Genomic DNA, 250,152 nt, shown 5'->3' on the forward strand with positions numbered 1-250,152 from the left:
TTGCAGACGGAGGTCTGTACTCCCAGAGGCACATCCCTGTAAACAGCTGTATAACCACATAGCACTGAATGGATATTTAAACTGTCTTTCCCCAAGGGTGTGCTGCTATTTTCCCACCCAATGGTCCCTTTTAGCTCTATTCTGTTCCTTATCCCTGAGGTCAATGCTGAGTAATGCTCCAGCAGGGAACCACATCAACACGATACCCCTCTGATTAAAATGGTGATGTAGCAAGTGATTAAATGCTGGTGTGGAGGTCGGGCTGGCCCAGGGGAAGGCAGGCGCTGAGAATGCTTGCACCAAGAATGCTTGCACCGCCTGCAGCTCCCTGATTCGGAGGCAGGATGGGAATAGTTCGTACTTCACCATCACTTAGAGCATCCTGCTGCCCTGCCACCCAAACCTCAGGATAGCCCAGGAGACAGGCAGAGCTGAAACGCCGGCTGGCTCCCAGCGCATCCCTCACCCACTCACCACCCATCTGCCCCAGCCTCCTCCCAGCTGCTTCCCAGGGTTTAAGGGCCATTTGCAGGGTTGGAAAATCCCAGCAGACCCAAGGAGAGGGTCCCTGCTCCTTCGTGGGGCGGTGGATCTTGAAGCTGAGCACCGGCAGACCTTTATCGCAGTTACTTTTCCTGAAAGGAAAAACCTTGGAAGGAGAACTGATAGCCAGCTGGTTGATCCAACTGAAGCAGAGCAGCCTTGCATTTGTGGGAGGCAGAGGGCAAGAGGGGAAACACTGCTCTGCTGCTCCTGGGGTTGTTCCTGCAACAAAACAAGTCAGGCTGAGGATTTCAGGCATTTTCCTGATATTCCAGCCAGCACTGCACTGGTGGGGAGATCTAGGGAGCGAAAAGGCAGGATATCTTTGAGTAAAGGACAGGCAGCAAAGGCTGGTTTGGATTCCTTTAGCCCTTTGCCTGCCAGAGCAGCAAGACCCACTCAAGAAACCATTTCTGTTTCACAAATCCCTGCAGACCGAGGGGGAAAAAACCCCTTAGAGTCGAGGAAGGCAAATATTTGGCTCATTTGCACACCCTAATGAGGGCTCCTAGGAGCTATAAAAAGCAAGACCGGGCTGTGCTGTCGGCTGGAGAACACCTCCCAGCAAAGGACAGTGCCTGGTCCCAGGGGGACCCCCACCCTGTGCCCGGGGTGGCCTTCTCGGCAGGGCAGGGAGGGCCTGCATGGAGGTGAGGGGCAGGGGTGGGCTTTCTACCCCCTCCCCATGCAGACACCTGCAACTGGGTTGCAATGTCGAGGCTTTTTATAGTAGAGGCACACACGCTTCTGGCGCTGCTTCTGCTGAGCACCGGGGCTGGGGGCATCTCTGCTGGTGACTGGGGGTCCGGGGATGATGCAGAGCAGCCCCCCATGACTGGGGACCTGGAGGGATGCAGTGCAGCCCCCTGTGACTGGGGGTGCTAGGGGATGCTGCACAGCCCCCCATGCCTGGGGACCCGGGGTCATAGAGTGCAGCCCCCCCATGACTGGGGACCCAGGGTGATGCAGTGCAGCCCCCCATGAGTGGGGACCCATGGTGATAGAGTGCAGCCCCCCATGACTGGGGACCCGGGGGGATGCAGTGCAGCCCCCCATGAGTGGGGACCCACGGTGATAGAGTGCAGCCCCCCATGACTGGGGACCCAGGGGGATTATTCTATGCAGCCCCCCATGAGTGGGGACCCGGGGTGATAGAGTGCAGCCCCCCCATGAGTGGGGACCCAGGGGATGATTCAATGCAGCCCCCCATGCCTGGAGACCCTGGGTGATGCAGCGCAGCCCCCCATGACTGGGGGCCCGGGGGATGATTCAATGCAGCCCCCCATGCCTGGAGACCCCGGGTGATGCAGCACAGCCCCCCATGCCCGTGGACCCGAGGGTATGATTGAGTGCAGCCCCCCGTGCCCGTGGACCCGGGGGATGCGCCTCACCCCCCCCCCCCCCCAGGCCAGGTCCGGACCCGTCGTCCCCTCCCGCCCCGCCCCCGCGATGGGCGTGCCGCCTTGGTGGGCGTGCCCCCGCCGGGCCCCGCCCCCGGGCCGTTACTTGCGCGCGGCCCGCGCCGCCTCTCCCCTCCCCCAGCCTGCGCCGGCGGCCGCGCGCTCTCCCGCTCTGCCCGGCGCCATGGCGGACCAGCCCGCTGAGGCGGCCCCGGCCCCCGCCGCCCCGGCCCCCCCCGCCGCCCTGCCCCTGCCGGCCCCGCCGGGCGGCTCGCAGCGGCTCCTCTTCTCCCACGACCTGGTGTCGGGCCGCTACCGCGGCTCGGTGCGGTTCGGCCTGGTGCGCCTCATCCACGGCGAGGATTCGGACTCGGAGGAGGAGGAGGGCGGACGCGGGACCGGCGGCGGCGGCGGCGCCGCCAGCTCGGGAGGCTCCGAGTCGGGAGGGCCCGGGGCCGGCGGGGCGGAGGAGGGCCGCGCCAGCCCGCTGCGGCGGGGCTACGTGCGGGTGCAGTGGTACCCGGAGGGCATCAAGCAGCACGTCAAGGAGACCAAGGTAACCGGGGCGGCCTCGGGCTCCGCCGGCTCCCGCCGCCGAGGCGGGGGCTGACCGCGGCCGGGCTCGGCCCCTGCGTCCGTGCGTCGTCGTCCGTCCCCGTCCCCCCCGTCCCGCTCCCGCCCCGGGGGGGGCCCGGCTCCGGCTGCAAGGCCGGGGCTCCGCCTTGGAGGCCTCCCGGGGCAGGGGCCTGCGCGGCCTGCGGGGCTGCCGGCCGGCTCCTTCCCTCCCTCCCCCGCGGGCTGCGGTGTTTGGCTGCTCCGGAGGCACCCGAGAAGGGGGTTATTGCTGCTTTTCCCCTCCTACCCCCCGTCCTTGCCCGCCGGTGGCGGCATGCGGCAGTCTAAGCGTGGGGTAAGGTGGACGGTGTCCTCCGGAGGTTGAAATCCTTTTCCCTTCCTTCATCACGCTCCTTCTGGAAGCCCGGTGCGGATGCCGCTTGTGGCAAAGTACGGCTGTTTTGCTGGGGCGCTGGGATTTAATGGCCTAAGGAGAGGCCTGCCTGTGAAGGTGGTTTGAGAGAGCTTCCAGACCCCTCTTGCTTGCTGGGGATGTGGGCTGGTATCTCTGCCTTTATTGGACAGTGTCGTCATCGCCTGTTTTAGGGGAGTCAACGGCCGAACGGGGAAACCTCGACTAGATAAAGATTTCGGCAGCCAGTAACCATGGTTTGGATCTGCCCTTGTTTACGTGAGCGTTTACCCCCTGCGGATGAGGCATACGTAAATCTGTGACCTCTTCATTGTATCTGGAGGACCGCAAGGTGTAGATCTGTGTTAGAATATTCCCACTTCCCAAAGTTCGCCTGGCGTGGGGTATTGCACAGACTGACTGACAGTACGGAGACAAAAGCGAGCGAGGGGGCACTGTAATATAGCACAAAGGGGCCTGCGAGGAATGGGCGTTGCACCGAACAAAACAGGCGGCCTGCACTGTCCTTGCAGCAGAGCGGGTCTGAGTGCTCTTCTGGGGTGGCAGGCAAAAGCGGGAGGCTTCTGGTATGCTGTCTGCTTTGCTGTTTCAGAAATGGCCCCATACACTGAAGGAGAGAGGGGAGACTGGGAGGAAGAAAGGTGTGTTGCAGTCCTACAGGCATCATCGGTAGGATTGCAAGTGCTAACAGAATGAGCTAAATTTAGGTGGTAGTGTCATTAGACACGTGACCGGTTGGAGATAAGGAAAATGAAAACAGCTATTCAGAAAAGATATTGCCGTGTGATGTGTTTCTACCTTAAAAAAAAAAAAGCCTTCTTTCTCTAAAGAAGCACAATTCAATCACTGCAGCCTTGCAATAAAATCTTCATGTGCTGTTGCAGTGACAATTTGTCCCAAGTGTGGTTTTTAGCATCTAAACAAAGCCGCCTCAATTTGGGTGAGTAAACATGGACTTAGGAGTTGTTATTGGGTTCCCAAATCCAGAAGTGTTAGCTCTGACTTCAGTCGCTTGGTAACTGCACCCTTTGCAATGTTAGAAAAAGCTAAACTGGGGAGGATCAGAAATCAAAGACAGTTATGTAAATAAAAGGTCTGCCTGTCTTTCCTTTTCATGGTCCTTCTCCTCTGGTGTAGGTGCCTTTGCCACTTGGGTAATAGACCCTGCGGAGAAGTTTCCTAAGTGCTTGAGGAATTTAGGTGTACTTATATTGATTTTTCCATTTGAAAAGCTGCCCACTATAACAAAATTGAGAGGTATTGTGTACGATCTGTGCTGCAGCTCAGGGTTGCTAAAAACAAATCTGACGCCACTGGAAGTATGTTGTGGGACTAATCATTTAGTGGTTATAATCGGGTTTTTTAGCTGTCTGCTGACCCAGCCCTTTTTGTGTTATACCAATGTGTGAGAACCAGCCAGGTAAGCCTGACGTGCTTGTCATTGTCCATGCTGGGAGGGGTGCAAACCATAGGCACCACGTGGTTGTCCTGGGCCTAAAGTTTGTTGGCTTTTGGGTGCTGTTGCCTGTTGTTATCTGCAGATACATCTTTTGGCTGTGACTCTGACTCTCTAGCATCTTTGGCTGTGAGATTCTTGTTTGATGTCCTTAAAAATGTTAATGTGTCCTGGTTGCAGCTAAACCATGGATTCAAGAGGGTGCTTGTTGCACCCTTTTATTTCCTTTTATTACCTTTTAATTCCCCGAGTTCTTAATTCTGTAACAGACAGAGGGTGAAGGTGCTCTGGGGCTAGGGCTTTCACTAGCCCTATCTTGTGCCATCGTGTGCCTGTTTTGTATGTTAAATCCTGCTTTCATGTTGGAAGCTGGGTACCTATCTCCTGTTTGTCCAGCACTTTAAGATCTATGAACCCTGGCCCATGTATTGGATAGACCGAATGTTGTAACCCAGGGAGAAATAAAGTTGTTGCAAATTTTGGGGACAGTGAAACAGCACCTTTGGCTCCCAGTGCAAAGGTCAAAAGCAGCTTTCTGTACCCAACTATAATCCTAGAGCTGTCCTGTCTCTTCTTTAAACTGTGGGCAGTTCGGTAACTTTTTTTCAGCTAGGGAATAGATAGGCTAATCACTTCTACTGTTGCTTCTAGAAGTTCAATGCTTGCTTTTGCTCTTTCTTGTTGGAAATGGTAGGCAGACTGCGACTTAAACCCAAGCACATGATTACTGATGTTAATAAGTAATAGAAACTTTTTCTTGAAATAGAGCTAGCAGTTGGTACAAAGCCCCACTAGCTCCTCCAATAATAAGTGGTATATCTGAGCACATTCCTGACTTTGATTCCTGTGTTGATAGTCATTAGCAGTATCATGACAATGATGTGAATAAAAGAAGGTCCAGGATTTCTTACCCTCAGGCTCCGTGTGGTCCTTTCCTGCCTTCCATCACCACTTTCCCCATTTAAAACACTGGGAAGTCGTTGTTGCTGCATGTTGTAAAACCTAAGCAGTCCTGGAAGGAGAAAGCTTCCCTTTCCAAATATATTTGCCATCCATATCTTGCCTGACCCAACAAACCTGAAGAGCAGTTCCTCTTGACTGGCTAAAGCCATCTCTCTTGTCTTGATGGTACTGTTTCAATGGTAGATGTAATCTGCAACTCAGGTTGTGAAAGTACTGTGAACTGGTGTGAGCACTTGATGCTTTTTTTAACAAATTAGCAGGACTACTTGAGACCCAGCTGAATTGTAATTTCAGGTTTTCTCAGCTGTAGGTTAGCCTTCCTGCTGCACACTTTAGCTGCCTTCGGGAACTTTAAAAAAATGCTCAAATATATTGGATATTAGTAAGGCTTATAGGGTGCTTTAAAATGCTGCTACCCTTCCTCCTGCTCTCACCTGAAAGCCTCAGAGCTCTCTGCCATCTTTCATTTTCACAAAGCCTGTGCAAGGCAGATATGCCTCTTCTGCAGCTGGGGGAAATGGAAAGTGCAGGTGTTGTATTTCAGCACCTTATCTAAAGGCCTTCAGCTGGCCAGGCTGCAGAGTTCCCTGCCTCCTGCTCTGTGTCTGCCTCAGGGAGCGAATGCTTGTGCTAGTGTCTTGGTGTAATGCTGTGGTACGCACATGGTGCTGATTGATTTACGTGTAGGAAACCCTACAGGGCCCCAGGATTGCCTAAGAGTCAAGGTGTAATTTTTTTAAAAGTTTTTAGCAGCCTTTTGTTTTGTAAGGTCCAGAATACAACTTGGTTTGGGTGGCTCTCTTACTGTATTCAGCTTTGCTTTGGAAATGGATTCAAACTAACAGGGCTCCTCAGACACAATCCAGTGGCTGGTCAGTTTGTTTGCTGGAAATTATCTGATGTTATCTCCACAAGTCTCTATATGAATTCAAGTTTGCTTCATCCCACACAGCCATTCTGTTCCTTTCTATCCTTTACTGCTATAATTTCTTGACCTCAAATATTGAGTCATGAATATAAGGTTGCAGGAGAAGTTTCTGAAGATGTTACACTCGCACCATTTCAAGATTTTAATGAATATTTTCTTTCGTGTCTGAATTCTGCCATGTAGTTACTGCTGTGTCCTGAACTTTTAAGTTGCGATTTTTCTGTGCTCGTACTATAGGAGAAGGAAATACTTCCTCTTGCTGAAGGTCTGTTTTCCCTCTCTGTCCCTTCACAGCCACTCTCAGCCCTCGCTGCTGGGACCCCAGCCCACCAGTGTGCACTCTTCAGATGTTAATCCTAGCTAGTGACCCCGTGGAACCTATGTGCAATTGAAGGATGAAAAAAAAGCCTTAAAAATCTTCCATCTTGAAACCTGACAAGGCATTCGCTGTCTGGAAGTGTGGTGATGCAGCGTGGGTATGTTGCAGCAGGTGAAGAGGGATAGCTCCGCTTTGCGTGGGCAGGGTCCTTTTCAGGAGGCATGAGGAAATGCTGGTCACAGTGCAGAACTCTAGTTTTGTTGCAGCACACAAATTCCATGCCCATAAACTATTAACACTGGCATTTATTGCGTGAGGAAGCTGTATCTAACCCTCTTCTTGCATCTGACATTTCAGTTAGTCTCCCAGGGAGCTTCTTTGAAACCACCTGATATTTGTAGCTGTTAGAGACAGGAGAAGAGAAAAGGCTTACTGGAATTTCTGTAGTTCTGTGTAAAATTGAACCACTTTAATAGGTGACCTTTCCATCCTGTGAGTATCCATTGCAAGGCTACGTACCTTTGAGTCGATTCCCCATTTTACTTTGATTTGTTTGGCTCTTGCAATATAGACTTGGGGATCATCATTAATATTTTACTGCAAAAGTGGAATCCTGCACAACTCGCGGTATGGAAATCTCAGGAGTACTAAATAGTGTACGCTATTACTGTATGGAGAGCTGTTTTGTGTACAGTGTGCAGAGTGAATTGATAATTCAGGAGTTGCAAGTGGCCACCTGGGCTAAGCAATTAATTATAACTATTCTAAATCTAGGCAGGAGTGTTATTTTTAAAATGGACGAAACCTCTCCCTAAGCAAGCAGTTTTTGTGACGCACTCTCTTCCAAGGTGCACTCGCTTTCAATGTGCTGGTATAGCTTTAAAAAACCCAACTAAATTAGTAATGCTTTTAGGACTAGTAAACAAACTAATGTGCACTAAAAGCTTTAGAAGGAATCAATCAAAGCCCGTGACAGGCTTTGAAATACCTGTGTGAGTGAGGAATTTTGCTGCAGCTTTCTCATACAAGTTCTTCCTTTGCTGATGTGATGCAGCTCCAATGCAGATTTCTGCAAAGAAACAGCTTTAAGCAATTTTATGAAGTTACTTTTTTGGCCGAAGGTTCTTCACTGAAGGGCAGAAGCTTTGACAGATGCTTTTTGGGGCAAGGTCTTGCTTGTGGCAGCTGTCCTCAGCTCCTCTCCTCTCTTCAGAGGAGAGACGCTGTTTTTAATGTTTGGCATCTGTGTTGGTGCTGGGAAATAATTGGTGTTTGCGAAGCTAAAAGCCTCTTCTCGTTTGACTGTTTAATTACTTGGGGGATTTCAAAGGCTCAGAAGGTGATGACACCTTCCTAAATGCTACTTAGGAAAAACCTGCCTCATTCTTTCCACTCTACTGTTACCTCCCACCATGAGCTGGGGTTTTGCCCAAATGGGTTGTTGTAAGCACAGGAGCTGATACTTTAATCTGAAATCTTTGCACTTGCTTTTGAGGTTGTCCATCCTGAGTTTCCTGGAACTGAGATGTGAGATGATGGATTGGCTTTCTTCTTTTTATGTAGTGCTCCAGAGCACTTGACCTGTAACTCAGTTCAGGCTCTGCCCTGTGTAGCTGTGTCCTGCTCCTGAGATCTTTAGACCTATGGCAAGGTAGGAGAATGCTAACTCCATCTTCCAGAGCAAAAAAAAAAAAACAACCCATAGAGAGACTCCATGGTAATCTTTGGGCTTTTTTCCATTTGCTGTTGGTTGTTAGGCTGCTAAATAGATTTGTGCATGTTTGTGTCTGAAACCAATATATACTGCTAACTTGAATTTGTGAAGTTAAACTTCAGCAAAAGTGAGTTTCACTTGACGGCAAGGTCCTGGGACTGGGTGGGGGATTTACTTTTGACAGATACGGGTAAGGTTTTTTCTTTCTGAATGTTAAGTGTTTCTGGTAAGGGAGCAAGAGACTACGTGGGGGGTAGAGCGATAATGATTGTAAGGGGTGATTAGAAACATCAAATACTATGAAAAACATGTGGTTTTGGCAGTAGAGGTGGTGGGGATTACTGATAACTGTAATGGCTGTGGTGCTTTCAGATGTGCCTGAGTTTCAAGTTGGCAGGTGTCCTTTTAGTTGTATTGCTCTTCTCAGCCTGTGCTGAATGAATTGCATGGAGGATCCTATGCCTGCGGTGGTAAGCCAGAGCACACACAGCCCAGCTTCGTGCAGTTAGCTGTGTTGGGGGCTTGGCTGTGTTTCTCAATAGAAAGCATCTCTTACTGTGCATTTCAGGATTATTCTTACCTACCTCATGCATTTGACTGGCAAAAAGAAAGATATGGAGTCATGTCTGCTGGGCTTTCTGCCCCAGCCTTTGGGGAGTGCTCGGAGCAGGCAATGGAAGTGGCCCAAGTGGAAACTGTGAATGTTTACTGGGCTGAAGTCTTCAGAGCGCAGCATAGATGGAAACAAACATAGCTGATGGTGGATGTGGACTTGATAACTGTATGTTGGATATGTGCTTGTGTGGGAGAGGTAAGGGGAAGTACAGGTGATGTTACATTTGTCTTCTGCCCTTAATTGTGTAGGGTTTAAAGCAACTTACTGGAGAGATAGATCCAATAAGCACCTGCAGATGTAATTCCTCCCTCTTACAGAATATGACATGTAGGTTGAGGCCAGAAACATGGGTTGAGAGTGGTCAGATTTTAAGACTAAGAAATGTGTACCTCTGCACGCTAGACCTTGCTTTTTGGGTTGTTTTTTAAAGAAATGACATCACCTTTATGCTTTGTTCGTCCTTCTCCATCAGTCAGGTGCACGTTGCACCAGAGAAGCTCTGTGACTGTGGAGAGGGTTGCAGTGCAGTTCAGGTTACGGGGAAGACTTAAGCTAAATAGCATTGATGCCTGTATGCTGTGAGGTTAGAGTGTGCACCATGTATATACTAACCTGCTGGTCTAAACTTTAACAAATGAATAGTTAGAGATGTGTGGAAGTGGTGTCTAGAGCAGTATCTTGATGAGACGGTAGTTTTGGGGTTTTGTTTTTGGACGTGCTTGCTCTCTTAGCTTCTGGCATGGGGTAGGAGGTTGCTTGGGTATTATAAGGGGAGGAAGTAGAAGCCAAGATACAAAATGCTTTTTGTGCATGTGTGCTGAGATCTTGAAAGTGGGACGTCAAGCTACATCTTAAATAATTTGCCCAGTTTTTCAAGCAATTTGAACAACCATCTCTCTCTCTGCTATGGATGTATGTTGGATGCTCTAGGTAGGTAGGCTTCTTTGTGTTTGCAAAGCTGATTTTTCTTCCCTGCTTTTGCCATTGTCTTTAAAGTTGTCACCTGTTTCTTTCCTCAACAGCTGGTGCTGTAACTCCTTGTGAAACAAATGGGCAGTGTGAAGGCTGTTGGTAGAAGGTGAGACCAAGGACTTGCAACAAAGCAGGCTAGGAGAGGACAGGAGCACTTGGTATCTTACTGTAGCTTCCAGGCCAGGAAAAAATTTAATTCACAGGAGTAAATTTGAAACAAGGAAACCCTGCTCAGCTTGCATTTGCAGTGGTATCGCTTCACAGCCTCTGGTTACAGTCTCTCAAGTTGAAGAGAAACTGGGTAGCTATGCCCTTGGTCCGTTAAGCAGCATTCATTTTGTACAATAAAATTTCAACAGTGGTACCATGTGGTTCTGTATTCAGCCCACATCAAACGCAGCCTCAGTGGTATGTTCTTACTGCTGCCTTTAAAGCTATTAGCTTTTCTGCTTGTGAAGGAGGGGTTTGGAGACTGAGAAGTGAAGAGGGCTATTTAATCACCAGCTGAAAAGATGAGGAGCTTAAGGCTTTTAACTGTGTTTCTTAGCCCAAAGCTGGGAGTTCCTGGTGCATCATTCCTGTTGAAGTGACTGGGTACAGTTTTCATTCGTCAGGGGACGATGAACCTTCTGCTTAGTGAAATACGCTAATACTGAAAGAGCTGGAATTAGTTCCATCATGACTGATTTATTTTTTACCTGCTTTTGAAAGGATATAACTTCTTTGAGAATAAAAGAATTTTGTGTATTAATCATTTTGGTTGTAAGAAATGGTGCTGCTTCTCTGCTGATAAGAATACTTAGTAAGTAGTACTTTTCTACTTCAAAGCATTTTCTGGGCTCTGATGTAGCAGTGCCTCCTTGGCTGTGCATGTTGGAAAGGTGACAAAAACTTTGCCCTCAGGTGATTCTGGGTAAGACAGCTGGCATCAGTGCTGCTAGGCCCTGGTGGTGTTTTCCTGGTGTGTGTTCAGTGCCTTTGCTATTTGACCCTTTCTGACCAGGACTGGAGAGCATGAGCTGTCTGCTTGGTGGAAAAACTTTTGATGTTCCTCAGTGCAGTTATAGCTAGAGACTTCTGTCTGGGCAAATTATTCTCACTCGGAACCATAATACATCGGTTATTCAGCATATGTGTAAAATGGGATGCATGGAAACTAGATGGCATACTGTATCTCTTGCTATTTGGGAACCGGAGTTTGATTTGATTTTACTTGTGATTAGCTAAACTGAGTAACCTAGCATTTTTAGAAGTTAGCTTAGGTATAAATTGAGTGAGCTGTGGGGTTTGCAAGGCTGGGTTAGAAATGTAGTCAGTGAAGAGCAGCCTAGATGTAGGCTGTTAACTTAGTTCATAGTGGTGTTTCTAGAATCAAGTGGGTGTTCCAGGCCTCTTGGCTCAAGATACATTAAGTAACTGGTCCTAGATCTCAGTCCCGTGAGGGTTGGTGGCAGCAGCTATGCTGAAATGCAGTTGGAGCTTGAGTAGCACTCTGATCACCAAGGAGCCTTTGTATCTTCCTTCATCCAGCTTTACTCCACATGGCACTAAAATGGCCACTTTGGCTTTGCCTGCTGCTGTAGAGGAGTTGGAGATCTCAGCCCCTGCAGTGTGGGGCTCTGCTGCCCTTCCCAGCTGCTACCCATCTCAAGCGGCTGGTACTGCTGCTGGCCTCTGCCCTCACACCTTTGCTTTTCAGTATTTGAGGTGTGCATGGAGCACTGCTTGGTATTTTTGTTCCCAGTTGGTCAGATTTCCAGCAAGGCACTATTTGTCCTTTGGCTTTGCCCTTCTGTCTGCTTTTGCAGATGAAAGTTGTTTTTTGGTTTTTTTTTCCTTGGGAGGCAGGTTACATATCTAATCCAAGTGAATAATTCTCATGACTATTGCAAGAAATATTCATGCTTCTGTTCAGCGTCTGAGTCCAAGTTCCTTGAAACAGCATTAGTCTTGAGACAAAATAGCCACATTTTCTAAATTTAGAGTTACTACACAGTTGTGTAACTGGCTGGAAATGATACATAACCAACTGCCTCTTCATATTTGTTTTGTCCTTGACATGTGTGACTTCTGTCAGAAGCCTTTTCTCTGTCCTTGTGCAACAGGTTGTAAAAGTTGCTCTGGTTTCCCATGCTGAAGTACAATCTTGTCTTAGTGAATTGTCTGTGGGCTTCAGTTTAAAGCAGAAAATGGGAGCGGGGGAGAGAGGGGAATCTCCATCCTTCCTGGAAAACTTCTGGTTTTGTTTATTTTAAAGTCTGCAGATGTGGATGATTCATTTGCTTCCTGTAAGAAGGTGGGCTGGCCAGTGTTTCGGGTGTTTTCCATAGAGCTTGGGAAGCTCTTCCTAAGGAGGTGTAGTAGTATATAATGTTTCCTCCTTAGGGTATATTTAATGCAGCTTGTGATTGATGAACGTAGACCTGAATTATCCTGACTGTGGAAGCTTTCTGAACTGGAGCAAACTTCACAGGATGAAGCAAGCTGCAGCCTGGATGAAGCAAGTTGCTTCCTAGATATGCACCTCTGTATATTCCTGAAATACAAGAAAGAAGAGAGCCCCTTGCAGAATTACACAGCAGGGAAGGTGACCCTGCACAGGAAATACCAGAATTCTTGGCTGCTTATATTAAGAAGAAACTTCAGAATTTTTAAATACACTAATATTTTTATCATCCTAATGTGTCAGCTGTCAATGTTTTGAGATCTCACTTTATGTGTAAAAATTAGACAATCAGATTCAGAGTGTGTTATTGTCTCAGTAACTACCTTTTCACCCAGAACATTTGACCTGCGTAGCTGAATTGGCTTATTTGCCCTTTTGACTCTGGGGCTAGAAACTTCCTCTATTTAGTTTTGTGTGGTGTTGGGGATTGTGCTGGTACATGACAGAGGAATGTCTCATTTGGTTCACAAACGAAATCTGCCCTGTAATGATAAAGCAAAATGCTAAGTACAGGGTGACTTTACTATAATAAAATGTGTGCCGGGCAGGAACTCCCTGTGATGACTCGTGTGAGCACTCCAGGCTAGTACTAGCAGGGGCATCCTGAGCCATTCCCTGCTATCACTGCAGCAGCAGCCTGCTTGTGTATCCATCAGGGAAGGTCTGTCATAGAGAGTTAACCATTTACTTTGATTTCTTGAATTAGGAAGCTGTCCTAATCTTGATGAGCAAATTTGTAATTTCTAGCATAAATGTGCAAGCAGTTTACACCCATCTCTTGTAAAAAGCAAACCTGGCTCCTAGATAGCTTCTTGTCTTTATAAATGTGCTATTATGTGAGGAAGCACAATCATTTTCTCCCTTTTCACCCTCAGACTGTATATCACTACTTTCCTTGCCAGATAGGCTCTTTCCCTGCTCATCTTGCAGCCCTTGTCCACACCTCCTCCAGCTCACACCGTGCTTTCTTGGTCAGAATTGGCTCTGACTGTCCTGATCAGCTTTTGAGTACCTTGTTGGAAGGTATTAATGTTTCTTTCCTGAGGCTGCTTTTATCTGAGCTCAAGTGTTAGATGAAAACTTAACAGTTCCCATATCAAGCACTTTTCGTATTTCACAGGAGTATTACGTGATCTGCTCTCATATTTCTTGTTTTGTTGGGGATCTTAGAGGAAGATTAATAATTTATAGGAAATAAATATCACAAATATGGTAATTGTTGTAGTCGCTGTAATGCATGTGTAACATCTTTAATTGGAGGAGCCTTTCTGGTTTTTTCCAGTGTTGACACTTTGAGTTTTGGAAGAAATCCAGGCTAAGTTCCTGGCTTCCTCTTAATTGTGGTGTCTGTATTTTTTTTTTCCTATTTTCAGTAACATAATTTAGTACCAGATTGCCATCCATAGATACTGGTTACCATTTGGAATCTATCTGCTTTTGCACAATGGTTAAAATAATTGTGAGTTGACTTATATCTTATGTTAGTGTAGTGAATGTGGCCTGACTGTGTGTTGCACTAACTCTGTGTATTCTACTGTTTAATTGGCATTCAGGTGCAAACACACAATGTGTATTCGCACCTAATGTTGTCTCTCTCACAGTGATGTTTTGGCTTCTTTTGTTTCTGCCCCAGCAGTTGCTTTCTGTTCACATTACGGCAGTCTCTCTGATTAGCATCTGTACAAGCATGCAAGCAAGGCAGTTTTGTAGAGAAAATACTCTCATCTGAGAACTCCCATAGCTGGCATACTTGCTGTAAAGTGACCACTTGCTGCAAAAGCTTTTTTTTTTCTTTAGTGGTTGTGGAGATGGTTGGAAACTGGTGGTGAGCCCTGCGTGTTGGGTTTGACAAACTGCATTTGACTTTCTTGGCGATGGTCAGTTGGGTAGACCAGTCTCATCACCCACCCTACCTCTGATAGTTACTATTGAGTGTACTTTACTGCCCATGGTGACTGGCATGAACCTTAACTTTCTCTTTGATAACTTAATTAATCTCTTCTAATCTGGCATTGATGAGTGTTTGCTGTCAGGAGGCCTGTGATGAGAAATAGAGGGTCTGAAAAGATCAGCTTTTAAAGGTGGTGTTTGTAGGGCAGATTCCTGTCTCCTGCTTCTCTAAATGAGTGTTGTGCTCTTATGCTGCTAAGGGTGAGTGTGTGGAAGGGACATAAAACTCAGGGGGGAAAGCTCTTGCTTTCCAGAACTTTGAATCTTTACAACTGCTTAGTACCGTTTGGGCTAGCAAGCCATTTTGCAGAAGCTTTTATGAGCAATCTTAGGAGTTTGCTATGCGGCTCCTATCTGCATCTCCTTGGTGCTGGAAGAATCATGTTGATGTGATGATGGCAGTGAACTGAATGCCCCAGGAGCTGGAGAGTCTGTGATACTTGTTCTGGAAAGTAGCCTGAGAAGTCTTTATGAAATACTGTTTGTTCTGGTTAGCGCTGCTAACTTAGCTCGGCTACAGTTCAGTTCAGATTGTCTGCCTCTGATCTACAGTGCTGGCAACACTTGAATGAAGGCTTAAAACAAAAGATCAAGCTTTAGGCACAGAATGACATTCACAGCAGCATTGTCCAACCTGTATGTACTACTGAGTGTGGTAGAAAAGACACCAAATTGCAGTTCTTAAGTATTTGCTAGCTTGGCTTTAGCTCAGCTGGTTCCTGCTGTGCTGTAAGAGGATCAGGTGTGTTACTGCCACTGTAGACAAAAGTTTGTTGTGGTAGCAGGTCTTTTTTCATAGCTCTTCATTTCATTTTTATACCATTTTGCTGCTTCAGAGGCCCTTAACTGTTCATGCCCTTTGATTAGGTTTAGTTTTCTGCCCACACCTCAAAGACCCTTTCTCCCCACCCATGTATCCTTATCTTTGCTATTTTACTTTTTCACTGGGAGTTATGTTACTCAAAACAATAGCATGTTTGTTGTTCCTAAGATAGTGGTCCCTACCCTGCTCTGGACAGTGGCAGACCTGTCCAATGCTTTGCCTCCCCAGCTGGCAGGGCATCCCTTTGCCCTCTCATTTTTCCAATTTCATCAGAAAAAAATCCCTGGATGTTCTCAAAATGCTTAATTGATTAAGTATGACCTTCTAGTCTGGGAGTGTTGCATCTGAACTGAGGAGTGATGTTGACCTGGGTTTTTAGGTTTTTCTGCTAATGAATGATGCTGGTATGTGAGCTAAAAGGGCATTTTTTCCACTAAATTGCTTTAGGGTATTTGAAATGAAGCAGGATTATGTGTGTTCTGAAGAAGAGTAAAACAAAGGATGTTTATTATGTTCCCATGTGGAAATGAGGCTCCAGTAGGAACACTGCAAGCTTAGTACATGCTATGTACATAGCTAGTACTGCTACTTCCAGCTTAGCCTTGTTCAAATGTTGCCTTTGAGTTTATCTTGCACTTTCAGGAAAAGGCGGCACCTGTCATGTTCAGCTATGCTGTGATTTAGCAAAGTGGCAAATCTCCATTAGAGCCCAGGAAGAGGAAGAGCATTTAATCATAAATGACAACATGTGGTCTGTGATTTGCACCCAGGCCTCAAGTGATGGGTGAAATTACTCTTCTTGACACACACCTTGCTATAAATAGCTATTTTAACTGGGGGCAGGTGCTACTGAAATGTCATTTGGGTGAAATCTGAGTGATGTGTTGAATGCATGTCTGAGCAGAGAGGCATTGTCTTGCTTTGTCGGATGTATTGAAAGCTGTGTATCTCTGCCAAGAGATGTTGTAATGGTGAGATAGCTATTCTCTTTGAAGTGTTTTGAAACTCTAATATTTTCTTGAATCATCTCGGTGCTCCATTCACAAAAGCTGCTGCTGTTGTGAAAATGTCACACTGATATGTATTGTTTTTATCCCACCCTACTCCCCCACCACAAGTGATTTTATTTTTTTTTTAATTTTTTTTTCAGGAAACTCTACACTTTTTCAGTTCCCTTCTTTTGTGCATATCACAAGGCGGGGGGGTTCCATTATTATGAAAAGAGGTGTTGTCTGAGTGCCCAGACTGCTGGTAACATCTAGCAATATGCTTTTTGGTGCAGTGTTCAAGTATCTTCACAATTCTCTTTTTATAATTGTCCTCTGAAAGAGTAAGCTGTGGTGACTTCCCCATTGAAATATTTATCCATCACATGCTGTCTCTGCAGTATTGTTATGGGACTAGGCTTCTGATGCTGAGGTTTTCTGCAAGAGGAAAACTGCAGTTTTTCTTGATCCATTCAACCCTGAAGTGTTACTTGAACTTTGTGGAGAGGTCTGTGATTGGTGTGTGTAGTAGGAGAAAAGTAGGATTCAATTGCAAATTTTACTTGCCTTTTTCGTGATCACTTTCTGAGATTACGAACTCTACTGATCATCACTTACTCTTGAGATGAGAACAGCAGCTTCTTTTTAAACTTCATTGGCATCTTTTTTTTTTAAAGCTACTGTATCGAAATCATCTTTGCTGGATGAAATAGATCTGGGACTTTCAAATGATAGGCTTTGACTTTTAAGCCAACTTCTGATCTTTGGGATGTTCCTGTTCAAAAGGTGTGTGACACTTAAATGCTTTAACACTGAGGTGCTTAGAAGCTTCAGGTGGCTTGACTGGAGTGTGCCTTTTTGCAGTTACCATTATTGCTTTATTAAGTGAGCAAGTAAGGTATTGGTAAAAATCTCTTAGAACCCAAAGCCTATGGAAGTTGTCTCTGTGTTGCCTTGCTTGTGACTGTCAAGGAGGCCTAGTGCTGATGCCTGCCGGTGATGTAATTGTGGTGACAATACAATCCTGAAAAGGTTCTGGAATGTGGCTGTGGCAGAAGACTCAAGCACTGATGGACAAGCATGTACCACCCCACTGTATAAATGATTTTTAGTAATTCCCATTTTGTGTTACCATCTCAGTCTAGGTTGCTGACCAGACAAAGCTAGGAAGAACTCTGAATTTGGGGCTGAAACAACATGTATGCTTTGTCCATGGAAGACATGAGTGTGGTAAGAATATAGTTGGCAGCTCCATCCCAAGGGGCGCAGAAATCAGGGTGTAAGAGTCGTAGTTTCTTCAAAATTATTTCACCCAGAAAGGTGGCGTTTGCCTCTTAGGTTGAAAATGTAGATTTCTGATAGAACTGTATGGTTGTCTGCTATTCAATTAATAATTTACTAATTATTACAGTACTTCAATACAAAGCATCCATCAGTGCAATCCTTGCAGGCAGGGGATGGTTTCGGAGGGGACTTGTATTTCTGCTGGGGCTCTGCCACAGTTTGTGTTACTGCTGATCAGGTACACAGAAGGGGAGACCCTTCTTGTTATGTTTCAGCTTAAATATAAATGTTGGCTTAAGTTTCCCTAAATATCTGGGGTTAAACTTTGCTTCTAAAACAGGTAAGTGTTACACTATAAGCTCTTTGTAATTTCAGGTAGTTGTGAAAAGTAACCTTATCTTGTTCTAAGGTCTGAACATTGACAAAAATAAAGAGCTGAGATCAGCTTACAGTGGGCTTATTATATTCAGTGGCCCTCGAGGGTGTCATACGACGGGTTCCATAAAACCTCCTGTATGGATTTTCAGTGAGATTGGTTATTTCTTGTTGTATAGAGAGCAGTAGCTCTGTGGGCAGGCAGCCCCTCTTGGGTTGAAGCCTTTGGAAAATCTGCTTGTCCTGCCTCCTCCAGTTGCTTGGACTCCAGGCCAGAAGTAGTTAATGGCTTTGTACTCCCAGGTTATGCTTCTCTGGCTGAGATTTGAAAACAAAACATTTAAAAATTGCAAGGGAAATGACAGTACTGCAAAGGGCTGTGGGAGGAAGATGAGCAGACTTTACCTCTTCATCCCTTGCCTCCTTGCTGAGACTGTCACGTGCTGGTAGAGTGTGAGAGTGCACGCTTGCTCACAGCTGAGTTTGGGATCTTTGTCATTTCATGAAGTCTGGCACACGGGATGGAGAAATGCAAGAAAAGGTGCAATGCTGAACAGCACCAGGAGCTTGAGAGGTGCCGGTGCTGCAGTGAGGGAGTAGGCTGTGGTAGGAGTGGTGTCTCTGGTGGTGGTGGGTCCTGCCACAGTGCGAGGCTCGGGTCGGTCCTGTGGTAGGTAGCCTGGATCTGGATGGGGTCTGGCTGCCAGACCTGCCCTGACTGCTTGGCTTAGTGCAGGCAAGGCCCTTTTCACTAACATCCACCAGCCTGTGTCTCAGTAGAGCTGCACTTGTAAAGGAAAGGAGTTTATACCGTAGCAAAGGAGAGGGTGTGCTTGTTTCCTTCCAGTTGGAGGGAACTTTAAGCCTGATCTCTCCTTAGTTTGTTCTGTTTGGGATGATGTGAACAAAAGGGAAAATTGGGGGATTTTTTTTTTTCATTGGTGCCTTTCTTACCATGCCCCGGTGATCTCATATCTGTTTAAATCTCAGACCTATTTCAGTGCAACATAATCCTTGTTGTTTTGTGATAGGTTATTGTATGCACATTCTCTGTGTGCCTCCTGATCTTAACTGCTTAGTATACCAAAACAGGAGTTATTTTTACTGCTGTCAGTATTGTTGAGCTTTGCAGTGTTGGGCGTATCCTGTTCTGCATCATGCATCAACAAAGCTAACAGCCTTCGGAGGTACTGGGGATCTTTATTGCTGATGGTGATGGAGAGGGCAGAAAAATGATGTGGTTTAGCTTGTAAAAGCTATTGTTTTTTAAAATATCTAAAATGGATACGGGATTGAAAAAGTGTAAATCTGAAACCCGTCCTAATGGGGAGGATGTGTTGATCACATTAATGTTTTCCAGAGGCTGTGGCATGAGGTGTGTTACTCTGCTTTTTCTAGCCCTTCTCAGTTCCTTGTTGCAGCCGTGACACCTTCAGAGTGAGCTGTTGTCCCTGTAGCCTGATGCCCTACAGGCAGGCTGTGTCCATGTCTGTGGTGTGCCTGGGGGGAAGCCCTGAGGGATGGGCCTGTCTCCCTGGACATGCTGTCCCAGAGCAACTTTATACAAATGCCTTCTCTTTTGAGCCTTCTGTGGTCCCTTTCTGGTTTTGGGGGGTTTTCTTAGGGTGGGTTTGGGGGGTGTGAGTTTTGGAGGGTTGTTTTTGGCTGGCTCTGCTTTAGTAGAGAGGAGGGGCTGTGTCTTAGAAGCAGTTAGAATTTCCCAAAACTTTTGGGAAACAAGGGTAAGATGTAATCCTTACATGTGGGTTTCTGTTTCTTTTTTGTATTTTAATGCAGCTGGTGAGTCTATGTATATATTCTCTTTACTCATGGCTCGTAGGCTTCTTTCCTGTGGAGACAAGAGTTAAGGTTGCTGATTGCCCCACAGACTTCTGATTTTTTTTTTTGTCTTCCTCCTGAAACTTGATCTTGACTGCAGCTTCACCAGGAGACAGTCCCTTGCACAACAGGGTAAAGCAGCTGGCCAGGCTCATTGGGGACATGGGGAGGCTTTGGTGTTCATTGATCCCAGTGGTCTCTGGAGTGGAGTGTGCTGGCCAGATCAGGCTGCAGATACTGCCTGCCCTTATTTGAACTTGATAGCTTTTTTACCACTCTCTCCTGGAGCTTCTGTAAGCTGTGTTTTATCTGAAGAGACATGAGGCTGCTCCATCCATCCCTGTTGAACCCTGAAAAAATACTGGAGCTGATTAAAGAGGCACATTTCCTCTGGAGATGGGCCTTCTTCGAGCAAAGGAATGTAGGTCATGGTTAAGTATGTAAAATGAAAAAAGACTCCATTGTAATGGCAGCATTTCACCTAGATAATCCAGTGAGGTCCTCGCACTAACAGAAAACCTGTTCTTACATACACGCTATTTAACGTGACTCATTAAGCAAACCTAATTAACTAGCAGCTTCAGCCCTACTAAGTGCCATGGCATATGTGATTCTTAAGGCTTTAGGGCTGGCATCCTGACCAGTGCACCCTCCTGTCTGACCTCTGTCCAAATCGGTATTCTCAGCCTTCAGTGCCCAAGGCAAGGGTAAAGGAGGAAAGCAGCGAGGTGTGAGGCACTGTTAAGTACCTGATAGGATAAAGGTAATGTTGCATACATGGCTGGCTGAGCCAGGCATGTAGCTGCGGGGTAATGAGAAATGAATCCAGACCGATGAATTAAGTGGGATGGAAGCTGGCTCTGGGCAGAGAAGGGGTTGCTCTGTGTTCACTGCATGAATCTGTTGCAAAGGTGGATGTCGTAACATGCAGGAGATCTCCTAATGCAGACCTGATAAGGGGTGTATCAAAAAAAAAATCTGACAGAAAGACAACAAATGCCTGTTGGCGGTGAGTCTAAGGCTGGTGGTTATATTATGCAGATGTTCACAATTGAGGACCTTTCACTACAGGATTCTGCTGCATCAGGTGCTTTCTGGATTTTTTTAGTTTGTGATAAGAACACTGTCATTTCATATTCATAGCAAAAGTATCCCTTTTGCTGCTTTTTCTGTATATTCAACACACTTTTTAATCTTGACAGTAACTTGAGTATATGAGTATATACTTGAGTATATGCAGAGTGTACACCTTCAAATGGAGAAGTGCCATATTCTTGGCTTATTGTCCACTATTTAAGAGTGCACTTGATTTTTTCATAGCTATCATGTTCAACCCCAGCACTAGTTGCATTTCAGTGGCTGATGACACAGTATCTTTGCATATGCATAGCCTGCAAAGCTGGGGAATCTTTTTCAAGTAAAAATCACTGTTGTAAGCTTAGGAGCATCCTTGTAGTGGCTGGTCTGACTTGGTTTGAGTGGCTGCTGCAGGTTACTCATCCTATTCAGGAGCCTGCCAGACCTGAGGAGTATACAGTGGCAGCTAATGAGCAGGGGCAGTTTTAAGGAAGAACCTAGTTTGTATGTTTCAGTAGGAACAACAGGCCATATAATGCAGCCTAAGACTTATCAACCCATGGACTCTTACCAGACCATGGCTGGGGCTGAGCACCTCAGAGCGGTTCTGCTTACAGTTGTACTAATGCTGTTCAGTTCATGTCATGTGGCTTTTCAGTGGCTCTGAAATCTGCTGTCCAGTCATTACTTTCCACAGTCACAGGCCTGCAGCTTTGTCCCCCTTTCAAGGGTTTGCAGGACTGTCCTCACCATGGCAATTTGGCAGTGCTCATTAAAGGCAGAGTTCAGTTAACCTCCATTTTGCTGGAAGCAGGGCGAAGGAGGCAGAGCACTGCTCCAGCTGTCAGGGAAGCAAAACTCTAAATCATCTTGCAAGGGTATTTTTATAGTGTTTGCAAATCTACTCTAACTGTGTTTATGGCTCAATGTTTCACTGGGGTTGCATGGGCTGAAATCCCTCTATTATAACTGAAGTCATTAAAGCAAAGAACATGTTATGTATATGGTGCATAACAAAGAGTCTGATGTTAAGGCAAAATGTGCACTTTCCTAGTGGTTATGTGCATAACAATATATCCTCAAAAAAAGGTCATTTTAGGAAGTAGGCATCAAGTGAATTACAGTTCCAGGAAATATGGGGCTCCCTGTCAAGGATAACTGACTTGGTTTAAGAAGGGAAAATGTATTTTGCAGACGGGGCTATTGATTAGTTGTTCACCAGACTGTTTTTATTCTTTGGTGTGTAGATGCAAAGGCATCCAGATGTACAAAGCATGCATTTGGAGTCATGCCACTGTAGGGACAGGGATCAGTGGCTTTGTAATTGATTAGCTGCATCATTTGTCCTTAGTATTTTTTCTTCTTGGTTAAGATATTCCCAAGAGGCTGTTAGCACAGGTATAATGCAAGACTCAGTATCACATCTGTGCTAAAAATCTAGTGCCTTTCTGCTCTGAAAGGCGAATGTTTTTTTTAAAGGGGAAAAAAAAAAAAGGAAGTCTCACTGACTAGCTGTGTGTCTGTTTGGAAGCAGAACTGCTGACTTCAGGCAAACAGGCTTTTACTGCTTTTTGCTCATGCTGTCTAGAGCAAGCCCTTACTCCTCTAAGGGCATCCTCAGCAGAGCTACTTACATGCAGTCAGGTTACATCTGAGAGAGTCCGCGGAGGCATTGAAGATGCTTAAGATGAAAGACCTCAGCTCATCTCAGACCTTAGGCTGAACTAGCAGGTCTGAGGGAATGGTAGGAAGGATAGGAGGGGAACAAATGCACTTTATAAGCGTGGAATATTTGACAGAGCTGCTGAGTCAAATGGGACATCCCCCAATGCCATTTTAGCATCTTTTCTAACCAGATCTGCATTGAATATCTTGCAGGTGATGTTACTATCTGATGTTTTGTCATATTAGGTCAGGAAGAGAATAGAGACATGTTCCTGTGTTCCTGCTGAAGGTATACAAATTCAGAGAGGGCTTTTTAAAAGACCTGCTGGGAGCAGCCTGCTGATCTATATGCAGAGGTGAGGCATGCAGCAAAGCACCCCTTAAAACAGTTTTAAACCCCAGTTATGAAAATTCTGAGACTTTAGTCTTTGGCATTTATGGGAAGATAGTCAGCTCCGAGGTGAGTTCTGTTAACAGTCAATCTCCCCTTGCTTGCCTGTAAGAGGTGACCTTTTAGAAATGTTTTTAGTGAAAGGGTAGTTCCAGGTTTCTCTGAGACACTCCTCTCTTTAAAAATGGAAGATTTCAGTTTCCTGGTTGGCCTAGAAGTGTGTTACTCCCCTGGGGACTCTTCTGATGCTGGGTCTCCTAAATGCCTAAGCCATTCTTGAAAACTGGATTTGAGGATCTTGGGAAATATTTTTTCCCAGTAATTTGTGATTGCTGTACAGCTCTTGGGCTGTGTTGTGCTGTAAAGCATGTGTGGAGTTGAGCATAAAGATGTACTCCTGCAAGTTTACTGTTGTCTGTATGCTATGTCCAGAGGAAAACAAGGCGGGCAAGGATTATTGCAGGTATAAAGGATTTTGCCCTTAAAACTTGTGTACAGATTGGTACTTAATAATCTAACTTCAGCAGGTTTAGAATGGGAACTGTGTGTACTTCATACAAAACCAGGGAACATCTGGCTTTATTGCTCCTCTGGTTTCTATGCCATTGCTATAAGTGTTTACTTACACCACTGGCTCTGTGACTTCTGTGAGCCATCTGTATATGTGCTTTTTGGTTACTCATTTGTCAAGGAAGGGGCAGGGGGAGAAGGGATTCCCTGAGCTATAATCTTGAATTACTGTCACATTAAATGTGCTGCTGAATAACTGGATGGATACCCGCAGAGTAATGCAGAGAGGAGAGTGGTGTTTCTATGCATATGTTGCATGTTCTGCTGGGCAAATGCTGTATTGTCTTAGGTTGCTGGCACAAATCAGGAGAGCTTATGATAAATGGTTTAGAAGTCAGCCTAGAAAACATCTGAAGGCAAAATCATATAGTAGTGTTGTATGATTGCACTGATGGGTTTTAAATATGATGTTGAAAGCTTTGTGCTCTGGCTGAGATGGTAAGGAAGAAAAAGTCAGTCCGCTAGACTTACCTATGCAAGGGGGGGGTGTGAAACAATGCTTTGCTCAAGGAGTATTAAGTCAGACTCTGAAGGGCTTTTACACTTCTGTCCCTATTGCATCATTGCTGTCACCAGTCCTGGTGAGATTGTCTCAGAGTTATTGATGGGAATTGAAGGTTGGTTGCTTTTGTATTATAGGATGCACAAACAGGAGGTAATGAATTAAACCTGCTCTGGCTGGGAGATGTTTTAGTCTTCCCCCAGCCATTCCACAAGTGCTGTGAACTCACCCCTTGAATAAAAGGCATGTAACAGTGCAGGGGTTGCAGAAATTCAGTTGTTAAATAACTGGTCGTCTGTAGCCTGGTATATGGATTCAGTAGGGGCTCTTCCTTCTTTTTGTAATGGCCAATACAGCTTTTATGTATGGGGGGGATAATTGAAACTCTTTCATTGAATAGAAAATGCAGCTGAGGTTTTTTGGGCAATGATGCAATTGTGCTGCATTGTCCCAGTAGCATTCACACACTCTCTTCTGCAGTGTGAGCTGGGGGAGTGGCTTTGCTGTTTATCAGAAATAAATGCATGCACGGGGTACTGTCACTGAATTTTGGGTGGATTCTCTGTCGCATTCCAGAGGTTGCTTGAACTGGTTGTAAAGGCTCTGATGTTTTTTTAAACCACTATCTGACTTTACTGTGAATACAGCTGGTTCAGAAGGCATGTTATTTAACATAAAGCCTTTGCAGAACACTTCCTATGGCTTGCAGCTACCGTTAGCCATTGTACATCTTAAAACAGTGCTTGCCTTCGCTCTGTGTGAGGAGAGACTGGAGAGATGACCCTAGACCTCTGCCCTGGCTGTGTCCTGATGAGACAGCGGTGATACTGGTTTCCTCACGAGCTAAATTTGAGAGTTCCCCTGAGCACTCTTAATCACTAGCCATGGAAGATGCCCCTATCTCCAGCCTGAGGATTCTGTATTTCCTAGCTAAGCTAGCAAATTTACCCAGGTCCTGATCAGCTTCACTGAATTCTCTGCTCTGCCTCTTCTTGGGCTTCAGACAGCCTGTCTGTCTGTGCAGCATTCCTCATATGTAGCAGAGCAGTAAGGCACTGCAGTGTGCTTGGGGAGTGCGTTCTGCATGTGAGATCAACCAAGAATATTTCTCCAGGGGGATGCTCTCATTTCAGAGCACACATGAAACTCGGAGAAGCTACAAGAGAGACCGGTCAGCCCCATGCACCCGCTGCCCAGGACTGACTTGGCAGCATAGCATGACACAGCATTTGCTGTGCTTACAGCTACAGCTATTTATACATTGCCTTTCAGTGTTATTTTGTCTCATCTAGGAGATTCTGTACTTGATAAAATAATCCTGCTTAAGTTTATTAAATTTGCTACAGTTCCTAGACGTAGATGAATATTTTGGCTCTGTGGCAGCGCTGTACATCCAGGTCCAAATATGGCTGAATGTGAGGGAATTTCATTGTTAAGGTATGTCTGGATTCAGTCCCCTAAAGTGATTTTACCTGCAGACTGGACTTGCATTGGGTCTTATGTGTGAACCAAAACTGGCACGCTAGGGATTTAAGGATAATAGGCTAATATCTTCCCTCTCTCCTAGGAGAGAAAATTGCAGCAATTGTGAAAGATTACTGTGTGTGTTTGGGGGAAGGGACTCCTGTGAGGGTGGTTGTGGAGGCTCTGGGTGAAAGAAAGGGAAAGAAGAGTGGGCTGTATTACACTAACCATCCTGTGTCAACCTCCTACGTTCGGGTGTCGCATGGCTGACATCCTATCAAAGAGCTCTGGCTGTGTCCAGAATTTTAAGCAGCTTTATAAATAGTGTTGCTCAAACTGCCTGTGTGTGCAGAGACTGTGAACGACTGGGGTAGACCAAAATATTATTGGTTTAATTTTTGAACCAGTCCAAAAACTGGAGCAAGAAAGAATAGAAACCTGAACTGTAGAAACACCCATGGGTTACCTTCCTCTGCAATGCAAAGCACACATCTTGGGTGGGGTGTCTGTTAGAGAGGTAGCATTGCTGGAGATTGCAGGCTGTAATACTCGCAAAGCACAAATATATGAATCCTGTTAAGGCATCTTAAACCATTCTTTCTCTCCTACTTGTGTACTGTCTTAAAGCTGCTTGCAGGTTATGCTGTCTCTGAATAATTGCGAACAATTAGAAGCTAATTTAAATGGCTGGGTTTGTATTCACAGCAGCAGCATATGAGCTAACCAGCTGGAAAGCAGACACGGTGATTTTCTGTTAATATGTCTCCCTCTTGTTCCCTGGCAGTTTTTGCAAGGTGGATTTTTGCTGTGGGCTAATAAGGAGTTCCTCTTGCACACTGAATGCAAGGGGAGAGGGGATGCTTCTTCGTTCTCTAGCACAGAGTTACCACCAACCTAGCAGAGCCCAGTTTTGGTTCAGCAGAAGAGTCCTCCCCGGTTTGCTCCAGGAATGGAGCAAAGGAATATTTTTCATGGATATGCTTTTTATTCCTACTCCCAAAGATGTAGAAAGGTGCAGTGCACTTATTGTGTCTCAGGAGTGAATTGGTCACCAATAGTCACACAGATTTCCTTGCAGCATCCTTTTCATCCTCTGGAAAGGCAGATGGAGTTTTGAGCAGCCCCACTCCTTCCTCCAGGCCTGGCAATGTGCTGCAAATGCTGCTCAGAGTGGTGAGTGACTAATTTCTACACTGCTGATGCTGTCCAGATGGCAACCCCAGCGTGGTCCAGCAAGAAGGTGGAAAACCTGTTGCATAATAACTGCCATCTTCCTCCGAAGGCAACAATTTGAGGAATCCTTTTGCTTCAGGTAAATGAAAGAGCTACTGGACAGACTCTTCTTGCACACAAGCAGGAACACAGCTTAATTGGCAAGCTAAAACAGCAGGCTGTTGGGAATCCCAGGAATCAAGACTGGTGGCTGAAATGGGCTCCTTCTCTCTCTCTATCACACTGGTTGGTGTTAGCATCCAGGTGAGCTGCTTCTTAGGGAAGTCTCTTCTTAGCAGTCAAATGCCTCTCACTTAGACCTTGTTAGACACTGCCAAAAAGATCAGCACAAGCATTGCTTTCACCCTGAATGGTTAGGTATTCACGAAGGTTTCCACAGCCATCCACTTAGGCCCTGTTTGAACTGGGCATCTCTTGACAAGCTGGGCTTGGGTGTCTGTAGAGGTGCTGTGCTCCTCATGGCTGTTTTCTTCTTGGTGGAGATTGCTAGCCCTGACCTGTGTTTCAGATGAGGCTTTACTGAGGGAGTGTTGAGACAGCCTGTCTGCGAGCAGTGGTGGCTGACGTATAGGCAAAATGTTGTCTACTTTTCTGCTTACTGCTTCCAACCAGCTTCTCCTGTGTCTTTTAACTGCAGTCTTATGTGGTTTTTTTCAGGTAACAGTGCCATCTGGTGCTAGAGCATTGCTCTTTACAAAGCTTTTCTCAAATTCTTAGGTAGAGGTAGTAGGACAGTATTGCTTTTAATCAGCCATCTTACTATAAGAAAATGGGAGGAGGGGTGTCCTGTAATAATCTGTGCTGTTGAGACATTGCATGTGGAAGAGATCCTTTAGGCCTGTCTTGTCTTTTCTATTAAGCAACTGATTTTTCCAGAACTGCTATACCCAGAAGACTGGGTATATGAAGCAAGAAGTATAAACACTGAGAAGGGGGATCTTATCTTTTACTATAAACTGCTGCTGAGAAGAAAAATCCTATGTTGAGATTAAATCCTGTCATTAGGGACATCTTTGAAAGATTCCCCATAGGAGTCTAAGTGGCTTACTGCTAGACTTACTAGTCAGTAAATTTTCTCTTACAAGATCTTTCCATATTTTGTCGTAGGAGCCATGTGTTTTTAAACTTTAGCCTTCCATGTCTTTATGCTGAGCATCATTATCGTGTTCATTCTTTCTGAACTGTTTTTCAGGTCTCCTCAAAGGTCTTGTAAACCTTTTGGCACACACAGGGTTTGCTTTGCATTCCCAGATGGAAAGACCTCGTTACTGGTTGATGTGAGTGAGTATATGGGATATAAGCCTGTTTGAACAAATAATTCAGCAGCTCTTGATGACAAGGTTGGACAAAGTCAAACTTTTCTGTAACTCTTTTCCCAATTGCACTGAAGATCATTCTTGCCTGTTGAGTCTAGATAGCTCAGTAGGCTGTTGAGGTCCTCTTCCTTCAAGCCAGAGCTGGCACTTTAGGTACCAGGTTGTCTTTTCTGGTTTATCCCTTCTTAAGGCATCTAACCCAGGCTCACATGCGCGTGCGTTCCTTGTTGCTGCATCCCTCTTGTGATGAGTGGTGGTGCTCAACTTTTACACACATGAGAGAGAAATGTGAGACTAAGGGTGCTGAAAAGCTGAGAGTTGCTGTTTCTGGTTATAGGTGGGATTCACCTTCCAAGCAAAGTGGAGAGCAAAGGTGGATTTGCACAGCTCTCCTTGTTCTACTTCCAAGATCCTCGTCTCTCCCAACTGCGTTGCTGCCTTTGCTGGGAAATGCTCCCAAACCTACTTCTTTTCCTTTAAATAATAACTTAGTAACCTTCCTGTTGTCTTGTCTTCCTTCACTTGAATTACTGCCTTGTACTTTGTCTTCATTTTTAGATTGATGTGTTCACCAGGCCAGGGAATCTTTCTTGCAGTGTTTTCAAAAATGGCATGTAAATTTGCAGAGCTACAGAAGTGATTTGTTGCCAGTATAATAAATAATGCTTGACAGTCCTGGACAAGGAAAACCCAAGTAAAAGATTTACTTTTGCTAAGCAGAAGATTTATGTTAAAGCCAGATTCCCCTGCTCCAAAGCACAGCATTTACCCACATTATAATTAAACTGAACTTTTGTTGCATCCAATGATTTGTTCAGACTTTTTAGCCAAATTCCACTTCTTGGAAAAGGATAGTAGAGCCTTTCAGTGTCTCTTCTGCCAGAAGGCTCAAAGGTGATATTTGTTGGGGGGGTGGGTAAGAAGATGCTGCAGCATATGGCTGTGAGTGAAGGACCAGAACTGTGCTGCGGAAGGAGTTTTGTACTTACAGAGGATGGAAGGATATTCTGCCACCAAAGAACTTTACTACCCAAAAATAATGGTGAGGGTAAAAAAAAAACCAACGGGTAGGATGATCAGAAATGCAGACAGGGACAAAAGTAGCTACAAGTCTGCTGCAGGTAGATGTGTAGATAGGCGAGGCTTAGGAAACTTCAGCTTGAAGTTGGAAGGAACTCAACTGAGTGGCACAACTTCAGGTTTCTGTGTCTCTATAATATGTCATAAAGACAAATTAAAGAGCTGTCAGTTTGTCTTATGAGAGCTGCAGGTCCCTGCGGAGGCTTGCTCTGTTGGGAGACTATAAGAACTAATGACACAGCTGGATTTTGAAGCTGCCTGTGTAACAAGCCTTCCTGCACTGCTAGCAGTGTTGAAAGAAAACAGTGATTTGGAGCCAATTATTTGATTCTCATTTTTCAGATTGCCTGATCTCCTGTGTGTGTTGCAAAGGCTTCCCTCCTCTGCTGCCTTCCATGCAGTCACCTACCGGGTGTTTCCTAAATGACTCTTCAGAAGACTGCAGGTGCTGCCTGTCTCTGGCAGTCCAGTAAACAATTGGTGTGTAATTTGATAAAAATTCATGTTGCTTTAGTACAGGGGCCTTTAAAGTTGTTGCAGATGTTCAGCTGGTGACAGGCAAGTTTTGAAAGCAGTGTGTAATGGCCTGGGACTGGAAATGGCTATGCTGATCCCTACCAGCAATGGGATCTTCATGAACTAAATTAAGAACTCCTACTTTAGGTCAAGCCTTTTGCTTGTTTTCTGAAGAAGTGTTATGTCCACACTGTACAATTAAATCCACAGTAGTTTGCTGGTAACAGGCTCTACTTGGGGGTAGGCTTAGTGGTGAATCTTAGTTTGTGCTGCTAGTCGTGAATGTGCTGAATATTGGATGGTTGGCAGAGTCAGATATGCTAGTTGCATGAACAAAAGAATTGTAATACATTATCAGTTGACTGCCTGCAGGTAGTGCTGCATGCAATGCAAAGCTGTCTTGATTTCATCTTGGCTTCTGTGAAGTCCTTTAAAGCATTTATTTCAGTTTTGGGGAGCATGTTAGCACCTCCTTGCCTTCCCCTGTTCTGTTCTTCCTGCAGCTGAAGTTAATCGTCAACCTGATGTTTTGCAAAATGGTGTTTTGCACTCCCAGAACAGCCTCATGAACAAGCTTTTGGACTCTTTTGCACTGAATATAGGAAACAAAGATCCTGCTCACTGTTCCCTCACTTCGACCAATCCAAATGGGGAACTATGTGTTGCTGATTCACTGAAGGTTTCTGAGTGTTAGTTTAATACAGGCCATGTTGAACAATTTTTTTAAATCTCCTGGTGCAATTCCTAAGTAACTCTAGATATTTTCTCCTTTGTAGTTCTTTGAATGCTTTGAGATGACAAATGATATCATGATATTAAGAAAATGCAGAATGATTTTAAAAAGCAAAATGGCTAAAAAAAACCTAAAAGCATCGAAAAGCACTAGTTATGTGGCAGAGCGGTGACTGACTCTGTGCTATAGTAGGGTGTTGGGAGCCACATACTGCTCTGATATCTACTACTTGATCAGGCAGAAGCATAGACCTTGTCCTAGAAGGACATAGTTCTTTAATGCAGGAGTCTCCATAACCTCCTGTCTCAAACAGATTTTGAACTTTTTGTCTGGAAGAGCCACAGACTACATGTGCTTGCCGTGTCGGACTAGCCAGGAGCTGTCACAGGCAGAACTTCTGTGCCAATCAGTGCAGAAGATTTATTCTTCTAGTTTTGCAGCTGCATCCCTCAAGGGTTGTTTTTAAAACTCTCTGTATTGTCTAGCTCATTGTTCAACTCTTCTGGGTAGTAGAATTTCGGTTCTCAGGAGTCTTAAGTTTCTAGTAGTTTTTCTTCTGCCCTATTCTGCCATCTTCCTTCCCCATAAAATCCAGTGTGGTTGGAAACCTCCAGTTTTAGAAGTGGAGCAATGTGTGCCACTTCAGTTGTCACAGTGTGAACTAAATCTGAGCTTCCATGGGATTCTCTGCTCTTGCTGCTTCATCGTCTCTCCTCCTTTTTAGACGGCTTGTGTGCAATGCAATATGATCGATGTAACAGAAGAGTTTCAAGGGAAGTGAACTTTGTATGTGGAACATATTTTCCCGAGACTAGTATGTGATGCCCCTGGTAATGTGTTGATACTGAAATGATATTAAAAATATCTTAGCTTCAGATCTTCTGGGTCTTTGAATTTCTGAACCTTTGTCATCTTACTCTGTGTATCCATGCTATATTTGGACAGCTGACTTGCTATTTTAGACACCTCATTTGGATTTAAATAAAAACAGCTTGTGTTGAGATGATTGCTATGCTACTGTTTTAGCTGAAGTGAATTTGGGTGTGTAATCAGACCAATGAGTTAAAAAAAAAAAAATTGGGGGATGCTGTCTTGGGCTGGCTGCTGCCAAGCCTGCTGCCAGCTGTGCTCCCTCCTGTCACACCTCCATGAACCTGTCCCACAGCCACTTCTGCACCAAGGCAGCTCTTGAGCTGCTCCAGGTTACAGCCAGCCATAGCATCAGTTGGCACTGTTTTGTTTTCTCTTAGTGCCCAGGACTGGAGCTGGTGGTGGCCAGGAGCTGCTTTGTGTGGTAAGGAAGTTTCCCCTTAATCTCCAGTAAGAGCCCTGCAGTGGTCCCAGTCACAAATCGATGCTAGCTGGTGTAGGTTTCCAAATCACAGCCTCACCATTGGAGAAAAGGACCTAATTGCTTTCAGGTTTAGAAACCAGGCATGGAAATATGGTACACCATGTCCTGCTTCACACAGGCTTCAGGTGCTGAGGCCAGGTCATTCAAAAGACCTGTGAGGACCCTCAGCTGAATGAAGCAAGGTTGTATCTTTTCACAGTATCAGGCACTTGGATTTAGCCTTAAGTGATTATGGAGCATCCTCTGAGTGTGTACTAGGGTTTGGAGAGCTCTGCAGTGCCTTGTTACTTGTTGCTGCGGTAGACTCCTTTCCCTGTGGTTTGCTCTTAACCTGTAGTTTTTCTTTTTCCTCTGAACATTGATGCTACAAGTTTCCATGACAACTTCCAAGCTGACACATAGGTGCTGTCCCTTCAAAACAAAAATACTAACATGGGTATTGTAGGACACTGGCAGTCAGAGTTGGTGACCTGGAGGGATGTCCCAGGGATGGGATTAATTTTTAACTCTAGAACAGATTCAGGCAGCTGACTTGCTGGGACCACTCTCCAGTGCAGTTCAAAAAAACCTTGGTATGTGTGAGACTAAAATCCTAACTGTTAGACTTGGACAGAAGTCAGATATCTAGTTCGTCTCTCCTCCATCATGATATTTGCCCACTGGCCCAGAAGAGAAAAGACAAGCGTGACATGTTTTCTGTGTGTAATACCTTGGCTTGACTAAAAAGGAGACTGTAGAATGGTAATACATCCAAAAGGCATTATTTATTATTTTTCCCTTCACGCTTTCTTTCTTAGTCCCACTGAGAAAACTCACCATCCCTATTATGAGACAGCCTTTATAAAATTGCAGGTAATTTTTTTCTTTTCTTTGTTTGCAAATGGAGGAGGAGAGCCTGGGAGCAGTGCTTTAAATGAGATCAGTTACACAAGTTGTATGAGGAAAGTGCTGGGACATGCGAGATGGAGAAATAGCCCAGAATGAATAGCGGTAGCAGGTCTCTGCAGGTCAAAGCCTGGCTTCCCTGCCCTCCTGGTGGTGACCACTGCTAGCCAAGTCCTTGCTTAACTCAAACAGCAGAAGCAACTTCCATAATAGATAGTTCACTTCTGACTCTTAGTTGGATAAACTTCTCAACCATCATATAGCAGTTCAGGTAAATGTATAGAGTTTCATCTCTAGCATTGCGCTTTCCTCCCTTTTTTTGTGGTGCCTTGTATTCCTGTTTTTATAAGCAGTTACCAAGGGAAGGTAGGTGTGTGCTGCTTTTTCTCCTCCATCCTTATGTGCTTATTCCCAGAGCTCTTGTTTTGGAGGATAAAATCTGGAATGCATCTTGAATAGAAACCAATGTTCTCCTCGCCTCAGTGATTGCGTTGGAGGTAGAGGCTGTGGGATCATGCTAGCACTCTTGAGCAAATTCTATTCTTTTATTGGTCAGACATTGCAGTTATATGAGACAGCACTGACCAAGCATGAACTTAAACTGTTAAAGTTGGTATTGGCAAGCTTTATACTGGATCAGATGTCATCTTCCATAGCCAGGGTGCACTCTGTATTGCTGGGTAGCTGAGCAGAAAGGTGGTTGTAAAACCATGGCTGATCCAGGCGAAAGGTGTTCTCCTAAGTTCGTGTGTCACTGGGTGTTGAAGATCAAGGAACTGTGATCTGAAGTTCAGCCTTGGGCGATGATGAGTCATAGTGACAAGGTGTCCTGTCCTTCCTGGTGTTCCAAGTGCTGGCTGAACCCGCAAGGTCGGCTCCTCTGAAAGCTGGTAAGGGAGCCTGTGCAAAAGGTGTGTGCTGGCGTATTTGAGATTGAACAACCAATGACTGCATGTAGATGTGTTCACCCTTTAAAACTATGGTTCCCTTCTGTGTTTAAGCTTGTCCCCCAGCTTCTGTTAGTGGGTTCGGAGCAGGAGACAGTTTGTTCGTAATTATCTCCTGTGACATTGCCTTCTTGAAGTGTGGCAGTAGCAAAACCAAATGCTGCTATTTGCAGGCAGAATTACCTTCTTTTATTTCTCCTAAAGTAAAATATCAAGACTCCTGCCCCATGCAGAAAAGAGACCGTATGGGAGTAGGAAAGGAAGAGATGTGCTTGGCAGTAAGCATGTATGTGTTGTCTTTTCCCCTTTGCAGGATAAAACATTTGGGGCGGGGAGCATGACTGGTAGCTGGAGCCTGTGGAGAGGTGTTTCTGTCCACTGTTGTGTACCAGTGATGTTACAAGCAAACCCGAGCAGCTAATTAGTGAATTTAAGCTCTGCTTTTAAATTTGCAGATAGTGACCAGGGATTTATGTCATTACTGAGTACTTCCAGTACTGGTTGTGTTTAGATACACACTAACCAGAGTTAGTTGTCCCTATATCGGTCTCAGCAGCTCCTGTTATTTGTCACTAAACTTCAGAAGGGATTCCTACTTATTTACCTGCCACAATACTTGGCACTGGGGGCTAGTTGAAATCATCAAAATAAATTGCTCAGGTTTTGATCTCTTGTCAGAAGGTAGTTGTTGAAGAGGAAAATTGGTCCCATGTCTCCCTTCTGCTTTATGGAGTTGAAAGGTTAAACCCAGAGAGTTAGTGTGAGTTTAGCATGCCCCTGCCCAAGGATGCTTACACCTAGCTGCTGAATTGTTTGCTAAAGCAAGGATCCAGTTTCCTGTCACAGATGTATCTCCCAACCTCAGCAGTTAATTTAAAAAAAAAAAAAACCAAAACCCACAAAGATTTTGCTTGAAATGACAAGCTTGTGCTAAGAAATTAGGCAAATGGTTTGAAGCAATAAGGTACCAAGGCTTAATGAGTTAATGCTCAGCAGCTAGGCAGAAATGTCTGTCCTTCTCTCCTAGTCTGCCCAGTTTCAGGTGAGAGCTCTGATGGCTACCTTATTGCATTTGAGGTGAGGTGACTCAGCTGAGGAGGTGAACATGCTCCTGTTGGTGCTTGTTCTGTATGCAAAATCAAAATTTCTGTACCCCTCCTGCTGTGTTGGTATGAGAGCATCATCAGACCTGGTGAAGTATCTGATGTTCTCCAGATTGCAGCTGGTGCCTTTTAACTGGTAGATCTGCTGTGGAGCTCAGGCATTGATTCAGTGCTGACACCAAGAGAGCATCTGAATAGTGGAGGAAATAAATGGGTGCCAGAGTATTCTGCCACTTCTTTTTGTAGTCAGTGCACTAACCAATGTAACTGACTCCTGGTAGGTGGGTGTTGGTCATCCCTTTTTGCCTGGATAAAATGTGTGTGCAGTGATGAGTGTCTTTGGTTTGCCTTATTTAACATACATTAATGTGAATTTATTTTTTAAGAAGGCAACACAAAACATGCCTTGCATTTGAGGTGTTTGGAGGGTGTTGAGCCCAGCATGGCATACAGGAGTGCAGGACTAGCTGAGAGCATTTCTGGGGAACTGATATTTCTTGTTCTTGGGCCTATTATCAAGGTGCATGGCTGGAACATAAAACTAGTCATGTTAATACTGACTTTTGTAGTGGTAAATATAGCAACTGAGCTGTAAGTACCTATTTTAAAAGTGCTTCTCCAATATTGAGTTCCCTCACTGCTGAGTGAGGGGGCTGACCTTTGGCTGATGAACACATCACTCTGGGTATAACAGATGAGAGGAGGAATGACTGAACTGTCATGTGTTCATCAACAGACATTCTGGCTTCTTCTGGTTGGGTTTCTTCTGGGTTTTGACAGTCTTTTGTGTGATGACAGACCTGCTAAGTATTTATTGTTGATGCTGGCTTTCTGCCTACTACTTGGCTTGCTTATCCTAGCAACTGAGGCAGGTGGGTCTGGCACATGAAGCTGAAAATAGTTGTGCTGCCTTTAAAAATCAAGAGATCTGAAAATAGGTTAAATGTAGTCCCCCTGCAGAGAAAGTTTTATGCCTTGCTTTGGGAAGAATTTGTGTGATTATATCCTTCAGGAAGGATCCCAACATGCAAAATCTACTCATTTACAACTCTTACGATTTACCAGAGTTGACTAACACAAACATTGCTGCTGCCAGGTAGCATTGGATCATCTTGTCAGTCTGGGTTCTTCAGATACTGTTTAATACAGAACAGAGCGGTGTGGCTCAATGATATGTTGAAATGTAATGCATCAGTTTAAACACCACGTGTCAGAGATTAAATTGTCCTAATGCATGTTGAAATGAAAGTATCATTATACACTTGGAGCTCTGCAGCAAGAGAACTCCAGTTAAAATACTCAAACTGCTGCTCACGCATGAGTACTTACTGGAATGTGAATGTTGCTGCCTGATTCTAGATGTTAAGAGGCTATCTATACAGTACTTATTTTAACAAATAATTTTAGAAAGCTGTATAAAAATTGATGTCTATCTGTATACCCCAGTGAGATGTGGGAGGCAATGAAAACACTTCCACAATCTGGAAATGGGCTGTGGGAGGCTTCAGGTTTCCCATTCCAGTGGAGTTCTGACTCCAGAAGTTGGGTCTAAAAGCCTAGCTGGCTGGCTGTCTTCCTCTCTTACTGAAACATGCAATCAAGAAGGCAATAAATACTCAGGTACTTTGGTTTGATTCCGGATCCTGTCCTTGGATTATAGATTTCTGTCTAATTTAGTAAAGCAGGCTGTAAGCCAAGGTGTAGGTTGGGTTGAAATGCTGACAAAGCACAGTTGATTTTGGGCTGGGGATCAACAAGGAAAAGCAACAAATGCAGCAGTAGTGGAGAGGTGGATTCTGAAAGTGAGGTGTAAAAGAGGCTCTGTCCTTGATACTGCGTTCACATGGTGCTTCCCAAAACGCGTAGTATGTAATTAGTGCAGGGCTCAGAATGATGCACCAATGCAAATATGTTCTTGACCACTGAAATGCAGATGAGACTTTTCCCTGTTCAGCAGAAAGAAATGTTAGCTGAGTTACTGTGAGACCAAGCAAGTCTGAAATTGGAGTTCAGTCTTGTGGCCTCCCTGTTAGCATGCTTAGGGCATTATCCATCCTGTAGCATTTTAATATTAGTGTATTCAATGACAACTGCATTTTGTAGTTTTGAGCTTGTTGATAACACTTAATGAAATAGCCTGCAAGGAGTCTTGAGATTACTGGAACAGCTTGATGAAGGACCATTTTTGGAAGGACATCGCTTGGTTAACTGACCTGGTAATCACTGGAGAGTCATCAAGTGATACCTCCCCTTACCAGTAATGACTTCTGGTGCCCACAACTCTGCTTGAACTAATGTAGAATATGTAATGATGCTCCAGCCACGTCTTTTGTTGCCAGCACTAGCTCTTTGCCAACAAGTGCTTTAGCAGGAGCTGGAGTATGAGCAGTGCTTCGAGTTTATCCATGTTCTTATCAACATTTTGTGTTACCTGCATGGATCTGGGGGCTCTTAAGTGTGATGACAGCCATTTCTTTTCCTTTTTTTTCCAAGGCAAGTGCTTGCTGCAGTGAATTTGGCACAGATTCCCCTGCCAGCTAAGACTTCTCATTGTACAGTACCTTGCGTAAAATGTTCCAGGCCAAACAGGATTTCCACAGATATCCAGATAGCATGGGGTATCTTGGGTGAAAAGCATACAGGATGAGACACAGAACTGGTGTGATGTGCTTCTTCCTGTGTCTTCTGTCTTCTCTAGTACATAGACTAGATGTGGGTAGGAAATGATGCATGATGCAGACAGAGGAAGAGGAGAGGGAGACTTAGTGATGGAGTCAGAATGTCTGCACCCTTTTTGATGTGTCTGCTGACTTAGAGCATAGTCGTGGATGGATCACCTGGTTGCTGTGTTTCAGATCTGTCAACTGGATTTTGTGAACATGCCAAGGGGGTTAACTCTGTGTATGGAAGTACCTCAGCATCCTCTGCTGAAAACCTCAGTCCGGAGGACTGGGATACTGTGCATTTGTATTTGTCGTGTTATTTCTGACTAAGTATCGTCTGGGGTCACTAAATTCAGCATCTTTCTCTCTCCCCTTAGCTGAAGCTTGAAGATCGCTCTGTGGTCCCTCGAGATGTGGTCAGACATATGAGCTCCAGCGTAAGTGCTTTTTTCTTTGTCCCTTTTTGGTTGTGATGCTGCTGCATGGATTTCTAAGACTTGCCAAATTGCCTGAATGGAACTGAACAGTAATGCTTTGAGCATGTTCTATTTTTAGTGTGTTTGATAGACCTAGCTGCACCCTTTGAAAATGAAATGCTGATAAGGCTGCCTCTCTACTGTTGCATATCTGCAAAGGTCTCCTGAGCAAGCGAGCCTGATAAAGTCAGGTAATGAGACAAGATGCTTGTCTATCCTGCCATCCTTTAAGTTTTAAATCAATCAATTCTGAGATGTGGGGAGTGTGGACCTGCTCCCCCAGACCTAAGGGGGAGGCTGGAGTGGAGGCAGATTGCATTACTGCTGTGTGCCTTTTGGTGCGCTATGGTAGAGAATTTGGAGGAAATAGTCGCAATCTACAGTGAGCACCATCTTGTCCGATTTCTCCAAAAATACAGCAAATCCCAACGCTGCTGAGGCATCTGACACAGCTAGGTTGACAAAGTAAGCTGGTTCTTAATCAGCGGCCTATAATCGTGACCTTTACTCTTTCTGGATACTATTTTAAGTCCTAGTCATTCTGTTCTAGTGGTACAGCACTTGTGCTTATCAGAGGTGTGTGGATTTGTTTTTTGTGTAGGAAATACCGAAAACGTTGTTCAGTATTGATTATCAGATGTGATGTGGTCTCTTTAGGAGCTTAGCTAGGTTGGCAATTTCTTGCTGTTGCTCACACCTAACCTATAACCCCGAGCCATATGGCCTGCCATGTGTGTGCCTGTATCTTCTCTTGACTTGCTTCCAGCAATGTGGCTACCAAGGTTGTGATGAAGCAGGCAGCTGGCCACTAACTGCTGCAGTTGTACCACATGGTGTGCAGCCTGGTACAGGGATGGGGAAGGCCATTCTCTGATCTGGGTGTTTTGTTTTTTTCAAATAAAGCCTTTTTTGTCAATTAAAAAGAAAAAGTAAACCCACCCCTTTTCACAAAATGTTCCAAAGAGGAAAAAAAGGGAGGAAGAACTTGAAGGGTAATTTGAAAAATGCTGAAACAAAACATTTCCTTAAGAAACTTACTTGCTGTCTGAAATGGAAATTTGGAGTCAAGTATCTTACTAAAACTGCAGCTTTATGAAAGTGTCTCGATCCAAAACAATGAACAGCTAGCAAATTGAAATATCAGCTGTTCATGCCATTGTACCTGGCACAGCTGGACTCTGTAGTGTATCCTTCTTGCTCAGAGAGATGCTTTGAGTCCTGTCTCTCAACTGTTTGTCCTCCAATGCTTCCTAGTCATTTTAAGCTTTCAGGACAGCAAGTTGTTCTCCTCATGGCAAACATGGATGTGCTGCTTTTGTTTGCAATTTCAATACTGAAATTCTATTCCATATCTATATAAGGTGTCTGTGCCCATGGCAGGGGGGTTGGAACTAGATGGTCTTTAAGGTCCCTTCCAACCCAAACCATTCTATGATTCTATCTGAGTAGAAATTGGCTTCTCTGGCTTGCTGCACATATATCGGTAGATATATGACCCAGCAGTTGTTTTGCATGCTCATTTATTGTCTGTTTGCATATTTAAACACTGGCTTTTGCTTGACCATTTGTACTAGTGGCTGATAATTTTTTTAATTGATGGAATGGTGAGGGTATAACTCAATTTCTTGTCTCTATTCAAAAGCATAGCAAATCTGAAGATGACTTATACTTTACCTTACCCTCAGCTATGTTTTAAATGTCAGTGGTAAATGAAACAGTAAACCCCTTCTATCCCAAAGAAAACCTTCACTTGTAATTTTTGGAATATATCTAATTAACAAGAGCATTTAAAATAGAAAATCTGCAAGTGTTGGTCTGCCAGATTCAGGAAGTGGGATGGTTGCCCTGCACCAGTTGGCCTGGCAAATATGCACAGTGTGGAACTTATTCTGTATTCACCACACTCTCTTAGGGCTTGTTTTTAACCTTGAGTGGGAAGGACTCGAAATCCTCTGTTCCTCAAGAGAAGAGAGCTAACTCAGATTCATGTGCTTCTCATTGAGCACTGAGTGTGGGGAAAGACTGCTTCAGGGGGTAATGCATAAAATGAGATAACTTTCTCTGAATGCAGTTGGGCCTGTAAATCTAATCCAGCTGGATGAGAAGTGGTGAAAGTGGCAGAGTTCACTTTTCCAGGTGATATGCTAATTTGGGGAGAAGATTAGAAGTAGGTCTGTAATCTGTCAGACAGCTGGATTTTGTTGCTTCAAAGGGTGCTGGGCTATGCTGTCCCTTTTAAAAAAAAGGAATAAGAAGGTAGTATGAAGTTCCCCTTATTAGAAAAGAGTGTTGAGGGAAAGAGTAGAAGGATGGGAGGTAGAAGATAGGGGATTGCAGCCTATGCTTGCTGAGCTGCTGTTCTCTCAGATGGGAGTTTGCTGGTCTGCCTTAAGGCCTTCTCTCTGATGGGGAAGGAAGAGAGTCACTTCTCCATCCATTCAATGCTTAAATATTCAATATATCCAGCATGGTGCATGCTGTCAGGGTACCTGAAGAAGCAGGAAGAAAGTCTAGGGAGTGCACTTAATTCTGGTGTGAGTGGGGCTTGAACCCATCAGCTCTTCTAAGAAAGATCAGTCACCTCCCTTTTCCAGTTCTGCTGTTAGGGTTGATGAAAACTGATTTTTGTAACCGAACTGTGAAATGTCTGCTCACTTCATTTGGCCCCTCCTTTAATGGGAGCATCTAGTGAACAGGACAGGACAGTTGTATTCAGGCAGGCTGGTGGGGAGCCATGCTCTGGCTGTAGACCTTCCCTGGAAGACAAGAGACAAGTTGGCAACTTCTCGCTCTGGGACTGCGTTGCTGAGCACTGCTATGATCTCATGGAGTGATTCAGCAGAACCCCTCAGCCTGCAAATCTGCTGTGCCTGTTGCAGGCCAATGTTTCTTGTGACAGTGAAATAAACTCATAATAAACAAAGGTTCAGTGGCAGGTGAGGGAGGAGAGCTGTGACTCAACAGCCCTGTAGCTTCTGGGGCTGCTCACAACATTGAGCTCTGCTTTCTTAACCACAGACAGTGCTCTGTGCTTGCTCAAGCATTTTGCAACTGGAAGGAGAAGAGCTGAACTAAACCTGGTGCTCTTTGCCCATGACTAATAGCACCCAACTGTGTTAGATGGGAGGCAGGCTTGTAGGGTGGTGCAGGCACCTTCTCTGTAGGGAAACTGTCACTTAGAGAGTGGGCAGAGGGTGTTGCTATGTGTCAGTCATCCCAGTCCTGGTTTTATTTATTACTTGTTATTCTTTCACCATCAATAAAAGAAGGGTTTGAGGCCCAGAGACAAGATGATCCATAGAAACCACAGGTGTTGGATTGTATCATGTCTCAGAGCTGCTGTTGGCTACTGACAAAAGGAAAAATTAATTCTGTAATGCTCAGTGTAGGGCAAGGAATTTGTCTCTTGAGGTTTTTTTAGTTCTGGCTACCAAGCAATCTAAAACACAGGGCCTGAACTGCAAAGCATGGGCAGAAGGTGGACTGGGCATACTTAATTTACCTTAATCTGGAGGAAAAGCAGGGTAGGTGGCTGTGCTCTAGCCTGCAGAAGCTGTGGGTTTGTTGAGCAGGTGCCACTTCTGAGCAGGCCTTGCTCATCCAATGGCTCCAATCATGCTGGCAGCAGCTGTTGTGAATCTGATGTAGTTCTGGCAAACCCTTTTCAGGTGAGAGTTACGGTACAGCTCTGCTGGGCTCTTTCTTGGCAGCCTGTGCAGGCTTCAAGCTATGCCAGGCTTTGCTGTCTGTCATGATGGAGTTATAGCTGGGAAAGGCTCCCTTTGCTTCCCAGCCTTTCTAGAAAGAAAAGGGAGCGATATGTGGAGCAGCTGGAGGGAGTGAACCCCTACTGCTTTGGGCTCTGCCAGCCTGGCTCTCCCAGCCATCCTGGCCATGCAGGCACAGCTAGGCATGGGCAATGTGTGGGGCAGGACACGCTTTCTCTGCATTGCTGCCTCCTCTGGAGCCATGAAGCTGCAGAGCACAGCGTTTGTGTGATGTGAGGAAGGGGACTTGCAGGAGGCAGGTGGAAAGCAAGCCAGCCAAATGGGCTGAGCAATCTGTCCAGGAATTATCCTGGACTGTGGGTGTCTGTAGGGTGTCTTTGCCCTGACTACCAGTCCTCAAGGTGAGACTGGATGAGTTGAGCACCAGCAAACTCCTGGACTCCCAAAAGGGCTGCCCAGGGCTCTGAGTGAAAGCCTTGAATAAATATTTAATGTGGTCAAAAGAACAGCATGTTTATAAGTGGACTGAGCAAACAAATCCACTTCTCACAGGGTATAAGCCCTTTGAGTGTTATGCTCAAGTCCTGTTGGAGAAGAGACCTTGATGTTTGAGATAAGGACAGCTTCAGAAGTTACTGATACCAGGGCATTTGTCATGCTGGCCCTCAGTCAGCTTTTATAATGGACTTGTGGTCTTTAATAAAGAAGAGTATTGATTGTCCCAGCTGTCAGGAGGCCAGGGCAGCTGCTGCATTTGACAGTGTTTGGGTTAGCAGCCCTTCCTTGCAGGCCTCCACCATATGTGTGAGCAATGCATATGTGCATATTGTGTGCTCCCTGCCAAACTATCCCCAGAAGGCTCTTGACAGCATGCATTATTTTCTTGGGGACAAAAAAGATTAAAACTTTGCTAAAAAGTGAGGGAGATAATGACAACCATCTCGTAATTGGACCAACTGTAAATTATCTGGCTTGAAACCTTGAAATCTGGCTAAAGGTGCCAGTTTGTTGGGGGGTTTTTTGTGGTTTTTTTTTCTTTTAGTATGGCAGCAAGTGAAGACCATTTATAATGTCCTGCAAAATCAAGCTTTACATGAGAAGTCACAGGTAGCTTTAAAGAATTTCTCTTTTGTTCTAGGGTTCATGATCTACCCCTACTTTTGCTGACTCAGGGCAGTAACTGCAGGATGGTCCTATGGAGTTGCAGAGATCTGTTTAGTTGAATAGACCAAGGAGCCAGGCAGATTTTAAAGCAAATAAATACTAATCACCTGACACAGTGTTGGCTTATTTGACCACATGCAGGAGTCTCTGGGCTGCTGCTTTAGCAGCCATTGCCAGTTTTAACTGGGAAGTAAACACTACAGGTGTTTTAATAGTGATCTCACCTTCTGAGTTGTCTTAGGGTCATGTGAAATACCCCTTCAGAACTAGGGCCTGAGGGGTAAGAGGGGGTTTAGTCTTGAAAGTTTATTTGTCTCTGCACTTCCGATTTGTACATAGAGCATGTATGTAGGACCTTCCCTAGGTGATAAACCCTTTTTCTCTTTTGTGTTTTCAGGACAGCCAGTGTGGAACTGTAATTGATGTCAACATAGAGTGTGCTGTGAAGCTGGTAGGAACCAACTGCATCCTCTACCCTGTCAACAGCAAAGACCTGCAACATATCTGGGTGAGAATGCAGCCAAAATACATGTGGGAGCCAGGGCTTGGTGGTTTGGAGGGATGCTTCTGTATTTCAAGTAACACATGCAAGGGAAGCATCCATATTGTGCAAGATGCATCTGCAGTTTAGTTTTATTTTAAACTTTCTGCAAGCATCTTCCCTGAAAGAAGATGATGCAGCATCACCTCATCTCCCCATCTGTTCTGTATTTCTGATCACATTGCTGAGACCAAATTGACTTGAAGGGCTAGGTTGACATTAAATTGAGTGAGAACTTCTGCATTGAGATGGGCTGATGTGACAACCCAACTGGGGCATCCCCATGGCAGTGGCAAAGAGCTTTCAAGCTGCAATATCGTTACTATTTAAAGAGGCTGTAAAAATGCTGAGATGAGTCGAGCATCTTTCTGTTGAGCTGGAACAGTCTGAAAGGTATCTGGTTCTCCCTCTTGAGTGGGTGGGTGATTTCCAGAGACTAGGTGGGGTAGGATTTCATCATTATTTTTTCTCAGAGGAAAAGATAATTTGGGAGTGAAGAGCAGGAGTGTCACAACCCATCTCAAGAAACAGCCTGTGGAAAGGCAGTGGGATACAAGCTTCTCTGGCATGGAAGATGAGTCTCAGTGATAAAAAATAATTGTTAATATTAACTGAAGGCAAGTGTGAGTATGCCTCTGCTTTGCAGAGCACTTCTTGAACAGAACAGGACACTTGACTTAAACTTAAGATCCAAGTTTAAAAAAAATCCCAGGGAAAGCCTGAGTTGTTTAACTGGAGAATCCAGGCTATGAGCTGACAGTCAGGCAAACTCTTTGATGTACCTTGATTCCAGTTTACAGCAAGATCTGCAGTTGCTGTCATAAGTCCCTCTGAGATTGCTATCTAGTCTGCATTGTGTGGGTACTTACTTAATGGTTCAAAGTACAAGGGTTGATATTTATATGGTTTTGTTTTCCTGTTTTCTTCATAGCCTTTCATGTATGGTGACTACATAGCCTATGACTGCTGGCTGGGCAAGGTCTATGATTTGAAGAACCAGGTCATCCTCAAGCTTTCCAATGGAGCCAGGTACTACTTTCTGTTGAACACTGTCCCCCTTGGCTTTCACAATCCTGATCTATTTTAGGAGAACTAGGCTGGGCTTCATTCACATACTGATAAGCTATCTGCTTGCTTTATCTTCAGATGTAGACTAAGAATACATCTTTCTCTGAAAACATTGAGATTCATTGTTCACCCTCTGGAAAAGCTGTTAGCTGGAAGGTGGCAATTTTTTTCAATCCCAGCAGATCAGTGCTCCAGAAGTAAAGCACATTGGTCTTTAAACTGTGCTTCTCTTCTGGAAAAATAGCTATTTATAATGGATTGCTATTCTAGACCTTTTCTCGGTAGGAGAGCATAACTTCACTGAGATGCAGGGAGGATTCTTACCTTAAAAGAAGGTCTGTGAAAGTGTAGAAACTTGCAGGCTAGTGTTTCTTATCAAAGATAAAAAAGCAACCCAAGATTGAACAGCTTTGCTTTTACACTGCTATTTGCAACTGTATTAGGAATGTTTTTTCAATGAAGGCATAATCCAAAGTCATCTCTCTAGAGAGATTTAACCAGAGATACTGAAAGAAATATCTGCTTAACTTATTTCTGCAAAGCCAGCAGAAGGATCTGAATTCTGTTCCTTGTGCATGTCAGACAGTAACTTGTGAGCTAACCCCCTATGAATTCATTACATTCACTCTTACTGAGGCCTGTCTTGTCCAACAAACTTTTTTTATTGATGCAAGGGAAGGAAGGAACCAGTGGAGGGCCAAGAGGCTTATGGGCCTGGCAGCTGGGGAATAACCCATCTGTCTTGTAAATTGAGTGTTGACATTGATGTTTAAAAAAAAAAAAAAAAACCAAACCCACAATCCTGCAGCCAGCTCTGAGTCTTTCTAAGAGAAGTGAGTAATGCGAGAGCTAAAACAGATGATTGGTGGATGCGTCTGTGATTTTGATTGTTTCAGTGTTCGGTTAACTCAGACTGGAAGACTATTACACATATGTTAAACTGGGAGTGAAAAATAGCTACACTTCTCTATCTGTATCGCCTGCAGTTACTGGTGCAATATAAAACCTTGCTTGGTATCTGTTACCAGCTCATGCATAACTATGTAAAATGAGGTAACTGTTTTCAAAATCTCTTCCTAATGAATCATTTGAAATCTCACCAGAACTCACTCTGGAAATGAAGCTGTTGCTGAAGCAAGTATACAGAAATTGCCTTTAGGTTCCAGCATCAGTGTGAATAACAAATGGGACCTTTGCAGCAGGCAAATCTTGTCTAGTACCCTGCATATTACTTGTTTTTTTTACATGCTGAATGGAACCTTTAGATATCAGGCAGTGCTTTAATAGCTTGTCTATGACCAGTTTTGCTCTGGACCATAAAGGCTCAGTGATGTACTGCTGGGCATATGGACAGACCCCCTCAGGCAGTGTCAGTTAATTTGGTGCTGTTTGCTCTTGAGGTGAATGGCTCTGGAAATGCAGCTCTCTTGTCTGTTTTCCAGGTGTTCTATGAGCACAGAAGATGGAGCCAAGCTGTATGACGTTTGTCCTCACGTCAGTGACTCGGTGAGCTTCTGGTTCTCCTGAGAGTCTTTTTGATCAACTTCATCTTGTAAGATTTTTATGGAGGAGGGAGGGAGAAGGAAAAACTATAGGCACTTACTAATCCTAAAAATTAAAAGATGCATCACAACTGAAAAGCACTTCACTACATCTTCACTTGAAGTAAGTGTAACAGGATGTAGCTTAAAGGTAGTATAAATGAGCAGGTTTTGAGGAGGTATTACAACTAATATATCCAACTGCTTTCCTTGCAAACAACTTGCATAACAGTCAGATGGCTGATGTCAAGGCAGTTCACTGTCTGCTCATTATATCTGTACATGCTTGAAAACACTCTTACTCCATTTAATGCTTTCAAAATTGTTCCCCTTCTGGAAAAGGGCATATTGTTTAAAAGGTGTTCCGCTAGAAGCGTGTTTCCAGATCATGTAAAATACCGTCTCTCTTGTTGTTGTAGTCCATTGCATTCTCTGAATGGAGACCTGCCACCATACTGGCATTTTTCAAATCACGTGGTGAGGAGGGGTTTGCTAGCTTTTGGCTAAAACAGAGTTCCCTGTGTGATGATGGAATCTAACCTCTCTCACCTTCAAAGGCTGACGACGTCTTGCTTGTTCTTCCAAACAGCTTCAGTAGGGCCTCGCTGCACTCCTGGCAGCGGTATTGGGAGTTGACCGAGAATGGCATCTAATTCTTAAGAACTAGCAATGTAGTCAGCTCTTAGCCTTCCCAGCCTTCAAAGCAAAGGCCCCTTTGATCTAAAACTGCACTTCTGTTCAAATTTGATGCCTGTTTCTTGAAAAGTAAATGGAATATCAGTTTAATAGGATGTGCTGCTGTGGTTTTCTTGTTCTGTACAGAAAAGGAGTGCTCTGTTGCTAGATATTCTCCAGTATCTTAGTCTTTCCTACTTTGGGTTGTGCAGTATGTTTTCCACTTGCTAAATGAATGTTGTAGCAGCATCCAGCTTCTGGTTACCCAGTTTTGAGATACCTTGTTTTGAGTGAGGCTGCCTTTAAAGTGTACATAGTCCTCTGGAGACTTGTGGTTTGGTCAGAAATGTGAGTTGTCTCCACTGTTACTCTTGATCCCTTACTCAGAATTGCCTTGTGTTAGATACTTACCTGACTTAGATCTTGTCACACTGCTCTTATCGTTTCTGACAAATTACAAGACTTGATACAGTTTTATGCTTGGTATTTTATCTACTGTAAACTGCTCTGTCCGCCCCCACATTCTGAATCTACAGCTCATCAAGTCACTCTAAATATCAGTGGGAAAGGAGAGCAATTGTTGTGTTTACAGTCCTGTTTTGTTTTCAAAGAACTATCATATTAAGTAAACCGCCTAAGACAGGAATAATACTTAGAAACTTAATTTGATGAGCAGAGGAGTGAAAGCAGGCATCCTCTGGCTCTGAAAGCTGTACGTGCTTGAATTGGAGCATGGAAAAGAGATGGGTGTCCTTGTCCAGGACTCAGCCCGCCTTGGCTTCTTTTGTTACTGAGAACATTTGTGTGGAAACATGCATCTTGCTTCTTGCAAGTACCTTTGCTTCTCCCCCACTGAGTCAGTCCTGTTCATATGTGTGACAGAGTGGGTTGCTATAGGAACTGCTGGGCAGACTTCAGGAGAGGAATGAGCTTCAGGAGATGGGCAACTTACAGACTTCACCTTTATGGTTAATCTTACTGATCACGAATGAGAGAAGAGAAACACCAGAATCTTAAATCTGAAGAGTCCTTTATGCTGTTTTTTTCCCCCACAGGGTCTCTTCTTTGATGATTCATATGGCTTTTATCCTGGGCAAGTCCTCATCGGGCCTTCTAAAGTCTTCTCCAGTGTGCAGTGGCTCTCAGGTGTGAAGCCTGTTTTGAGCACAAAGAGCAAGTTCAGAGTGGTGGTGGAGGAGGTAAGGACTGACGAGCTGACACATGGCCACCTTCTGCACAGAACAGTCCCTGGCTGGCATTCTGGAACAGAGTCAGCTTGCCATGGTAACCTTCCAAGAGCAAATGCACTGTGGCTCTGTTCTTCTGAGGTGACAAATTTCTCATTGTGGACTGACAGGACTTTTGAGTGTCATTTGGCTTTACCTCCCGAGGGTCCCTGCCGGCACCCTGTAAGGTGATGGCCTGCCAGTACACTTAGAGGCTAGTACTGCTGATTGTTAGGGTAGTAGAAGCACCTCTTCTATTGAAACTTAATGTTGCATGCTATCCAAAAAGGGAGAAATGTTGCTGACTCTTTGCTGAAAGAAGGAGCAGCTCCAAGTCCACTAGCATGTCTCTTTGTGATGTTGGACTGCTGATTTGTATGTACTATAGCTTCCTTCACAAGCCAGACATAATCTTTCTTGAAGTTAAAAACTGTAGAAACTCTTGGTGTTGCCAAGATCCATGCTATGGGAGCACTGTAGTTGGTCCTGAATGTGGTGAAACTGCACTTGACCACCTTAATTGATAAAAGGAGGTTTGCCACTTTCCTGTGTGTAAACATTCAGATCCTAGACACTGGTCTAGGAAAGCCTCTGAAAAATTAAATTGCTTTCCCTCTCTTACATTGTAGGTACAGGTGGTAGAACTAAAGGTTACTTGGATCACTAAAAGCTTCTGTCCTGGAGGTACTGACAGTGTGAGCCCTCCTCCCTCTGTAATCAGCCAGGAGAACCTGTCCAGGTGAGATTAGTTGAAAACCCCTTTTCACTCCCAGCACCCAGGGCCTGCACAGACTGAGTGATATGCCTACCAACTGATTGGAGACAACGCTGCTCTTTCCAGTGGGTTTTTTGCCTTGTATGCCTGTATGTTCCAGAGCTTCAAAAATGTGAGAGAATAGCTTCCAAATGAGTTTAGCAGACACTTGAGTTACCAATACAGGGGCTAGAATCCCAGCAATCCTCTCCAAGTACTCTCCAGTTGACAAATACATAGAGGAAAGTGGTGTCTGGCAACAGCTCACTTCTTCCCGTGTCCTTCCACTTGTCTGAAGCAGGCTGCATCTTCTAACTGTGTGTGCAGTAGGCAGCTAAGGTGTCCTGCTCTGGACCCAGCCTGGTGCTGAGGAAGCATCTGGTGCCCTCTGCAGGCTGCAGCTGCAAAAGTGGGCTGGACAAAACTCAGAAAGAAAAGTCAGATGAGTAATAGCACAATGCAGTGTAGTTCCTGCCTGGAGCCTATAAGGAAGCTGGAGGAGAGGAGCTCTCCGATGACAGCAGAAAAAAAACAATGCCAACTTCAAATGTCTCTTGGCAGCTGTCCCTGGGAGGGGGAGCTAGAGGGAGAGGAGTGACTGGTGTTCTAGCCAAACCCTTTGTATCCCCACCCAGTCCCTAGTGAGACTCCCACTCCTCCTTTAGAATTGTGTGCCTGGAAAAGATTTGGTGTGGTGTTAGCTTCTGTCACCCCAGAAGATGTGCAGTTGGCATGAGGTCATGCCAGCCTTGTGAAGACCCTGGTCACTGCTAGGTTCTGTTACCGCTTTTGCACTTTGCTCATGGCTGTCCTCCGGTTCCACCAGGGTAAAGCGTCTGGGGTGCTTTGACCATGCCCAAAGGCAGCTTGGGGAAAGGTGCCTCTATGTGTTCCCGGACAAAGTGGAACCTGCAAAAATCACCTGTGAATGTCCCGAGAGGAACTGTGTCCTGGGTGAAGGATCAGTTGCCAAAAAGGTGAGTTGAGGGGTCGAGGGAGGCATTGACTTCTCTAAGCATTTCTGGTCGCTGTGGCTTTTAAAGCAGAAATCTTCCTGGTAGTCATGTGGTCTGAAATGTGAGTCTTGAAGTGGTGGTTGTGAAGAGTAATGGCTTGTTCTTGCCAGCAGTGAAGTCACCTTGTACAGCAGTCTGACTGCACTGGGTGAAGCACGCAGCTAATGCCATGAGGGAACATGAACAGGACCTTGAATGTAGAGGTGTCACCTTGCAGGGGTCAAGCTGTGTCAGAGCTGGTGTGCTCTGACAGCTGGGAGTGTTAGACATGTCATTTTCATTAGCATGACCTCAGGTTTCTCATGGAGCTGAACTGTTCAGTTAAATCCTTGCTACAGTGAGACAAGAAGTCTTTGCTTCCTAGGCCAAATGAGTCATGCTATGGTTTCTACATGCTGGCTGTAGAGCAGCAGCGTTCCTAGAATAACAGGATATCATCAGTGTGGATGGTGACCTCCCTGCATAGCTGTGTCTGTTACATAGATTAACTTTTGCAGCTTCTCATAACCTTTCCTAACAAAAAGTTCAGAACATGCTTAAAATAGCCTTCAGGAGCAAAGCTTACTTTCCTTGGACTGCTCCTGAGTAGAGCAGTGGTGAGATGCTGGTTGTAGAATATTCTGGTGCAGGTGAAATGCGCAGAGGCCCGTGGGGTGCTGTTTTCCTCTGTGTACGAAGCTAGCCATTCCCCAGATTGGCTGGCAGCTTGGTGAGTGTGCAGGCATGTTGTCTAACCTAGGTCTGCTTTCTGTAGGTGAGACGGCTGCTGAAGAAGCAGATAGTGAAGATCATGTCATGTTCCCCTGAGTCTCAGGGTACCAGTGAAGCCCCTGATAAAGAGTCTGCTGCAGCTGCTGACCAGAAATCAGAAGAGCTTAAGCCTGGATCAAAGTGTGAGCTGGATGACTCTTCCAATAGTGCACTGAGTCCTGGGGAGAGAAAGGAAGAGCAGCCTGAAGAAACGGGGAAGGAGAAGGGGGGAGCAGCAGCACGACAGCAGCAGCCTCCCTTTCTGCTGAAAGACGAAGGGTCGTCAGACTACCGGCTTCAGTCCGTGGAGCAAGATGCTGATGATGAGGCAGCTGATGACACTGATGACACTAGCTCTGTCACCTCTTCTGCTAGCTCCACTGCCTCATCTCAGAGTGGCAGCGGCACTGGCCGCAAGAAGAGCATCCCCCTTTCCATCAAAAACTTGAAGCGGAAGCACAAGAAGAAGAAGACCAAGATTTCACGAGAGTTTAAGCCAGGAGACAGGTGAGTTGGATTTCCAAACCCAGATATACTTGCCAAAATCTCCCTTATCGAAGTTCAAATGTAAACCACCTCCTCAGCTTGGGTGAAGGATGGTGGTGTGCCTCATTTTAGGACACTGCTTGGTAGTAACCACAGCGATTATCTTGTCATGACTGTGCAGTGGCCTGTGTGAAATCAGTTTGGTCTCAGTCCAGCTTCTGATGAAACTGGGGCCATGTGATGTGACACTGATGCTATTCTATTTCAGCTATGCCTCAGGGCATCGACAGAGTATCTGTGCTGTGCTAGACTATGCAGAGAAAGAGACAGGTGAATAAAGATCATACAGCTTAAATATGACACTAATTGGTTACCCCATTGGCAGCTTCTGCAGAGAAGCTGAGGACAGACCGTGCTAGCAGGAATGGACAGCTTATCCTCAGAGAGCTGTCTCCAGATCAGCACGGAGGTCTGTGCTGGCAGGGGTTCACACTGCAGTGGTCTCTGTTATCCTTACTCTGCTCTGGAGAGAGATCTGCAACTTTTGCCAGCAGTATACTTTATATTGGCTTTTAAATTAACAAAGTGCACTCCTTGAGCTGTGGAGGAATTGATTTCAGTAGCTTGGGGGAGGGAGCATTGCATGTATCTGCCCATTTCTAGATAAAACTGGATCTCTGCAGCTTTTACCTTTTACCTAACTTGAATGTTTAAAATGTTTTCAGGGGATGCAAAGGTATCAGACAGCTGGCTAGCCTGTCTTGCTGGCTTCCCTGGGCTACTTAGCTGTATGCAGATCCTGCATCAGAAATGAACTAGAGCAGATATGTGAGAATCCTCCCAGAAAAGTGACATTATCATCATTCAAGGGATCCAGTAGTTGAAGGCCATGAACTTCATTCACATTTTGTTTGGATATTTTAGCTTTGCCTGTGTGCAAGGATAGTTGTTGCTTTAGTCCTTGTGAGTTTTGGATAAATTGGGTTTGAAGGTCACAAACATGAGCAGAGCAGTGTTTGAGTGGAAGGAAAAAAGGGGGGAGTGCATGATATAGTGCCTGGGAACTGATTCTCAGTTCACTTTTCACTTCTTGCTCTCCTGCTGAGTGCCTCTACTTCACTAAAGATTTTGCTAAGGAGAGCTTAGCTAGTACACCTGGTAGCTTTCTGCAGTGTACAGGCAGTGGGGAGAAATCCCTGTGACAACACTGAAAGATTCCTGTGCTGGATCTGGGCAGCTCTGTACAAGGAAATGCAGAGATCAGATGTTGGAACACTTTGCAGAGATGACCATGTCACAGAGAATAAGAAATACAGGATTTTAAGCACACATTATGAAACGCCAGCTGATACTTTAAAGGGCATATGTGGCAGCTGGTCACAGCTCAGTATGAGGGGTCTTCACTGCTTGAATATTCAGATGAAGCTGGTGAGACCATCAGTAGGTGTACTGCCAAGCACTGCTGAGAAATGCAAAGCGGATGGGCTTGCTGCAGTTAGTCACCAGATCTGATGTGTCAGCTCATGGGCATCTGACTGCAGGGGGCCAACTTGGCATGTGGCTTTACCATCATTTAGTGACCTGCTGCAGCTCTCTGGGCACCACATAGACCTCTGGCTATTTTTTAGTGAGCATATACAGGGATTTTTATTAATGTCAAGTCATGATTTTTGTTTGTGAAGCTGCATAAACTGTGCTGCAGACAGGAGACTATCATTTCCTTGGGTGGCCTGCCTTTCCACTCTCCCATCCTCAGCTGCATATGCCCCCACTTCCCCCAAGGAACCATCTATTGGCATGCCACCCACCACTCTTGACCTGTTACAGAGTTCCTTCTCTAATAATTTCTGCTGTTGAGTGCTGGCCCTACTAAAAACTTCATATTATTTCTACTTTAAAATATTTCTCTGACATTCATAAAAACAGTGCTGGAGGAAAACAGTTGTATTTGTCTATTGAATCTTCTTTATGGTTTGCCTTGAAACCAACATAAATGCAGCACTTGTATTATGTCTGGAAGGCCTGGCCAGCAAAACAAAGACAAAATTTAAAATCAGCATGGGATTCAATTTGTTCTGTGCCGTAGGAGACATGAAAATGGTGGAGGGCTCATTAGAAGAGCCTGTCCAGCTAGATTGCAGCTCTATTCCTCCTGCCCCCAAGCAACTTGCCTCTTCAAGCAACTCTGTCAAGCTCCACAGCAGAGTACCAGCATGTGGTCCATTGTTGCATGTTTGGGTTTCATTTCTGAGCTGCAGAGACACACATGTATGTGTTTGAACAGCTGGGAAGGAGACTTGTCTCCTTTAAACAAAATCCTTTTGCTTTACCCACATTCAATGTGTTGCCTCTTTTTTTTCTTCTTTCTGGAAGGGCTGAGATGGATGCTGCTTTATCTTTCCTTTCCAGTCCCATGCTCCTAGCTTCAAAGACTCCTCAGAGCTGCCAGGCTAGAAGGTGCTTCAGTGGAGAAGATCTTAAGTTTCAAAGTATTTGAAGTTCCTGTCGTGCCTCTGCCAGGGGTAGAAAGTGGGTGCTGGTAGATGTTAATTTGCTCCAGTAGGAATAAAAGTGAGCTCAGCATCAGCTCCCTGGAAAGTAAGTTCTCCTGCAATATAGACTTGTAGCAATGTAACATCTGCAGTGATTGAGAACCCGTCAAAGCAAAGCCTGCTGTGTAGCTGCTTCCACTGGGACTAGATGGGGTTTCCTGACTTGCTTCCCAGCCTGCTGATATGTGTACCTTTGTGTTGCTGAGATCCATCTCGATTCCTGATGTTTGCAGCATCATGTTCTGGTTGTGCTCATGCATGTTCCCTCTGGTAACTCGTTTTGCCTTTCTGTGTTCCCAGGGTTGCTGTAGAAGTGGTGACCACCATGACTTCAGCTGATGTGATGTGGCAGGATGGCACTGTGGAGACAAACATTCGCTCCAATGAGTTGATTCCAGTCCATCATCTGGACAACAACGAGTTCTGCCCTGGGGATTTTGTGGTGGACAAAAGAGGTATTGGGTGTCAAAACAATGGTCTCCTCAGGGAACAAACATGCTCTTAATTGCAGAGTATTCTTCATTCTGGATCCCCTAATGTACATTGTAGCCCTTTTTATGGTAGCTGTTAAGTAATACTCGCTTGAGGTAGACACAAGAGCCTAACAAGAGACAGTGATTCAGCTGACTTAACATGAATGCCAGCAGAGAACCATTCTCTAAATACCAAAGTTGAACTATGACAACAGGCAAGGTGTGGAAGGCATAAATGCTGAGGAGCAAAGCAAGGATTCTCAGTATTTCTGTAGAGTAGAGGTGGCCCACCTTCTCCTTGAAAGTGCAATGAGAAAGAGCTCTGAGCTCTCTCACAGAATGAGGGGAGAAGTTAACAGCTCACCTCAGGCTGCTTTCTCTGTATCGCTTGTCTATCATGACCCTCCATTTATTTTCTTGGAGGGTTTTGGGATCCAGAGGCATCTTCTTGCATCCCTTTTCTTCACCAAACCAATTGGTGACTCTAGTGAGGGTCACGGTACAAGTTCGAGGAGACTTAGAGCTTTTGGATGTGAAATATTGATGGCACACCATCTGGCTCTCGGGTCCTCTTCTTTTCTAGGAGGGGTAGGCCCTCAGCAGTGGGGAGCACAAGGTATTGTCAGGTTGGGAAGAGAGAAAGCTGGCTTAGCAAAAAAAAGACAGTTTTGCATGGCCATTTCTGATGAGTAATAGTCTGACTGGTCTAGTTAGGCATAGTTTGCAGAAACTAAAGTTATCCATCAGCTCCAGCTCTACAATTCTAGTTGGGCCTCTGGGAATCTGTATTCCTCTGTCAAACATACTCTCCAAGCAGTCTGGGAAGCCTGCAGTTCCTTGCATCCCCCTGCTAAGGATGCCAGGAGGTGGATCCCTGTCAGTCAGATAAATCTGAAAGATATCTGGATACCAGTGTGCTGGATAACAGCCCAGGCCTAGAGAGGTGGTCCAGGCCCAGCTTTGATGCCATTGGATCCCTGATGCATGTATACGCACATGTATGCCTGTCTGCATCCTGCCTGCCTTCTGCCTTTGTTATCCAGTCCATTTTTCCAGAGGAGCAAAACTGTTGCGGGTGGCACATTTCTAGATGAAGAGCTTGGCAGCCAGGGCTGCTCTTAGGGAGCTCTTGACCAGCCTGTCCAGAAACCCTTGGACAGTCTTGGTGCAGAGCTAATTTGGAGAGCAGAGCACTAAGGTGACAACATGTTTTCTCTTGGTGATAGAGCTTGAAAGTGGTCCCAAAGTGAATGTGTTCACCCAGTCCAATGCAACATAATCTTACTTTATCATCACTCCATGCCCCATTATAATGCCACTCATTAGCTGAGTACAATTTTGACCATATAGGAAGAACTGATTTTCCTCAAGCTATTCACAAATGGAAGGTTTCAGCTGTGAGAGCTTGGGAGCTGACAGCCTCAGTTGCTGTGCAAAGTCTATGCTCCTCCACCTAACTTGTCTATTTTCTTCCCTACCATTGTGACCCAAAAGCTCAGAGCTCCCAGGATCCGGGGTTATATGGAGTTGTGCAGTCTGGTGACCATATTGGCCGTACCTGTGTGGTGAAGTGGTTCAAGTTGAAATCCAGTGGAGATGATGTGGAGGTAAGTGCAGGAGCCAGTGCCTGTTGGAACCAGCTAAGAGAAAACAGCCACAAAACAGCACAAGCTTCACACAAACACAGATAAGCCTAGGAGTCAGCTCTGCAGTGGAGTTTGTCCTTGGGGATGGGAACAGCAATGTGCTTTTGGGCCTGGGAGGCTTAGCTAGAGGTGGTGTCACTTCATATTTGTAGATGCCCGCAAGGCAGCGAAGACCAAGCAGAGGTTTTACATCCCATAGTCAACATCAGGCTCTGGTAAGGATGAAGGTTTTTGCTGAAGTTGTCACAGACAGTTGATTTCTTGAGTTGACTATAAGAATTTTTCCTTCCCATGCCTTTGCTAGTTCATGGAAAGAGAATCAATCTATTGCATGTTGTCCTGCTTGCCTCTGCCAGGCACTATTGCCTATAGTCAGTCTAAGACCTTTTTCTTGGGTCTTATAGGAATGCTGTATTATGCAGAGTCTTGATAGACTGCAGTCTAGTTGGAGATTAGAGGGTGACTCAAACCACACAAATCTGGTGTACTGCTTTCTGCCTTAGGATGGGAGACCACATTGTTGTAACTGAGCAGGGCCCTTTACATCCAGAAGTCCTTTGTATCAGTCTGGCCTGGGATTGTGCTCTGCTTTATCTATTTCTCATTATTTGTGGGCTCCTAGCTCTCTTCCTCCAGGAGAAATCAAAGGAAAGATGTCTCCTATTAACTGCCAAGTTTTTTGTCAGACACTTTCTGTTGCCTTGGATTGTTTCAAAAATAAACTCTAACCCTTTGGGCCCCAGTGAACTGCTTTGAGAAATCTGGTTGCTCAGAAGGGAATAGAATGTTGCTCTTGCATGTCTCGTGATCATAGTGACATGGAACCTGAAGTAAAGGTGAGGGTGAGCAGATGAGACAGAATATCTCCTTCCTTTCATTGTTGTGCTTTCATTGATGTGCTACAGGATGAGGTGACAAGAAGGGCATTAGCAGCTCCTTGCAGGCTGTTGGAGCAACTAAAAATTGACAAAATATAACACAAAGTACTTTCAAGTGTTGAAGATGTGCTCTGAAGGTCAGCGCAGCATCCTGGGGCTGACATATTTGCATTCTGTCTCCGATGCAGCTGATTGGGGAGGAGGAGGATGTGAGTGTGTATGATATTGCTGATCATCCAGACTTTCGCTTCCGCACTACTGACATTGTGATTCGCATTGGCAACTCAGATGGAGCCACAGCTAAGGAAGATGAGGTAGGTTCTGGGCGCAGTTATGTGACCACATTGTCACCAGGTATTAGTGGAGACACTTGAAAGAGTCAAAAGCAGGGCCTTAGGCCCCACACAGGGATCCTAAACTCCCTAGCTTGCTAGTTTTGTATCAGTGTCCCCTGCTGTCATGAGTAATATATCAAATCTCTAAGTCTGGTGGAGGTATAACCTTGAAATCCTTTGACCTTGGTGACAGATTCTATAGCAGAGCAAGAACAAAGTTGAGACAAGAATTGAACATATGCCTGAGGGTTTTTGATAAAACTCTTGCTCAGGATTTCAGAGTAACTTCTAATATGAGGATATTCTGTGGGCTCCTGAGCAAGAGCGAAGGTGGATTTGTTGTGAAACCAATATTGCTTGTGTCCTGGTTTCAGCTGGGATAGAGTTAATTGTTTTCCTAGTAGCTGGTAAGGTGCTATGTTTTGAGTTCAGTATGCCAAGAATGTTGATAACACTGATGTTTTCAGTTGTTGCTAAGTAGTGTTTAGTCTAAAGTTAAGGATTTTTCAGCTTCTCAAGCCCAGTCAGTGAGAAAGCTGGAGGGGCACAAGAAGTTGGCACAGGACAGAGCCAGGGTGGCTGACCCAAACTGGCCAACGGTGTATTCCATACCATGGGATGTCACATCTAGTATAGGAACTGGGGGGAGTGGGGGCGGGGGATCATTCGCTCAGGGACTACCTGGGTGTCGATCAGTGGGTGGTGAGCAATTGCACTGCGCATCATTTGTACATTCCAATTCTTTTATTATTACTGTTGTCATTTTATTATCATTATTAGTTTCTTATTTTCTGTTCTATTAAACTGTTCTTATCTCAACGCACAAGTTTTACTACTTTTACTGATTTTTCTCCCCCATCCCACTGCGGGGCGGGGGGGGCAGTGAGTGAGTGGCTGCGTGGTGCTTAGTTGCTGGCTGGGGTTAAACCACGACAGCTCAGCAACAGAAGACTGGGGTTCTGGTTTTCATCTGAGTTATGTACATATTAATTCTGTTGAGCTGATTGATCTCCTGGGGAGGAAAAGGGAACAATTTATATTGTAGAGGATACACTCTTTGCTAGGAAACAGGCTTCCTTACTGTGCAGGGAAGACCTCCAGGTTTTGAGACTTCTGCCCTAAAAAAGGGTTAAAAGGTATAGTGTGGCTTTTCTTGTGGTTCTAGTTTCAGCAGCATGAAACACATCTGAGCTTGCTCAGCTGACCTAAATAACCTTCTTCCAGTGCAAGATACTACTTACTGTGCACACCCTATGCCAACTGTGACTTGTCTGTTCATGCCTGCACCTTCTCTGCTGGGAGAATGTGCTGTGAGCCCCTGATGCTGGGTGTTGGAGCGCAGGGGCTGGCAGCTGGCACCCCACTAGAGGGCAGCCCCATTCAGGGCAAGGTCCTGTCCCCTCACTGGCACAACCCCAGCAGTGCTGCCTGCAGAAAGGCCACAGCCTTGCGACGGCCCTGGTCCTGATCAGAAGTCAGGATCTGCTGCCAGACCCCAGCCCTCCTGGTCCTCTTCTCCTTGGTGGGGGAGTTTTCCCCACTTCCATGGCAGCGGTGTGGGTTTTCTCATGGAAACCCTATTTTCTCCCCCTTGTTGTGGGACCCCAGGACTCCTGTCCCCTCTGTGGCAATCTGCAACCTTTGCTTTAGGTGGTCTCCAACTGGGGAATATCTGTTTCTCAAAACCTTCCTGGCTGTGCACTGAAATGCCTGGGAAAGAAAAGGGACTGACAAACAATTCTTGTTTCCACAGCCTTCAGTTGGACAGGTGGCTCGTGTGGATGTCAGCAGTAAAGTGGAAGTGGTATGGGCTGATAACTCCAAGACTATCATTCTACCACAGGTGAGGTCCTGTTCCAGCTTGTGATATCCCTGTAATTCTTAGCTGAGTGACAAGTTTTGGTTTTAAATCCTGGGTGCAGAGAGATTCACCGAGTAAGGGAATCTTGCTCTATTTATTGCTGCTTTCCCATACAGTAGGGTGGCTTCCCAATTCTGTTAGCACAAGAAAATCCTTCCTTTATCAGGAGGACCGGGCAACTAACTGGTCATCACTGCTCCTTGAATATAGAGGATAGGAGAGTATGGGCAGACTGTTGATCCCTTCACATGCTGCACTGAATGTTCACAGCTCTACCGCAGCCTGGCTCCTGGCCTTCAGCACCTGCTGCTTTGCAGAGGGGTTTGCAGAGCTTGGGGATTATCAGTTCTGACTTGAGCCCAGGTTCACTGCGTTGCCCAACTAAGGCACTGCTGAAAGACAATTGCTTGTTCTGTCTTGTTAAATGGCACTGTAGTGTTTTCTTTGGCTAAAGAAGCTCCTCCAGGAGCTGGGCTAGAGCCACAAGTTGTGACCTTAGCTAACCTAGGGATCAGAACCAAATCTCTTCCCAGGGTGGGAAGGGAAAGGAGTTGAATGCAAACTTAAAAATACAGGTATAGCTACACTAATCCACTTTACCCCATTGATTTGTTTTCTGCGTTGTTCTAAGGTTTTTGTTTTACTGTGTTATCTTATTCACTACTCCACATACAGTTTCATCCCATGTCTCTTGTTGCCTCAAATTAAGGCAGCCTAAAGAGAAGACCTGCTTCTGTAGGGTCCCATCTCCGTCACTGTGGCAGAGAACACCACTGCCTCTGCTGCAGAGATGCATTTGCAAGTGGAAAGTACTCGATCAAGATTTCTTTTTAAACCAAGCAGCTCTGCATTAATTACAGTAGAATAGTCAATGCCTGCACTATGGCAGTGGACTAGAGCATTACAAAGCAGGCTGCTGTCTCTCCCTTCCCCCTGTTGTCACATGTGCTTGGATCACAGGCACAATCGGAGGTCTGATGTGCGCTCCACAAAGGGTTGTTCTCACACTGCGGTGCTGGGGCTCTGCAGCAGCTCCTGCTGTGTCACGCCAGTCCCTTCGATTCTGCTCGTCTGCGTAATTATGGGAGTTGGGGAAATGTCAGGAGCGTGAATTATCAGTTGGTAAAACCATGATTTATCAATGTCTGTCCATGTGCCCAGAGACGAGCTGTCTGGGTGCTTTTTCTCAGCTCTAAAAATAAAGATGGCATAACTGGCTAATTAACTTTCCAACTCGGATTTGGATTAGCTTTGAGGGCAGGGAGTTTTGATGGCTTTCCCTGCCTGCAGTCACTTCTGTTGAACCCAGCTAACCTCTGCTGGCTGCCTGTTTCTGAGTGGCACAGGACTGGCTAAACAGTGCTGGTTCAGTTCAAGGCTTTGACAAGATGACTGAGTGTCCATGCGCTTTAGCCTCTGGGGTCATATCTTGCAAGATTAAGAGGATTCTTGGGCTGTCATTCAAGTGTCAGAAGCCTGTGGATAAAATGCTCCATCTTGTAACTCCTAACACAGCCCTATAAAGTTGTTCTTGCTCCCCTGCTTCTATGCTGGTGCTAGTAGCTGGAGTATGTCTGTAAGCCTCTGCAGGGGGACCTCATGAGAGACATAGCATGTGCAAAAGCGTGATTATGAGAGGTGAGGCTAGATGGAGTGTGGTGGGTTGTGAACCTATCGTTCAGCTTCCAGCAGTGAAGGGGGAAAAGAATGTTTTATGTAAGAGCTTATTCAGCAACTTGGGTTAGGCTTCATTGTCCCAGCAGAATTTTAAGCAGTAGTGACATACAACAGCTAAAGCAGTGTAGCAGGGCTCTGACAGCAAGTAGTGTGTGCCACAGAAGAAGAAAGCTGGTATGGGAATGTTTTCCTGGTTCCAGCATTGTCTCTGTGGAAGGACAGAGTGTGGAGGCAGCCAAACCAAGGCTCTGTGCCAACACATTTGCTGGTGCAGAAGCAGGACTAGAAACACTAACTCCATGCACAATACCCAATACCTTCTGAACTAGCTCTGCATTCAGAAACCTTGGGGCATCCAAGTCGCTGTTTGGTGCTCTCCTTGATGGCTGGATTTCAGCTACTGGGATGGCTGCAGCCCACCTAGAACTTGCCCTAGTTTTTCCCCAGTGCTCTACTTTGAAAGGTGGAGGATGGGGCTATGCTGATTCATAATCTGTGCTGGTCATGATGAGCATGTTACTCAGATCAGACACAGTCCACCCGCTATAGATGGAAGGGGTTGAAACAGCCCAACAAATTCTTGCTGGGAGTTCCCTTTTCATGGGGAGAACTGACTTGCCTGTGTTGAAAAACAGCTAAAACTCTGTGCTTTAACCTAACTACTCTGCTGTCTTTTGCAACTCTGCTCTTCTTTAGCACTTATACAATATTGAATCAGAAATTGAGGAGTCGGACTACGATTCTGTTGACGGCAGCACCAGCGGGGCATCCTCTGAGTGGGAGGATGAAAGCGACAGCTGGGAGACAGACAATGGCCTCATGGAAGACGACCACCCAAAAATTGAGGAGTTAGAGCCTGAGGAGCCGGCAGCAGAGGAGGTGAAAAAAGTAGAGGAACAAGTCCAGGGAGCTGTGGCTATGGCAGTTGCAGATCTTGCTGCAGAGAAAGCTGGCAAGGATGGAGCCCCGAAGAGCTTCAGGGAACTAAAGGAGGCCATCAAGATCTTGGAAAGCCTGAAAAATATGACTGTGGAGCAGCTGCTGACTGGCTCTCCCACCTCCCCAACTGTGGAGCTGGAAAAACCCACTCGGGAGAAGAAGTTCTTGGATGATATTAAAAAGCTGCAGGAAAATCTAAAGAAGACCTTGGATAATGTGGCTATTGCGGAGGAGGAAAAGATGGAAGCCATGGTGGAGACGGAGAAGAAAGAAGAAAAAGCAGAAGCACAGACACCAGTGAGGTCAGAGTGGCCCAGTGAGACACCAGTGCTCTGCCAGCAGAGTGGAGGCAAGCCTGGAGTCACCTTCACCAGTGCCAAGGGAGAAGTCTTCTCTGTGTTGGAGTATGCTCCAGGTGAGTGTGTCAGGTCAGGCCGGTGTGGGGTACTCTGTCCTTCATTGCTGTCCTGCAGTGTTTCTCATTCTCCAAAACATTTGCTTCTAAGGCCTTTTGGATTCAGTATCCTCTCTTCTTCCTAGTGCTTTTCACAGCTCATTAACTAGGGAGGAGAAATTAAGACAAATTCTGTAGCACAGTCTGTTCTGGGACCTAAACCTGGCTTTCAGATGGCATCTCTAGGCACTACTGTAACTTCTCAAGCCACAGAAGTGGGCTTCCCTTTTTTCCATGTTGGAGGGCTGTGGCGATCAGTTGGTTTCCATTACAGATACTTTCTTGAAAGCTGCAGGGTTTGTTCAGGCTTTTTTCAACGATGAATTAGTTGAGGAGCAGGGCAGGACCAGCTGGTGTTCTTGGGCTGGGTGTCCTTGGTGGGCAAGTGTCCTTGTTCACTTGTGCCAATGTTAATCAGCCAAAAATAAAAAAGAACATCTGGTTGTGTGGAACACTGGTGACAGCGGAGCCCAAGGTGCTCAGCAATCTAGCCGGCTGGGACAGACCCGAGAAGGAAAGGTGGCCAAACTGTTCTGAACCTGCAGGTGTATATAAATAAAAATGGGGAGCTATGCTTAGGTTTTGCAGAGGAAGGGTCATCGCTTTGCAGTTGTCCCGGCTGTGGGACAGGGCTCCTTGTTGAGGCACAGGGACAGTGTTGTGTGGCACCATGAGAACAGGGGGTGCAGGTTGTGGCTGCTGTACAGTATGGGAAAAAAACAAATAATCTCTAGGCTGCCTCCTGGCTCAGCACCAAAGCAAGTCAAGTCTTCCTGATGATACATTTAACACACAGATAGATTTGTCTTCACAAGGAACCTGTGACAGTTTCCAAAAGCATACTTTAATCCTGTTCTCTTCCTTGCTCCACAGATACCCATGCCTTCAAGAAAATGGAGTTCCAGCCCCCAGAAGCAAAGAAGTTCTTTAGCACTGTGCGGAAAGAGATGGCTCTCCTGGCCACCTCCCTGCCTGATGGCATCATGGTTAAAACCTTCGAGGATCGAATGGCAAGTGCCTGCTCTCAAATGCCTGTGTGTTAGTGCTGGGGTCAGCATCCGGATTGCTTTCTTTGGAATTCCCTGCTTCTTAGCCTTAATCCTTTGCATTAGAGCTGCAGGAATGTGTGCAGCATGTGAAATATGGCTGTAATTACTCTAAATGGCTGCTTTTGCATTCCCCAAGTCAGAGTGGCAGACAGCAGGGAGTTCTTCATCGCAGGAAGCCTATTTTGGGTGCTTTGTGCACGGGGCTGCCTGTCCTGCTGAGCAGGAAAGGCAGGTAGGCAGCCAGCAAGGGGCTGGTGTAACTAGTGAGCAGCTTGGGGATTGCTGGCTGTCCTTGAAGCCCTGCTTCAGATCCGAAGGCTCGGTCTGCTGTCAGGCTATAGTAGAAGTGCAGCCTCTAGGGGAAAGGTGCCCTGAGGTGTGTTGCTTGAGCTGACTCTTGCAAGGGCTGAGTTAATCACATCCCCTCTTTCCCCCTATGCAAATACAACCCTGCCAGGGTTTCACAGTGCCTGGCTTATATTGCCTTTCTCCACAGGATCTCTTCTCAGCACTTATAAAAGGGCCCACACGCACACCGTATGAAGATGGCCTCTTTCTCTTTGATATCCAGCTCCCCAACATCTACCCTGCTGTCCCACCTCTCTTCCGCTACCTCTCCCAGTGCAGTGGGAGACTGAATCCCAACCTGTATGACAACGGCAAAGTGTGTGTCAGCCTCCTGGGAACATGGATAGGCAAGGTAATGCTTTCATCCACCCATCCATGGGGAGCAGTGGTTGTGCCAGGCTGCTTTTGGAACAAGCTGCTTCCTACCAAGCCAAGAGTCGTGGGTGACTTCTGGGCTCAGGTGGTGCTTGAGCTGTGGGTGGCTTGGGCTTTGGGCTCTGTTTTAGATGTCTGGAGCAGGTAACTGCTGTAGTTTGGTTTCTTCTGGGACCATATTTGGCTCTTGTCTGTCCTTCCTTGATAAGAAGCCTGTGGTAAGACCAGCTGGGCTGTGTCACGGTTGGACAGAGCAGAGATGCAACATCAGCATGGAGTATTCTCCCATGGTTTGGATGCCTGTCTCTCACACTGTGGACAAATCTTGTAGTGTGGCACAAAGTCTAGCTGGAGATTTGGAATAAACAGAGCCAGGGAAAGTGCTGTGTTTTGGGCAGGTAGATGGAAAGGGCAGCTGGGGAGAGGTTGCAACTGGTGTCTGATGTGTAGGGTTACACTGTTCCAGGCAGAACTGGCCTGATGGGGTGCAATGCTGTCAAAAAATAATGCACAGATGGGTTGGTACAATGGGACACTAGCACATCGAGTGCTTGTTGAGTCAGTCCTTGTTCCTGCTGTAAGCCACAGGACCTTAGTGATAGGAATGAAGAGAAACTGGGGCCTCGCTTCACCTAACAGTTATCACAGAGCAAACTGATGGTGCTTCAGCCCTTTAACACATTTGTATGTGCATTTCAGGGGACAGAAAGGTGGACCAGTAAATCCAGCCTCCTTCAAGTACTCATCTCCATCCAAGGTAAATGCTCCTGCAGAGTCTGTGGGACAGGAAAATGCAGAGGGAGGAGGCGATGCAGGCTTGGGGGGGGCACACAATTGGGATCTGCCATGCCAGTTGAGTTAGTGCTGCCTTTTGCTCTCACCTTGCTGGACAAAGCAGTGTCCTTATCTCTCCAGTTCAGCAGCTGAAGCAGCTGCAAGCTTTTCTCATGCCTTGATTTTTGGCTGCATCCCAGGTCTCTGATACAATGCTTTCCTTCTCACTGCGACAGCTAAGCACAGAGCTGTTTTGCTTGTTATTCTGAGCTGACAAAGGTGAACTACTGTGTCCTCAGGCAGTTACCAAAGTTAGTTGAAGTTGCTAAACTGGGCTTCATTTGCAGGACTGTTTTTTATCCCCACTGAGTCACGCACCCATCCTACACTGGGCATGTTTTTGCACATGATGATGGTGTTTATGCTCCTTCCGAAGCAGAGAATAATCAGGGGTGTGTCTAGGCCAGCCCCAGGGCTTCCTGCCATAGGGCTTTGCCCTGCCATATCTAGTTTGGGAGCAGACAGACTAAATCAAATCTCTTCCTCAAGGCCAACTTTCTGTGTGGGGAGCCCAGGCATGTGACTTGAGAAACCTTTGACACAGAGCAAAGGCTCCTGCCTCGAGTCAGCAGGCAATTCCTGCTCCTCTGAAAGTCTCACAGTCCACCTGTATCCTCCTGTGCAGGAACGACACCATGAGAAAAGCCTTTTCTCATTTACAAAGCTGAGGATCCAAATTTAGAAAATGAAATGCTAAATGTTTTACTGGAGCAACTTGGTGCTAGTGAAAGATCTCTTCTCCCCTTCTTACTGCCGGGGCTTTGAGAGTCTCATGATCTCACCTCCACCAGCTCTAATGCAGTTTGTGGCAGGCTGCCAGCAGCCTGGCAGTATTGGTGCCATTGCTACATACATGTAATTACATTAGACCAGAAGCAAGCAGGAGAAAGCTTGGTATGGGTGTCTTGCCACAGTATTCACTTAGAACTGCGCTGTCTGATGGGACTATGCTGGACAGGATAGGACCTGGCCAGCTCAAAGCCTGTTACTGAAGATTGGCCTTTGTTCTGATTAAGAGGAGGAGGAAAAAAAACTAATTAAGAAAAAAAAGCTTTGGGTGTGTTTGTGGGGTTTTTGCTACGAGGGAAGGGAAAGGAACTGTGAAACCTTTCTCCTTCTGCCCTTTTGACCTCCTCTGCTGTTGTGTGCCTTCTGCATTGCACTCGTGGAAGACTACTCTTGCCAGCCAAGGATCTTGAATGCCACACTTGGCAGCATCCGAGATCCCCACTGCACTAGCAAAAGGCCACAGACTCACTCACACAAGTGCTCCCCTTGTGATACCGGTCCATTGCATCTTGCAGGTTCCTGGTGGTCCACCCTGGCCTCTGCTACCTTCTTGAAGTCAAAGCGTGGCTTCCATGCAATGTGTTCTCCTGCAGTCCCTTCCCTGCGCTGCCTGCTGCTGGCCTCAGGCTGCCTGCATCAGTGTGGCTGCAGGTGAAGCTGGCGTGATGCTATGACCCTTGAATCTCAACCACCTTGGCAGAAATCAGGGCCCAGCAGTGTCTGCCTTGTTTGGCAATTCACAGTAAAGTTCCTCCCTTAACCCCTTGGTCTCCCCTTCTCTTGGCAGGTCTCATCCTAGTGAATGAGCCCTACTACAACGAGGCGGGCTTTGACAGCGACCGGGGCCTCCAGGAGGGCTATGAGAACAGTCGCTGCTACAATGAGATGACCCTGATCCGAGTGGTGCAGTCCATGATGCAGCTGCTGCGCAGGCCAGTGGAAGTCTTTGAACATGAAATCCGTGAACATTTTCGCTGCAATGGCTGGCGCCTGGTGTCCCGCATCGAATCCTGGCTGGAGACGAATGAGCTGGTGGAGCGGAGCCACGAACAGGCCAATGGGGCAGATTCTGCCTCCCTTCACTCTGCCTGCGGCACCCTGGCCGAGAGCCCAGGAGACAATGCGGGGTCGCTGGGGGAGTACGGCAGCAGCTCGGAGCAGGGGGCTGCCGCCGAACTTTCCGACTCCGCACTCGACGGGAAGGAGGAGCTGGACGAGTCGGAGTTCACGACCTCGACGCCCAATGCTGGTGATCTCCAACAGTACTCAGACTCGGAGAGCACAGGCCAAGCCAGGGGGGTAGACCTGGCCAGAGACCGAACGGACGAGGGGAAGGCTGCCCAGGACTCTGCCTTGCAGCCTAGTGTGAAACCAAAGAAAAGGAGAAAGAGCTACAGGAGTTTCCTTCCGGAGAAGAGCGGTTACCCTGATATTGGGTTCCCCCTCTTCCCTTTGTCCAAGGGGTTCATTAAAAGCATCCGCGGTGTCTTGCAGCAGTACCGGGCTGCCTTAGCAGGGGCCAATATCCCAGAGTGGACAGAGGACAAATAAACCATCAGGTTAGGGACAGGCAGGTGCAGGGGAGAAGGGAAAGCAGCAGAAAGGAAATTGGCAAACGCTGTTACCAGTAAACTGGCTTCTCCTTCCAGCTTTTCTTCCTCAGCTTGGTTTGTTCCAAAGAAGGTGGTAGGCTTGATTGCTCCTCCGAGGAAAGGTTGTCTAAGCATGAATAACTCTTTGCCCCCAGCCCTTCTTCCTTCCCTCTGTCCCATGTACGTGCTCCTCTTGCGAGTTTGACCCTGCAATGGTAAGATTTGAGACCTGCACAGAAGCAGTCTTGCAGCCACGTTCCCTCTGCACTTTCATCTTGGGGCACCTTTCCACACAAGGACTCTTCCCACCCAGCACTGCACCCAGCAGTTTGTTCTGCTGGGGCTCAAGCCAGGAGAAGTCATTGCTGTAGTATCTGGAAGTGAAGGGCAATGCCCTCCCAGTCTTTCATTTTTCTCTGCGTTACCATGGGTTTTATGAAGTCTACCCCAGCTTATATGTACTTAGACATTGGATTGTGTTTGCATTGAAGTTGTCTACACCATATGGAGTTGCTCTAGTCTTAGTTGTTCACCGATAGCTACGAGTTTCTTCCGATCAGGACTTGGTAGGCAAAACCAGAGCTCTGCGCTAGCACTTGTGCTGCCCTGGTAGTGCTGCAGGGTTTCCATCCAGTTCTGTAGCTTCTGGTCGGTCTTCTGGAAGCAATTCTAGCCATCCCCACTTCTTTTTCTCCAGGGTAAGGCAAACTTCCCTTTCCCCACCATGCATGCCTGTCTTCTAGAAATACATGGGATTCAGGGTTCTGCCCTTATTACTTAGGTATCTGCGTCTTTTGTTCCCAGCCATCCTGGCTGTCACACAGCACTACATCTACCCCTGGATCTCGTCCTCGCCTGGGCAGGCGGCAACGAGTGATCTTGGGGTGTATTGTAGATCTAGCAGCTAGTCTGGATGGTGAACCTGGCATGGCTGCTGCTTCTCCGTCGTTCAGCTGTAGATGGGTTTTTCGAAGCTGTTTGAGTCAGGGTACCCAAGGGAAAGGAGCTGTTGTGTCGTGACAAAGTCCTGTTGTAGCAGCAGCAGTTTGTGACCGTTCCTGTGCTGTTACTCAGCCAGCAACTGGAGCACGTCAGACACTGATGCGGACTGTTATCAATTCCTTCCCTTGCCAGCTGTTTCCCATGGTGGCCTGGGTCCACTGTGGCCGGCAGCGTTGTGGGCACAGCACATGCTATCCCTAATCTCAACTGCAGCACTGCCGTGCCACTTTGGGAAATGGCTGGTGGGATCAGCCCGTGTTTCAGCAGCAAGAGAGCTGTCTGAGCTGGTGACCGTGAGCACTTTGAAGCAGTGACTTGCCAGAGTCTCCTGGTTAAGACACCTTCCTGAAGCCTCTTTTTCTGTGTGCACGCACGCACTTGCACTTCTGGAGCTGGGAGATCGCACTCCAGCACTATTGCATTTGCCCAATGTTTAGGCATTGGAGAAGCACCCTCTTAGCATCCATGTGGAGCACAGTCTGTCAGGGAGAGTCTGTTGGTCCTTCCAGCCAGCACAGGGAGCCGGTGGTGCCAGGCTTCCCAGGGAGGAGTTGGGCTGAGCGGTTGCCTCTGCCAGAACTAAGGATGGAGACAAAACTCTCCTTTGCTCTTGCTCAATATGGCTGTCTCCCTTCCCCCCACGCAGGCCAGGATCTGGCCTTCTCGTTTTGAAATGGAGAACAGCAGGCAAATCTCAGCACGTTTGCGCAGTGCTTTCTGCTCCTTGAAATGCCAGGTCTGCACCCACTGGCCGAAATCCCCTCACCCAGCTCCCTGCGCCTGTGATTTCCAGCTGCCCCTGTGATGCTCCAGAGCCACGAGGCTGGCTATGCAAAGCCCTTCTCGTGTCACCACCCACTGCTGGCATTTTGGAGGGCATGTCCTGCTCCTGGCACTCTGGAGGAAGCAGAGCTTAGCTGTGAACAAAGACCTGGGCTTGCAGAGCTCTCCAAGCATTGGTCTGTGGGTGGATGGCCTGTGGAGCAGCTCTGGCCCTGCTCTGGCAGGCAGGAGGTCGGGCAGTGTGGCAGACCCCCATCTGGGGTGCAGAGAGATGCTCTGAGCCACAGGCAGGGCAGTGTGAACTGCATGTGTAACTCACAGCCGCTTTCTGGCTGTGGCTGGTGCTAAATGAATGAATCCCCTTTGAGCAAGGAGCGGGGTGTCTCCAAGATATAAAGGGCCGATTGGGGCAGAGGGGCGAGGCTGTAGCTTCGGGGCAGGGGAAGGGCAGGCAGAGAGGCTTGTTCCGCAAATGATTAAACCTCTTACCCGACAAAATTGCGGTTGGTGGTCTACAGACGCTGACTTCCTCTGTCCCCTGTGCCGGGCTGTGGCTGTCCTTAGCCCCACCAGCCAGGGAGGGAGGGAGAAAAAACCTTTTGGGGCCGGGCCAAGATGGGGATGGAGGGACAGAGGAGCTCCAGGGTTCCCTGCTTTGCCCACCCTTTGCTCTCTGCAGCTGTCATCTCATGGGGAAGGCGGTCAGGCTGCCCACCCGCCTGGGGAGGAGAGCAGGCAGCCAGCCAGCGCTGCTGGTGTGAGCTGCTCGAGTCCTCCTCTTTGCCCAAGAAGTCTCTTTGTTTCTTCTGATCTTAATCAAGAGCTTTTGCACAGGTTCCTGGGGCTTCCTACCGACGAGCTGTGTATTGGCCTTCTGGGAAGGGGACGCTACTCCCGGGCTGCCGCTACCCCTGCCATCGCTCGCTCTCTAGCTGGCTGTCCCAAACCGAGGCGAGGCGTGCACGGAGGTTTACAAATTTTCTAAAGCTTTTGATAATGTGAAGCTCCTGGGTGATGAGGTTGGTGGTGAGCACACTGCAGCTATGTAATTTTTTGTGTATGTATGTAATATTTAAGGGTAACAAAATTTAAAAGGCTAAAACCTTAAAAAAAAAAATTAAAAACACACAAAAAAAGCCAAAGCATGATGCATATTGTTAGCCTTAAAACTGGCTACACGACTGTGTGATGTACAAATGAGAGCAGCCTGTAACTGTTTTAAGTGCTGGGGTTGGGGAAGAAGCATTACAAAATCAGTTTGTAGCCTTGATTCTGTACAGTATTTAATGAAAAAAAAAAAAAAAAGACCTGACTATTGAGGCCATGCTTAGAGGTGTGTCGTTCACGTGCAGATGTGGATGCTTGGTTGCTTACGATATATGTATAAAGTGCTGTGTGACCATTAAAACTTTTTTTACCTGCAGAATTTTTTTTGTTTGGCTAACCAAGGTGTAATAAAGGAGGGAAGATGACTTGCCATTAAATTTTGCCTCTGTGAGTAGTTCTGACTGTTGTCTCTTTCTTTTCCCCCCTCCCTGCCACGCTTTTGGCACTTGCCCCATCTCCGGCGTGCATCCCTGCGCCAGGGTCTGGACTGGACGGGGTCCTGCTGGCTGAAATCAACGGCACGGAGAGGGCAGCAAGTCCCGAGGGAGCCAGGCAGATCTGGCAGCGAGGGGCTACCCTCATGGGTCTGTATAAACTAGCTCCCCGAAATCCTGATTCACGGGGCATCTGTCGGGCTTTTTTTTTTTCTTCCTTATTTTCCCTGCTTTTTGCTGGCACGCAGTAAATGCAGGCTGCCCGGCGGCTCGGCATGTGCTGCAGCACGGCTGGTGGCTCAACTGGCAGCTGCCCCAGCAGACGGGGCCAGACCCTGGGGCGAAGCAAAACCCTCTGCAGATCCCCCAGTCTGGCAGTGGGATGGCTCATGGGTGCTGGTACTGCCTTCCCAGCCCTTACCTCAGCGCACAGGTAAGTGTGTGATGAGATGCAAACGCAGCCATGTCCAGGCTGCAGGGGCCAAGGGACTCCTTGCACCTTCTGGGTGCTGGTGAGGTGTTTAACCCTCACTGCTGTTTGCCCCCGTGGCTGCCCTCCCTCGCCCCCCCTCTGCCTGCAAGGAGAGGCTCGATGGGTGCCAGTGCAGGCAGAGGAGATGGGCAGTGATGTCAATGTTTTGAGACTTAATAGCTTTGCTGGAATTGTTCAAAACCAGCAAGCATCTGCCTCTTGAGGGGTGCGTGGCAGCTGCTGCCCCCTCCTTCGGGTGTCAGGAGCGAGGGGCTGCGTGGGGGGAGCTGTCGGGGGCTGCCCTGGAAGAGCCCGTGGCTGCTGGCAGATGGGTTTTGGAAGCAGTTGGGTCAAGGAAGAGGCTTGTGCAGCAAAACTGGGGAAAGGGAGGGCAAGGGAGATCTCGAGCAACCTGCTGCTGCGAGCAATACAGCTGTCCCTGGGAGAGGCCCGGAGGAGACTCCAGGGAGCCTTTCGGGTGCTGCAAACCCAAGTGGCTCAGCTCTGGTGAACTGTCTCACTGGACCGAGTCAGCCAAGAGCTCTGAGCGCATCCCCTGCCCTGGGCTCTCCCTGCAGCCTCCTCCAGCAGCGGTGGCTGTCCGATGTGGTCAGAGTTCGGCGAAGCGTTGCTGAGCCTGTTTTTACACCTGGCCCAATGCCACGGGGGAAATAACTTTATTGTGGGAGGTGGTTCCCAGCTGCTGCCCGCCTTGCTGGCCCTGGAGCGGGAGCTTGGCTCCCTATGAGCGAGTGGAGCCGTGGGGGGCAGGGGGAACAATTGTGCTCTTCTTTCCTGGTTCTGCAATCCTAATTGCATAGTTTGTAGATGAATAAATGCAGACAGCCACCACTGTTTACTCTTCTGCTTTGTACTCGAGCACTGTAAATGAGGTTTAATTACTGCAGTTTTATACCAAACAGCCTGAGTAATGCCCCCCCAGGCAAGCCCCTGGGCAGGGACCTGTTGCAGGGCTCCAGCTGGCCCCGGGCTGCCTGGGAAAGGGGATGTGTGAGCTCCCCGTAGGGCCCCTGCTCCCGGCAGAGAGCCAAACCTCTCTGCTCCAACAATCCCCTCCTTGAACCTCTTCTATGACCCTTTCCCTGCCCTCGCTCGGAGGAACTGAAGCATCCCCAAGCTGTCCCAAAGAATTGCTGCGGGGCTGAGCTCCCTGGATTCAATCAATCAGCCCCGGTGTGAGGCTGAGCGGGGAGGTACCAGCACACCCCAAAACTTGGGATGCCCCATGTCCTACCTCTATGGTATCTCCCCTGAGAGCATCTTCTGGGGCCATCGCTCCGTGCTGCTTCTGGCCCCAAGATGACAGTGGTCTGGCAGCGCAGGCAGGATGCTGGGGAGCGAAGGGCCACGGTGCTGAGCTAAATCCATCCTGACAGCCGCGTGGCCGGGCTGCGTGTGAGCCCAGCCGGGGGTGACAGCACCACAGCCCTGCCCCTGACAGCAGCCGTGAGCTCAGATTTAAAACCCGGGGGGATTTTTTTGCAAACGCTAGATATTTATTGCATTTCTCACAAGAATAAACTCTGCTTCTACGGGAAGCTTTGGGTAGAAACATTCTTAAAAAAGTCAATTTGCTGTACTGGATATATTGGTCCTGACCATCCCTGGGGGTTGGCACTGGCTCTGCAGCAGGGATGCGAGCAATGCCACCGTGTGCATTTGAGCTGAGGAGGGGATGGGGCTGTGCCGGCGCAGCCGCCCGCGGCCAGGACCTTGTACCGGGATAAAACACGCTGGCACCGAGTACCTGATTGGGCTCGTGGCTCATTTTTGGGACAGCACCGGTGGCTGTCCGAAGGGGATAAAGCTAAGCACGGGGGCAAGCGAGGGGACGAGCAGCCACGGCCCCGGAGAGCTATTGCTATGGGAGGAGGAGGAGGTTCCTGAGTGGGAGGAAGGCTCTGCCGCCCTTGTGCTGGGCCGTGCCGGCAGCTCAGCGCTGCGGGGTGCGGGGGGAGCCTGGCAGCTCAGGAGCCGCTGAGGATGCGGCAGAGGCGGCTGTGGATCTGGCCCTGCACGGGCTCGCAGGCCAGCACCTCGCCGTCCACCGTCATGATGCCTGTGGCCGCCCGCGGCTCCAGGCGGAAAGCCCGGACGGGGACGTAGCGCAGGTGGGGACAGTTCAAGTCCAGGTGGGTCCCCCTGGCCATGGCCAGGAAGATCTTCAGCAGCGCCACGCGGCTGATGCCGGCCTTCAGGTAGAAGAGGTGGATGCAACCATCGTGCAGCTGGGCCGCCGGTGCCATCAGCAGGTTGGTGCCCAGGTGGGACTGGTAGATGGCGTAGACGGAGACAAACTCCTCCTCGGGGACCACCGTCCAGTGCGCCGGCACCGGCTGGCACAGCGGCACCAGCAGCGAGTCGGTGGGCAGAGCCCCCGGCGCTTCCGTCCCCGCCGGCGGCAGGATGCGGCCAGCCTGGCCGTTGGTGACAGGCGCGTGGGGGTCCCTGGGTGCCGGGGGGCTGCCCTGCTCGGGGACAGCGGGCAGGTAGGAGAGGCGGCCCTGGTACACCCGCAGCTTGGCCAGGCACTGGAGGGTGCCCAGGGTGAAGCGGGCATTGCCCAGCCAGCGGTACTTCTCGCTGTCGATGTCCACATCCGAGATGAAGCCCCAGCCGAAGCCGAGGAAGGAGAAGAGGCGCTTGCCCGAGGCAGTGCTCAGTGAGACCAGGTCCATCTGTGTGTGCAGCCCCTTGCACAGGATGAAGGTGCAGTTCGTCAGCAGCTTCTTCTTGGCGACGTGATCGTTGCTGCAAGGGATGGAGAGGGTGAGTTTGGGCTGGACCCACCTCAGGGCTGCTCCTGCTGTCCCAGCATCCATGTGCAACCCTTGCCCCTCTATCATGGTTGGGATGTATCCCAGCTGGGTGACGGCATCCCTTAGGGACAGTTGCTGGGAGAGGGTTTGCTGGGGGTGGGAAGAATAAAACAGCTCCTGAAAGAGGGAACCGAGTTGGGGCTGCTGGGCCAGGGCAATCCTGCTCCCCTCCGCCCTGCAGCGGGATCAGCTGTGCCCCAGGACGGCTCCTTTGGAGTAAAGCCGTGTCAGAATCAGAGCTCAGAGAGGAGAAAGGCTGTGGGGGGAGCTGGGGACGCAGGGATGCAGTCATGCTCACAGGGACCAGCTGGGGCTGTGCTGCATCAGCCTGTGGGGAGGTGGGGACCCAGGTGGGCATCCCTGTGCTGGGCACCCCAGCACCCCTCCCCTGGGCTGGAGCCACGTGCAGCCTTTCGTTTCCCTCATCCCCCCCGCCTCGGTGCCAGCGCAGCCCCGTGTGCTGGCCGGTGCGGTGCTGGCAGCGGGTGCCCCCGCAGGGTCGGGGCTCACCCTGCGTAGTGGTTGATGGAGGCGGCCAGGGCGTTCCCGGAGCCCCCTGGCAGGATGCACAGCGGCTTCTTCATGGTCTCCTCCCAGTCCGGCCGCTCCATGAGTCCGTTCACCACCTGTGGGGACAAAGGGAGCTTGTGGCGCCTGGGAGCAGGCAAGGAACCCAGCGGCCCCTGCCCAGACCCGGGGGGAGCAGAGTCTGTGGTGCCCCCGGCCAGGGCAGGACCGAGGCCACGGCTGCCCTGCTTTGATCCGAGCTAGGTGCCATCTCTCCTTTACCATTCCCTGCCTGCCTTCGTGTCTCAAAGCTTGGCTTCTGCCCCAGGCACCCCTCTTTTCCCAGCTCTCTGCCCATCCCGGCCGGGGGGATGCCCCACAGTGCCCCTCACCTCGTAGAGCAGCCCGTCCCCGGCCATGACCACCAACGTGTCCCACTGCGACAGGTCCTCGTCCCGCACCTTCTCATGCGCATGGTGGGGTCTCTCTGCGGGGGAAAGTGGAGTGAGTCGAGCATCGTCCTCTGTCCCTCTGTCCTGCCTGCTGCCACCCCTCAGACAGTGACCCCAGCCCCGCTGTCCCCACGGGGGTTCCAGCGAGGGATGCAGGAGGTGAGGCAGTCACCCCTATGGAGTCCAACCAAGTCACCCATCATGTTGTCCAAACCAGCCCCGCAGGAGCCAGAGCTGCAGTGATGCTGGGGGTACGAGGCTCTCGGAGGAACCCAGCCCGGGGTGGCAGCACCCAGTAGGATCCCAGGAAGGGAGGAGGAGGAGGTGAGGGAGCCGCTCATGGACTCACCAGTGATGAAGACGGTGGTGGCGATGTCAGCCTCGGCCAGCATGGGCTGCACCACCGCCTGGAAGTCCTCGAGCGCGCGGCCGGTGCCGCTCTGCGGGTTCAGCAGCACCAATGCACGGCAGGGCCGGGGCAGCACCCCATAGCTGTCACCTGGGCGGGGGGGAGATTGGGAATCAGGGTGGTGGGGCCGTGGCACCGCCCAGGGAGGGCTTTCCGAGCTGGGGCAGCATTTGCCATGGCCCCACAGGAAGGGGAGCTGCCCCCGATCCCCATAAGCTCCCTAGGCTGCATCCCGACCCAGAGGCAACAGGAGGTGAGCAGGGATGGAGGATCCCATTAATGGGAAACCAAGGGAGGTGGCAGAGCTGGGGACATGGGGTCCTGCAGGGACCTTGAGCTCTCCTGCAATCAGCAGAGATGTTTTATGCCCAGGCTGGAGCCCCGCAGCAACCCAGCGATGCCACAGTGGAGCTGGGGCTCTACAGCACCAAGCATCTCTGTGCATCCCAGGGCCACGGGGCGCTGCTGGCTGCATTTTCGGACATGCCAAGGAAAGAAAGGTGGAAGCGAAGCAGAGGTTTGAAGCCCAAACACCCTCAGCTGTGAGTTTTCCCTGCTGAACCATCATAAGATGGCTCAGTCCCCCAATGCACAGGGAGCCAGGCACGCGAGGGATGGGGGCCAGGGGGACTCGAGGTCCCAATTCCCCACATCCACCCCAGATGGAGCGGGGCCAGAACAGACACCTGTGCCGGCAGACGGAAGTTTCTGCTTCCTCTGCTCCCCACGGGGCTCAAGTTTCGTGCGCGAGAGCCCCAGTCGGGCTGTAATTACAAGCCTGGCGGGGGTCTGCATCCTTCTGCCCCTCTGCCTGCTTCCAGCCCCCCCACATCAGGGGATGGGGTGAGCCCAGGCTGCAGCTGCCTTCCCAGGAGGAGTGATCCGATGGCACCCAGGGGAGCTGGAGGCAGCATGCTTGTGAGCAGGGCCCCTGGGTTCTGCCTGGGCACCCCATGTCCCAAAATGAGCAGGGAAGCCTCAAGTTCCTGTAGTGCCTCTGGAAAGCCCCAGCCCTGCAGGGTGAAGCCAATTTTTTTGGGGGTGGGAGGGGTGTTCCCCACCAGCTCTGGGCCTCCTAAACTGTGATCTGACCCCCAGGGGTATAGCGGGTTCCCGCCTGGGTGCGTGGGCTGTGCAGGACAGCGTGGGGGCTGTGCCTGCTGACTCAGCAGAAATAGCTGCTCCGTCAGGAGCTGAGTCACAAAAGCAGATGATATTTCCCAACGCTGCCCCAGGGCCCGGAACCCCCCTCTAACCCGGGGCAGGAGGTCTGGGACCAGCTGCCCATCCCCCAAACCTTCTCTGCACGCTTTGATTCGAGCTGTTTGACACACGGGCAGCGTTTTTACAGCTAAAACTCCTTCTGTCACCCCCACTGGGGATGGAGGCAGGGAGAGGGGAGCTGGGGTAATGGAGGTCCCCACGTGTGCTACCTCCCTGGGGTGACACCTGGCATCACACCGGTCATGGCCACGCTGGGGCTTCCCTGCGGGTTGGCAGAGCTCCACGAGCTGCCCCGAGGGAAGACATGCCTGGAGCATCCCATCTCCGTGCCCATCCCAGCCCTGGGGAGCACACAGAGCTCTGCTGATTTCGGCGCCATCAGGTTGATTTTCTGTCCCTGGGAAGGATCTGGTGAGGCTGTCACCCTCCGGGCCACCTCCTTGTCCCCACACCGGCTGCTTGGGACCTGCCACTGAGTTCACAGCAAAAGTCCACCCGTGAGAGCTCCATCAGCCAAGGCCGAGCCTGGGTCCGGGCGCTGGCTCTGGGCCGGCTCTCCCTGCTGCCGCCCAGGGCCGGGGGAAGCCGCCGGCTGCCCCCCACCCTCCCTGGTCCCTTATCAGTGGGTGCCAGACGCGAGGGGACCAGCTGCCCTCAGGGATGGTGGTGAAGCACTGCGAGCAGAGGCTGCCCCAGCTTGGGTCAGGGATAACGGGCAGCAACCCCAGGGTTGGGCTGGCCCCACTCCCTGCACTCCGGAGCCTTCCCCAGTCACTACCAGCACTAAAATCCCGTTGACAAACACAGCTGAGCCCCCAGGACAGAGGGTTCATGGTCAAGCCCCAGCTGCAGGAGGCAGGTGATGGGGGGCTTTTCTCTCTCTTTCTCCCCCCGCCCCAGCCCTGGAGGGTGCAGAGCGAGAGCACGAGGCGCTTCAAGAACCTAAATGCAGTGTTTTAAACCCACAATGTTTCTAATCAGCCACGTTGTTTCTGACGTGCACACAGAGCTGCAGCCAGGTCTTGCCTGAAAATCCTGCCTGGACCCGTGGCTGCTGCCCCATAGCCTCTGCTGGGCAGTGGGGTACGGCTGGGACCCCGAGGACCCGCTCCTTGGGTGGAGGGGGGAAAGGCGAACGCTGCTCAGGACACAGAGGGATGCCGTCACACCATCACAAGGGACAGATTGCTGGTACCAGGGTGTGAATAGGGATGGGGATGTGATCCCGGTGCGGGACCGGTGACACCAGCAACACTGTGCTCAACCCAGGCTCCCGCGGCAGAAGTGGAGGGTGCCGGTTCAGAGCCGGAGCCCAGCAGCAGCAATGCTCTGGCAAAGGGGACAGATTTCTGCAGAATCCCTTTCCTTTGCGCAACACCGGCTGGCCCCTGGCATCTCAGGCAAGGCCTAGCCACTTCCCGGCACAGTGCGGCTGCTTTCAACCTCAGACGCTGACCGGAGCAGACACTGAGTCAGCAGGAGGAAGGGGCTCCAGCTGCTGCTAGTGCACAAACTCTGCTCTACCCCCTTTGCCCACATCCCCCCATGGGACACTGGTCCCAGCCACGCTCAGGCAGGGACCACGCTGCCGCAGCTCCGCCATCAGAAGCCGCAGCTGCTCCGTGGTGTCCCCGCATCCTTCTGGAAACTCTGTGGGCACAAGGAACAAGTGTGCCAGGCTGGCAGGGGACCCGGTGACCTGGGTGGCGTGAGGCTGGGCCAGACTGGGGCACGCCTGCTGCATCCCCTCTCCGCAGAGATGAGCGCGGCAAGGAGGTCCCCCAAAATGGGGGCTTGTGGCAGGGCCAAGTCCCGCTCGCTGCCGACACGCCGTGACGCCGTGGCCATTGATGGCAGCTCAACGGCAGCTTCCTGCTATGGCCGGGGGCTAGATTTCCCCACCAGGACACAAGCCCAGATTTCCCCACCAGGACACAAGCCCAGGGGCGGTTTGCTCCCTCCCGGCTGGCTGCAGGGTGGGACAATTCCCTGCACACTGTGGGCAGCCCCAGCTTTGGGGTTATTCATTGCTGAGGGACTTTTTTTTTCCCCTTGGGGTGAAATAAGGAGGAGGAAGCTTCCTCCCTGCCGTAGCTCTCCCCAAGGCTTTTATCCCAGGGGATGCTGGAGCTGAAATGACACCGGGATGAGATCGCCGGTGGCTCCCCAGATCTGTACCCCCCCCCCCCCGCAGGGATGGGGTGACAGGATTGCTCCGCACGGACTCGCATGCAGCTTCCTGACACGGCCTTATCTGTCCCGCACAGACACGTGAGGGTGCGTGTAAGCGCAGGGTGTGGCGAAAGGCATTTTTAGCTCTGTCCCAAACTGAGGGAGAAGGTTTGCAAATCCTGCTGGCCCTCAGCTAGAAAAATAACTGCAAAATCCCGCACCGCCTTCTCCCGTCCTCCTTCCTCGGGTTCCCCCGAGGCCCCTGCCGTGCAATGAGCTGCTCCTGCCCCAGCACCCTCGCACGGCCTGCTAAAAGGGCGAGGGTTTTAAAACGCCTGGAGACTTACAGCTGCAGAGTTCAGGCTGGAAATAGAGCCGAGGAACTGGTTTTGCCCTCACCCCCTTCCACTGGATTTTTTTTTATTCTTTAGGAAGAGTAGCAGAAAGTTGTTTTGTAGCTGCAGGTCATGTAAAAAAGCTGCATTTTAAAATCCAGGCAGGGAGAGCTGGGCTAAATGTGATTTGACAGGATCCCTCTAACCGCATGCCTCTTAATTTCCAAGTCTGATCAGTGCGACTGGACAGCTAAATAAATGAAGTAGTGCATATAATTGAATCTCTGCTCAGATGTTCAAATATATGCCAGCCTGCCCTGCCCTGACTGCAGGAGCTGGAGGACTTGGCCCCCTGTGCCAGCCGCTTCCCTTCGAGTTGGTGACAGCGCCCGGGGCAGGGGGGAGAGGGAACTGAAACCCGGCCCCCTCCGTGCTGCCCTGGGACCCCGCTGAGCCCTGGGGGGGGTCCCGGGGGGATTCGCCTGCTCCCAAGTCATGGATGGGACCTGCGGGTGCCTGGCTCCCGTCCTGCCTGCATCAGCAACGATGACTTTTTTTTTTTTCTTGGTTAATGCTGCCCTTTGGAGCTTTGCTAGTTATCGAATCGAAGCGATACGGGGGGGGGGGGGGGAGGGGGGGGGGCGGGAGGGACCGTGCAAAGGGCCTCCGTGGTGCCACCACGTCCCCGCTGCCCCTTCGATTTAAGGCTAAAAGGGGGGAGAAGCCACCCCCGGCCGCGGGGCTGTGCACAGGACTGTCCCCGTCCCCCGCAGGCTGCGGGCGGGGGGCGATCGAGGTGACCCTGCGGGGATGTGGACCCCCCGTCCGTCCGTCCGTCCGTCCGTCCCCGACCCGTCCCTTCGGGGCCCGAGCACCGCGCAGCGCCAGCTGCCAGCCGCGTCCCCACGCCGCCCCTCGGGGACAGCCGTCCCGCGTGGGGACGGGCAAGCGGGACCGGGCGGACCCCACGCCCTCGGGCGGCTGCTGCTGGCCCCGGTGCCGGCACCCCCCACCCTCCCACCCCCGGTGCCGGGGCTCGCTCCGTCGGGAGCCGCGGCGTGAGCGGCGACGTCTCGACACTCACCGTCCTGCGTGGGCACGGCGGGCACGGAGAGCTCCCGGATCCTCCGGCTCCAGGCCTGGGCGACGCGCAGGTTGCCCTCGGCGTCGGGTCCCGGGCAGACGCGGAAGGTCCGCTCCAGGCGCTGGCGGGCGGGCGAGCCCCAGCGGGGTCCGCGGAGGGGGTAACACACCACGGAGAAGCAGGCGGCGGCGGCGGCGGCGGGGAAGGCGACGGAGCCCACGCAGTCGGCCAGGCGGAGCGCGGCGTCGGGACCGGGCGAACCCCCGGAGGAACCGGGGGGACGCCGCACCTGCAGCTCCCGGGCCGTCAGAACCAGCGAACAGGAGGCGGCACCGGGGGTCGCTCCCGCACCGAAGATCCCTTGAAGTAATACCGGGCCCCCACCGGGCTCCGGGGGAGCGCGGCGACCGGCGGCCATCGGCGGCGGAACGGGAGCGGGACGCACCGGGGAGCGCCGCCCGCCGCTGACTCGCTGCTGACACCCGCCGCGCCGCCCGGCAATGGCAGGCGGGGCGGCCCCATTCATAAAAATTTAACCCACCTACCCACCCACCGGCCGGGGGGGCCCGTCCCGGGCTGCCCCGATGCGCCCCCCCCCCTCCATCCCCGCAGCCTGCCTCAGTTTCCCCAAGCGCCGCCCCGCGCTCCGGGCAGGGCTGCGGCCGGCGGCTCCCCGCTGCCTCCCCACGGGCGGCCGGGGAGGGGGGGGCACCCGGACTGCCCGGCTGGAGCAAGGCTCTGTAGACACGCGAGGGCAAAGCACCGCCGCGGGTTTGCTGTGGGTGGCTCTGCCCTGCCGGGGTGGGTGTCCCGCGTGGGTGCTCCCACGGTCCTGGGGATGGCACGGCACCGACCCACGCTCGCACCGGGAGACCAGCGGCAAAGCACCGGGCAACCGTGCCGGCCCCAGCCGGTGTGCGTCGTGTCCGGCATCGCACAGGTCGGCGCTGGCGGCAGGACCGCTCCCGCTCGAGTCCCTCGAGCCCCACGCTGGGCTGAACAGCATTTAAATCCATTTCTGCGTTTCTCCAGCCGGGACAGGGTGAGAGGAGCGGAGCGGGTGCCTGGAGAAATCAAGGCACGGCAAGGGCTGAGGACAGCGGGCGGTTGGCGGGGGACACCTCCAGGAGGTAAGGACGGAGGGGGACGATGTCCTGCCCGTCACTGGTGGCTCACCATCAGGTACCGGTGAGGGTTGGAGGGTGCCATGGGCATGGAGCCCCGTGGAGGGAGGCGGGCTGTGCTGTGAACCCCACCTCGGGGCACGGAGTGCTGGGGACAGAGTCCAGGGGACCTGCCTGGAGGGTCCCAGCAGGGCTGGGAGCCGCTCCGTGCCCGCAGGGGGCTGCAAAAATCACTGACAGCAGCTTTTAATGACGACAGGACTGACCTCACCCTCCCGAGGGGCTGCTGGGCTCTAGGGGTCTGGCCCAACCCAACAATGATTTTTTTTGCCAACCAATTCTCCATGGATGTAGCTCTGCTCCACATGCTCCAGCTGGCCCTTTGCTCTCCTGAGGCTCTAACCAAAGCAGAGCTGAGCCTCTGCACAGGGAAGTGGGTGATGAGCACTCGGACAAGCGCCGTGGGAATGGTAAGGCATGTGGAGAGGTGCCCCAGGCCCTCCCTCCACCTCCCCTGGGCCTTCCTCACCCCTTCCTCATCCCTCAGACCACCCTTTGTGGTAATGCTCATGGGGGTCTCGCATGCCACGTGCTGCTGGGCTGGCAGCGGCCTGAGACCCTGTAACCTTGAGCTTGCACCTCGGGGAGGCATTGCTCTTCACACTTACAGCAGTTTAATTAGCGATGAGCCCTCAGCCCTCTGTCCCTACTTAAACCCGCTGGAACTGACCAAAAATTGCAGGGAGGGCATGGGATGACCAGCTGGGAGGATAACGCGGCCAAGTCTTGCTTTCCCAGAGTGACCTAAAATGAGAGCTGAGGTGCCATGATTTGGAGTATCGGGCTTTCCAAAAAGACTTTCCTGGGCGCTATGTGTTCAAAGAGATGCTTTGGGGGGGGGCACAAGCCGCTCCCAGCCATTTGCTGGCTGATGCTTTGGGCTGGGGAACCGCAGCACCCACAGCTGATTCTGGGTGAGATTTGGGTACGGTCGCTTCCGCGGCTGCCGTGCCGCAGTCCAGCGTTTGTAAACAACCCCGAGGTCCTCGGCAAGGTGTCATGGGAGGAAATAGCTGGATGCTGGTGAGTGCAGCATCCTGACCTGCACCTCACCCTTCTCGGTGACTAACCCGCTCCCGATTTCCGCTCAGGAAGGCACGAGACGTGGTGGGAGGATGTGAGAGCAGCTGTCACACTGCTCCCGGCAGGTGCCACGGGGTGACGGGGCTGCTTTGGGCTCTGTCCTCATCGCCCTACATCTGTCCATGGCCCCATGCTGCAGGGATCCCCCTGGCCCTGCCTGCTCGCGCTTTAAATAGGGGCCGAATGGCCAGCCGGGCTCCGCTGGCCGCGGCTGTGCTGTGGGCTGGGGAAAGAGGCTGAGAGCGGCTTCATCATGCGCTGTCGAAGCCAGCAACGCCGCAGCACTTGGGATCAGGAAGGGTTAGGGCAGGGTATCCCATGGGGGGATGCCGGAGGCAGGGAAATGAGGGGGCTGCAGCCAGGTTTTTCTCGGATGGGGAATGGGACCAGCACAATCTCAGCCTCCGTGATGGCACATCATACCCAGGCAGAGCTTTTCCACGTTCCTGCTGGTCTATGGGGACTTCACACGAGCCCGTCCTGATGCTGTGTCACCCTTGATGGATGCCCGCTTCGTGCTACAGCCAGCGCGGCGCCCACCACTGACCCCACATGAGTCCCTTTGCTCTCTGCAGCCATGGGGTGATTCGACCCAGTCCCGCACGGATGCCACTTGTATGCCTCCAGATGTGATGTCTAATGTGGAAGTGGGATCACTTCCGTCACCGCCCAGTGCTGATAAACAGTTGTTTGGGGCTATTTTAATTGCGAGAGCCTTAACGAGCTCCCTTGATCCAACTGGCAGCCCGAAGGGTGCTCGGCAGCTGAGGTTCCTGCGCCACGGGCAGGCATCTGCCTGTCGGGTTTGTCCTGATCGGCTCCATTCCTGCCCGCGCAGTGCTGCAGAGGCCGTGTGTGTGGGAGGGCAGCGTGGGGATGTGGCATGGGGATGCGGCATGGAGCCGGTGTGCCAGTGGGGACAGCCGGTAGTGAATCCCCCCACCTTCTTTCTCACTGCAAAGGGGGCTCGCCCACGGTGCAGTGTCTAGTCTAGCCGTGACCACGGAGGCCACCAGCCTGCCTTCATGAGCAAACACCTCTCACATTCCTGTCCTGGGAGGGCCTGTGGGGTATCCCAGACCCCACAGACATCATTTGGGGGAGAAGGCTCATACATCCAGAGCACCATGCCCTGGGCTCACTGGAAAAGGTGATGGATGCTCTGTGTTTGGGGAAACTGAGGCAGAAGCAGCAGACAAGGTTTGCCTTGAGTTGTGCAAGAAGCCAAGGGTTAAATATGGCAATTAAATCCCCCCTCAGCTCCCTCCTGCCCCCAGCTGCTAGAGGAGCTGGTCCCCCCAGGGAGCTTGTCCTGGGGGACTAAAGCAGAGAGGCTGGGGGCTTCCCGGCCCTGCTGTAACCCTTCTTCCCCCTGGCTGCTGCACCCTGGCTGCAGTGCGGACCCGAGGCTCCCTGTGCCAGGGCAGGCCCAGATTTCAAGCTCCCGCTGCCTACACAGCAGCAGCAGGCAGCCCCGGAGGAGGCGTGCAGAGGACACGGCTCTGCTGCAAGATGAACTGCAGCGTTTCACTTGGAGGCACGCAGCTCCTCCAGATCTCTGCCCGCTCTGCCATGTCCTCCGGCAGCCGCCCGGGAGACGGGAACAGGAGGGGGATGCACTCATCCCGGATCCATCTCTTTTAGCATCGTTCCCACTGCTGAAGGTACATGTCTCAAGGTGGAGCCAGAAATAGCACGGCTCCACGCTGCATCGGGGCTGGCAGGGCTGCAGGGTTTGGCAGGGGGACAGGCACTGACTGCAGCAGTGGGAACTTTCCAGTCAGCGCCTGCAGGAGCGGCCGGTGCAGAGCTGGAGCCGTTTTGGGGCAGACCCAGCCCGGGGACTGCAGCTCGGCCCCTCTCAGCCCCCAGCCACGGGGGCTCACAGGGACATCAGCCTGCAGCTCCCTGGGGAGATGCTGGTGCCGACGCAGGCAACCAGCACGGAGCAGGAGGGGACAGAAATAACAGAGCTATCTCCTGGAGGAAAGCGATTGGGATTGCATCCCACCTGAAAGGCATGAGCCAGAACACAGGTTTTGGGTCTGCCACTGGTTTGCTACAGACCTCTGGCAAGTGACTGCACCCTTGGTCTCTGCCTCCATGATCCATGGGCAGCAGGGATCACCCACAATCCCAGCTTCACACAGGGCCCAGGGCTTGACCCAGGAGGTTTCTCGGCCTCTGAGGAGCTGGGGGTTACGGCAGCTCCTAAATCACAGCCAGGCTCTGCAACCCACTGGGGCTGCTACGTAGGCCTGACCCTCCACCGAGCTCTCGGCAGCTGCCGGCACAGCCCAGGACCACAGGGCTCACCGGGAAGTCCTCAGCAATGCCGGCAAGCTGAGCTCATTCCTCCCAGCTGATTATTTACTCAAAAATGTTTCTGAGGTCAGGCCTCCTCTGGGGAAACACTCCCAAACGCCCGGCGAGAAGCTGCTGAGTCTGGAGTAACCACACGCACCACTCAGCCGAAAAGTCACCCCGATGACTAGCCCTGGCGTCAGAGGGACTGAGGCCAAAGTACTGCTTTTGATCTCCCCCTTTGCTGGGGGAAGCCGAATTTTAGGCCATAGCAGGGTTTTCACCACTTCCCGGTAGCGGTTTCCTGCCATGATGTGAGCGCAGGCATTTTTGGGAGGTGAGTCAGAGGCTGCAATAAGAACCACCTGGCTGGGCTGCCGCCGGCCGGGCTGGGAGGCTCAATGCCAGGATGATCCCCGCTGCGATGCTCGGCGCCTGCGGGCAGCATCCCTGGGGCAGAATTACTTATGGGGGACACAGCATCCCACCACAGCCCCCAGTTTCTGGCCTGGGTAAGAAGAAGAAGGATTTGCTGCCGCAGTTCCCACGGCTCCTCTTTCCTTGCCAGGCTGGGATCGGCACGCTCCAACCACCCCACCCAGGCTCCAGGGAGAAACTTGGTAAAGGAGAAAGGGCAAAACCTCCTCCAGCTTTGCAGGAAGCTGCCTGAAATGGCTGTCCCACCCTGGCTACCCCAAAGCCCCCTGGTGTGCACAGGGCAGGACCAAGGCCCTAGTTTTCTTCAGGGTGTAACGCAGGACTTGGCAGAGCTGAGAAGCTGCCCTCCCTGGTCGTTGAAATTCAACATGTAAAGCTGCTTCCTCGTAAAGGAACCTCCCAAGTTTTTCCTGCTGGGCTTTACCATTTTTTGCTATTAAAATTGCATGACCCCCTGCCTGCCCCCCCCCCCCAACATTACACAAACACCTCCACTCAGCAAATTACTGCATCGCAGCTAGCGAGTGAGACTGAGCCTGGATAAGCCTTTTCAAAGGAGCTAAACCTGCTTAAAGCCGCGCTGTTCCCTGACCCGCCCTCATAATCCTGCCCGCCTGATAATGAAATAATAAAGGACTGCAAAGCCTTGCTCTCCACTGCACTGTGGGGGAGGTTTCTGCTGCCTCTGTTCATGCCAGGAGCTGGGATATTAATTACTCCCTAAGTAAACAGAATTGCTTCTTTCTTCTCCTTTGCCTGGGCGTAAAATCAGGTGTGACCATCAGCCTGCAGAGCAGAGCAATCAGAGTCGCTCCCTTTTCCAGGAGAAAGGTTGGTTGCTGCAGCAGTACCAGCCATGATCTCTGCCTGCTGCCCTGCCCAGGCTCCTCGGGGGTTGATCCCAACCCCGCAGCTCCATCAGGTGTCCCGCTGGGACCCGCAGGGCCATCCCTGCGAGGCTGCTGGGCCTCTCCCTGCAGGGATGAAGCTGATGACACCGGCCACCTGGGGTCTGCTGTGCCAGTGGCTGCCTTGCAGCAGAATGCACAAACTTGTTGCATCTCAGCCTCAGCTGCTGGCAAAGCGAGGGGAAGTGACAACGCGGGCAGGATCCATCCCCTAAGGCCAGGATGGCTCTTAGCACCCTAGGAGGCAGCAGGAATGAGGACTGGAGGATGGTGCTGGAGGACCTAGAGGGCAAAGGAGAGGCTGAGGGCATTCCAAGAGGCCACAGCATCAGCCCTGGGCTGGTGTCTTGAGGCTGCCAAGTGAGGAACCAGCTGGACCCGGGTGGAAAGAGGTTAAACAGCCCTTCCTTCTCCAGCACACCTGAATTGCATGGCAAGCCAGGAGGGAAAGGCTTTAAAAGAGGAGGGCAGGACTGTGTCTCTTCCCTGGGGGCCTGGGAAGAAGCTAGTGGGAGGCTGAGCACCCTGCAGAGGTGCTGTGCCACGGCTCCCCTGCAGCACTGGGTCTCCCTCCCAACCCTTAGGGCATGTCCCCCCTTGCTTCCCACGCCTGGGTGATGCTCTAGGGTTTCTTCCTGCAGCTGCTGCTGCCTTCCTCAGGGTGTCCCTGCAGGACCCTGTCCCTGCACTCCCTTGGGGTGTCCCTGCTCCCCTGGGAGCTGCAGTTTCTCTGATGGGTGCAGGAGGGACCTCGGGAAGCAGCCAACTTCCTACATCACAAAAATAGTCTCCCCCCTAGTTTTTTCCCTAGCTCCTTTCTTTTGAAGGACAAAGCCAGCAACTTGTGACAAGTGAACAGCTGTAGCATGGGTGCTGTGACCACTGTCAGATGACTGTGCCTTGCAGGACAGCAGCAGCCATCCTAAACATGCATCTATGTATGCAGCTGACGGAAAGCCTGGCCTGGGGTCAGAGGTGCCTGTGAGGTGGGATCTGGACTGCCTGGCAAATGGATGCTACCAATTCATCCCAAGCTGCAGAGTTATTGCCAGCCTGAAGGCTGGATTAGCATCGCGTGCCTGGTTGCGCTGCCTTTTCGGAGTGAATCCAGGCAGCTGATGCTGTTATTCTCGCATCGCCTTACATTGCCATCGGGGAACAAGCGGGGATGTGGGAGTCGAGCTGGAATAGCCCCTGCTGTAACAAGGCATGGATGAAGGACCTGTGGGGGACACAGGGGACTTGGAGAGGCACCAGCGACCCAGCAGGGACCACACAGAGCTTTGGTGGCAGCAAATTGGCTGCATGTGGGAGACGTGTCTGGTGCTGCACTGGATCTGCCCCTGCAGCGAGCAAAGAGAGTGATGGATGTGCCATAGCTCCCCTCGCCCTGCCAGCGCAGGCGTTGCGAAGGCAGTGATGTAAATCTTGACCTCGTCCAGCTGCAGCATGCAGCCCTGCAGCCTGTTTCGCTGTGCTCGGAGCCAGTTAAGGCAGGGCTACAGCTGTGATGGGCGATCTGTGCCAAGCCCTGTGGCGTGATCCTGCTGTGGGAGCAAACTAGGTGGCTGGTGAGGTGAAAGGGGGACTCTCCTGGCTTGCACACCAGGTAGGTAACTGTGGAGTGGTCTTGAGTAATCGTGGAGGGAGATGTGGAGCCACACCACAGGGGCAGATACATGTCACCAGGCATGGTGAAAGGAGACAAAACGTTCCATCCTGGTGCTTGGGCGGTGCAGCAGTGGCATACAGAGGGGACACCAATGCATTTCTATCTTGTTTGCATTGAGGATGCTGCATCTTAATGAAGGCTGGAGAGAGACAACTTTTAATGAAGCGTTCAGCACAAGGAGACTGATGGTGATGTTGTAGCTCCCATGCAGATGGGAGTCATCGCCAGAGGCACCGCTGCCGTCACGCACCTGACCCCATGCACCAGAGCAGCCCAGCAGTGGGGGGAGTCACTACTGAATAACGGAGGCATACATCCTCCACGTCCTGAACGAAGCCTGCCACGACTTCCTCCTCCTTCCCTGCTCTCAGCTGGGAGAAAACAGACCAAGGGATGACGACGTTGCACAGCGGCTTAGAAAACTGCCAAGAAAAACTTCTCCCTCCAGGGCGAACAAAGCGATGCGGGGCGATCCTGGTGATGAAATGAATGCTCTTTGCCTTCCCTGCAATATAAAGCACACTCCTTGGGCCTGGCAAGATCAGCACAGAGCTCTGCCAGGTGGGTTGGAAACATTAGTTTTCTGCTTAGATGAGTCATTTAGTGCCTGTACCCGAGAGGGACTTTGTCCTCACATCCAAAGCGCCTGGAGGACCTCGGAGAGCCCGGTAGTGAGTATTCGCTTGGGAAACGGTGCAGAGACCAGGTTTAGCTCCAGCAGCACCTCCTTACGGCTGCCATCCCACCACCATCACGGCCCTGGGGTGCTGAGGGGAGCCACAGGCCCAGAGTGCGGCCTGGCCCCTGTGGGGGCCGGGGACTGGTTAGCATAACCCCTCCCGAACACCGTGGGCCTCCGGGAGGCCTCAGGCCTGAACCCGGTGGGGCGGGAAGGGCTGTGGGGCCGGCCGGCCCCACAGCCCTTCCCGCCCCACCGGGTTCAGGCCTGAGGCCTCCAGCCCCCCACACCATAGAGCGAGGCTAGAGCGCCGCCGCAGCGCTTCCGCCGGGCGGCCGCCATCTTAGGCGCGGGCAGTGAAGCCGCCGCATTGAGGTCTCGCCTCGCACCGCTGGGCAGAAGGGGGAGGCGGCCGCCCTTGTCAACCGCACCCGGGAAGCGGGCGGCGCAGGCCTCTCCGAGGAGGGGGAGTTTACGTCGTTCTCACGGTTCCTCCTCAGGTACCGGCGCTGCTCGGGCAGTAGCTGATACCTCTTTGCCGCTGGGAGGGGAGAGAGCGCGGCCGCTGTGCCCTCACCTAAGATGGCAGCGGGGGCGGTCTCTCCCTGCGGAGAAGATGGCCGCCGAGGGGAGCGGCGCTCTAGGCGGGTGGCGGAACTGGCTCGGCTGGGTGAGGGGAGCGGGGAGGGACCCTCTCCGGCCTCCTAGGGACCTTCACCCCCACCACAGGGACCCCCTACCCCGCCGCGGGGACTCCCCTCCAGCCTTGCTGCCTCACAGGGAAACCCCTTAGCCTCCCGCCCCCCCGCCCCTTCCAACCTTCCCGCGCTCCCCTCAGCTTACCCCCAACTCCCCCAGCCACGGGAACCCCTGTCTGTCTTGCTAACACCCCCTCACCCCCATTTTGGGGGGGTCTTCCCTCCCCTGGTGCCTCTGGGTGAGCGTGGGGCGGGTTTGGCTTGGGGTTACCCGAGGCCTGGCTCCTGGGGAGCGGCGGTTGCTCTGCAGGCAGCACTCTGCTCCCCCCCCTCCCCCCCCCAAAGCTGCTGTTGCTCTATTTTATTTTAATAGTAATATTTTTTACCCCCCTTTTATACTTTGCCACAGGAGTGGACCAGCAAGACTATAGGTAGTGGAAGGGCTCCCCTCCTCCTCCTCCTCCTCCCCACCCCTTAAGGGGCGGTGATCGCGGCGGAGAGGAAGAAAAGGATGCCACGGAAGCTGTTGTTGCCTTATAAATCTGTTTTTTCTCACTTTCGAGCTCCACGGGGGTTGCATGACTCTTTGGCGATGAACGCAGCCAGAAGTGGCTACCGGGTCTTCTCGGCCAACTCCACGGCAGCCTGCACCGAGCTGGCGAAGCGGATCACGGAGTAAGTTCCCTCTCTTTCAAGTTCCTTTCCCCCCGCCCAGAGCTCCTCTGTGCAGGAAGGCTTTCTTCAAAGTGGCTGGAGAGGCTTTTGGCGTCGTCCCGCCTTCCCAAGCCAAAGGTGTCTGCTGTGAGCACCTTTGCTCTGGAGGTTTTGCACCAGGAGTGTTCAGCAGCTATGCCCTTCTCTTCCTTGGCGCTGGTTCATTCCTCCCAATAACTCAGTTTGACCCAGAGACGAAAATGGACCTGCTGCTTTCTGCCTCTTGCGTCTCTGACATCCATTTCAATTCTGGAAAGGCCAGGCTGCAGCAAAGGCTGTTACTTTTGGGGAGAGAGAAGGTGAAACTTGGCTGAACAAACCTCAGAAAGCGTTTTAACTGGTTTGGGAGATGCTCAAAACTTTCTCCACTGTTTTTCGTGGGGAGGGGCCGGTGACCTTATGTGCTCAACACTTTCATGGCTTGGGGAGCGTTGCCTGTACAGACCTCGGTGCAACATCAACAGCTGCACTAACCAAAGTGGATTAGTGAATCTGCATTTTGGTGGGGTAGGAGAGATGGGTGGCACATGCTAACAAAAGAGAGTTTAGTTTAGGGATAGAAGTGTGCCCCCCTCCCTTTTTTTTTTTTCAGCCTATCGATTTGGGCAGAGTTTGACCTTGACTTGGCAGGGATGGATGTGCTGGGTCCTGCTGAAGGAGGTGTGTAACAGCTGGCTCCAAAATGGGGCTCTTGCTGCACAGAGGAGCACTGAATTTACCCTGACACTTGATCTTTTGTTTTGAATTAGTTTGGTTCAAATCAGGGTGCTCCCAGCCGAAGGGGCTTTTCTGAGACAGGCATCTGTATATTGGGGAGCTGCCATCCTAAAGCAGGATTTGGGTTTCCTTTCTGCTGCTTCTCAGCTACAGTTCATATGAAGATGCTCCCAAAATCAAGGGGGCTCAGTGCTTGTTTGCCTGTCGCAGCAGATAGCATCATTGCTACCCCTTAGGCAGCTGCTGGCCTGTCCTCTCTCCAGGGGCATGCTTAAATTGGAAGCATTACTAAATATAGGTGTGCTGCCACCTTAAACTGCAAGAACATTTTGCTGTTTGTCCAGCTAGCTTAATAAACAGTGTGTTCAATCCTTAGCACAGATTATCTCCACGAAGCTGACTTGGCTGTTTGGCTGGTGTTGATGGGATGCATGTTGGATAATAGTGATGGACTTCTTTGGGTGTGAGGTGGACACAGAAATCCTTGTGTTTGGGAGTGGAAAGCTTTTTTTTGGTTCATTTATTTTTGCTATATTTGGTTAGTTCCGCATCACTTTCCCTTCACTGATACAACTCTGCAAATAAAGTCTCTCTGTATATAAAAAATAAGCTTTGCTGCAACAGATGGGACATGGTTTTACAAGGCTTGTCCTGTTGCGTCAACACAGAACAGAAGTCCCCTGGGGACGAGCTCCAAGTTCTCAGGACTGAAAGAGCAAACGGGCAATCATTGTCTTAAAAATAACTCACTTTTTTTTAAAGAGGTAATGAGAAGAGACATGGAGCAGGCTTCCCCAGGCCATGGCGCACACAGCTGGCTGTGTGATGTGCTGCTGTAACCCTCTGCAGGGTTCCCAGTGGTGCTCTGAGGGTGAATGACAGCAGGATCCAGAGAGTGACCTCCTGTCTGTTCTTCGTGAAGTAAACTTTTAATAGAGGTGATGTGGGCTTTTTGCCTTGGCTCTAACGTCAGCGAGGAAGTTGGATGCTCTGGTGGTGGTATGAGCACAACAGTGTGATACACAGCTACTGCTTAAACTGAGACTTAAGGACATGTAGCTTTACTGTCTGTAAAATGGGGAGTAGTGACCACTCTGAAATGGAAAGGTGTAAAGTGTTATACGCAGATGAGGTTTTGTTGGAAGGGGGTGCAAAATCTGGAACTGTTAATAGCACAGATTTGTCCACAGTAAAATGTCTCCAGAAAAACCCAAAAGATATTTTCAGCATCTTCTGAGGTGGTTTTGCACTGACTTCCCTTAGGAGCTCAGGGGCTGTTTCAACACGTTTGTAATACATCCCTTGTTTTTTCAGGTTGCAAAAGATGCGTGCCTGCTGGCTTTCCTACTGTGTCACATCCCAGCCTGTACTTTGCTGGGGAGGTCAGTTGCATCTTTTAATAGAGTTGGAGCAGTCTTATAAGGGTGAGTCTGTCCTCTAATATTGTGCGTTCTTTTTAAAGTTTTTTTATGACCTTTAGTATAAGTAGTAAAAGAACTTTAAAACAACACACAATATTAGGAGTAGGGCCCCCTCAAACACTTGTCCATCTTTACCTGTAGGTATGATGTTAAAATCGATACCTGAGGAGTCCTGGCTTATCCTTTTTTAAAATCTCAAGCCTCAGGAGCAGCAGTGTGACATAAACCAGACATTAGAAAGCTGTTCAATCTCGCTCACTTAATTTAATGCAAAACTTCCAGAGTTGCTTTTGATTCAGGTTCTGAGCGTGGCATTCTGGCGCTTTTCTGATCTTTACAATTTCCCATTATGTATTCTTGTCTGGTTATAGGATGAGTCTAACTTTCACTTTGACTTTTCAGAGCTTTTGTTTATGTTAGTGTCTGCCAGGGAGAGGAGATGGTGCTGGCTTATGAGAACCAAATACCCTGTGAAACTTTAAATAATAAAGATGCTCCTTAGATTTAGGACCACTGAAATGTAAATAAAACCATATGTTTACTTGTATCTTACAAATTGAGAGGGATTTTTTTTTTTTAAATTCTTTCCCAGATGGAAAGAAAACTCCTGCTGTAATTAGGACGCTTGGCACCTGATTACAAGCTGCATTTGCAGGGGAGAAAGATCATTTCTGTGACCAGTGCTGATCCCTAATGGGCCTTGTGTGCTGCTGGGGGGAGGGAGGTCTAGCAAGTCTTTTTAATCTCCAGAGTCCAACAGATGCATTTGGATCTCCATCCTACTGCAGTGTTTGGCACAGAGGGTACAAATATTACATTCCATTCCTTGCTCGTGTGTTTGGATTGGAGGGGATTGTTGATTGAAGCTTGCTAATGCCTCTCTAGTGCTCCTGCAGGTCTCTGTTATGTGGGACGTGGTACTATTGTAAACTCATTGCAGACTTGGATGTGAGTATTCTAGAGATTCATTTGGATTCCAGCGTGAAAAATGCTGATGATCTAAAGATAAAAGCAATGCCGTGAGCTTAAACAACGTGGAGTAATGAGGAAAAGACTGAGACTTGTGTTCTGATCTCGGGTCATAGGGAGCTGAGTACACAACACTAAAACCAGGGTGGTGGTTTCTGTGAATGAGTGGGAGGTGAGCCATGCTTTTGGAAGAGACAGTTTGTTAGCAGGACCTCAGCTGAAGGAGAATTTCTGATGGGATGGAGAAAGAGTAATGTCAGTCTTCCTCATTCGGTCGTCTTGCCAGCATGTGAGAGGATGGCACAGGGGAGTCAGATCACAGTAACCTTGTGAAGCTGCTCTCCCTTATGTCCAAACCCTGTTCTTGCTTTCTGGAAAGAGCTCTTGTGTGGTGCTGTGGGAGGAGAGGAGGTGGCACCAACTCTTTTCCATCTCAGAAGATGTAGCACCGTGGCAGGAGGCTAACAGGTACTACAGGGTGAAACTGCATCAAAGGATTTTGGAAAGGGAAAAGAATAACCAGCTAAAAAGTAGTGTGGTTGGAGAGGGTTACAGGCAGGGGATGGTGCTGGTGTCAGGTGGGTGTGGAGCAGTTGGGCTCTGAGTTTTTCTGTGCAGCTTAGATGGGGCATGTAATGTGGCTGAGCAGATTGGCTTTGCGTGGTAGCTTTCTGTGCTGGCCAGTGCCAGGTTTAGAGGAAGGTCCTTCATGAGGAGCAGGCTGGTAGGACTAGAGGAAAATCCACGTGGTGTTTGCTGGTAGTTCAGCTGCATGGCTTTTGACATGGCTGGAATAAGTGATGCAAGTGCTGTATGGCTCTGGGTACAAGTGGCAAATGAGCAGTAGGGACTGTTCTTCAAGTATCCAGTTGTGCTGGGTGGATGGAGAGAGGTAAAGGAGAGCTCAGATAGTTATAAGGATATCTGAACAGATTGCCCTGTATCCAGGAAGCTGCTTTTTCCTTTCCCTTTCCTGGCTTGTTCTTGTAGCGGGAGATTAGAAGTAAACCATAGAACTGCCACTGTGCTAGCTGGACTGGTTGACTGATCTTTATTTAAATATTTGCTTAAGTTTGAAAAGCAATTCAAAGTCAGGCCATGGCTTGCTTTGGCCATGGCCAAGCACGGAGCATATCCTCTGCTGTCAGTGCCAGCTCCTTTTGGAGTCTGCAGCAGTTCGTGAAGTCTGTAGATGTGGGAAGAGTCAGGTATTTGCAGAGCTGAGACCAGTGAAAGTGTTTGTAATGAAGAGGGTAATGCCAAAATAAAATCATATCATAGTCAAGGGCTTCGTCTGTGTGCCAGTTTCTCTTCAAATTGAATGTTTGCACTGTAAGCTGGCTGGAAGCTTCCTTCAGAGTTAAGTTCACAAATGTCTTTCAGGTGCTTGTCACAGAGTGGGAGAGGGAAGCACAGCCCAGCCCAGGCTGAGAGCCCTTCCCAGCAGTACATGCTTTGATGGCTTGAAATACTGCAAGTGAACCTGCCTCTTGAATTTTGATTCAGCTAAACATCAAGTCTCTTAACTGACTGTCCTTTGTCTCAAGAACCTGGTACAGTGGTTTTTGACAGTCTTCAGAGGAGCATTTTAAAGTGCAGTCTAAAACAACCTCATGGTATTTCCTAAAATACTGCAGTGTGTCACTTCCTCGTTAAACTGTAGGTGACTTCTGAGCTGTTCACATTTAGGCTGTGAATTTGAGATGGATTTTATAAACACTTTTGTATCTACAGCTTAATATCCTCTTGGCATGTGTTGAGACTGCGGAAAGTTAGATCATCTTTCCTCGGCAATGTTTACAGAGAGAGCTATTGCAGATCAATATAAATTTTTACTGGCCAGTTGCTCTGAGTAGGATTTTTAAAGCCATAAAGAGAATTTTTCTCTTAGATGCTCTGAGGTCTCTGAGGAGTCAGTTTAGTGACAGAGCTGGTGCAAGGATGGCAGAGCAGAGCGAGAAGCAGGGCTTTCCCCATCAGGAGCAGTGGGTGGTCACACAGGGAAAGCTTACACTGGGAGCAGCTTCGAGTAGTAATACCTTGGTCCCGCTGTGCCCAGTCCTCTGCACTGAGCTTGGCAGGACTGTACACCCATAGCTTTTTTTAACAGATCCTAGTTCTGAAGACTCCTGCTTTTAAAAACAAAAATGCCAAACTGAGTTTCTGTCTCTCTTGGATGGAGAAAGGAGCTTCTGGAAGTGTACTGATGTCTGCTTGGCACTGGTTAACAAGTGAGATTTCTGCAAACACTGTAAAAATTAGCCTGACCATTCTCCAGTCTTAAATACCTCAGTATCGGTAAAAGCTGCACACACACACACACACCCCCCAGTGGCCCATAGCCAAATACTGCACCACACAGCAGGCCTTTTGTCGATGGAGCTCATTTTGCTTGGAGATGTGACTTAGCTACAAGACCTAAGGTATTATTTTTGCCAGAAGAAGCGGTATTTCTCTGCAGGAGCGTGTGCTCTAGGTTACCTGTAGTGGCAGCCTTTACTTTTGTAGTGTAGATCTGCCTGTGTCTGCAGACAAGTGATCCAGTATTGCGATAGCCCCTGTTCATATGGTTATGTTGCTAGTCCTGAAACCCAATGCAAACAGAGTCCTTGCTGTCAGTTTAATTCCTCTATTGCCTAAAGAAACAATTGATTGGGAGCTTTTGCGTGGAGAGGATTCAGAGAGAAAAGAGCTGGGGATGAAGGGGAAAAAGGGAGGGGTGACAGGAAGAGGGAATTTATCTTTGAACTCTGTTACAAATGGTTGCTCCCAGGCTGTGTGGTAGCTAAGGCCGTGCTCTGCCCTTGACTTTGGTGCAAATCTTCTTTGAACACAAATCCTGCAGAATTCAGTGTTTTACAACAGGAGCTGCACGAGAAGTCCCCTCTTTAACAGCCTAGACTAAATCACAGTTTTATCAGACTCCTTCACTGGCTGAAGTACCCCGCGTAGATGGGGTACTCCATAACATGGTTTAGTGGGCACGGATGATGGTTGGACTCGATGATCTTGAAGGTCTTTTCCAACCTAAATGATGCTATGATTCTATTAAGTCTTGGCTTATGCAAAGCCTTCAGAAAGGGATTTAGTGGAAGGTGTGCCCCTTGGGTAAACATACCTGAACTGCTTTGGTGGAGCTGCCTGTCGGTCCATCTACCATGCCTGCAGCTCACAGGACTGCTGAGCGCTGCAGGTGGGGTTGATGTATGACTTTTATGGGTGGTTTTATCTTGTACCGTTCCCATTGCCGCCCCTCTTGTTTACTTACCATCAACAGTTGGAGCAGAGATTGGATTTATTGTCTGACCAGAGCAATCTACTAACACTCGTTCCTTTAAGTTGGCAGCTGCTTACTGTCTTTGCTGCTATCTGCACCCAGGCTTGACAAGCTGAGCTTGTCCCTCTTTTGGGGAGCAAACTTGCCTTTCCAATTTCTTTTTTCAGCAGCACAGAAACTGCATTGTTGCTGTACGATCGGAATAGGGGAGCACTGGGCTCTGGTTTCTTCTTGCCACCTACATCCTCGCAGAGTGTCACAAACCTCCTCTGTGTTTGTTTGCCACTACTTAGCATTGAGAGTGTCACCTTCAAGGGGTGTTATGCTGCGATATGTCCGGCTGGACTGGTTTGGAAGCTTTCCTTCCTGCCATGAGATGCAGGGTTGACCAAGGGAACTTGTGCAGTCTTGTTAATGGAGTTTTTTTCCAGTAGTGAGGTAGGAACGTGCTGTCTGCAGTGAAGTTAGGATGCGGGTGCCTCCAAAGGGAGCTTGCAAGACTTGCTGTGCAGTTGTGGAGGAACAACTGTGAGTCATTAAACGTTTTCCCACACGCATGGGTTTGTTTTGTGTGTGTGTGTGTGTGTGTGTGTGTGATTCTTGAGCTTTTTTCGACTTGGATGCCTTGGCAGTGATTAGGCCAAAGCTTACAGGTTGCAAATGCCTGTCATCCAGAAAGGCAGCAGGATCCCAGTGGACAGTAAGAGCTTGATGCATCCCATCTGCAAAATTCACTTTTACTGTTCATCCATCCCTGGGGTGCCTGGGCATGCCTTTGCTTGACCAGCTGCCAGCTCCTTTTTGAAGATACTGAAGGTACTGAGGATGCCTTTGTATTGTAGCTGCAGGTTCTAACCTAGCGGGGCTGATGAGAGAAGCTGAATTAGAGATTTGGGTGGCTTGCCTGCTCTGGGCTGCACGGTGCCTGGGTGATGCTGCAGTCGATACCCAAGCCAGGCTGGTTACAACCATGTGTGTATGATTTTCGTTGCAGGAGTTTACTGACCAACCCCAGCCATGGCAAAACGTGTTGCCAGACACACGATTGGGAACATGTCTGTGCCAAATACGTGCTTTGTAGCCAGCTAAGTAAATATATCGTGTCGCATTCGAGTATCTGTTATCGCAGCTGTCCCAGGCATGCTTTCCAGGGAGCTTCTAGCTGAGACCTCCAGCTTGTGGGCTCATAGCTGAGTCCAGCAGTTGCTGGTGGGCCAGCAGCATGCCAATGTTGGGCTGTCTCGCTTATTGACTTCTGAAAAAACAAATCTTTGTGACAGTTGAAGTACAAGGCTGAGTCTGTGGCTAAGGAGATGGGGAGAGACTGACTGCTGAAGGACATAGACTAGGTGAAAGCCAGTGACAGATGTGGGCTCTTTATTTAGGGTTAGTCCCAATTTGCTTAATTTTGGCATGTGTCCAGGTAAATACAGTATATGCGCAGACAGGAAACTACAGCTGTAAGCAATGCATTGAACAAAAGTATTTTGTAGACATAAAATGTTTCCTAATCCAGTGCATGGGCATGGCCACTGAGCAGACCCTAGAAGAGAGGAGGGACTGGCCCTGTGGTCTAGCCAGCTGAGTTGCAGCAACACACCTATCCCAAACTGGTGCGGGGTCTCTTGGCTGAGGCTCACGGTTAGAGGACATGTGCCTCTAAGTACTTACTAATGGATTACTTGTCCGTATAGTTAAATACAGAAGTGTCACCTGCGGGAATAGTCTGCCTTTTGGAGCCTTTTAAAATGCTGTTAAAAATTAATCTTTCTTATATAAGTAAGAAATTTAAAAGAAAAAAAAAGGGGGGGGTGACTGTAATCTGTGTTATAATGAATGTTGTAGGTTTGATGTTTGAAAAGAGGAAGGAGTAATTTGAAAAAAAAAAAACTTTTTTTGAAGATAAAATCTCTTCAATCAGTTGAGTTATTTCAGAAGGAAGGTTTGGGGGTGGGGCGGGGGGAGGGGAGACAAAGATATGGGAGGCAAAAAAAGTGACTCAGTTGCCGTTAATCAAGTCTGAGTAAATCATTGATGTTTAGTTCCACAACAGATCATTGGTGGCATTGCATAGGCTAGCAAGATGTCCTTGGCCACCAGGAGACACAGCCTCTGGTCAGTCATGCAAGGATTGGCTCATTGAGTATGGCATTGACCTGCTGCAGAGCAGCATGCCACAGAGCCCTCCCCAGGGACGTCGGAGGAAAGGAGACCCATGGGGAAGGGGAGCGCAGCCTGCCTGGCGGCTTGGCTCCCTGTTAGGCAATGCTGTATTTTGTTGGTGTGTAATATTTGGTCCAGTCTCTGCTTTGGATCATGAACTGCTGGGTTCCTCCATTTTTAATTTCCTTTTTTCTCTCCAGGCGTCTCGGTGCTGAGCTGGGGAAATCTGTGGTATACCAGGAAACCAATGGAGGTGAGAGAAATCTTTACTGTTTGCAGCTGTTTTGTGGTAGTCTTAGAAATACTGGATAACTCCATCAGCCAAACCTGACTAATAAGTGCAGTGATTCATCTGTGACATCACTGCTGCTCCAGGCAGTGCTAAACCTCCATGTCTGACCTTGGACAAAGCAATTAAATGTGTTCCTTGTCTTCCCCTGTTATCTCATTTGTCTGCCCATCAGCTAACTCTCATCTAAAGGAGAGTCCTACCTCGGGTGTTAGCTGCTACAAGATCTTGCACGCTCTTGTGCTTAGCAAAACATCTCCCAGGTTTAAAAGTAATGACCTGCTTTCTAAGGGTCTGCCTTGAAAACTTTTAAATTATCCCCTTCTTCCCACCCTCCCCTGCCACAGGCAGTTTACAGGTGCCCTAGCAAGGACCTGTCCTCTTGCTTTAAAGAGGGCACATTCAGGGCAGTGCTGGGGAGCATGCCTCTTGGAGCTTGCTTTCATCTCTTTAAATGTAGCAAGTGTCCATTTTCAGATGCTGGGCTAAAACACAAGGATATTGGCTAACAGAGTTCAGTGGCTAAGAGTCATTTACTATTTCAAGACAGTTACCTTATTTGCAAGAGACTAGAACCAGAGAGCTGATATGGGTGAGAGGAAGGGATGGAAACGGCGCTGGCTCAGCATTAGGGTTTTTGCTAGCACTACCGCTTTTATAGCTGAAGTGGCCACGTGGCGTGTAAGCTGCCTTGGCTGCATATGGTTATGGTTGGGTTGGCTGTTGCATTCGCGCAAGTGAGAGCTCGCAGCTCTTTGGTGTTAGTTTTAAATCAGGTTGCTTGGTATAAGGTCTGAAGTCATTCTTCATCACTGGACAGCAAATCAGTCTGCTTTCAGCAGATTCCCTTAAGGTTCCTGCCAGTGCCCAGGCAATTAGACTTTGAATTTGGTAGCTGGGTAGATATTTCTCACCTTTTGCTTATCCTTGCCCTCTAGTTTATGACTGTGTGGGAAATGAGTGACGAAGACAGGCACCTCGGGAAACCTGGTGTCATTGCTTTGTCTTTGCAGAGCTGCTTCGGGGCTCGGCTTACACATTTGAGTCTCGGACCCTAGCAATTGTGTTCAGCAGAGACCCAAGTTTCCAGCTCATGTCAGTGTTGAAATGTCTTGACCTTGATAGTGAAATTGGGGAGTTCTGCCTCTGAACTCTGTGCTGCTGGTGTTACCTTGGGCTATCTAGCAGGTATGCAGCTGACCCTATGGTTACCTTCATGGTTACCTTCTTGGTAAGTACTAAATGTTGTTCTGCTTGGGGTGGTTCATAGTTCACTAATGAATGCGGTATTGACAGATTCCAGAACTCGGCATGGAGAAGTGAAAAGGGTCCCTCATTGAGAGTTAGGTAATTGTCTTCTATATGTAAGAGAACAGCTATTCAACCTGGTTTTGCCACTGTAAACACAACTAACTCACTGGTATGTCATGCCAGCTCTTTACTTCCCAGGACCACGTGCACTGAAGGGCAAAGGAGCAAGTCCTCATCTGCCCTGACCAGTGGGCAAAGTTGCTGCTAAAACATGGCATGTTATCACTGTAAATCTGATGTTTGGAAACAAAACTGACTGTGTTTTCAATCCTTTTCAGAAACAAGAGTTGAAATAAAAGAATCTGTCCGGGGACAGGATATCTTCATTATACAGACAATCCCCAGGTAAGGGACTTGTGGCTTAGTTTTACAGCTGTTATATGCTTTGAATTTCAGTTTCAGCAGATCATTCAATAAGTTTGCTCACCGTTAGCCAGCACGATAACCAGTCTCTTTGTAGTGTTGTCATTGCTTTGACTTACATTTAAGACACCACATAGTGTTAAGCTGTTAAAATTCCCAGAGGATCGCTTGCACCGCAGCAAACTGAGAAGCTTCCCATCAAATAGCTTAAGTGTGTCACTTGAGGCAAGAACAAGTATGACTGACGGCTTCAAGTGATACATCCCTGGTCTGTGTGTGGTGTCCTTGCAGGCACAGTTGCTTGGTGATTTCTGACTGGCATATCCATTTTAGGATGTGTAATATCCTCTGCCTTCCAATTACCGAGCAGCAGAGCCAGCAACAAACAGCAGCTATAGCTTCCATTACAGACTGGATTACCCTTCCCCTTTTGCTGTAGTGGTGTGAAAGAGCCTGTAGCTTCCCTCCTGTACTCTTACAGTTCTTAATTCTGTTGGGCCTTTTCTTAAGTGGGCCTTTCTGTTTTTATTTTGGGTTGTTCTAGCCTCAGAGTAGGAGGAAAAAGAAATGCTGCAAGTAACCAGGGGGCTATAAAACCAGCTGCTAACCCCAGGAATCCTGTGGCTCGCTGACTGAGGAAGAGTGTAGTGAGATAACACTGGTGTGGTGGGAAGGGAGCCTACATACAAATGATAACTGCAAAATGACCACCTATGAGTAGGCAAGGTGCTGTTCTCAGAGATGAGGTATTGATAGGATGCCTTTTGCATGATTAGCAAAACAAGGATATTCCTGCTCTGATAGCTTTTTCCAAGTTACCAAATTCTGCTCAGATTTTGGAGATCACAAGAAACTAGTAAATACCAGACCTCAAGCAGGTAGCAGAATACCTTTGAAACAGAATTTTTCCTTGCTTGCCAAAGAAATAGAGCCCAGTGAGAATTCAGGTTCATTTCCTCTTTGTAGTGCTTGGCCTGTTGTTAAAGAAATCGGTAGGACTACAGGATCAGCTCGCTCACTTCAGGAGTTCCTCTTGCAGGCTGAGACATCTTCCTGGAGCTCATCTCTCTCCAGAGAGATGCTCCAAGTGTTTCCTCCCTCAGGGAGCAACTAAATCTCTGCAAGATCAAAATCCACTGATGCAGGATTATGTTTCAGGTGAATAGTGCCATTCTCCTGTCCCTTGTGAGAGAGTTCTCTGAAATAACTGTAACTGAGAGCTGTGTAAACATGAAACAGATAAGGTGTTCAGAGAGAGATAACTCAGACCATTAGGGACAGCAATAGTTTTGGGAGGGAAAAACCTGCCCTGCTTTTAACATGTTGATACCCTTGTTTTTCCATAAACTGAATTCAGTGCTGTGGACCAAGAAATGGGTGGGTCCTTTTTAGCCAAAATGTTGAAGGCCCTCCAGGTGAGGAGCCACTGTTGTGCAGCCAGGTTGTCTTTTATTCTTGAGATGCAGCTGTGCCTTGCTGCATTGCATGAGAGGACAGGTTCAAGGGCATCTCAATTTTGCAGTGGGTTTCAGGCAGCTTTTCAGGAGAGTAAAAACAACTCTGTTGAAGAATCTAAGAATAGGACTTCCGTACTCAGTAGCGGTTTGAAAAGCAAACAAAATATTAGGATTTGGTAGGAAAGGAGTAGAGAGGGAAACAACCTTGTTTTGCTGCAGTGTGAATTCACAGTCTGCATCTTAAATGCACAGAGAGAAAACAGAAAGACCTGAATATTTGATAGAAGCTCCCTGTCCAAAAAGCATGTAGCAGAACTAAAAAAGTTACAGAGACAGATATCATCCAAGACTGTTGGTGTGTGGACTAGCATTCGTATGAGGGAAAACCAAATAGCTCATGTTTAGACTGTGGAAAACTGAAAGATTTGGTGGTTTAGTGATACACTAAAAGCGAAAGGAGTCTTTTAGTGCTGAGTGTTGGTGCTGGTTGTTGCAAAGTTGGTTGGCAGCTTCACATAAGCCATTTGCTCAACCCTGAAAACAGGGATCTCCAGGGATGGCTCAGGTGGGGATGGGGAACAGTGAGGGAGGTTCCAGGCTGCTGGAGAGGGGAGGGTGGCAAGTAGAGTGTGGGGGATAGCTGAGCTGGCTCTAAATGTCCTGGTAATGAGCTGACAGTCCCTGTGTGCGGTCTTGGCTCAGGCTTTCCAGCAGTAACTGTGAGCACAGCTTCAAGGCAGGAGGTGGGAAGGGTAGCAAGGAGACTGGGATGCTCTCCTGGCTACCCATTTTGAGATGCTGTGGCTGGGGTTCCACTGCAGATGTTATCTCCCCCACTTAGTCCCCACCCTGAGCTGGGCTCTTGGTTGGGGTCAGTGCCCCTTGCAGAAGAGTGGATCAGTGTGACAGCTGGCTCAGCACAAAGCATCCAGGAGGGTGCTTCTCGCCTCGATGAGCCCCTGCAGCCCACTTGCCCTGGGCCCTGCTGGAGGAACAGATGCATCTGCCTCTGCCTAGTGCCTGTGCCAGCTGGTCTGCAGGAGCTTCCCAGAGTCCAGTGTGGGGTCCTGCTTGAATATTGAGAGAGGTGCTCCTCCTCGAGTAATTTCTCCATCGATATGGCTACCAGTGCCGCACAGCAGTACCAGGACTGCTGGTGCCTTTTGAAATCAGTGGTAACCCTTTCTCCCAGGAGCAGTCTTGTTCTCTATCTGCTTTCCATGTGAATATATATTTTTTTAAAAGGGTAATTTGAAAGATAACGGTGGAAAATATTGAATTTCTGGGACGAGCTTTAAATAGGCTTAAAATTGGCCACTTTGTTTTTATACAACACTGATAGTAGCATCTTTTTCTCCTCCTGCGGCCCCACTGGCACAGCTAAAACACCGAAGGGAAGAAACAGTTCTTTGTTCGCTCGTTGTCCTATGTGGCAGGGGGCTATGTTTTATGTAATTCTTGGCTGGGTGCTTCAGAGCTAACAAAGCTTTCTTGTGTGTCAACGGCATTGTGCACAAGGGCTGGCGGGGCCAGCGGGAGAACAGAGACCCAGAGCGCTCACAAATGAAGAGGCACAAATGGAGGTTAATTTCCGAAGGAAGGGGGAGCGATGGAGAAATGGAAGTGGTTAGAGGTTTGTCACGGGTCACACAGACGGAGGCTCAGTAAATGGTATCTCTGAGCTCTTGGGGAAGCCGTCCCTGGTGGTCAGGAGGAAAACAGGTCCTTGAGCAATGTCTGGGTAACATCCAAAAAGCTCTGCAGAGCTTTGAGCTGCTCCTTGCTGTTTATTCCTCTGCTGCTGTGTGGAAAGATGGCCTGGTCAGCCACTGCTCTCTCACCATGCGCTCTTCAGCTGAGCCACAGCCAGTGTTGCTCTCCTGGGGACCAGTCTGGGGAAGTGGTGTGTCATTTGAGGCTGTCCATGCTGAAAACCCCCAAGCAAGGGTGTCTGCGTTGTAGGATTGCCTTTCCCTGTCTTCTCTGAAGTGCATGCTCTTCAGTTCCCAAATAGTCTCAAGTCAGTTTGTGATGGTGCAGACAGTGTCTCTTGGAGTTGGTTTTAAGGAACTAAAAGGGCTTGGCTTTTTTTTCCCCTTCCCAAAATGAATTAAAATGCAGATTAATGCACTCATGCTGGGCCATGCCAGTCATCATGGTAACACTAACTGAAAACGGAGTTTTACACGTATTCCTTGCTGTGGTCTACAGACATGTTTGGCCTATGTTGCTTTTTTGTATTTTTTTCAAGAAACAGTCATTTAGCATTTACTGTGCTGTCATTCCTTCCGCCCCTAGATAAGCTAGATAGCACGGCGATGCTGACCACCACCAAAGTGATGTGTCTGGACTTTGCACTGCTCCAGAATGCAGTATTTCTTAAGGCAGAAAAAATAACCTACCTTACATTGTTAAAAATAAAAATACCCTAATAAATCCAGCATGGATGAAGTTGTATTGGCTGCATGTGTGCTGCTTCTTTAAAAGACTATTTTATTTCAAAATATACTGTACAAAGTGACATTTGTTCCAACATAAATGAAAAAAATGCCTTTTTTTATTGTGATGATGGAGGAAAATTGTCGTACGCCTCATGTTAGAATACAAAATCAAATTCCAGTCCACAGCTCTTGAGTGCTAGAGTCATGTCCTGTACATGTAACAGTTGATTGTAATGTGCTGTGGCATGACGGAAGGAGCTATATGATTACAATCTGGGTCTTGCATACATTAGTGTAAGATGTAGCATTATCTGCTTGGAAGTTTGGTGAGGAGAGGTATGGGTATAAAAGAAGAAGGAGTTGGACTGGAAAACACCTACTAATATTTGTAATGGTTTTCAAATCTCCTAGAGATGTGAATACCGCTGTCATGGAGCTGCTGATAATGGCATATGCACTGAAGACTTCCTGTGCCAGGAACATCATTGGGGTCATCCCTTACTTCCCCTACAGCAAACAGAGCAAAATGAGGAAGAGGGGCTCTATAGTCTGCAAGCTGCTGGCTTCGATGCTCGCCAAGGCAGGTGAGTGTTGCAGGGACCAGCAGCATGGCAGGCTTGGATGCTGCAGTGTATCCAGCTGCTGGGCATCCCAGAGGGCATCTGTCCTTCCGTTCTTTTCCCGTTTGATGTGGGGACGTGCTGCTGAGCCCTTGAGCCACTTTGGGGGAATTAATTTTCTTCAGCTTAATTTTATTTCTTTGTAACTTGCACCTGGGGAAGTGGCCTAGAAGTGTCATATCGAAATACAGTGTCAGCCTAGTGCTGTGACTTACTGCATGCCTGTTTCTCATTATGTCTTTGGAACTTTTTGCATTAACCTGTTTATGCTTATTTTATCACATGGCATAGTAGTCTGAGTAATAGCTAAAATAGTCTGGAAAATGGAGATATTTGAGGAACTCCAGCCATGTGGGAGTCATCTCAATGAATTGTTATCTTTTTTTTTTTTTTTTTCCTGTAGGTTTAACACACATTATCACTATGGACCTTCATCAAAAGGAAATCCAAGGCTTCTTCAGCTTCCCAGTAGACAACCTGAGAGCATCCCCTTTCTTGCTTCAGTATATACAGGAAGAAGTGAGGTTACTCTAGTTGTAGATATATCAACTTGTCTTAACTCATCTTAATGTGATAGCAGCATTGGGCCTCTGCTGATACAGAGGTGGTGTTGTCAGGCTAGGTGAATTGTTCTGTTAATGAATTCTTAGGGGATACCTATTGCATGTTTCTTAGGAAAGTGGGAAAATGTTGTATTGTATGATTGTACCTGGATAGAAATTGAACTCTTCACCGTAAGCGGAAGATGGGCTTGCTTTCTGTAGAGTTAGTGCCATTTGAGAGATGCTATTTATGCTCTTGCCTCTAATTACCTTTGAAATCCTGTTAAACTGTCTCCCCTTGCCCTTTGTTCTGTGGTGGATGTCTGACTGCTCTGAATTATTGATAGACTTTGTCTTGGGCTGAGTGTAGGAATGCTGAGCACAGCAGGGCTGGGGGCAGGGCATGGAGATTTTATTTTCTATGTGCAAAAGATGATGACTTGTGCCCACATGCTGAGAGCAAGGCTTCCCTATGTGGGGAGAGCAGGCCCTGGGTTCAGACCTTCCCCTGCAGACAGAGGTAGCTGCAGCTGGTCCGTATAGCGTAGGTTAAACAGAGTAAACATTCCCACCTTTGCCCGTTTTGAACATAAGACCAATGCCTGCTCTGCATGGGCACTGGGCCTCCACATGCTGGTGAGAGCCAGGGTTTGATACCTCTGGTCCCCAGGGCCCATCACTACACCTTCCCCTTCCTTCCCTGTGCTGTGTGCGGTGCCCTGTGTCTCGGACAGCTGCGCTCAGTACTGCAGACCAGGCCGTAACTTGTGGGCATCAGCAAGGAAGGAGGCACAGAGCTGCAGTCATGTGCAGAGTAGGCCCTGCACTATTGCCTGTACTAAACTTATTTGTGTTGCATTTGGGGCAGAATACACAAATACTGATGTTGAAAATGAGTGCAGTTGCCTCTCTAGTTTCTTGCCACAGAATGAAGATTTGGGTCTGGAGAAGGGGAGTGGGTGTGATTGTTCAGCCGTGTGTCATATCAGTTACTCACTAGCCAGAAGGTCTTTACTTAAGTAACTTTTTATCACATCCAGATTCCAGATTACAGAAATGCAGTTATTGTAGCCAAATCTCCTGATGCAGCTAAAAGGTAAATGGATGCTTTACTAGCTGGTTAAAAGTAACTTGGAAAAGATCTGGGCTGATGGGAAACACACCAGGAAAAATATGGGAGGGTCACAAATGGATCAGCAGTCTGGTCCATAAGTCCTTTGTGGCTGGGAACGGGAGGGACATCTGTAGTGGTGCGGAAGGGCAGCTGAATTTTGCCATCTCATCCCTGTGGGAGTAAACTCTGGAGGTCTCTGCTGCTGCAGAGCTAGGTGGTTCACCTGGGGCCGGGATCAGACTTGCTGCATGAGTTTCAGCAGTGCCTGACCATCTCAGAAAGCATTTAGCATAAGGGGGAATGCCAGGAGACCCCCTGTGGTGGAGTCAAGGGGTAGACTGGACTTTGGGATATTAAGGAGGAATGAAAAGTTGACTCCAGTGAAGTTTCTTGCTGGGGAACAGCCAGAGAGGTGCAGCCTTTGCTTGCCCTGTTGGTCTGGGAGAGGCCTGGGCTATGAAGTTGCATCAGCCCAGTATCTTCCTGATGTGCTCTGGTTGTTCTGCAGGGCTCAGTCTTACGCTGAGAGACTACGGCTGGGACTAGCAGTGATACATGGAGAGGCTCAGTGTACAGAGCAGGACATGGATGATGGACGTCACTCCCCTCCGATGGTCAAAAATGCAACTGTGCATCCTGGTCTGGAGCTGCCGTGTAAGATTAAGCTTCTCTGCTTACCTTTGGGCAAAAAAAAGAAAAGTTTGGTGGGAAATTGCTTTTGGTTTAGCTGTGTAAGTATAACGGCAGTTGGACCAGTGGAATTTTTCTGATTCAAAGGTTGGTATCACCAAGTTGTAGGAGAAGATACAAGGGAAGGTTTTTATTTAACTCTTTCTGGCCATGCAGAGCATCAGTATTGTTGTCCTTGGCTGTGCCCACTCAATGGTGTCAGACTGACAAACCTCTGACAAAGGTGATGCTTTTACAGTGCTCAGCGACAAAATGCATTGAGCTAATGGAACAGGAAAGAAATGTGGAAGTGTAACTAACATAGGAACAGCCACTGAGACAGACTGCTGTGCCCAGCATGGAGGGGAGGGCTGGCCATTGTCTTCCCCTCCTGCTGCAGCCATTGTTACTGCTGGAAATTTTCTTTCTTCATCTTGGCAGCCAGGTAATCATGGTCTGGTGTCTGTTTTGACAAGGTTTTGAGGTTTGTGTGGCTGGGGTGAATAGGTTCTCCGAGAGCATTGCTGAGCTGCTTCCTATGCTCTTGCCATCAATTGATAAGCGGCTGATTTGGGAGCACAAAGCAAAGGAAAAAGGAGGAAACCTGTGTTCTGGGAAATGCTGTCCTCTTAGGATTGCTTGTATTCCTGCAACAGCAGCAGTCAAGTAACAACAGTACAATCAAAATCCAGCTCCCTCTTGGGAAGATTTTAGCTTTCTAGGTAGATGGTGGTAGGACAGAAATTGAGTGCAGTGAATGTGGCTGAGAAGTGACTGTGGGAAAGGATGCATGCTGCTGTATGTGATAAGGAGCTATCCATCATGCAACCAAACTTCATTATACCAGCAGTGGCTAGGGCTACTGATAAGCCTCTCCTCTTGTCTTTTGAAGTTTAGGGAGAACATCCAACCAGGTTGTGGGCAGGTTGTGGAGGGGTGGCAAGTAAGACTGCAGGCATTTTACATTAACTCAGTCATCGCTCATTATAATAGAATCAGTTAAACAATGCTTATGTTGCTAGTGGAACTCCTCTTGGTCCTTGGGGGACAGGTAGGGTTTGGCAATGAGGTTTGGGACTTCATCTTGATTGTCCCCCTTCTGACAAGGGGATTTTTTTCATGCCCTTCCAACAAAACAGGCATTTGTGTGGTTACTTTTGGCCTTTTCCTTCCCTTCCTACTCTGAAGAGGATGCTGTCCTCCAAAATATCACTAGCTGACATTTGTCTGTTACCAGGACATTGATGTGACTGTATTTTTGTTTCCAACTATGTTACTTTAAGGAAGCTCAACTGTGGGAGCCTGTGCTGCAGGAGAGCCTTGTAAATGGTAGCTCATACAGAAATGTGCCCTTGTCCAGTTTAGTTATTATTCCAGTGGAAAATTGTTTTCAGTCCTCAGCTATCCAAACACAAACTAATTTGCTGTGTATCACCACTTTCTTGTTTTGTCTCCTGCAGAAACTCAGCACTTGACTAATGACCTTACATTCTTGCACACCTAAGGCACAAATGTAAAACAATCAAGCCATGGTTTGGTAGCTGTCTGTTGGCGAGATGTGGGGTGGATTATGGGACAAACTTGTCCAAAACTCTCAGTAGAAAGTTGCTTTTCTCTCCAGTTTTCTAATCTGATAGATACCTGGTTTTGAGTGAGCTGAGCTCGCTCTGAAGGTGCAGAATACTGAGGTAAAGCAGTCTCTAAGCTTCTAGTGCATCCTGCTTGTGTTGCAGCCTCTGCCAGGGAGCTGCACTCTGTCAAACAGAGGTGAAAATGAAGCTAGGGTTAGGGATGGCAATGCTGTGAGTCTCTGTACTTACCCCCTCTGCTATGCTTCCTTTCTTGTCCAATTCAGTGCTTTGAAAAGTGTCTTCCCTCCTCAAGTGGCACATCAAACAAAACCCTCGATCAGCTCCTCCTGCCATGTGTACCATCACCAGCAATCCAGGTGGTGTAAGGGTGTAAGGTCTGATGGCAGAAGGAAGCAGTGTTCAGCTATGTCCCTGTATTGTTGTTTGTGAAAGGTAGGACACGTGCTGCTCACCCAACACTGGCCAGAAAAATCTCCAGTTGTTGAAACAGTGTTCAGGTCTGCCTGGCTCAGCTACCACAAACCTGGGTCTGGGCAGTTAGAAGGTAGGGGTACTCCTGGAGGGTGGTTGAGACTAACTGTGGAGCATCCTGCTGTGGGCTACAACCAGATTGGTGTAGAGCGTCCTATCCTCCCTCTCTAGACTCTGCAGTTCAGGGTCCCCGGCAGTTGTGTTAGAGCCAGAAGAGAGGCAAAACCCATGTCTGGGAGCAGCTCCAGAGCCCTACAGCAATGACTTGTGCTTTATGCCATTCTTGATGAGCTTCCTAGTGAATTGGCTGGGCTCTTGCATCCTGGCATGCACCTTTTCTCCCTATTCTAGTAGAGATTATGTGCCTTTAATTAACGAGCGTTATGCAGCATAATGGCTTATTTATTGTCCTGAGAGTGTAGCCTGATGTGATACTCTGATTTGGTGTCTTATGGAGCCATAACAGAAAAATGCCAAAGGTGCTTCCAATTGCAGTTCTTAAAGTGCTGCGCTAAAGCTACAGCAACAGCTCACGTCACTCAAAACCCAGAAATCGGAGCCTTTGAGACAGGATGTCACTCTGACATTATTTTCTTTGATTGTGTGCTCTTTGTGTCTCAAAGCTTGCAGCTGGCTTGGGGCTGTGCTTTAACAAATGTATGTGGACTCTTTGCATGTTTCCTTGTTCTCAAGAAAAGTAGTGGAGCACCATCTGTTAAATCATTTCAGTGACTCTGAAATTCAGTACTTTATACAGAAAGCTAATGGTCTGCTTCAGACCCAGAGCCTGGCAAACTGCCATGAAGGAAGAGAGTTTGGGTGAAAAACTGGAGTGACCATAGGTCTGTTCCTGCTTCCCTACCCCCATGTCTTTTCTGTGTTTAGGCTGCACACAGGGACATTATCTGTCCTTCCAGGTCTATCTCTTCACAAAACAGTTTGTTCTTGAGCAGCCTTTTGCTCATAGACTGTTGAAATGCAGCACTGTTTTTCTTGGTGATTATCACTTCAATGCACACTGTCAGCTCCAAACAGAATTTGTTTTAGCATTTCTTAACCCATTTTTGACCACTTAATTAAAGCAACAGGTTTATGCACCTGGGAATGCTGTTTCTTCGTGCCAGTGATAATCTCGCCTTTAATTTGTGGTACTTTGGCATATATTACTCGCATCAGAATGAAAGTGCAGGTTAGTGTGTTTGGCTGATGAACTTATTTCCCCACCACCCCTCAGTGTTCTTTGATATACTTGTTTTATAAAAATGTTGGTTGGTTTGGTTTTTTCTCTTTTATTTTTTCCCTCAGAAGCTACAGATACCACAAATATCTTTTTTTGACTCTCCAGAAAAAAAACCAGCAACTCTTCTAACCTAAACTACATAATCCAAGGGGTTACGCCAGGCAGAAGTACAGCTGTGGCTTACTTTTGTTGCCCTCTTTTGTCTACATACAAATAGAGGTTTTGTGTCTGGGAGGAAAATGTTCTTTATTATTTGAATCATTTTTCAAGCCACCTTCTCATAGCAGTTCTGACTTGCATATCTTGATATGTCCAAAGATTTTGAAGAAAAAGAAACTGTCCACAGTAACCCTTGCGTAAGCTCTCATCACATTGGAGTAGTTCTCTTGAGATTTGATGTGGTTGTGGGTAGATCTTTGGCTTGCAATTTTTTTCTTTTCTTTGCAGAGAAAATTGAACAAGAAAAAGTGACAACATCTCTTTAGGATCCGGGTAGGTCGACATGTTGCCTACCATACTTTAAAAATAAAACAAAATTGAAATACAGCACTTAAAAACAGACAAAGAGATGCGAAGCACTGCTAATGTTGCTAGCTGCTGTGTTAGCCTTTAAGCATAGCAAGGAATGTGTCTGCTTCCTTTATGGAATAGAAGGATACTGATTTGCTGAAACTTCATGTGTTTGTGAGTAAAATAGTGCTGAATTTCAGCTCCCTAGGCCTGTTCACCATTTGTTTCGTGGATGCACATAAAGGATGGGATGGCAGCCAGATGTAATCCTTTTGGTATTTCACAGCTCCCACCAGGAGTTTTGTTACTGTCCGAACTAGATAATAAACTTAATAACTAATCTAAGCAGGTAGGTGGTGCCTGTAATTGAAATTTATGGTCTGCTTATCTCTTGTGATGCTTAATCTTAGTTTATTACACATACTCTTTCTTCTCATACGAATATTTTCCCTTCAGGATTTAGATGTGACTTTGCATTTGATAGGAGACTCAGAAATAACAATGCAAGGGAGACTGGGGAATCTGTGCTCCAAAGAGCAATTAACTCTTAAGTCCAAGGTAGCTGTGACTGCAAAAACCTAGCAATGAGTAATGTAACTTTGGTCAAAATAGAACTATTGGACACCTTTTATACAGTTTTGGTATGCTTACAGAAAACCAGTTTATGGAGTAGGTCATGTATATAAAGAACAGCTCTACATATGAATCTTCAGAGCACTGGTCCTTGTAATTACTTTCATTGCTTCCCTCAGTCTGACTCACTCACCCAGCTGTGCTTGCACTCTGAGCATTCCCAGGCACTGATGAGTTGTGGAAATAGTAGTGGATCAGCCTGCTGTGCAGGATGGGGAGTTTCGAGTAGGACTTTTTTGACCCAGGAGGGCAGAAATCAGTATTCAGACAGGCTTTTTGATGGGCAATGGCTTGTGTTCTCCTGCTGCTCAAGTGTTATATTGAAGTAGGTTATCTTAAAGGAGAAAAATCTTGCTATCTAGGGTGTCCAAAACTCCTCAGCACTTGAGAAGCCTTCGTGGCTAGAATCCTAGCAAGACCTGAGCTTACAAAGAGGAGGGTTACAAAGTGCCTCAGTAGGACACTGCTGCACTCCCCTTAGAGAGCATAAAATTGGGGAGGGGTGCAGGTGGGCCAGGTAAGTGTTACAAAATGCTGGATGTTCCTCTTTGCTTCAGTAGTTAGATCAGCCCAGATTTTCACCGAATGGCACGTGCATGCCAACCATTGTGTCCTTTTCGTGCTGCAAGTTTTTGCACTGCATTCACTGTATAAACCAGCACTCTCCGGCAAGTGAGAGGTTCGGCTTAAGGACAGCAAGTCCCTGGCCCATATCAGAGGCTGGCTGCTGTTTGGTGCGAGTCTGAAGACTGTGTTACATCTGGACACACTCAATGCATCCTAGTTCATATCTCTGTTATTTTTTTATATTGCTGCTGGAAGTTTTTCAGGATAATAAAGGATAAAGCCTGTTACACATGCAGTTTTCGCATGTACCATGTCAGTGCAAAAATAGAGTCAGGAGGGAGTGGAACCTTATTTCCCAGTACATCTCTTTACCATGTGTCAGATAGCACAGCTCATTGAAGTATTCTTTTGCTTCCAATTGCTGGTTGCACTGAGCTTGTAGAACTGAGTTTGAACTGGATTTTGTCCTGCTCTTTTCATTCATCTACTTTAAAAAAAAAAAAAAAAAAAAAGAAAAAATCAACAAATTTGCTTCTGCAAATTTCCTTAAGCTTTCTTTGCCTGAGCAGGTATTATTAAGGTCCTTATGCCCTCTGAAAGAGCCTTGTGTGTTTGGTGATAGGAGAGAAAGCAAGCAAGCTGCAGTGCGAACCTCAAATCCTTCAGATGAATTAGCGAGTCCAACAGGTGAAAAGTTGCACCTTGTAAAGCATATGCCCTTTGAGAGGTGTTGCTCGGAGAAGCCCATTTGTTGTTCTCAATCCTGAGACACCCCTTTTTTCGAGTCCTGTCTTGGAGCACAGAGAGTCACAAATATTTCCGATAAACTAGGTGCTGCTTTGTAGCTCTCCTTGCACAGAGGTCGGTTAGATATTTGAATTTGCTTACTATCTCTGAGTTCAGTATGAGGTCCCCACAGAAACTGAGAGTTTCATCTTTATGCAGCAGTGCTATTCATTTAAGGAGGAAAACGATGGTTAAACCAGTGGTTACCCACTTAGGTGGGTGTCAGGGTAATGTAAAGCACATGTCTCTATCTGTGCACCAATATAAGATGCAGTTAAGGGCTGGGCCTCTTGTGTGGTGGAGATGATGTGGTTTGACTCAAGGCTAATTGACCTTGGCTTTTTTTCTTCTTCTTTAGTGATGATGGCCAAGGAGAAACCGCCAATAACTGTGGTTGGAGACGTTGGAGGAAGAATTGCCATCATTGTGGTATGAGTGTGAAGGGGGGGGGGGGGTGTGGATTCCTCCCAGCATCTTTTCTTGAGCTGCTTTATCCCAGAGGGTAGGAAGGACTGCTGGTGTAGGGGTGGGAACATGATTGTTACTGCTGTTTTCTCCAGTTTTGCTGGTAGCTTTGGTTATACTGGCTTTCTGTTGAAAACCCTTCGTACTTCAACGCTTTAAGCCCTGAAATCTCCTTGCGCCCTTGAATCTGCAAATGTCAGATGTCTACAAATACTCAACAAATCCAGGACACGCAGAGAAATCTCCTGAAGTGTTTAAAAAAACCCCAACCAACCAACCAAAAAAACTTCCTGAGCTTCTCATACTAATTGTGCCATGCTGCAATGTAAGTAATCAACATGCAGCTACTATCACCATGAAAAAAAAAAACTTGCTGAAGATAAGCTCTCTTTGTGTGTGTGCACGTGCAGGGACTAATTTGTTTCCAAGACACAATATTTGTTCTGCACACTAGCAAAAGGGTCTGTAAATTAGGGAAATGGCGTTCACAGATTTAAGTCATGCACGTGACTGCCCTTGCATCTCAACAGTAGCTGAAGCAGCCAGGGATTATTTTTTTCGGCTGTGTGCATGGCCAAAGCTGCAGTACCTTGCAGATCCACTCCTGCCCTGCAGGCATGGTAAACTTCTGGTTTTGATGTTACTTCTGTTTCTTCTCAGGATGACATCATCGATGATGTGGAAAGCTTTGTAGCTGCTGCAGAGATCCTGAAAGAGCGTGGAGCCTACAAGATTTTTGTGATGGCTACTCATGGACTCCTGTCAGCAGATGCCCCCCGTCTCATAGAGGAATCCTCTATCGATGAGGTGCGTCCACTTTCTGGACCCAGGAGGAAGGGCTGGCTCTGGTGGCTGGGTTGATTTAAGATACCAAAAACCATAAACTGATATTCTTCCCCTGCCACATAGCTCATCACTGAAATGACTGGTTTCATCAGATGCTCTCAGTTAGCTGGTTCTTCACTGAAAAAAAAAAAAAAAAAAAGCACGTGTGATTAATACTTGTTCAGATCAGATCTGCTTCTCTGTGTATGTTTTCTCCGTGATGCACAGATATTAGTCATCCCTGCCTGGACACTTCCCTTACCGCAGCTGGGTGCTTGTTACTGCTTTCTAACTGTGCAGACCTACCTGTCCCTCTCCCCCAGCTGATGCTGGGCCGTTGGATACATTAAGGGGATAAGATTTCAAACCTTGCCCTTAGTAGCAAACATGTTAGATCCTGCAATCTAAATGGACATGTCAGCCTGTGTGTAGGTGGCTGTTGTAGAGTGCTGGTTATGCCAGTCCCTTCAACAGATTGACTGTCACATGGAGGAGATCATTTATTTCAGTCTTTTTTTCTAACATACAAGTATTTCTCCCCCTGAACTGTGAAACTGCAGGTAACACCACTCGTGGAGTTAACCTAGGGTAGCTCTTCAGTGAGAATGAATGTATCAGCGGCACAGCTAATGGTCTTTTCTTTCTGGCACTCCATAGGTGGTAGTAACCAACACAGTTCCTCACGAGGTACAGAAGCTGCAGTGCCCCAAGATAAAGACTGTGGATATCAGTTTGATTCTCTCTGAAGCCATCCGACGAATCCACAATGGCGAGTCCATGGCCTATCTCTTTCGCAACATCACTGTTGATGACTAGACCTGGCGCTGCCCCTGTCCTGGCTTCCACAAGAGACGGAAATATGCATGAAAAGGCAATACCATAAATTATAGGCATAACACAACTGTTTATTCTTGTAGGAGCATGAAGGTTTTCAGGGTCTTGAGCCATGAGATCTAATAGAGAAAAATCAACCTGACCAGCACTTTACAGGTGAATAGAAGAGGCCACTGGCAATGGGGAGGTTTACATCTTAATTAAGAGAGATCGAAAAATGAGGTGGTGTTGAATTTTTAAGTTCCTTTAATTTTATTTTTTTTTTAGTGTGTTATCTCTTGCCCTATAGGGGGGGGAAGAAAAGCAAAAAAGAAGTAGCTGTCAGCTTATGAGAAGGGAATAGAGACTGCTCATTGCTGCATGTGGGCAGCAAGAGGAGACAGCCTTTGGGTTTCTGTTTCTGACTGTGACTCGCCTGAGAGCGCAGAAGGGAGTGCTTCATTCAGGCAGCTGGGCAGGACAGCTTGCTGCTGGCAGAGCTGATCAGCAGAGCAGCTCCTTGCCAATTCAGTGGCCTCTCATTTCTTGCACAGCATAGCAGGGACTTTCATCAAAACTAAGTTAGCGTAACATCCAGAAAGGGCAGCTTAGGGCAATCCATTTGCAGGGCTGCTCGCATCCTTGTGTCGGGGCGCTGGGAACAAGCTTACATGTGTCTCCCAGCAGGGCAAGGGGTGCTAGTTAATGTGCTGGCCTTTTCATTTTGCGAGCCTTGGATCATTATTGTTCTTCAGTGGCAAGGCACATGAGGGTCTAGGTCCTCACTTGAACACTTGTCTGCACTGCAAAACCAGGCACAATTTCTGGAGTTGCCTGGGTCTGATGAGTTGTGGCAGAGTCTTGTGGGGAAGGGGAGTTGGAACAATATCTGCCTCTAATGCAACTGTGCTCTCCAAAACACTAACACTGAACCTGCAATAAAAAGCATAGGATTTTTCATTTTTGATGCTTCCTGTGAATGCTGTACACTCTGAACAGCTGCTGTGTCTGTACTGCGGGGCTGTTGCTGTAACCAGGCTTGCTTGGCAGCTTGCAGTCTTCTTCCACCGGGAAGTAGGACTCACTGCTTGCTCCTTTCTTGAGTGACACTAATCCTTTGCTGGAGGAGACGCTTGAGAAAGCAGCACAAGGTGCTTGTGAAGGGCTTTTTCTCCAGGATGATATAAGGATAAATTCCCAAACTGTGATGTTCCCCCTTGATGAGGCTGACAAACACACTCCAGTAAAACCTATGCCACTTTCTCACCTGCTGATGTGAGGAATAAATCTTGCTGGAAGCAGTTGCTTCCGAAGAGCACTGCTGGTGACGGGCTGTCTCTAGAAGGCAGTTGTTTAGTTTTGCTTATCCTTCAACTTCTACCTATATTCTTCTCTTCCACTACAGCATCTAAAACATGTAAGGTGCCAAGGGGCAAGGCAGTGACTCTGTGAGCAGGACAAGCCTTGAACACCAGGCAAACAAGCATGCCTTGGCATGGGGCAGTTTGTCTTGCAGAATAGTGTCCTGTCTCGTAGCTGGTGAGGGTACGCGAAAGCCCAGAACAGTTGGGACATCTCCAGTATCCACCACAGATTAAATCACCAAGCCAAATCCCACGAGGGATGCACAGGGCTGAATGAGGTCTAAAGGCTGTTGATGGTTTTCCTGCATTTCCAAAGTACTACAAACAAATCACAGCTGTACTGTGTGACCATAGTGTGACTTCTCGGCCTGGTACACTAACACAGTACTGTGCTGTAAGTATTATTGAACAGATCGACCGAAGTGTGTGATGTCCTTGCAGAGGTCTGCATGCCCCCTTGTTCTGAGCCAATACCAGCCCATGCTTTTCATACTGGAAGCCAGTGTTAAAAATATGAGCAGTATTGCTCTTCTCTTCAAACTGCCTGTCAGACCTGCTAGAAGCAAGGTCAGGGCCTGTTGAGTGCTGTTGCCCAATTCAGGCTTGCTTTTAGTGGGCTGTGTTTGGGTAGAAACTGTGGAACCATGGCACCAGTGAGAAGAAGGTTGTGCTGGTGTCCCCTAGGTCATACTCAGGACCACAGCCTGACTTATCCTCAGGCTTCGCTTCAAGCCTTACCCTGACAGAAGGCAAAAGCAGTTGGCTAAACTGAAGCCAGGAGATGTTCGCATCTCAAAATCCCTAACTGCTTTAGGAAAACTGGTACCCTGTATTCACTGGACCCCCAAAGGTCGTGGGGAGATGGTGGGCTAGGGCCGATGTACACTAGGACACGGCGTCTGCCCAACCTGACCCAGCCTGGACCTAGGTTGCCATCACATCAGCATTGAACCTCGGCATTTTCCCTGCTGCCCCAAGATCCTGTTGCTGTACCACTGTGCTAATGTGGCCCTGGGCTATTTTAGGGGTCTTGCAGCTTTTCCTGCCAGTCCTGAGTGCTGTCTAGAAAGCTTGACCAGTCCTTGGGTGTAGCTTTAGGGCTCCTGAGCCTGCAGCACTGCCAGTTACTGGAATTAAGGCACAGGATCCCTCCTAAGAGGGTTAGCTTCTTGCCTCAGTGCATCTTGTTCCCATCTCTTAATCTCTCTACTCCCTCTTTGAATTCCATCCTCCCAGCTTGGAAAGGAAAAATCCACACACAGAGCAGATCTCTGCATTTCGGTTTTAACGCCTGGGAACGGATCTCTTGTATCTTAAAAGCGCGAGGCATGCGTTCTGTTTCCTGCTTGCCCACCCTCATGGAAATTGGCTTGGAGTGCCTCGTTGAAGTAGGGAGGTGTCAGGGCTCTGACTGCGTGACAGTTGGACCTGGAGGTTTATAAGGGAAAAGAGGTTGTTGATTATTTTTGTAAGTACTTGTCTGCTGGATCACTCCAGTTCAAGGATTTTTCCCAGTGTTTGAGTACTTTACTTCCTAGGGCTGTCTAGAAGCGTGTGTTTATCTGCGTTTCTGTTTCCCTGCTTATACAGCTCTTTGCTTCAGAGCAAGAGGCTAGAAATCTGTGTTGATGCTGTCAGCAGCAGCTTTCCACTATTTCCACGCCTAAGGGAGAGGGTAAAATCTGTCACGCGTTTAATACGTCAAAAAAACCCCAAACAAACCCAACATAAATTGAGGTGCAGGCCGGACCAGGCTGTCCCACCAGCAGTATCGTGTCTCAGACCTCTTTTGCGGGGACAGCTCACCCTGCAAGGGAGCTGCGGCTCCCTGGGCACGGGTTGCAGTAAGCTGCTTCAAAACATTAGACGTCACCGGTTGCATTTTGGGGTATTCAAGTGGAAAAGGCAGCAGGGAGCCTCGGCGCGGGCCCGGGCGTCGCCTAGCAACGGGGGACGCTACACAGTCCCTCCCCTCTGTAAACACGGGCACGTGGGCAGCGGGCTCGGCCAATGGGCGGCGGGGAGCGGCGGGAGGTGGCCAATGAGGGAAGGGAAGGGGCGGGCTCAGGGCGTGGGGCGGGACCGCTGGATGCGGGTGCGGGGCCGGAGGGAGCCGGGTTGGGGGTGCGGGACCGGGGGGTTCAGGCCGGGGAAAGGGTGGGGGACGGTCGAGAGAGCGGGGCTGGGGGAACGGGGGGGCAGAGCTGGAGCGTCGCGGGGGGCCGGGGGCTGGGCAGGGTCGGGGAGAGCCGGCTGGGGGGCTGGAGATGGCAGGGGCGGCGGGGTAGGGGACACCACATCCCGCAGAAAGCGCTGCCCTCGGGGGGGGCACCCTGCCACCCGCTCCCCCCGCCGCGGTTTGGATGGGGTTTGATTGCTTTCCGTGGTGAGGCAGGGGAGGAGGAGGAGGAGGAGGAGGAAGAGGAAGGCTCCATCCCTCCTACCCTCCCAGGTACCCCCCAGGCAAAAAGGCTCCCGTCCCCCCCCCCCCCAGGTCAGGCTCCGTGTTTTCGGGCAGGGCCGCAGCGATGGCCCCGCTCAGCCTGTCCCAGCTGCTGGACGTCGCCATCGGGACGCCCGAGGTCGGGGCCGTCAACTTCACAGCACTGTACAGCCTGCTGCAGGCCATGCTTGGGCATCTGGGCCTGCAGGACCTGCCAGCCCAGGAGCCGGGGCACAGCCTGACCCCCCTCCTGGGGGGGGACCAGCCTGCCAAAGCACACCCCGGCCTGGAGAAGAAGGGAGACAGGACCGAGGCCTGGGCCCATGGCACAGGACAGCAGCCCCAGGAGCCCGGGGAGCAGCTGCCTGGGAAGGAGCCGCTGCAGGGCACCACGAGCAGCCCCCAGGTCGCCTCCGTGGCCGCCGACGTGGGGCAGATGAAGAAGAAGATTGAAGCAAACGAGAGTGGCATCTCCAAGGTAGAGGCTCTTCCCGGTGCCCTGGGTGCTCCCCCGTGAGACCTCCACTCCTCCGGGGGTCTGTGCTGCTCTTGCGCTGCCCTTAGACCACGGTCTGGTTTAAGCCCAGGCTCACGGTGGTCCGTGGGGCTTCACCATGGGAAAGGCATGGAGTTTTGGGGAGGAAGAGCTGAGGCTGAAATGTTGCTCTAGGTCCTCCCCACGCTGCCATCAGCGAGTCGTGGGTCTTATACAGCACCCAGTGCCCTTGGCTCTGCCAGCTGGAGGCTCAGCACCCCTGGAGGTCCGACCCCACCACCCTCTCCATCCCTCCCTTCCCCGCTCCTGACCTACGGCTGGGTACTGCATCCACTCTTGGGCAGCTGAGAGGCTCCATCAGCACCTCGAGGGCCTCATCTCCCACCACAAGTCTCCTTGGCTCGCCCAAGGGCTAAACCCAGCGCTGGTGGGGACCGAAGAGGGGCCTCATCCTGCACAGCACCGAGCTGCTCACAGCCGTGCTTTTCCCAAGCATCCCCGGTGGGAAGAAATAAGCCCAGGTTGAAGGAAAGAGCCACCCTCAGCACTGCAGGGCCAGATCCTGCCAGGGCTGGGACTCCTAGGGAGAAGGCAGCAGGGAAGGTTTCCCTGGGGGGCTGAGCAGGGAGCACTCGCTGTCTTTGGGGCAGGCTCCTGCTTGATTTCTCCCTGCTTCGTTAGCGGCAGTTGCCGCTGCCCTCCCAGGCGAGGCTGCAGTTGAGCGGGTAGCAGCAGCTCTTTGCCCTTTGGATCAGCTTCAGCTGTCTTGCACGGAGCCTGGCACGGGCAGGCAGGGCTGGATCCATCCCTGCTGACTCAGGTTGTGCAAGGGGCTCCCCCGGGGCAGGTCTCTCTGGGGAGCTGCTGTCCCTTGGCTGTTGAAAATGTGATGAATGGGAAGTGCTGCCTGCAGTGCCCTGTGCTGCCCACCCCCTCCACCCCCACCCCGTGCAGACCACAGAAGGGGTAAAGGTCCTAGTCCCCAGGGACCCTCCCCTGGGGCTCACCCCTGCCATCCCCTTCTCCTAGGCCATGGCTCTCTCCCAGGATCTCCTTGAGGAGATCGGCGGGATGAAGGCAGCGCAGTCCCACATGGGAGAGGACATCCGGATGCTCCAGGAGATGCTTGGCTTGGTGAGCGGCCGCCGGTGCCCCCGGGAGGGAGCTGGGCCCTCGCCCCCTCCCTGCCCCTCACCGCGTCACCCTGCGGCCGTGGGTGTCACCCAGCGTGAAGGACACCGGGAGGGAAGAGTGGGAAGGGTGTCCCAAGGGGGGAGCTCAGCCCACCTGCCCTGGAGCCCCCCACCCTCCACCTGCCAGCTCTGCCTCGGGAGGGCAGAAATGGGTGCCGCTGCCTGCAGGTCAGGCTGGTGGTAGAGGTAACTGCGTGCATCAACCAAAGTGATGCTAAGGCACTTTTTAACTAAAAAAAAGTAACGTGGGTGCTGGGAAGGAGGGGAGATAAAGATCTACCTGTGCAATACAGCCACAGCCCGCAGGCACAGCCCTGCCCAGCATCCCCCTGTCTTGCACGCAAGTTAATTTGCAGATTCTCCTTTTGAATCCTGCTCCCCTGACTGCTGTCCCTCTCCTCGCCCCACTCCAGGGGAACCTCCAGGATGCTGCTGGCCGGCTGCCGGGTCTCCATGACCAGACCACGTTGGACAATGACGTGGTATGGCTGCAAGCGTGCCCAGATCCTGCTCCAGGACAGGAGGCAGCTGCATCCCCAGGGGACCAGTGCACCCAGTCCCTCCATGCCAGGACATGGTCCCCAGCAGCGCTGGGCAGCGATGCTGGGGGACTCAGCACTCCCGTGGGTCCCACCCCACCCCCAGCTACGCAGCCGGGCTGACCCCTTGATCCCTTCCTTCCCCCAGAAAAAACTGAAGGAAAGGCTGAGCCTCTACCCAGCCCCGGAGGAGGTGAGCAACATGGTGCGTTGGGAGGTGCTGGAGGATTGCCTGGTGGGCAGCAAAGCAGGAGGAGGAGGAGGAGGAGGAGGAGGAGGAGGCCGAGGTCTGTTGGTGGTGAGTGCTGGGGCATCCCGGCTGCGGGAGCGGGACCGAGCGGGACCGCAGCCCCCAGCGCCTCCAGCCGCTGCACACCCTGGGGCCTCTGCGGAGGTTTGCTCAGCACTTCTCTTCCCCGTGGGTCCCTGCAGAAGGCAGGACCTGGCATAGACAGAGCCAGGGCAGCTCCTCGGCTGGCCTAACAGGCAGATCTCCTCCACCATCTGTGCCATTGATGGCCCACAACAACCCTTCCGTGGGGCAAGCAAGCACCCAAAATCCTTGGGGTGACCACACAGCCCCATGTCCTTGCTTGATGTTGGGCAGGACCGTGGTTTCCTGCCCTCCCAGTCTCTCTGGGGCTGGTGGGTGGGAGCAGGGGACAGCAGGGGGACCTTTGGGGGCAAACCCTGGCATTTTGCACCATGAGATGGTTTCCAAATCCCTCCTGGGGCTGCTGCTCCTGAAACTCAGGCACAGCCTGTTGGGCTGGGAAGTGGGTCTGGTCCAGCAGGTCTGGAGTACTGAATCCCATTGCTAGGGGAAAAAAAAGCCTTGCTGTTGTATCAGGTGGCATCAGTAGGGTGTTCGCTGATCCCCTGGATCGGCTGCTAAAACAACTCCACAGGAGCTTGGGGGGTCTCCGTGGTGTGGGCAGCCTTTGCCTTTGGGCTCTTGTAGCTACTTGAGTTTGGCCCTGTGAGCCAGGGGGCTTGGGGACAGGGGCTGGGGACACAGCTGGGGGGACCTGGGTCTGCCGTCACCACTGCATGGCTGCCTGTAAACCTGCTCCTCTTTCCTTCCTCTTCCCAGGAGGGCAGTGGGGGCCAGTCTGCCCCTGCTGAGCCCCACACTTCTGACTTGGACACCCCGCATGGGGGAAGCTCAGCACCAGGGCTGAAGGCACCAGGGACACAGCCTGTGCCCAGGACCAGCAAGGGGACTTCGGGGACACAGCCCAGCTCCCAGGGGATGCACACAGGGATGCAGAGAGCACCAGTGACCCCTGAGAAGTGGGAAGGAACTCCCTCAGATCAGAGAAGGACTTCTGATACCAACGCCACCATCCTGGGGACACAGCCAGTGTCCCCTTGCACCAAGACCACAACCCCAGGGATGCAGCCAGGGTCCCCCGGCACCCAGACCACCATCCCAGGGACGCAGCCAGGGTCCCCCGGCACCCAGACCACCATCCCAGGGACAGAGCCAGGGTCCCCCGGCACACAGACCACCACCCCAGGGACAGAGCCAGGGTCCCCCGGCACCCAGACCACCATCCCAGGGACACAGCCAGGGTCCCTCGGCACACAGACCACCACCCCAGGGACACAGCCAGGGACTCCCAGCACCCAGACCACCATCCCGGGGATGCAGCTAGGGACTCCCAGCACCCAGACCAGCATCCCAGGGGTGCAACCAGCACCTCCAGGCACCCAAGGAGGAGGAGCAGGGGTTCAGCCAAGCCCCCCTCGCATGGAGCCCAGCCTTTCTGGCACTGAGAAAGTCCCTACTGAAGCCACCCCCGGTGGTCTGGGGACACAGATGGATGCCACAAGCCCCAAGGAGGGAGGCAAGGCTTTGCCCACCACACAGCTTGCCCAGGCAGGCCACCCAGCAGCGGGGACCCTCTCACTGACAGCCCAGGGGTTCGAGATCCCCCTTGATGGCTATCCCAGGGCCATGTCCCCTTCACAAGAGCCAGCTGTGCCCTGCGGGTCCTCAGGCTCCAGCAGTGCTTCCAGCCGCTACGTGGAGACAGTGGAGGCTCTCCGCCAGATCGGGCAGCTCGGCCACCTCTACACAGCCCTGAAGGAGCAGGTGGCCCACCTGGAAGCCACCAAGTCAGACCATGCCGAGCTTGAGAAGCTGCGCCTGCTCTTCCCGGAGGGAGGTGGGAGACCTGGGGGGGGCTGGCAGGGGAGTGTTTGGCATGGGACACCCTGGGTCGGGTGCTCATCTCACCCAGAGCCTGGTGCCGAGGGTGAGACCCCCTTACCGACAGCGTGTCCCCTTGAACCGCATCCCTCTAGATCAGGAGAGCATTGCCAGCATTCTGGCTGACCTCCGGGGCCAGGTGTCCTCCCTGCAGGGCCTGGCCAGTGACCTGCAGGGCGAGAAAGGGAAGGTGAGCTGGTGGCAGTCCCCGAGGGGGCTGCAGGGATGCTGGGGGAGAGTGTCGGGCAGGGAGGGGGCAACCGAAGGGCCCCCGTGCTGGGACAGCACAGGGGGCCGTGCCCTGACTCTGCCACCACCGCTGTTCCCAGGTCAGGCAGCTGGAGGATGCGCTTGGAAAGCTGGGGGTGGCTGGAGCTGACGGGAAAGTGGATGGCAGCGACCAGATTACCCTGCAGCTGGGGTAAAAGGATGGGAGAGGGTTTCTTACCCTGTGGGGTTGCAAGGGAGCCCGGGGGGGCTGAAAGCATCCCGGTTTGGGGGGCAAGGGACACCCCCTGAGTGGTCCCATGGAGGCTAAACCTGCCTGTGCCTCTGTCTCACTGACCAGGTCCACGCTGCAGGAGATAAAGCAGGAGCTGAAGGAGCTGGGAGAGCAACAGGAGATGACCAAGGCCACGCTGGAGCAGTTGGTGACCAAGACGGCTGACCAGCTGCAGGAGCAGGTGAGGTCCGGGGTGAGCGCTCCCACCACCCACTAGCTCAGCAGTGTGGTCCTGGCAGGGGTCCCAGCCATTTCCCCTGGCTGGATGAGGCCATCGAGCTTCCACAGTGCCCGGGCTTGTTAGCTGCATCTGTCCCATCTCAGAGCCAATTCCTTCTCCCCTTCCTGCAGCTGGATGAGCTGAGGGCGATGGTGGAGGGCACGGGGCAGGAGCAGGAGCAGGCAGAGGCGCAGGCAGCGTGCCCCGTCTGCAGGACGGACATCAGCGTGCAGGTGGGGCAGCTTCTCCAGCGCTACGAGAAGCTCCAGGAGCTGGTGGACTCCTTCATGTCGCGGCAGGCAGTGGGCAAGGTGGTGAGGCAGCTGCCGGGAAGGAGCCAGGTAGGGAGATGCCTGCATGGGGGGCTTAGGAGGGGGTTGCTGGGACCCCCCTGCCTGGTTGTGCTTCACTGTAACACGGGGGAGCCCCTCCCTGCCCACCAAATCGGCTTTTACAATTCAGCAGCACGGAAGGAAATGAAAGCCTTGATGCACATGTCATGCTGGCACTGACAACCCACGGCCACCGGCCGAGTAACCCGGGTCTGTCCCCGTGGGGTAGCCAGCCCCCGCCTTGCCCTGCACCACCTTGTCGTCTTCCTCCCTGAAGCAGGATGAGGAGCTGCTGAAGCGCATCCAGGCCACCGTCATACAGGTGCAAGGGGACTACGAGAAGCTCAGCTCCGTCACGGGGAACCTCCTGGATGACCATCACCAGAAGCAGAAAGATATCGAGGTAGGTGGCTGAAACACCCGTGGGGTCAGAGCATCCTCCAGGCAGATCCCAGGCTGGGGACCACAAGGGATTTGTCCCCCTGCCAACTGGCTCGCAGCCCTGTGGAGGTTCAAAGCACCTTTCCTGGAGGTTTTTGGGGTGGTGGTGGGGGGACCAGGGGGTGCTCGGCTGGCCAGGAGGCAGCTCTGACCCTGCCACGGTGTCATGGGATGCTTTCTGTGTTGGAAGGCTCTGTTCCAGTCCCTGGAGAGGCTAGAGAAGGAGAAAGCAGACAAGGAGGACCTGGTGCTGGGAATCGATGTGGTATGGCCTTGAGGGGCCCCAGTGCCAGCTAAGGGGGTCCTGGGCAGGGTGACAAACAGCCCTCGTCCCTTGGGGGCTCGGTGGCAGAACTGGCCTGGGAGAGGGGGGATTTCCAGACCAGCTGTGGGTCCCTCACCAGGTCCCTCTATCTCCCCCGGGGTCCCTTCAGCTGGTGGGACTAACCCCACGGGGGTGATGGGGTGAGCAGGGCCACGTAGCCACTTCTCCCTCTCCTCCCAACACGGGCTGGCCCTGCCCATCGTACCTCCGTTCTTTCCCCACCGCTCTCCTGCCTTTCCCTGTTGCTAGAAAGCAGACAAAACCGCCCTGGCCGGCAAAGTCAGTCGCACCCAGTTTGACGCAAGCGTGGAGCGGCTGAATGAGATGATCCAGGAGATGCTGAGCCGGGTGATGGGCCAGGAGCAGGGCTGGCACCAGGTCCAGCGACAGCTCAGTGAAGAGATGGGCTCCAAGGTGAGGGGTGGCTCGTCCCTGCCACAAAAAACTGGCACCTTCGGGGCTTAGCAGCCTAAGGCAACATCCCTCTGAGGATCCCCCACTCCTGGCTTTTCCCTGGGGGCCGCAATGTCCCATCCCGGGGCAGCTGGCTGAGGGTGCGTGTCTGTCTGCAGCTGGACCGCCTGGAGCTGGGGCCTTTCCGGCAGCAGCTGGAGGAACACTGGAAGAGCATCCTGGAGCAGCTCAAGGAGGTGCCGCAGATGGAGGCTGACGATGCAGCTGGGATTAAGAAGTGAGTGCGATGGGGATGGCGATAGCTTTGGGGACAGCACTCGCCCCATTCCCTCCGGCTATCCCGGCCAGTGCCCACATGGTACCCTGGCATCGGACCAATTTAGCCAGCGAACCGTGGGGATGCTGACCAAGTAGCTGTGCCTTCTCCTCCCACCAGTAGCAGGTTCCCAACATTAAAGGAGGTGCAAGGAGGGGGCACCTGCAGGATGGAGCCCTCCCAAACCAAAACTGGGGTGTGGGTCCAAAGGTTTTCTGGAGCAAGGGCGGGGGATGGCGGCTCGTCCCCCCCGGGCAGGGGTGTGACATGCAGTGCCGCAGAGCTGGGTTGTGACCTGCCCTCCTGGCAAGGCACCAGGGCGGAGGGTGGTAATTAACGCTGATGAAGCAATGAAATCGGTGCGAGGGCTGGTTCAGATGGCAGGCGTGGGTGCCTGTGCCTGTCACCTCGCATCCCTGCCCACTCTGGGCAGCCACAGGCAGCTGCCAGTTTTTGGAGGTACCAGAGGGGCCGAGGCAAGCGTGTCCCGGTCCTTGGGCAGCTGTGACAAAGCTCATCCTTCAAAACGTGGGAATCCTGCAGCCCCCAGGCCTGGCATTTGCTCCCAGGCTGGGAGCAACCCACCCCAGCAAGAGGTACAGGAACCCCCCCACTTTGTCCTTGCCAGCACCCCCAGTTCCCATGAGACTGAGGTGCTGTGGGTGCCCATGGGAATAGTTCCCACAGCAGTGGTGGGGTTTGGGTGTTCCACTCTGTGGATTTTCCGGAGCCTAATATGAGGTGGAGCTTTTTCCCAGGCGGGAGCCCACAAACAACCGCTCTCCCCGATGGTACCCTCTTCATTTTGTAACCAGCCAGCAGGCTGGGATCTTGCTGGGCTGGTGGGAGGTAAACCAGGCTCAAACCCCTGCGGTTCCCCCCGCAAACACCGTAACTCACTACAGCGAAGTGCTCGGCACCTTGCTGCTGCCTGCAAGCTGCCTGCCTGCATGCAGGCAGGGCTGTGTCCCCCCCCAGGAACTCACGCAGCTCTTTTCTACCCCCCCGCAGGCAGCTGCTGGCCCATTTCCACTGCATCTCCTGCGAGCGGCCCCTCAGCATGCTGGTGCCTGGCCCGTGAGTAGCACTTGGCACGGGTGCATTAGGGGGGCTGCCTGGGTGGGATGGGGGAGATGGGTGCTAGTGGTGCCCTGCTGTGCCAGGCACGGGGGTTGGGGTGTCTGCCTGGGGGATCTGACCCTGCTGAGCCTTCTCCATAGCCCTGCCCATCAGCGGGGGGACGGGGACCCCTCCCGGGGGGCAGTGGGCAGGGGGATGCCATAGGGTACAAGCCCGTGGGTTTTGGGGTGCTGCCCCAGGCCAGGGTAGGTCGTTTTTCCCCTGTCACCCACCCGTGGCCCCATTGCCCTCCCCAGGCACATCGTGGCCATCCCGTCCATGCCACCGCTGGCCCCCCGCCTTGCCGGGCGCCCCCATACCATCCTCGAGCTGGAGCAAACACAGCAGCACGGCCACAGGTAGGGGACACGGGGACCCATCCCTGGCCCCTGGGGTGCAGGGGGGCCCTGCCCTGGTGAGAGAGAGCTCTGCCCCGGGTGGGGGCGGAGGGGTCCGGGGGGGCCTGGGCAGGGCAGGGGAGCAGAGATGTGCCACGGAGGGTCCACTGTTCTTGCCCCAGGTCTGTGGGGTTTTACAGCCCGTCCCTGCTGCCCTGTCTAGCCCTGTCTCAATGGCACTGAAGCCACATGTGATGAGTTGTGTCTGGTCTCAGCCTGACCTCAGGCTCGGTGGGAATTTGGGTGCCTTCTGTGAAACAAGTTGCCGAAATTAAGCACTGCAGCTGGGACAGCCCGGTTTCTGCCTCCTGGTGTCCTTTGCATAGGGTGCAGGGACGTACCGTGGCCATGACCAGCTCACCAGGGCTGTGGGGAAAGAGCAGATCCAGCACGGTTGGACAGGCGTGGGTCTCCTGCAGCAGTCGGAGGGGAGCGGGAGGGACAAACCCCACCAGGGAGCACCCCCCTGGCCCCCTCCCTGGCATAGTAGGGTGAAGCACAGGGTGCCACGGTGCCAGGCGCTGAGCATCCCCGTGGCTCATCCCACAGGGAGCAGGCAGCTGAGTGTGGGTACCCCAGTGTGCCGCGCCACTGTGGGGGCCGGCACACCCTCACCCACCCGCTGCAGCGCTGCCCGCGTCTCCAGCCCGGCACCCCACGGCCGCTCCAGCCCCACACCCTGCTCCCCATCAAGGTAGGGATGACAAAGGTAGGAAGGGATACGGTGGGGGCAACTGAGGCTGGGAGGGTGATGCTGAGCATCTGGCGGGGGATCCGTGCCTCAGTTTCCCTGGGCAGAACTGGTTGTGGGAGGGTTGCTTGGGCACGCTGAATTCAGCCCCGTGTTTCAGCCAGCCTGCTCTCTCCTTCCTAGCACGATGAGATGGAGCTGTTGGGCCAGGACGGCCACATCTACAGGGGCCGGCGGGATGGTCAGCTGCCTGTGCTCATGGGCAAGGAGGGTACGGCTGGGGCACACTTGGGAAGGGGATCTGGCGGGGGTGAAGGGGACAGTGGGGTGGGCAGGGTGCCCATGGGGTGCCAGTTTTTCCCCCACCCGTGTTCCCCCTGGCTCCCCCCCCCAGCTCCCTCTGGTCTCTCCTGCCAGGCTTCCTGAGGGACAAACCCAAGCTGTCCCCACGGCAGTGGGATGCCCGGGACACCGGCCGCCTCCTCTCGCGGCCCCAGAGCGCCGGGTCCTCGCTCAGCCAGCCAGGTATGGCCCTGTCAGGGCACCAGGGCAGGGAGATGGCACCCTGCTGTCTCCCGGTGGGTGGGGGTGGGCAGGGGTCTGGGGTGGGATGGGGAGGGGTGGAAGCAGGATGGAGGGGGAGGACTGGTGGATGGGGCAACTGGACCCCGTATTGGAGCCAGAGCGATGTGGGGAGCTGGGGGGTGGCCTGGTCAGTGTGGGACAACAGCCTGTATGCTTCAGGGTGGGGGCCAGGACCCCGTTTCTGGGTGTCTCCGGCCAGGCAGGTGCCCCTGCTGCCTGCCCCATCCTGGGCTGGCAGAGCTGCCCACAGCCAGTGCCTGCCCCGTGGGCTGCAGGGGGGCTAACCCCTGCCCCTCGCCCCCAGGCACCGCCGCTTCGCTGGAGCACAGGCCAGCCTCGTCCCACGGCCACCTCTCCCAGGCACCGGGGCTTTTCCCGCCCCTGCAGGATGGATCCAGCACCCCAGCAGCTGGGTGGGACCGGGGGTCCCCGGCCAAACCCCCACCACCCCAACTACCGAGCAGGCGAGCAAGTGGCTCCGGCCAGCAGCAATAAAGGGCGATGGGCAGCCAAGCGGCCTGAGTGGGGTGGCCCTGGGTCGGGATCTTCCCGCCATGCGCAAGGAGGGGTCGGCGGCATCCCTCGTCCTGCGGCCGCGTGTCACCGGAGGAGCTGAAAACAACCCCTGTCCACCCTCCTCCTCCCGGGGTCTGTGCCGGCTGCGCTCCCCCCGACACCCTCTGGCCACCACGAGCCCCCGTCTGGTGCCAGTGGCCCCTGCCAGGGGAGCTTGTGGCCCCAAAGGGGGTCTGGGGGAGCCGGGTGGTGCAGCAGGAGGATGATGATGCTCAGTTGCTGCTGAAGGCAGTGGGAAATGGGGACCTCAGTGGGAAGGGCGGCAGCAGGACGTGGCTTAATGCCAAAAGCGAATCCCACCCCAAGCCCGCTGGTTTGATATCGCTTATCCCGAGGGATGAGCGTCACTGGACTGGTTTCCTTATCTCCTAGTGGAGAAACCCCCTTTGTCACCCCCTTGTCCCTCTTCCAATGCTGCCACAGACGGAAAGAGGAAGGCACCGACCCCAGTGCTGCCCAGCTCGGGGCAGCCAATGCTTCCCACCTCTGGAGCAAAGCACCATAACCCCTTCTCTGCCCCCAACCTTGGGAGAACACAGCCCTTCCTTTCCCTTATGCCACCCCCATGGCTTGGGGCTGCTTTTCCCCAGCCCCCTTCTGTCACCCATCCCCTCAGATGGGTGAATGCCCCACGGTGTGCTGAGACCTAGCACAAATTGTGTCACAAGTGGAGAGGCACCAGGCAGGGAAACCGCAGCCCCTGGAAGCATCCAGGGGAGCACCCCTCACCCCCATCACGGTGTGTCCCTGGGGGCTGTCCTGTGGAAATCCTGCTCTCCTGGTGGATCTTCTCCTCAAACTGGGGGGGGCGGGCAAACCTTCCCCTCACAGTGGCAGACCCCATCCCCACCCACCCTGCTCCTGTCCCCAGGCACCTTAGTCCTGAGGGAGCCACCCCCATGGGGATGTTTTCCCTGGTGGGCTCATTTTTTCAGGGGAAAAATGGGTGCTAAAGACCCACTTTGGGGGTGCCCAGGTGGATCCAGCTGGATCTGAGGTCCCCCGGGTACCACCTCTAGTGGGATAACTGGGAGCACTGGGAGCACTCAGAGCAAACCAGTGGACACCAGCTAGAGTTGAGCCAGTGAAATACCATCCTGCACCCATGGGGGGGGGGTCAGGTGTCAATAGGCTTAAAAACACCCCCACCCCAGGACTAACTGCATTTGCAGGATATGGCCCAGCTGGGGCTGACCCCTTCGGTGCTTGTTCTGTTCTGCCCCCCCCCAGCTCAGCCCCTCTCCCACCCCCTGCTCCGTTTGCTGCTGCTGGGACCCAGCTGCACCCTATAAATACATCCCCCCCCCCAACACAAGCACCCAGCCTCACATTCCTCCTTGGGTGCTGCCTGTGCTGCTGGAGTGGGTGAGTAACCCCAGCTGGGGGCTTTTATCCTTGGAGGTTGTGCTGTGCTGGGGGGGGGGGGTTTCTCCATCCTGGGGGGTCTCCCTGTCCCCTGGGGGATGCTTGGCACCTGTGCCTTGAATCTCCCGGCCCTTGCTGGTATCTCCAGAGCTGCTGCATTCCCATTTTGGGGGGGTGGGGTGGGGTGGGTTTACCCCAGTTGTTTGTTGTGTGAGCGGTGTGGCAATGGGGGCTGTGTTTTTATTCAATTTTAAATGTAGTTTGGATATCTAAGCACTAAACCAGGGACTGGCGTGTTGTTTGAAGTTATCAGAAGGGTGGTGGCACAGCGAGGGGCTTGGGAGGTCGGGGTCTGGGGTTGAGCAGTGCCAGGGCTTTGCCCATCCTACGGCCATCCCACGAGTCAGGGGCTGGCAAGCCCCCACGTCCTCGGGCTAGTGGCCAATCTGCAGTGGGGGACACTCAAGAAGGCATCAACCCCAGCACAGGGTTTGCCTAAAAGCCTGGCAGCCCTCGAGTATTGCAGGCAGGACTGGGTGTCCCTACAGTGCTGAGGCCTGGGAGGTTCATTGCATGCGTGGGTGATGGGGCTGGCGGGGGGGGGACACACTGCTGGGGGGGGTTGCAAACCGCCGTATTTTGTGAGGGTGCAGGATGCGGTTTTGGCTGCACCCTGGTGCATGGGGGTCCTAGCTGTGCTGGCATGGCACCCCACCCCCTCCGGCTCTGGGGTCTCCCCTTCCCTCTGCCCCCCTCTTTGGGGACGGTGGCTTCTGCAGGCAGAGTCCAGGCAGCACATGGGGCTCAGTGCAGCTTCCTGGGGCTGCTGACACCTCCTGGGGGGAACTTGTCCCCACTGGTGTTGCTGTGGCATGGGGGGGCTCACCCCCATTCTCGGTGCCCTGCCAGGGATGTCCTCCCAGCAAAGAGAAAAGGCAGGGACAGCTGGTGTTAAAAAAGTGATTTTTTTTTTTTTTTTTTTTTAATTTTTAAATTAATAAAAAACCTTCAACCTGTTTTTTTGTTGTTTTTTTTTCTTTTTTTTTTGTTTGGTTGTGTTTTTTTTTTTGTTTTTTTTTTAAGCAAGATTGATTTGAAAACTAAAAAACCCCCCAGCTCCCCCCTCTCTGGGAAAGGGCCATGAACAGCAGTCACAGGGATGGGGGGGACATCACCTTGATAAATCCCCCTAGGCCACAGGGGTGCCAAGGGAGGGAGGATGGGGCAGGAGGGGGGTCCGGGGGGGGTCTGTGCAAGAAGCCAGGCTGAATTTCAGAAGCCAGAGGAGAGGTGTGTTTACTCTGGGCGCTGCAACCAGGAAATCCAGAGCTGGGGGGGGGGGGGCCCAGCAGCTCTGTGGCCATAATCCGGGGTGGTGACAGCCCCCTCCATTTATTTTTTTGTTATTCCCCAACCCCTTTCCCTCTCCTGCCCTGCTGCAGGGATGCTGGGGAACAGGGAGAGGAGCCATAGGGAACACCCCCCCACCTGCCTCTGCGCTGCTGCTCCTTCTCTCTGGATTTATATACATTAGATATATTTATATATTATAGTTATATATTTAAAAAAAAAATAATGGGGGGAGAAAAGACCAGCTAGTGACTCTTGCAGAGGCTCTCATGGGCCAGTGTCCTCCCTGGCAGCATGTCCCCCCCACCTTAAAAATAATAATAAAACCTAGAAAATTATTCCAGTGCGTTTCTTGGGGAGCCCCTGCTCCCAACGCCCTGGCCCAGACCTCCCTAACCCCCATTTCCACCCCCCCCCCCCCCCCCCCTCTGCTAACCCAGTCTTATCTCTGGCCGTCCATGGTGGCCACGGCTTTCTGTGGGGGGGCGGCAGGCGGAGGGGCAGGGGGCCAGGCAGGTTGCGGGTGGTGCAAGTGGTGGTGGAGGCCGTGGGCGGTGGGTGAGGAGGGGGGCAACCAGGCAGGCTGGTGGCTGGGGGGCGAGGAGGCCCAGAAGGGGCTGAAGCTCCCCGGGGGGGAGCAGGCCATGGAGGTGATGGGGCTGTTGCTGCTCTGCAGGCTCTCGGAGGTCCGCAGCTTGGAGAACATGGCCAGAGCGTCCGGGAAGTTGGGTGGCGTGGCCGGCGTGTTGCTGGGGGTGCACATCTGCGGGGGAGAGAAGAGGGTGGGTGTCAGATCAGTCACAGATGTTTTTGGGGTCCCAACCTGCCTGCGGGAGCTGGACCCATCACTGGGGTTCCTGACTGCATCCCACACCCGGGACCCCCCAGCCCCCGGGGATGCTCAGAGCCTGGGTCTGGCTGTTAGTGGGGTATTCGGCACTGCTGTGCAGCCCCCGAGCATCTGGGTAGCTCCTCCCAAAGGTGTGGGGGCTGCCCGGGGAGGGTCTCCAGCCCATTCTGGGAAGGACATTTTGGACCATGCAGGGTGCTCGAAGCCCTGGGGTGAGGCAGGTTTGGGGAGGGGGATGCTGCTCTGATGCCAGCTGCCCCACGGAAGGGAGCAGCACGGATGGGGCTGATGCGATGGGGTCCAGCGTGATGGCTGGGGAGGGGATTGAGGTCCCACTGGCCCTGCAGGACCCCCCACCCCCTCGCATCCCGTTAGGGCAGAGTGAAAGGCAGGCAGGGCCCCCCGGGACGCGAGGCTGTGGCTGGGCCCTGCGCAGTTCCTGGTATGTCCCGTCTTCTATGTAGCCGGCTAAATTTAGCACCCTCCCCTCCTCCTGCCCGGCCAGTGACGGATCTGGCCCTTTTTGCAGCCAATCTCACCGGCAGAGGAAAATCCGGTGGGGGGGGGGCCCAGCCCCACGCTGGGGTTCAGGGGCTGGCAGCACCCAGGGCCCCAGTTCAGCAAAGCACTTGCTACATTCTGAGTATGGCAGGGTGCTAAAGCCCCCCCAAGGGAATGTGTGGGGGACACACTTCACCCCGGCAGTGGAAAATAGAGTGGGCACCTGCCCCCTTTTTTTATCTCCAGAGGGGGGGTTGCTGGCAAGGAGCAGTGTTGTGCCACAGGCTGCACTGAACATATGCACAGGAGGGTTAGAAATAGCCGCGCTTAGTCCAGCCTGGTCCCTGAGGTGGGGGAACAGTCTTGGGGGGCACTCCCCCCCCCACCGCTGGACCCACTGAAAAAGATTCCCATGAGGTTGCGCTGGGGGCATGCACGGGGAAGGGGTACACGTATGGGGTGCATGGGCAGGGGGGGATGCACTGGGAAGGGATGCATAGACACGGAGGTGGTGCATGCACAGAGGGCTTCACCCCTCTGGGTTAAATCTGTCCCAAATCCCTGTTGCTCTCGTGGAGCCGCAGCTTCTGTCGGAGCCCAGGGCCCAGCTGAGCAGCACATCTCGCTGCTTGCGAGGACACTGAGCAGCACGAAGGGGCTGGGGCAGCGTCTGCTGCCTTTAGCAATGGGGGATCAGGGAGATGGTTCTGATGGGGAATAGCTGCTGCATCTCACCCTTCCCAGGGGTTATCCCGGGATTTCTCCCGGCTGGCACTCGGCAGCCCCAGCTGTTCCCCAGCACAAGCAAACACCCAAATCCCTCTTACAGGTTCCTCCCCATCCCAGCCACCCTTAGTGATCACCAGGATCAGAGCAGCAGCTGGGTGCTGTGGCCAAACCGCAGCCAGGGGGGTCCCAGCCAGACCCATTTGAAGATGGGGTGCTCCCCCAACCTCTCCCAGCCTGGGGAAAGTAGCAGCCAGCAGACACATGCTGGCAGTGGGATGGATGAGCTCCCATTAGCAGGCAAGGCTGGTGCACCCCAAAAATGCAATCATGGCCAGGCTGGCATCAAGCGGGTTTGTGGTGAGCTGGGGACGTTCCTCCCTCGCCGCACACAGACTTTGGGAGAACTCATTTCAGAGCTCACCTCAAAGTGCTGGTAAGCCAGCTTTTTTTTTAAAAAAAAGCCTACAAATTTGGCAGTATCTGAAGAGATACTTGTTGCAAAAAAAAAAAACAACCCCAAACCCAAAAAACTTCAAGTGACTGTGTTTTGAAAAAAACAACCAACACAGCCATACACACACATGCACGTGCCAACCACCAGCCCTGGACTGAGGCTGGATGCAATGCTGGAGCGGGGACACAGCTCTGAGCTTCTGGGGTGGTGTCTGCCAGATTAATTTAAAAAAAAAAAAAAAAAAAAAGAATTGCCACGTAATTATTGCCTTCCTCCCTCCAATACTTTTTGTTAAGGAGCTGCTTGGCTGTCAGAGGGTCGGTGCCACCATGAGCTGCCACACTGACACACCAAACAGCTCTGGCGAGTCCCTTCCCCGCAGCCTGGACCCACGGGGGGTTTTGCCTGGTGCGGGGAGCCTCCCCTCAGTAGCGGCGAAGGTGACGTGCCGCCCCACGCCGTAATGCTGCTGTGCTCACAGCTTTGTTCTCCGCCGCTTGAAAAAGAAATAGAAACTGCGACCGTAAAGCCTGTCGTCTTGCCCTGGGCCCTGAGCCGTGCGGGGCATTTTAAGCCACAGAAATCAGGATGTGTGGGGGGGTGGGAATAGCAGCAAAAAAATGCCAAATATGTGAGATGGGAGTATTTGGGGAGAGGGTAAAAGGTATTTTGTCACCACGTGGAGCACGCAGTGTTAGGAAAATGCTGTGGGGAGTGGGAGAGCCGTCCAGCTCTGGACCTTCTGGGTGGGGGCAATGGGGCGGCCGTTGTGCTCAGGGCAGGAGCTGGGTCCCGCTCGGCCCCGGGGAGCACAGGGATGGGGAACAGGATGGGTTTCCTCGGAACTGCTTTGCATCTCGCTTCTGGCAGCTGCCCGACAGGAATCGCCCCAATGAGGCTTTTGGTGTGAAAACACAGCGAGGCCTGGATCCGGCTGGCAGCTCCCGCCTGCTCTCTTGTTCCCCTCTCCCACCGGGAAAGGGTTTTTTTTTCTGCGAGATGACCCCCTGCAAGCTCCCCGATGTGGTGAGAAAATGTGCAGGGGGAGCAGGAATTAAAATAAAAGGGCTTTAAGTGGAAGCCGGCCGGCAAAATTACTTTCTCTGAGAGAGAGTGCTTGCTGCCAGCGATGCCGGGCTAGCTGGTGATTTTCTGACGGCATGAGAAAAGGGGGGGGAAAAAAAATAATAATAAAAAAACCGGCTTAGCCCAGATCCGCTCCTTCCCCAGCACGCAGCACCGTTTAGTTCCCTCAACAGGAAAAAAAAAAAAAGCCTAAAAATGAAAAAAAAAACCCAACCCAAACACAACAAAAACCACCCGGAGGGGAACAACTTCCTCCCCTCGGCCAAGGGGCCGTGCCCTCGGCCAAGGTCAAGCGGTGTTTGGGGAAATGGGGGGGGGGGGGGCAGCAGCAGCGGCCCCCGGCCCGGGGAGCCCAACTTCCAGCGCGATGCTCGCGGAGACAAACTATTTCCTGGCAGACATTTTAGCTCGTGTTTACATTCGCCGGCTGCGTGTTCCTCCGGGCGCAGAGCAATATGGCTGGCAGGGGAGCTGACAGCTCCATGGCCTGGGGGGGGCCGAGGGGGTGCGGACCCCCAGAGGTGGGGGGGGGTGTTGGGGGGTCCTGAGCTGGGTGGTGGTTGTAGGTGGGGGGGGAGTGTTGGGGGTGGTTGGTAGGTGCTGGGGTGGGTTTAAAGGTGGTTTTGGGGATTGGGGGGGGTTGGGGAGGGGCTGGAGGGGGGTGGGGGTCCCACTTACCATCTGGGGGGGGTGGTGGCTGCTGGGAATGTTGGTCTCCTGGAAGAAGGCGCTCAGGGCCGTCTGTGGGGACAAGCTGTCAGCCCCAGCCCACTCGAGACAAAGGGGGAAGGAAAACATGCCCCCTCGCACCCCCCACCCCCGCCTCCACCCCCGTGGGACCACCCTGGGGGGTATCCACGGGCGCCCCCCCCACCCCCCCGGGCCTAAGGCAGGGGGAGCCTGGTGCTGCCCTTCACCCGACCCACTCGGGAGCGTGTGTGTCGCCCCATCCAGGAGCTCCCCACGCGGGGCTTACAGCCCACTCCCCTTGTTTACACGGGGATCCCCTCCCCAACGGCCCCCCCGCCCCCAGCTCGGTGTGGGGGGGGAGCCCCCCCGGCGTCGGGCGCTGGGCCGCAGCTCGGGTTACGGCCCGGGTATAAATAGACCCGGGGGAGCTCGGAGCCGGTCGTGTGCCCGTGTCCCCCCCCCCCACACCCCCCGCGTGGGTGCTGGGGGGGGGCGCTCAGCGGCCCGGCCACGCGTGTCGGTGGGCCGCGGCTGGGCCTCCACCCCCTCCCCCTTCCGCCCCGTGGCTCTGCGGGCAGGGGGGTGGCGGGGTGTCCCGGTTTAAAGGGGGGGGGGAGGTGTGCCCCGGTTTGGGGAAAGGGGGGGGGGGGGGTCCCCGTCCCGTACCTCGAACTGCCAGTGGGCCGCCTGCAGCAGCTGCTTGGCCTGGTCGGCGGCGCAACCGGCCGCCAGCACGAACTGGTTGATCATCACCTGGTGCCGCAGCTCCTCCATGTTCACCGACATGGCGGGGGCGGCCCCGCCGAGCTGCCGCCCTGGCTGCCCGGAGCGCGCCCGCCGCCCCGCGCCGCGCCGACACCGGGGGGCGGCGGACGGGAGGGGAGGGGGGGCGCGGGGCGGGGGGGGGGAGACACACGGACACACGCACAGACACAGGGCGAAGCCCCGCCCTCGCGCCCCGATTGGCCGCCGCCGCGCCGCCCGCCCCGACGGGCGTTCGGTTCGAATCTTCCAGCTGCCCCGGCGCCGCTCCCCGCCCCGCCGCTTCCCCGTTGGTCGGCGCTTGTGTTTTGGCTGCAGCGAGCGTCGTTATTGGGCGTTGAACCGCCGGGAGGGCGGGGCGGCCGGGAGAGGGAGCGGCCCGTCCGCTGATTGGGTGAGTTGCGAGGGTTTTTTTCGGAAGGCGTTGGTGACGTCACGTTCATTGAGGAGGTTCATTGAGGAGCGCGGGGGGGTGGGGGGGGGTCGCTCCACGCCGGGTCTTCCCCCTTAATCCCACCCACCCACCCAGCAGCGCTCTCCCTGTTCCCCCCCGCCGTTGTCCCCGGGGCAGGGACCCCAGCCTGGGGCCGGGGGGCAGGAGGGGGGACCCGGCCTGACTTCGGCCGCATGCCCCTCCCGTGGGAAGGCCTCGGCAGGAGGGCCCAGGGGCTCAGGCAGAGCCCCCAGGTTTGGGGTTTTGGGGTGGGTTTTGTGCTATAACGTTTAAAATCCTGGTGACTCCGAGCTTCAGCCACAGCCTGCGAGGGCGAGCGAGCTCCCCCCGCCACGTCTGCCACCGCCGGGCTCCGGGACCGAGAAGGACCGGTGCGATGCATGCCTGGAAGAGTTTAATTAAAAAGGGAAAAGTGGCGTTTAAAAACCAAATGAATAAATCGGGGGCTTCGCAAATGGATGGCATGAAAATAGACTAAGCTGAAAAGAGCGGTCGGAGGTTTGGATGTGGCGGTGGTGACCAGCCGGCCGAGGGAGAGGGAATGAAGAGGCAGAGGGATGGAGACTTGAAGCAGCCACTTGAAGCAGCTGGTTATCCCCAGCAGCCGGTGTGCGAGGGCCCGCGTGGGACTTCTGCAAAGTCCCGAGGGTCCCAGGGAGGTGGGGTCCAACAGGCAGCAGCACAACGGAGAAGCGATGCCAATGTGTGGTTTCCCCGGGATGAGTATCGCCCTGGGGTGCTCAGGGGGGATCCCACTCACCAGGGTGCAGCAACGGGTACGGAGGGTCCCGCTTGCCCAGCCCTGATTTTGGCAGCTTCATCCTCCTGGGGAAAAACCAGCCCTGAGGCAGGTGGAAGTGTGAGAGGAGCAATTCCAGAAGCTGGGATCCAGAACCCACCTGCCTCCTGCACACAGCCCCTTTACACGCAGCCCCGGAGAACGCTCAGGACCTTCTGCTTGTCAAAACCACCCACTTGCGTGCCCAGCGCAGCTTCTAGCTGAGTTAGCAAAGCTGTGAGCAACCGGCCTTGGATAGCGTCTGCCTGTAAAACCCAGGGAAACGCTGCTTATGAGCCCTTGCTTGGGCTCACGCAAGCAATGGGCACCCGACACCGTTATAAAACACGGCGTTAGTGACATTTGGAAAAGCAGGCAGGACCTTCAGTCCTTCAAAATGAAACTCTGTGCCTAGCCTGGCTGCAGAGCCACAAGACTGCTGCAAACACCATGGCTTTTCCCACCACACCAACCAGTTGGTAGAAAAGCCCCTTTTTGGGGCAGGATTTGCAGCAAGGGCAGGATTTGCTGTTGACTTTTCTCTGGCCCGATCCTGCCTGAGGTGCTCTTCCACCCTCCCATCAGGCACGCTGCCCTGCCACTCCACTGGGACCTGCAGCGGGTATGGGATCACCCCTCGGGGCATGATGCCGGCTCCCAGCACCCTGTTGCACCCTCCTAGCCAGGAGCTGCTCCAGCCTGGGGGTGGCTAACGATGCGGCAGCCCTCCTTAGGTGCTCAGCACCCGCTAACGAAGGGCCTATCCCCAGCCCTCCCCACCCTGCAGGGCTGAGGCAGCCTCTCTTCTGGGCTGCATGGAGCTGGCATCAGAGCCAGCCCAGGGGTGGGTTGTTGGCTCTGTAGTGTGTGCCAGTCACTGCTGGAGGAGCTGGGAGTGGACTGGGAATACTGGGTATATGGACAAATGTTTGCTGCCAGGGGAGAGCCGCTCACTCTCCTGTTTAACCTTCGAGCAAACCGCTGTGCCTTTCCGTGCCTCAGTTTCCCTCTTGGCACAAGGAGGCAGGAGCAGGATCCCCTTTCCCTACCAAACACATGCACCAAATCCCACAGCCAGGCAGCACAAGCGCATCAGACTTGCATCTTGCCCAGCAGCAGGTGTGTTCTGGGGTTAAACGTTGCTGTTTCTACGTGCATTGGCTTTCCCCTCCCCACGGCCCTGCCGTGCATTGGCTTTCCCCTCCCCACGGCCCTGCCGGGTCAGCCCCGCTGGTGTTTGTCTTGGCTTTACTTGTGCTGGGGTCTGGAGCGGATGCGGCTGGGCAGGCTTGGGAGGGAACCTGCCCTCGAAGCCGTATCATCACCCAGCTCCTGCCTGCGCTCCCGCGCTCCACTGCGGCACTGTCCTACAAAATCCTCTGCTGCAGTAATACACCGCTGAAAAAAAAAAACCAAACCCACAAGCCGTGCATGCACACAGCAGCTCTGCGTGTAATGACTGCTGGGTTATGGATCTGCACGGGGATAACTTTGAATTATTATCTGCACTAAAACCCTGCAGTCTGTTGTGTGCCGGTAATGAAATGTGCTGGCTCCCTCTCTCAGGCTCGTGTTTCTTGCTGCCGTCGCTGGCTGGAGTGAGGCAGAGGAGCAGGGCCGCGCCGGCAGCTCAGTAGTGCTGGGCTGCGCTAGATTTTCAAATGATCCATCTGCAGAACAGGCTCCCTGAAACGTGTGTCGGGGTGAGCAGGGATCAGCCCCTGGGATCTCGGGGCTCCCGGATGGGTGCCAGCCCTGAGAGCCAGAGCAGGCTCCCGGTGTTGATGTCGCCCTCGGCTCCTCTTCGGCCAACCCTCCCGTTGGCACCCAGCCCGGGTGTGACATCCAGCGGTGCGGACATGGAGTCACTGCCGGGGCCACAGGTCCCTGGGTGACGGCGACAGGCTGACAAACGTGGGGTACAAAGCTGCAGCCGGACTCGCTGTGGCAGTGGCTGCTCTTTGGTTTGGCTTTTCTCGGCTGCCCGTGGGGCTGTGCGGGTAGAAAGCAAATGGGGAGGGAGGTGCGTGTGTCCCTCTGCGGGGAGGGCACAAAGCGGGGACCCCGAGGGACGGCCTTTGCTCGTCACTGCTGAGTAGCTGAGGACATCGGGGCAGCTGATCCGCCTCTCTGCACATCTCCCGTCTGATATTTATAGCACTCGTGTTATCAACTCAAATCAAAATCATGTGATGCTCCACTAAGTTGCACTGCAGGACGTAATTAATTACCACGGTTTTTAAGCGAGTGGTCGAAGGGTCTATCTGTCACCTTCATGCCCAAGGGGAAAATGTGAAGGCGCCCAGTGCTTCCCAGTAGCTTAATGCTGGGGAACTGGGGGAACCTGAGGGTACGTTGGGGTGCACTGGAGCGGACAGGCAGCTCCCTGCCTCCAGAGACTGCGCCTGGCGAAGGCAGCTGCTCCTGGTGCGGAGCAGAACTGGGAAGGCGGGATGAAGAAGATGGCGGTGTGCACCGGGGGGGCTTTTTATCTGACACCCCCCCCACCTCGCAGCGCTGTGCAGCCCTGCATTGCTGCCGGAGGGTCTCGGCCCCTGTGCCAACGGCTGCTCCGTCTCCTTCCCCCTGCGCCAGGCGACCTGTTGGGAAAAGCAGGGGGCTTGGCCTTCTCCCAGGGGCCACCCCAAGAAGCTGGGGGGGGTATGGGGACAGAGGGGCTGTGCTTTGAGCCAGCCTGGGGGGCCCAGGCTGTCCCTGGGGGTCCCTGGGGTGGGGTTGCTGCTCAGCGTCACCCAGCTGGTGGGGCTGGGAGCGAGGGTGGGAGGAGGGTGATACTGGTGTCACTGGGGTGCGTAACTGGGGGGGGGGGGCGGTGCAGATGAATGGTACAGGTGGCAGGTGATGGCAAGGGCGACCAGTGAGCCATACTGGAGGCAACTGGGTGCCACCGGGGGTGGCAGGTGGGTGGCACTGGGGGCACGCGTGTGCCACCGGAGCCGGGGGGCAGGCAGAGAAAGGCAGATAAACGTCTTCTGAGGGGGGGGGTCCCGCTGTGCGGGTGGGGGACACCGGGGCAGGGTGATCCCGGGCAGAGGGGCAGCGCCTCGACCCCGAGCCGTGCCGTGCCGTGCCGCGGCGGGGCGGGGCGGGGCCGGGCGGGGCGGGGCGGGGGAGGCCCCGCCCCGCCCGGCCCCGCATTGGCGCAGCCCCGGCGCTAGCGCGGAGGCGGTGCCGGGCGCGGCGCAGAGCGGAGGATGCTGCGGGCGGGGGCCGGTGCCGCCGCCGCCGCTGCCAGTCCCGGTCCCGGTCCCGGTGCCGGTCCCGGGCGGGAGGGCACCCCCCCGCATCCCGCCCGCTGAGCCCCGGCCCGGCCATGGGGGCTCTGACCAGCCGGCAAAACGCAGGGGTGGAGGAAGTGGATATCCCCGCTAATTCCGTCTACAGATATCCCCCGAAATCCGGTGAGCCCCCGGGGGAGGGGGGTCCCGCGTCCCTGTGCCGCCGCTGGCTGCGGGGGGGGGTGGGAGGGAAGCGAGCGGGGCAGGGACCGGGCATGACCTTGCTCCGGTCGGGGATGTCCCCTGACCGCACGCAGCTGGGAGGGGGGGGGCACCCTAAAAATATAGGTTTGGTGCTGGGCGCCCTGGCTCCGTGCGGTGGAGATCACCCCTGGGTCCGCCCGCGGGGTGCCCCCTCGCCGGGTGCCCCTTTGCCAGCCAAACCCGGCTCCCAAACTTGGCTGAGTTGATGCGACTTTAATGATATTATTATGATTATTTGTACCCGCGGTCTGCGGCACCAGGCTGGGAAGGCTGGAGCTTGTTTTATGGCCGGTCGCTCCGGTGCTGGCTCCTCAGGAAAAGCCCAGGTTTAAATTCCCGGGAGGATGAAGGAGGCTGGGGTGGGAGGGATTGGAGGGGATCCCTCCTTCTCAGGGCCCTGCCCCATAGCAGCACCCCAGCTTCTGCCATGGGGAGACTTCACCTTCCCCAGCTCCTCACCCTGTTTCCAGGCTCGGTGGTGATGTTTCTCCCGCTCCCCAAGCCGGCCCTGTCTCAAACCTTGTGTGTGACCTTGGAAAATCTGTCCCTTCCCTCCATGCCCCGGTTTTCCCTGCAAAGGGCCAGGCTGAGCGGGTGTCCGGGGGGGGCCATACGGGAGTCACAGTGGGGAGAGATGATGGAGTCCAGTCCTTGGGTGGGTAGTGCTTCAGAGCCACAAAAATACCGATATCTGTGGACGATGCCCAGGAACACCGTGTGTGTATGCAGGGATTGCCACAGGATCCTTGCGGCATTCAATATTATTAATAGCTAACTGTTTTGGTAGTTAATAGGATAAAGTAAACGCTTGGATCGTTAATGCTGTGACAAATTACTTGCTAATTACAAATAAAGACCTCCTTAGGAAGAATTACAGCTGACACAAAACGTACTCTTGTCCTGAAAAGCTGTGCTTAGCTTTTTTTTTAAATTTTAATATAAAATCAGTTGCACAGCTGGCTGACACATCTGCGGTGATGGGGGTTAACCGGGGCACTGCGGGGTAGAGATGGCCAATCCTCGGCAGCTTGTCCTCCCGCGGGGCTCCCCCAGCTCCCCCTTTTATGCAGTTTCAAGGCCTTTGTCACCCTGATGCCAGGTGAAGTTGGACCACCCCGTCCGTGGGCTTGCTTTCTGCAGGGGCTGTGGCTCTGTGCATTAAGGGGTTTTGTCTTGGGACTGCTTCTTATTTAGGGGCTCTTGAAATATATGAGCATGAAGGGATGGAGGGTGCCAGTACTGTGCCCTGCTCTGGGGGAGCAAGTGCGCTCAGCTGAGCACTTCCAAACTCATCTCAGCTGGCAGAGGATGCCAGGCTGATGCTTAACTCTGGCTTTCAGGGAGAAACCGGGGCTTTCGGGTGTGCTCAGCCAGGCTGGTCCCACTGATGGGGCTTGGGCAGGGCCCAGGGGGATGGTCCCCATGCTGGCCAGGGTCCTTGAAGAGAGGGGCAGGAGGTGCTCAAGTGACATGGCCATCTGCACTGGGACGAGGGCAGGCTGGTGACAGTGGGAGATTAGGGCTGGTTTGCTTTTAATCCGAGAGGGGATTTGCCTTCAGCACTGCCAGCAGCCAAGAGGGAGGCAGGGGAGGACATGCCAGGCAGCGGAGCTGAATCCTCCGTGGCGGCAGCACTTCTCTCACCTCGAATGCTGCCTGGAAACAGCCACTGGCTTTGGAAACGTGGCCCTGGCGGGGGGGGGGGGGGGGTGGGGTGGTGGTCTCACCGGACCCTGGGGCATTTCCCTCTCTCTGCAGACGTGGCTTTGGCTGTTCAGCTGCAGGCTCGCTCAGGATGGCCAGTGCAGCCCGTGGGAATAGGGCAGCTACCTCTTGTCCCAGTTAAGTATGTCCCCTTCCCATCCTGGGGGTCCCGTCCCCTCCAGGCAGCATGCAAATGGGATTATTTAAACCAATATTTTGAAGCAAAGGCTGGGATTTACTTCAGTGGCTCTAATCTCATGCTGGCAAAGGTGATGGGGGGAAGAGCAAGCGGGGGCTCTTTATGGATCTCACTGCCTGGCTAGCAGGATAACTGTTGGGGCAAGTCCCTGGCTTTCAGTCCCTGTCCCTGGCTGAGGGTGGCACCGAGCTCCCGAGGCACGCAGGGGGTGGGACTGTGAGCAGGGCCCTGGCTGCGAACAGGAGTGAAGCGGGTTAAACCAGGCAGTGACACCTCCAGTCCTGGGGGCACAACCCCATGGTGGTGGCACTGCCACGGCACAGGGAGCAGCTGGGGGGGGGTCCCAGGGCCATGGCAGGTGACGGCTGACGCAGCAGTGCCACAGCCAGGATTTGGCTTTGCCTCAGGCTGCCACTGGCTCTGCCCTCTTTAGAGTGCTGAATTAAATAAGCCACAGCGTGCCAACTCACCGGGTGGTGAAGGGATGACCCGGGGCAGAAGCACCCGTCACCTTTTAACCGGCCCAGGCGGTGCCGTGCCCATTGCAGCACCCTGTGCTGGCACCCGCTGCCGCAGGGTGTCCCTCTGCCGGCACCATGCCATGGCCACCCGGCTGGGATGGCCGCAGTCTGTGCAAAACCCGGCACTTCCCTCGCCAGGAACATGTGGATGGGCTGAAAATGAGCTCTTCTATTTTAGCCGCTTTGGAGAGCAGGGCTGTGACCCTGCCGAAACATCCAGGCTCTGACGTATGAGAGCCAGAGGCTGTGTTACCAGAGCAGAGGCAGACTCCAGCCAGGCAGTGATGACTTCGGGGATGATACAGGACATGTGCCACCGTGTGCCAGAGCCACGGGCGCAGCCACAGCACACACCAGGGTCTGCACCCACGGCGTCCTCGCCTGTCTCAGGGCATCTGGGCAAGGTGGCATCCCTGGCACTCATGGAGAAAAGGGGCTGACAGCATCATTGGCACCGCCTGGTGCCAGATATGTCCCGTGTGCTGGTGCCGACAGGCGTGCAGGACGCGCTTTGTTTGCCAGGAACCTCAGGCAGTTTTGATTTATTCCTCCTTTCCAGCAGCCACTCTGTTCAGCCCCTCCCACACGCTCGCCAGCCCTCCGAAGTTTAAGATCTCATTAAAGCACAGCTTTCCCTCAGCAATGTGACCGTCCTTGATGGGCTTTCCTTCCCTCGGGGTAGGTGTTGGTTAAGGATTTATAATTAGCTGATAATAAGGTGGCTGTGGCTGGAAAAGCACTTCCCTCCTCTGCCAACCCGCCATGCCCATGGGGTCACTGGCACCCAGCGGGGCTGGCACGCTCCTGCCGATGCCCCGGGCTTTCCTGTGCTGGTGCTTCTGGGCAGAGTCCGGCACGACTCAAGGCTCTTATTTAATGGCAAGGTTTTTGGAGAACCTTCCCTGGAAGGAAGCACAGGGCCAGTGCTATCTGCTGCAAAGGGGGACCCGAAGCCCCTGGGCCATGCATGGGGCACGCTGGGAGCCTGCAGCACCCATGGGTGCTCCCAACCCGTGGCAGGGAGACTGGGTGATGGCAGCGTGGTCCTCGCCTGCTCTGCCCACCCTATGGGAGCCCCTAGCACCCACCAAACCACAGCTGGGGCCATCGCAGAGAGCTTGTACTCCTTTTCCCAGCTTTTCCCCAGTGCTGGGGTAGCTTTTCTGCAGGTTTAAATATAACTTTTTTCTATTCCCCGCTCTTGCCCCAAGTCGCTGCCAGGGAAAGCTCCAGACAGCCCCATTCTCCCATAGCTGTGCCGCTGTGGGCACCTCCGAAGGCACTTTGCTCTTGTTTGGTTGGGGTTTTTTTTGGTTTGGTTTTTTTTTTTTCACGTGGCTGTGTCCTTCCCCAGGGAGCTGCCTATAAATTATGTACGTGGAAAATGGGACCAGAAAGCTGCAGGCATCAATAATTGATGGTTGACGTTTCCTAACGGGTGCACTGCATCCGGGCATCCCTGCGCAGCGGGGCCTTCGGGTGAAGCTGTATGGCTCTGCTCGTCCCTCGTGCCCTGGTGTTAGATCCCTTCTCCTCCTTCCCTGTGAGCTTTGGGCTCAGTTTTGGTTCTTAAATGCGGTATTAAGGACTGATCCAGCCCTAGGCAGTCGCTGCATCTGCTGGGGGGTAACTGCAAGCTCTGACTTCAGTTCCCACAAGCAGAGCTGCAGCCCAGGCTTGAGCTCCTTTATCTGTGGACCCCAAAGGTTTAGTTTTGGGGTGTCCCTAGGGGAGCTGTGGATGGCTCTGTGCTGTTGGGTTTGGGGTTTTTGCAAGCTGGACCCTGTCCTTGTGGCCAGCGGGATGCGGGGTGCTCTGTCCATCCTCCATCATTGTCTCTCCTGAGTCCTGGTGCTTCTGCTCACCCCTCGCCACCCCTGTTCACCTCCCCCTTCCCTTCCTTTTCCTACATCAAGAAGTCCCAACCTTCTTGCCCCTGGATCTTGTGGACAAGGAGCAGGCACCAGTCAGCTCCTGGCCAGGTTGGGGGGAAAATCTCTCTTGTAGTTGGGAAGTGCCTGGCCCAGAGGCTGCTCCCAGCCTGGGGGATGGAACACGCTGGTGTTTTGGCTCCGTGCTTTACTGTGTGAGGGAAGAAGGGACACCGGTCATTGTCTGGTGTTCATCAGGGCAATGTGGAGCACTTTCTGGAGGGGTTGCTGACCTCCTGGAGGGTCTACAGCCCCCCAAAATCCCCCCTCCTGGAGATGAATCCTTCCTAGGGAAGGCTGCAGGCTGAGAACAGACAGAACTCAGTTCAGTTGTGCTTTGCCCACCTTCCCGGCGATGGCTGCAGGCACCCTGCCTTGAATGGCACACGAGGTCCGTGACGCTGGGCTTTGGGCAGGAGCAACCCTGCCTGTTTTGAGAGCTGCATGCCTGGTCTGTGCTGTCCCTTCCCGGCAGCGTCCGTGGCGGTATAGAAGCCAGCCTGGGACTCCCACGGCTTTTGGTGCTCTGGCAGGACAGGCTGTGACTGCTGCCTTTCCTGCCTCTTCGGAAAATTAGCTGGTGTTTATGCAAAAGATTAGCACTGCTCTCCTGCTCCGCCGCCCGGGAGCCATCTCCCCTTCCTGCTCGCAGACCAGGATTTGGCCACCCCTGCCAGCGCGGGAATGGTTGAAGGTCGGGGTGACCTTGGGTGGCTCAGGCCGGGCTGGGGCTCGCAGGGACTTCCCAGGCAGGGAAAGGGGAGCAGACGCTGCGCTCAGGGAGGGATGCAGCTGAAGCCCCCGGGGTGTGACTCTGCTCCCGTTAAATCCCGCTGCAGGCAGACCCCGGGCCGGGCAGTGCCGTGGGGCTGGACCACGGCACCGGCTTCTCTCGGCTCAGACTTCGGCCATCGGGAGGGCCAGGATTGCGGGCAGGGAGAGGGGAGGGCAAGACAGGCAGAAGGCAGCCAGGACGGGTCGCTTCTTGTCCAGTCCCCCTTCGCCACTGCCTGCTTGGGGGCTGGCAGCACGCGAGCGCAACCCGAAAGGCTCCCAGCAAGGTGACCCTTGGGACAAAGCCACCTCTGAGCCACCGATTTGGTGGCTTCGTGCCATTCCATCGCCTGGTTGAAGCCCCGTCCTACCCCTCCGCTCAGGCGGTCTCTGTGGTTTCTTTCCAGGGAGCTACTTTGCCAACCACTTCATCATGGGCGGCGAGAAGTTCGACTCCACGCACCCCGAGGGTTACCTCTTCGGCGAGAACAGCGACCTCAACTTCCTCGGGAACCGGCCTGTTGTGGTGGGCACCGGGGGGAGCGTTGCTGGGGGGGACATGGGGCCCAGGCATGCCCCTTCCCAAAATGGTGGTGACTGTGTGTGTCATGGGGGTGCATGGTATAAGGCTGCTGGCTGTCACCCCTCAAGGGCAGAGCCAGCCAAGCACACCTGGGGTGGCCCCAGTGGATTCTCTGATGTCTAATATAAGGGTTGGCTACTTGCTGCAGCCTGTACTCCATGGGGGACTAACCCAGGTCTCCTCTCAGCCTGTCTGCCCACATCCACATGCTCCGCAGCAACATAATGTTATTGCTATGTCTCTCACCTTGCTGCTGAACTTGAGTTGCAAGGGGTGAATAGGTTTGCAGGTGGTTGGGAAGGGACTGGGCGATCGCATGACCTCTGCTTTTGGGTGCCACTCTCTGCACTACCTGTGTTGCGGGTCATCAGATCTGTGCATATTTTCCAACCCGTAAGGGCTGCTTGCAGGCATAAACCTGCTGACTTAAAAACATCAGCTGGTGAAGATGATGGTGAGGAGTAAATGGGCTGATTTAGCCCAACTCCTTCTTTCTCACTCCCTTTCTGAGAGCTGCTTTTCTTCTTGGCTTTCCCAGCTCAGCCAGGAGCCATGTCCCAACCCAGGTGGCACAGGGTGAGGGACATGCCAGGAACAGCTCTGGTATGGTGCAGGGCAGAGTAGCTTGGACAGGAGCAGGAGAAAGTATTCCCCAAGCTCTAGCAAAAAAGGCAGGGCGTTTGTGGGGGCTGTGGGCTACATCGATGGATTTTGCGGTGCTGGGTGCTGCCGGCTCCAGCTGGTCCTGGGGTACGGGGAAGCCCGGCAGCTTAGAAGGTCCCTGGACCTCATGATCCTGGAGATGTTTTTTCTGCTTTCTGCCTTTGGAAAGGGAGGAAATGAGAGCAGGGTCATCCCCACGGCGGGTTTCACCTGTAGGGGTAAGGTCCCCTGCTCCTCTGGGTGTATCTCAGTGGGGCAGCTCGCTAGCATTGGACAGAGCTGGGGTGAGGGGGGTGTCAATTATTAAAAAAAAGTCCTAGGTGAGGAATTAAAAGGCACCAAAGCTTTTCTGTTGAGTCAAGATAAATTTGCCTGGTGCTAATGGCCCGACTCTCGAATGCTGCCTGCTCTGTGTTGGGCTGGCGAGGCTGCTGCCTTCCTGGTTTGCTTTTCCTCCTTGAAATTGGCTTTGTCAGTGTTTTGGCAGCGTCATACGGTCCTTCAGCAGGGAAGCACCCAGCCCTGGGCTGTGCCAGAGTGGGAATCCCAGTAGAGCCAAGGGCAGGAGCACCCCCAAAAACCCGTGAGCATTGGTGGGCAAAGCCAGCACCTTTCTGTCCCCTGTGCTTCCCCAGAAAATGAAAAGTCAGCACTTGGGTTCTCTCTCCAGCAGCGAGCACTGAGAAATCCTCTTGATTACAGTAAAAGCCTCTAAACTGCCCAGCGAGCAGTTCCCGAGTCAGATGCCCTGACAGCAGAAGCAGCAGGGAAGGTAAAGGAACAGCTTGGAAACAGCAGAAAGAATTAATACAGCATTGCAAACTAAATTGCATTGCTCCGGCTTAATTACCAACGACCCTGGGCTACAGAGCTGTGACCGAGGTACCGTCCCCCTGGGGAGTGGGGGGGCATTTTGGGGCTGGGCTTTTGGGTCAGCCCAGTTTTGAGGGGTCGAGGAGCACCTGTGTTGTTTCTGGTCCAAGCCTGCATCCGTGCACTGTTTGGGCATCTCTGATGCCGCCTCCAAGACCTGTCCTGATGCTTCTTGGCAGTAATGCTTTCACATTCTGGCATGCTGTGAGAGCCCTGGCTGGGCTGGAAACATCAGAGATGGCCAGTGCTTTTTAGTGGGGGATTTATTTGGGGTTCCTTGGGTGTCAAGGGCCAGGGTCTTGGAAAAATTGCATCCCAAGTCCACTCTAAGACGAGCGTCTCGGCTGAACTATTAACAGCACTGCTGCCCTGGGGATGCGCAGAGCACCCGGAGGCTGTGCAGACTCTCCCCTCCGCAGATATGGGATAATCTGGATTTTCCAGTTTGGGACTGGTTCCCAAGGGGCTGGGAAGGGCGTTGCAGGTTTAAGTAGCTGCCACCATGCTGGGACACCTCTGCAGGGGCCAAGGAGTGGAGAAGCTGCTCGCAGCACTCGGAGAGCGTGGCGTGTTCTGGGGAAGCTGGGGACTGTTGAAACGTGCCGCTGGGTTTCCCTGCCCACGCAAACCTGCTTGGCTCTGCTTGTAGAAAAACCCCAAGAAAGATTTTTGAAGTTGGTGGGTGTTTTTGGTGGTTTTTTTGGTTTTTTTTTCACTTTAACAGAAGCTGGCCTGGACCAAATGTTGCTATAGGTGCATGGACGGTGTTTTTAAATGGGTAACGGTTGCAGTGAGGTGTTTTTCTGATGTTTTTCAGCTTGATTTAAATTGAGGAGATGCAAAAAGTCCTTTAAACAGCCCCTTTCTGATGTGCAAATCCGGCTTGCAAAATCTCATTCAGAAAAAACCCCAACCCCCCCAAAAAAGAGCCCAGACGTGGGCGTGAAAGAGCCCAACCGTGACGGCAAAGCAGTTTTTACAGCAAGAAATTTGCCTGCAGTGCTTCCCCATCCTGCCCAGCCCAACGGCCCCCCGCAGGGCTGTTCCCTGGGGACCCAGCTGCCCCTTTCCTCCTCCATTGCCCACCCCTGGGTGCTGTGGCAGGAGGGGGCTTGCACCCATGGGTGCTATCCCTGCCGGGGTGAGCTCTGCTGCTTAGCACAGGCTGGTGTGGGTATGGGACGGCTGGGCAAGGTGCAAATGAACAAGATTGGATTGTTTTGCTAATTTGAATAGCAGAGGATGTATTGCGACATAGCGTGGCATGTCGTGACGTGGCTTGGCTCCAGCCTGGAGGCCTTTTCTCACTTGCTTCCTTCCAGCTGCAAGGGACGATCCTGCAGGTGCCCTGACAATTCTGCAGGTGCCCGTTTAGTGCTTGTGACTCCTTAAAAAGCTCATTAACAGCAGATTAATGACTCGGCTGTCCTTTTCCCCTCCCGGAGGGGAAGGAGGGGGTGGCAATTCCAAGGTGCCGTGGATTCACCTTCAAATGAATGGCCTTTTGATGCCACCGGTGGGACCAGAGCCATGGGACACAGGGGATTGATGCCCAGCTGGCAGAGGAGGGATGGGGCAGGCTTCTGCCTGGTCCTGCGAGCTGCCTGTCCCGTCCCATCCCGCTGAGCCCTGCATGGGTCCCCAGCCAGGGTGGTGGGGACGGGGAGGGTGACGATGGCTTTGAGGACGGGGAGGGTGACGATGGCTTTCCCACGCGAGGGCGCCAGGGACATGGGAAATGGGCACATGGCTCCCTGCGGGGCATCCCCAAGTGCCATCTGTAATTCAGTCTTGTCCCTTCAGTATTGGGGTGCAGCGGGCACCTCGCCGTCCCCACCCCCCCCCCATCCAGGCTGGGGACAGCATGGGGGGATGAAGGGACCCAGGCAGCCTGGCTTGGTTACCTGTTCCCTCTCCCAAGGCAGCAGTTGAGCCCTTTGGCTCTCGTGAGCATCTGTCCATCCCCGATAGCACCTGATGCCCTCCTGGCTCTGGCCATCCCCTGGCACGTGGTGACAGCTTGCCAACGACCTGGGCATTAATCCCAGCATAAACCTCTGTCCCTCCAACACTTGTTTGTGTCGTCCCCCCTGGGGGGGCTGATCCCTTCCTGGGGCTCAACCTACCTGAGAGATGGAGAGGGATGGATGAAGGGTCCTGCGTCCCTTCCCTGGTGCCCTCGGTCTCCCTTGGGTGGCTGCAGTGCCAAGGAGGGGGTGTCCCCTCTCCCCAGCAAGCCCTGTGGTGGCTGCAGGTGGACAGGAAGGACAAGGTCACCTTGGAGGATGGCTCAACACCTCTCCCTTGTAGCACTGCTGCCTGCCTGGTGCTGCCCAGCCACCCTGTCGGCTCCCCACTCTGGGCACAGAGCTGAGAGAGACCCTGCCACAGAAATCCCATCCATCCTTGGAAGAAAATAGGGATGTTTGTGTCCATTCCTTGGCTGGCAGGCAGGGAGGGAGCTCTGGTCTCCCCCCGCCCAGCCTCATCCAGCAGCTCCGTGCTGCATCAGCAGCCTAAAAATACATCGGCAGCTTCCCGCCTGCCCTGTGCCCCGTGTTCCCCTCGCTCTCCAGGCGAAGGGACAAGGAACAGCCCTTCTCTGCGTGCCCCCCCACCCTGCCCCGGTGAAACTGTCCCCTGCAAGGGGTTTTGGGCTTGCTCTTTGCAGAGCGATGTCCCTGTCATCGCGCTACCTGGTACCCAAGTGCCAGCGGGAGCTGCAGGTGCTCAGCACCCATCAGGATGTGCAGGCCACCCTGGGTCCTTGCAGACAGGGTGTTGGGTCCGGGGACAAGGTCCATGGCCGCTGTAATCCCCTCCTCGTGCGTCTGCCTACACTGGTGTCTCTCTCGTCCTAGTTCCCTTATGCTGCTCCACCTCCTCAGGAACCCGTGAAGACCCTCAGGAGCTTAATCAACATCCGCAAGGACACCCTGCGCCTTGTCAAGTGAGTCCTGTGGGGGGAAGACGGGGCTGGGCACCCCACAGCCATGAGCCACAGGTTTGGCTGGATGCTCCTAGGGGATGCTGAGCATGGGGATGCTCTCATCTCGGCACAGGCAGATAGAGGGGACAAGCCATTGCTGTCCAAATGTACCCCTTCCCCTCCCGGCACGGGTGAGCTTCCCGCATGCGGGCACTGGCTGCGCTGGCTCCACTGCGGGATTAAAGGAGCTTAGTGCTGCCTTTGAAGTGCTTTGCTTTTTCTTCCTCCCCGACCTTCCAAAGGCTTTGTTGGAGGGAGGCTGGGGATTGCAGCTGGGACGGGAGGTTTGGGATTACAGCTGAAATCTGCCTGCGGCACTTCTCAGGCTGCAGGCTTGACCTTGGGCATGCGGGGCCCTCCTGGCGTGCCTCAGTTTCCCCTGATGGAGGGGGGCGGTCCCTTTTGGGGCCATTGGTGCCGAGGGCAGCCTCATGCCAGGGGATCAGTCCTGGGGCACCCTGAGCCGTCCTTGAGGGGTGCCGGTCTCCCGGACCCTCTGTTCTCCCCAGGTGCTCGGAGGAGGTGAAGACCCCAGGGGAAGAAGTCAGCAAAGCCAAGGTGCACTACAACGTGGAGTTCACCTTCGACACGGATGCCCGTGTGGCCATAACCATCTACTACCAGGCGAGCGAGGAGTTTCACAATGGGGTGGCGAGGTGAGGAGCCCCAGCCCGGCATGTGTCTGTCTCCCTGGCCAGGGTGTGGGGCTCTGCTGATGGACTTGGAGCCTCTTCTCCCTGGAGCATCACCCCTCCTCAGGGCACGAGGCAGCTGCCAGCAGTGCTGAGGATGGAGAGGGGCTCATTGCCTCCCCTGGGTATCGCTGCCAGGTCCCTGCCAGCCCCCGCTGCCTCCTTCCCCATCCTGCCGTGCTCCCTCTTATCACCTCCAGGTCAGAGCTGAGACCAGGAGGAATCATTGCCCCTCCTGGTCCCCTCCAGGTTGGCTGCAAGTTTGTCCCTCTCCCACTCCTGTCCCATGCTGGCTGCCCTGGGGTTATTTTAGCCCCGTGGATTATTTTAGTTCTTGCCTCAGCCCCAAGAGGCATCCAGGAGGGGAGGGGAGGAGTGACCCCCCATCTATCCCATTTTTCTGGCATCCTGTGAGCTAGGGGGGACCGGGAGGAGTGTGGGGACACCTGCAGTGCCCCGACTCTGTCCTCTCTCCACGGGACAGCTACATCCCCAGGGACAACAGCCTGCAGTCGGAGACGGTGCACTACAAGCGGGGGGTGTGCCAGCAGTTCTGCGTGCCCTCCCACACCGTGGACCCCTCTGAGTGGAGCGAGGAGGAGGTGGGTCCCACTGGACTGCGGCATCAACCGCAGGGTCGGGTACAGTTACGGATGCGGGATGAAGCCTCCATTGCTGCTCCATCTCACCAAGCCTCTCCTCCTGTCTCTCTCCAGCTGGGCTTCGACCTGGACCGGGAGGTGTACCCCATGGTGGTGCACGCGGTGGTGGATGAAGGAGAGGGTGAGGAGGGGGTTCCTTGCTGGGTTGGGCTTGCCCAGTTGCTGGCACCGTGGTGCCAGCCCTTGTACCAACCAGGCAGAGCCTCCTGCTTCTCCTTGCTGCTGCCAAGGCTCTGCCTGTCCCCTGAGCCCTGCCTGTCCCTTTGTGTCTTGCAGAGCACATCGGGCACTGCCACGTGCTGCTGGCCACCTTTGAGAAGGTAAGTGCCAAGCTGGGGCTGTCCTCTGCCTCCTGCCCCCTTGCCCACCGGGTGCGAGAGAGCCTGGAGAAATCCCGCGGGGCTTGGGATGGTGCTGCTGGGCTGGGGCTATTTTGGGGCTGCTTCTGAAATTCTGGGAATATCCCCCAAATCCTTGATTTTAAGCACCCGCTTTTGAGGCCTTTGGTCTCAGCTCCATCTTCTTTGCCCCAACAAGTCTCCAGCCTTGTGATGTGTGTGACATCCTACACCTGCCTGGTGCCGGGGTGTCAGGAAAAAACAGAATTGCTACAAACTGGGCTGGTTGGGAGTGAGGTGGGAGCGGTGACAGCTACAGGGTGGGCGGGTGCTCGAGCACGGTGGTCCCTGGGGTGCTCAGCCCCGGTGCCCACCCATGTGCTCTCCTCCCTCCAGCACAGCGACGGCACCTTCTGCGTGAAGCCCCTCAAGCAGAAGCAAGTGGTGAGTGTCCAGGTGTCCCCGAGGAGGTGGCAGCTACTGCCCTGCACACCCCTGGGGGGGAAGGTGGCGAGGGGCTTTTGGGGAGCAGCCTACCCCTGCCCTGCTCCTGCCTCCCCGGGAGCTTGGGGACCACCGGCAATTTCAAGTGCGTTGATGCAAAGAGAAACCACAGATGTTGGGGCAAGGAGGGCTGGCCAGAGGAGGGGGCCAGGAGCTGTGGCAGCTGGGGGGGCTGTGTCTCGGCTCCTCACCCCTTCCCCACGGGGTTGCAGGTGGATGGCGTGAGCTACCTTCTGCAGGAGATCTATGGCATTGAGAACAAGTACAACACGCAGGACTCCAAGGTACGTGCCTCCATCCTGCAGGTCTTCCCTCATCCCCTCACTCCTTCCCCTAGCACTGGTTCAGCAGCTAAAACACACACGGGGCAAGAGCTTGCAGCGTGGCACAGAGCTGCCTGGGACAGTGCAGGTGTTTTGTGTTGGCATTGAAGCTGCTGGAGGCAGAAAGCTGAAGGATTGAGCCTTTTTCCCCCATCCTTTGTGGTCCCTTGGGAGGGTGGTAGCTGGATCTTGCTGGCTTAGGAGGGGACTGTGGGGCTCAAAGCATGGGATGTGCCTCCCCCCTGCTATATATATATATATATATATTTGTAAAAGTTGGGGTGAAGGATGCATCCCTCTGTGGGGTGCCTGATGCCTCTGGCCCCATCTCCCAGCCTCCAGGAGGGGAGGGATAAGATCCTAGGGTTGTGTTTCAAGAGCAGGGACACAGACAGGACCCCGCAGTGAGCTCTCAGGGCATCCAGCTGGTATTTTTAGGGCACCTACCCTCATGCTACATGGGCTGGGGACCTCGAGGCCAAGCGGTTCCCATCTCTCCCATGGGGCAGGTGGCCGAGGATGAGGTGAGTGATAACAGCGCTGAGTGCGTCGTCTGCCTCTCGGACGTCCGCGACACCCTCATCCTGCCCTGCCGCCACCTCTGCCTCTGCAATACCTGCGCCGACACCCTGCGCTACCAGGCCAACAACTGCCCCATCTGCAGGCTGCGTAAGGGCTGGGGGAGCTGGCATCTCTGGGAGGGGGCTGGCATCTCCCATCCTTGGGTTTTTGAGTCCCTCCAGCCCCACATGCAGCGATGCTGTGCAGTGTGGGGATGCCCCTCCTGGGAAATGGGATGGCATTTTGGGGGAGGTGTGTGTCTCCCTTTGGTGCCCAGTTTTCACCCTGCCCTTCGTTCCCGCTGCTGCAGCTTTCCGAGCCTTGCTTCAAATCCGAGCCATGAGGAAAAAGCTGGGTCCCCTCTCGCCCACCAGCTTCAACCCCATCATCGCCTCGCAGACCTCTGACTCTGAGGAGCACTCGGTCAGTGCCCGGCTGAGCCTGGCCCCCCTGGGCGGCTGTGAGACCCTGGCCCCCTCCTGGCTGGGGAGGTTTGGGGATGCACGTGCTTCCTGGGGCCAGGCTTTATTTATTTAATGCAAATTGATCTTGCAAAAAAAAAAAAAGCAAGTTCAATATTGCAAAAAAAAGGGCTTTCAGTTGGGTGGAAAGATGGCAGATTTGGGGCTTGCATTTGTGCAGGTAGTTTGTCCATTCTCTGGGTTTTGGCTTCTCCCTGGGGAATCCCAATCCTGCTGGGAGCAGGGATGGGGGCAGTGAAATGGCCCAGGGGGGGACACTCACCCTGTCTCCCCCCTCTCCCCAGTCCTCGGAGAACATTCCCCCGGGCTACGAGGTGGTGTCGCTGCTGGAGGCCCTCAACGGGCCGCTGACACCCTCGCCAGCCGCCCTACCACTGCGTGCGCTGGGGGACCCTCCAGGCGCGGGGACCCTGCCCTCGTATGGCAGCGATGGTCCCGTGCCCCCCCTGCGAGCCCTCTCGCCCCTCGAGCGTCTTCCTGACTGTGGACCCCCAGGGCTCAAGCTGAAGAAGAGCCTCTCCAAGTGAGTACTGGGGTAGAGGTGGGGGTCCAGAGGGGTTCAGGGGGTTGTGAGTGGGGGTGAACCTCTCTGCTTTACCCCCTCCGGGCAGGTCCATCTCACAGAACTCCTCCATCCTGCCCGAAGAGGAGGATGAGAAGTCGTGCACCGAGTCGGAGCTGAGGGTCTCCAGGAGGAGATCCCCTGCCCGGCGTGAGGAGGTGAGCACTCTCCGAAACATGCTGGTGATGAGCTGAGGCACTGGGTGGGGTGGCAGCAGGTTTGGGGGAGGCTTGGGACCAGAGGGTCTGGCTGGAGTTTGCCCCTCTTGGCTCTTCCTCCGTCCGTAAGGATGCCCAGGGGAGATGGATCCACCCCTTCTGAATATCCCTATCTTGTCCTCCCCACGCACGCTTCTTCCAGGAATGCGGTGCGACGCCGGAGAGCGAAAACCTCACCCTGTCGTCATCGGGAGCCATCGACCAGTCCTCGTGCACCGGGACCCCCCTCTCCTCCACCATCTCGTCCCCAGAAGGTACGGCACGGCGGTGCTCGCAGGTGTTGGCAAGGCAGGAGGGCGGCATCACGGTCTTGGGTCTGTCCTGCTGTGGGGGCACGTGGAGTGGGTTTGTGTGGCCCCTTCCTACCCTGCCATGGACATTGCATGAAACCCCAGGGTGTCACCTCTGCTTTGTCACCCATAGACCTGAAGATGGAGGGGGGTCATGGGGGCACTGGTAGCCCCTGCTTCATCACGCCATAGACCCAGAGATGGGGGGCTGCGGGCCCTGGGGACCCGCTGCTGGCAACTTTCCACCCATCACGCCTCCGTGGCATGCAGCAGGTCCTCACTCCTTGCCCCACTCTTCCTCATTAGCCCCCTTTTCAATTAGCTGCTGCTGTGCTGTGACTCGCACCTGTGGGCTGGGGGGGTCCAGTGGCCCCGCTCAGCCCCTGCTCTCCCCCAGAGCCCGTCAGCAGCAGCCTGGCTCAGTCCGTCATGTCCATGGCCTCCTCCCAGAGCCAGCACTCCCAGCTCAGCACTGACACTGTGTCCTCCATGTCCGGCTCCTACATTGCTCCCGGCACAGAGGAGGAGGAGGAGGAGGAGGGGGACATGCTTCCCTCACCCGCGGCCGCCAGCGCCACAGCCTCTGATGGAGAGGTAGGGGCTGGGGGGGTTGTTGACGGTGCCCATCGCCCCCACGTTCGAGAGATTCCCCATGGGATGTAACTTCTCCTCCAAACTCACTGGCACCAGACTCTTTTTTTTTCTTTTTTTTTTTTTTCCCCCCATCTTTCCCACCTTCTTCCCACAGTCGACGCCTGTGGAGTCCCCAGATATAAACTTCGTCAGCATCTCGGCTGAGGAGCGTGATGCCGAGGTAACCGTAACCGCCCCATGCAGGGCTGGGAGCCGTGGTGCCACCCAAAACGGTGGGGGGACCCTGGACGTGCCCAGCTCCAGGTGCCCATGGAGGGGGAAACTGGGCAGCTGGTACCGCATTCCCTCGGGGCTGGGCTGGGGAAGGGGCTGTCCACGCATCCGTGTCCCTGCAGGGCTGCCCTGGAGATGGATGGGACAGTCAGTGGGGCTGTCCCCTATCCAGGATCATCTTCCTGGTCTTTGGAAACCCCCAGGGCCAGGGACGTTCCCCCAAAGGGACCCAGGGACAGACCCCGGCATGGTGCCAGGACCCTGCGGGGCTGCTAACTCTCGCTGCCTCTCGTCTGTGCCGCAGGGCAATGACGTGTTGGAGGATGAGGACGCCTCTCCCACGCAGGAAGATGGTAAAAGGCCCGGGTCGTTGTTGTCCCCTTGCTTTCAAGTTCGGTGTCACCGGTGGGCAGCCGAGCGAGTGGCAGATGCTGTGCTGGCCCCAGCTCCCCTGCCTGCTGGCTGCCATCGGGGAGAGCCCTGGGTGACTCTGTGGGCACCGGGGCTGGGAAAGCATCTGTCACAGCAGGGCCACCCATGGGTGGATTGAACACCAGTGGGTGGGGGGAAGCCAGCCGGCCACGGGGACCCCGGTGAGCGTGGCGTGGGGCGCGGAGCAGGCGACGGCTGGAGTGCAGGATCCAACGGTGTTTCCAACGGGCTAAGTGGGAAAGAGGCTTCTCCGTGTTTTTCCCCTCACCCAGAAGGTCTTTCCTCACACCTCTGAAAGCCACCCCCTTAGGGACCCCTGTCTGGGCTGGTTCCCGTAGGAAGGGGCTGCAAAACTGTTCCCTTTGGGATGCTTTCCTCATTTTTTTGGCCAGTCCTCAATGTGCTTTCATGAGCCAACACGTATGCATTGAGGGCTCCTCTTGCTTCCTCCCTTGCACTCAAATAGCCAAGGAAAGACATGGTCACCCTCGTGCCATTGGCCACCAGCCACCTTGGATTTCTTTTGGGTGATAGGGAGGCCACCAATGTGTCCCCTCCCACGTTTGCAAGTCTCTGGTTAGCAAAAATATGCCAAAACTGTTCCCCCGTCCAACCTGGACACTGAGCCAAGCTGGAAAGCAGGAACACCCCTTCCCAAAACGTGGCCTCTGCCCTGCAGGGAGGCTCTTGCTGATGGAGAGACTCAAATATAACAACTGGGGATCAACTGGGGGCTGTGGTGGACACCCACGGGCATCCCAACAACTTCGGGAGCAGGACGGCCTTTCTCCTTAGGACACGGTCCTGTGCCCGTTCTCAGCAGGGCTCCTGGATTATTTGGGAACATCCCTCCTGAGGTTTAGTTGCCTGCATCCGATGGATGCAGGTAAGAACTTGGGGGCTGATCTCTCGTACAGGTGATGCTAAGAAGCAGTTACCTCCCTCAGCCCCGAAAGCCTCCATCCCCCCTGCAAAGCTTGGCTACGGCTTCTTTTGCCCCACGCATCCAGTTGCTGCCTCCTCCCGGCATCCCTGCGGCTCTCACGCACGCGCTGATGGTGCTGGAGAGGCTCCGGCGGGAGGTGACGGGTGCCACCGTGGCCCGGCTCTACTGACCGGGGAGCACTTGGCCATGCCGGGGGAAGGTTTGGTTCAACCCTGGGCAGGCCGTGGGGGAGCAGGTTCACGTGTGCCGGTGCCCATTGCTGCATCGTTGCTGTTTTGCTGCCCTCTGATGTGGCCAGTGCAAGGAAAGGAGCAGCTCGGACCATGCCCAGGCGTTATTGTCCATTCTTCACCCACTCCCATCTAGATGCATCATTTTTATCTTTTTTTTTTTTTTTTTTTTTGAAAGAGGGTGGGGAGGGGAGAGGAAAAGACCCAGAAATCCCACACCCCACCGCTAAAAAGGCAACAGCAAGCCCCAGCGCCGAGCCGTGGCGTTAACTGCCTTAACTCCCTTCCAGGCCCGAGGACAGGCGCTTTCCTCGGTCTGAGGTGTGACAATAACAATGACTTGGGCATCGCACACGTGAAAGCGCTGGACAATAAACTGTGCTCTGAGGCCTGCTTACCTGGTGAGTGGCCGTCTGCTGAACATGAACTTGGGTTGGGGGGGGACAGTTCCACTCTTCCCTGCATCACCCCAGCCCTTTGTATCCATCCCTCCTCTCCCGCTACCACCACCATCATTCCCCACCACCACCATCCCCACCAGGTTGCCCTCACTGCACCCCACCACCTATCCTGCCACGGGGCTGAGCACCAGGCACGTCACCACCCAGCAGCTGTAGGTCAGGGTGACTTGGCCGGGGGGCTTCTGGCACCCTGGGGGGGCACCAGCCCTCCCTGTGGAGGCGGTTGTGTGGCACAACTGTAGCCTGGTCCAGACTCGTGGTGGGTGCAGCAGTATTTTTGGGTTGGGATGTGATCCGCAGCCAGTCCAGCCTTACTGCAGGGGTTGCCTGCCTCCCCCTCCTCTTCCTCTAAGGACGGGGAGATGGGGCATGTCAGGTCGGGGTGTACTTCTGCACAGCCCCAAAGTTCATCCCTCTTTCCCATTTCTTCATGCTTTCTCTCCCACCCTCCTTCCATTTCTATTTCCTCCTGCCCTCTCTCCATCCCTTTTTTTCTCTTCTTCCTCCCTCCCAGGCTCCTCCGTCTGCGTGAAAGTTCATGTTCGCTCTGTGCCAACACGGTTTTCTCAACCCACGCTTGTGTCCCCTCACTCTCCAGAGTTGCCCAAAGGTGACAAATGTATTGGTGACCCCAGTCCCTGTGCAGGCCAAGGGGGCAGTGGCCTGGGGACCCTCTGCCCAGCGCTGCAGGCTCCTCTCCGTCAGCCTTTGGGGGAGGAAACGGGGCAAAAAGCCAAGATGAAGCCCTCTGAGGGTCTAGGTCTCCATCAATACATTTGTGGACAAGCTGAAAGCAACTCTGCCCCTTCCTTGCCCCTTTGGCTAAATTTGTGGCAGGTTCCAGACCCACAGTGGGTGCTGGAGAGCTAGGAGGGTGGGTGAAACCCACTGGAGGGAGGGGAAATCCTTTCTTTCTCCTCTTTTCCTCTGGGAAAGCTTCCTCTCCTGCTGCCTCATGTGTTCCTGGCGGTTTCTATGCTGGAGAAACATTGTTGAGGCTCTTGGGGAGGAACGCCTGCCACAAATGCCCTGTGTCCCCCCCATCACCCTCTGGCAGCAGCTGGCTGAGCCCTGCCGGCCCAGGGGGACTGGGGAGGGGGCTGGGGGGGTCCCAGCAGCTCCACTGCCTTTGCTGGGAGTCCTGGCAAAGCATCCCCTGGCTGTGGCGCCGGCCAAAGCCTTCCCTGACCGTGTTCCCCTTGGTTGTGCCGGGGGGAGGATGAGGAAGGGGGAGCTTTGCAGCCCAAACGGCCCTGGCACAGGGTCAAATTCTTGCTGTGCTGCAAGGACTGCAATGGCCTCGTCCCCTGCCTGGGCTGGGGTGCAGAATCTGGCCCTTGGGCTGAGCCCAGCCAAGGATGCGCTCTCCATCCTTTGGCCACCACGTCTGTCCGTGCATCCAGCGGCTGCGCTGCTTGGAGCCCTCGGCAGGGAGCCGTGCTGCCGCCCGCATGAGAGGGGCGATCTGGCCTCGGCTCTTGCTGGGAGAAGTGGGGGGCTGCCGCTCGCACTGGGGCTGGGGGCGGAGGAGTGCAGAGTGGGGGCTTCAGGGCTGCCCGTGGTCCCCTGGGGATGGGAGAGGGGCCAGAAGGAATAACTCCGGGGATGCAGAGCACTGCCCTAAAGGGGTTGGAGGAAGGTTGCCCTGGGGTGCTGGGAAGAGCTTGGGGGGCCGCGGCAGTGAAGGGGAGCAGCTGCCCACAGGGCTGTAATGGCTGGTTAGTCGTTTGGTATTTTGCCACATTAATTTTGTTCATTAGACTCAGGGTAGCTCCTTCCTTCCCCGGCTCTGTCTGCTCCCCGTCAGCAGCCACTCGCTATCAGGACTCGGCTGCTTTGCGACGGAGACAATTTGAGGCATGATTTAATACTGGTGGTGCTGGATTGCAATCGCAGAGCTGGTTTGCATGCACCGAAAAAGTCCTTTTTGGCAGAGGTTTCTTGCAGGTCTGGATGTATCTGCATCCATGGGGCTGGCAAGAACAGTGTGGACTTTTATTTTGGGGCCAGGTGCTGTTTTCTTGAAAGCTTGAAAGAAAATCACCTTGACCAGAGATTACATTATTATTATTATTCCTCCCTCAATTTCTCTCATGGGGAGGTTTTGCTGTGATCAGACCTATGGGTTGGATTTTGCCCTCTCTGTAATGGATGAAGGCACGGGACGTGGTTCCTCAAAGCAGAAAGGTTTGCTCATCCCTAGTGCTGTTGTGAAATCTCTGCAGATTTCAATCTGGTGGGAAAGGGCTTTGGGAGGAGTTGAAAGGTTGCATCCTGGGGATTTTAGGACACAAGGTTTAAAACCCCCAGATCTGTGTCCTCAAGGGGATCCTGCCAAGCTCTGGGGTGTGCAGTGGGTTGCAGGGGCTGTCCCTGGGGCTCAGAGCATCCTCTGGCTGCAGCCACAGCCTCTGCTAGGGACAGGGTGGCATTGGAAAGAGAAACTGGGGAAGATGCCTGCCGAAAAGGCTGGCAACAAGGTGGGGAGGATTGGGGAGCTGCTTTGTCGGAGGCAGTAGAAGACCTGAAATCCCCTGAGGGCTTTTGCTGGTTTAAACCTGCGGATGATCTGAGCTGTAAGCGATATTGCAGCGGGCTGGGCGAGCTGGTTGGGTTTCGCCAAGATGCTCTTTGGGAGCCGGTCTGCGCAGGGCAGGTCTGACGGCTGCTAATGGCAGGGGGGAGCCCCCTCCTGCAGCCCAAGGGGAGAAGAGGCGGATGGGCACAGGGCCAGGTCCCTGCTGTGGGGCTGGACTGTGTCCTGCTGTCCCTGGCCCCGCTCCTCGGCAGCCTCCCAAGGGCGTGCTGAGCTGAGCTGGGTCTCTGCACCGGAGCACTGCAGTGACTTATGCAATATCAAGCTCTTAATGGGATTTTGGTGTGCCTGTGTATAGGGGTGTGTGTGTGTGTGTGTGTGTGTGGTCCTGTTTAATTCTCCATTCCCTCCGGGATCTGCAGACTTAACGTGCCTCGCTCTCCAGCCTGAGCTCACCATGAAAAGCCAGTCGAAAAGGCAGCTGTCACCTCCCATAAATCAGCAGGCAGTGGGTTTTTGTTGCTCCCTCTCTGAGGAAGCCTCAGCACTTGCCCTTGGCCTTGGGGTGCCCTTGCATGGTCCCCCTGGCTCCGAGCTGGCCCCACACCTGGGCACGGGGCTTAACCTCACTGGTGGGAGCAGTCACCCTGTTTTAGGGGTGCACCCCCTTCCTAAGGGCACCACGTAGCCTCTGATCATTTGGGTGGCGGGACGCAAGCCATGGGCAGGCCGGTCCTCAGCTCTGCCCATCGCCCTGCCCCAACCGGAGGGTGCTGCCTGAACCGGGAGCCTGCAGCCGGAGAGGAGGCGCGTGGGGACCTGGCTCCCCCCATGCCACAAGCATGCCCATCCCTCGGTTGTCCTCGGCACGAAACCCCGGGGGGCACCACGCATGACGGCCCCTTCACACCGTGCCCGGCGGCGGCGGCTCCCCGTCCTCATCCCAGACCCGTTCGCTGGCGGCGAGCTCCCCCGTCCCCCTGCGGTCGCCCCGTTTGCTCGCTCGGGTGCATGCCCCCGTGCCGCCTCTGCTCCCGCCTTCACCATGTGCCTTCTGGTCTCTCTTGCCACGCAGCCGCCGTGCCGGACTCCTGCCCCATTAACATTGAGGAATAGGTATGAGACCCCCAGAGCCTGTGCCCGCCTCGCGCCCCATCACCCAGGGGGGGTTGGTGCTGGGTTGGCACCCCTCACCCTGGCATTGCTGGCGGTCCCCTCGCTATCCTGGCCAGGGTGACATCCCTTAGTGCCTAACCTGCAGCCCCCACAGGCATCTGTATGTGCCTTCTTGCTGGGCACGGTGCGGGGCAGAGACAGCTCCCTTCCATTCGTCTTATTAAAACCCGGCCACGGTGCACGGTGCTTCCCGTTTGCCCCTCGGCATTCCTGATAAATTGGGGGTTTCAGGGGCTCCCTCAGCCTGGAAAGGTAAGTGCAGGTGCTCACCAGCCCTCACTGCAGCCAAAACCAAAGGGGGGGCTGGGGAGGTGGGTGTTATTTGGGGAGACTAAACTGCATCCCCCATGGAAAGATGAACCAAGCGTGCCAGTGGGCTTTGGGAGCTCCTAAACCCCCGTTTTCTCCCCCCAGGCCCGGAGGCAGCCAACAACAACGTGTGGCCGCAGCAGGCACCCTGGCCCCGCTGCCCCCCCAGCACCCAAGACCTGGAGCAGGCAGCGGCCGCCCTGCCCATGTGAGGGCTGAGCCTCGGCGGGGGCACGCACCCCCCCCCTCTGCCCGGAGGGACCCTGGTGTCCAGGCGCCATGGGCATCACCACCTCCACCCCTCGCCTGTAGCAGGACTGATTTTCGAAAGAAAAGACGGTAACCTCAACTCTTCCTCCTTGGCCCCCCTGTGCAGAGGGGGGCTGAGAGCCACATCACTTCGGAGCCCCCCATCAGCACCTTCCCATCTTCCAGCCCTGATGGGGACAGGCTGGGGTCCCCTCCTGCCCCCGGCCATCTCATACCCCCGAGCTCCTCTCCTCCAGCATGCGGAGCAGATGGGACGGGGTCACCCCACAAAGGGGGTCCTGAGACGTGGCCGGAGGGGGATGATGGGAGGAGGGTGCCCAGGGGTACAGGTTAAGGATGAGCGTTGGTGTTGGCGTGCTCGGTGCATGAGCCAGTGACCTTCATGGGGGGGGGGCTGGCTGCCCTCTCAACTTTGCTGGCCCGTGCCCCTGCCATGCCATGGGATGTCCCCATTAATGCACTGGCGGTGATTGTGCCCCCCTAGCTCTCCCTCCCTCCGCTCTCCTCCTGGGTAGCATGTGGGCTCTTGGGTCAGGCCCACGAGGTTGCTTTTCCCCAGGGGATGGAGCAGGGTGGCAGGGGTGGGCAGGGGACCTGGTACCCCCCCTGGTCACCAGCTCCCAGGGCATCGCTAATTTAACCTCACTGTCTTCCGCCCCGCTGTGAGCTCGGGGCTTGGGGCTGTGCCCTCTCTCTGGAACAAGTGCCAAAAGTGTCACCCCCACCCCGTCCCACCCGTCCTGCCCCCTCCATCGCACTTTGTAGCAGGGGGTGGATGAGGGTGGGGGAGCTGCCCCTCACCCCTCCATCCCCACCCCTCCATCCCCATCCCTCTGGCCAGCACTGGGCTGACAGGATAAGTGGGTTTTGCTCCAGGGGACAGGCACACAGGGACACCAGTGGGGTAGGGACGCAGCCACAGACCTCGGGGACCTGATGGGGCTATGCCAGGCTCCACCCTGGAGAGCATCAGGGACAGTCAGAAGCCACTGTGAGGAGCATCAGACCCAGCATCCCAATCTAGCGAGCTCTGGAGCTGTTTGGGCCAGCCCAGGGAGGGGAGGCTGAGCCCCCCCTTTCCCCCCACTTGGTTTTCTCAGTAGCACGAGCTGGGGGAGAGCCCCCAATGCAGACACAATAGCAAAGCCCACCTTCTTGCGGGAGAAAAACATGTTTCAGAGCTATGTTAGTACAGAGATGTTCATGCAGTGAAAGCAACGTCCTGCAGCAGCCGTGGGGTGTGAGCGGGGTGCAGGTCCCCACCGCCCATCCCTGTGGCAGGGCATGGGATGTGCTGATGGCCATGGCTCCTAAAGGGGGATAAAGCCCATTTTGGAGCTGGGCAATGTTTTCTCTGCCCGGCTTATAGCTGGGGCCATGGTAGCTGCTTGCTCTATGGCCCCAGTGTGGGTCCTGCCAGAGCAGGGGGTTGGTGTTGGCCATCCCACTGCTCCCTCCTCTGGGCTCCCTCCACCCCGCTGTGTCTCCCATCGGCTCAATAGCTCCCAAACTTCTCCCCGGGAACCTGGGGCTGGGCGCATGATGGTGGGGGTGACATCTCCAAACTGCCATCCCATGGGATGGGAGCTGCTAACAGCACAGAGGGCTGGAGCAGCAGGGGGACAAGCCTTGTGCCCCATTCAGGGACACACTGCCATGGTGGGGCAACCCACAGGTTTAGCTGTCCCAGCCCCGAGGAGCCAGCAGTGCCGCGCTGGGCACAGGGAGAGCTTTGGGGGTTCACTGTCATGCTGAGCTGAGAAAACCAGGGGGGCTGCAGGAGGCCAGGTGCTCCCCCACCCTCCAGCATGGGCAGGGGAGGGAAAATTGAATTGATGCTCCAAGGGTGGTTCGTCTACCAAAGCTCAACCTTCCTTGCAGTTTCGAAGGGGACAAGAGCTCTCCAGGCCTGGCTGGGCACCATGGTGTAGGGCTGCGACAGTGCTTGTGGCTGCCGGCAGGTCAGAGCAGAACAGGCAGGTCCTTGCTCAGGAGGGTCTCGGGAGGTGACCAGGAGGGTTTTTCCAGCTGCTCTAAGCTGTGTGTCCCCAAGGCTGCAGGAGCAGCCAGGCGAGCTCGTGGGATGGCTGCAGACCAGGGCTGCGGCTGCCAGCAAGCACAAGGCAATAAAGAGGAGCTGGGAGGATGCTGCGGCCAAGCAGCATGCTGCTGCCGTGGTGCGAGCAAAGAAATGAGCATCCTCTGCCATGGCGCAGGAGAGACAGGATTTTGGCGTGGGTGGCACCAGCGCCGTCCTTGGCCACCCAGAAGGAATGAGGGGTGGGCAGGAGCCTCCAGTGCTGGCAGTGTGGGGTGAAAGGCAACAGCCCCTTGTCTTACAGGGCAGCCCCTTGTTCCAGTGATCGGCCTGTCAGGGATTTAAGGAAGGAAACCAGATTGCTGCTTACGACTTTGCTTTGAGCATGTTTTGGATTTTAAGAGTATGTTTAATAAAGGGTATCTTATGTCGATGAAGTGTCCAGAGTTGTTTCGTGGTTACAAGGCGAGGGCGGGCAGTCGGGGTCTTGGGGGCTCAGTGGGTGGAAACCCTTTTTGGCTGGGAGCATTCAACCACCTGTCACCCAGGCACCTCCCCAAAACCAGCTCAGCTCCTTCAAATCTGCTAAAACACTTCCCAAGGTCCCTTCCAACCTGCATTACCTAACCATCCTAAATCCTGCCTCTTCTGAGCTCTGCCAGGATGGAGAAGGTGTGAATGCAAAACCTCTGCAGGAAGAGTCTGGCCTGGGGTAGCAGCGCCTTCCTGGCGTGGGGTGCAGGCAGATGGCACAGGCTCCGTGGGCTCTGGCACTGCTGGGATGGATGAGGACACCCAGAGGGGACTTTTCCTGGAGGAGAAGAGGAGCGTTAAGGAGCTGGGTGCTCATGCAGGAGAAATCCCTCCAGCGCTGGGGAAGAAAACTCATGCTGGGAAATGATGCCTTGAAGGTGAGGGGGGCTATAATTTGGTTTTAAAGGAGGGGGGTGATGCATGGTGGGGGGAAGCACCTTGCAGTTGCCAGAGGAGGGCTCGCAGGGGACCAGATCCTGCAAAGGGGGAGGATGGGGATGGGAGAATTGAGGCCTGAAGTGCTTTGCCCCAGGTTGCTCAGGAAAGCCCTAGAGCTCTCGCTGCCTTTGGGTGCATTTTTGCAGGGGCAGGTCCCACCCCTGAGGAAACTGACTTGTTAGAAGGGCAGAAAACTGAGGTTTGGGGTTGTTTTCTGGATATCGGTCCACTGAAAAGTGAAACAGAAATTTCCTCTCCCCTGGGAGTTGCCTCCTCCCTCCTCCACACCGATGTCCCAGCACCTGCCACCTCCCAGCCTGCGGCCACTGGGGACGGACACGAGCAAAGGGGCACCTGCCTGTGCACTGGGGAGAGGGCTTGACACCCCCCCAGCCTGCCTTGCCCAAATCCCTGGGGATCCTGGCAGGAAATCCCTTATTATACACACCACTTCTGGCAGCAGCAAGCCCCGCGAGCAGGTCCGGCTTCTCACCTGCCCTTGCTCTCAGATGTCCTTCCCCTGTGGGGAAGGCGCAGGAGGAGTGTTTAAACCTCCCCAAGACACCCTGAAGCCCCCCACTCCCCCAAAGGGTTGGCGTTGAGCTGCGGGGTGAAAGCAAACAGGCTTCCCTTGGGTTTCGCAGCTGCTCTCAGCCCCCTTGCTCGGGGACAGGGGTCCCTCACAGGTCTCTGTTAAAGCCCTTGGGCTGGCAGTGAGGGGGGGGTCACGGATTTCATATAGAAGCATATGACTGTGATCCTTTCAACGAAGGCAGGCCCCACCCTTTAATTTGGGGGTCTGCCAGCCCCCCTTTCAGCTTTGCCCTCCTCGCTGTGGGCTCTTCAGGGGCCACAAGTGGGATGGGGGCACAGGCAGGGGGAAAAGGGCTGGAGTGGGGGCCAGGACACAGGTTTTGGGTGGGGGCCAGGACACAGGTTTTGGATTTGCTGGTGCTGCTGGGGCTGGATTTGGCCCCGGCTGTGGGGTACGGGGGGGGTCCCGCACCCTCCCCACCGCATCCCTGGGTACCACAACCCTGCCCGTCCCCAACCTTCAAGCGTCCCCATCCCGGGGTCCGTCCCCCCAAAATGGCCAAGTCTCAGCCCAAACTGGCAGGTACCCTTCAACTCCCCATGGCAACGCGAGGACCAATAGCAGGGCCGGAAGCTGTTTACGAGGCGGAGCGTCGCCATGGCAACGCGTGAAGCCTTTCGGAGCAGCTACTTAATGGCAGCCCCCGGGCGACCGGCAAATCACGGCGGGCAGGGCCTGGCACCGCGCGGGCCACCGCTCCCCCGGAGGGGGGAATAGCACACCCCCCCCGCCATCCCCACGGCTGGGGATTTTTTTTTTTTCTTTCTTTCTTTCTTTCTTTCTTCTCGGCCCCCCCCTCCTTTTTTTTTTTTTTTTTTTTTTAATTTCCTCCTGTTTTTCCAGAAGCTTCTTGCTCTCTCGTGAACTTTGGAAGTTGGGGGACGTCGCCGGGACGGGGTAAGGGCTGGCGGTGGTGGCCGAGAGCAGGGGGGAGCGGTGGGGTCGCTGGGGAGGGCGGTGGGACGGGCCCGCCGGACGGCACTGCTGAGGGCTCGGCAGGTCTGCACGGGGCGGGGAGGGTGTTTCTCGTGATTTTTATTTTTAGTCTTTTTATTCCTCCCCCCCCCGATCACCCCCCACCCCCCTCCCCAACCCACCGCAGCGAGCATTTCTGGGCTCTCCCTTCCTCCAGGCGCAGGAATTTGCAGGGGCTGGGTGGTGACACCGGGGACCGAACACCTGAATGAGCTGTCGCTGCCCTAAGCCTTATTTTTGAGGGGAAAACAGCCTGTTTTGTGGGAGCGGGGCAAGTGATTCCATTCCCCCCGCCCCCCCCCACCCGCGTGCAGACCCCCCCCCCCCCCGGCTGTTGAGCACGGCGTCATTCAAACGGTGGAACCCCCAGCCCCGGCGCAGCCGGTGTCAGGGCTCCTCGTCCCCGGCTGGCCTCGGGAGGCTCTCTCCTCTCCCAAAACTACGGGATTTCGGGTTTACAGCCCAGCAGGCAAGCCAGGCACCGGGAATAACCGAAGCTTGAATCTGCCGGCTCGCTCTGAGTGAGGGGGTGCGTGGGGTGGGTCCGTGTGTGTGTCCCGGGTTGTTTTAGGGGTACCGGGTGAAGGGAGGAGCAGGGATAGCGTGAAACCCAGGGAAGTTGGTAGTGGCGGGGGGGGGGAGGAACTTTAAGATATTTTGTCGAGGTGTTGGATCCTGAGATTTTCTCCTGCTAGCGGCAGGTGGGAGAAACATCCTCGCTTGGTGAGCTGGCAGGGCTGGATTTTGGTTGTTTGAGGGAGTTTTTGTTGGGTTTTGGGTTTTTTTTTGTTGGTTTTTTTTTTTAATTCTTTCTTCGCCTGAAGGCTGGCTGGGCAGCGCTGGCCCACCGGGGTTTTGGTGATACTGGGGAGTGTGGGTTTGAGGGAATTTCGCTGAGGTTCGGGGCTGCTAAAGCACCCTGGGGGAGGTGATGCAGCTCTGGTGCGCAGCACCCCAGGGATGGGTCTCACCCAGGAGCACCCATGCCCAGCCCTGCCTGGGTGCTAGAGAGCTGCTGCACCTCAGGGAGCCTCAACCCTCTTCCCGTTGTTATTGCAGGATCTGCCCCGTCGCTTCCCTCCCCTTCACGTGCACCCCGTGAATGCAAGAGCTGCCGACACACCAAGGCATGGCTGAGGGGTGGCTGAATCGCCCGCGAGCAGGATTGAACAGAGGGCAGAAGGGCAGCATGGGGGACTCGGATGACCTGGACGACAGCCTGACCAGCCTCATGTGGCTTCAGGACTTCTCAATCATCAACGCCAGCATGGGCAAGTCCTCCTGCTGCCCCAGTGGCCCAGACCCCCATGACTGTCACAGGATCCCCAGCTTTGCCGCCCCGTGCTCGCCCCTGGCCGCCGACCCGGCGTGCATGGGCATGCCCCACACTCCCTGCAAGCCCATCTCCTCCTCCACCTCGAGGACGGCGCACCACGCCATGGCCATGCACCCTCAGCTCGCAGAGGACATTGACTACAAGACCAACCCGTACGTCAAGCCGCCCTACTCCTACGCCACCCTCATCTGCATGGCGATGGAAGCCAGCAAGAAGCCCAAAATTACCCTCTCTGCCATCTACAAGTGGATTACTGACAACTTCTGCTACTTCCGACATGCTGATCCCACCTGGCAGGTATGAGATTTGGAGACCTCTTGCCTTGTCCCCTCTCCCCACAGGGCTGGGGAGGGCTTTCCGCAGCCTCCACCGTGCAAGGCAAGGTCCCGTGGGGATGCTGGATCTCACTGGGAAGAGACCGGCGCTGGTAGCCAGTGGGGAAGGGCTGTAACGGGAAAGAGCTTGGGTGTGCAGAAATGCCATGGCCACGAGGGCAGCAGAGGGAAGGAGCCATTACAGGGGAGAGCCCGGGGCCATTTTGGGAGCAGGGAGGTACCCACTGGGGTGCTGGTGCCTGCAGCTCCTCTTGGCTCGGGGGTGAAGGCATCTCTGTACCCTGCTCTGCCTTTCTGGAGCTCTTGTGGGGTCCAGAGTCCCTCAGGACTGCACACACATGAAATTGCCAGGTCGAGTATCTCTGGGTGCTGAGGACCAGGCATAGGAGAGGGATGGAGAGGACCGCCAGGGAGATGTCGCTTGTTGGGGAAGTTCAGAGCAGAAATGCTGCTGCTTTCCAAGCAGGGCAGAGGCAGGTCTCCTGTCCCCTTCGGCAGGTGAAGGAGGCTCCATTGCTGTGACAAGCTGGTGAGGTCTCAGAGGGAAGCCCAAGAGAGGTCAAATAGGGCTGCTGTCCCCAGCTAGCACGAGCGTGTCTCCAGGGGGTAGCTCACCAGCTTTGAGGACAGCCTGAAGCACAGGGGCTTTTCCCAGCCACCTTGGCTCGCTGCCCTCCTCTGTCACGCGAGGGGACCTCTGGCACATGAGGCTTTCTAGGATGTGGCAGGGCAGGAAGGATCCGGGTGGCTTGTCACTCTGCTCAGGTTATTCCCAGCCCAAATCTGCGGTGTGCCAGCGATCTCAGGGGTGATGCTCACCCAGGCAGGGCTGGGCAAAACTGGTGCAAACCCCCTGCCCACGCGTTGCCCACCTTCTCCTCAGGCAGGTGGGTCTCCAGCGGCTCTTGAAGCCCGTCACGGGGAAGGGAACACCCCAGTCCCTCTCCAGTGCTGCCTGGGTCCCCCAGCCTCCCCTGTGCTGGGGGGGACCTACGGGAGTGATTCAGGAGGAGGAGCTGTGTGCCAGCATGTTGACTTTCTCCTGCAAACTCACGGCTGGATAATCACCACGTTTTTAATTAAATGTGTTTATTAAAAAAAGAAAGAAGGTTTTCAATCCCTCTCTGCAGAGATGCAGGGGGTTCACGGGATTGTTGCAGGCAGGAATGATAAATATGTTAACTGGCTGGGTAATAACGGAGGGCAGTCCAGGCTGAATGAAGTTTGGGATGGGGAGGGGTGATGGGGAGCAGAGAATTCAGCTTGCAAGTCTCTGACCCTTGTAAAATTTCGTTAAACTGTAAATTTGGAGTTACCACAGCCTGGATTGTTTGCAGGGATATCTGTGTTCCTGCTGCCTCTTTCTTCTTTTTTTCTTTCTTTTTTTCTCTTTATTTCTTCTTTTTTTTCTTTCTTTTTCTATTTCTTTTTTTTTCGTTCTTCTTTCTTTCTTTTTTTTTTCTTTTCTTTCTTTTTGAGGCTGTGTTCTCATCCCCTATCCCAATTCCCGTACGTGAAGACAGCCTGGAAAGGTCATACCACCCATACTCTGGGGGGAGATGGATATATTCCTGTGGGAGCTGAGTGCTTTGGAGAGGAGCCAACACACCCAAGGAGCTTCAGCCCAGAGGAGGGTTTTGTTGTGTGTGTATGTGTGTGCGTGTGTGTGCGCGTGTGTTTTTCAACAGCTCTAAGCATTCAAGCCTTGTTTTTCCTATTCGGCACTACGGATTATGGATGAATAAGCATAAAGATATCCAGGCAACATTAAAAAAAAAAACAACCTCTACCATATCCAATCTCTTAATACAGTCTTGGCTTTGTGGAGTCCAATGCTGGGTTATTTACCCAATAACTGAGTTTCCTTTCTGATTATTCACATCACTCCAGGCATATTCAGGGTTTCAGAACAGCTCAACGGGAGCAGAAACTCCTCTTTTTCTTTTTTTCCTTTTTTTTTTTTTTTTTTTTTTCCCCTCCTTAGCTCATTTAAGCAGTGGCTGATGAAGATGCAGTGATTTCACATCAAGCTTCCCCAGGCCAGGATGCACCTCTGGGGACACACAGGGCTGCAGTGGAACAGCCCACGTGTCTCTCTGATTTTTGTCTGCCTGGTTTGTGTCAGCCTGGCTGTGGGGAGGCATGGTGCCTATTTTTTGGCCAAATATTTTCCCCTCAACACTAGCAATAGGCACAGATGAACTGGGGGATGCAAGGAGGACCCTGATGATGCCATCTCCCATGGTGCTGCCACATGTTGCCACTTGTAATGGGGCCATTGCCACATCGGTGTAAAGACCGTCCTCTTCCTCCTTAGACACAAAGGAGGGCCTGACGTCCTCCAGCTTAGCTCCATGCCTAGAGCAAGTCTGGCCAGTTTCTCCCAGTGCTCTGCACGATCCAAGGCCCCGTGGCCCCAATTTACACCCAAGGAAAGTTGCCCAAAAACTTCCTGTTGTTTGACAAGTCCTAGCTTGAACCCGTTGGCTCCTGTCACCTCTGGCTGGATTAGACAGGAGGCAAGAAAACTCTGCTGGTAACTCGGGGCAGGGGAGTTTCTGTTGGGCGTGTAGCCTGGGATGTCTTGACATTGCCATTTCTGCTTTCTTTTTCCCAAAGGTCCTTGCTGAAGATGTGCTTTTCCACCAGCCTCCCCACACAGGTAGGTGCCGTGGCAGCAGACAAGCATTCAGCCTTGTTTTTTTTTCTCTTTTGGGTCTAGAACTCCATCCGGCACAACCTCTCCTTGAACAAGTGCTTCATCAAGGTGCCCCGGGAGAAGGGTGAGCCAGGGAAAGGTGGGTTTTGGAAGCTTGACCCCCAATACGCCGACCGGCTCAAGAACGGTGCCTTCAAAAAGCGGAGGATGGCCCCAGTGCAGATCCACCCGGCCTTCACCAAAACAGTCCAAGAAGAAGCACAGTGCGTTGCAAGCCCGGCCGCTTCGGCTTGCACCTCCAGTAATGTCCTCAACGTCAACATGGAGTCACAGCAGCTGCTGAAAGAGTTTGAAGAAGTCACCGGTGACCAGAACTGGAATCCAGTCAATGGCAAAGCAGGGCAGAAGCGCAAGCAGCCCTTGCCCAAGCGAATGACCAAGGCGTCTCGGCTTTCCAACTCTGCCTTGCTGACCCAGGAAGAGCAGACCGAGCTGGGATCTCTAAAAGGTGACTTTGACTGGGAAGCTATCTTCGACACCAACCTGAATGGAGACTTCTCCACATTTGGGGATCTGGACCTCACGCCTCCAATCAGCCCCATAACACGCGACCTGGACTTGACGGTACATGGGCACCACATCGACTGTCCCCAGGGGCAGGAGCAGGTCCTCACCGAATCCGACCAGAACAACTTGGACTTTGATGAAACCTTCATGGCCACTTCTTTCCTGCAACATCCCTGGGACGAAGGGACAAATGATTACCTCTCCAACTCAGTCAACATGGAGCAGTTGTTTGACCTCAATGACGCCTCTTTGCCAGCAGATGTGAGCGACTGGAGCAGTCTGGCGTCCCTCTTATAGGAGACCAGTCACCATTCAAAGCTCACACAGACTTTAGTAGGATGCTCCCCCCATGCTGCTGGGACTTAAAAGGGACAAGATTTTCTAGAGACAGAGACATCTACAGGGACTTTTACCAGCTTCATTGTAAAATTATTCACAGAAACATGAGGGGGGAGAAAAAAACCACCACCACAGAAACTGCTTGATATATTTTTAAAGGACACATCAGAAGTCTCTAGTCCATGAGTTTCCTCAAGAGAAGAAATATAAAGCTACTTATTTTTTTACTTTTAAAGGAAGAAATGTGAATTATCATATTTTTTTCCCGTGGAAATGGACACGGCATATGTGCCTTCAGGGCTAAAGGAGAGCACCTGCTAAATCCCATCTAAGACATGAGATTCCTGGTGGCTTAGGACTCGATAGACTAAGTGCAATTTTCTCACCTCTTTGTCTCTCCATTTCTCTCATTCCTTTTTCTGTCTAGAGTAGTTGGTAGGTATAGTGTGATAATTAGCTAGCAAGCAAATAGAGGTCCCTTCTGGATTCTCTGAGTTCAACCTCCCTCCTGACTTGTGCCTAGGGAAGAGGAAAAGGTTTATAAATTCAGCAAGTCTGCCTCTTTAGATGTTTTTATATAATCTATTATATATTATATATTCAAAGAAACCTATATTTTTAGCACTAGAATTTCTTAATAGTGGGGGGGATAGGGGAAATGCAGTTTGGGAGTTTTATATTTTCACTGTTTAAAGGCTTGGGTTCGTTGTTCTGTAAACCAAGACCACGCGAGGGAAGATTCCTGCAGCAGCAGCAGCAACAGTTTTTTTTAAGGATCCAGGAATTGGCCCCAACAGGAGAGGAGCAGCAGGGACCAGGACGCTCCCAGAACTGGCTTTCGTCTTTTTTGTACCCAAAATCCTTGCTGCGCTTGTTGAAGGGTCTAGACCACCATAAACCCTCTTTGTCTTTCACCAGCTGACATAGCCCCTCTCTGTTTTTTTTGGTTCAAGACTGTTGCTCTCCACTTCTTTTGCTCATCCATCAGGTTCCGAGAGGCTGCCAGGGCAACGCAGGACCCCGATTAAGGAGCCATAAGGAAAACACCATGGCATGGCCATCAGCTGGTGGTGATGGGGTCACTCCACATCGAATGCTCCCAGGTGAGACTGAGGAGGAAAGATTCAGGCTCCATCCAGGAGCTCAGGCCAAAGACTGTGTGTGCAACGGGCTCTGGGGATGGCAGTGGAGATGAAGTCCCATCCAGCCAGGAGCAGCTCATCAGCCGGGAGAGCTGCCAGGATTGAGACAAACTGAAGCTTTGGCCCTTTGGCTCAGTGTGCAGTGAGAGCGTGGCAGGGTCTCTGCAAAGTAGCTCAGAAACATTTTGGGAGCAGAGCCAAACTCTGCTGAAACTTGACTTGAAGCTCTCGAGAACTGGATTCTTCACCTCTCCTTCGCTGTAGGTTATTAGAGGTAGAGTAGCCATTAGGTAGGAGTAAGTAGAAGCTGTAGTTTTAATGGTGTGTCTTAGACTTGCTGAAAAATGGAAGATTGTAAAGAGTTTCTTTTTTGGTTACAAAAGCACTTAGAACCTTTAATGTGAGCAATATAATTTAGTGAGAGTATAGTTGTAGTGTAAGAATCAATAAACAAGCCTTAAAAAAATATAAATTACCCTTGGAGTACTTTGCAACCAAATTTGGGGAGAGGGTTGGAGCCATGGAGGTGGGAGTGCAAGTCCTGCATCTCCCTGGTAAAGCGTGGGGCAGGCTGAGAACCAACCTCTTCAGCTCATGCAAACAGCAGAGCTGGGGCTGCTGCTTTGCTCAGGTGCCAGCGTCTGAAGTCCCCTGGGACGCCACCACACAGCTGGGGCCAGTGTCCTGGGGCTGGGGAGTGAGGGCCATGTGTCTGGGGTCTTTGGGGGTCGGTGTAGGTGTTTATATCTGTATTGGCGATGCTTCTTTTTATTTGTTGTTTTTGTTACATTTTCCTGTTTTGAGGCCTCTATACTGATGCTGAAGAACTGCAGAGATATGTGTGCAATTTAACCTTTTTCATGGAAAGTTATTTACAAATTAAAAAAAAGAAAGAAAAAAAAAACCAGAGAAGAAAAAACCCTTTTGCTTTCTTGTTTCCCTCCAGCACCGCCTGGCTCTGTCTGATCCTCTCCCCTGGAGGTAGGGGACATCTCACCAGCCCAGGCCTGGTTGTACACCCAGCCCTAGTACATGGGTGCTATCACCCACCTCTGCAGCAGCACAGCAATTCCCCGCAGGGAAGCTGAAGCACAAACCACCACCTGCGTGGCGATGGTTGCACACTGCCTGTGTGGCACAAGGGTGTCCTGGTGTCCTGAGTTCTGGGAGCTGCTCCCAACCCCTGGAGCATCCTTCCGTGCCCCTGTGGGGAGCTCCGGGGGGTGACGTGGTGTGACTGCCTGGGACTATCCCTCTGCTTGTGCCATGTCCCCGTCCAGCCCTGTAGATGCCCTGAGAAACACAAGTGGCTCTGGAGCCCTCCTGGGTACAGGGCGGCGAGAGGAGCTGCACAGAAGTCACAGGAATAGCCGAGCCCTCGCGAGGCCAATTACATCGAGGAGCAGTTGGGCTCCACCAAGGCAGGGAAGAAAAGCAACGTACGCTCAGCTGGCAGCCCAGCCGGCGCAGGCAGGGCAGGGGGCGGTGGGTCTGGGGGCAGCAGGTTTGGGGAGCTCCATGGGGAGGGCAGGTTGGCTCAAGGTTGCGGGGCTGGCCGTGGGTACCTCTCTGTGCCCACACAGCCCTTCCAGTCTCCCCAGCACATGAGGAGCACCCTATCACCTCCCCAGTGATCTACTGGATCCCATTGGAGATTGGAGACCAGGCACTGCAGCCGTCAGCCCCAGGGCTGCCCATTTGCTCTGCAGTGGTCACAGCTGCTCCCAATCTGGCCAATCTCAACCCAAAATAAGGGCTGGGCTCACTGCAGAGGCTAGTCTCGGCTTGTGTGTGCTCTGTGCTAGGAGTGCAGGATGCAGCCCTTGGGATGAGGTAGGGTTAGCCCTGTGGGGGACAGCTTTGATGTGTCTGGGGGGCAACTTTGGAAGCAGATCTGGGCCCTCCCTTCAGCTTGGCGACATTGGGGACCATGAACCCTAAAAGGCAATAAGGAGTCTCCTGTCCTGGCTTCTCCTACTCTCAGGTCCCCGTTGGTAGCACTGGGGGAGCTACTCACCGCTTCGCCCTGGAAGCGGTGGCACTGGCAGCACTGCAAAAAGCTGGCAGTCCCCTTGTCCCTCGGTCCACTTATTTATTTTGTTTTGCCAGGCACAAGTGTGTAGTTTCTGGTTTTAAACCCCTCTGGAAAAAGAGGAGCCCCCAGCACCCCCACCCTGCCAGGGGACTGAAAAAAACAACCTTGCCAGGAAAAAATATTCCAGCCTGCTGGAGCCAGTCGAGGGTTTTAAAGTGAGAAAGGGTGAATATAAAGGAGGCACCAGGCGAGGCCTGAAACAACCTCGTTTTGTTCAGCTTCTGAAAGCAACAAAACCAACTCGAATGTGAATTTTTCTTTTTTCTTTCAATGAGATGGTTTGGTGGGGGGGGTATTTTTTTAAGCAGCAGCCAGGAGGTGCACAAGTGGGGCGTTGCGGGGTGGGAGCATCGCTTCCCGTGCGCGCAGAGGCAGGCAGGACGCCGTGCGGCTGCCCGCACAAAGCCCGTGTGTGCTTGGGGCGAAGCACGGTGCCAGGAGGGAGGTCGGGACCCGACAGCACCCGGCCTGCCCGGGCTTGCCGGTGGCAGCGGGGTTGCAGCCTGTGGCTGGGGCTGGTCCAGTCCTGCGGGCTGCCCCGGCTCGCCCGGCACAGGGGCGGCGGTGGGTTGGGGATGCCTGAGCTGGCGGCATCCCCCCTGTTCTACATGCGGGCAAAGTATCGTGCAATGAAACCCAAGACCACTGCAGCCCAGAGCCAGCTGCGTTTTGGGGCGTCCTACCACCAGCATGAACCAAAGAGGGTTTGGGAAGCACCCGGCTCCAAAAACTCCCTGCAAACTCAGCCTTCGCAGCCTCAGCCAGGTCCTCCCCCAGCCAGTTATTAAGCACATGGCAATTATTCCTTTATTATTTATTTCTGCTATTCCCCCAGCCATCCCCTCATCCATCATCCCTCCCTGATGGGCAAACATTGACACCTCAAACCAATCTCCTGTTCACAGAGGGGGAAAAAATATACACATAAGCCCTTCTTTTCTCTCCTTTTCTTGCCGTGTCTTTCTTTCCGCTCCATTGAGTGCGGGGCTGGCACGGAGCCATTCTGGCAACAGCCGGCTTTCACTTGCTAATCATCCTAAATATTGAAAATCAACGCCTAGAATAAACAGCTCAAAGATTGGGGCCATCTCTGCTCTGTTTGGAAATGCTAATCTCACTGCCTTTTGTTTTCCTTGTGTGGATTTGGTGCTGTGCGTTTGGAGGAGGTCACAGCTCACAGGTTCTTCCTCCACTCCCAGATTTTCCTTTTTTTATTTTTTTTTTTTATTTTTTTTTCCCCCCTCATCGTGAAAAATTCAGCCCATTTTAACGTCCTAGGCTGGGATAGCCGGAGCAGTGAGGGGCGGGAGAAGGGGGAGACAGGATGGAGGAGTGTAGGGAATGGACTCGCCTTGCATAGCAATGAATGAACCTCCAAAGTTAGGGGAAAAAACAGGTTCCCAAACATGCATCCAGGAATTCACATGGATGAGAAATCTTATGGGAGCTCCATCCTTGGTACAGCAGGTCCCCAGGGGGGACAGGGATGGGGATGGCGTCAGGGCAGCCTGGCCCCCAGCCCTGCAATGAGGGGCAGAGCTTGGGAACAGCTCAGGGACCCCCTGCCCCTGTGACACTGATTTTTAGAGGGTTTTATATCTGAGGGGATGGAAGTGACATAGCAAACTCCAGGCAGGCTGTGATGGGCTCCGGGGCTGGACCCCGATGTCTTTGCCTGGAGGGATCAGGCTGGATGCAAACACCTTTCTGTGGGGTTGCAGGGGCTCTGGGAAAGGTGGCTTTGAGAACAGAGAGGGGGCAAAGCCCCCCTTCTGCTTTTCCAGCAGTGACCTTGCACTGCTAGCAGAGCCCAGTGGGACTATGTGGCATTCACATAGCTTGGATGGCTTACAGCATCCTGATGGGGAAACCAAGGCAGGGCAAGACGATGGTCTGATGTGGACCAGAACCTGATTATCTGGGCAGCATTTTTGGAGCATGCCGGCACTCTTGTGTTTTTGGCCATGCTTTTGGGCCATGTGCAGGGGGTGCACCCTCTGGCACCAGGGAGCCCATCCAGCAAAGCTCCCCTCTGGTGTCTGCCTCCCTCCGTGCCCTGGGCAGCCCCAGGACGGGTCAGTGGGCTGTTGCCAGCAGCCGTTCCCAGCGGCGCGGCTGGCACAATGCGCTGGCAGGCTGGGGCTTGCCCTGCGGTGGGGGGAGTGCTGGTGGCCGCTCGCCCGAGCCACAATGCAACAGCCCCTGCGTAAATGCCGTCACGAGGAGATGCTCGGAATGCTGCCCCTTCCTCCTCCTCCTTCTCATCCCCACCGTCTCCCCAACACACGCCCGGGTAGGGGGCTGCAGCCCCGCAGGGCTCCTGCTCCTCCAGCCCAGCCTCTGCCACTGCAAGTGGCCCTCGCAAGCGGGGGGGGGGACACGCATCCAGCCCCTGCAGTGGAGGGGCTGAGCTGCCAGAGCAGTGCCAGCATCGCCTCCTTCTTTGGGAAACCACGTCACGCCGAGGTCGAAACTTGGCCAGTTTGCAAACAAGCACCGGGGCTACGGGGATTTCTTTACAAAGGCTGTTTTTTCAGGTGATTTATTTCCAGGTTTGGAGCATTAGGGCCACCCCACATCCTAAGACCTTTTTTCTTTTTCACTGCCATCAGGACGGTGAGAAACTCGCTTTAGAAATCCAATGCAAAAACCCTCCTTTGGTGTCTGACTCCAGGGGATGGGCCTTAAACCCCTCCCAAAAAGGTGCAAGCAGGGGCAGGCTGCAGGTTCTGCACCCTGCAGATGCAGCTCACCCATGGGTGCTGCTGCAGGCAGAGCTGGGCAGCAAAGGTAGCACAAGGGTGCATTTGGGGAATGGCCCAATTTGGGGCAACATGAGCATAAGCCCCAAATATCTGGAGGTTATGGATGGGGCCAGCCAGGCTGAGTGGCGTGGGGACATTGGGTGCGGATCCCCCAGGATGCTCCCATCCTGCGCACGGGGGCTGCTGGGTTGGAGGCCGGCGCAGGCAGCGGGAGGGCTCGGGGGTATTACGAGAGGTGGGTGTTGACCTAGAAATCGCAAAGAATTTGGCCTGGCATCGTGCTGGTGGGCGGCGTGCCAGCCTGGCAGCCGAGGGAAGCACAGCTCCACTCTGAAACGGCGTTCCTTTTCCCTGTGCCTAGCCGGGAGAGGTGATTGCCATCTGCCCTGGGAACTCTGTGGGCATTTTGGGCTCACTGGTGTCAAGGGGTGGGACACTCGTTGCTCCTAGCAGAGGCATCAGTGGCTGAGCGTGAGCTGAGGATTTGGTTTTGCTCCTTTGGGGAGTGCATACTCCAACCCAGCACAGGGTCGGTTCTGGTTCCCGGCTGGGGAAAGGGGGAAGCGGACCTGCATGTGCTGGGGGGAGTAATGCTCCATCTTGGCAGCTTTTGGTTACGAGACACATTAACAGGCAGGAATGTGCAAACATCCAAAGGTCGGAGCTGTGCGGTGGCAAGGCGTCTGCGGCGGTTCCAGCCCCTGGGAGCGCAGCAGGCAAAGGCAGGACCCCCATGCCCCGCTGCAGGCAGAGAGGGATGGTGGAGGAGGATCCCCTCTGCACAGGGCTCATTGGACCTGCACCCCTTGGTGGACCCAATGGCCTCACCGGGTGGCTCCTTGCTGGCCCTGGGGTCGCCGAGCACATTCCTGCAGAGGGGTCGGGGCCAGCTGCAGCCCTGCACGGCCTCCCTGTTCCCATCACGTGGGGGGATACACGCCTGGCACTGACCCGCATGGCAAACACCCCCCTTCCTTCCCCAGCAACGTGACGTAGAGAGAAAATGAGCATCGTCCCCAGCCTGGCCCCCAGCTCACGAAATACAGTGCCCCGTAGTTCCTCCATCCCCAGGATCGACACTCCTGGTGCACGTACACACATCTCACCTATCCTGAACCCAGCTGGGAACCTCAGGTCCTGCTCTAGGGAGGAGACAAAGGGCTTGGCCATGTGCTGAGTGGCACCATGTTCATCCCCAGTATGTGCCAGCTCCTTGGTGGCCCAAAGGGCTTGGCTGGAGGAGGGGGTCTCTGCCCTGTTCCCCCCACTCCAGCAGAGTGCTAAGTAAACAGTGACGAGGGGAACCTCGTTAATCCTGGTCATTCATTTACAAAAAGCCATTTAGAGCTGGCTATGCAGGCAGTTATCAGAGCACAGGGGAGGTTTTCCCAGCAGGACCTTAATTCCCTTCGCAAATAAAGCCGGAGGGAGGGAGAGCACAGCTTGTGTCTGTGATGGATGAGGGCTTGGGGGGACTTCTGGGGCCAGCCTTCAAGGGGTTGATCCCCACGAACCCCCTTCCTGCAAGGAGCAGAGGATCGTTGAGGGATTCCCCATTAGGTGATTGCTTGGGTGCTGTTTCAGTGCAATTGCTGCTATGCCGCATCCTTTCCCTGGAGCAGCAAGGCTGGCATGGTCCTTCTCAGTGCTGCATGGGAAGGACTGGGAAGCTGCAGGAGCCCAAACGCCAACCCTTGTCCCACATGGACTTGGTTTTCTGGGAACACTGTGCATCCCTACGGCACATCACAATGGTCTGCACCCAGGTCAGGATCAAAGTGAAGCCAGTGGGGCTTGGAGACATTACCACGGAGGCTGGTAAGTCCTTTGGTGGATTTGCTCCCATCTCATCCCTTCAAGTTCATGGGCACGGCAACAGCCAGGGTGCGTGCCTGCGCGCATCCCATGCCCTGTCCGTGCACGCTTGCTCTCTCTTCCAGGGGCTCTCCCCTTTTAACCCCACCTGGAAGGGAAAGTTGGGGACTCCTCAGCCAGCTCAGAGCTCCTGGTTTTTCTGGCTGAAGATTAATCTGGCTAAAGATTAATCGCTTTTTCTATCCGGCTGACCTAAGGGGAGACAGAATAGGCAGCGTCTGGGGAGGAGGCGAGGGCAGTGCCATCGGCGACGGTGTTCCCACGCGTTCTTGCAGCCTGGGGCACCGGCGGGTCACACCACAGGGGCACACAGCCCAGGACGGCCCTTCAGCCCATAATGAAAGTTTTGTAATTTTATGTTAATCCCGGCTCCTCCGTACTCTGATCTCTCTCCTCTCCCACATCAAATGCAAAGCCCTTTTGGAGGCTCCTGGCTGTATTAATCTTGTTTTGCCCTCATTGCCACATGCTGCGTGCCTCGCAGGCAGCTCCCGTGGCTCGGGGAGCGCCGCTGCCCTGTCGCGTCCTCACTGTCCCCTCTGTGCAGGAGTGGGATTAACCCCACCAGTGGGAAGCAAGGGCAAGCATAATTCATTTTTTGCAATAAAATGACTATTTTTTAAGCAGGAACTGTTCCTGGGGTGAGCAGTACCAAGCCACAATGCAGGGGACAGAAAGTCCCTGCTTTGAGAGCTATTATTAATTGAATTTATCCGCATCTTGTCAAGATTACACCTTTTGTGCAATGACGTTTGCAACCATAAAGGCAGCCAATAGAAATGTGGATTTGGGGGACACCTGGGTCTTTCCAGTGACTCGGAGCCAAGACCTGAGCAGGCAAAGCAAAGCCCCTCCCTGCCTCAGTTTCCCCACCTGCAAATCAAGTTGATTCTCTTTTCTGCAGCGTTTTGGGTGACCAACGCCCTGAACATCTCGTCCTCAGACAGAAGCCACTGTCACGTCCTCGTGAGCAGGAGCCACTTCCTCATGCCTGTGGCAGCGAAAACTCCTGTTGCTGAACAACGGGGCCATGACGTTGTTTGAACCCCAGGGCCTCCACACCCCAAAGTTGTTGGGCTCCGATCTGATCCTGTGTCTTGGGTTTCGGAGCACTGGAACCAGCTTTGCTTGGCAAATGCTGCAGAAGGGGCTCCTTAGCTCTCGTTAGTACACCAAAGCCCCAACTGAACATTGCACCGAGGATGCAATGCTTATTCAGCCGTGCTGGCTGCGTTTTCCACCTTCTGTGCCCATGCAGATAGTGAGCGCAGCCACCTGGATGAAAATCCCTTCTCTGCGGGAGAAAAAGGGTCTTTTTCTCCCCGTTCCATCTCACGGAGGGAGAAGCAAAGGGTGACTCAGCATTCCTCTGCAGCGGCTCCTGAGTCACCACGTTTGACTTTCCTTGACCGCGGCAGCTTTGGCGCGGAAAGCGATTCCTCCTGGGCCTGCGGGGACCCCGCGGCTGGCGGTCTGCAGGGCGGGAAGAGTGGCGCGGCCACGGCGTTCCGGCGGGAAGGCGGCGGGACCAGGATTGTCTCGGAGCTGCCATTCCACTGGCTGCGCCCACCGCTGCAGAAACAGCCAGCAGTGAGCTGATGGGGCTATTTACAGCCTAGAGATCCCAGGCGTGCTTTGTGCCCTTTTGCACCGTATTTTAACACACGTTCAAACTGCAGCGTTTCTTCCCTTTCTTTTTCATTTTACCAGAAATAACCCCTGCTGCTTTGACTCTTTGCATTTGACCAGCAAGCCAGGTTTTTTCTGCTGCCTCCCCTTGGATGTGGCGTTGCATTTTGCGTTTGCGCAGACTCTGGCAGTTTTCACACAATTTATTGGCAGACTGACCTTCTGTACATTTATTCACTCTCTACTACCCAGCCTGGCAGCTGGGACGTGGACTGGGTGCCTCTATCCCAGCTCCCCCTCTTTGCCCTGAGGGCTCAGTCACCCCATGAGGGGGTGAGGAAGCCTTTTCGCTGGCTTTTCAGGAGGTACATAGCACTACACAGGGGAGCACACACAATTGTTCCCCAGGCTCAACAAGGGGAGATTTCCTTTTGGCTCTGGCTGCCCTTTGAATGAGCGTGTAATAAACTTTGCAAGAGCAGTTTTCTGAGAAAATAAGGAACTGGTCCCAGACACCGGCCAAGGCCGATTCCGTGGCTTGGATAGATAAACTTGAGGGAGTGTCCCCTTGGAACTAATTGTAATACCTCTTGGAACTAATTGTAATACCTCTTGGAACTAATTTTAATGCAAAGCGGGAATAGGTCATGAATATGTATAGGCGTACCTGGAATTCCCATACATATGTAACACTTAACTGTTTAACTGTGAAACACATTACCACATCAGGTGTGTGCCGTTGGTGGAGCGGAGACTCCCCGGCCACCCAGCGCTGTTTTGCCTGCTTGTTGCTTGCTACAATAAACCTTGATTGGATTATCCCTGGGCTGGCGTACAAATTTTCATTGTAACTTATAACAATTTGGTGCCGTGACTCAGATAAGGTTAACTTGGTTTGGAATCTAAACTCTGGGGAGGCGCCCCCTCCTTGGATGGCCCCGGAGTGGACGATATCCTTTCCAAGACCCTTACCTCCGAACCCTAAATTTGGCAAGCAGGCAAAAGAACACTGCAGTACCCCATAATTTTCGTGCACGAAGATCCGGGCGAAGACTCCATGATAAGTGAGTATTGAAAGCGTTTCCCGTTCGGTCGGGGTGGGTTTCCCAAAGTGCGCATAAATGAGACACTCCCGAGAGGAGCGAAGTGAGTGCGGACCCTCTTGTAGTGTGGTTCTCATTGCCCGCGAGGGCGTGAGCCACGAACGAGGGGCGCGTGTGTGTGTGAGAGAGAGAGGCACTTCGGAAGATGGGGCAGAAGAAAAGCAAGCCTTCTGACTCCATGGTGGGTTCCCCGGGGTGTAGTTCGCCTGGGAAGAGGGATGACTCCATAGGGAATCCTAAGGTCAGTCTCCCTGTGATACCGCCAGATAGTCCTTTAGGGGTAATGATTGCCCATTGGGATGACTGGCTGCCCAGACAGGGCTAAAGCAGAGAGAAAATGATATATTATTGCATACAGGTGTGGAGTGGTAAACAAATTAGAGGAGATCAGGTATTTTGGCCTGTTTTTGGGATGTTTGAGGATTGGATATGTCAAGCCTTATATATGTAAATTCTAAGGAACCCCTGAGTTTAGAAGAGAGTGAATATGCTAATTTATGCATGGAGTTGGATGCCCAAATCCATGTATTTGCTCTAAGTGAAGGGAACCATAGAAAAAGAACTGGAAGCCCCGAGGAACTTCCAACACCTCCTCCCCCTTGTGTCCCCCCTGCACTCGCACCTGACCCAGCCCCCCCCTTCCTCCTCTTCCCCGACAGCCCCAGACCCAGACTTGGACCCTCCGGGTTCCCCTGAGGAGAACGGGAGAGTGGCGAGGGGTCGGACCAGAAAGAGAGGGCAGTTGGAAGAAGGATTGTACCCCTTGGGAGAAATAGCTATAGGGGGTCCACAGCCTGGCATGGATTTGTGTAAGTACCTTTGAATTCCGGAGATGTAAGGGAATTCAAGAAGGAGATGGGGAACCTTTTAGAAGACCCCTTGGGAGTATCCGAAAGGTTGGACCAGTTTTTGGGTCCTAATATATACACCTGGGAAGAGTTACAGGCAATTTTAAGTATACTATTCACAATAGAGGAAAGGGAAATGATTCGAAAAGCAGGAATGAGAGTTTGGGATCAGCAGCACCAACACGGTTCAGGCGCAGATATTAAATGGCCACTACAGCGGCCAAACTGGGATAACCAAAATGCAGAACATAGAACTCATATGGCAGATCTGCGCATTATAATTGTTCAAGGCATTAAGGAATCTGTTCCTCGAGGACAGAATATTAATAAAGCATTTAGTGAACACCAGAAGAAAGATGAGACCCCCACTAAATGTTTAAAAAAGATTAGGGGGGTCAGGGGCTCTATTTGCTGGGGACCTCTAAGAAAACAGAGCCCTTGATAAAATTAAAATTAGGCCCCCAGCATCAAGAAGTAGAGTTCCTTGTGGACTCTGGGGCGGAGAGATCTACTGTCCAGTTAGTGCCCTGAGGATGCAGACTGTCCTCGGAGAAATTACAAGTAATAGGAGCAAAAGGGGAACCGTTTCAGGTACCACTAATAAAAGGAGTAAAAATAGAAGCTCCATCTTGAATTGGAATAGGATCCTTTTTGTTGGTACCTGAAGCAGAATATAATTTACTGGGAAGAGATTTAATGATTGAATTGGAAATTAATTTGGAAATAAAAAACAAAGAAATAGCAGTAAAGTTGTTTGTTTTGACAACGGAGGATGAAGCTAAAATTAACCCTGAAGTGTGGTACACTCCAGAGTCAGTATGACGATTAAATATTGCTCCATTTGAAGTCACTATTAAGAACCTGGAAATTCCAATTAGAGTCAAACAATATCCCATGTCACAAAAAGGTAGACATGGATTACAGCCTGTAATCGAAAGGTTGTTACAGCAGGGATTATTAGAACCTTGCATGTCACCACACAATACCCCCATTCTGCCCATAAAGAAGTCAGATGGCTCCTATCGCTTAGTTCAAGATTTAAGGGAAGTAAACAAAAGAACTGTTACCGGGTTTCCAGTAGTAGCTAATCCATATACGTTGTTGAGCCACCTTTCCCTGGAATTGAAGTGGTACAGTGTTATAGACTTGAAGGATGCCTTCTGGGCTTGCCCCTTGAAGGAGGAATGTAGAAATTATTTTGCCTTTGAATGGGAAGATCCAGAAACCCACCGGAAACAACAATTAAGGTGGACTGTACTTCCACAAGGATTTACAGAATCACCAAATTTGTTTGGGCAAGCTCTGGAACAAGTATTAGAAACTTTTGAATCAACCCCAGAGGTAACTTTAGCGCAGTATGTAGATGATCTGTTGTTAGCTGGGGAAGATCAAGAGACTGTTAGAAATGAGAGCATTAGATTATTGAACTTTTTAAGCCTGAAGGGGTTAAAGGTTTCGAAGTCTAAATTACAGTTTACTGAAGAGGAAGTAAAATACTTAGGACACTGGCTGAGTAAGGGAACTAAGAAATTAGATCCTGAACGAGTGAATGGTATCTTATCCCTCCAGGCGCCAACAAGCAAGAGACAGATAAGGCAGTTGTTAGGACTTTTAGGGCACTGTAGACAATGGATTGAAAATTACAGCAACAAAGTGAAGTTTTTGTATCAGAAATTAGTAGGAGTAGGATTAATAAAATGGACTCAGAAGGACGAACAGAGTCTAGAAAGCCTCAAAGCTGACCTGGTAAATGCTCTGGTATTAAGTTCACCCGATATTAAATGACCGTTTTATTTGTTTTTGAATTCAGAAGGAGGAAGAGCCTTTGGGGTATTAACCCAAGAATGGGCTGGAAGAAAGAAACCCGTAGGCTATTTTTCCAAATTATTAGATCCAATTAGTAGGGGATGGCCTACTTGCCTACAAGCTATAGTAGAAGAAACATTTGACTAAATTAATCATTGAAACTAAAATAAACTGGATAAAATGTTTACCATTAGCACTACTAAATGTAAGGACACAACCCAGAGCAGACACTGGGATCTCTCCTTTTGAAATGTTATATGGGATCCCCTATGACCTAGAAATGCCAATTGAACACCCAAAGATAGAAGAAAAACTTTTACAGGAGTATATCATTAAACTCATGAAGAGACGGCAAGAACTAATAAAGAAGGGACTGATAGTGCAGAGGCCACCATTAGATATTGCAATACACAAAATTATGCCTGGAGATAAGGTATTGATCAAAACCTGGAAAGAATCATCTCTAACTCCCTGTTGGGAGGGACCGTTTCGTGTTCTGCTTACTACAGATACTGCAGTCCGGACTGCCGAAAGAGGATAGACTCATGCAAGCAGAATCAAAGGACGAATTCAGAGTTCTCACTGGGAGGCAACCAGAGACCCTGACAGCTTGAAAATTAAGTTCCGAAGAAAAGTGGATGAGTGAGACTATCTTTTGTAAAGATCCTCACTGTATATGTTATCCCTTTGTATGTTACAGGTGTAAACTCTGTAGAGAAAAGTGGTGGACACACTGCTCTTATGGGTAACCCCCTCTAGTGGTATTTGCCACAAATGTTATTATTACAAACAGGAATTAACTGAGCAAGCATTACGTGTGGGAGTATCAACTGGGAAAATTATAAAGGACTCCAAAGAGTGGTGGGATATTTTTGCTAAAGGCATAAACCCTGAGAGGTGTTGTCTTTATGCAAACGAGCCGTGTTCAACGAAGGCTGAAATAGTGCAAATATCTTGCAGACGAACAGTGGTCAGAGTGGGGTGGGGAGCTTGGAAAGTGAAGGATAAAAACTGGGACGCATATAAATCAAAGCGAATCAAATATAAAGCAGTTCCCCTGAAGAATATGACTGCTGCCGAGAAGATGGTACACCTCGCTGCTCTAAGCAACAGAGTAGGCAGAGAAGAAGGCAGAGACGTACTGCTGTGGGAATTAAGGTTGATGAACCACATCCAGAGAAGGCTCACGGAACCTCTTGACTTATTACTCCCAAACAAAATGTCCTCAGAGCTTCCTCAAAGTCTCCCATCTCTCACCAAGGGTAAAGACAAAAACCAAAATGATTATCAACACCCTCGGAATACCTGTCGCAAGGGTAAGGGTACACCACTTTTCTCGAACTTAAGATTAAGCATTTGGATGATAAGACTGTTACTAATGCTGATAGGGATAACCCAAGGTAAAGGGAACCCCCACCAACCTTATAAATGGATGCTCTATAGGTGGGAGGATCAAATGATATTACAGCAAGTAATTGCTACCAGGGCCCCAAGTTTTAATCAATCTTTATGTCAACTCGTACCCAGAGACCCATGTCTACATAACTTAGGCTTTTATTTTTGTCCTAGTTCTAATAATGTTAATATTAACCTTTGGACCTTGTATATTGAATAGAATTACTGGATTGATGAAAAATCGATTAAAAGCTGTACATCTAATGTTGATAAGAAGACACTATAAGCACCTAGAAGAAGACGAAATTGTTAAAGAAACTCCCCTTCTCTCCCTAGCTTGAGAAGCTCTTGCCCAGTTTGATGAACAAAATAATAAAAAAAAAGGGGGGAATTGTAATAAACTTTGCATAACCAATTTGTTCATCAAACCTGTTGATTGTTAAAATATATTGATCTCTACAACTTAGTAACTAAGCTGCTTTTAACCGTAATAACCACAGTAACAAGTGCAGAAACTAGATATTGAGCTAAGTAAGCAGGATGTGCCAATCTTGAGTACCTGATCGTATAGCTCCTCAAGAGCAGTTTTCTGAGAAAATAAGGAACTGGTCCCAGAAACCGGCCAAGGCCGATTCCGTGGTTTGGATAGATAAACTTGAGGGAGAGTCCCCTTGGAACTAATTGTAATACCTCTTGGAACTAATTTTAATGCAAAGCGGGAATAGGTCATGAATATGTATAGGCGTACCTGGAATTCCCATACATATGTAACACTTAACTGTTTAACTGTGAAACACATTACCACATCAGGTGTGTGCCGTTGGTGGAGCGGAGACTCCCCGGCCACGCAGCGCTGTTTTGCCTGCTTGTTGCTTGCTACAATAAACCTTGATTGGATTATCCCCGGGCTGGCGTACAAATTTTCGTCGTAACTTATAACAGCCAGTGCAAGGTCTCTGGTGTGGGTCTGGCCTCCACAGCTCTCTCCCCATATCTAATTTGTCAGGGTAAGTGTGGCACATGAGTACTCCTTACATTCTCTAGCCTTTCCTGTGTTTGTCTTGCCACGGATATGAGGTGACACGTTGAGTGATGCCTTGGACTGATTGAGTAAATGGTGTTTGCTGGCCTTCAAATACATAGGAAGGTGGTGCGAGGAGAAAAGAATAACCTGTTCTGCAAACCCAGGATGGGCAGGACTGGGAGGCACGAGCTTAAGTCATGGTAGTCAGGACTTTTATTTTTCCTGTGTATGGCTTCCCAGTGGCCAAGACAGCAAAGGGGAGTTGGCTGCAGAAAGGGGGGGGATTCTTTGCTACTGGTCACAGGATAGAGAGGTGACCTTGCAAGAACCCTTCCAGCCCCTCCACTCTGATTTCCCGACTTAGTCCCTGCAGCATCAGCTTCGCACTCCCTCCCGGTACCATGCTGGCCCGCAGGCCTGTGTCAGACACGGTTCTTGCCGTGGGCCCCCCCTCCTCCTCCTCGGCAGGCCTCTCCCCCTGCCCTCCCGCCCCCCTGTACGGCTTCTTTCGGCTGCGAGCGCACGCTGGTCCCGGCGGCCACACGAGGGTGCCAGTGCTGTTCACTTGCCACGATTTGCTGCAGCGAGCAAGCGAGGAACTCCGGGGTGGAGCTGGGGCTGTTCCCTGGGCTCGGGCCAGTTTGGGGGGACCCCCCCCCGTCCCGGGGACCTTTATGCGGGTCTGTGCTGCTCCTGCGAGAGAGCGTGGGGCGTGCGCTTGCGGTGGGAGATGCGGGGAGGCGGGCAGCGTCCCGGGGGGGGGGCTGCAGAGATGTGGAGACCCCCAGCTACTTCAGAAACATCCTGCTGTGGGCACAGCTGCACCTGAGCTGTCTTCAGGGCAGGCTGCAGCAGGGCTGAGCCGGTGGTTTCCATCTCATCGAAGCCCACTGCCGAGGGTGGCTGTAGGCCAGCGCTGCGCCGATGCCGCTGACCCGCCGCAGGGACCACGAGCAGGGCTTGGCCTGCCCGGCTTTGAAATGCAAAGGTAGACCCTAAGCTCTTGAGCGAACACAGATTGCGTGGGGGGTCTGTGGCTAGCTGCGGGTCTCAGAGCTTTGGATTTGTGTTTTGTTTTCCTTTTATTCAAATTGAATTAAAAAAAGACACCCTCTCTGGTAGGAAAAGCAAACATAAGGTCTGTCTGGATAAAGGGGAAGCCCTTCTTTTGTACAATAGCTCAGCGGGTAGAGCATCCTCCCCGAGGAAGGGGGAAAGCTAGGTTTGATCCTTGCTTCTGGCAGAGGGGAGATGCAAACCCTGGTCACCACAAGACCCCAGAGAGTACCATAAACAGCAGGCTGCGAGCATGTCTGGTGCGGAGCGTTTTTCTTGCTCTTTCCTGTTATTTTAAATAATTAATAATTTGATGGAGCAGGGAGTGGAGAAGGCAGGTGTCCCGTCTCCCTGGAGAGCAGTCTGTGCACCCGGCGAGACAGAGTCTTGCTCTCTCTCGATGAATATTTAAGTGTCTTTAGACAAATTGGAATGGCGCCAGCAGGAATGACTGAGAAGGGCTGAGCCCTTTCCCACTGGGTATCCTAGTGCCCGGGGGCTGGGGAAACAGCCCTGAATAGGGCAGAGAATAATCCCTGCTTGTAGGGATGTACTGTGCATCCCAGCCTTGGGTGGGACCTCTGGCTCTTGCTAGTCTTTTGTTAGGCTGTGAGAGTTCCTTGGATGGAAAGCCCCCTGGATTTAACCTGCCGCTGTTAATGTCATTGTCTGCACCTCTTCCAGCGTTTGAATCAGCTAGCACTGATCACCTACAGCTCTTCTGCTGCTTAATGCTGACCTCGGAAGAGAGCTAGCGCAGATGCCCTGAAAGTTCACATCTGTTTGTGGGATTGGGTGTTTCCAGCAGGCAGAAAAAAAGCAACGTAGGCAGTTCCTTCTGTCCTTACTAAATAGGTATGTGTTCAGAGGTGGAAGGGACAAAGACTTTCTGCTGATACTAAGTACAGAATGCTGCATGAATTTATTAACAACACTGAACATTTGCCTGGCGATCCATTTATTAGCTAAGAGAACTAAAACAGCTTTTGGATTTTTCCACTAATGTTGTACCATAACGAATGATAGGGGGAGGTGGTAATTTGAGCTCTTTTTGCAATATATTCCACATATTGACCCCATCTTCAGAAAGGTGTAAAGTCTTCAACTTTATTTCACTTGAAGAATAATTTTAGCTAAGCCAGCTATGTGTTCTTTCTCACTTAGTAGTGAAGCTTCTTGACAGAGCATTTTGTGCTCTTACCTTACATGCACAATTTCTATCTGTTAGTTTAGGATAATGATTCAATCTCCATTCAGAAATCATGAGTCAGGCTGCTTAAATCCATGCCATTTTAAAATGGGCTTCTGCTCTCTGGTTCAGTTGTATACACTATGATTTTAAAGTTAGTCAGATTTGAAGCTAGCCATGTAATACAGCCCACAAACCAGTATGTGTTTATGCAGAAACAGTTGCTTACCTAAAGGTTTAACAAATTGGACTTTAATTTATAATCTTCCTTTGGAAGCAAAACTGGAAGGTGGCTCCTCCTGCCTGCAGCTGCCTGTAGTCCAGGAAGCAAAGCCACTGCTTCCCTGGAGCTGCCCAGGGTGGGGGAGCCTGGCTGGTGAACAGCCTCTGGCCCTGGAGGATTGTCTTTTCTGGCATATGCTGCCACAGTTAGGAAATTGAGTATTGCATAGGAGAGGGGATGACCACGTTCCTCTTTCAGTGCTGATGGCCTCTTTTTACATGACTGGGTGTCAAACAGCACATTGTGCTGAGATAGTAACAATGGGCTCTGCATGGCAGCACCTAAAACCAGATCCTTTGGGCACTGTGGTACACGGCTGCCATTGATGCTATGAGGACTTGTATGTTTGTGCTCTTTATGTCCCTGCTGTGGGTATGAAAGGGATTAACCATACCAGCTCTGTGGCCTGGTTTGCAAACTGCGTTTTCAGATGTGTTCCATTAGAATGGAACACACGTTACAGCTCTGGCTACATGGCATCATGTGTGGCTCCATCTTATTTATTTTTTGTCTGGGCTAGGCTTTTAGTTGTCCTGTAGACTAGGTTATTTTTGGTGCGTTCTTTGATAACTCTGTTGCTGTGACATGATGCGAGCCAAAACTCTGGGAACATCCCAGCAATGCACACAAACATCAGCCCTGTAGCTTCTAACAGTCAACATATGAAGCTTTCAGAAACCCTGGACACCTAACAGGACTCAACAAACCCACTCTGGAAGCCTGAGAAGGGATCCAGCACTTTCCTCAAAGGGTGTATTCATCTCCTTGCAAGGCTTCCACAGAGGAACAGCTTGTTAGAGGGACCTGTGGAGCTTGGAAGCTTTGCCAATAATAATTCAGGCCCAATTCTGAAGTCAACTATTTAGTTAAACAGAGACTGTCTGATGACTGGATTAAACACAGACGGCATCTGAGTGAGCTCAACACTTCAGGTTTTTGTCAGTGTCCATTTCACAAGCCTATAATTCCATTTTTCCTGTCTTCCCAGACTCTGCTCATCCTGTGTAGTGTTTCAGGCAACGCAGAATGAGGTATTTCAGCAGAGCTGTTGCTCCTAGTTCAGGAAGCAGCCTGTATCACAAAGTGATGTTCTCTGTTTTAGGCTTAGGAATAATCCAGTATTATGGAATTGGGAGGAAACCACATGTTAGAGAAATGAAGGGTTTGTTTGTTTGTTGTTTGTTTGTTTTTCAGGAAAAGTCTCAAGGAAGCCAGGAGATGTCAGAGAGGGTGGGTGAGCGAGTCTTGCCCAGCAAGATGGTGCTGCATGTAGTTGACACAGACCATTCAATCCATGTTAACATCAACTGGAAGTTTCAGGTGGTGATTTTGAACTTCCCTCTCCCGTCACTGTCACTTCCCAGAGCCAATAGACCTTTAAATCCCTTGAAAAGATAAATGGGCTTAGCTTCTATGTAGCTTTGAAAGTGAAGCTTACACTCAATTAGCACTGTCACCAGGGTTGTTCCTGATGATCACGTCACTCCTGTTGATCCCTGACCTTTGCATAGAGCTGACTGACACAGGTTCACTATATCTTCCAACTCAGTATATTCTCCTTCCAGCTGTGGAGAACTGGGCTGACATCTATCCTGCAGGAATACAAGAGAAGCAAAAAAATACCTGCCAAGTATCATTTGTACCTGAATTATATCTTAGAAAAATACTGGGGGAGGGGAGGAATTTGTTATTTCTGTGATGCTTTGCTGAAGGAGGTCTATATGCGCCCATTGTGTTCAAACTTTCTTAATGCATGAGTCCCAGGTCTGACCAGTAGCTGGGAGATTACTGGTGTGACAACCTCTATCTCACAGGGAAGATCAGGTCACAGTGGTCATTGTGGCCTTGCTTTGAACAGTACACCTTACTGGAAGAGTGGAGGCTGGTCTTTCAAAACCAGGAATATAAGACTAGTATGCTCTTAAAACATCTACTATGTGAAGGAAAGCAAGTGTAGCAGGGAAGGATCAAAAGGGCAGAAAATCTTCCTTCTTGAATTTGAGAAGAGAAATGGTGTGATGGAGCTGGGGTCCTGACTCTCCCTGGTTCAAATGTGGTTAGCTGAGCAAGTGTTTGGTTATGGGAGGTGGGAATGGCTGCATGCTATAAACCAAGCCATAATTGGGCACTGAGTCCTAATCCCCTTGCTGACATGCCTGCAGGCAGTGTTTTTATGCTCTCTTTCCTGCATGTGTAAAAAGAGGGAGGATCCTCTGCTTCCTGGGCCTCTAAGGACTGTCTGGCTCCTAAAGGCAATCTCTTCCCTGCTTTTTTCAGGACAAAAAGTGCAGCTGAAATGTAGGATCTTATAACCATAAGCCTGAAGTGCTGAAACCTACTGCCAGAGGCACAGCCTGGAGCTGCTCTTATGCCATGCTGTAGGACTCAATGCAAAACCCGAAGCGAAACGAAAAATATTGTGTTTGAGCATTTAATAAAATCAAAGTGGAAGCAAAGGGTTGCTAAGCTGTGATGTCATCACTCCCTTCTTCTCTGACCCCATGGTAAACCATGGGGTGCAACAGGAGCAGGAAAGCACACTGTTAGGAGGCAGCAGTGCAGCTTTGCAAGCGTTTCATTTCTCTCTCTCAGCAATTTTCTTCCAGAGCCCGAAACATCTGTCTCTGCCTCCAGCCACATGCAAGTGCACCGAAAGAGTTTTGTTCCAAGCCTAATGAGTAATTTCATGCTCTTGGAATTGGAGACAGGGGGAGGGGGCTGGGACAGCAGCCGGTGTCATGTGCTTTACAAGGAGCTCTGCTGATGTCAAATCGCAGCCTGGTGAATTTTATTTTATTGCAGCCCACCAGGCTTCCCTTTAAAGTCTGCTGCTAGAGTTGCTGGTGATCGGTGCAGGAAGAGCTCCTACACTGGCTGCTGCATTCCAGGGGCTTCCTCACTTCTGGGCACAACAAGCAACATGGAAAATAATGACATCAGTGGAGAGGAGGTGGGGGAGCTCAGCTGGGCGTCAGCTTTGCTCTGTTTGTGGAGAGAGCACACGTGAATGCAGAAAGCGCTTTGCCTGTCCTGCTTCTGGCTTCCGTGCAATGTGCTCATAGAAGGAGGGATGAAGGAACAAACAATCCCGGGCAGATGTGTAATCACATTGCTTTAGTGTCTAGCAGATGATGCTGAGATGTGGTGATGCACATGGTCTGCGAACAGACATAGAATGAGCTGATTCACATTGTAGCTGGTCTCAGTGGTGTTCAAAAAGCACAAACCCCAGCTTTCTCTTCGAGAAGGACAGGGTTATCTGTAGAGAGAGATAATCTGTACAAAGCACAGGAAACAGAAGGCAGATGTTGTTGTATGTTTATCATATGTTTCCACCACAGGGTCTTCCTTTGGGACAGGGTTGCAGATCCCAGGCCCCAGAGCAGGACTTGCACAGCCCCATGGATGCACCATGCTGTGTTTATCTAGGGCAGAATATACAGAGCTCTTCCTCCACCTGCCCATGTTCTCCTGGTCCGAAAAGGAAGTTTATATTCACTCACTGTGACTCAGCTATAGAGTCTGACTCATTTTCATGCTGTTACTCATAGAAAGGGAAAGCCAAACGGCAACCAGTCTGTGCCTGTAGACACCTGTAATTCTCCAGCTTTCTGCTGTTAATCTCTGGATGAGTTTCTGTTTATCGGCACTAACGCACTTATCCTGCTGAAGCTTTTAATATGTCTCTCTACAGAGAAAGACTGATTAGAAAATAAAAGTTTTCTACCCCTAAAGCTAAGAGGAAGTGTGCTGAATCTCCGTGGCTGCTTGTAGAGTTCCTGAAATGGGACTATTTCAAGCGGACACTTCACAGGGGTAGCAACAGGCTGGGACCAGATGGAGCAACCACCAGGCAGAGCTGGGAACGGCTGCAGTTACTGCAGCTCCTGAGCTGACCTCTGTGGTCTGGAGGGAGTTGCTGGTGGTCCGTCTCTTAAAGGTGCTCAGTGCTAGGAGATCCTGCTTCCAGCAATGATGGCTTGCTGGTGACCAGAAGTCCGTCTCACCAGCTCTCTAGGCTTCTGTCCCATGCTTTGACTCCCCACTGTAATATAAGGACTATAGCTGCTTGGATTTCTGTAACAGGCTGCCAGTCCTCAGAGGAAGGGATGGTGGTTTACTTTGTGTAAGCCTTTGTTGGGCTGCCAGCTCAGGAGTCTCTGCTCACTTGAGATCTGGCTGTGTGTTGCTCACTCACGCATATTTTGTTAGCTCATCAGGGTGCAGGGAAACACTGGGTCCTGGTTTCTTCTCTTGCAGCACGATGGGTGAGTTATTCTGTGTTAGAGACCGCACGAGCATGAGTCAGATTTGAAAACCTCACCCAAAATCCGCACAGGAAGGCTTTAGCTGTGAGGTGGGAACCAGTGCCTGCCACTCACTACAACTGGGCCAAACCCAGGCTTTCCCATTTCAGCCTCATTCCGTGTAAAAACCACAGTGCAGTCCTTCCTGCACTGCACAGGAGAGCACAGTGCAAAGCTCCAGGTGGGTGGGCTGTTCAGGGGACAAGAAGGTATCTTGGGCCTGGAGCAGGGGTTGTGTTAGAGTTAAAGCGGTTTCCTCTGGGTTATGGGAAGCTGAGCTTCAGATCACCAGTCTAAGTCTTGCAGAGGGGGGCTTGGCCTCAAACCTGGCTTTCCCTTCTCAGCAGCCTGCTGCTGGGCAAGAGGCCACCCTAGGCTTCTGCTCTCTCATCCTTCTCCTTGATCTCATCTAACGAGCATTGATCAGAATTGTTCCAGGGACTCTCACATGAAAAGCTGGGGTTTTAGTTATTTTCTGGTGGAAAAATATTTAATTGGAAAAATTCCTGCATGGCCTTGGTATGCTTTCAGCTGGCATCCTGCCTGCCCCTCTCTGAAAATATTGCTCATTTTGAGCACAAGCACTTCTTGTGAAGCTGCTTTCTTCGGTGGCAATCCCTCATTTACTTAGGTTTCTTTTTACCTCGAGCAGATGGCAGGAGTTGGCCTCTTGTTACGCGGCACTGAAGCGACCTTCTGGGGCTGCCTACATGTCCTGCTGCCCATCACAGGAGAGCATGGCTGAGAGATGCTGGAGTTCCTGTTGTAACATTTAAGGAGCAGCCACTGCCCTGCTGTTCTAGCTGTCTGCTGTTAATACTCGCCGCCGCCCCCAGCTCTGGCAACCGTGTTTGCAAAAAGCTCTGCGGGCAGTAGAAGCAAGCTGGTTTCATCATGACAATGTAGTTATCCTTTTAAGGGAAAATTCCCTCCGGGAGCCAACCCTCAATTACCTCCTGCTCCAGTGCCTTCTTGCTGGAGATGGCTTGTAACACAGCAGAGTTACAGCCACAGTAACTCCGTTGGGCACCTAGCCGCTCTGAAAAAAAAAAAGAAAATTAAACTCTCTTGGCCTCTGTTGTTTGCTCAATCTAGCAATTGGGGTCAAAACCCAAAGGGCTAGCTCCCCTCATCAGTGCATTTGTGCAGAACCAACCCGTGGACATTACATCTTCAAACCCAGATGCTATTCCCATGGTATTAATGGCATCGTATGCAGATACCATGTTCTTCCCTAAAGAAGTTTGTTGCAGTATTTGGGAGCTCTGGGTAGTACAAGACTGGTGGTAATTAGCTGATGCAAGTGTCTGCTAAATGCCAGAAAACTGGGGTAGGCAGGGGCTGCATTTCAATTTGCTGTTATTCACTGTGGTGAATGGGAGGGGTCCTCCAAGGGTCCTGATTCGGAGGCCAAAAAATTCCTTCTATTCTGCTGACGTGTCTCACAGTCCACGGGGGTGATGTCTAACGGGGACGGGGCTGCTGTGGAGGTTGCCTTCTGTCACAAGGAGCAGAGGAGGAGCACGCAGAGCTGTAGAGAACAGCCTGTGCTCTTTCTATTCTATAGGAATGGTGGCTTTGGCTGCAAGCCCCCAAATTCACATCTCTTGTTTTTAGCACTGAAAATGCTTTAATTCCAAATGAGCTGTTTACCAGAAGAACATGACACTCTTGAATGCAAACTTGTCACAGGACTGAGACCAGACTCCTTAAAGAAGTTCTAGGGACTGCTTCTTTTGACATCTGTAAGTTTACTGTTATTGTCTGAGAAAATGGCGTTTTCTCTCTGGGCAATGACAGACTCATTTAAAAAAACCAACCCTGTACCTCTGCAGCTAGTCTTGTCTTGAGCGAAAACAAACGGCCTGACTGGATCATCTGAGAATGAAACAATGCTCCTTGGAGGAGCAGAGAAGCCAGGCTGGATCTCTGGGCCCCATTTTGAGTGAAATGCACAGGAATCCTATTCTGTCTGCCTAGGTCAGACTGAAAGAGCTTTCCCATCTTCTCAGCCTTCCCAAGGGTTTGAATTCTCTTCCCCTATCTAAAGCAAGTAAAAAAAATTAAAAATTTTTAAAGCTTCTCTAAGCAGACAGGAAGCAACCATATAAGCTCCATGAAAATATGTAATTTCCTACTTTTAGAAATTGTAAATTAAGTGTTGAAATTGTGTTTTCATGCTGCAGAGCAAAACTGTCCCCTTTTGAAATGTCAACTTTTCAAAGCTTTTTTTGTACATTTTTTTTAAACCAGGACACTTTTCCACATCTGTAGTCCTCTATTAACAGTTTTGGGTTGCTGTTTTGCCCTGAAAACGTTTTGCCAGAAATTTTCTCACCAGCAATGCCAGTGAGGCCCTGATTCTACCCTTGGAGGTGGGTGATTTTGAACCCACCTGGATAAAAAAGGAGAAGCGTGGCTAAGCTGAGAGCAATCCTGTCATTCGAATACATAACTATTGTTTGAACTGATGACCTTTCAGAAGTTCCTTACTTCTTGGCAGTTGAAAACAAGTGGCATTTTTTTGCCTCGCTCAGGAAATTCAACCCATGCTGTTGAAAATTCAGTGTTGCTCCAGAGAAAGAGCTGATCAGAGGCTCTGTTGCTTGGACAGGAAGGTTATCCACGTGCTGGGGACTGGCACCGGAGAACGTAGGTTCAAATCTGTATCTCCTGTGATCTCCCATGTGACATCTGGCCATGGTTTTTTCTTTGAGCTTCATTTCCCCTTCACCACTGTTTCTTGCAAAGATGTACAATACATGAAGAGCTGGGCAGTGCTTTGCTGTCATGGTGATGTGGTCTAAACAAACACGGAATATTTTGCCAGTATTTCAAAACTGACTTCTTGTTGCGAACGAAGTAGTAGAGGAACTTGCAGTTTTGTTTGCACAGATCCTCACCCAGTTAGTCATACTGGCTTGCATATCTGTTGGACTTTTGGAGATTTTTCTAGTGTTTTATCAGTTTCAGTGATAAATATCCCAGTGTGTGGTGGTGTGCTAGATAACTTGCATCTAAAACTGATTAACATTTCTCCTTTAAGAAGCATTTCTTTCTGTGCAAGGTAGGTTTCTCCAGAAGGAAAAAATAATTTTGCTTCAAAACTACTTGAATTTTTTTGGGTGGGAGGGAAAAATATTAATATAGTTAAAAACTTCACCAAGCATCTGAAACTATTTAAAGACCAAGAGGGAATTCAATGTTTCAATAACAGGTAATGGAAAGCCAGTAACCAGCTTTCAAATATCCTCATTTCTGGATATGACCCTGCTGTGTAGTTCTGAGGGGAAGGAGAGTTTGGATCTGTTTGCGTTGCATATATATCACAGCCTTACCCACGAATGGGAGCTAGTACTTAGCATTGCCTCCCCATATCTTGTCCTCTTCCTACCTCTGATCTCTTCTCCAGTACACACCCTTTACAGTCTCTGTTCCAGATGGCTTTGTCTTTTCCCCCAGAACATCTCCAAAATACTTCAAGTTCTTATTTCTTATTTTAAATGAACAATATGGTAGATTTAACAGCTATCTGTAGTATTTGCACAGTGTGTCTTATCCACTTATGGGCTAGGACTAATAGTTCTTTAACCGTCATATTGCCCAAAGAAAGCAGGATTTGGAGGTCCATTCCTATCCCTGCTAAGGGTTAGAAAAGTCATCAAAGGACAATTTCTTAGAATTGGGTTTTGGGGGTTTTTTTTGTTTGCTGTTTGTAGGAGCATTTAATCTGGTCATCTAATGTTCAGGTCATCTAGTGTTTGCTACAAAATGTCACTACTGCACCAATTAAAAAGAAAAGTATCTGCTGCAGGAGAATGGGTTTGGAGCCCAGCTCTTCAATGCTCTGTGCCTTTGCCTTCATTCTGCGGGGTGAGAAGCTCCACTGTCTCTTGCACAGCAAGGCAGAATTCAGGTCTTCATACTGGAAGATGCTATAAAAGAAGCACTGATAGTGTTTTTAGTCAAAAAAATGGATGTAGTTCTAGCTTGGGTTCCCAGCATTTTGATTCCATTCATTCATTTATTTTGAGCAAATAATTTTAAAATTAATTTCCTGACTTTGAAAAATGCCCACGTTCCAAAATGTAAACTTATACCCCATGGGGATGTAGAAACTGGCTTGTAAATCCAACAGGGGTGAAGAGTAAGGAGGTTTTCTTGGCAGCGATACAACTAAAACTTATGGACAGCTTCTATCAACACATCACTGAGCTTTCTAGGAATCACTTGTTCTGGCAGAGAAGGCCCATGAGATGGGAAAGTCAGGAGAGACGAGAACTGAAATCTGGAGCAGAAGAGGAGAAGAGGAGAAAGCTGGTGAGAGCAGGCCAGGCTGAGGTGTGAGCAGGGTCTACGGGGGATTTCTAGGGCACCGTGTTTGTCATCCCACAGCTTCCCAGCGAGAGGGAAAACAGGGTTAAAGACCTGAATAGCCTGTGGGGTTTATTAGCCCCTGAGTCTGGTTGCTGAGGCTTCTGCCAGTGTCCCACAGAAACCATATGGCTGGGAAGGACTTCAGGCAACAGTTTCATCCACCTTTCCATGCAGAAGAGGGTGAGATATACCCACCTTCCCTGCATATCTGCTCTTAAGAAATCCCAGTCATGGAGGTCTCCCTGTGGATCCCATTCTAGAATACATCCACGCTGGGCCTGGGAGACTTCTAAATAGAAGTCTTCAATCTTTTTGCTGCAAATTAAGCCAACTTTGTGTTTTTCCCTTTAACTAGTCTATGTGATAAGCTGTTGACAGCCATCCCTCCTGTAACAACTTCTTACAAATGTCATTTTGCAATATTCCGTATTTTCTTTTTTTTTCTATAGGTATGAATACATGTGCTTTATGTATCATCTTTGCACTAAGGTAGTATTTCTTCACCGTTTCCTCATATGTGTTTTACAACCTCTGAACTGCCAAGCCGGGCTAGCTCAGGCAGAGGGGACTAACGCTGCACAGCAGGAGATGCGAGGGCTAAGCCTCCAGCTGCTCTCTGAAGTGAAGGTGGTGGGACTGGGTCTCAGATACCCAGGAAGAGATGGAAAATACATGGCTTAAAGTACCTCGCATTGACTTCAGACAGCAGGATTGCTGCTGAGAATGAAATCATTAATGCTTTTAACATCACATCGGCACTTGTCACAGGAATATTGTGGGTTGCTTAGCTGTGAGGTAAGGCACAAGAACACGGTGACTAAGTTTCCTGGAATAAATTAAGCACTGGCTTTCTGAAGTATGTGAACTTGCATAGCATAACAAAACGGGGATCTCCATTCTCTAAGACGATGGATATCTTCTGTGACTGCAATTTTCTAACTCTTAAGCTGGAAAGGGGAAATCTTGGAGAGCTTCACTGTTGATGACTCATGCTTAAGATAAAACACACATTTTTTAATAGCAAGAATAATTACTCATCCGAGTAGACTAGCCAATGCTGTAGTAGATCTTTTGGCACTCTGGGACTGGAAGAGCTCTTTCTGCTCTTTTTCAGTTGCAAATTATTGAGTTCTGTGGGATCACTGGACAGAACCTAGGACCTGCATTTTCTATTTCAAATTACGCAGTCTCTTGAACCAGTAACCCATAACTATTCATTGAATTAAAAGCAGTCAGGCAAATGGTTCATATGCCAATACTATGTATGTTTTCATTTGGGTGTTTTTAAATCAAGTTTCACGTAGTGCTATACACTTCCTTACCAATATCAATTTAAGGCCAAAATGTGATGTCTGTTTTCTTAGTGTGAGAGGAAGCAAGTGCCTTTCTCTACAGTGTATCTGTAGAAATCAACCCCGTGTCTTGGAGATTCCTTTGAGGAACAGCCCCCTTCCCAGCAAGGGGTTAGAGGGTTTGCTAAGCACATTTTTTTGCCCAAATGAAGCCAAGATTGTGTAATAGGATGGTGTGTATACTTGCACTCTTTCCCCTGCTTCCCGTAACTTTTGAACCTACTGACCAGTTTCTACCCAGTTTTTGCAGAAGGGAAACAGTCACTGTGACACCAGCTTTTTATCTTCCTGTAGCTTACTGGCATCTGGACAGAGGAACGAGGCTCTGGTGTTGCTCATCAGAGTGAGTTCAACATTTTGTAGACACCAGAGAGTCCACATGAAGATATTAAGGGCAGCCCAGACAGCACTGCTGGTGACTGCACTTGGTGAGGTCTCCAGCAATGAGGATGCTTCCCATTGCTTTCCAGAAGGAGCAGGAGCAGATCCTGGCCTCAGCCGTGCTTTCTGGCCAGGGCAGCCAAGCTGGCAGGCCGGGATGAGTCAGGAGCGACTCAGGAACTGCAGAGCTCCAGCTCAGTGCCAGTCAGAGCCCCCAGTGCTTCTCCTTCCTCCAGGCTTGTGGTTAGCACAGCATCTAGCTCACCCCAGCCTGTGCAGCACGTCCTCCTCCAGAGCAAAGCCTCAATGTGCCACTCCTGGTGGCTCTTCTTTGCTCCTGTTTAGGACAAATGGCTCTTAAACAGCTGATATTTAAAAGACAGTTTTATTGCCAAATCTCAAAGCTCTTTACAAGCAGGAGACAAAGTGCTGCCTTTCGACGGGCTGCAGCAGCTGCTTTTCAGATAGTCATCCACATTTGCTTGCTTGCAAACACACTTCCTTCCTGTCACAGACATGTAACCTGGTGGCACAGCCCAAAACACAGACTCACACCCCAGCACTCCATGCCCAGAGGGTTTTCAGGCACAAAAAAACAGCCTTAGTGCAACCAGAAATTAGATGTAAGTTTAAATGAAAGTTTAAAGGGAGACCTAAAAAAAAGTGCACGGTGGCAGGATGCACACTGAAGATGGGAGTTGCTGTATGAGGTCAGAGCAGACTAGGATCCTGTCTCGTGACTCTGACCAGCACTACCATTTTCAGAGGAGCATGTAAAAACACCCGAGAAGGCAGTTTCCAGCCCTAGGCAGAGCCTGGCTCATGACCAGAATGAGAAGAACAAGTGGGAAAACTGCAGAAGGATCATGATGCATTGTTTCCTGCAAAGTCCAGGTGAATCAGGCTTACGGCCCAGCTAGACATTTTAGGATGAACTGCTAACCCTATTAGAAAAAAACAGTTAAAACCAAAGAGTCTCTAACACAGAGTTCTCAGCAATAGAGTTACTGGGTGCTACGGACATTCCACTTACTTAAGTTATACGTATTTACAAGACATAATACAAATCTACTAAGTTCTGTTAGTACAGCAAATACAGTAATTAGCTGTTGCTTGTAAAATGATTTAACTTGCCCATTTCCTAACAGATATGGGGGGGGTTATCTGTCAAGATTCCTACTGATGGGAATTCAGTAAAATGTCAGACATTTATTCATTAGAATATTTAGTATAATATAAAAATATACAGTAAATATAAGCACATCCTGTAGGTTTGGCTGTAACAGATAGGGATGTCTGGGTATTTTCATTAGCGCTTTGCCAGATGGGCATCCACAGAACACACTGCCTCAAGAAAACACCTGGGAGAGCAAAAGCATTTGTATATACATTAGGGGACTGAGCTATCCCTTGAGCTGTTTCCATTCTCCTAGGTTTTCAGTTCCAGGCTTTGATTTGCCCACCCTGGAGTTTAGGACTGGCTTCAGCTTTGGGATATGAACCTGTACCCAGAGTTTGCCCTGGTTTGTGTATATTCCTGTTAGTGTGAACTGTTTTTTTCCCCATCTAATTTATCTCTTGTTATAGAACTGCATCTTGCAAAAGCCTGCCTGCTCCCTGAAGCTGATGTCCCTCGACTTCCAGTGCACACCAGGTTCTGACAGCTCACATTCATACCACACAGTGTTCGGTAAACAAAAGTGCACATGCAGAAAAATACATTTAGATAGCATATAGGCACTGAGTATTGTCTGTGTTATTAGCCCTTGTCCTAAGCATGTCTGGAAAGGTAAGTAAGACCCATGGTTCACATTGAATCTACAGCAGCAAATGACACAGATCCAAAGTTTGCTCCAGGCTGTGTGCCTGGGAGTGGGCTTAGGACATAGAAAACTTTTTGTCTCAAAGCAAAGCTTTTTGGCACCTGAGCCCTGAGCGTTTGACTGTGTAGAACTTTCCACGTGAGAGAATAATGAGTGAATTCCCATGCGATGTCTATGGCTGTCCTGAGAGGGGGACAGACCAGTGAAACCAAGGCTGGTTTAATCAAAAGAGGCAGAAGCATCGGTTCTAGTCACTACCTGTCTTGCTGGCTCTGGGTGGTGAAAAACAGGGTATTTGGAAGCCCAAAGCCAACATTTCTGTGCTTAGACCTGAAATGCCCACTGCCTAGCCTAAGAGGCTCAGATGAAGCTTTACTGGGTTGCTGCCATGGGGGGTGCTTGCAGCCCATTACAGCCTTGTGGAATCTGGGAAATTATAAAAGAAAGAACAGAAGAAAAAGAAATGGGTGAGCTAAGAGGGCAGTGTTGGCAAACAAGAGAAGAAAGCTTAGGTAGCATGTCACTCCTTAAAACCAGACTGGGAAGATCGACCTTTTCTGTGCTTCCAGAGTCTGGCTCTAGCAAACGAGAAGCCCTGCGGGCTGTCATATGATTCTCCTCAGAGCAACTACAGAGAAAAGGGGAGGGGACCCAGCTCAGGTACAGGGCTATACAGCAGCGGTGCAAAGACATGATTTTATCACAGCTGTAATCACTAAAGACCACGGGAACTGTGGTTGCTTTCAGCAGGTGGGCAGGGAAGCTATGGGAATTGTGCCAGAGCCTTCTGCAATGCCTTCCTCACACCCTTCTGTAGCAATGCATTTTTATTTTAATATACTTAAGCCACTGGGACCAGCCCCTAAGTTGTGCGTGCAAAATGCCTTTCCCTCCATGTACTTCAGTTACAGACGTCTGTGCCAAACCACGGCTCTCAGGCTAGCCAGGACTCAGAAGGTAGAGACCTGTTAAATAGGAAGGGGGATCTCATCCAGACCTGCTGTCTGGTGTACATGCTCCTGTCAGTTAACATCCCAAGACAACACAGAGAGCAAGCCTACAGCTTAAGGGAACACACATATCCCAAAAGATTCTTAAAGACAGCTCTCCTAGGAAGCTCCTAGGGATCTCCTGGACACAAGTTCTCCAAATGCCTGGCTAATTGTTCCCAACTAGGACGAGAGGATTCAGAGTTACCAGACAGGTATGGTCCTCAATAATGAACGTGTTGTGCTGCTAGAAGACACTCTTTCAAAGGCCAAGTGTAACCTTGTTGCCTCACTTTCCTTATTAATGAAACAGGAACAATGAATACTTGCCTGGCGATGATGCATTGAGACTTGCATTCACTGATGCAGTGCTTAGCACACGTAAAGCTCTGCACAGCCAGACTCAGAAGAGTGCCTTCGTGAAGCTGCCTCACATCTGAGGACACTACTTGTAGTCAGGAGTTGGCCAGTTTTGTTTGCCTCTGTGTGAGGTCACTTTTTAACTGTGGATGTGGTTTTATGAGTATCTTTGGAGAAGATTATACCATTTATATTTACATTCCTAGATGTCCCTGGGCCAGGTGGTCTGGTAAACCTTGCCAGCAAGTGAACAAACACTGACTACATTTATCCTTAAATGATTTAACTGGGAAAACCAGATAGGTGCCAGTGTAATCTGGTATCTGCTTGTCTGTAAATACAGACAGACAGGGGCTTTTGCTAGAATAGCCATTCTGCTCCTTTCAAAAATCTGGCTTGGTTTGATTACCAGTAATTTTTAAGGCCTGATCCATTGAAAGGACTTTGGACAGAGTCCTTAAAGAGCATTCACATTTTTGAAACCGTTCAACGTCCTGTAACCTTCTGCTGTGCTAAGAGGATTAGAACTGGACTGGTATGTACAGCAAGAAGAAAGAGAGAAAGATGCTATAATTCAAAGCTCGATTCTGTCCCATAAACGTGGTGTGTGCACAGCAAAACACCACCTTTTAAACACTGGCCTAGCAATGGTACAAATCATAAATGGCAAATGTTTAGCTTTCATTTTGAGAAAGAAGTCTCTTTGAAGAGTATGTCAGGGAGCACTTCTCCTATAAAGAGTCACTAGATCCTTTTGCTTTTCTTTCTGTTTCTGTGTTGCTTCTTTTTTCAGTTCTCCAAGACCTTTTATTTCTTGCAAAACTTGTGTAGCTTGCCGAAGTTGTTCTACTGCCTCATTCAGTAATGTCTCTGCCATCACTGGGGGTCCATTCCCCTCCTGGGCCTTTTCCAACCCTTGACGTAAAACCTTCTGCAGAAGTTTTTCTGCCTTTTCCCTTTCATTAGCAACTTTCTCCTCCATTTTAGCTAAGTGTTGATGGGAATCCTTCGGGAAACCTTGGCCTGGAGGTGCTCTCTGTGTATTTTTGGAATCAGACAGCAAGTCTCCCAGAGAAGAACTGCGAAGTTTGAGACCTGAAGCACTTTCTACAGACCCTTGCTTCTCAATAGTTCCTTTGACACTCTCATGGCCTGTTTCTGTAGCTAAGGAAGTCTCTGTCTCTTCTGCTGAAGTTTGCTCTTCCTTCTCAGCAGAGGTTCTCCCATTTCCTTCTTCAGTTTCAGCTGTTGGGGATGTGACCTCTGCTACCTCACCGGCTGCGATCCCGTTCACTGGGGGCTTGGAGCTGCCAGACTCCAGGTCTTCCCAGTCACCAGCTTCCAGGTCACCATGGCTGGAGTTCATTGTGGCTAGCATTTTTTCTGACAGGACCTTAGGAGGAACAGGGGGCTTTGTAACATCTGCAGTTGCAATCTCAGCAAGGTTGTCTTTGCTACTATCTCCTGACGATTTCAAGTCTTCTGTGTTTTCAGGCTCAGGGACTGGCTGGTCCCAAGCTACTTTTAGCTTGTCTGGCACGCTCTTAGGAGGAGGAATTGGAGCTTTTGCTATGCCCCTGTTGCTGACGTCAATGAGGTTCTCTTTGTTCTCCTCATTTGGTGCTTGGGATCCTTCCACATTCTCCTCTGGGCCTACAGAGTCCTCTTCCTTGGCATTTACATTGTCCTTTGATGCTATGCCTTCCTTAAGCTTCTTATCTGGAGGCAACAGAGGAGACAGAGGTTTTTTATGTTCCTGCTCAGGAAGACTGTTCTCTGCATCTTGGTTTTCTTTTGCGCCAGTGGGTTTTGTAGGTGGCATAGGTGGCTTGGGAGTTTCCTTCCGAGGTGGTGCATTGTCACTTTCCCTGATAGTGGAATCAAAGTTTGGCGGTCCGTTGTCTACTATATCCAGATCTAGTCGCAGGATACCATCTGATGTAGACTTGGCAGCCTGAAATACAAGAGAGAACTTTTTCACTATCTATCCCATCATCAATCCTGTGCTCCATCCTTTAACTTCAAGGTAAAGTGCAAGACCCTTACAACCAGCATGGCAAGCAAGGGGTTACTGCTTCACACATTCACCCCATTTATACTTAAATCTGTCGAAACTGCAAGGAGAATCTGATTGATAACAAAAACGGTGCTCTTTTAAGAGCAGCTTTTTCTGTAGCTCAAGAGCAATCTATGGAGGTTGCGCTTCTTCCATGCAGCACCACCCTGTGCTACCCTTTAACAGCAGTAGCCAGCTCTACCAGCGATAATCTGGTAAGTGAAACCCAGTGTGATCTGCTCTGCTAAAATTTAATGGGCTATGATAATCACGAGTCCCAAACATTTCACCCAACAAACAAGAAAGTTGGGTCAAGTGACGTACATTGCAGCAAATCTTGAATGCATTGAGCGAAGCACTTCCATCCCCCTGTATAGGCCCACTTTTTCCCCAGACCTACACATTCTGTGAATGTCATGAGCATTTAGCTGCCAAGTTATTTTCTGCCTGATAGTGCAGCAACTTGCATGAGAATATCAAAGCCGATAACCATAAGCAATCAAGAATTAGGACAAAAGCACAGAACTTATTTTACTACTTCCTTTGAGAAGAACGTCTCAAAGCCTGTTCCACAATAACCTTATTTCTTGTGGGTGCTAAGCGGTCAGCTCTGCTATAATTTAATTCTTTATCCTGTGGTAGCTGGATCCCTCTACCCCTTTGTTTACAGCATGCCTACCCAAAGCACACCTGCTTTCTGCTTTTGCAACTGTCGTATTTTTACTTGAACATATAAAACAAGTTGATCTTTAGATTGCTTGGCCAGGGATACTATTGTAATACCATTGCCTTCTGCTTGCTTCCTCCAACCCGATGTCATCCCTGTCTTACCGGGGCCAAGCGTCAGCTGGTTAAACCTCCTTCAAACCACAGGCTGTGTGCAAAGCACTCGGGGGGGGGGTTGTCCTAAAAAGGATGGACTTAGTAAAGACATTGCAGCATGTAAGCTCAGTGCCCCAGAGGGAGAAATGCAGTGACAGTTCCTGTGTGATGGAACCCAAAACCACACGAAGGCGTAGCTGCAGCCAGGGCCAGACTCCTGCAGTGCAGAAAATTTAGTTAAAGTCTCTCTTTGCCTTTCCAGCTCATCAGAGAGGCAGAGGCAAGCTGCATCCTGGAGGCTTGGCCCTGACCCGTCCTCACCTGGCCTGCTTTGGCACTGAAAATCATTGTTCATCCCATTTCCTTCACAATACTGCAGCCAGCAGCCGTGATACACATCTTTCTGCAGGCTGTATCCCCTCCCTTTCCCCTCATTCCTGTGTCTGAATTTGTAAGCTAGTCTCCCCTGAATTTGGCTGAAGGTGAGAGGCCTTATGGATATTACTGTTGGAGGCATCTCGTGAAAATAGTGAGCTGAGCAGGGGAGAAAGATCTTTTTAGTGCCTAGGGAAGGGCTTCCTACCTTACCAAACCCATATTAGGCAACAGAGAATCCACACTTCATCGCTGCTGTGACTTTTGTCATGTTTTCTTCTGCAGTTTTCTGGAGGAGTGGATGGGAATCTATGATTCATTCCCATGCTTTTCTATAGAAGAGACACTCTCCCTCCATTTCTATGCAAAGTAAAAAGTCTCGGGGCATCTCATTTTCTGCACAAGGGTCATCTGTGTGCTGTGCAGACACATAAGTCAGAGTCTTGGAAGTTTGAAGAAAGAAGGTTTGATTTAAAAACCTTCCTTGGTTGAGATTAATGCTCTGCTAAAATATCAGTCTGTCTGTGGAAACTTTTTCATAAATCACAGGAATCAAACATTAGTAAGAACCTCTTCCATGGAAATGAACTGCAGGTTTATCTTGTGGTGCTTTTTCTTTCTTTTCTTTTTTTTTTTTTTTTTAAGTGACAGATCCAGAAAATCAGTTAAGAGTAGACAGGCTAGTCCATAAAACTGCCTGGGAGAATAATGTATTCTGTTTCAGACCTAAGCAAGGGCTTGTAAGCTTGAAAGCTTGTCTGCTTTTTCCAGTTAGCTTAATAAAAAATACAGCTTCTCCCCACAGACCATGCAGTTCTTCTACCTTCAGACCACTGTGGCTACAAAATCATCACTTCTTAGAAAATAAATATAGGAGCTTCGGTCTCTTCTGATTAAAGTGAAACTATAATGGCTGCAGACGGTGAAGCAGCTCGTGAGTTATGGAAAGCTAAATATATTGTAATGTGTTGCAGCAGCTACAGATCTAGGGGAACCTGGAACTTCGTTAGAGAGGTGCTGGCACAGTCTTTCCCAGAGGAAGCTGTTTCCCTTGTCAGCTTTCTCTGGGCTGTTTGTACCTGGAGTTTTGTACCTAAGTGGAAGGAGCAGCTCTTGCTGATTCCAGCTGGGGAGATGGCTCACCCCAGGGTGGGTGCACTTACCTCCTTCAGGTGACTTCTTGTGGGTGGCCTGCGTCCATGGGTCATTTTCACTCTGTCCCGAGTTACGTGGTCCAAGGAAAGGCTCTCATCTACTTTTACCTTTGAAAGGGGGAAGAGGGAGGAAAGAAAAAAGGAATAGAGTCATTAATTTCTCAGGATATGTCTGTAAAGTTCTCACTGTCACACACGAAAGGATGCCACATTTGGATGAATATTTCATGACTACAGTCTTTGCCTCAGACCTTAGTTACAGCCCGTCTGCAAAGCCCTGCATGTACGTGATGGATATTTAAGGTATCTGTCCTATATATAGAGCTGTGTTTGTCTAAAAAAGCAAAGCATCGAACCTTCAGAGGTTCGTGATGGCTAACCTCCCCTCTACCTAAGGGGCAGGGAAGGAAAGACACAAGGCAGCTTTGTTGTCCTTGCTGCAGCCTGGGCTTGGACTGGCTCCTGCATATGGCAGAGCACAGTGCCGAAATTGCTGTTGCCATCTTAGAGGTGAAAGCTCATTAATAACCGTGACCTGACTGTGAACTGTATCAGCAGTGCTTTGTTACAGACCTTCCCTTCTACAGCTCTAATAACTGCAGGATGCTGAAGAGAAGGTGTGAGCAGTGACCTGGATTAATTGCAACTCTAGCTGCATTAACAAATTTATTTCCTGGAATCAGATGAGAAATCCACTGCCTCCGGCACATGGGGAGGGAGGTCCCAGCCCTCTGGCAGGTATTTCTCTGTGCTGGCTCTGTGACTGCCCACCCACCCATGCCGTGGTGGCTGAGGGTTGGACTCTGCTCCATGCGGAGAGCAGCACCAGTGACTGGAGATGGTGAAACGTCAGCGTGTCCTGGTTTGCTGGCCTTTGTACCACAAGTTTGTACAATAGGAAAGCTGGCACGGGTGAAATAGGGATTTAGAGGGAAAAAATGGGTACCAATCCCTGGCTGATATGGCAGAGTGGTTTTACAGCTCTTTCAGCGGAGAACAGCTAATCCAAGCCAGCTGGGGGCTTGACCCTTTAGCTTGTGCCTGGCCAGTGCGGAAACGCTTTAAATCTGAGGTTTGATCCTTACTGGAATGAATGAGAATTAGAGGCTGGCTCCCTCTGAGGACCCGGGTCCTCCTCAGGACAATAACCCCAGGCCACAGGGCAGGGAGTTGACCTGAGATCCCACCTTGCCGTGCTGCTGAGGGGCTGTGCAGAGTTCACTGCCCACTGGAGAGCCATGTGCCGTGCTACTCCAGGCAGCTCTGAGCCGGCGTGGGGTCCCTCCAGCAAGGGCTGGACAGCATTGCATTGTAGGACATCACATCTTCCACCCGCTGAAACATGAGAGCAGACCGGGCTGCTAAGCTCTCTGCTGCTAGGTTTTATATTATAAGGCTGCTGCTGGTCCCAGCTGGTCCCTTTAATTCCACATGCTGCTTCCCACTTGGTCCAAGGGCCTGAGGAACTGCTACACCCCACTACCAGCAAAGCCCTGACACTGAGTGCCATTTGCCTTGGCAAAAAGAAGTATGTTCCAGCCTCTCCTCCTGCTTTTGCCCTCTGCTAAATAAAAGCAAAGCCCAAGCTCTCAGAGTTTGCATCTCTAGCAAAGTATCTGCAGCGCTTAGCCCTTTTCTCAAAACTTTTATACTCATTGCTTTGGTTTCCTTTGCTAAACAGATCTTGCCAATTGCTTCGTCCCCTCGTTACCCTGCCCATTTCTTCTTGTGTCATTCCTGTGATGGTGGTTTTGTGCACTTCCTTTCAGTTACTGAAACAACTGCAGAATAGATACTGCTTCTTTGGTTTAGTTCATGGCTGATTTACAAGCTAACAGGGAGCAAGATTTAGTCAGGCTCTAGGACGTGCAATTTTCATCCTTCCCTCTACACAGCAGGATGGGAGGAGAATTTGGGAATGCAGGTGTGCTGGAGCCAGCTGAGAGGCAGGCAGGTTTGGCCAGTGCCGTGGAGTAACTTTCCACCAGACTTCTCGCCAGACTGCAGGCGGAATAGCTGGTGGACTGAGTCACTTCAGATTTTTCCAGTCTTGAAGACTGGGCTATGTCCTAACCAAATACCTCCATTTCCAGGCTGCTTGGTGCTGAGGATCATGGCAGAGTGGGGAAGATGAGGCTCTCCAGGCTGCAGCCCCAGCTCTACACAACTCAGCGCTGCAGCTGCTTCTCCGCACCAGCCGTTTCCATCAGGAAAGGGGAACACCCCTGCATTCGCTGATCCCAAACCTACTGAAGCCACCAGACCATCTCCCACTGACTTTGGTGAGCTCTTGTGTCTTGTGGGCCTCTTGATGAGATGTTAGCTCTTAGCAGCACAGACCATCCTGCCGGCACAACATCTACTCAACCAGCTGCCCCTGCCTCCCTGCATCTAACCCTGGCCAGGAAAGAGGGAAAGGCAGCAATATGTAGGATGGTGCAAAGGGCTCTCTACATGTTCTACCTTCTTGGGCTGGGAGCTGAAGTGGCTAAAAGCTCCCAGCCTGCGGGGATGCGATGTGGTTTACCTTGAATACCATCTTTCTCTTTCCTTCAATACCATCCTTCTCTTTCCTTCGACCATGGCTGGCATGCAGGGACAGGGAGCAGGGCGGCTCAGGCAAGTTCTGCTTTTAGCTAAAAAAGCAGTGGATGAGAACTGACACAGAAATACAGGACTTTGAAAACTGTTTCTCTTACCTCATCAAATACTTTGTTTTTGCCTCTATTGATCCCTTCATTAAGCGCTTTTATCCACGATTCCTTTTCTTCCAAAGTTGGAGCTTGAAATTTGATATCATGAACCTGCAAGAGCAGAGACAATTTTGCCGAAGCATTCCTTGTCAGGACAAGAGAGGTAGCTCTCTGCTCTCTGTGTATCACTTCATTTTCTATATAACATTCAGTTCCAGCCTGTGTTTAAACTACAGATTCCTTTGTACTTTGGCAAATACTTCACTTCATAGCTCCCATGAACAGGATTTTGTTATGCTGAACAGCTTGTTGCTGCAGTTTTACTTTTGCAACTAGTAACTAAAGTAGTAAGAAAGTAAGAGTTTCTTCCTTCTGCAGAACACTCGGAATAGCTCCTAGAGCAGCAGCAAGTTGTTTGTACAGCAAATGGTCACATTGTGTATAGAGTCAGACTGAAAGTCCAAGTCAGTTTGTGCTGGTTCAGATGCAATAAAGTACTTTATTTCCAACTTCCCCCGAGGCTGCAAGCAACGGGAAGGCTGCATGCAGCGGGCTCTGCCTGCTTCCCTGTTCCTGCAGCTCTGCACAACAGAACTGATATGGGAATCTGGGGCTCTGACCTGGGCTGCACTAACCCCAATTCAGCTGAGCACCGATGTGATGAGGCATAAGGGCAATGTATGGGAAAAAATTAACCATATTTTTTCTGTTTGCAAATGAAGAAATACAGCAGTGAACGCTACAGACATACACTTTCTGAGGTTTGAATAGCTATCCTAACAAGAAGGGAAGAGTCAGCCATACAAGAGGGAGCTGGCAAGAAGCACGGGACACAAATAAGGAGGGAGCAGTGGGTGATTGTATGGCCTGTCCCCCAGCTAGCTAGCTCTCCCCTTCCTCCAGGGTAGTCCCGTGGCTTTGCTCAGTGTTTTGAATCTCTTCTTGACCACAGCAGGGAAAATAGGTAAGGTGTTACTTATTTCACTGCTGTGTTCTCTGAGCACCTCACCAGTTTTATGTATCTTTGCCCTAGCATACACTTCAGGTGAGAGAAATATCATCGTCACATTACAGGTGACTCCATGGCAGACTGGCTTGGATCCAAATAGCTCCATGCAGTGCCCTAATCCGGACTGCACAGGCACACAGAAATACTCTTGTGCTAAAGAACATCATCAAAGTTGCAAAATCAAGAACTTAAAAATTAGACAATCCCAACATTGCTGGGGCAGTCCTAACTCAGCCTGCTGTGCATATTCCTCCCAGTACCAACCCCGATGACAGGGGCAGCACTTCTTACTGAGCTATCCCATCGTGTCTTTTATCCTCATGGGTCAATATGTCTTATTGATTGCACTCTGCTCAAGCCCTGTCCTGAAAACAGAATTACTGATTCCCCTGACAATCTCTTCTTTGCTGCTTATCAATACAATTATCTGGGGTCTTCACAATTACTTTTCAGAGCAACTGAAATTATCCACCTCTTACAGGCGGGGAAGTGAGCTACAGAGAGGCTCATTCAAAACACATACTAGTGGGGTCTTGTTTGGAATAGTCTTTTCAGGTATTTAACATCCTATAGGTATTTTGCACCTTCCCATTGCCTTCAAGAGCAATTGTAGTCCCAGTCTTTTTGTAAATGAGGCCTCACATTCTGAAATCACAGAAGGGTCTATATAAAACAGGGACTATATAAAATGAGGGTGACAAAGCTAATGGTGACTGACAGTTGAATGCTCTTAGCAGCTCCCTGTTTTATTTATGGCACAACAAAGCAGCAACTGTTTTGGGTCTCAGCAACTTTTGAAGGTACCGTCAGAAATTCTGCAGAACTAAAGCCTGATCTCCTTACACCCACTCCTACTGTTTAGGTAGAAATCGACTGCCCTGCCCTTCTGCATTTATTCCTCGCTTCAATGCCATGGTTTTACATCTGCACATCACAGTGACAAAGTGCCAGACCCTCACAACCAGCGCGGCAAGCAGGGAGTTAAGAAGCAATTTGGGGAAAGATTATTTATTCGATTAGTTTGCACATGAGGTGACGGGACCACATGTCTTCCTGAGAGCTCAGAGGAGAGGTTAGGGCCTGAACCACAGCCCTCTGGAAAAAGAGCCCTTTGTCTGGGGCACAGAAGGGCCAGGCTAAGCAGGGAACCTAAGGGAAGGCAAAGCTCCAAAACAGAGTGACAGCCAAATTTTGTTTTAGTCCAAGCAGGCCTGTTCTTGTGTGCGCTTAAAAACTTTTTTTGTTTGGAAACGATTTTGCCCCAAAGCTTTGTGATTATAAAAGCTTATGAGAAAGGTCTACTTGTGAGCAGCTGAGCTGCTGCACTGCCTGGCAAAGACCTGGCAGCCTGCACCAGGGTTTAGAAATCTCCGTACATGTTGTTCAAGGGAAGGATTCCTGCCTCGCTTCAAGCTTCCTCTTCCAATGCCACTTTCTGTGCCTCATTCTCGGCACCCAAATAAAGCTTCCAAGCCTGTGACTAAGCGCTGGTGTCAGCAACCCTGCGGCAGGGCAGAACGAAGCCTCAGGGGGATGGTTCATCATTAATGAGAAGCTGAGATGTCCCTCCTGCACACAACCCTCTGCCTCACAGTGTAATGCTGACCAGCCGCTGGGGCCACCAAACACAGGCCCAATGGATGGTGAGGGAAAGGGACTCGTGGAAAGATGCTCCCAAGGCAGCAGCAGAAAGAGCCCTCCTGTTGCCCAAAGGGCTGGGCGAGGGAGGACAAGCAGCACGTTGCATGGGACCCCGCTTCCTGCGATGGGGCAGCGTGGGCAATGCCAGACTCATGCCGCTGCAGCCCTGCTCCCTGCTTGCACAAGTCCCTGGGGCTGTGACACAGAGGGGCAGCCTCCAGGCTCGCAGCAGGTTCTTCCCAGTATGCCCAGTTATCTTTGTTTGAAAACTTTTTTCTCCTTTTTAGAACAATACTCACAGATACCAAGGAAGAGTCAGGCTGCTGGGGCTCTGAGGCTGGTGCTCAGGATGCTACCAGCCAATTTGTTGCATTGTCTGTCTGCATTCATCTGTGGCTTGCATCCTCAGCCACAGCACTGGGGAGAGGAAGCTAACCCAAAGTGGGATGGAAGCTCTCTATAAAGCAGACAGCTGCAGAGGAGAGGCAGAAAGGAGCTGGAGGAGTTGGGTCTCAGTCCTGCCTGCCACTGGGGCTCTGTACACTAGCCTGAGACTCCCAGGTCCTCTACACACAAGGAACAAATGAATTTATCTTGTCTGTATTTTCACTCATTTGCGTATTCACAGATATCAAAGGATGTACCTGAAGATGGATACTTCCCACAAAACGTTAAGCAGGGTCTGTTCTCCAGCAGCAATTTAAGGTAGAGAGTTGTGACACTGGTATAAGGGCAGCAGGCAGGGTAACACATTTGCTCTCCTTCTTGCTAAGCCAGCTGAGACTGAGTCATGCCATAAACAACAGGTTGGTGTGCCAGGAAAAGCTGTCATGGCTAAACCTAATGTGATAGTGACCATTGTAAGGCATGAATACAGACTACGCAATTTACTGTCAGTTAACTCAGAGCACAGCATGGCCAGTCAGCTCCTGCTGAATCACTGGCTAGATGGCATGGAACAAGAGGCTCACACAAGGGTCACTGTCTGTGACAGCAGCAACCACAGTCTCCTCGATTGCTTCATGTCTTGGAGACATCAGTCTCTTCAAGCAGTGACAGTCTTATGGCTATGCTGACCCTGCTTTCCAGGAAAGAGAAGTGTTCCTGGGGTCAGTCTGTTGTACCTGCACTAAATGATTTAACAGACAAGCTCTGGAGAATGGCATAGCTGCAGTTTAAGACCTTTACCAACACTAGCTCTTTGCTGAGCAATTCTGCTAGATGCTGCTGATCTGCAAGAGAGGTGCGCTACAGAAACCTGTGCTTGCTCCTCAGCTGTTTCAGTGCAAAGCCTGGTACTGACTTCAGTTCAGTGGGGCTTTGCTAAACTGCACCGTGAACTGCTTGTGAACTGCTGGTTTAGGTGTGGGAATGTGTTCCCTTCTGCTGACTTTTCGTACGGGCTGGTCACCTCCAGCAGAAGCCAGAGCAGAGCTGGGTCAGTAACATCTTAAGCTACCAAGAGTGCACCAGAGTCTATCTGCCAGACGTGAGGTCATCTCCTGCCTTCTTCTACATGACTTTGTCAGGTTAGATCATGGAGGGAAAAGTGGAAGCCAAGGGACTGTCAGTTAGGGGATTCTTGTGGTTTTCTGTAGCTGAACCAAGAGCTACCTCAAACCCGGGAATAATGCAGCATCTCTGCCAAACTGGCAGACCACAGGAGCAGACTCCTCCACGCACAGACTCCTCCATGCACAGGGCAAAGGTGCTTCGCTGCGATCTATTGCAGCTTTCAGGCAGGGCCCCTGGTGAACACGGCTGCAGGTACCTCCAAAGTCGACTAAGGGAAAATAAGCAATGGAAGTTTCCACCCCTGATCACAGGTGCAGACTTTGTGGCTGGCCGTGCTACGAAAGGACGTGTGGGGAGCTGCAGTGCTTGCTCGTGGCCTCTTTCCCTTACTACCACCCTCTTTCTTCCCATTCTTAAGACTTCTCTGCAGCTGAAGGCTTTCAGACCTGCTGAATACCAGACTTGTGCCAATCTCTGTAGTCTCTAGGCAGTTTACACCAAGCATCATTTACACTGCTTTTTGCATCGTGACTATGTTTTAAAGTCTCTGGGCCGAGTCTGCTGCCCTTTCTTACATGCTCAGCTCTCTGCATCCAACAGTTTTCATTAATTGCTGCAGGTGGAATGAAGCATCTGAGATTTCTAAGCAGAAGGGGTCTTTTGCACACTTCCAGCAGCACTTCGTTTCAGCTCCACACCAGTGCAGGCATGTGACATGCTCATATTGTCACAGCTTAACAAAAACGTCATCCTTGTGAACAGGGCAAGCAGAATCTGGGCTACATCCATCAAAGACCAGTGTTTAGCAAGGCAACTTAGTTATTTGGGTGCAACTCTAGTTGCAGATTAGTTTTAACTGACTGATTCATGCTCTCTGCTCTTCAAGAATAGCCCATCCAAGATTTAAACCAGGATCATCCTGCAGCTAAACTGGGCTCCCTGTTTTCAACAGGGAAACTCCTATTTGCGCACTGAAACAGAAATGGCCTTTCCTAGCTTGTTCGTAAGTCCCACAAACTCACTGGCTTTCTGCATTCCTCAGCATTGTGCTCAGGAGAGGGGGCAAAAAAACCCTAGCAAGATCTGGCAAGGCTTGGTAAGGCAGCTCACAGGGTGATTTTAAACTGTGGATGGCAGCAAGCCTCCCAAATGGAAAATGTTTAGCTGATATATATCGCCACAGCTGCAATTTCAAAACAGAAGAAGGACAGTTGTGTATATTGGCCTCCTAATTGAAGCCTGTTCTAACATCTGCCAAAGTATGTTGTGTGTCAACACCCTCACCAGATTCCCAGCCAAAAGGAGGGTGGGAGGGGAGCTACAAACAGGGAACTTCTCATTTATAAAAGCCTTTCCTTTCACCAAAAGAGCCTTATAAAAAGTAGCCTCTATCTAGGTCTCCATTTAATCAGTGGCACGAAAAACAGGGGAGCTGTAAACTTGCCAGCATGCCAAAAGGATGAAGTTACCCTTCTGGGACACAGTTTGGGCATATCTTTCTCCTAGCAAGAAATGAAAGGTTTAGGAACAGGTCTCACACCCTGTCTTGATTCATGCAGCAATGCAGAGACATCTGCAGCTATTACACACGTCTAAGTAACTTACAGATAATAATAATTCCTACTGTGCCACCCATCTCTGAGCACTCAGGCTTTTATTCGCCTCCCTGGGAATAGGTGTCCACTTGTAGTTATTGAGCCACCCTCTAGAAAACACACCAAGCCCGCCAGGATTAGCCACTTTTGATCTAAAATTGACATTATTTCTGATTAATCAAGTTACAAAGCAAATGCTAAACCTCCACTTTGACTGGGGAGACTCATTGCTCCAGAATCTGGTGTGGGGCAGGAGCTCATTAGCCCAGGGTGCAAATTTCCAGGCTATCATCACTTTGGTGCATGGTGTTTAACATCACTTTCCTCCCCAATACAGACTGCGCCTACTTGCAAAACAAATATCATTCACCTTCACTCTCCACCCCCACCCTGGTCCATGTGAGTGTTTTGGGGAAGGATAATCCTTGTTTTGTTGTTTCAAATGAAGTTTAGCACAATGATGCTCTGAACTCAGCTGGAGTCTTATGCGAATAAACACTAAGTGACTGGAGTGAAAGAATAAGCAACAATGACAACAAGGCCTAAACAATCTCCATTTATTTAAACAAAATGGAGATGGGGGAATGCAGGCAAGTTGGTATTTTTGCCTGTTCACATTCTTATGGAAATAAATGTTCTGTCCCTCTCAGATTTGCATGGGGAGATTTAGTAAGACCGCTTAGGCCAATAAAATCACATTGAAATTAGAAGTAAGTCAAAGTGTCATGCCTCAAAGCAACAACAGAAGCATCCCAGCCCATAAAGATGCTGAAATGGGTAGCATGTAAGTAGGAGCTAAGAACTTCCAAAGATGTGTAGTGATGATGAACCTACATAGGAAGTAAGGCAAGCATACAGTCAGTGCTCAGATGGATGTATAGCTTCTTTGCAACACCAGCCTGGTTGTTAGGTTCTGGATCTAAGCAGATGCTGTGCAGGAAGCTAAAGATGTAGAGTTTCATGAATTCTGCAAATTAAATCTTTTCTCCTAGGAACTGTTTGGCTGCAAGTAACTTTGCACTGGAGTTTCTCAGATCAACGGTTCCAACTCCAGCAACTGTCTCAGTACATGGATTGGGATCATTGATTTCACTGGAACTTGGGCAAAGCTGCAGCATGTACAGCTGGGACAGGGACACTTCCTCGCCCAGAGCACATGGGGGAATCCACAGGGAATGGTCATTCTCCACTGCTCAGGGAGTACTGGAAGAAAGAAAATGATAAGGCAGGAAAAATATCAAGAGGAAAAAGTTGAGTTGCAGGAAGATCCTTTTCCCCTGACAAGAAGAAAGTCTACAAGTAGCGTTCCTCCTTACACACTGTAGACCATTCACAGCTATAGGTCATTTCTCCCAGCTGCCAAAGAGCTAAATCTCAGAGCCTTTCATCTGCTCTGGGCGCAGCTGCCTGGGAACTCATTTTGGAGTTAGCAGACTTGAGGGTGATGAGAAAGGCAATCCTACCTTCTTACCCGGGGAGCGGATTAAAATGAAACGGTTTTTCTTTTTTAGTAGCGCACGCAGTTCCTGGCACTTGTCATAACTCTCCAGTTCCACTGTTTCTATGCACTTCTGTTCATCCTGCAGAGAGGGAATGAAACATTATTATGAATAGGAGGCACTGAAATCAATCATATACCATCAAACTCTGCATGTCTTCCCCTTGCATCTGTCTAAAAGCTCTCCTGCCTTAAAAATAACCTGCATCCAGACAGCAAGCCCCTATAAATCAGGCTGCCATCTCACTAAGAAAACACCCTAGTCTTTACGCTACAGGCCAATTTGTGGCTAGTGGTCCACAGCGGCTGAGCAAATAACATGTTGTGGACAGTAACACCAGCTTCTGCCATCTCTCTTGGCCTCATCCAGGGATCTGCAGCCAGAAACAAGGTGGGAAGGTCTTTGCCCATCATCGGGTCCCAGGCAAAGGCTGAGAATGTGCTGTCAGTCCTGGCATAGGAAGGAGGAATAACATGATGCACTTTTATAAACCTTCCTGGCATCATCTCAGAGCATTCCCCATGCTTCGCCGTAGCTTGGTGACATTACCTCCGACCCACAATGAATGCGGGAGTTATTCTGCTTTTTCACGGGGAAGACAACGCAAGCATGACAACGGTCCCAGCAGTCCCCGGAAACCCAAGGCAGAGAGGAGATAAGAGGCCAGCCCTGCCACTGTGCTGAGCCTCAGCAAGGTCAGTGGGAGCCACGTGCGACTGGGACGTGCTCCTCTTGCAGCCACGCTCTGAGCTGTCAAAATGCTTAGGATTGGAAATATGGTCCCGTACAGCCAGCAAAACTGTCAGGGCCAGCGTCTCGGTGGGGAATATTTATCTCTGTGTATCTCCACTGATGACTGCCGGCCACGATCTTGGCTCATTTCTCCCAGTAACATAACTAAAATTCCACACGTGCTGCGTGGCTCAGTTCAGCTGCGGAGCACCATCCCTAATAGGAATTGCAGCATAACACCAGGCAGATAATATTCTTCATGTCTCAGTAGCCCAGAAGAGACCAAAGCTCCCTTTTGCTAAGCATTACACAAATAAGCAGTGAGAATCGCAGAGCTACGGTCAGCACGCCTCATGAACCTCTCTGTCACCATCCTGAATTAAAACCGCTGGCCATGACCATCCCCAAGGCAGCTCCTCATTCCCGTATGAGTTTGTATTTAGCAATTCCTGAGCAGAGAGGGAGTGTGGGATGAGGAAACGTGTCGTAGCCAGGAAGCTGCTGCGTGGCTGGAGGCAGGGAATGGAGAGTTCAGAGGGAAGTGGGCTGCAGGGAATTTCCTCCCTTTACCACTTGACATTTAAGTTGCTGTGCAGAGCTGAGGCTGTGTTTAGGTTTTTTTAACCCTCCTATCTGGGGATGGAGGCCTGGCAGAACCAATGCTGATACATAGAGCAAGTTCTGAGCCACCAAGGGATGTGTGGATCTAATTTAGGTTTATTATTTTAATGACATTACTGTTTATTTCATTTAACACTGAATGGGTGAACGTGACCAGAGAACTGCGAAAATGTATACTAGGAGGAGGAGATTAATCCTGCCCGAACCTAAAACCTAGCAGATAAAATCCTGCTGATGTTACGGAGCCCTTTGAAGGCACAAGGCTCCTGCTGCAATCCTGGTATCGCAATGTCACTGCAAAAGGACAGGGATGGAAATAATAACCCCTCAGCGGCCAACAAATGACAGAGAAGGGTGAGGTCAGGAATACATGCCTCAGGGATGGGTGATCTCATCCTGGGCTTTGGTGGACGACCGCCCACATCACAGCACTGCCGCACGGCCGGTGTCGTTACCAGCTCCGACGTGAAAGCTTGCTGGGCTCAGGATGTAGGCGGCTTGGCAGCGCTCCGACTGGAGGCCAGCACGAAGACTCCTGCCCACCCTCCCCACTCTCGAGAGCAGCTCTGTCCCCAGCATAGCCCAGTGGCTCCGTGTCACCCTCCTTGTCCACGCCATCCTTCCTGCCCCTTGGAGGGGAACCTTCCCTTTGATCCCGTGCAAGCTGTCCTCTGCTTCCTAAGAACAGCCGAGCACCGAGCTGGGGGACAAGAAGGACTCGGCAGGGTGGAGAGCTGTGGTTTTGCCGTGACATTGCTTCTTGCCTTCCAGCTGCCCCTCTCCTCCCTGGGGAGGCTCTGGGGACTATGGCCTGGCCAGGGAACAAGGGCAGCAAGGACAGGGATGTGCCGGACCCCGGGGCACTGGCTTGACTGTGCAAGCTATGGCTCCTTCATCTCAGAGAACTGAACTTCTCAAGCAAGTTATCGTCCTCAGGGAAGGCAGGGAAGAAAGCAGCCACAGAAATAAGAAAACTTCATGTCTGAGAGCAAAGGAAAAGCATCTGAGTTCAGGGAGTGCCAGAATGGGGCTTTTTTCTCTTTTTTACCCTTTGCACGCAGCCATCTCATCTCTGTGAGCCTACCTGGGTCACAAAGAGATCCTTTATGTTTGCCCTGCACCACTAAGATAAAGACCAGAAGACCCGACCCTGCCGCAGGTCTCCAGGTCCCTTCAGCCTCCTGGGACCTGGAGGATACTCAGCATCACGCAGAGACAAGGTCACTGCCAGAGCCCTGCCCTCATACACGGATCTCAGACACGTGTTCTGGACAAGCTACCACCCCATTTGGTCTCTAGTGTCCCAAAGAAGTTAAAGCAATCCTTTTACATCACCCTGAGACACAAAGGTTGAGTCCGCACACAGTGGTCACACCTCCTGGCAGCACACAGCTCGCAGGGTTGTCCCACGGCCCTGCATTCACTGCCGATCAAGGCAGGGAATTCTCTTCACGCCACCTTTCTCTTTTCCTCTACAGATTTTAGGGCTTGTTTTTTAAATTGCTTTTGTGCTTGCTGTAAGGGACAATCAATAAGACATTTAAAATTCTGGTACAGAAACTCCTACATTCATGATTTAATGCAGAAAACCCATTCCATTAGCTATTCACGGAGCAGATGCTGCAACTTAAACATGTATGTGTCTGAAAGCTTGGCCCTTAAGAAGAAAACTACTGAACACCTAAACATAGTAATGCCCGCGCTTAACCAAAGAATCACACTTGGCAAACAATTTCCTTAACAAAAAGTTGATACAAAGGGGGAAAAAGACCCACTGAAATTTTTATTTATATGAAGGTATAATTTCCAACAAAGACCTCTGCACTGACACACATTCATGGACTGTGCCCCTCCATTCAGCGTACAATGTCTAGACTGCCTGAAATAATAATTTACTTCTCCATCTGAGGATCTCAAAGCATTTTAATAAATCACTTTTGGGTATACATTGCTATCACTTTACCAAGGGCAAAATCCAGATGTTAACTGCACCACTGCTAAATGCTGAGTGGATCCTCTGGTCTCTAGAAGACCCTTTGTCTATTATTTTTTCCCTGTCAAATAATACACTTAAGAAAACCCCAAAACAACAAAAAAACAACTCTAACCACTAGCTGCACTGTTTAGGGAAAAAAAAACAAAAAAAAAAAACCCCAAGCCTGATGCTCTCTAATCCATGGAGTGATGATACTGATCTGTGTAGTCTCTCTGCATAGGATTGACTGTTCTTCAGATGCCCTCTGTAGTTTTGCAAGGCTTAATTTTTACCCTGGCAAGAATATGCAGAGACAAGAAAACAAGAAAACCCATTAGGAAATAACGTGCCTGCTTGGTTCTTAGTTTACATGAGGGTACAGCTGTGGGGTCCTGTAGATGGAGCCACAGCAGATAACAAGAAATCCATCTCCCTTCATTTCACATCCGCTGAAAGAAACCTGAAGCCCAGTGGGATGACTTTCACCCCCCATCTGCTCCAGGTAATACAATACCATTTGCAATTTGTCTTCAGGAGGTAGCTCCGCTTTAAACCAAACCAAAAGCCTCACTAACAGACGCAATATGGGAAACACACTCCGTGGGCAGGTTGGGAGCACATTCCAGGAGATTGCTATTGATGATGATAAATACAGTATTTGCGTTGTGCTCAGACTGTACTTTCCGGTGACACGGTACAAAATTATTGCCTGCATCTTGTGTTGGCCATCACCTCCTCTCTTATTTTGCACACACAAACCTCAGCAACAAGTGCAGCCCACCTCATGCAATTGCATAAACAAGTGTGCCTGCATATGAAACAACTGCTAAAGGCAATATTAGCACCTCTTCGTGAAGGGCTGAAACACAGGAGGGACGATAAAAGCACAACTAGCTCAGTTCCTGGAAATCTGATGGGCTTAGACCAGTTGAAATACTCAGTCTCTAAACCTGCTCTCCCACATGGAAGCCGATCTCCCTCCCATTTAACCCATTTAGGTCTAACTTAGGATATATACGGAAAGATGCTTGTATTTCTGTTACCTGAAGCTTTATCTCCTTTCTTTTTCTAGGGCCCCAATTCAGCAAGCACTGAACAATCCCATTTTAAAATGTCTCAGCTTGTGGATCGTCTGGGATGCTGTGTCTGTCTCCAGGGTCACACAAAGCAGGGCAGGTACGTGGAGAAGGTACAGTGGGGAAAACGGCAGCTGGAGCTCCAGAAATAAAAGCCACCATAGCACGCTGCACCACAGACTCTCCTTTGACATTGGGCAAGGCCCTTCTCATCTCAAAAACTCAGTTCTCCAATTGTAAGACGGAGACAGCAACACTGCCCTAACTCACGTTAAAGGAAGATAAATACAGTAATAAACATGAACTGCCTCAATTCTGTGGCAACAGGACCCCTCCTGAGTGCAGAAAATTGCCATTTCCTTTAGTTCCCCTGTAGTAAGTCTGCACAATCACATGCTATCCTATTGTGCTACCAGATAATTTTGTAGCAATTTCCTCTCCTAAGATATTTGACTTCACTGTAAGCCAGTTTAATAGCCTATAGATATTAACATGATCCCTTATTTACAATAATGGGACCTTGTAGCTACTGTAGCTTACAGATGCAATTTATTACAGGATGTTACCTCAATCCGCAAGCTACCAGAAAATGTTATGCCTGGTTGTTACAAATGCCATTTTCCTTGTTGAGATAATAAAATAACCCTTTAAATGATTGGGACTTTTCCTTCTTCTGAACATCTGTGAATATTAATCTTACTTTAAAAGCCTCCTTTTCCCTTGTGGTAATGAGAGCCTCCATATATCTTGTTTTTAGAGGCATGCCCTTTAAAAAAACCTACGTCACATTTATAGATTTTGAATCTGCGAGCTCCTGAAGCTTCAGCTGGAGTCAACAGGTGTCCAGGGCACTGGGAAGCAATCTGCAGGAGTCGACCATTTGCAGGATCAGGCTGCATCTCTCTGCCTAAGAGAAAGCCCCACCACTTTGCCTGCCTTCCAAGAGGCTCATCACCTGACATTGACTTCTCCTTTCATTACTCTTGCACTCTTCATGACATTTCAAAACTAAGAACAAATGCCTCCAAAAAGCTTTGGGATTCAGGAAGAGCAGGAGGGTTCAGCATATGGGAGGAGGTAATACCCTTTAACCTAAACCGTTTATAACAAAACTTCTTTATTAGGCAATAGTATGTTTTTAAAAAAAAGAGAACCAAACTCATTTGTCAGTCCTGTTGTTCCTGAAACCATTGCAGCAATGCAGCTGCTGAAACATTTCCCCATTCTTCCCTTGATAGGCTGCACAGAGGCTTTACATGATTTTGGTTTTATGTCATCCTGATGCCCACGAATGACCCAGATCCCCTTCTGTCAGACACCGCACAAGCACGTGGTCCTCGTGCAGACCAGGCGATGAGAAACCCTCCTCCACCCTGGTGCACACATGAACTTCTAGCCACCATATACCAGCAGGGCTTACGACTTACCCACCCCTAATCGCAAACCTCTCTTGGTTGTAGCTTGTCCTCTGCACCATAATTTCTAACTTTTGGGGGAAACTCTGCTCTTGCAGAAGCCCTCTCCAACCCAGGAACCAAGGGCCTGACTCAGGCAAGAGCCACCTTTGCAGCCCGGCAGAACCAGCCATGTATTTCTCATCCTTCTCGCATGAAGATGCAGGACAGATTTGGCTCGGCCCTTATTTCTCCTTTCATTGGAAACAGCTCTAAATGAGGCCATGAACTTAAGGCATGCAATCTATCTAGGGAAGTCCAGGACAAGGCTCCCAGGGGTCCTTTGCTCAGTACTGGCTCAAGTAAAGGGAAAAGATGAGCCAAATCCAGACTGTGTCCCTGCTTAAGGAGGACAGCAAGCACTCACAATTTCACCCTGCATCCATGAGTGGCTAAACAAAACCCTGAAGAGTCTGACTAGCAACAGTTTGAGCTGCTTGAGGGGTGCCAAACAGCTGCAGGGTTGCCTGCCATTCCCTCAAGCAGCAGGTGGGAAGTCAGCCTGCTACAATCCAGTTTTATCCTTTAAACGCCAAAAAGGCATAGCACATATCCTGCTTCCGCCCAAAGCTTTACTCCGTTCGCCTTCTCACAGGATGTCCTGCCCCCATTTTTTTATTTTGGCAGTGGCACTGTCAAAATATTTACTGGCTAAAATATTTATAATACATAATATACTCTAAAATACAGCTGCTGTCTCTTCTTTATAGCATTTAGCCTTCCTGGAGATAAGTGGAGAAGCCTTTTTGAAAGGCATGGGCTGGAGGAAATAGTGAAAAACACAGGAACGTGCATCACCAAGGGCCTGATCCTGCCCCTCGTTCACGGCCATTAGCTGTGACCATACCTCATCCTCATAGACCACGAGCTGTGTTTTCCGTAGCTGGATGTAACGATCCTTCCACAATCCCAGGAGTCCCCCACTGCTTTTCTTAATCCAGCCGTACTTCTCTGCGGTTGGAGCAGACTTTGGTTTCTCTGAGACCTCCTCCTTTGTATCCTGCAAGGACAGAAGGGAGAAGGAATTACAACAAATGCACTTTCCATCCATTTAATGAAGGTTGTCAGAAAGCCTGCCCAGAGAAGACCTCAGCACCCACCAAACGTGGTCCCTCCCCCCACCACATCACAAGGCAAAAGACTGGCATCTTCCAGAGGAAAACACAACCAGCTCCCACAGGACCGGGGAGTGGGCATGGACCCTGGCCACCGCTAGGGACACTGGTGGAATGGCAGCAAGTCCACCTCCTCCTCTCTGTGGAGGTACTCCCTGCTCGCTTGTGCACCAAGTGCTCCTTGAAAACAAGCACCCTCCTCTCCACTTTGCTCCTTATGCTTTCCAATGAGTCCCAATGGGACAGATCCTGCTGGCATCAGTAGCAACACTCATATTTTAGCCCTTGGCCACTTCTGCAAGCTTCTCCTCTAGGTGTCTATGTTTGATCATCGCCCCCAAACCAAATCCCATGGGCCACAGCACTAGGGCCAGGATTCCATCATATCCACACTAAAATGTTCCCGGCAGGCTCCTGTGTGGTTTGTAGGCAGAGGGAAGGACCGGCAGAGAAGGCAGCACCAAGAGTGGGTGGGGTTTTTTTTGTCCTGCCTTTAGGTCCTTGCTGTTTGTCACAGCCTGCTCTTGCCCACCCACAGCAGCATGGGGACCCCCAGCATCCTGCACTGGGAGGCGGCTGGCTTTCCAGGCCTGGGAAAAACCAGGAGATGCATAACTTCCCTGCTTTGAAAAAAACATCAGAAATATCCAATATCAATATTCTCATCAAACAGAGACAGGAAACCTAAGACGGCGAGCGGGGGCAGTCAGGCTTATTAGCTGACTGCCTTCACCAGCAGACTTGGTTACAGATGAGAGTTTTCCTCCTCTCCGGTGCACTGGAAGAGCCTTTGCAAAGCCAGGATCCCTGTTTCCTCTCCCTTGGAGTGCCCTGCTGCTCCCAACACCCCATGGACCCCTCAGTAAGCCTCTTTCCTGAGAGCAAGGCGAGGGGAATCCCTCGCTGAGCCAAATCCCCTTACACAAACAACTTGGAGAGGCCAACCCCAAATCCTCCAGCCTCCTCCCAGGAACCCCACTGTCCCCCCCAGACTCAGTTTCCTCCACATCCCAGTCTGTAATACCAGCAATCCTGCTGCAGAAAGCCAGCACATTTGCACAAAAAGAGGACGCGCAACAAAGGCAGAGCCCCAACCATCCCCAAACGGCCCTCGCTAGCTGCTGAATGAAACCTTTTCTCATAGGAAAAAAACCCCAAACAAAACAAACTGGGGCGGCTGGAGCTCAGACATCATGTTTCACAACATGAGGAAATCCCACGTGTATGGAAAGGAATCGGAGCTGGACACTCCCGTGGCCAGGACAGAGCGAGTGCGTACAGATGAGCTCCAAAAATTCAGAGGAAAGCCTTGCTAACAAATCTGTTTTCATGCACCAGCCTCCCAATGAACACGCCCTTGGACAGCAGCTGCCATCAGGGTGAGCTGTTACTCTAAAGAGGGAGCTCACACCCATAAAAAGAAGAAAAACAGATTAAATACCCCATGTACCCACACTTATTCTGATCCCTGCAAAGGTCGGGAAGAGGCTTGGCTTTGCAGGTAGGCTCAGGTGCAGACTGGGAACAAGAAACTCAAATAAACCTCAAATAAAAGAAAATCAGGCGGAAACCTGTAACATCCTTGGCGCCCTTTGTAGAAGTTATTTCAATTGTACCGAGCCGCATTTGAAACGGCCACAATACAGGATGACAGAGCATGAAAAAGTTTTCCGGGAAACGAGGGGTACTGCCTGGGTTTTTTTTTAACTTGACTTTTTAGGTTGCCAGGAAGTTGTATTCAGTTGTGATCTGCGACTTCAGCAAACATCAACTGCTGCACAAATATAGACCTGCTCGTTTCCTGATTGAGCACCCTTTTGATGTCATTTTTAGATAATCAGGCACGGACTTTAACCTCCCTCGTAGCAGTTTTGCATGGATGTAGCTGCACGAAGAGTTTATTCGAGTGACTCCAGACCAACAGCTGCCAAAATGTTTCTACTCCTTAAGGGGTTTTTTTTGCTTTACAGATGAATTTTTGCTGTTCTTTTTCCCCACCTGGCAGAAAGGCCATCTGAAATCACATGGCAAATAGGTCTATCCATGGCCTCTCCTGGTGCTCTGCAGAGTGAAAACTACCCTGTCTCCTCTGGTTTTAAAATAAAAGTACTCCCTGTGAAGACACAGCACTTAACATCTACCTCTGAAAAAACAACCTGCCCCAGTAACCGTTTTCATTGGAGTTGGGGCTCATGCCTGCCCTTCTGCGCAAGGCAGAGCTGCAGAGCTAGGGCAGAGCTGGTCTGGCAGCCCACGCTGCCTGCTCGCCTACCTGCTCCCCCCGGGCTCAGCAGCTCTCCGGCCTTCTGGGGATGGTGCCTGCCCTGGCTTTGCAGCTCACCCTCTCCCCAGGCCACTCGGGAGCCCTGGTTGGAGCCACCCACCTGGAGGGAGCCGTGCATGGGGTTCCCTCCACACCAGGCAGGACTTCCCAGCTGTGCCAGCACCCGGGAGCATCCGCAGAGAGGATCCGTGTCGCCGAGCCCCCGCCTGCCCCAGCTGAGCAGCCCAGGAGAGGGAAGGTGAGAAGAGATGGAGAGTGCTGGTCTCAGCACATCACAGCAGCCAGGAGCAAAGGGCTCTGTCCCCCGCGCTGCGCTGCGCAGGAGTCACCTGAACCTGAGCTGCCTGGTGCCTCCTCCGGTGCCCGCTATACAAGACAGATGTGATGGGTGTCCGGTGCGATCCTGCTCTCTGCGGGTGCCACGGGCTGCTGAGCTGCCCGGATTCTGGGTCAGCAGCTCCCCCCTCGCACGCACACAGCACATCGCAAGATGGGGGTGCAGCTGCTGTAATCCCTTGCCTGCAGGTTAAGGGCATAAAAAACTAGATGATGCAACTTGACCGTTTGTTCCTGCAAAAGCAAGAAAAGTCTCGGAGACGGTACCTGACATTTTTGCAGACTATTTTTACACCACCCCTGCACCAAATCAGCAAGGGGAGGTTGGCCAGGGCAGGGCACCGAAAGCAGGGCTTTGTGTCCGTCCTGCGCTCTCTGCCTGTGATTCCACAACTAAAACCGGAGCACAGCACAAAGAGATGAGTTGCTGTTGTTAATTCAGCTTTATGTGGGTATTCCTTTTGCAAGAAATACTAAGATATGCTTTCCGGGATGTTCTTGGCCTGGATTCATTCCTAATGGTGGTGTAAATCCATGAGAAGAAATCCACTGGCATCAGCCAAGCAAGCCAGCATAAATGAGGGAAGAACTGAGTTATCCCGTTGCTGGCTCATGCCAAAGGCATCGCTCCCAAAACCAATCCATACGAGTCATTTTTGCAATCTATATCACAGTGGCATTAGAAGTGAAACATGAGTTTCACTCTTCCAGCCTGGTTTAGACACACATTTCACAGCTTAGCAGAGATGCCAAATTAGGGGGACAGGACAGCTTTTTACTTAACAATTAGACAGTTACTTCTCCCCTCCCCTGCCCCTGTATTTTAAGGGCCCACAAGCCCACGTACTTTTCATGTCTTCCAACACAAAAAAAACCCCAACAGCTGAATCGCGGTGGTGCTTTTACAAACTACGTACAGTGCACAGAAGTCTCTTGCCCAATTACAGTAACTTCACTTAAAGCAAGTGGCTCATTTATTGCATACTCCTCTCTAGCAGGGCACGGATGAACACCTCCCAGGAGACAACCTGCATCTCCAGACCTCCGCTCTTTTTCTCCCTTTCCACATTATCTTCTGAGCCCGGCTGTCAGCACTTCCACTTCTTCCTGACCCGCAGGAGCAAAACCATCTTACTGGAAATAAACTGCTCAGATCCACGTGAAACTTGGGGAACTGCATCTGATGCCCCCACCCACAAGCGATCACTGGAGGATTCATTTATCGTTAAGGAAGAGCGGCCGGTGAGCCGGTCAGTCGATGCCAGGGTGGGTGTGAAGCCCCTTTGGCCGGCGGCCGCCAGCTGGAAGCAGTTTCTCTGCTGTGGATTAATTTCATGGATGCCGGCGGATAATAACAACTTTCGGTCGCTACCAACTTGGGCTGCTTTGCCATCTCCCCGCTGTTTTAAAAAAAGCTCTCATTCTTGCCACCAAATGTTGGGAGCTGAAATAAGGGGGTGGGGAGAGACAAGCCACAGCTACCGGCATCGCAAGTCCTCCGGCGGTCCGCCCTACCAGGAGCTTGCTTTCTTTGTGCATGAGCAGCAAAACCTCATTTAAGGAAAGGAGGCAGGAATAATTGCGCGGCCAGATGAGGAGAGAAAACGACCTGTTTAACTTGCTAATAAATTTGTAGCATCTTAATCAATCTGCACAGGGATGGATTATTGGGGTGTGATCTCACGGACGTGAAAACCTACATGTGAAAGAAAAGCACCGCTGCCCTTCTCCGAGTTAAACCTGTCCCGGGCAGGGACGGAGGAGGAGGACAGACTTGGGGAAGGCTGCTAGGTATGTGGACACGGCCAAGCTTGCGGTCTGACCCAGGCCCAGCTCCAGTACGGAAGTACAACACCCCGGCAAGAGTCAGCACAAGGTGGCCTGAGCAAGCGTGGCATCTGAACAAGCCCGACTCTGCCAGCACTCGTCCTCCGGCAGCTCCGACGTTTGCCCGTCAGGCTCACCCGGCCGCTCAGAAAGTTTAAAAGCCGAAGAGCTCGGGGGATGCTCTGTCCCAGCGCCGGCCGGCAGCTCCAACGCACCCGGGCGAGCGCGGAGGGCAACGGGGGGCGGCTTGGGAGGAGGGACCCCGTCCTCTGCCTCTCCGTTTCTGCCCCCCACCCCCGTGCTGCCCCCGCCGCCTCCCGCTACCGCACCCGGGCGGAGCGGCGCGGGGGATGTCCCAGCGCCGGTGGAGACCCAAAAAAAGCCCGAAGCGGTCGGCGCGGTTCTCCGCCCCCGTTCCCGGCCGGCAGCGGCAGCGAGGGGCTCCTGTCCCGCCCCGGGGGTCCCGTACAGCCCCCGTCCCGGGGCTTCCCCTCCTCTCCCCGACCGCTCCGGTCCCGGTGGGACTCACTTGCTCCATGGCGGGCCGGGGCCGGTCGCTCCTCACCGCCCCCTCAGGGGCTCCGCCGGCGCCCCGCTGCACCGCTCGGCTCCGGGCGGGCGGGCGGGCATACCGGGCCGGGCCGAGCCGAGCCGGGCCGGGCCCCGCGGCTCTCGCCTCCGCACCAACTTCTCAGGGAGAGAGAGCAGCAGCAGCAGCAGCAGCAGCAGAAGCAACGCCGGGTTTCCGGCGGCTCCGGCGCTGCGAGCGAGGAGGCGGGGATGCCCCCGCCGCCAGCCCCGGCCCCCCCCCGCCTGGCCCGGCCCCGGCCCCGGCCACGGCCACGGCCCCACCCGCCGCCGGCCTGGGCCTGGGACCCCCCGGGAGGGGCTGGGTCTGAGGGAAAGGGGGGGGACGGGGACACTGAGCCCAAGGGAGGGGGTCCGCGGGACGAACAGGGTCCCTGGGGTCAGACGGTAGCTGCAGGGTGGGGCATGGGCCGTGGGGTGGGACGGGGTACCCGGGGGTGGGACAGATCCCCAGGGTCAGGCAGGGTCCCCGGGGATCAGGCTGGACCCCCATCGTAGAACAGTGTCCCTGGACTCGGAGGGTCCCCAGGGTCAGGCAGGGTCCCTGGAGTCAGACAGGGTGCAGGGTGGGACGGCGTCCCTGGCGCTGGGGTCAGGTAGGGCGCCGGGAGCAGCAGGACAGGGCGCAGGGTGCAGGGAGGTGAGGCGTGCCATCTTGGCACTCTGGGCATCGTGAAGCCCGCCTGGAGCAAGGCCAGGGGCTCAGGTCCGTGTGGCAGCCTGGCTCCCTCGGCCGCGGCGGCGGCTCCTGGCACTGGGGTAGTCTCAGGACAGCGGGTTTTGGAAGAGGGGTGATGCGGTTCATTAGCCCAAGGGAAACAGCTGGGGAATGGTCTTTGGTGGCAGAACTGGTTAACGCAACTAGTCATGCTCGGAGCTATTGTTCTCCACTGGTGTTCAGCTTTGCAGACTTCTGCTTCTATTTCAGGCCTGCTGGAGGGCTCATGTACCCAACAGCCTGCCTGTTTTTTCTTCTAATTATTTCAGTCAGTCTAAAAAAAGATATTACCTCCCTCTGCAAACCTTGCTTCCATTGTTCTCAGCAGAGAAGATAAGAAGAAAGGAGAAGAAAAGTCTTGACACCCGTTACCTCCAGGTTAAATGCTCTTCTGCATAGGTATGGCAAGCGCTGGGAAGAAAAACAGGAGACAGCTTTTGCTAACCAGAGGTGGAAGAGATACCAGAGCATCCATCAGGGCTGGCTACCCCCATCCTGCAGGGCCAGGGGTTAATGGAGGAGCTGGGAATGACCCTGGGACGCACCAGGGTTTGAAGTGAGAAATCCTGGTGCTGTCAAGGCATGTTGACAGGGAAATGATTGCCATGTCAGCAGAAAGACAACCCGTACGGGGAGGGGGGAGGAAGCTGCTAATAGACATGCTGTGATGAATCTGGGTTTTGACAAGAGGCTGAGGTACCAAATGCACTCAGAAAAGCGAAAGGAGGACAGGTGTGGTCTAACTGGCCGTCACTCGTGTGAGCGGGGAGAGGACGGCACGGGGGCAGGGGGATGCATCCTGCCCACTGCCATGGTCGGGGCATTGCCCAGGCACCGCACTCGCCCTCCCTCTCCTCTCTCCTGCAGGGTTTTGGGGCAGGACTCCCCTGTTTGTTCCACTTGCACAGGGCTGCAATAGTAGCAGGGGCTGAGCTAGGACCAGAGCTCCTACGAGCAACTACGCACAAATAATTATTAGCGATAATTAGCAAAAACACGCTGATGGCATCTCCTGTGTATCAGCTTAGCTCTGGGTTTGGCAAAGGCTCCGGTCTCGTCGAGATGATTCTCTTGTTGTGTAAACATCTTCTGTGGCCTCGCCTGCTCCTCCTCTGGGGCTGAGAGCCCAACTGGGAAAAGAAAATGCTGCTATGAGCACCAGCGATGGCACGGAGGGGCCTGGCCAGTGGCCAGGGGGTTGTGAGCATCCTTCAGATTTCTCCTTTACCTGGCACAACAGGCACCTCTGAAAGATTTGACCAGAAAATAGTGGCTGGCCATTGTCATTCAGAGCTGTCGCCAAGGCAGGGTTAGCTCTCTGCTGCCTAACACCAGGTGGGAGCTGATTTTAAAACATATTTTCTTTGTTTAATTTTCCAAGCCATCAAAATGGGGCTTCGGGTGGGGAGTGGGAGCATCCCAGGTCACCTACAGCCTTCTCTGGTGGGTGCGTGAGAGCAAGGCGGGGTGCGGCAGTGCTGAGTTTGGCTCCAAGAAGGTGCCAGCCATCACAAAATGAACTATTGAAAAAAGGTGATATTTTAGCCAGGCTTTTAAAATTACCAAAAAAACCCTACCCCAAAGTACCAGAAACGTTGTTCAGTATTCTCTGTTTTCCCAGCAGGGCTGGGGGAGGTGAGGGGAAACCTCTGGCTTTACAGATAGGGTGTGGGCTGTGGTTACAACTCTCCTGGAAAATTTTAATTGGTGAAAAAGTGAAGAATATTTTTAGCATGCCGCCAATGTGCATGTGAGGAAGTGTGCGTTGTAAGAGCATGCGACACAGAGGCTGCATCCTTGTGATTTATCAGCTATCCTCACCCTTGCAGGCAGATCTGGAGAGAGCCACCGTGACCCCGCCAGCAGGAACACAGGAGCAGCCACTGCAATGGGATCTGTTGTCTGCAAGAGGACGCTCATTGCACGGGAACATGGAGGCTGGTCCAAAAATGCTGTGGAGAGAGGGGTCGGGCTGTTCCTTTGGGGTGGGACATGCTGCCAGACCGTTGTCTTCTTCATTGTTAAGGGGTGGTGCAATGCTGCTCCAGCAAAGTGAAACGGAGTCACGAGTGACACTGAGGAGGTTGGGCTGGTGAGTCACAAAACCAAGGAAGCTTGTTTGCAAGGGGACCCATGAGTCCTCCTGATCTGCACCTCGATGGCCTCGTTTGGGGTCTTGCAAAACTTGGGGGGCAGGACGCAGAGGAGGACGGCGGTGCCGGGGGTCAGGAGCTCAGGCCGCAGAGACACAGCTGCCTCGAAGCTGCTTGGGGCTGATTTGGGACCGGGATGGGCGGAGAGTCCCTCCTGTCCTCCCAGACGTGGGCAAACCTGTCTCTCCAGCCACAGGCACCACATGAGAGAGCTGTGGTCGCCCTTATGTCTACCTGCCATCCTTTCTGTGCTCCAGGCAGGGAGCTCCGGCTCCTGCATCCAGCCTGAGGTACCTCGTGACCAGGGTCAGCCACTCCACCTGCTCCCACCTGGGTTTCCCCTCCGCCTGAAATGGTAATAACCCATCTCCGAGGTGCCGTGAAGCCGAGTTCATTAGCGCCTGGCTTTGTTAAATGCTCTGAGCAGCGCTGGAAGGGCAGAGGCTCATTATTGCAATTGCCCTGTTATCTGCTCAGCAGCAGGGAGGAGGAGGTTGACGTGCCAGCAAGGCTGGGAGCCAGTGCTGAGCTTGGGGAAGCCACAGGACTCCTGCCCTCACCCGGAGGAGAAATCCTCAGCCCCTTCACGTGCACAGCAAATTAATGTGGATGTTCTTAATTTAATCTGTCCGGATAGGGCTAAAATAAAGAGGCCCAGAGAAAGCACTGGGTCTGAATGGTTCCCCTAGGGTAGGTCTGAATTCAGGGTCTTGATGCCAAGTAGAGCCCATGGCACCTTCTCCTCACAGCTGTAGCATGTTTGTGGGGATAAACCACTTCTCAGGTGGAGTGCATTCCTCTAAACTACCTGTGCTAGACAAGAAATGTGCAGGTGTCCCCATCCTCAGGTGATGCACTGGGAATTACCAGTAGCAAAGGCTGGGGGAGATGGGAGACCACAGACATGGGGCTGGTGTGGAAGAAGGGCTCTCCTCACCTCCCCACCTCCTTTCTGGGCTTAATTCTTATGTTTTATAGACAAGCCCTGTGAAAAGATGGTGTTACCAGCCACACTCCCTGCTGTGGTGGGGCCATTGAAATTAGCACACCTAGTTTGGGGTTTGGCCAGTAGCTCCTGACCTACCGAGGTCCTGGTTTTACCTGTTTTCCTCTTGGCTGATAGCAGTCCGAGCTTCTACCCAAATCAAACCTGCACTTTCCTGTCACTTGTGCTCTGTGTTTTACTCATATGCTTGAAAGAGAAGACCCAGCTATCTGCCAAAGCCATCAGCCTGCGAGCGCTTGCAAGAATTCATGTGCTCTCCTTGCTGATCTTGTAAGGAAAATAAGTCCTTGCCACAGAGGACATCTGGATGTGCCACCACAGACAAGGGATTTCAGCCTGGGCTCACAGGGGGCACAAAGAAGATCCAAAACCTTGGGTGAGGAGGTTGCTTGCTGGGGCAAAAGTGGGGGGAGGGGGGGGCACAGTTTAAATTATCTTAAAACCAGCAGTGAATTTGTGTAATGTGGCCAAGCTCCGTGTCATGATGGCAAGCGGGGAATGAGCAGTGCTGCTTTGTGCTTTCTTCTTCGTTTCTGTTTTAACTCACCGTTAGCAGTAAGCCCTGCTGAAAGGCAGCGGGTGTGGGCTGGAAGAGGTGCCTGATGATGCCGGAACATCGCTGCCGGTGTCCAGGTGATGGCCATGCTGCTGCACGGGCAGGACGGGTGGGAAGGGGTGAAGCACCTGGTGGGCAAGGGCTCAGGGCAGCTCTTCTGCTCCATTGCTGCGTGGGGTGAAGGGGAGCGGCACAGGGCTGGAATAGGAGGTGGCTTGGATGGGCTATCCTAGTCCATGCTGCTTTTAATCCCCAGGGTTTTCAAACACAGGGATGTGCCCCGTGTCCTGCAGGCTAAACCCAATCCCTGTGTAAATGGGCTCAGAGCAGCTTCCCGCATCTCTCACTGCATCGCCCCATGCCTGGGACAGTCGTCTCTGGGCTTTCCTGATAGCTCTGTGCCATTCCTGGCCTTCACCGATGTCTCCAGCAGTGAAAAAATATGCCAAGAATACGCCCCCCCTCTTTCCTACTTCAGCAGGAAGGTGGGATATAAACACACTGACTGTTTGTTAATGTTAGCTCTTGCTGGGCTTTCCAGCTGGGCTGGGTTTGGGGAGATCGCTTCCTGTGCCCCAGCCCTGATCTCCCTCTGGCTCCGCGCTCCGTCTAGGCAGGAGAGCTCCCCGAAGCACCTCTGCCCTGTGTGCGCCTCTTTGAGACGGAGAGGCTGCAGCCCCAGACATGCTGGAGGGATTTTTCTGGGTGAGTTTCAGGTAAGGCAGCATCTCTGGGTGCATTGCAGCCACCAGCTTTCCTCTGTGCAATGTGTGCAGCCAGCAGGGTCCTCCTGGAGCTGCTGGGAGATAGATAGATAGATATTAAAAAAAAAATAAAATGTGATAATACCCTCAGAACCTGATTTTGTTTCCTATGGCGAGAAGCAAACCCTCAGAGAAGCGTAACCTGGCACTGGCAGCACTAATGACCCCAGGTAAGGTGATGTTGCTGGGCACGCTCTTGGTCTCGGGGCCATCCTGATTCTGCCACCCCTACCTACCACCCTGTCTGATTCCCAGGACCAAATCCTGCTCCCAGTTGTGCCCAGCACTACCTCTGAGGCTGGCAGGTGCCCTCTGTGTATGCTGGTGGGGGAGCAGCTGGGGACACACCAACTGTTCCTGAGCACACAGGAACCCATGGGTTTTGGGGACTAATGACTTGCACAGACAGCGACCATGGACTTTGTCTAAAATGATGTTCTCTGTCATTTGGACGAGCATGTGGGGAATGCGGCAAAGCAGCAGAAGGGGTTAAATCCATACTTATGTTTAAATCAATATTCTGATTTATGCTCCTGTCCTAGCAATGCTGCCTTCTTTTGCCCCCTGGTTGGAGGGCATGGACCCCAGTGGCAGAGTCTGAGCCACCATTTCTGTTGTGAACATGGATTTTGGCAGGCATGCTGCAGGATTTGGGTTGACTTGGGTCGGGGAGGAAAAAAAAAAGGGCAAAAATGAAGCAACAACCTGACCATGGCTGTGGTCTGTGCACCGAGCAAGCTGGTGAGAACAGCTCACTGAAATTGGATGTAAAAAGGCGTCTCAGTGGTTGATCCTCACTGCTCACCTCTTTTGGGGGTCGCAGGATGCTCTTTCCTGGCCTTGCCTCTCGCTTCTGCCTTTCCCAGGACCGTTTGGGCCCAAGGCTTAGTCCTTGCTCCTTAGTTCCCAGCCTTGGTCATTTGGGTGCAGCCTGGACCCTGTGCTGGGATGTTTGGCTCTGAGATGCAGGATGTGCTCCTGCCGTGCCACGGGGTGGACAGTAGCCAGCCTCGGACCACCTCCCTGCCTTAGCCTTTCTGCAAGGTCCTCCTCCATCCCTCGTCCCTGCCTCTGTCCCTGGTCCCTGCTCCTTGCCCTCAACCCACCCCAGTCCTACCAGCTCCTCGTGTGCAGGCAGCAATCTCCAGCTGAACCACCACCTTCCCACCAGCTGCTGTGGGGATCCTGGTCCTCTGCCCTGTGCCCGGAGGAAAGCCCGATGGTTGATACAGGCTGACCTCCCACCGCCGCTTTTTTGGGGGGGGGTCAAATATCATGTTTCCTGGTGAGCTGACTGCGCGCTTCCAAAATCTCACCCCATTTGAACAGAGTGGCTGGTGGAGCACATCAAGGTCCCTGCAGTGGCAGAATGGCTTACCCGAGCAGCATCGGTTGCTGAATCTGACCCTGGCTGGTGCTTTCAACAGGTTTTGAGCTCCACGTGGCTGGGGCTTGCTCAGCCCGGCCGGCTCTGCGCGGTTGCAGCTGCTGCTACTGTGTTTTCTTAGATCCTTGTCTGAGGAAAGGAAAATCCCCTCTCCTGATGTGTGCGGTTCACGTGTGCGAGACCAAGGCTGGGAGAGGAGACCCTTGCTGGTACCTCAGGGGAGGAGCACCAGGAAAGGGGAAGAGTTATTTTAAGCTGAAGGACAATGTTGGCACCAGAACAAATGAGACTAAAAGTGGACAGGAATAAATAGAGACTGGAAATTAGGAGGGCTCTAATCCTCCACAGGTGCTGCCATGGCTTCTTGGGAGGCGTAGCGGGGACGGGAGAGGGTGAGGTTTGGGGAGTTTGATCCCGAGTGCTGGGATGGACCCAGCTCGCTGACCTGACAGGTCCGTGTCCCCTCCCTGGGGACACACAGGCACAGGAGGGACCTGGTGCTTCTGAGCCCTCTGCAGCAGGGTGAGGAGGGAGCAGAGCTGCTGCCCCAGGGCTGGAGAGATGCTTCCAGCAGCTAATGTGAGGTTTTGGGGCTGGAGCTAGACTCCTGGGTGTGACCCCAGCTCAGTCTAAGGCTCACCCCACAACTTTGGGGGATCGACCCACAAAGTGGGAAACTCCCCATCCCTGCAGCCCTCTGGCCTCTCTTATTCCTTCCCCAAGGGGCTTGCTATGCCAATATCATCTGAGAAACCTGCTCGTCTCCAGAACATCCCCACCATGGAGGGATGTGGTGCTCCCGGCACATGCTGAACCATGATTTCCCAGTGTACTCTTGCAGCTCACACCTGTGTGTGGACTTCAGAGCTGTCAAATATCTGGAAATGCTCTATTTGTGTAAATTTATGTTTGAGATTGTTCTCACATAGGATAGATTTTGGGGTCACTTGAAAGGCATGTGGTCAAGCAGGGTGACCCCACCTTGTGCCACTCCGTGTGGAGTCAGCTGAGGCCAACAATGCAAAAATCCTGTGTGCTGGGAGCGAAATACAGAAATACAGAGGCCCTTCCACTGATACTATCCAAATGCAGTTGTTTAAGCTACTGCATGTCACGAAAAAACCCAAGTGAAGTCTCTGTGGCAAAAAGTGTTTTCACACAAGCCACTCAAGGCCTCAATGGCCCTCGGCCACCAGCATCGCCCACGCTGCCTTCAGCACTCTCGCAAAAATACCAAAGGAAGTAAACGTTCCAATTTTGAAATGCAAATAGTTTGTGGTCATTGCATTTTTTTTCTCCTTCTATGGTTATAGGTCATCCAAGCCACAGCATCCCAGCTCTGGCTTTTGGATGCTTCGTTTTAGCTGGATCACTAAGACAGTGTGTCAGCTGCGAGGTGGGAGCAGGCTCAGGCAGCGATGCCCCAAATCCGAGAAATTTGCAGTGATAAATTGGGGCAGATGCATCTCAAAGGCAGTAGCAGATCCAGGGTGATGCTCCAGCTTCCCAGGGGCAGCTCGAGGAATGTCTGGCTGCTGCCCAGTTGATGGTAACGTACTTGTGTGTGGATTTAGCTGCAAATTGAGGCTGGTGCATGAATTTGGCAGAGATGCGGTTGGTTATTTGTGGCTGGGTTTGCAGGGAGCATTGTGGGAAGCTTGTTTGGCTCAGGTTTGGTTTTGTCTTGCATCTGAGTGCATGGAATGACCTGGGAAGGTCATGTGCTGCAGGGTTAAAAGAGGGATTTTTCATTTTGTGGTGGATCTGGAAAATATAAGGGGGAGGGAAGGGGGAAAAAATCAATTCAGCTTAAACTGAAACAACCTGATTTAAAAAAAAAAATCCCCCAAACATTCTGGTTTTAGATTACCTCAGAATAGTCAGTCTGACAAGAAATGCAAAGTTTGTGTTTGCAGATCAATTAGCCCCTTTCTAAAACTTAAAAAACAAAAAAAGCCATTTCCAAATAAAAAGTCAAGCTCCACCATTTCTGAAAAAGCTTCAAGATCAGAGGCTGGGTATTTTTGAGGCACTTCATTCTGGGAAATCCCGAAGAAACATTTTGACATTTCCAAACCAGCTTCTTGGAGGTTAAAACCTCCAAATATTTTCCAAATTTGCCTGAAATCAGTAAATAGCTTTGAAAACTACAGCGAGCAGGAAACCCATGTCCTGCTGCTGGGGAAAGGCTGCAGCAGGGGAGCCCAGCATCCCCAGTGATTGCACAGAGAAGCAACCTGCAGGTTTATTATCTAGGGAAATGTGGGACATGGGTGCAATCTGCCCATCCATGCCTTGTCAGAGCTGCCTCCGGGTTTCCCTGGAGATGCTGATGGCCAAGAGCATCCTCAGTCCCTGCTGCCAGTGCTCGGGTCCCTGCAGGAGAAGGCTGGGAAAATCCTCTGGCTCCTGGATCCGGGCTTTGGGGCGATGCTCCCCCTGAAGATGCCTTGTGCAGAGGTAGCAGACATGAGCTGACCCTTGGTATGAGCAGGGAGGGGGTGAGATTTCTGGCTGTGCCCTGGTTTTGGTGGTGACTCAGGAGGTAGGATTGGATCGAGTGGATTCCGGAGAGACTTAAAGTAAGTAAACCCTTTCACGTGAAGGGCTTATCACGTTGGCCCATTGTGTCCAAGACAGGTTTCAAATAAAATCAAATCATTAAGTTTGGAAAAGACCTCTAAGATCATCAAGTCCAACTGTCAACCCAACACCACCATGCCCACTAAACCATGTCCTGAAGTGCCACGTCTACATGTTTTTTGAACACCTCCAGGGATGGCGACTCCTCCACTTCCCTGGGCAGCCTGTTCCAATGCCTGACAACCTTTTCAGTAAAGAAATTTTCTCTAATATCCAATCTAAACCTCCCCTGGTGCAACTTGAGGCCACTTCCTCTCATCCTAGTTACTTGATAGAAGAGACCAGTACCCACCTCACTTTCGGAGGTGTTGGCCATGGCTGAGCAGCCAAGGTGAAGCAGGGAGTGTGAAACGTTCTCCTGCAATGAGGTTTTCCTCCTGCCACATGCTCATCCCTCCATAAACCTGCAGTGAGGTGGCACCGGGACTACAAGTGCTTTGCATCCCCCTCCCGGCGCTGCTGCCACCTCCCAGCCTTTCCAGTGAGGCCAGGAGCTTGGTGGCTGACCGCCCAGCTTGCAGCCGTGCCCGTGTTTCCCCTTAGTGATAATCCAGCGCAGACACATGGATGAAATAAGCTGTGGGCCTGGAAGAATGTCTGGCCGAAAAGTACTCATGGGAAATATTTCCTTTCTGAAGCTGCAAAATGTAATTAATGCCGGTAATAAACGTGGATACTCGTTAGCTCTGTGGCTGGACTGGACTCTCCCCGGCTAATGGCAGCCTCAGTGCTGCAGTCTCTTCCGAATGAGGGCCAGCGGGGTAGGGCAAGCCCATTCCCTGCCTTCATCCCTTGATTATGACGATGAGGAGGGTGGCACCACAAGCAGGATCTCCTCGAAGGGTCCAGATACCATCAAATATAAACCAAATCCCCTCCACCTCTCTCTGGGGAAGCACCTTGGCACCAGGAGATACTGGTGAGGCAACACTGAAGGGCCCACACCTGTCCCAATCAGTCCCAAAATACCCACCAAGCCCACGGTGCGGAGAGCTGAAGAGCAGGGCCCTTGGGCAGGATCAGGCCCATGGGAGCCATCAACTGGCTCTGGCTGTTTTTCAGGGAAAAGGCTGCGATGTCCAGGCTGTGAGCTTTGCAAATTAATTTCTGCTCTATGTAGAATTGGGCTGTTTTATATTTTTCCCCCTTTTTCAGGTGGTTTATAGGCATTTGCATCCCTCCAAGGTATGGGCTCAGGGACACCAGCTTGGTAAGTCAAGTGACATTTGTTAATGCCTTTCTGCAGCCTGGACCAGGCTCTTGCTGTTCAGAAGAAAGGATTATTTTCCTTTTATTATGGTGTTTCTCCCTGGGAACCCTTTGGGTATGTGAATCCCTCCCAGTACTGTTTGGGGCTGATCTCTGTGTGGCACCGACTGACCCAAAACCTGGGTAGCATCCTCTTCCAGCAAGGCTCTTTGGGAGGGCAGATGGTACCATTCAAGAGGAGAAAACACCAACATTTCAAATACTTTTTAGATCCCCTGATGCCTGCAGGATGTGGGTGCTGCAGCATCTGTCAATGTTTGGCTGAGCCCAGCTGGGAGCCTGGTGCTCGCCCCACACCAGTCTTTGGCAGGGATGTCCTGGGGGTGCATTTACCTGCAAGGGCAGGCTGGGGGGCTCAGCGCAGCCCCCCCGGACTGTGCTTGTGCCCTTCCTTGGCCACGCTGGCTGGAGCAGGTGCAGAGGCCAATTCTGCCCCGGCTTGGGGCATATATGAACCTGTGAGGGTCAAGCAGAGAGGCTCAGACTTTCTGACAGCTGCAGCTTTTGCAATAACGCCCGTCTCAGCAGCCTGACTTGCTGCTGGGTCACTTGCTGCCTCCAGCATTCCTGCCATGCTGCTACCTGTATCTCTGCCATGCCACCTCCAGCATCCCTGCCATGCTGCTGCCCGCGTCCCTGCCACTCCGCTGCCTGCCTCCCTGCCATGCTGCTGCCCACATCCCTGCCACGACACTGCCTGCATCCCCGCCACGACGCTGCCTGCATCCCTGCCCCGCTGCCTCCAGCATCCCTGCCATGCCTCTACCTACATCCCTGCCCCGCTGCTGCCCGCATCCCTGCCCCGCGCCTCATCCCTCCCGGGCATTCCTCCCCTTCGGCCCCTTTCGGCGCAGCCCATCGGGCCTCCGCAGCCCTGAGAGCCCTCCGCTCCCCGGGCAGAGCCCCCAGCAGCGGCCCTGCCCGCAGCCCGGGCCCCGGCCTTCTTCCTCCCGCCCTTCCCGGCCGGGTTCGGGCCGCAGCAGCCCGGCGGCGTGCTGCCATCCCCACCTAGTGCCGGCCCGGCGCACAAGCTGCCGGGGTGCGGGCAGGGCTGCAGCACCCCACGGGCTCCCCGGGCTCGGGGTGCCGTGACACCTCCTCGACCCGCCCCCCCCCTCCCGGCTGCACCCGGACACCCGTGGCACGGCCCCGCGGGGGATTTTCCTGCCCTGGTCCCGAGGGATGCTCCGGGGTAAGTGAATGGTGGGAGGAAACGGGCTGATGCAGCTCCCACGGCGCTCCGGAGGGTGGGTGCGGGCAGGGACCGCCACGGGCCCCCGTGTCCCCTGGGGCTGTTTGCCTCCTCATGCCCCATCCCGCAGCTCCAGAAAAAGGGACGCCGCCCCCCCCCCAGCACCGGGAGCCCAGCTGGGGACGAGGGACCGTGCCATGTCCCATCCCCGGTCACCGAGCTTGTCCCAGCACCGGGGCTGGACCCCCTCGGATGTCCCTCTGGGGATGCTTCTGCACATCGCAGGTTTGGGGTCCTTATCAGCGGCATTTCCCAAGGACGTGGCCCCATGGACACCACGTGCCTCAGCGCCAGGAGACCATCACCTCCCTCGGCCCCCTCAGACCCAGTAAGTACCAGTTGTAGATGTCTAGGGCAGAGTATGAGGCCAGGAAAAGTCTTTAGCTATGCCCCCCCATACCAAGTCTCCCCTTGCCCCCCTCCAGCCCACTGGGGACTCCCAGAGCTGCAACGTCTTTTAATTTTCCTTCCACTCCTTCACCCCATTGCTCCCCGGAGCCATGTACAGCTTCACACCCATCACGTCCCTGTGGCCAAGGGCTGTTTGTTCTGCCCAGGATGCTGTGCAGAGCCCGCCTCCCTTGAGCTGGCTGAGCCACCCGGGTCATCTGGAGGCACCTACGCCTCGCCTGGGACAAGGCAGTGAGCAATCATCCCCTGCTCGCCCACGCCAGGCTCCCTGGGCTTGCAACATCCGCCATCCAGAATAATTTTGGTTGGATGGAGCCTCTGCTGGTCGCTGCACCCAGTCCTCAGAGGGAAGTGGCTCTTGGCACTGAAATTTTCCAAAATTTGGCTCTTTCTTGTCCTTTTGTATCTTTTCTCTGGCTTCATCACCCCCAGGCTGTTGCATGGGTACTTCCCTCGGCTCCCTTGGCTTTGCTGCCCCGGCCCCACGGAAGGGATGCAGGGTCCCCTGGAGCTTCCCCGTAGCCCAGGGGATGCTTGCTGGGGGGACACTCTGTAGCCCATGGGGTGCTGTGGGGCATCACGGCCAGCTGTGCCCCTCTGCCCGCTGCTGGTCACTGCAGCGTGATCTGCCGCTTGCAATGACAAACCGGGCTGGGAGCGGGTTGGTGGTCATGAGTCATGTCCTACCAGGCTTGAAAACCTCCTCCCTCTCATCCTGACTGCAGCAGAAAATTCAGAGCTTGGTGGAGATGCCAGAACAAAAGCAACTTCAAGGAAAGACCCTTTGCATTAATGTTTCAAGGGGGATTTTGAGGGTTTTATTTGTGTTGTTTAACTTCAGACACCAATTACGGCTGCGGAGGAAGTGCATCTTGGGTAGAGACTGCAAAGTGCCCTCTCCGCATGGAGCTGGAAAGCTGGAAACATGTTCAGAAATCTGTGAAGACCACAGGAAAGCATGGGAAAGAAGGACCGTGGCATGGGAGAGGAGGCAGAAAGAAAGGAAGATTAAGGGGCGATGTGGCCTCCTTCACATTTCCCAATGAAACAAGGAAAACACCCAACACTGCCCCTATTTTGTCTTGGAAAACCCTTTGCAGCTCAGCCCTGAAAGCAGGATTTAGCAGCTCGGCGTAACCCAAACGTTTCCTCTGCTGCCTTAAAGAAAATGTTGGAACAGAGGGGGCTTAAAGCCTGCTGAAGAGGCCCATTTATCTGGGAACTGAAAGAAAATATTGGGATAATATTTGGAAAAGCCTGTGAACAGGCATGGCCCAGCATGTGCCGGGCAGCAGCAACCTGCCGAGCTGGTGGGGGGGAGAAGCCACCCTCTGTGTGTGGCTAATTTCCCCCTTTTCCCTCATTTCCTTCCCATTTCCTTCCTGGCTCCAAAAGGGTTTGCTGTGTCTGGGTGGGTCTTTGGGATGTGTTTCCCCCAGGAGAGTGGCAGTGCTGAAAGAAAAGGGGATTTTTCATAGGCAGGGTGGGCAGAAACCTGAGCATCCCGGGGGGGCTGGCGGGGGAAGGTGTTTCTTTCCCCTGGTTAACAACCGAGGCTGATCTGCAGGACCTGCTTAATCGGATATCACTTAAACCCAGGTTGATTTCTGCCTAATTGATCAGTAATAAGCATTTAATTGACAAAGCTGCAAAGAACCTGCAGCCCCCCCTTCCCAGTGCAATTAGCAGTGTCTATTTTAACACTCAGAGCCTGGCTGGGATTTTTTTTTTCCTCCATTTAAAAACATTAATGTGTATTCAAAATTCAGTTGGGCATCTCACTTTGGTTTGAAGTATAATTATGTTTGATGAGGACTAATAAGCAGCTTTCAAAATGAGGCCAGGTTAGCGTCTCTCCTGCTGTCTCCTCCAGAGAAGCTGATATTCCCTACTAGCGGCTGATGCTGATTTTTATGGGACTAATCCAGACACGTCCAGGGCTCCATAAAACCCTGCTTTGCCTTTGACTGCTTTTTTTTTTTTTTAAGGGTCTTTTTCCATCTAGGATGGGTTTTTACTGCTGTGGAGTTTTGTTTCTTGCAGGATTTCCCCACTCTGTGGGTCTTGGGGTGCTTTTGCAGGATGCAGGTAGTGATTTGCTGAAAACGGGTGGGTTCGCCCCCAGTTTTTCAGCCTTGTTGGGAAAGAAAATAAACATCATGTTTTTTTTTTAAATGTGCAAAAGGGAAACTTTGAATTCTCAGCCCCAAACTGACCCCAAGACTTGGGACCCTGGTGTTAGTTCAAAGCCCGGCTGCAGGTTAAAGCAGACACTGCCAGTGCAGTCGCTGGCAGAGATGGTGGTTGATGGTTAATAGTCGATGGTTGATGGTTGAACTGGTGTTGAGGTCGGCTCTGTTTTAGCACCAGCGCCTGCCTAGGTGGAGCTGCTTCTCTTCGGCATCGCATCCAGCCAGAAAACACTGGATTTGCTCTGATGTCCCAAATACCGCCTGGCTGCAGCTTCTGAGCAGAGCTCAGGCAAAAGAAAACCCACCCAAGCTGTGGGTTTGTGTTTGTTTTCCACGCTCCCCCTTTGAAATACCATGCCAAAGGTAAGCTTTCTTGGAGATCAGACTTTGGCAAGTCTTGTTACGCTGCTGAAACCTCCAGGAACGCCCTTGGGGAGCCTCGAGCATACCCTGCTGCTGGGATGGGGAGCAAGTCCTGGCCTCAGCTTGCCAGGGGATGCAGGGACATGTGTGACACCAACTCACAGGATACCCTCTTCTCTGCCAAAACCTGTCCCTTCCCAAGGGAGAGGCAGCAGACCCCTTCCGCAGCCCTGCAGGAAGGCACCCACCCATCGCTCTCACAGCCGCTTCTCCGGCAAACCCCGAAACTGCTGCCCGCCAGGCTCTGAACCCCCGAATTCCCAACTGGGTCAAAATGCTCCCAAAAGCCAAGATGGTGAAGCAGAAAAAACACCCTCCTGGCCCCCTCCTGGCCTGTCCTGGCACTGCCAGGCATGGCTCTGGGGGCTGGCAGGAGGGTTTAATGGCCACCAGCCGAAAGCTGGGGGGGGAAACAACTTTAATTGGGAGTGCTTGGTGCTTGGGCAGCTCTCCTGCATCTTTTTCCAAAGCATTTTGCAGCAATTAAAGAGCTGCAGGTAAATAGCCAAACCCCAGCGCCTGGCGAAGGTGCCAGCTGCTCTGCAGTCGGGACAGACCCAGCCACTGACTCCGGACTGACCATGTTACAGCCCTAAATAGCTGTTTTTTGGGGACAGGTGGGTCACAGCAAACTTTATTTTTCTGGAAACAGCAAGCACATTGTGCAGGGAAGGCTTTCCAAGGATGCTCCCCACACCCTTTTCAGGAAATACCACGCAGCTCTCCTTAGTGCCATGCCAATTTTTTATTTTTTTTTTTTTAATTGGCATAAATGATAGCCTCGGCGAGGACATGCCATGTTTTCCCTGGACTGTTGGATTTTATTTTGAAATCGCTGCTGGTTTGATCTTTGCATCTCTCCACCCCCAGGTTTGTCTCTTTCCCCGCGCGTTCCTGCTCCCGGCGCTTGCTCCAGTGCAACGGGGTTTGCTGGGGAGTGAAAATGCAGTGGGGGGGTCTCATACTGTGCTGGTCACAGCTGGGTCCTTGGGGATATCACCCGACCTGGGGATGAAGTAAAAGAGTTGCATTCGATGTGACAAAGCCATCACAGCGAGCAGACAGCGGCCATCCCTGCCTGGTGACCCCCAGCCCTCACGCGAGTCCAATTTTTGACCCAATTTCAGCCTGGGAGCCGCCATCCTAACAGCGGTGGCCATGCTTCCTTTCGGGGCGGGCGGGACGGACCCAAAATATCCTCCCCCCGCACAGTGACGACATGGCCGTGGCGCCAGCGTAACTGGCTTTTCCAAGACCTGCTATTCCAGGGGTGGGGTTGTGTTGGCCCGGGTTTATTACCAGCTCCCTCTTGGCTCTGATGCTTTTCCCGGTACGGTGCTCTCGGATGAAGCGGGATGGTGGCGGGGACTGGGAGAGGAGGAGGAATTATTCCTACCCCATGTGCAGGCAGTGTCACACGGGGTGGGTGCCTCAGGGTCCCTTCGCTGGCCCTGCACCCTCTCCTTGGGGTAAGCCCTCTCATACCCCAAGTATCCCAAAACACAGCAGGTAGGAGCCAGGACAGCCCTGGTGCAACTCCACAGGGATGCAGCAGGAGCTAGAGCATCTCCCCATCCCACCACCCCTCGCTTGGGCATTTCCTTCCTTGCCCTAATTTCCAAAATAACAAGAAGCCCAAGAACTATTTGAGATAGGTGAAAAAGTCTGGGTTTGTTCCCTTTTAATTCAAGACCAAGCACACAGGCAATTGTTTTTTAACTTATTGATTTTTCCCCCCTATGAATGTCTGTGCTGGGCCTGGCAGTCCCCAGAGTGCCCTTTTGCCGCTGAGCTTCAATTGTTTCTAAACTTCCAGATTCATCTTTTGGATATTTTTACAGGCCTGAGTCCATAGTGGGCCATTTCTTTTTATTTTTTATTACTAGCATTTTTACCAGGATGACATTTTGACTAGTCTGGGAAATCTTCTTGGCCAGAAGACCAGTTCCTGACAATCAAGATTTAGTCTTTCTGGAGAGGAAGAATGCATCAGATTTTTTTTTTTTCAGATCAGAAAAAAAAAAAAATCCAGATTTCTCTGAAATTGCAGGGAAGCTGAGCAGGAGGAGCCTGCGGGAAATCTCTAACCCAACCTGGAGCAGTGCAGTGACTGCGCAAGCCCTGACCGTTGCCGGACAGATGTTGGTCTAATTACAGCAAAAACCTCCGGCGCTGGGGATGCTCCGCTCTCCATACCCTGAGTGTATCATCACAGTCGGGCGACCTCTCTAATCTCCAATTTAAATCCCTTTTGCAGCTGTCTTTGCTGTTTGGAAGAGATGCTGGATGGTAGAAAACCATTAGCACATCCCTCCTTGGTCATCCCCATGGTTTTGAGCTCTTCCACCCTGGCAGGTGCCCTTTTTGCTCCATAATTCTCCCCATTTCTCACCAAGAAGTCCCAGGGATCAGAGATTTCCAAAACGGGTGTTTCAGGCACTTTGAAATGGGTTTCCCCATGCCTGGGTTGCCGCAGCCAGGGCTGGGTACCAGCACAGAGCTGGCACTCGTCCCCCACCTCCCTGGACCTTCCTCCACTGCATCCCCTCCTTCCTCTCCATCACATTTGACGTCACCTCTTTGGTCTGAAAACAGTTTAATCCAGATTTAGGAAAGAAAGGAAAAAGGCAGAGGCAACATCTTATCATTGAGCACGAACCTCCTGGGAAATCACCCAGGAGTTTCCCAGCCACAAAGCCGGTGGCTGCTGAGCGGTGGCAGCGGTGGTGGCGTTGCCGGAGCCCATGTGCTGCCATGACACATCAACCATGGGGATGCCACTCCACGGTGGCACCAAATCTTATTTTCCATTGGCAAGCTTCACGGGCAGCTTACTTGCATGCAGGATTTTACCACTAATACGACCGAAACCAAACCAGCTGGTCACTAGGGAGTCAGGGGTTATTTTAACACCTAAAAGGACAAGCAGAGAAAAAGAGATTGTTTGAGAGGTGTGAATATAAATGCAAAAATACTGATTTCTCCTTCAGATTCACAGGTTCCTGGAGGGGACCAGTGACAGTGGCCAAGAGCCCTGTGCTTTGCCATTGCTGCCACGTGTACCCGGAGCAAGCCTGGGGGGCTGTGGGAGGATGCCGAAGGCGTTGGGCTGCTGGACAGGTTTGAAGGCTGGTGTTAATGTACTGGTGTTAATGGGCTGGTGTTAACGGGCACCGTGATGGTGAGAGGTTGGGTTAGGCAGCGCTGGAGCCATGCAGGGGCCAGAGCCAGAGCTGGCCAGGGTTTTTCTGCGTGGGCTTTCACCGGAGAGTGAAGAGTCAAACTGCACAGTAACTCCTCGGTGCAGACAAGATCATGAACCACATCGCTTTAATTATGCCAGTGCAAATTTCATTCATTTGGTTAAGCCTGGGAGCTACAAAAAGAGCTATTTCCAGGTGCGCTGGTTTAATTACGGCATGCCCTTTATTAACCATTGCACACAGCCGCGCGGCCAGGGTTTGCTGGGCTCTTCGGCCAGGGCAGGTTTGCAGCCACCAGCACTGTGACTGCCCCGCTCATGCCTCTGCACACCCCTGGGACACGTACAAGGGCTCCGCTTGGGTCAGATAAATGGGTTTTAACCTGATTTTTGCTGTAATCTCCACGTTGACAGGCCCTCATCACGCAAAGGATAAAACTCCAGCTCCTGCGGCCGGGGCCCTGTGGGGTTTCACCAGGCAGCTCCCACTGGCCACGCTGGGGGTCCGGCTGGCTGATGCCCCGTACCGGCACCCCAGGGGCACTTCTAGCCCGTGTGTGTTTGCAAAACGGCTTCTGTTTGCTTAACTTCTTGCACTTCAGCACGCAGAGGCACAGCTCCCACTGCCCCGCTCCCTCCGCCTGCCCCACGGCCGCAGGCAGGGACAAGGTGACGGTCCCGCTGCCCAGGGCGGGCAGCCCAGCACCAGCCCTGCCATCCCACTCCTGAAAAAAATAGCAGCTTTCGGGTGCTTTATTTGCACTTTCCTTTTCTGAACTTGCCTTAAAAAGACACAGAAGAGCTCAGTTTTCAAAGAACCAGGGTTTAAATGACATTCTTCCCTGCTCGTCCAGCTCCATCCTACTAAAACTCTTCACTGTATTCTTATTGCCGGATGAAGCGATGTGCGTGGTACGTGCTGGGGTTTTAACTGTAATTCATGGACAGATATAAAACTGCCAGGGTTATTATAAATTTCATTCGGCAGGGTTTGAACGTTACTGGTTCAGCAGTGCCTCTTTCAGTGCTGTCTTTACAGCGGCTTCTGTTTAACCGCTCAGCTGGCAAAAATTTATTGCGTCACCGGCGTCTTGCAGTAACTCTCCAGGTTTTCAAATAATCCCAGGAAAAGAGTTAAAACGGAGCCTCTGCCTTAGTCCTTGCAAAGCACTTGGGGCCAAAGTCTGGTTTTTCCTGACACCCCTGGTAAATCCTGCAGGCTCAGCCAGGAGAATTGCCGTCCGGGACATAAGGGGATACACTCTGAATTTCGAAATCGTGCCAGCGGGAGAGGGGGCAGGAGGGCTGTGGGGACCAGGGGGC

At 51.7% G+C, this 250,152-nt stretch overlaps 8 protein-coding genes and 1 long non-coding RNA gene across 33 annotated transcripts; 6 read left to right on the plus strand and 3 right to left on the minus strand.

Annotated features, from left to right (window-relative positions):
• Positions 1-2,097: 2,097 nt before the first annotated feature.
• Positions 2,098-69,614, plus strand: UBE2O (ubiquitin conjugating enzyme E2 O). 3 transcript variants are annotated; one of them, XM_075044941.1, is made up of 19 exons: positions 26,385-26,583; positions 27,697-27,781; positions 37,479-37,538; positions 42,867-42,977; positions 43,942-44,039; positions 45,521-45,584; positions 47,350-47,493; positions 48,150-48,259; positions 49,101-49,251; positions 50,045-50,547; positions 53,379-53,533; positions 55,046-55,158; positions 56,264-56,389; positions 58,164-58,253; positions 60,645-61,302; positions 62,215-62,351; positions 62,887-63,090; positions 63,813-63,870; positions 65,524-69,614. In XM_075044941.1, exons 1-19 carry the CDS (start codon positions 26,471-26,473, stop codon positions 66,285-66,287), a joined length of 3,744 nt encoding a protein of 1,247 aa, XP_074901042.1. In that variant the 5' UTR covers positions 26,385-26,470; the 3' UTR covers positions 66,288-69,614. The 3 variants fall into 3 exon arrangements, with proteins under 3 accessions (XP_074901041.1, XP_074901042.1, XP_074901043.1); XM_075044940.1 differs by lacking the exons at positions 26,385-26,583; positions 27,697-27,781 and adding an exon at positions 2,098-2,499; XM_075044942.1 differs by lacking the exons at positions 26,385-26,583; positions 27,697-27,781; positions 37,479-37,538 and adding an exon at positions 37,683-37,768.
• Positions 69,615-70,679: 1,065 nt separating this feature from the next.
• On the minus strand, positions 70,680-79,679 carry SPHK1 (sphingosine kinase 1). The gene is made up of 5 exons (XM_075044943.1): positions 79,150-79,679; positions 74,275-74,424; positions 73,866-73,960; positions 73,477-73,592; positions 70,680-72,898 (listed from the first exon to the last, which is right to left on the minus strand). Exons 1-5 carry the CDS (start codon positions 79,673-79,675, stop codon positions 72,115-72,117), a joined length of 1,671 nt encoding a protein of 556 aa, XP_074901044.1. The 5' UTR covers positions 79,676-79,679; the 3' UTR covers positions 70,680-72,114.
• An 8,063-nt stretch (positions 79,680-87,742) lies between these two features.
• On the plus strand, positions 87,743-115,046 carry PRPSAP1 (phosphoribosyl pyrophosphate synthetase associated protein 1). Of its 10 annotated transcripts, XM_075044952.1 has the most exons (13): positions 88,071-88,087; positions 88,679-88,790; positions 90,861-90,970; positions 97,577-97,629; positions 98,679-98,853; positions 99,255-99,321; positions 103,649-103,821; positions 104,261-104,376; positions 105,440-105,495; positions 106,022-106,167; positions 112,340-112,410; positions 113,107-113,253; positions 113,929-115,046. In XM_075044952.1, the coding sequence occupies exons 7-13, from the start codon at positions 103,668-103,670 to the stop codon at positions 114,085-114,087; spliced, it is 849 nt and encodes a 282-aa protein (XP_074901053.1). In that variant the 5' UTR covers positions 88,071-88,087; positions 88,679-88,790; positions 90,861-90,970; positions 97,577-97,629; positions 98,679-98,853; positions 99,255-99,321; positions 103,649-103,667; the 3' UTR covers positions 114,088-115,046. The 10 variants fall into 10 exon arrangements, with proteins under 10 accessions (XP_074901049.1, XP_074901048.1, XP_074901045.1 ...); XM_075044950.1 differs by lacking the exon at positions 98,679-98,853 and having other exon boundaries at positions 88,072-88,087; XM_075044953.1 differs by lacking the exon at positions 88,071-88,087 and having other exon boundaries at positions 88,643-88,790; positions 90,861-90,928.
• A 2,841-nt stretch (positions 115,047-117,887) lies between these two features.
• On the plus strand, positions 117,888-130,691 carry QRICH2 (glutamine rich 2). Of its 2 annotated transcripts, none has more exons than XM_075044955.1 (19): positions 117,888-118,369; positions 119,417-119,521; positions 119,994-120,062; positions 120,268-120,324; positions 121,213-122,290; positions 122,430-122,524; positions 122,664-122,755; positions 122,903-123,017; positions 123,188-123,397; positions 123,666-123,791; positions 124,020-124,094; positions 124,404-124,568; positions 124,727-124,845; positions 125,896-125,961; positions 126,261-126,362; positions 126,951-127,095; positions 127,276-127,363; positions 127,510-127,617; positions 127,982-130,691. In XM_075044955.1, the coding sequence occupies exons 1-19, from the start codon at positions 117,977-117,979 to the stop codon at positions 128,170-128,172; spliced, it is 3,399 nt and encodes a 1,132-aa protein (XP_074901056.1). In that variant the 5' UTR covers positions 117,888-117,976; the 3' UTR covers positions 128,173-130,691. The 2 variants fall into 2 exon arrangements, with proteins under 2 accessions (XP_074901056.1, XP_074901058.1); XM_075044957.1 differs by having other exon boundaries at positions 120,268-120,312.
• UBALD2 (UBA like domain containing 2) lies at positions 130,568-136,184 on the minus strand. The gene is made up of 3 exons (XM_075044958.1): positions 135,945-136,184; positions 135,267-135,329; positions 130,568-131,731 (listed from the first exon to the last, which is right to left on the minus strand). Exons 1-3 carry the CDS (start codon positions 136,062-136,064, stop codon positions 131,411-131,413), a joined length of 504 nt encoding a protein of 167 aa, XP_074901059.1. The 5' UTR covers positions 136,065-136,184; the 3' UTR covers positions 130,568-131,410.
• A 4,263-nt stretch (positions 136,185-140,447) lies between these two features.
• On the plus strand, positions 140,448-165,342 carry RNF157 (ring finger protein 157). 3 transcript variants are annotated; one of them, XM_075044960.1, is made up of 20 exons: positions 140,448-140,694; positions 146,312-146,430; positions 150,885-150,973; positions 151,522-151,668; positions 152,189-152,306; positions 152,421-152,487; positions 152,643-152,686; positions 153,101-153,148; positions 153,421-153,492; positions 154,041-154,200; positions 154,403-154,515; positions 154,859-155,097; positions 155,186-155,294; positions 155,497-155,608; positions 156,042-156,238; positions 156,393-156,458; positions 156,816-156,864; positions 158,410-158,520; positions 159,095-159,190; positions 162,707-165,342. In XM_075044960.1, the coding sequence occupies exons 1-20, from the start codon at positions 140,607-140,609 to the stop codon at positions 162,811-162,813; spliced, it is 2,151 nt and encodes a 716-aa protein (XP_074901061.1). In that variant the 5' UTR covers positions 140,448-140,606; the 3' UTR covers positions 162,814-165,342. The 3 variants fall into 3 exon arrangements, with proteins under 3 accessions (XP_074901061.1, XP_074901062.1, XP_074901060.1); XM_075044961.1 differs by lacking the exon at positions 159,095-159,190 and adding an exon at positions 162,192-162,232; XM_075044959.1 differs by lacking the exon at positions 159,095-159,190 and having other exon boundaries at positions 140,470-140,694.
• Positions 165,343-167,980: 2,638 nt separating this feature from the next.
• FOXJ1 (forkhead box J1) lies at positions 167,981-172,812 on the plus strand. The gene is made up of 2 exons (XM_075044963.1): positions 167,981-169,084; positions 171,845-172,812. Exons 1-2 carry the CDS (start codon positions 168,554-168,556, stop codon positions 172,643-172,645), a joined length of 1,332 nt encoding a protein of 443 aa, XP_074901064.1. The 5' UTR covers positions 167,981-168,553; the 3' UTR covers positions 172,646-172,812.
• A 9,860-nt stretch (positions 172,813-182,672) lies between these two features.
• LOC142038960 (uncharacterized) lies at positions 182,673-229,451 on the plus strand. 11 transcript variants are annotated; one of them, XR_012652752.1, is made up of 8 exons: positions 182,673-183,257; positions 183,956-184,105; positions 185,955-188,352; positions 192,092-192,217; positions 210,987-211,175; positions 223,246-223,349; positions 224,007-224,326; positions 225,414-225,428. It is a non-coding gene; the product is annotated as an uncharacterized LOC142038960 (long non-coding RNA). The 11 variants fall into 11 exon arrangements; XR_012652754.1 differs by lacking the exon at positions 225,414-225,428 and adding an exon at positions 190,110-190,280 and having other exon boundaries at positions 224,007-224,475; XR_012652758.1 differs by lacking the exons at positions 224,007-224,326; positions 225,414-225,428 and adding an exon at positions 229,437-229,451.
• PLEKHO2 (pleckstrin homology domain containing O2) lies at positions 201,643-231,009 on the minus strand. The gene is made up of 6 exons (XM_075044962.1): positions 230,795-231,009; positions 225,551-225,703; positions 218,810-218,926; positions 211,593-211,697; positions 208,903-209,001; positions 201,643-206,440 (listed from the first exon to the last, which is right to left on the minus strand). Exons 1-6 carry the CDS (start codon positions 230,801-230,803, stop codon positions 205,202-205,204), a joined length of 1,722 nt encoding a protein of 573 aa, XP_074901063.1. The 5' UTR covers positions 230,804-231,009; the 3' UTR covers positions 201,643-205,201.
• Positions 231,010-250,152: the final 19,143 nt, after the last annotated feature.

Source organism: Buteo buteo, chromosome 13, assembly GCF_964188355.1.
Source record: "Buteo buteo chromosome 13, bButBut1.hap1.1, whole genome shotgun sequence".
NCBI classification, from domain to species: domain Eukaryota; kingdom Metazoa; phylum Chordata; class Aves; order Accipitriformes; family Accipitridae; genus Buteo; species Buteo buteo.

Coding starts and splice junctions, on each gene's coding strand:
- UBE2O (XM_075044940.1), top strand. CDS start 2,128: ATGGCGGACCAGCCCGCTGAGGCGGCCCCGGCCCCCGCCGCCCCGGCC. Junction 2,500..37,478: donor AGCACGTCAAGGAGACCAAG/GTAACCGGGGCG, acceptor CTCTCCCCTTAG/CTGAAGCTTGAAGATCGCTC. Junction 61,303..62,214: donor TGTGTTGGAGTATGCTCCAG/GTGAGTGTGTCA, acceptor CTTGCTCCACAG/ATACCCATGCCTTCAAGAAA.
- SPHK1 (XM_075044943.1), bottom strand. CDS start 79,675: ATGAATGGGGCCGCCCCGCCTGCCATTGCCGGGCGGCGCGGCGGGTGT. Junction 73,961..74,274: donor CACCACCGTCTTCATCACTG/GTGAGTCCATGA, acceptor TTTCCCCCGCAG/AGAGACCCCACCATGCGCAT. Junction 72,899..73,476: donor TCCATCAACCACTACGCAGG/GTGAGCCCCGAC, acceptor CATCCCTTGCAG/CAACGATCACGTCGCCAAGA.
- PRPSAP1 (XM_075044944.1), top strand. CDS start 88,000: ATGGCAGCGGGGGCGGTCTCTCCCTGCGGAGAAGATGGCCGCCGAGGG. Junction 88,088..88,678: donor GGCGGAACTGGCTCGGCTGG/GTGAGGGGAGCG, acceptor CTCACTTTCGAG/CTCCACGGGGGTTGCATGAC. Junction 99,322..103,648: donor ATTATACAGACAATCCCCAG/GTAAGGGACTTG, acceptor CAAATCTCCTAG/AGATGTGAATACCGCTGTCA.
- QRICH2 (XM_075044955.1), top strand. CDS start 117,977: ATGGCCCCGCTCAGCCTGTCCCAGCTGCTGGACGTCGCCATCGGGACG. Junction 122,756..122,902: donor CAGATTACCCTGCAGCTGGG/GTAAAAGGATGG, acceptor CTCACTGACCAG/GTCCACGCTGCAGGAGATAA. Junction 123,018..123,187: donor CTGACCAGCTGCAGGAGCAG/GTGAGGTCCGGG, acceptor CCCTTCCTGCAG/CTGGATGAGCTGAGGGCGAT.
- UBALD2 (XM_075044958.1), bottom strand. CDS start 136,064: ATGTCGGTGAACATGGAGGAGCTGCGGCACCAGGTGATGATCAACCAG. Junction 135,330..135,944: donor CGGCCCACTGGCAGTTCGAG/GTACGGGACGGG, acceptor TTGTCCCCACAG/ACGGCCCTGAGCGCCTTCTT. Junction 131,732..135,266: donor GCCACCACCCCCCCCAGATG/GTAAGTGGGACC, acceptor TCTCCCCCGCAG/ATGTGCACCCCCAGCAACAC.
- RNF157 (XM_075044960.1), top strand. CDS start 140,607: ATGGGGGCTCTGACCAGCCGGCAAAACGCAGGGGTGGAGGAAGTGGAT. Junction 153,149..153,420: donor CCCTCAAGCAGAAGCAAGTG/GTGAGTGTCCAG, acceptor ACGGGGTTGCAG/GTGGATGGCGTGAGCTACCT. Junction 154,516..154,858: donor CTGACTCTGAGGAGCACTCG/GTCAGTGCCCGG, acceptor CCCTCTCCCCAG/TCCTCGGAGAACATTCCCCC.
- FOXJ1 (XM_075044963.1), top strand. CDS start 168,554: ATGCAAGAGCTGCCGACACACCAAGGCATGGCTGAGGGGTGGCTGAAT. Junction 169,085..171,844: donor ATGCTGATCCCACCTGGCAG/GTATGAGATTTG, acceptor TTTTGGGTCTAG/AACTCCATCCGGCACAACCT.
- PLEKHO2 (XM_075044962.1), bottom strand. Junction 218,927..225,550: donor TCGTGGTCTATGAGGATGAG/GTATGGTCACAG, acceptor CCCTCTCTGCAG/GATGAACAGAAGTGCATAGA. Junction 206,441..208,902: donor CAAGAAGTCACCTGAAGGAG/GTAAGTGCACCC, acceptor CTTGTATTTCAG/GCTGCCAAGTCTACATCAGA.